Genomic DNA, 234,136 nt, shown 5'->3' with positions numbered 1-234,136 from the left:
CGACAGAGCGAGACTCCGTCTCAAAAAAAAAAAAAAAAAAAAAAAGAGTTTGAGACCAGCCTGGCCAGCATGGTGAAACTTTGTCTCTACTAAAAATGCCAAAAAAATTGACCAGGTGTGATGGCGCATGCCTGCAATCCCAACTACTCGGGAAGCTGAGGCAGGAGGATTGCTTGAACCTGGGAGGGAGAGGTTGCAGTGAGCCGAGATTGTGCTTATGCACTCCAGCCTGGGCAACAGAGCAAGACTCTTGTCTCAAAACAAGAACAAAAAGAAAAAACATAGACTTATCATATGACCCAGCAATTCCACCCCTAGCTGCTAGGGACTGAATTTTGTACCATCCTCCCAAATGCGTATGTAGAAGCACAGACCTCCCATGGAACCATATTGGAGACCAGGCGCAGTCACTGATGCCTGTAATCCCAGCATTTTTGGAGGCCAAGGCAGGCGGATCACCTGAGGTTAGGAGCTTGAGGCTAGCCTGGCCAACATGGTAAAACGCTGTCTCTACTAAAAATACAAAAAATTAGCCTGGAGTGATGGTGTGTGCCACCATTTTGGGCAGGCTGATCTCGAACTCCTGACCTCAGGTGATCCGCCTGCCTCAGCCTCCCAGAGTGAGCCACAAGCGTGATCCACCGGTGTGAGCCACGAAGCCCGGCCTGAGGTGTCTTTTTAGGATGATGCAAGCTTTCTAAATTTAGATTGTGATGATGGTTATACAATTCTGTAAATATGTGATAAACTTCATTGAATTATATACTGAAAGAGGTGAAATTGATGGTATGTAAGTTATATACCAATAAAGCTGGGTGACCATGGTAGCTGACACCCGTAATCCTAGCACTGGAGGCGGGAGGATTGTTCGAGGCCAGGAGTTTGAGACCACCCTGGCCAATATAGCAAGACTGTCCGTATTAAAAATAAATCACGCCTGTAATCCCAGCACTTTGGGAGGCTGAGGCAGGTGGATCACGAGGTCAGGAGTTCAAAACCAGCCTGGCCAAGATGGTGAAACTACACCTCTACTAAAAATACAAAAATTAGCCACGCGTGGTGGCAGGCACCTGTAATCCCAGCTACTCAGGAGGCTGAGGCAGGAAAATTGCTTGAACCCAGGAGGCGGAGGTTGCAGTGAGCTGAGATGTGCCACTGCATTCCAGCCTGGGCAACAGACAGAGACTCTGTTTCAGGGAAAAAAAAAAAAAAATATATATATATATATATATAAACAGATGGGGCATGGTGGCTCACACCTGTAATCCCAATACTTTGGGAGGCCAAGGCCAGTGGATCACAAGGGCAGGAGTTCAAGACCAGCCTGACCAACATGGTGAAACCTCATCTCTACTAAAAATACAAAAAAATTAGCTGGGCGTGGTGATGGGCGCCTGTAATCCCAGCTACTCAGGAGGCTGAGGCAGGAGAATCACTTGAACCTGGGAGGCAGAAGTTGCAGTTGCAGTGAGCCGAGATCGTGCCACTGCACTCCAGCCTGGGCGACAGAGTGAGACTCCATCTCAAAAAATAAATAAATAGAGCTTTTTTTTTTTTTTGAGACGGAGTCTCGCTCTGTCGCCCAGGCTGGAGTGCAGTGGCGCCATCTTGGCTCACTACAGGCTTGACTGCCTGAGGTCAAGGAATCTTCCTGCCTCAGTCCCCCAAGTAGCTGGGACTAAAGGTATGTGCCACCATGGCAGGCTAATTTTTTTTTTTTTGTAGAGATGGGATTTCACCATGTTGCCAAGGCTGGTGCAATATCTTTTTTTTTTTTTTTGAGATAGAGTCTCTGTCACCCAGGCTGGAGTGCTGTGGCACAATCTCGGCTCACTGCAATCTCAACCTCCTGGGTTCAAGGGATTCTCCTGCCTCAGCCTCCCAAGTGGCTGGGATTACAGGCACGTGCCACCACGCCTGGCTAATTTTTGTACTTTTAGTAGAGACGGGGTTTCATCATCTTGGCCAGCCTGGTCTCGAATTGTTGACCTCAAGTGATCCACCAGCCTCGGCCTCCCAAATTGCTGGGATTACAGGCATGAGCCACTGCGCCCGGCCTGCAGTATCTTTTAAAAACTATTTGTTACACAGGCTGCAACATAGACAAACCTTAAGGACAATATCCTCAATGAAATCAGCCAGACGTAAAAAGACAAGTACTGTCTTATATGCGTCCACTCATAAGAGGTCCCTAGAGTTGTCAAATTCATAGAGATGAAAAGTAGACTAGAGGTTACCAGGGGATGGGGGTAGTTATTACTTAATTAGGCAGAATTTACGTTTCACTAGATGAAATGTAATGATTGCTGTAATGGTTGCACAACAATGCGAATGTACTTGAGGCCACCGAACTGTACACTTAAAAGTGATTAATGGCCAGGCACGGTGGCTCATGCCTGTAATCCCAGCACTTTGGGAGGCCGAGGCAGGAGGTCAGGAGTTCTAGACCAGGCTGGCCAAGACGGTAAAACCCTATCTCTGCTAAAAATACAAATAATAGCTGGGCGTGGTGGCACGTGCCTGTAATCCTAGCTACTAGGGAGGCTGAGAAAAGAGAATCACTTGAACCCAGGAGGCGGAGGTTGCAATGGTTAAGCTAGGTGCAGTGACTCATACCTGTAGTCCTGGCTACTTGGGAGGCTGAGGTGGGAGGATCACTTGAGCCTGGGAGTTCCGGGCTTCAGTGACCCATGATTGTGCCTGTGAATGGCCACCGTAGTTGTGCTCCAGCATGGGCAACATAGGAAGACCACATCTGTACAAAAAATTTTTGGGCCAGGCACGGTGGCTCACGCCTGTAATCCCAGCACTTTGGGAGACCAAGGTGGGTGGATCACAAGGTCAGGAGTTCAAGACCAGCCTGGCCAACATGGTGAGACCCTGTCTCTACTAGAAATACAAAAATTAGCCGGGTGTGGTGGCGTGCACCTGTGATCCCAGCTACTCAGGAGGCTGAGGCAGGGGAATCGCTGGAACCCAGGAGGCAGAGGTTGCAATGAGCTGAGATCACACCATTGCACTCCAGCCTGGGCAACAAGAGCAAAAACTCCATCTCAAAAATAATAATAAGAAGAATAAGAATAATTTAAAGTTCCGACAGCTTTATAATCAAAGGCTGGGTGAGGTGGCTCACACCAGTAATCCTGGTGATTTGGGAGGTTAACGGGGATCACTTGAGACCAGGAGATCTATACCAGCCTGGGCAACCTAGCAAGACCCCATCAGTATAATACAAATTTCATTTTTAAAATTAAAACAGTTATTTACTTTGAGTTTATCTTTTTTTTTTTTTTTTTTTTTTTTTTGAGACAGAGTCTCGCTCTGTCTCCCAGGCTCGAGTGCAGCGGCAGGATCTCGGCTCACTGCAAGCTCTGCCTCCTGAGTTCACGCCATTCTCCTGCCTCAACCTCCCGAGTAGCTGGGACTGCAGGCGCCCGCCACCACGCCCGGCTCATTTTTTGTATTTTTAGTAGAGATGGGGTTTCACCATGTTAGTCAGGATGGTCTCAATCTCCTGACCTCGTGATCCGCCCACCTTGGCCTCCCAAAGTGCTGGGATTACAGGTGTGAGCCACCGCGCCCAGCCGAGTTTATCTTTTAAAGGTTTTTTTTATTTGTTTTTTGTTTTGAGATGGAGTCTTGCTCTGTCGCCCAAGCTGGAGTGCAGTGGCGCGATCTACACTCACTGCAAGCACCCCCTCCCGGGTTCACGCCATACTCCTGCCTCAGCCTCCCGAGTAGCTGGGACTACAGGCGCCCGCCACCACGCCTGGCTAATTTTTTGTATTTTTAATAGAGATGGGGTTTCACCATGTTAGCCAGGATGGTCTCGATCTCCTCCTGCCTCAGCCTCCCAAGTAGCTGAAGCTGCAGGTGCACGCCACCATGCTTCACTAATTTTTGGTTTGTTTGTTTTTTGAGAGAGTCTCAGAAACCAGAGTGCAGTGGCGTGATCTCGGCTCACTGCAACCTCTGCCTCCCAGGTTCAAGCAATTCTAATGCCTCAGCCTCCCAAGTAGCTGGGATTACAGTGATGCACAACCAGCACTGATTTTTTTTTTTTTTTTTTTTTTTTTTTTTTTGTAGAGACAAGGCTTCGCCATGTTGCCCAGGGTGTTATTTTTATTTTATTTATTATTATCTTTTTTTTGAGATGGAGTCTTGCTCTGTTGCCCGGGCTGGAGTGCAGTGGTGCGATCTTGGCTCACTGCAACCTCTGCCTCCCGGGTTCAAGGGATTCTCTGCCTCAGCCTCCCGAGTAGCTGGGATTACAGGTGCTGCCATCACCCCTGGCTAATTTTTGTATTTTATTTTTAGTAGAGACAAGGTTTCATCATGTTGGCCAGGCTGGTCTTGAACTCCTGACCTTGTGATCCACCCGCCTCAGACTCCCAAAGTACTGGGATTACAGGCGTGAGCCACTGTGCCTGGCCCATTATTTTTATTTTTTAGTGGAAACAAGGTCTTGCTATGTTACCCATTCTGGTCTCGAACATCAGGGCTCAAGCAATCCTCCTCCCTCAGCCCCGCAATGTTCTGGGATTACAGGCGTGAGCCACTGTGCAAGATTGAACAATTTTTAAAAAATTACCCGGAGGCCGGGTGCAGTGGCTTATGCCTGTAATCCCAGCACTTTGGGAGGCTGAAACAGGCGGATCACCTGAGGTCAGGAGTTCAAGACCAGCCTGACCAACATGGAGAAACCCCATGTCTACTAAAAATATAAAAAAGTAGCCGGGCATGGTGGCGGGTGCCTGTAATCTCAGCTACTCGGGAGGCTGAGGCAGGAGAATCCTGGAGATGGAGGTTGTGGTGAGCCAAGATCGCACCATTGCACTCCAGCCTGGGCAATAAGAGCGAAATTCCGTCTCAAAAAAAAAAAAAAATTATCTGAGTATGGTGGCACATGCCTGCAGTCCCAGCTTCTCGGGAGGCTGAGTGGGGAGGACTGCTTGAGCCCAGAAGTTCTAGGCTGCAGTGAACCATAATTGTGCCACTGCACTCCAGCGTGGGGAAGAGAGTAAGACCCTGTCTAATAAAGAAAAAAAGAAAGCTGGGCGCGGTGGCTCATGCCTGTAATCCCAGCACTTTGGGAGGCCAAGGCGGGCGGATCACAGGGTCGGGAAATCAAGACAATCTTGGCTAACACGGTGAAACCCCGTCTCTACTAAAAATACAAAAAATTAGCCGGGCGTGGTGGCAGGCGCCTGTAGTCCCAGCTAGTTGGGAGGCTGAGGCAGGAGAATGATGTGAACCCAGGAGGTGGAGCTTGCAGTGAGCCAAGATTGCGCCACTGCACTGCAGCCTGGGTGACAGAGCGAGACTCTGTCTCAAAAAAAAAAAAAACAGAAAAGAAAAATAAATGTTGTCCTCCCAAAGTGCTGGAATTACTGGTGTGAGCCACCGACCGCTCCTGGCAGAAATGTTAAATTATTTAATCTCATAACCTCATCCGACATGAGGAAGATAGTCCAGGAGAGCGTCATGGTGGAAGAGGACTGAGTTAGGCAGAGGAAGAGAAGTCCCTTCTTTTTTTTTTCTTTTTCTTTTTCTTTTTTTTTTTTTTTTTTTTTTTGAGACGGAGTCTTGCTCTGTTGCCCAGGCTGGAGTGCAGTGGCGCAGTCTCGGCTCACTGCAAGCTCCGCCTCCCGGGTTTCCGCCATTCTCCTGCCTCAGCCTCTCCGAGTAGCTGGGACTACAGGCGCCCGCCACCACGCCCGGCTAATTTTTTTGTATTTTTAGTAGAGACGGGGTTTCACCGTGGTCTCGATCTCCTGACCTCGTGATCCACCCGCCTCGGCCTCCCAAAGTGCTGGGATTACAAGCGTGAGCCACCGCGCCCGGCCAGAGAAGTCCCTTCTAGTAAAGGAGAATGCCTAGGCAAAGGCCCAGAGGTGAGCTGGAAATACTTCCAGGTAACTGAGGCAGAGGTGGAAAGGTGGGCAAGAACAAGAAACGGGGTTTCTGAAACCCTCAGAATACTTAGAACCTGAAATAGAAATTTATTAGGGCCCCTTCCTTCCTTCCTTCCTTCCTTCCTTCCTTCCTTCCTTCCTTCCTTCCTTCCTTCTTTCTTTCCCTCTCTGGCCCAGGCTACAATCTACTCGGCTTGCTGCTGCCCGCGCCGCGGACTGCCTGGGTCTGCTGGCGCGGGCCACCGCTGCCTGCCTTTTCTCCTTTGGATGCAGGCACGCGTTCGCCATCTTGGCCACGCTGCTCGCCAGCTCCTGACGCCGAGTGCTCTGCCCGCCTCAGCCTCCCGAGGTACTAGGACTACAGACGAAGTCTCGCTCACCCAGTGCTCGGTGTTGCCCGGGCTGGAGTGCGGTGGCGTGGTCTGGCCTCGCGGCAGCCTCTACCCCCCGGCCACCTGCCTTGGCCTGCCAGGGTGCTGGGATTGCAGCCCCTGCCCGGCCGCCGCCCCATCTGGAAGGTGGGGAGCGCCTCTGCCCGGCCACCCCGTCTGGGAGGTGAGGAGCGCCTCTGCCTGGCCGCCCCGTCTGGGAAGTGAGGAGCGCCTCTGCCCGGCCACCCACCGTCTGGGAAGTGAGGAGCGCCTCTGCCCGGCCACCCACCGTCTGGGAAGTGAGGAGCGCCTCTGCCCGGCCGCCCCGTCTGGGAAGTGAGGAGCGCCTCTGCCCGGCCGCCCCGTCTGGGAAGTGAGGAGCGCCTCTGCCCGGCCACCCCGTCTGGGAGGTGAGGAGCGCCTCTGCCCGGCCACCCACCGTCTGGGAAGTGAGGAGCGCCTCTGCCCGGCCACCCATCGTCTGGGAAGTGAGGTGCGCCTCTGCCCGGCCACCCACCGTCTGGGAAGTGAGGAGCGCCTCTGCCCGGCCGCCCCATCCGGGAAGAAGTGAGGAGCGCCTCTGCCCGGCCACCCATCGTCTGGGAAGTGAGGAGCGCCTCTGCCCGGCCACCCACCGTCTGGGAAGTGAGGAGCGCCTCTGCCCGGCCACCCCGTCTGGGAGGTGAGGAGCGCCTCTGCCCGGCCACCCATCGTCTGGGAGGTGAGGAGCGCCTCTGCCCGGCCACCCATCGTCTGGGAGGTGAGGAGCGCCTCTGCCCGGCCACCCATCGTCTGGAAAGTGAGGAGCGCCTCTGCCCGGCTGCCCCATCTGGGAAGTGAGGAGCGCCTCTGCCCGGCCACCCATCGTCTGGGAGGTGAGGAGCGCCTCTGCCCGGCCACCCATTGTCTGGGAAGTGGGGAGCGCCTCTGCCCGACCACCCATCGTCTGGGAAGTGAGGAGCGTCTCTGCCCGGCCACCCATTGTCTGGGAAGTGGGGAGCGCCTCTGCCCGGCCACCCATTGTCTGGGAAGTGGGGAGCGCCTCTGCCCGGCCACCCATCGTCTGGGAGGTGAGGAGCGCCTCTGCCCGGCCACCCATTGTCTGGGAAGTGGGGAGCGCCTCTGCCCGGCCACCTATCGTCTGGGAAGAAGTGAGGAGCGTCTCTGCCTGGCCGCCCCGTCTGGGAAGTGAGGAGCCCCTCTGCCCGGCCGCCCCGTGTCTGGGTAGAAGTGAGGAGCTCCTCTGCCTGGCCGCTCCGTCTGGGAGGTCTACCACGGAGGCCAGAAGCAATGTGGGGGCTGGACGTGGTGGCTCACGCCTGTGGTCCCGGCACCCTGGGGGGCGAGGCGGGTTGATCACTTCGGGCTAGGAGTTCGAGACCAGTCTGGCCAACTTGGCGAAACATGAAGAATACAACAGACAAACCAACCAACCAACTCAATGACAACAAAACAGGTCTACCCTGGAGTCATACTCTAATTTTTTCTATTTTCCTCCCTTTCTGATCCTTTATCCCACTTTCTTTTTCTTCCTCTTCCTTCTCCCTCTTCTTTGTCAAATAGAGGATTGAGTTATTATCACTGATCCATATAAAGTCCCTCTCTCATTTATTTTAACTCCCACCCCCATTTCTATTCCCCGACTTCCCATGTGCAACCTTCCTAATATGTTTGATATGCATCTTTTTGTTTGTATGTATTTTTAGAAAATGTTTATTGTTTTTGTATGCAAAAAAAATTAATAAAAAAAAAAAATAATCCCTGAAAAAAAAAAAAAAAAAGAAATTTATTAGGGCCTATTAATGTTAGGACCTCCTTAGACCAGGCTGAGGAACCCCATAGGATTTTATTCTTGGAGAAGTGGGATGGGTCTCAGCTGGCTGTCTGACTTTGGCCCAGTGTTGTACCTTTATTTGAGTTATAGGATATACAATTCCTTATTCACAACAATGAGCTGTAATTTTCTTTTCTTTTCTTTTCTGAGACCGAGTCTTGCTCTGTTGCCAAGCTGGATTGCAGTGGCGCAGTCTCGGCTCACTGCAACCTCTACTTCCCAAGTTCAAGTGATTCTCCTGCCTTAGCCTCCTGAGTAGCTGGGATTACAGGCATGAGCCACCGCGCCCGGCATACTGAGAACTTTCCAATCACATGATCACCCCTACAATCTCTAGGGAGTGTTATTCTTATCCCCATTTCATAGATAGGAGACTGGAGATCAGAAAGATTGAAGTTTGGGTTGCACCGTATTCTTTTATTTATTTATTTTTTTACTTTATTTATTTTTGAGACAGAGTCTCACTCTGTCACCCAGGCTGGAGTGCAGTGGTGCAATCTCAGCTCACTGCAACCTCTGTCTCCTGTGTTCAAGTGTTTCTGCTGCCTCAGCCTCTCAAGTAGCTGGGATTACTGGCACACACCATCACACTCGGCTAACTTTTGTATTTTTAATAGAGATGGGGTTTTGCTATGTTAGCTGGGTCGGTCTTGAACTTCTGACCTCAAGTGATCCACCCACCTTGGCCTCCCAAAGTGCTGGGATTACAGGTGTGAGCCACTGCACCTGACCCAATTTTTTTCCTTTTTTTTTTTTTTTTTTTTCCCGAGACGGAGTCTCACTCTGTTGCCCAGACTGGAGCACAGTGGCACGATCTCGGCTCACTGCAAGCTCTACCTCCTGGATTCACACCATTCTCCTGCCTCAGCCTCCCAAGTAGCTGGGACTACAGGCGCCCGCCACCACGCCCGGCTAATTTTTTTTTTTTTTTGTATTTTCTGTAGAGACAGGGTTTCACCGTATTAGCCAGGATGGTCTCAATCTCCCGACCTCATGATCCGCCCACCTCGGCCTTCCAAAGGGCTAGGATTACAGGCGTGAGCCATCGCACCCGGCCTTTTTATCTTTTTTCAATAAGACAGGATCTGGCTCTGTTGCCCAGGCTGGAGTACAGTGGCGTGATCATAGCTCACTGCAGCCTCAAACTCCTGGGCTAAAGCAATCCTCCCACCTTGGCCTCCCAAAATGTTGGGACTGCAGGCCTGAGCCACCCGTCCAACCCATGATATTTCAATTTCAGTCTTGGGGTGGGCTGTTTCCTCATCTGGAGGCTTCTCCTCCATCAGTCTCTGTGTATCTCATTCCAACCCCCCCTCCCTTTTTTTTTTTTTTTTTTTTTGAGGCAGAGTCTCCTTCTGTTGCCCAGACTGAGGTGCAATGGCGAGATCTCGGCTCACTGCAACCTCCACCTCCCAGGTTCATGCGATTCTCCTGCCTCAGCCTCCCGAGTAGCTGGGATTACCGGTGCCCGTAGAGACAGGCTTTCACCATGTTGGCCAGGCTGGTCTCAAACTCCTGACCTCAAGTGATCCGCCGGCCTCGGCCTCTCAAAGTGCTGGGATTATAGGCGTGAGCCACCGCGTCTGACCCCCAGCTCCCATTTTTTGAGGCTTGTTTTAACTGTCACTTTGTGTATCTATCTTCTTTGCGGATTGCACAGAGCAAAGTACGCCACTATTAACTGGTGTCCACCAAAGTGGATCCCCAATCCCCATATCCCAGTTGGGTGCATCCTCTTTTTTTTTTTTTTTTTTTTTGAGACGGAGTCTCGCTCTGTCGCCCAGGCTGGAGTGCAGTGGTGAGATCTCGGCTCACTACAAGCTCCGCCTCCCGAGTTCACGCCATTCTCCTGCCTCAGCCTCCCGAGTAGCTGTGACTACAGGTGCGCGCCACCACGCCTGGCTCATTTTTTGTATTTTTAGTAGAGACGGGGGTATCACCGTGTTAGCCAGGATGGTCTCGATCTCCTGACCATGTGATCCGCCGGCTTTGGCCTCCCAAAGTGCTGGGATTACAGGCATGAGCCACCGCGCCCGGCCCAGGTGCATCCTCTTAAACAGCTCCTACCTAGGGTACGTGGTGGTGGTGGTGGGGGGGCTTCCGGGACCAAAACAGGCCAGATCGTGGGGGCCTCCAATACCCCACATTGAATTGGGATTTTATCACGTAAGCTCTGGGGAGACAGAGAAGGTTGGATTTTTGTTTGTTTTGCTTGAGACAGGGTCTCTCTCTGTCGCCCAGGCTGGAATGCAGTGGCTTGATCACAGCTCACTGCAGCCTCGACCTCCTGGGTTAAAGCGATCCTCCCGCCTCCGCCTCCCAAGTAGCTGAGAGGCGCGCGCCACCACCCTCCGCTAATTTATTTTATTATTATTATTTTTTATAGAGACGAGGCTTTGCCATGTTGCCCAGGCTGGTCTCCAACTTCTGGGATCAAGCAATCCTTCCGCTTGAGCCTCCGAAAGTCCTGTGATTGCAGGCGTGAGCCACCGCGCCTAGTTTAGGTTGAGCAGCGAAAGGGATAGGGCCCAGTGCTTTCTCTGCGAGGTTCAGTTGGCCTGTCCCTGTCCTATCACCGTTTGTCACCGTTTGGGGAGCGCCACGGAAAGCACTGTCTCCAATCAAGAGGCGCACTCGTCGCCCTGGCAACGGAGTCCGGAAGAACCACAGAGACGCGGCTCCAGCGTACAGAGCGGCCTCCCTGGGCCAGCGAGGCACCGAGCGCTAGACAGGCACTTCTAGCCGATTGTCACGTGGCCGGCCTGGGGAAGGCGGGAGTTCCGGCGGCGCAGTATTTTTTTTTTTCCGGTGGCTGGTCCCGGGCCGTCCCCTCCCCGACTGGGCCCCGTGCCCCCCGCCCCCGCGGCCCCCCGCCGCCGGGCCAGCCGCCACCATGAAGAAATTCTTTCAGGAGTTCAAGGCCGACATCAAGTTCAAGAGCGCGGGACCCGGTCAGAAGCTCAAAGAGTCCGTGGGGTGCGTGAGGAACGCAGAGGCTTGAGGCCCTGCGGGGCGGGGACGGCCGGGGAGAGAGGTGTGGGGCCTTGGGCGGTTTGGGAGATCGGAGAAGGTGAGGGGCTGGGAGCGGCAGCCGAGGGTCAGGGGAAGGGGAGACGCGCTGGGGGCGGGGCAAGTCGGGCCGAGGGTGGGCGTCAGGGGGAGGGGAGAGAGATCTGGGGGCGGGGCAGGAGGGGGAGGGCATGACCCGGGGGCGGGGCGGGAGAGGCGACGGGAGGGGAAGTAGCGCAGGGGGCGGGGTGTGAGGGGAGGTTTCGGGGGCGGGGCCGCAGGAGGGTCCGACGCAGTGGCAGGGGATTAGGGCGACGGGGCTGCAGGCAGTTGGGGGTCAGTGGAGCGACCTTGGGGGAAAAACGGGATGATGAGTCCTGAGCCGGGTGGTGAGGGAGAGGTCTGGGGACCCGGCTGGTCCCGAAGAGGCCAGGATGATTTGGGGGAATCTAGGTGACCATGGATGGGAGCTGAGCTTGGAGGAGGACGTACAGCTGTGGGGTGGGGTGGTGGAGAGTTGTTTTGAGGCATCCATGGGAAGAGGGGTTTTGGAGGGTTTCTGGAGCACGTGGGAGGCTGATGGGAGACTAGAAAGAGTCTGGAAGGCCAGGGAGGCCGGGGTGGGCAGCGTCGTCAGTGACCTGGGATGTCCTGGCGAATTGAGAGGGAGGGGCTGAGGAAGGTGTGTGAGGAGAGTGGAGGTGAGGGATTCTGACAGATGGACTCTGACCCGGGAGGGGCCTGAGAGAAGACGGGCAAGACAGACGCGTCTTAGGAGGTTGGGAGAAAGCGCTTCTATGCGAGGCTTCTCTGCCACGTCACTGTGCCAAGTGGATTATGGAGGTGCGAGAGGAGGGGAAAGGAGATAGGTGCCGGGCAGGCTTCCAGATTGTCTAGGGAGGACTTGGAGAGAAGGGCCTGAGCAGGGCTGAGCCAGCTGGGAGGGCAGGTGGAGGGCCGGGGAAGAAGTGGAGCTAGAGAATGTGCAAGGTTGAGAGCTGTTGGGTTGAGAAAAGGGAAACTGGAGAGCTGGGGCCGCTGCAGGGAGCTGGCTGGCCAGGGGGTGGTGGGGACTGATGGAGACGGACTGAGGAAGGAAGTCAGCCAGGCAGCCAGGGCAGGTGTCTGTAAGCAATAATGGAAGGGATTGTGAAGGAGTGGGGGCTGGGAGGGGGTGGGAGGAGAGGCAGGGAGGTGGCAGGAAGTGGGGGTCAGGAATCACGGGGCAGTGGGGTGGTGATGGAGGTAGGGGCATAGTGAGGACATCAGGGTTCTTGGGGGAGAGCAGGAGAGCAAAGGCTGAGTGAGGGAGGGAGAGGGGTCAGGGAGAGAAGTGGACAAATTGGGGGAGCCCTTCATTGATTCAACCAATAGTGGGTGGGGGGTGCTGGGGCCACTGGGACTGGGCATGATAGGAAGGATGCAGGGTATCGGGGTGATGGCTGGGTCAGCCCAGAGCCTGGGGGGAGAGGGGAAGGTTGGAGGGGAAGGCTGGGAAAGGAAGGGGTGTGGAGGTCCCTTCTGGAGCGAGACTGGATATCCAGGGTGTGTGGGGTGGGTGGGTGCCAAGTCCTGTTTTAGGCTGCAGTGGTGGACAAGAGAAGGCCTCTGCTGTCCTAGGGCTCACCTTCCAGAGGGAGCCGATGGACAAATAAACCAACAGACCTCAGATGAGCGCTCAGGCGATGAGTGCTCGGACGAGTGCCCAGGGCCTCGAAGGAGGGTGAGCAGGGGCCATCAGGTGGTTTGGGAAGGCCTCTCCCAGGACACAGTGAGACTCAGCTGTGGGGAAATTCGCCCCCTCCTTCTCTCCCTGCGGCAGCTCTAGCCCTTTCCAGACCCCATCCTCCTCCCACCCCCCCAGAGAACATTCTGGGCAGAAGGTGCAGACAGTGCACGGGCCTGCAGCGGGGAGCAGCTGGGGTGTGGGAAGAACTGCCGGGAGCCCAGGGGAGACAGGCCATGGGCGGGCAGTGGGCCAGGCCGGGAAGGGCTCTCTGGCCAAGGGAAGCTTTAGCATTTTGCAGTAGGAGGGCGTTGTGCAGTGGAGTGATGCTGACGCTCCCTGGCTGAGGTTCCAGAAGGGTCCCTGTGGCTGCCCAGGGGGGCAGGGTCCATGACTGGTTGGGGTGAGGTGCCCTGGCAAATGCCATTTTGTTGGAAAGACCTAGATATCGGATGAGGCCGGGGTGGGTCTTCATGAGTCATCTCCTCTTCCACCCAAGATGCTCAGCTGTGGGAGGACTAGATAGGCAGGGGTGGGACGAGGAGGGAGGGCTGCCCGGGTATCTAAGCAGAGCCAGAGGAGTATAGGGCTTGAACTGAGAGCCTGGCCTCCCAGAAGGTTTTAATAGACCTACGGCACAGAAAGTGACACAGCCCATAAGTTCACGGGAGGGGCCTGAGAGGAGACGGGTGAGACACACACGTCCGAGCAGGTTGGGAGAAAGGGCTTCTCTGCGAGGCTTCTCTGCCAGGTCACTGTGCCAAGTGGGTTATGGAACTCTCCTTGGTGTAGGGCTCAAAGGGTGGAGCCACGAGTCCATGAGCTCTTCGTACTTGCACAGCCATAGGCCTGGCATGGAGTGGCCAGGGCGAGGCTGGTTCTGCCGTCCGCTGACCCCAGGGTCCCGCCACAAGGGTGGCGTGGCGCGGGGCACATCGCCCGGACTTCCTGTCCCTCTTGGGTTTGGGAATGGGATGGTGAGGCCTCCCTGGCAGCTTGTTAGGAGGAGTAAACCAACCGAGCCGACCAGCTCCCAGCAGGGTCCCGGCACACAGTAGGTGCTCAGCAAACGAAGCTGTGACCTGAGGGTGGAGACTCTTATGGCAGGGAGGGAGGGAAGATGTGACACCCCTTGAGTCTCCTCAATTCCTGAGGATGCGGGCTGGGTGCTGTGGCTCATGCCTGTAATCCCAGCAGTTTGGGAGGCCACGGTGGGAGGATCATTTGAGGCCAAGAGTTTGAGACGAGCCTGAGCTACATAGCGAGACCCTGTCTCGATAGAAAAATTAGCCAGGCATGATGATGCTTGCCTCTAAGAACCAGCTACTCGGGAGGCTGAGGCGGGAGGATTCCTTGAGCCTGGGAGCTCAGGATTGCAGTAAGCCATGATTGTGCCACTGTACTCCAGCCTCAGTGAGAGAGCAAGACCCTCTCTCAAAAAGAAAAAAAGCACTGAGGATGTCAAGGTGCCTTCACCTCAGGGGTGCTGTCACCCCATTTTACAGATGAGGACCTGAGGGCCAGTGGGGGCAGGACTTGCCCAATGGTGCAGAGCTGAGTGGAACCAGCATCTCCTTCCTCCAGGGGCTCTTCCGCCTGCAGTAGAACCATCTGGTGGCTGCAGGTGGCCCCTGGGAACTAGGTGTCCTGGCCCACATAGGCAGGGACACATCTGGCCGATGGTGCTGGTGGCAAGAGCTGGGGAGGGGCAGAAGCTCCTCTGTGTGACTGCACGTCAGCTTTGCCGGCCACCTCGGGAGGATACACTCCCTCTCCCTCGGTCTGTTCCCAGGGAAAAGGCCCACAAAGAGAAGCCCAGCCAGCCAGCCCCCAGGCCGCCCCGCCAGGGACCCACCAATGAGGCACAGATGGCGGCCGCTGCCGCCCTGGCCCGGCTGGAGCAGAAGCAGCCCCGGGCCTGGGGCCCCACGTCGCAGGACACCATCCGAAACCAGGGTGAGATATGGCCCTCCTCGGGCCCAGGTTGGGGCTGTTTGAGGTTCCCGGCCCTGGTGCCTGGCCCTGGACGCAGAAGTCACATGAGCAACCGTGGGGGGTGTGAGGGTCACCCTTGGGAGCGGCTCATCAAGGGCAGGTGCTGGGGGAAGGGCAGCTTCCTGGGGAGGGGGTGGGAGCAGAGACTTGGAGCAGAAACAGGGGCTGCCCAGGCAGTGGGGTGCTTGCTCAGGCTGAGGGGTGGGTGCACAGTAAGTCCTGCAGGGGACCTCCAGCCTGACCTCCAGCAGGGCTGAGGCGGTGTGCGTGGCCCACAGGCCCACCCCAGGAGTGAGGGGACTCGGGCCAGGACAGAGGCGTGCTCACCATCCCGTCTCTGCCTCTCCTTCTTGGGCTGCCTTCCAGTGAGAAAGGAACTTCAAGCCGAAGCCACCGTCAGCATGAGCCCCGAGGCCCCAGGGACCAACGTGGTAAGAATAGCCATTGGTGGCACTGTCCCATGCCAAGGGGTGGGGACAGCTTGACTGTGTCATGGGGGAAATGTGGCCTCTGCCCTTGGGGCTCAAGGGCTGTTGGGAAACCTTGCCTTGCAAGGTGGAGGCAGGTTGTCGTGGAACACGGTGTTGTCTGGGACCTTCAGGGCTTGGCAGCTGAGGATGCCAGCTCAGGCCTGGAGAAGTGGGCCTCAGGTACATGAGCCCATCGCTCCCTCCCCTTAACCCCTTAAAGGTAGATGCAGTTACAGTTCCCACTTTTCAGAAAGAGAACCGGGGTTGAGAGAGGTGAAACCAGCTGTCCTCTCTCTTACACCACAGGACCAGCAGAGGCAGGACCAGAGCCAGTCTGTGGTTTCAGAGCCCGTCCCCTAGCACTGCCCAGTCCTGCCTGCCTTGGAGGTCAAGAGGCTCTGTGGAGACGGGTGGAATCAGGGAGGTCTTCCTCTAGGAGGTGGGCCTTGAGAGCTCTGCTGAAAGCAGTTCTAAGCAGCTTGACCCTCGAGGATTCAGTGAATTTTAGCATGCAGGGACCTTAGAGATGGCCTAGAAACGGAGGCCCAGAAGTTATGCCTTGTCCAGGGCACTGTGCCCGCAGACTCCCACACAGAGCTCCTTCCTCACCAGCTTGGGGACAGGACCAGCAGGAGCCCAGCTGTCATCTGCTGGGTGCTTCCTGCGTGTCAGAAGCTGCTCTGTGCTTTCCGTTCCGTACCTCGTTTAGTTCTGAGCAGGCCCCACAGGGACATTTGACATACCAGGGAACAGACTCAGGGATGCAGTTACTTGGCCAGGGTGTCTCCCATGGCCACCAAGTGGAAGGGACAGCATGGAGGCTGGAGATGTCTGGTTCTACGGGCCACACTCAGGACTGTGGTGCTCGGCGAGGGTCGGGGTGGCCTCTGTCCACAGTCCAGACTTGGACGCTTTCACTGCCCCCAGGTATCTGGGCCCAGAGAGGAAGGCTCCGCCCACCTGGCCGTGCCTGGCGTGTACTTCACCTGTCCGCTTACTGGGGCCACCCTGAGGAAGGACCAGCGGGACACCCGCATCAAGGAGGCCATTCTCTTGGTGAGTGGCACCTGGTGTGCTCCTGCCCCAATCTGTAGCTTCCTGTGCCTGAGCCACCCTCCACCGGAAGCCCAGGTGGTACAGATCCCTCCCAGAGTCCCCAGAGGCCACTGCTAGTAGTGAAGCCCCTCCTCTGATACCCCAAATCCAGGCACACCATTGTGTATGCATCCGTATCTCCTCTCTCCCAACAAGGTTTGTCTTTTTTTTTTTGAGATGGGTCTCACTCTGACACCCAGGCTGGAGTGCAGTGGCGCATTCTCAGCTTCAATTCTCCTGGATTCAAACGATTCTCCTCCTGGATTCAAATGATTCTCGTGCCTCAGCCTCCCAAGTAGCTGGGATTACAGGCGCCTGCCACCGCGCCTGGCTAATTTTTGTATTTTTAGTAGAGATGGGGTTTCACCATGTTGGCCAGGCTGCTCTCGAACTTTTGCCTCAAGTGATCCACCCGCCTCAGCCTCCCAAAGTGCTGGGATTACAGGTGTGAGCCACCGCGCGTGGCCTGGTTTTGTTTTTCATAAAAGGTTATGTATTATTTGCTTCAGTACAGAAAGAACTTTCTACAAAATTAGCCGGGCGTGGTGGCACATGCCTGTAATCCCAGCTACTCGGGAGGCTGAGGCAAGAGAATTGCTTGAATCTGGGAGGCGGAGGTTGTGGTGAGCTGAGATAGCGCCATTGCACTCCAACCTGGGCAACAAGAGCAAAACTCCATCTCAAAAAAAAAAAAAAAAAAAAAGAAATAACTTCCACAGCATTTTTTTTTTTTTTCCAATACAGCAAGTCCTCACTTAACACCATCAATAGTTTCTCAGAAACTTCGGCTTTAGCGTGGGCAACATGGCAAAACCTTGTCTCTACCAAAAACAAAAAAAAAATTAGCTGGGCATGGTGGCGTGCACCTGTAGTCCCTGCTACTCAGAAGGCTGAGGTGGGAGGATTGCTGCAGCCTGGGAGGTAGAGGCTGCAGTGAGCCGTGATCATGCCACTGCACACCAGCCTGGGTGACAAGTGAGACCCTTTCTCAGAAAATAGTAACAGTGGCCGGGCGTGGTGGCTCTTGCCTATAATCCCAGCACTTTGGGAGGCCGAGGCAGGTGGATCGCCTGAGGTCAGAAGTTCAAGACCAGCCTGGTCAACATAGTGAAACCCGTATCTACTAAATATACAAAAATTAGCCAGGCATGGTGACAGGCACCTGTAATCCCAGCTACTCAGGAGGCTGAGGCAGGAGAATCGCTTGAACCCGGGAGGCAGAGGTTGCAGTGAGCTGAGATCGTGCCATTGAGCTCCAGCCTGGGCACTGGGTGACAAGAGCAAAACTTCATCTAAAAGAAAAAAAAAAAAATATATATATATATATGTATATATAGTGACAGTTCCATAGACTCTCCAGACTTAAACACACTCCAGCAGTGTGTGCAGAAGCACCCGTGTCCCTCTCCTCTCACCATGCTGTAAATCACCAAACGTTGAGCTTTACGCCTGTTGACAGGTTAAAATAACATCTCAGGATAGAGTTAATTTGCACTTTCCTTATTTTGGGTTGGCCATGTTTCATATGAGAATGCGTCCTTTCTACACTATTTAGTACATAGTTTGTCTTTTTCTTAGTGATTTGTAGGCACTTTTTTTTTTTTTTTTTTTTTTGAGATAGAGTCTCACTCCGTGACCCAGGCTGGAGTGCAGTGGCGCAATCTCTGCTCACTGCAAGCTCCACCTCCCGGGTTCATGCTATTCTCCTTTCTCAGCCTCCCGAGTAGCTGGGACTACAGGCTTCCACCACCACGCCTGGCTAATTTTTGTATTTTTAGTAGAGACAGGGTTTCACCGTGTTAGCAAGGATGGTCTCGATCTCCTGACCTCGTGATCCGCCCGCCTCGGCCTCCCAAACTGCTGGGATTACAGGCGGGAGCCACCGCGTCCGGCAGCACTCTTTACATATTAGGCAATTTAGGCTTTTGCCTATGATGTGAGTTGCACATATTTCCCTCTAGTTGCGTATATGTTGGCTCTGCTTATGGTCACTTCGCTGTGTAGGATTTTTTGATCTCTGTATAATTAAATGTGTCAGTCTTATTTCATGGCTTTTGGGTTTGGGGCCATTCTTAGAAACGCCTTCCCCATTTCCATGCTGAGGCTGAGAGAATTCTTTTGTGGCCTCTCCAGTGCCTTTTTTTTTTTGAGACAGTCTCGCTCTGTCGCCCAGGCTGGAGTGCAGTGGCACGATCTCGGCACACTGCAACCTCTGCCTCTCGGGTTCAAGCGATTCACCTGCCTCAGCCTCCCGAGTAGCTGGGACTACAGGCACACGCCACCACGCCCGGCTAACTTTTGTATTTTAGAGATGAGGTTTCACCACGTTGGCCAGGATGGTCTCGATGTCCTAACCTCGTGATTCGACTGCCTCGGCCTCCCAAAGTGCTGGGATTCCAGGAATGAGCCACTGCGCCTGGCCTCCAGTGCTTTTCTTCTGGCTTCTCCTTGACTGCTTGCTTGTTTCCATGGTTGAAGCTTTGATCCAGCTGGAGCATGTTATTATGTAACATGGCGGGGTGGAGCTGATATTTTTTTTTTGATCTTGGCTCAGTTTTCTTCTCAGCCCTACCTGTCGAGAGCACCTGTCTTTTGCTTACAGCTGTGAAATCCCACCTCTCTCACCAAGTACATTCCTTAATGGATTTGGACTCCTTCCTGGCTGCTGTTCCTTCGTCCCTTGTCTGTGCATGTACCCAGCTCCTGACCTAAGCCTGGCGGCCAGTCGCCCAGAACGCCCGAGGCCCGCTTTTGGAGCTGACACCCTTCCCTTGGCTGGTGTGCTGTCCCGGGCACTCTGATCCCGAGGAAGCTGTTGTCCTGGGGACAACATGCCCATCTCGCAGCTCTGCCTCTCTGCATCCGCGTGCTCTGCCCCACTCCCCACATCACCTCAGCAACTAAACCGGCAGACTGGGCCGGGTCCCAATTTTCAGTTGGCATGAGCCCCGGCTCAGTGTGTGGGTCATTGGTCCGTGTGATGCAGGGGGCTGCTGAGGGACCCTGCTGTGCAGTTGAGGGTGGGGGGTGGTGGGTGGAGCTCTGGGCTGCCTGGGCAGGTGGCCCGAATCCTGACACGTGGCCCTGGGCGGCCCTCCTGTTCACCCACCTTCATCCGGGCAGCCCAGGGAGGTACGGGTGGCAGCCCTGCGTTCCAGGCCATGGGTGGCTCTCTGGGTGTGGCCGTGTGTGGTGGCTGTGCCGAGCGTGGATTTGTGCCCCAATCTTTTCCAGGTCTTAGGGTACCTGTTCTCAGCCTCTCCGTGCTGGGACGTTGTTCGGAGTCAGCAGGGCTGGCTCTGGGAAACCCCCAGAGTTCCAGCTGTGACTTCTCCCCTCCCCCAGTAACATAGGCGGGACCTCAGGGAGGGGCAGGGGCTGAGGGTATCCGTCTTCCAGCCGTTGAGTTTCAGACACTGAGAGTTGCAGACTCATTTGTGTCCTCTCTGCCACCTGCCATCCCTGTGACCCTGGACGAGGGGCCTCTCGGTCTCTTTGTAAACATAAGACCCGGGAGTCGTTCCAGAACGTCCATCATGGGGCTGTGAGATCAGGAGGGATGGGGCGTCCGTGGTGGCGGGAGGTTCTGTAAGTGGCGGTGGCCTTGGTGGATCTCAGCACTGAGGTCGAGTTCTAAAGCCAGAGTGTGAGGCAAAGTTCTGTCGCGTCACACTGGCCTCCAAGTCCCGTAGATCTAGCCTTGAGAAGGCGGAAGGGGAGACTTGAGTTCTGCTCAGTCTTGGCTGCGTCGCCTCTGCCCTGGGGTGTGGGCAGGGCCGGCGTCTTCGAGGGTCTCTCTTTTCCTTTCTGTGATGAGTGCACAGCTGGGTCTGCTCTAAGCCGCTGCTCTGCCTTCCTCTTCCTATCCCTGTTACCTGGGCAGCGGAGGGCCGTGTGGCCCAGGCTCTCAGTGAGCGGCTTTCCCTGCTTCCCTCCTCCCAGCACTTCTCCACCGACCCAGTGGCCGCCTCCATCATGAAGATCTACACATTCAACAAAGACCAGGACCGGGTGAAGCTGGGCGTGGACACCATTGCCAAGTGAGCGTGTGGCCCCTTTGCCCTGCCTGGCCCCTCCAGCTCGTCCCAGCACCCCTCCCACTGGGGCTGTCACCCCCTCTGGCCCCCTCATTACCTGCTGAGGTGGGTCGGGAAGGAGCACAGGCCGAGAGTGAGGCAGCTCCACCCAGAGGCCTCAGGCAAAGGGCTGGGCCTCTTTGGGCCTCAGTTTACCCATGTGCAAAATGAAGGTGTTTAAGGAATCAGGGGTTCCCCACCCTGGCTTCCTTGGGGATTAATCGGGGAGCATGTGGAGGAGGCAGGGTCCCACCCCACTCCCCGAGTCTCAGGATCGGGGGCGGGCCTGGAAGTCCACGCTGCCCGCCAGCCCCGAGGGAGCACCCCGCAGGACCCCCATGCTGGCGCTGCGGCCCTTCGGCTCTGGCTCTCCCCTCTTCCGGCACTGTGGCTCCCCCACCGCTGTGGTTAATTGTGCCCTTCCAGGGCTGGTGGGACGGTGAGGGGTTCCGTGGGGCTCCTGCTGGCACGAGGGATGGGCTCCGTGGGGTGTCCGAGGTGTGCCTTCCACCTGGAGATGGTCTGCTGCCTTTGGGTCACTGGGCCGCTTCTTCCCTCTGACTAGAGGCCAAGTGTGGCTGAGCTGCTGTTACCTGGGGCAGGAGGCACAGAGGGTCCGGGCGGGCAGCCTGGGCTGTGCCCCACTCACCCTCTCCACCTACCCCAGGTACCTGGACAACATCCACCTGCACCCCGAGGAGGAGAAGTACCGGAAGATCAAGCTGCAGAACAAAGTGTTTCAGGTGGGCGTGACATCTGGCCCCCAGGGCCCAGGCTGGGGGTGGGGGCAGCTGGCCTGCAGGAGCCGGTGGTGGCCCACACCAGGCGGTGGTCTCCCTGGAGGAGCTAGCGAGAGTTGAGCCACAAGCAGTGAAAGGCTCGGCCAATAGAAGCTAGCAGGACAAGACAGAGCCAATTACCCCAAATCTGCCTCTCCTCACCTGCATCCTTTTCCTCCTCTTCAGCTGGGCTTGTTTGGGAACATGTCGACTCTGGGGAGGTTTCTCATGCAAACCATATGTCTGGTTCTTCTGGGGGAAATGGCAGGGACTGCGGCCCTGGCCGGTGTTAGCCTCGCATCAGGCCCCAGCAGTATCTGGCTCCTCAGCCTCACTCTTCGTGCCTGGTTGTGACTTTTTCCTCTGTGCAGAGCTGTTGGAGACTCCACAGCCCCCACCATAGAAAAGCAGGTTTGCATCCAGCACTGAGGCACCCCCAGGGCTGGGCCCCATCCAGGGGTTGACAGCTGCTCCCAATAGCGAGAGCCGGGCCCGTGGACTGGGTGGGGCGTGGCCAGGCAGTGGAGGAAGCCAGGGGCCCCCAGTGACCCCCATCTCCACCCCCAGGAGCGCATTAACTGCCTGGAAGGGACCCACGAGTTTTTTGAGGCTATTGGTTTCCAGAAGGTGTTGCTTCCCGTCCAGGATCAGGGTAAGTGGACAGGGCCTGGCTGAGTAGGGAATGGGGACGAGGGGCCTTGGGGCAGGAGGGCCCGGCTTGGGGGTCTCTCCATTGCACAGTGATACCCATGTCCTGCCGCGCTGTAGAGGACCCCGAGGAGTTCTACGTGCTGAGCGAGACAACCTTGGCCCAGCCCCAGAGCCTGGAGAGGCACAAGGAACAGCTGCTGGCTGCGGAGCCCGTGCGCGCCAAGCTGGACCGGCAGCGCCGTGTCTTCCAGCCCTCGCCCCTGGCCTCGCAGTTCGAACTGCCCGGGGACTTCTTCAACCTCACAGCAGAGGAGATCAGGCGGGAGCAGAGGCTCAGGTGGGCCTGACGTCCGTCCGCGGAGCAGAGTGGGGCAGGGCGGGGTGGAAGAACCCCAGCCAGCCCTCCTGATCTGGCCCGCGTGTGCAGGTCTGACGCGGTGGAGCGGCTGAGCATGCTGCGGACCAAGGCCATGCGGGAGAAGGAGGAGCAGCGGGGGCTGCGCAAGTACACCTACACGCTGCTGCGCGTGCGCCTCCCCGATGGCTGCCTCCTGCAGGGTGGGCACCGGCGATGCCTGGGGAGGGCGGCTCGGGTTGGTAGGGGGCCCTTGGCCCTACCTGCTCTGACTCCCCCACTCCCCAGGGACCTTCTATGCCCGGGAGCGGCTGGGGGCGGTGTACGGGTTCGTCCGGGAGGCCCTGCAGAGCGACTGGCTGCCTTTTGAGCTGCTGGCCTCAGGAGGGCAGAAGCTGTCCGAGGACGAGAACCTGGCCTTGAACGAGTGCGGGCTGGTGAGTGTCGGCCCGCAGGAGCACTGCTGACCCGATGCCTCTGCAGGTTCTCCTGGACTGGCACAGACCCCCAGGAGGGAGCCTCCTTGTTCTCAGAGCAGGGGGCCTGGGCAGGTCCCTGGGTTTGAATCCTGCTTTCCCACTTACTGGCAGCAGGGCCTTGAGCGAGTTCATAACTACTCCATGCCTCAGTTTCCCCATCAAATGGGAGCGGTGACGCGCATTGGCTAGTGCAGTAGGCTTAGGCTTAGGTCCTGGAGTCCCGGAGGGAGAGGGCAGGAGGCCTGGGTGCGAGCCACAGCCTCCACCAGCTGAGATGGCTTCCAGGCCGGGGCATCCCCGAGCCCAGGTTGCCCGCTGAGTTCCCTGCCACAGCAAGGGCCGACTATGCTCAGCTCTGTCCTTCCACTGTGCTGCCACATGGAGACAGAGTGACCACTTACCCCTACCACAGGTGCCCTCTGCCCTCCTGACCTTCTCGTGGGACATGGCTGTGCTAGAGGACATCAAGGCCGCGGGGGCCGAGCCAGACTCCATCCTGAAACCCGAGCTCCTGTCAGCCATCGAGAAGCTCTCGTGAAATAAAAGCAGGGTTGGCCTCAGCCCTGGGGGTCTGTCTCATGCTCTCCCTGTTCCTCTCCCCGCCACCCCAGGGCCTCCAAGCCACCTCTGGAAATACTTGGCTCTGCCCCATGGGCACGGGAGGGGCGCCAGCCGTGGAGCTGTGGAACTGGGCCCCGTGGCAGAGCCCCCATCCCTTGGGGGCTGTGGAGATGTGCCCAAGCCCCTGAGGGAGAGGCCTGGGGACACCACCAAATCTAAGCCCTCCCTAGCTGCTTGGTAACTGTGTCATGAAGCTGCCAGGCAGACACACGTGGCATCTCCCTCGGCAGGAGAGCAGGCCTGCAGCATGGGTCCCGTTCCCATGTGCCGTGGATGGCAGTGGCTGCACCTGGCGCTAGGGCTGCTCTGTGGATGTGGGTGACAACGGCAGGAGGGGACGCTGGCCTTCCTGCACATAGACCTGCAGTTAGCAAATCATAAGCCCAAATAAACGGTATTTGAATATAGTTTCATGGTGCTCCGTTGAAACTGTGGGACACAGGGCAGGCTCACCTGCTGCAGAGCGGACGGCGTGGGGGCTGGGCGTGGCTCTCTGTCAAGGCGGGACCACGTGGATACCTGTTCTCAGGCCAGCGCCTAGCCACAAGTGCCTGATGAACCACCCGCCTAGGGAGGAAGTCCCATGCGCTAAGGGAGGCTGTGCTGTGCCCACAAAGGCCCAGTCTCTGCAGAGGAGGTGAGTGCTGTCACAGGCCTGGCTTCCTTGCGGCCAGAGGGACAGGGTGTCCTGAGACGGCCACATCCTATTCCTGGAACCTGCAGATGTGCAACTTCACCTGGCGAGAGGGGCTTGTGGGTATGATGAAAGATCTTGAGCTGGGAGATGATCCTGGGTGGTCCGGGACACAATGTCCTCACAAGAGGTGGCAGGAGAGTGAATCAGAGAGACTGGAAGAGGCTGCATGTGGCTGTGAAGGTGGAGGAAGGGACCCCAAGCTGAGGGATGCAGCGCCTCTGAGCACTGGGAAAATCTCCAGGAGGGCCTGGTCCTACCCACAGCTTGATGTTAGCCTGGCCAGGCATGTGTGCACTCTGACCCCCATGCTGTGAGATGGTGACTTGCTTTAAGCCACCAGGTTTGTGGTACAGCAGCCCCAGGAGACACAGGGACTCTACCCTGCAGTGTGGAAGGCATGTGTGCCTCGGCCGCACCGCTGACTTGGGGATGCAGGTCTGCATCTGGGGGAGGTGCCCGGGGCCTATGCTCGTGCCCCTGACCTTGCATTGGTCCCTCCCTCACCCCCGGCACTGCCCCAGCTGGTGTGAGCACCCGGTCTGTTGAGAACGGAGGCTGTCACTCCAGTCCTGCGTCCTGCAGGCCCCAGGACCTGACTCTGGGTTGTCAGGAGCCCCTGTAAAGCTCATCAAAGGTGCGGCACAGGGGCAGCCTCTGCTTCAGGCACAGCCGAATCCTGCTTCCCAGCAGGAAGGCCTGGCCCGGGCCCCCTGCCGTCCCTGACTGGGTGGATGGAGGCAGCTGACACCTCTCCCACATGGGGTTCCCTGAAGGGAAGTTTAGGACTTCAAGTGGGGTGTGGCTGAGAAGAGCAGGGCTGGCGAGCGTGACCCTCCCCGTGGCTGCGTGTGCTCTGAGCTGCTCAGTACCACAGCGGCTGTCGCCTGTCCTCCCTCAGGGACAGTGTGGATAAAGCCCACTCAACCTGGGGCAGGGAGGAGGTCACCTCCTAGCTCCAGCACTCACAAAAGATGCACGTGACCTAGGGGTGGGCTCTCACAAAGCCTCAGACTTGAAGTCAAACTCGGCTCCCAGCAGCTCTGGGTTCAGGAAGGTGACCCCAGCAGGTCTCCGGGAACACCCCCTCCTACCCCCCAACCCAGGGCAGGAGGGATCGCTGGACAGAAGCACGTGCGGAAAAACCCGCACCTTGACCCAGGTCAGCCTGGTATGAGGATGACTTAGTGACAAACAGATGGGACGGTGCTGTTGCAGGGCACAAGGCTGGCCCCAGACACCAGGCACCACATGGGGCCGGGCCACGGGCAAGGCGCACTCTCAGAGAAACACGATGTTCTCAGGAAAGACAGAGCAGCTCAGGGCTAGAGAATAAGTTTATACACTGCCTCGTTAGGTCCAGGGGCCCGCGAACATGGCCAGGCGGGTGGTCCTGGCGCTTCAATTCATTTACAAGTATTGATTCCACACCTGCTTCTGTGCCCGCAGGCTTCCCCAATAGGCCAGCAATCTCAATAATGCTTTATTAAAGGGCAGATTCATATGCGGCTCTTGGGGGAATTTTTACAAATATCAAAGGAACTAATCCAGCATCCTATATAGAACTCTGCACACCTTGGGGAGGTCCGTGAAGCAGGACAAAGTGCTCTTTACACAGGAATCGAGTCGGTTCAAGTATCTGCTCCGTGGGCAGGACACCCTAAGCGTTCTACATACGTGACCCCTGCTCTCAGGATGCACCCAGTGGGCTTGCGGTCAGGGTGGCCTTGCCAGTGTCCACCCCAACACCACCCCCAGCTCCGGAAGCGGCTCCACACGGGGCTTGGACCTCTGCAGGGCAAGAGAGGGAGGGTCTTGAGCTGGCTGGGCCCTCTGGGGGAAGACCCCACCCTGCTGCCTCATGGGCCTGCAACAACCCCAGGGTGGGACCTTCCACCTGACGGTGGGGACAGGTAAAGGCTGGGGCATTGTGCCTCTTCTAGAAGTGACCTGCTCACCTGCTCTCAGGTTGACCCTGCCTGCCCCCCACCACCCGGGCACACTCCTCCCACGCAGCCTGCCGCAGGGCCTCTGCACTTCCTCTTCGGCGAGTGCTCCAGAAATGCACCTGGCCCTCCCTTGCCGCCTCAGTGCAGCCTTCCCTGACCCCCATCTAACGTCACAACCACCTGAGATTCCCAGCACAGGCCCTTGTGGCTCTGCGGCCAGAACAGTGCCTGGCATGGTCAGCACCCACGTCCCAGCCCGCCCGAGGATGTGGCAGGGCAGGAGCCACTTCCAGCTGCAAGCCCTCCTGGCGGCTCACAATGGAGCTAGTCTTAGGCAGGCCCATCCCTTCTCTGTTGTGGTTTACCTCCAGCGCCCACCTCACCAGTGCATTCTGCTATCTAGAGCCCTTCTCACCCGCAGCATCCGGGACGTCCACGATCATACAGTCGCCCTCCTCCTCTTCCTCCTCCTCCGTGTCTGCCTGGAAGCCATCCATGTCCTCAGCACCAATCTGGACAGACAGAGTACACAGCCATCAGCACTGCAGGCAGCAGCCACCCTGGTGCCGGCGTGGTTGTCGGGGGGGGGCCTCCACAGGTGTGACACTTTCCTCCCACCCCCAACACTGAAGGAAACCAACATCCAGAACCCAATTTGGTAACAAACTGTCCAAATGTGAGAGGTTTATTCGAGAGGCCACAACCAGAGAACCTTGGGGGTTCCCTCAAATGAACTGGATTCAGATCTCCAAAAACAGCCATCATTGCCAACTGCAGAATAATTTCCAGTCAGTGACGGGCCACATACCTGATAATGGCCCCATCAGATTACAACTGTATTTATTTATTTTTTATTTTTTTGAGACAGAGTCTTGCTCTGTTGCCCAGGCTGGAGTGCAGTGGCGCGATCTCAGCTCACTGCAAGCTCCGCCTCCCGGGTTCACACCATTCTCCTGCCTCAGCCTCCTGAGTAGCTGGGACTACAGGCGCCTGACACCAGGCCCCGTTTGTATTTTTAGTAGAGACGGGGTTTCAGTGTTAGCCAGGATGTTCCTGATCTCCTGACCTCGCGATCCGCCCACCTCAGCCTCCCAAAGTGCTGGGATTACAGGCATGAGCCACCGTGCCCAGCCTTTTTTATTTTTGAGACGGAGTCTCACTCTGTCACCGAGGCTAGAGTGCAGTGGCACAATCTCAGCTCACTGCAACCTCCGCCTCCCGGGTTCAAGCAATTCTTATTCTTCAGCCTCCTGAGTAGCTGGGATTACAGGTGCATGCCATCACGCCCAGCTAATTTTTGTATTTTTAGTAGAGACAGGGTTTCACCATGTTGGTCAGGCTGGTCTCAAACTCCTGACCTTATGATCTACCCATCTCAGCCTCCCAAAGTACTGGGATTACAGACAACTGTATTTTTATTTGTTTAATATATATATATATTTTGAGACAGAGTCTCACTGTATCGTCCAGGCTGGAGTGCGGTGGTGCGATCTTGGCTCACTGCAACCTCTGACTCCCAGGTTCAAGCGATTCTCCTGCCTCAGCCTCCTCAGTAGCTGGGCTTACAAGCACCTGCCACTACACCCGGCTGATTTTTGTATTTTTAGTAGAGATGGGGTTTCACCATGTTGCCAGGCTGGTCTCAAACTCTTGACCTCAAGTGATCCACCCAGCCTCCGCCTCCCAAAGTGCTAGGATTACAGGCATGAGCTACCGCCCCAGCCACAACTATATTTTTGCTGTGTTTTTTTTTTTTTTTTTTTTTTACAGGTGCCCGCCACTACACCCAGCTAATTTTTTGTATTTTTAGTAGAGACAGGGTTTCACCATGTTGGCCAGGCTGGTCTCGAACTCTTGACCTCAGGATTTGCCCGCATCAGCCTCCCAAAGTGCTGGGATTACAGGCATGAGCACCGAGCCTGGCCTACGGCCATTTTCAACTACCTTTTTGAAAGAATAGTTAAGCAAAGAAGAGTCTAAGAGTCCCCTGTAGACTCTGCTGAGGAGGGACATTCTGATCTGGAGGTGTCTGGGGACGTTAAACAAAAGGAACACGCCAATTTCTTTGAGCCACCTCAAGTCACTGGGCACAAGTCCCTCCACACAGGAGACGCGTTGACACACTAGGCTTTTCTTGGATCCAAAATTTTTCAGAGCAATCACAACTCTTCACCCTCTAGGCTGAAGACAGGATTTAACACATAACACCGAGTCCCACTATGCTGAGAGCTGCCGGCAGCTTGCTTCATGGGGACAGCTGTCATCTCGCCAGCAGCACTGCAAGTGCTAAACACAGACACAGAGGAGCGCAGACTATGGAAAACAGGAGTCAGGAAAACGTTTAGCGACTACATGGGATGAAGACGGTGTCACTAACATCTGTGCCTTTTTTTCTTTTTTTTTTTCTTCTGAGACAGACTTGCTCTGTTGCGCAGGCTGGAGTGCAGTGGCACAATCTCGGCTCAACTGCAACCTCCACCTCCTGAGTTCAAGTGATTCTTCTGCCTCAGCCTCCTGAGTAGCTGGGATTACAGGCGTGCACCACCATGCTCAGCTAATTTTTGTATTTTTAAAGATGGGGTTTCACCATGTCGGCCAGGCTGGTCTCGAACTCCTGGCCTCTCAAGTGATCCACCTGCCTCAGTCTCCTAAAGTTTTGCGATTACAAGCGTGAGCCACCGCACCCAGCCATCTATGCTTCATTTTTTTTTTTTTTTTTTTGAGACAGAGTCCCACTCTCTTGCCCAGGCTGGAGTGCAGTGGTGCGATCTCGGCTCACTGTAAGCTCCACCTCTTGGGTTCACACCATTCTCCTGCCTCAGCCTCCCAAGTAGCTGGGACTACAGGCACCCGCCACCACGCCTGGCTAATTTTTTGTGTTTTTAGTAAAGACGGGGTTTCACCGTGTTAGCCAGGATGGTCTCGATCTCCTGACCTTGTGAGCCACCCACCTCGGCCTCCCAAAGTGCTGGGATTACAGGCATGAGCCACCACACCCGGCCATCTATGCTTCTTTAGTTTTATTTTGATCACATAATGTTTTGTTGGCAAGGGCAAACACATCCTTCCTTGTATTTTAAAATTTTTAAATAAAACGGAGGCCCAAAGAGTTGAGGTGTCCTAGGGCTTCACAGATCATGGCACTTCACCCCACTAGGTTAGAATGCCTTATGAATATCTCTTTTGAGCTCTAAATGAAAAGATTTAAAGAGTCCCTGGCTCAGGTCTGTAATCCCAGTACTTTGGGAGGCCGAGGCAGGTGGATTGCTTGAGCCCACGAGTTCAAAGACCAGCCTGGGCAACACAGCAGGACCCAATATCTACAAAAAAAAAAAAAAAAAAAAAACTCTTCTTGCACGAACATGGGTGAAGCTGGGAACCATTAACCTCAGCAAACAAACAGGCACAGAAAACCAAATATCACATGTTCTCACTTATAAGAACATGTGGACACAAAGAGGGAACAACAGACAATGGGGCCTATGTGACAGTGGGAGGGAGAAATTCAGAAAAAATACCTTAGTATCCAATAAATCATCTATACACCAAACCCCCGTGACGTGAGTTTGCCAACCTGTACATGTACCCCTGAACCTAAAATAATAAAGGGAAACAGGGCAAGACCCTGTTTCTAATTTAACAACAAAAAAAGATGCTGGGCACAGTGGCTCATGCCTGTAATCCTAGCACTTTGAGGCCGAGGTGGGCAGATCACAAGGTCAGGAGATCAAGACCATCCTGGCTAACACAGCGAAACCCCGTCTCTACTAAAAAATACAAAAAATTAGCTGGGCGTGGTGGTGGACACCTGTAGTCCCAGCTGCTTGGGAGGCTGAGGCAGGAGAATGGTGTGAATCCGGGAGGTGGAGCTTGCAGTGAGCTGAGATCGCGCTACTGCACTCCAGCCTGGGCGACAGAGTGAGACTCTGTAAAAAAAAAAAAAAAAAAAAAAAAAAAGATGAAAACTTTCAAATCGGGAAAAAAGTGTAACCCAGTAAAAAATATAGATGTACACCACTTGCAGATGAACAGCTTATCCCTCCCCATGGGTGAAGAAGCATCAGTCAGCAGCTTTATTAAATGCCAGGAGGCTGGAGAGAGGATCGCTTGAGCCCAGGAGTTGGAGACCAGCCTGAGCAACATAGACCCTGTCACTACAGAAGATTTGAAAATTAGTTGGGCATGGTGGCATGTGCCTATACTCCCAGCTCATTAGGAAGCTGACGCAGGAGGATCACTTGCGCCCAGGAGTGGAAGCTGCGGTGAGCTGTGACTGCACCACTGCACTCCGGCCTAGGTAACAGAGTGAGACCCTGTCAAAAAAAACCAGATGATGCCAGGGCACATGTCCCATCCGGGCTCATGTGCTTCTACAGCCCCACCTTTGGGTCCCACCTGTGTGCCCCTCCCCACACAGGCTCTGAAAAAAAACACAGGACCAGGCCCTGCTCCCCAGGGACGTTTATGTTCCAAACTGCAGGAGGTTCAGGGGTGGGGGTTAAGCATCAAGCTGGGCCTGGGTCTCCACTCCTTCACGTGTGACCTTTGTGCGTCTGCTGCACTGCTGAGCCCCAGGAGGCCCTCACCTGTGCCACACAGCAGAGGCCACCAATCACGCGCATGCAGCCACCACTGCCATCCATTAGCAAGTGAGATGCTGTGTTTTGCTGACTCCAAGGCCCACCCAACCTCTCTGACCCACTCTAGTTAAACTGGGTGCACCCCTCTTTCCTCGTGGTTAGGGATGATAACCAGGCACTCACTGCCCCCGAAGCACAGTAACTGATGTGATGCTGGGCACGTGGGGCTCAGGGCACCATTTTCCCGGTGCGGAAATGTGGGTTCCACATGTTGACAGGGAGCAAGAGCAGAGCTTGGGAGGACCGGGGGCGGGGCACTGCACCCCAGCTGGGAGAGTCAGCTGCTGCATCAAATCAGCGGAGAGGGGTGGGGAAGGAGGCCGTCCAGGGCCTGGACTACTGTGTGGAGCATGAGGAGACCCCGAAGGAACATCTGAGGGACACAGGGGTTCCCTGGGAGGGCTGATCGGCAAAGGCCCTGGAAAACTGCTTGCATAGTGACACAACCAGATAGCACCTTCCTGCCCCAATCATTTTCAGGCTGGGGAGCTCCGGTTCCCTCTAAGGCTGTTCAGGTGACCAGGGAAAGGCACTGCTCGCACAGGGCTTGAACAAAGAATGCGTCCAGGAAAGCTCTGTGTGGGGGCCTCCTGGGGCCCCAGCTCCAACGCACTGAGCTCCCCACGGCGTCAAGCCGCCTCCACAGAGCCAGGGGCGCTATGCACATGACACGCTGTACAGGGACAGAGGCTCTAGGGAGTGCCAGGAACAGTTTCAGTTGTAGCCCTGGACCCTTTGGGATGTTATGATGGCCCCTCCTGCTGTGACAGCTGAGGGAGGTTCACAGCATACCAAGGCCCATGGCTGTGTATGTGCTGGCAGCAGGGAGATGGCTGAGCATCTCAGGAGCCATTTCTCTTGCCTCCCTGCCTCTCATGACCACTTTTTCTTTTTTTTTTCTTTTGAGACTAGAGTCTTGCTGTGTTGCCCAGGCTAGAGTACAATGGTGTGGTCTCAGCTCACTGCAATCTCCACCTCCTGGGTTCAAGTGATTCTCCTGCCTCAGCCTCCCAAGTAGCTGAGATTACAGGCGCCTGCCACCATACCCAGCTAATTTTTGTATTTTTAGTAGAGACAGCGTTTCACCATGTTGGCCAGGATGGTCTCGAACTCCTGACTTCAGGTGGTCTGCCCGCTCTGGCCTCCCAAAGTGCTGGAATTACAGGCGTGAGCCACTGCGCCCGGCCAACGACCACCTTTAACATCAGAGAAGAGGATGCAAGCTGGGGCCGGGGATCATCCACTGTCTTGCTCCTTGTCCTGTTTCTGAAAACCTGTAACTCCATCAGATTGTGGCCTCGAAGGAAAGCCCAAGGTTCAGAGGGACAGATAGGTCTGCGTTAAGAGTAGATATTAGAAATCAAACTCAGGGAGCCAGGCACAGTGGCTCATACCTATAATCCCAGTACTTTGGGAGGAAAAGGCAGGGGGATTGCTTAAGCCCAGGAGTTGGGGACCAGCCTGGGCAATATGGTGAAACCCTGTTTCTACAGAAAATTAGCTGGGTGTGGTGGCATGTGCCTGTAGTCCCTCTCAGCTACTCAGGAGGCTAAGGTGGCAGGATCGCCTGAGCCTGGGGTGGTCAAGGCTGCAGTGAGTGGCGATCACACCACTGCACTACAGACTAGGCAACAGAGTAAGACCCCTGACTCAAAAAAAAAAAAAAAAAAAAAAAAAAAAAGGCCAGGCCAGGCGTGGTGGCTCACGCCTGTAATCATAGCACTTTGGAATGCTAAGGAGGGCAGATCACAAGGTCAGGAGATTGAGACCACGGTAAAACCCCGTCTCTACTAAAAATACAAAAAATTAGCCGGGCATGGTGGCGGGCACCTGTAGTCCTAGCTACTCGGGAGGCTGAGCCAGGAGAATGGCATAAGCCTGGGAGGCGGAGCTTGCAGTGAACCCAGATTACACCACTGCACTCCAGCCTGGGTGACAGCGCGAGACTGTCACCAAAAAAAAAAAAAAAAAAGAAAAGAAAAAAGAGAAACTCACTTCCAAACACTGAGTGATAAGGACAAAAAGTATGCAATGAACGTTAATAAAGCCGATCTATGGCCAGGGGTGGTTGCCAGGGACCACTGGCTCTCTGGACATGAGTGTTTCTTAAGACCAGGCAGTGCCCCCATCACACACCCCACGGCTCCATGCGCTTGTGCCTCCGAGGCACCCATAAAGCTGGAATCACACAGCCATTCGTTCCCCTTACAGGCTCCTGTCTGTGCCTTACACTGGACGGTGTTCTGCATATATCTGTGTCTGAGAGACCGATCAGAGTGCCTGGAGCACAGTCAGTGCTTAATAACTGTGCTTGAATGCAAAATTCAAGAACCGTTGAACAAAAATAAAAATGCTACCACATGGGATATTATTCAGTGTGAAAAAAAAATGAGCTATCAAGCCACGAACAGACATGGAGGAACTGTCAATGCATACTGCCAAGTCAAAGGAGCCACACGCGATGCGACTCCAGCTACAGGGCAATCTGGAAAAGGCTGATCCACGGAGACAGAGAGGTTGGTATTTCCAGGGGATTAGACGGGCAGAGCACAAGGCCTTTCAGCGGGTAGAGGCCTCTTTGTTTAGAACAATAAAGGTAGACGCACAGCACCCAACATTCATTCAAATCACAGAACCCTCAACACCAGGAACAAACCCTAGTGGTGGTGATAAATCAAAGAAGGTGCATTTTATGTATTTATTTTTAGAGACAGGGTCTTGCTCTGTCACCCAGGTTGCAGTGCAGTGGCATGATCATAGCTCACTGCAGCCTCAATCTCCTAGGCTCCAGCAATCCTCCCGCCTTAGCCTGCTGAGTAGCTGAGACTACAGGTGCACGCCACCACTTGGCTAATTTAAAAATTTTTTCTTATAGAGATGGGGTTTTCCATGTTGCCCAGGCTGGTCACCAACTCCCGGGCTCAAGTGATCCTCCCGCCTCGGCCTCCCAAAGTGCTGGGACTACAGACGTGAGCCACAGTGCCTGGCCGGAGGTGCATTGATTGTAACCAATGCACCATTCTGGAAGGTGATGTTGGGTGGCTTGGCTTGGCTTTGGGGAAGGAGGTGTATGGGAACTTTCTGTACCTTCCAATCGATTTTGCTGTGACCCTAAAACTGCTCTAAGAGTAAAGTTATTTAAAAAACACAAAAGCACCGGGCGAGGTGGCTCATGCCTGTAATCACAGCACTTTGGGAGGACGAGGTGGACAGATCACGAGGTCAGGAGTTCGAGACCAGCCTGACCAACATGGTGAAACCCTGTCTCTACTAAAAATACAAAAATTAGCCAGGCGTGGTGGCACACACCTGTAATCCCAGCTACTCAGGAGGCTGAGGCAAGAGATTCGCTTGAACCCAGGAGGGAGGAGGTTGCAGTGAGCCGAGATTGCGCCACTGCACTCCAGCCTGGGTGACAGAGCAGGACTCCACCTCAAAAAACAACCAGAACAAAAAACAAACAAAAAAAGAAAAGCCCCGCAGGGGCCCCCACCTGCCCGCCCCACCTCACCTGGCCGTCGTGCCTGCGCTTCTTCATGAATTGGGTGATGCACATGCTGCCCGCTGACTTCCTCTTCAGCGAGACGGGAGTGCCCTGGCTGGGCCCTGTGGAGGGGACGCTACCACTGTCCTCTTTGGGGGCTGAGGGCACCGAGGTCACGTAGCTCCACTGGCACGGCACGGGCAGGTGCTCCTGCTGGAAGCTCTGCAGCACCTGCGGGTGCACGTACCAGCACATCCTGAAGTCGGGCCGCTTCTCGTACACTGAGTTCTCGGAAATGAGCCGCTTGAGCCGGGACTTGGAGGGGATGGTGGCATCCTCGCTGGGGGTGGGGGTGTGCAGGTAGGTGGTGGAGGGGCTTGGCGGGCTGCCAGTGTGGTTGCTGAGCAGTCCCCGGCGGCAGTGCTCCTGGAACTCCCGGATGATGACCTTGCTCCCGTTCACGTTGCCGTGCAGAAGCGGCAGCAGCTGGGCCAGGACTGGCAGGAGGGAACACGGGTGGGCATGAGGCTTCAGGAGCCACCCATCACCACAGGCCAAAAAACAAAAAACACACACAAGCTCATTGCCATCGAGGCTCGGGGTATGGCCAGCTTCAGGGATAGGTGGCCTCATAAGGGTGGTTGTAAGACAGGGCAGCACCCACACACCTGCCCTGAAGTGAGCCTTGGCCGGGCACGAGTGTTGCCAGGGCTGACTTCAAATGCCTGCTGTTCCTACCCAAATGACTGCCCTGCTCTCCTCGTGTGCCATGGTCCCTCCCTAGTTTTTTGAGTTGTTTTTTTTTTTTAAGACAGGGTCTTGCTCTGTCACCCAGGCTGGAGTGCAGTGGCAGGATCATGGCTCACTGTAGTCTGGAACTCCTAGGCTCAAGCAATCCTCCCACCTCAGCCTCTTGAGTAGCTGGGATCACAGGTGCATGATATCACACCCAGGTAATTTAGTATTTTCTGCAGAGATGGGGTTTTGCCATGTTGCCCAGGCTGGTGTTGAAGCACTAGGCTCAAGCGATCCTCCCACCTGGGCTTCCCAAAGTGCTGAAATCACAGGCATGAGCCACTGTGCCTGACCCCACCCTGGCTTTTGAGAAAGCACAGCCCCCACTCCAGCACTCTCTGTGCCTGTGTCCTGGTTGATAAAACAAGCCAATTAAGGGACCTGCCTCGTCCTGCTGCTAGGGACATCATCGAACATATGGACATGTACGGGAAAAGGGCTGGCCTCTGTTATTTGTGGAAAGAACATTTGCATCGTGGACCCACTAGCCTGTGACTCTTGCCCTCAGCCCTGGAATTAGGTTGGCCCAGGAACAGGTGGGTGGCCTGGCCCCGCCTGCAGCCCCGCCCCCACTCACTCTGCTCGTCTCTCCTCTCCCGCTTGGAGGCCTTGGGCGTCTGCTCCTCCTGGGCAGGCAGGGTCTCCAGGAAGCAGGCTGCAAACTGCTGCAGTACCTTCAGGTCATCGCCTGCACAGTCTCTGTCAGCTGCCCACACGCAGCCGATCTTCACAGGTTGCAGGACGCGAAAGCGCTTCCCCTTAGCCAGGAACTCGTCCCACTCCTTGGCCTTCAGTTTCTGGCGGACCTTATGGTTCTCAGGGTCGGCACACTCCTTGTAGGTTAGAAAGCAGAAGTTTATTTGGGGTTCTTGCTCCCCTATGCCCAGGTACTCTTTTGAGGATCCAGTCCCCAGCCGGCTGGGGAGCAAGAGGAAAGGACAGGGGCACAAAACTTCCCACGGTGTCAGGGCCAGGGCAGAGCACACCATGCGCTGGCTGCCCCTCTTCCAGATGGAATAATTCACACCTGGTCTCCTTTGGGAGAGTCACAGATATTTCTGAACTCACCCATGAGGTCTCTTTTAACACCCCTCTGAATTTTCTGGTGAATGTGTGATCGTGGAGCTGTTTAACAGGGTTGGGTGTCTACCCACATGGCCCAGGCATCTGGCAGACATATGCAGGGCCTGAGACCACTCTCTGACTGACAGTTCAGGCCTCGGTGGTCAGATATGCACAAGGAATGCCTAGGCCTCCAGTCCAACCATGAGACAGTCCCACCAAATCCCCACTTCCCAAACGACAGGCCTTCAAAACAAAACAGGCCCCAAAACAACTTGCTTGAAAGAAAGTTCCTGCCGGGCTTGGCGGCTCACGCCTGTAATCCCAGCACTTTGGGAGGCCGAGGCAGGTGGATCACCGGAGGTCAGGAGTTCAAGACCAGCCTGGCCAACATAATGAAATCCCGTCTCTACTAAAAATACAAAAATTAGTCAGGTGTGGTGGCACGCGCCTGTAGTCCCAGCTACTCGGGAGGCCGAGGCAGGAGAATTGCTTGAACCTGGGAGGCAGAGGTTGCAGTGAGCCAAGACCGGGCCATTGCACTCCAGCCTGGGTAACAGAATGAGACTCCGTCTCAAGAAAAGAAAAAAAGAAAGTTCCACAACCTTACGGAATCTGGAAAGGGGTGGCAGGCAGGTTCGCCTGCAGAGACGTGGGCAATCTTCTGGAGAGATAGGGAAATTCTATGTTTTATTTCGGGCGGTGGTTGCCCACATCCACTTGATTGTTATTAAGTCATCAAACTCAACACTTACAATGCACACGTCTTGCTGCATGCTGACTGTATGTCAGCTCTGGTGGTTTCCAGCCTTCTAACCCACAGACCATGGCCACGTTCCCTCACCAGGGTATCTGCTCCTATGGCTCCCCTCGCTTGCAAGCTCCTCCTACATCTGCCACCCTCCCAGGTAATACCAAGTTCAGGCCCAGCCGTTCCTACGAGTGAGCCTGCATGCTTGTAATGCAGTCCAAATCTCATATGGCTGGGCTGGGACCCCCATCACCCTCCCAGGTCAGGCCACTGAGCACCAGTCCGGAAATGAGCTTTTGCTGAGCCGGTGACCTCCCCCTTCACTCCCTCACCTCGGTCACACCTTCGTCCTCAGACAGGTACCCATGGGGCACAAAGAAACCATCATCCTCATCTTCGTCCTCTCCCATGTCATCATCATCATCCTCAAAAGGAGAAAAAAAAAAAAACAAACAGTTCATCAGATAGAAAAGCAGAGTGTGTGTCTTATTAAAAACAAAGTAGGCCAGGCGCAGTGGCTCACACCTCTAATCCCAGCACTTTGGGAGGCTGAGGTGGGCGGATCATCTGAAGTCAGGAGTTTGAGACTCGCATGGCCAACATGGTAAAACCCTGTCTCTACTAAAAATACAAATTTTGGCTGGGTGTGGTGGCGCACACCTGTAATCCCAGCTACTGGGGGGCTGGGGCAGGATAATCACTTGAGCCTGGGAGGCAGAGGTTGCAGTGAGCCGAAATCGCGCCACTGCACTCCAGCCTGAGTGATAGAGACTCCATCTTAAAGAAACCAAAAAATGTAAAGCTGTGAACATCTGCTTTGCATGGCCTCCCGACAGACACGGTGAGCATCGGCAGAAAGCCCACCAGGTCACAGCAGCTGGGCAGTCAGGTGAAAATGATGTGTGGCAGGCCAGCAGGAGGCAAGAGGGGGCTGTGGGGCCACAGTGCAGATGCGGACGGGCTCCCATCCCCAGCAGCCATGTGGGCGAGTATCGCCAGATGACATTTTTCGAGAGAAGCTGCAAGTCTGGATGTTGAGGTGAGTTCAGGTTTCAGACCACACAGCAGGTCAAACACCAGCTGTCAGTGAGTGAACACAGCTGGGCTGCGTCCTTAGCCCCTCACTGTGGGACAGGGACTCAAACACAAGCTGTGAGTGAAGACAGCTGAGGCACATCCTTACCCCCTCACTGTGGGACAGGGACTCCCCAGGCTCCTCTTCTTCCCACTCCTCGTCACTATCCACCTCATAGTCCAGGAGCTTCTGAGAAAAGAAACACACGGGACTCACAACTGCCTTTGGGGCTGGAGGAAAGGGGCACAGTGAGGAGGTTCAGGGACGGAGGCACTCTGGGGCCGGCTCACCGTGTCCTGGGCCCAGGGGTCTCGTGCGCGGATGAGCACCGTCTTCTTGTTCCAGGTACCCCAGTAGGCCGGCCGGTGGTTCTCGCAGAACTGTAGGAGCTTCATCCTGCCAAACTTCCTCCTCTCGGGAACGCCGTCGCCCTTCCCACGCTCCACGATGACGACATCACTGAGAAGGAAAACCCCAGGCTCAGGATCATGCTGCCTTACAGACCCACTCACAAACCTCCCGGGAACCTCCCTGTGAAGCTGGCCTAACAATTCTAGAAAGAAGAGCATTTGTTAAAAAGCAGCACTGCCTGCCCCCCAAGAAAGGTCAGGAACATGGACTGAAGGGACAGATGGAGGAGGGTGCAGCCTGCAGGGCGAGAGGGAGGACGGCTGCCCAGGTGCAGCCCCAGAGCATTTTTAGCAAGGGATGTTCTGTGGAACGAGGAGATTTGCAAGAGTGGGGTGTGGGGGGGTATCCTTCACTGGAGACCAGCAGGGAAATAAGATTCCTCCACTAGGAGCTGAGAAGACAGGGAGAGGAAGACTTCAGGAGCTTACAGGAAGGCCAGGTGGAGAGAGGCCTGAGCCAGCACCGAAGCCCAGGGCCCGAGGGCACCAGGAGGCAAGCAGCAGAAGGACCCAGAGCTCCCGCCCCGGGGACCCCAGGGTTCAGGATGCTGGCCTCCAGCATCACTAGTGGGTGAAGGCCGACCTCCTCAGGCTCTGACCTGTTAAAAATATCTGCATTCCGGGTGGAAACGTGGGTGGGTCCGGACCTCAGGGGCTGCCGGCCTTTGAGGTCTTTCAAGAAGGAGAACTCGCCGCTCTGTTGCTGGAGGAGCTGGTCGAGCTGACTGCAGAGGTCTGGATGGAAAGCGGTCCGACGCCGAGGGGCCAGGACCATGTGCTCTTTAATTTCAAAGGGGGCAAACTTCCCACAGGAGCCGGCCAGGGTCTGAAATCAAGAAGAGACCCGATGGGGTCCTTCGAGCAATGGGAGAAAGGAGGCACCATGGACACACACAGCAGGGTGCTGGTGGGATTCATCCAGGCTAAGGCCAAGGCCAAGGCTCAGACTCAAAAGCCCAAGCACTGTGTGGGTCCACAGAACCGAGTTTCCAGAGCTACAGGGCAGAGGGCAGAGGGCAGATTGGCAGTCTCAAGGGCTGGCGGTGGGGGGACAGACTACAAGGCAGCTGTTTTGAGTGATGGAAATAGGGTATATCTTCATTATGGTTAGCAGGCCTTGTAATTTGTCAACACCAATGTCCTGAAAAGGGTGTATTTTATTGGATGTAAATTATATCTCAACAAACCTCACTTTAAAAAAAAAAAAAAAGGCCGGGGGCAGTGGCTCATGCCTATAATCCCACCACATTGGGAGGCCGAATCACCTGAGTTCAGGAGTTCGAGACCAGCCTGCCCAACATGGTGAAACCCCATCTCTACTAAAAACAAAAATTAGGCGGGGCGTGGTGGCTCATGCCTGTAATCCCAGCACTTTGGGAGGCTGAGGCGGGTGGATCATGAGGTCAGGAGTTAGAGACCAGCCTGACCAAGATGGTGAAACCCCGTCTCTACTAAAAATACAAAAATTAGGCCAGGCGTGGTGGCTCACGCCTGTAATTGTAGCACTTTGGGAGGCCGAGGCAGGTGGATTGTCCGAGCTCAGGAGTTCGAGACCAGCCTGGGCAACACGGTGAAACCCGGTCTCTACTAAAATACAAAAAATTAGCCAGGCATGGAGGCATGCATCTGTAGTCCCAGCTACTTGGGAGCCTGAGGCAGAAGAATTGCTTGAACCCAGGAGGCAGAGGTTGCAGTGAGCCGAGATCGTGCCACTGCACTCCAGCCTGGGGGATAGAGCGAGACTCCATCTCAAAAACAAAACAAAACAAAAATTAGCTCGGCATGGTGGTGGGCACCTGTAATCCCAGCTACTCAGGAGGCTGAGGCAGAAGAATCGTTTGGATCCGAGAGGCAGAGGTTGCAGTGAGCCCACATCGCACCATTGTACTCTAGCTTGGGCGACAGAGCAAGACTCCTTCTCAACAAAAAAAACAGGGTCTTTTTTTGAAAGATCACAACTCCTCTCTTTGTTTTCTGAGATGGATTCTTGCTTCATTGTGCAGCCTGGAGTACAGTGGTGCAATCTCGGCTCACCGTAACCTCTGCCTCCTGGGTTCAAGCGATTCTCCTGCCTCAGCCTCATGAGTAGCTGGGATTACAGACGCCTACCAACACGCCCAGCTAATTTTTGTATTTTTGTAGAGACACCTTGTTGGCCAGGCTGGTCTTGAATTCCTGACTTCATGTGATCCACCCGCCTTGACCTCCCCAAGTGCTGAGATTACAGGCGTAAGCCACTGCACCTGGCCAAAAGGAGAAATTTCAGTATAATGAAAGACACTGTAGCTGGGCGCCTGTAATCCCAGCACTTTGGGAGGCCGAGGTAGGTGGATCACCTGAGGTCAGGAGTTCGAGACAAGCCTGACCAACATGGAGAAACCCCGTCTCTACTAAAAATACAAAATTAGCTGGGTGTGGTGGCACATGCCTGTAATCTCAGCTACTCGGGAGGCTGAGGAAAGAGAATCATTTGAACCCGGGAGGCAGAGGTTGTGGTGAGCTGAGATCGTGCCACTGCACTCCAGCCTGGGCGACAGAGCGAGACTCCGTCTCAAAAAAACAAAACAAAACAAAACAAAAAACAAAGAAACAAAAACAAACAAAAAACAACAAAGGCCGGGCATGGTGGCTCACGCCTGTAATCCCACCCCTTTGGGAGGCCGAGGCGGGCAGATCACGAGGTCAGGAGATCAAGACCATCCTGGCTAACACGGTGCAAACCCCGTCTCTACTAAAAATACAAAAAATTAGTGGGGCATGGTGGCAGGCACCTGTAGTCCCAGCTACTCGGGAGGCTGAGGCAGGAGAATGGCGTGAACCCCGGAGGTGGAGCTTGCAGTGAGCCGAGATGGTGCCACTGCACTCCAGCCTCAGCAACAGAGCGAGACTCTGTCTCAAATAAAAAAAAAAGACTGTAAACAAAGAGGTAACAGGCTGAGATGAAATATCACAGAGGATGAAATACCAGACTATGTTAAAAAAAACTTCCAGATCAGGCAAAGAAAAAAAAAGAAAATCCTGTAGAAAAATAGGTAAAAAAAAATAGGAATTGGCAAGTCATAGAAGAACTAAAATGGCAAACGAACAGAAAAAGATGTTCAGCTGCACCAAGAGTCAAGTAAAAATGGAAAGTAAAACAATATCATTTTTTTTTAATCCATCAGACTGGCAAAGTTAAAAGAAAATTAATCCCATAAAACTTGCAGTGATAGCAGAGAATGGGGAGGAAATTTCCACATATTGCCAGGAATGTACATCTGAGTTTCCCATCTGGCGCGCACTCTGGCCATGGCTCATGACGCTTTAGCAATGTGCTATTTTGTCCTAGAGGTGAACTCTTGCTTACTTGGCTGTCCCGGAGGAATGCATGTGTGCAGAGAAGCATGCGCAGGGACGCCCCCTACACCACTAAGGGGCACAGAGGTTGAGATAGTGGCAGGCTCTGTGGCTCACGCCTGTGATCCTAGCACATTGGGTGGCCAGAGCGAGAGAACTGCTTGAGACCAGGAGGTCAAGACCAGCCCCGGCAACACAGTGAGACCCGGTCTCTACTAAAAATAAAATTAGGGAGGCTGAGATGGGCGGATCATCTGAGGTCAGGAGTTCAAGACCAGCCTGGCCAATATGGTGGAACCCTATCTCTACTAAAAACACAAAAAATTAGCTGGGCATGGTGGCAGGCACCTGTAATCCCAGCTACTCGGGAGGCTGAGGTGAAGAATTGCTTGAACCCGGGAGACAAAGGTTAGAGTGAGCCGAGAGATGGCGCCACTGCTCTCCAGCATGGGTGACAAAGCAATACTCCCGTCTCTATATAAATAAATAATTTTTGTAAAAAAAGAGAGAAACCATATCATTGCATTATGAAGTATTATGTGGCAGTGAAAATACATGATGTGGATCTCTGGCTGTCACGATAGGATGTGTAGGTACAACGTCACATTGTGCACCTTCAGGATACGCAATTGCTGTCAAATGTCTCAAGATACAAATAAAAGGACAGGCCAGGTGCAGGGACACACACCTGTAATCCAAGCGCTTCGAGAGGCCGAGGTTTGGAGGATCATTTGAGGCTAGGTCGTCAAGACCAGCCTGGGCAACACAGCAAAACCCAGTTTCTACAAAAAAATTTTGAAAATTAGGCCAGGCATGGTGGCTCACGCCTGTAATCCCGGCACTTCGGGAGGCTGAGGCAGGCAGATCACCTGAGGTCAGGAGTTCAAGACCAGCCTAGCCAACATGGTAAAACCCTGTCTATACTAAAAATACAAAAATTAGCCAGGTGTGGTAGCGTGTGCCCGTAATCCCAGCTACCTGGGAGGCTGAAGCAGAAGAATCACTGGAACCCGGGAGGTGGACGTTGCAGTGAGCTGAGATCGCACCACTGTACTCCAGCCTGGGCGACAGAGTGAGACTCCATCTCAAAAAAAAAATAAAAATAAAAAATTAGCCAGGTGTGGTGGCACATGCCTGTAGTCGCAGCTACTCGGGAAGGCTGAGGTGACAGGATCACCAGAGCCTGAGAGGTCAAGGCTGTGGTGAGCTGTGATTGTGCCACTGAACTCCAGGCTGGGTGACAGTGAGACCCTGCCTCAAAAAATAAATAAAGGCCAGATACATTAAAAAGAATGAAATACATCTAAATGTGGCGACATGGCACAAATCTGAGATAGCTAAGTACACATGTGTATAAACATGTGAGTGGAGCAGGGAAAGGCACTGAAGGGCCCCTAACATTGGAGATGGGCTCCCTCTGGGTAAAGGGGAAGGAGGGCTGCGGTTTCCATGCACAGATGGTGGCTCAGAAGGTCTGAGATGCCAGGTGACCAACGCCAGGCAGGGGAAGTAAACCTTTGTGAATTCTACTGTTGTTTTACAGCTAAACTTGCTCCCTTAAGCATAAGTTTCCCAAGGGAAAAAACATGGTGAATTTCTCTTATACCTAACACAAAATTATTCATGAAGTAACCTCTGAAAACAACACTGTTTAATCAGACATGCCACTTTTTACCTCTTTGGGACAAAGCGAAGGACAAAATATTGAGCCTCAAGACTTTACCAGAAATGGAAGTGCCCTAGGTCACCGGGGGCTCCCTCCCTCCTAATGAGAGAAGCTGGCTGGGGAGAGACCCTTTTATTTTCAGAAAGGAAAAGTCTAGCAGAGCTGAAACCCAAAAGCAAAGGCAGCCGGCTGCTCACCTTGGGGGCCTGTGGAGTCTTTGGTTTCTGGAAGAACCTCGTGATTTCGGCCTTCTCTGCTTTAATGCGCTGTGATGTTAAGAGACGGTGATGAGAAAGAGGAGAGGAAGAGAAATAGTACGTGTTGCAAAACATGCAAAGGCCCCCGGAACCGAACGTCAAGCATTTTAGCTTGAAGGCACTACTGTGATTTTTAGCTCTCAAAACCCACGGACCCGCAACCGAGCCAGCCAACCTCAAAATGTCCGAGTCGCCCTTGCGGGTAGAAGTGCCAGGACTGCGGGGCCAGCAGGCATGTGACAGGCCCGCACTGGGAATAAGCAACAAGAACGCATCTAGACAGACTCGCCCTCCCCGTGGGCGCCATTTGGTTTCCCCAAACCAAGAGAATATTAGGTGATGGCTATGGCAAGAATTTCACTTTGGGCATCTGCTTCTCCAACGGGCTGGGATGGGGAAGCTCTGTGGGAAATGCTCTACCTTCTCTTCTTCTCTTAACCGTTTCTCTTCTTCCTTTTTCCTTTTTTCCTCAAGTTTAGCCCTGTGAGACAGCAAATGGACATTTCAGCCGACTCTTTGCTTTGGCTCTGGAAGGGACTGCAGCACTCAACTGTTAGTATATGGCAAGTATTTCATTTTACATTAAATGAATATGTTATTTTCATGTCTACTATAAGGCTTTTACATAGGTCTTCACAATAAAAATTGAAAAGAGTCAATAAAATTCTGTGACAAGAATATATATAAAAAACTTTAGCCAGTCAGAGCACAATTAGCACAGACAAAACCCACAATCCTGCGATGCAAATGCCTAAGTTCGTTGGGAACCGGAAGGACGGTCACAGCAGAGACAAGGGGCCCAGGGTGAGTTGGACGTGGGGGAGCACTAAAGAGCAGGGAGCTGCTTTCCACCGCTCCCACGTTGGGGCCCCACGGGCACCTCACGCAGGAGAAATGTTAAGGAACTGAAGGGAGCCGCCATCTGCCTGCGAAGTAGAAAGGCCCCATCAGAGTGGCCAGGAGTGGAATCCAGCAGCAGGGAGGCGGGCCCAGCATGGCCTCCGAGGGCACTCACTCCAGGGCTTCCTGCCTCTCCTTGCGCCGCTCCTCCTTGAGCCGCTGCTTCTCCGCCTTCTCCTTCTCATCCTTCTCCCGCTTCTCCCGCCTCTCCTTTTCCTTAAGCTCCTTCTCTTCCTCCTTCTTCTTCTTGGCCTCCTCCTTGGCCCGCTTGGCCTCCTCTTTCAGCTTCTCCTTTTCTTCCCTTTCTGCGCGTAACTTGAGCTGCTTGCCCAGACGTTCCTGATCCTACAAGACAGTGTGGCAAGTGACAGGTGGCCCTCCCTCCAACTCCCAGGAGGAAGCTCGGTTCACAGCATGGAGGACAGCACGTCCTGGGCGGGATGAACGGAATTGAGGGACCAAGGCTAGGCATGGTGTCTCACGCCTGTAATTCCAGCACTTTGGGAGGCTGAGGTGGGTAGATCACCTGAGGTCAGGAGTTTGAGACCAGCCTGGTCAACAGGGTGATACCCTGTCTCTACTAAAAATACAAAAATTGGCTGGGCGCGGTGGTTCATGCCTGTAATCCCAGCACTTTGGGAGGCCGAGGCGAGTGGATCACCTGAGGTCAGGAGTTCGAGACCAGCCTGGCCAAGATGGTGAAACCCCATCTCTGCTAAAAAAATATATATAAAAAAAACTAGCCAGGCACGTGGTGGGCGCCTGTAATCCCAGCTACTTGGGAGACTGAGGCAGGAGAATTCTTGAACCCAGGAGACAGAGGTTGCAGTGAGCCAACACGGTGCCACTGCACTCCAGCCTCGGCAACAGAGTGAGACTCCATCTTAAAAAAAAAAAAAAAATTAGCCAGGCGTGGTGGCGAGGTACCTGTGGTCCCAGCTGCTCAGGAGGCTGGGGCAGGAGAAGCACTTGAACCAGATGTAGGGTGCAGTGAGCTGAGGTCACACCACTGCACTCCAGCCTGGGCAACTAAGTGAGACTCAGTTAAAAAAACAAATGAATAAATAAGAATTCAGAGACCAGCTCCAAGAGGAGCCTCCAGTCAACAACTTTACACAGAAGTGATTTTATTTTTTTTGAGATGAAGTCTACTCTGTCGCCCATGGTGGAATGCAGTGGTGCAGTCATAGCTGGCTACAGCCTCGACCTCCCAGGCTCAAGTGATCCTCCCACCTCAGGCTCCTGAGTAGCAGGGGCTATAAGCACATGCCACTATACCCAGCTATTTTTGTATTTTTCCTAGAGATGGGGTTTTGCTGTGTTGCCCAGGCTGGTCTTGAACACCTGGCCTCAAACAATCCCTCTGCCTTAGCCTCCCAAAGTGTTGGAATTATAGGCGTGAGCCACAGCACCCAGCCACAGAAGTGATTTTCATAATCCATTATGCTTCCTTCCATCATGAGAAAAATGTTAAGAATTAGCCCTGGCTGGGCGCGGTGGCTCACGCTTGTAATCCCAGCACTTTGGGAGGCCGAGGTGGGCGGATCACGGGGTCAGGAGATTGAGACCACGGTGAAACCCCGTCTCTACTAAAAATACAAAAAAAAAAAAAATTAGCCGGGTGTAGTGGCAGGCACCTGTAGTCCCAGCTACTCGGAGAGGCTGAGGCAGGAGAATGGCGTGAACCCGGGAGGCGGAGCTTGCAGTGAGCCGAGATTGCGCCACTGCACTCCAGCCTGGGCGACAGAGCGAGACTCCTTCTCAAAAAAAAAAAAAAAGAATTAGCCCTGTGTCCCGGTACTTGTGGGCAATTCAATATAAGATTCATTTAAAACACAATCCTGCTGGGCGCAGGGGGCTCACACCTATAATCCCAGCACTTTGGGAGGCCGAGGCAGACAAATTGCTTGAGGCCAGGAGTTTGAGACCAGCCTGGCCAACAAGGTGAAACCCCAACTCTAACAAAAATACAAAAAAATTAGCTGAATGTGGTGGCACACACCTATAGTCCCAGCTACTCAGGAGTCTGAGGCACAAGAATCGCTTAAATCCACAAGGCAGTTCAAGATCACGCCACGGCACTGCAGCCTGGGTGACAGAGCAAGACTCTGTCTGAAAAACAAAATAAAAAAACTTTCTTTATTTATTTGGAGTCTTATTCCAGTGCCCAGGCTGGAGGGAGTGCAGCAATGCTATCTTGGCTCACTGCAACCTCTGTCCTGGGCTAAAAGCAATTCTCCTGCCTTAGCCTCCTGAGTAGCTGGGACCACAGGCACCCGTCACCACACCTGGCTAATTTTTGTAGCGATGGAGTCTCACTATGTTGCCCAGACTGATCTTAAACTCCTGCGCTCAAGCAATCTGTCCACCTCAGCCTCCCAAAGTGCTACGATTACAGGCATGACCCATTGCAACCAGCCCAGGAATTCTTTTTCTTTTTAGTAGAGACACTACGTTGCCCAGGCTTGTCTCAAACTCCTGGGCTCAAGAAATCCTCCCACCTTGGCCTCCCAAAGTGTGGGATTATGGGGGTGAGCCACTATGCCCAGCCTTGTTTCAAATTCTTTAAGGAAGTAACACTTCATCACTACATTCCTCATTCCAAAGAACTGGCAGTGGCCCGGGACACTCAGTCACTACATAATCTGAAGTTCAATGTTAAACATGCTCAGCCAGGCGCAGTGGCTCCCACCTGTAATCCCAGCACTTTGGGAGACCGAGGCAGGCGGATTACTTGAGGTCAGGAGTTTGAGACCAGCCTGGCCAACATGGTGAAACCCAGTCTCTACTAAAAATACAAAAATTAGCTGGGCATGGTGGCACGCGCCTGTAATCCCAGCTTCTTGGGAGACTGAGGCAGGAGAATCGCTCGAACTTGGGAGGCGGAGGTTGCAGGGAGCCGAGATCACGCTGCTGCACTCCAGCATGGGCAACAGAGCGAGGCTCCATCTCAAAATAAAAAAAAACGCTCACCTGCCCGGCTCCACAGGTGCCCGCTCCTAACACTGCATAAGGACCACCTCTCATCCAATATGGGCTTCCCAGGTGTCTGGAGCCTGACAGCTCAGCTTTCAGTTTGGGTTAGGAGTATCTGCCCTTATCTCTAAGGAAATATTCTAAATGTGTTCCAATACATCTCTGGTAGCTTTAACAAAAGCCACAGAGACATGGCCTGCAAGATGTCTGATGTGCATTTTCTGCCAGTGTCCTGTGTGACTGCATCTGACATACGAGACACATGAGGAAGGTGACCGTCTGGACTGAACAAGGAGACTATAAACATAAGTGGGTAGAGAAGAGTCTCCCACCCTGTTGTTAAGCAGGAAATAGAAGGCTTCTAGAAACTGCAGGTGAATCAGATTTCTTCAGCCGCAGTTGGATATTTTCTCCGCCCCCCAACCCAGTGTGCGGGACTCAGAGGTTCCAATGAGCTTAAAAAGTGCTCTTGTTCCAAAGAATGAGATGAACTGTAAAAATAAAAATCAGGCCGGGCGTGGTGACTCACACCTGTAGTCCCAGCACGTTGGGAAGCCAAGGTGGGTGGATCACCTGAAGTCAGGAGTTTGAGACCAGCCTGACAAACATGGTGAAACCCTGTCTCTACTAAAAATACAAAAAATTAGCCAGGCGTGGTGGCGTGTGCTTATAATCCCAGCTACTCGAGAGGCTGAGGCAGGAGAATCGCTTGAACCCGGGAGGTGGAGGCTGCAGTGAGCTGAGATTGCACCACTACACTCCAGCCCGGGCAACAGAGTGAGACTCCGTCTCAATAAAAAAAAAAGTAATAAAATAAAAATCAACCCCAAATCTGACCCACAAAAACTCAGTGAAGCTGTCAGGAAGCTCAGGAAATGCCTAGTGAACATCAGGGAGCTCAGGAAACACTCAGTAAATGCAGAGCCCACGGTCACCAGGCCCCTCCTGTGAGCTGGCACTGCATAGGCAAAGCCCAGAGGCCTTCCCTGGAGTTTTGGTTTGTTTTGGTATGACATGATGTTCAATTTCTCTAACCTTTAAGCAACAAGTAAAAAGCCCCCTGTGGCCAGGCGTAGTGACTCAGGCCCGTAATCCTAGCACTTCGGGAGGCCGAGACGGGCAGACTGCCTGAGCTCAGGAGTTTGAGACCAGCCTGGGCGACATGGTGAAACCCCATCTCTACTAAAATACAAAAAAAAAAAAAAAAAAATTAGCTAGGCGGGCCGGAATGTGCCTGTAGTCCCAGCCACTCGGGAGGCTGAGGCAGAACAATTGCTTGAACCCGGCAGGCAGAGGTTGCAGTGAGCCAAGATCACGCCACTGCATTTCAGTCTGGCAACAGAGCAAGACTTCGTCTCAAAAACAAAACAAAACAAAAGCCCCCTGCATTGCTGTGTGGAAAATGTGGTGATGCCCCCCACAGAATAGGAGACTTAGCAGAGAGTCACTAAAGGATAATCACCCATCAAGTGTAGGGGCTATTCAGATGTTATAGCACTTAGGAATAAGTGGAACTTCAATCCCTATAAGAGACAGGACTGGCCGGGAGTGGTGGCTCACACCTGTAATCCGAGCATTTTGGGAGGCCGAGGCGGGCGGATCACGAGGTCAGGAAATCGAGACCATCCTGGCTAACACGGTGAAACCTCATCTCTACTAAAAATACAAAAAATTAGCCGGGCGTGGTGGCAGGTGCCTGTAGTCTCAACTACTTGGGAGGCTGAGGCAGGAGAATGGCGTGAACCCGGGAGGCGAAGCTTGCAGTGAGCCAAGATCACACCACTGCACTCCAGCCTGGGTGACACAGCGAGGCTCCATCTCAAAAAAAAAAAAAAAAAAGAGACAGGACTATGAGGAAATGGACTGGGTTTTTGGAAGGTAATTTGAAGCTATAATGGGATGCTGAATCATTAAGACAGTGGTAGTACTAGTGGTAAAAGCTTAGAAAAGGCCACACACAAAACATGAGGACTCACTCAGCAAAGCAAAAAATGGCACAATCCACAAACCATGAAGTCCAAGTACTTAAAATGAAGCAGGAATCAAAATGAAGGTCAGAGAAGGCTGGGGAAAATGTAAAAACTGGACCAAAGGAACTCCAAAGGGCTTTGCTTACTATTTAATGCAAAAAGCACAGCAGGTTAATTTTCTATTTCAGGGAAAATGTCTTACTCTTTGCAGTCTGAGCTTGTTCTTCTCTGTAGGGCCTTTGACGAATTTCTTAGTTATCTGAAACAGAAGACGTTTATCTTTAAACACGGGTTATTTCAATTGCTTCGAGAAAAAGAGAAACCTTTCCAGGTGATCAGTTTTTCCACCAACAGAACCAAAATGTCATACTAGGGTCACAAACTCCAGTAAGCGTGCACACATGTATGTATCTGGGATTAGATAACAAGGGAGACTATGGAGGCAGATAAAGAAATGAGTGAAGCACGCCATTCACAAGAAAAACAAGGCAAGCTCAGAAATAAAGGTAACAGACAAGGCTGGGCGCGGTGGCTCACACCTGTAATCCCAGCACTTTGGGAGGCCGAAGTGGGTGGATCACTTGAGGTCAGGAGTTCGAGACCACCCTGGCCAACGTGGCAAAACCCCATCTCTACTAAAAATATAAAAATCAGCCGGGCGTGGTGGCGGCTGCCTGTAATCCCACCTACTCAGGAGGCTGAGACAGAAGAATCGCTTGAACCCAGGAGAAGGAGGTTGCAGTGAGCCGAGATCGCGCCACTGCACTCCTGCCTGGGCAACAGGGTGAGACTCTGTCTTAAAAAAAAATAAAAAGCAATAGACAGCTGGCCTGGGCGACAGGGAGAGGATGGATTTGTAGCAAATGAGAGAGGACCCGCCTGTCCAAAGGGGATGGAGCTCTTATAGGAATATAGGTCCCTGCTTGCTGGTCCTTCCAATTTCTCCAGGAGAAGCTGATATTGGGAATTTCGTGTGAATTTTTTTTAGGTGTTTAAAAATAGACACAGACAGGCACAGTGGCTCATGCCTGTAATCCCAGCACTTTGGGAGGTCAAGGTGGGAGGATCACTTGAGCCCAGGAGTTCAAGACCAGCCTGGGCAACAAAGCAAGACCCTGTGTCTAAAAAAACCTTTTAATTAGTTGGGTGTTGTGGTACACATCTGTAGTCCCAGCTACTCAGGAGTCTGGGGTGGGAGGATCATTTGAGCCCAGGAGGTTGAGGCTGCACTGAGCTGTCCAACCTGGGTGACAGAATGAGACTGTTGGAAAAAAAAAAAAAAAAAGATACTAAATTAATCAAATAAAAGACGTCTCCAGGCTGGTTTCCTGTGCACCACTAATTTACATTCTGTCTAGCTCAACTCTGCTTTTTATTTTATTTTTGAGATGAAGTCTCACTCCTGTCACAGAGGCTGAAGTGCAGTGAGTGCCACGATCTCGGCTCACTGCAACCTCTACCTCCCAAGTTCAAGCGATTCTCCTGCCTCAGCCTCTCAAGTAGCTGGGATTATAGGCATGTGCCACCACAGCCGGCTAATTTTTGTATTTTTAGTAGAGATGGGGTTTCACCATGTTGGTCAGGCTGGTCTCGAACTCCTGACTCCAGGTGATCCACCCGCCTCGGCCTCCCAAAGTGCTAGGATTACAGGTGTGAGCCACCGCGCCCAGCCAACTCTGCTTTTTAGAATGTGGAGTGAAAGCTTAAGACAAAAGAGAAACTTGCTGGGGTTGTCTAGGACCTCTACATTCTAGGGCACAATATTTTCTATCACCTACCTTCAAACTGAGCATGAGCTACTAGGAATTACCAATAGGATCCATGGTGTGACTCACCATCCACCTAAATGGTCCCAGGGAGGAAGACGAACAGGGAGTCTGGACTTTGGCCTAAGCTATCTCCCACTGGGGCAGGGAATCCTGAAAACTAAACTAGTAGAAGTGAAGAGCAATGGGAAGAGAGGCTTAAGAGTGGGAAGAAATAATTCTCCAGGTTCACTGCAGACTTGCAGTGTAAGGCTGAAGTTGAATTGAAAAACCAAAGGCCCATTTCCTGGCATTGGTCTGATGGGTCAACAAAATTACGTAAGTGATTTATTTTTTATTTTTTTGAGACGGAGTCTTGCTCTGTCGCCCAGGCTGGAGTGCAGTGGCGCCATCTCGGCTCACTGCAAGCTCCGCCTCCCGGGTTCAATCGATTCTCCTGCCTCAGTCTGCCCAGTAGCTGGGACTATAGGCGCCCACCACCATGCCTGGCTAATTTTTTTGTATTTTTAGTAAACATAGCGTTTCACCATGTTAGCCAGGGTGGTCTCGATCTCCTTGACCTCGTGATCCGCCCGCCTCGGCCTCCCAAAGTGCTGGGATTAAAGGCGTGAGCCACCGCGCCTAGCCGACAGTGATTTCTTTTTCTGGGAAAGCTGAACCCCTGACTAGGACCTCTCACAGAATAAAAGCTTCAGATGAATGAGCTCAAGACAGCCTTTCCACCTGGGTCCCACTGAGTCCTTTCTGGACTAAACCTTTCTTTAGGGAAAGGCCAAGCCATTGTGAGAAGGCTGCCTGTGTTGGCAGGAGCTCCTTCACCACCGAGATCAGGCCAGAGTGTTCAGTCTTTGCTGAGAATGTGGCAACAGAAATGCCAGCCCGAGGCAGCCTCACCAAATGCTGCAGAAAAACCATCTGTTTCTCCAGCATCCACTCCGCCTGCCAAGGCTGTGTGCCTCACCCCCACTCTGAGGGATTTAACTGCAGAATGTGGGAGTCACAGCTCTCCGGGACTGCCCTTTGTGTTCAGAGATTATAATATGGAATGTGGTTTTGGGGAACTCAGTTCCTTAGTCTCCCATACCTGAAGCTCAGCTGCAGAATCTCCTGCCTCTTAAAATGCTCCCACTCTGCTGTGAGTCCAGGGATAATAGACTTGATGTGACCGGCAAGAGCCCGCTCAGTAATATCCAACGACCACAACAGAGCAATTACTGCTTAATTTAAAACTGGTATCTTTTTTGTTTTGCCAAACATTCAGATGGACCTTGAGGTCTGACAGAACTTTATCTTCTTGAAATTTGACCCCAGTGTTTATAGATCTCACTCTCAAAATTCTATGCAACACTCCCACATTCTACCCAGCTGGAGCCCGGTCAGACAGCACCCTCAACTGCCAAAAATGTGATCCAGGATCCCAGAAGGAAGTGAAAACACAAAAACCGACAATCCCAAGGAGTCGCGACAGAGCTCACTATGTTTGGGCATGAAAATTCCTGCACCCTTTCTCAGATAATCCTCTCAGAGCCTATGGACTCTGATTTTATACTAAACGGTATCTAATTTCTAAGCCCAGACCAGATAAGCGGCTAAAACCTAACAGCAGGGGAGCGGAGGCGGGGGGAAAAGAGAAAACCTCCAATTGGCCCAAGCATGAGAGAGTGCAAGCTGGGAAATTAAGAACGCACACACTGCCTGGAGCTAAGGCCACTTGTAGAAGGAAGCTCAAGGGAACACTCATTTTGTGAAAGCCAAGCACAGAAACAACAGAACTGAGAAGACAGCTCTGTAACCTACAGCATGTCCACACCATGGGATATCATGCAGCAGTTAAAAAGAGCTCCATCTTTCCATCCCAATATAAAAAACATCTAAGACACCCTTGAGTAACAAAGACAGATATTTACAGTATATGTCATACACAAGGAAATAAAATGATACTGGGTGTTTCCTAGAGCTCTCTGGAAGTGCAGGACACAGAAAAACACAAGGTGATGATGATGATGATAATGGCAACCTCCTGGGAGAACAGAGGGCTTCAAGGTTTCCATTCTTTTTCCTTTTTGTTTTTTTTTTTTTGAGACAGGGTCTGGCTGTTGCGCAGTGGTGCAAGCATGACTCACCGCAACCTCTGCCTCCTTCGCTCAAGTGATCCTTCCACCTTAGCCTCCCAAGGAGCTGGGACTACAGGTGTGCACCCCCATGCCCCGCTAATTTTTGTATTTTTTGTACAGACGGAGTTTCACCATGTTGGTCAAGCTGGTTTCGAACTCCTAGGCTCATGCGATCCTCCCACCTCGGCTTCCCAAAGTGCTGGGATTACAGGCATGAGCCACCGCACCTAGACCAGTGTTTCTTTTAAACATGGAGAATTTATCACAAATGTAATTTCAAGTATATGGAAAGAAGTTCCAGCAATCTGGGCACAGAAGCAAGCCAAGGATTCCAGTAACACAACTGCACCAACATGATCATTTGTGGAATAATCATCTCGATCACTAACAGAAGAGGCTAAATTACAAGTCTGACTGCAAACTTCAGAAATGGTTCTTCCCCACATGGTAGAAAACTCTAATACTAAAAAGGAACACTTCAGCTATTCAAAGGACCCTGGGAGTATCTAAAGGGGGATCTTTCTAAATCATTGTTTTTCTAAAGCGAGATTCTCCAGATCCTGCAGTACTAAAACAACAACAAAAACCAAAACAAACAAAAACACGCCATGAAGCTCCCTGCAAAGGGACAGCAGGATCTGTATCGGAAGAAACTCCCACTTTCTTTTATTTTAAAGAAGAAAAAATAAAGAAGGCAAGTCAGCCCACAAAGTACAGTGGCAATGACTGCCCTGCAACTCTCAATGCAGATTTCACTGTACCAACTCAAGGAAGAACAGACCCGAGTGACAAGCACACAGATTACACGGCAGTGCGAAACAATCTGCAAGCTTCCCACCAGCTCACCCCTGCAATCTGGAAAGAGCTGCTGGTAGGGAGGGAAAGTGCAATAACAGTTTATTCCCCAGAGTAACAGGGGCTGTGGACAGGGGTTGGCTTGGACCTCACGGCAAGGAAAGGTGTTAAGAGTTAGGTACCAACTGGCTGGGTGCGGTGGCTCACGCCTGTAATCCCAGCACTTTGGGAGGCCGAGGCGGGCGGATCACGAGGTCAGGAGTTCGAGACCAGCCTGTCCAACATGGTGAAACCCCATCTCCACTAAAAATACAAAAATTAGTTGGGCCTGGTGGCGCGTGCCTGTAAACTCAGCTACTTGGGAGGTTGAGACAGGAGAATCGCTTGAACCCAGGAGGCAAAGGTTGCAGGAGCCAAGATCACGCCATTGCACTCCAACCTGGGCAACAGAGTGAGATTCCATCTCAAAAAAAAATAAATAAATAAATAAAAGAGGTACCAACTATGAAGCAAACCAACCAACCCAGAAATGCAGGACTCCTTAAAGGTTCGGAGGTAAAGTAGGGGTTGGGGATGGAGTGTCTCGGGGGTTGGGAGTGGAGTCTCTCCCAGCCGGGATCTCAGGGATCCCTGCCATCAGGGCATGCGGAGGCCTCCTGATAATCACTTCCCTCATAGCTTCGGTGACTGACAGGCCCTCTGGGGGTGGTTGTGGCCACTTTCTGCCATAGGCTCTGGGCCAGTAAACTATCGAAAAGTTGGGATAATACTGCCTTCGAGTGCATCCCAAAACCTCGAGCCTGTGTTCAGAACAAGATCTAGCATCCTAAATGCAGGGTTTCCTAAATGTCGCACACTGGGTTCATGTGCTCAGTTGTTTTAGAAAGCGGGCAGGATTGTGTCACCATGATGCCCAATGAGGGGACTTCCCAGTTTGCAGAGTAAGCTGTGGACATGGAAACAAACTTAATGGAAACATGTGCTTGTGTCCTGTTCTTTTTTTTTTTTTTTTTTTTTTTGAGATGGAGTTTTGCTCGTTACCCAGGCTGGAGTGCAATGGCACGATCTCAGGTCACTGCAACCTCTGCCTCCCGGGTTCAAGTGATTCTTCTGCCTCAGCCTCTGGAGTAGCTGGGATTACAGGCATGCGCCACCACACCCAGCTAATTTTTTGTATTTTTAGTAGAGACGGGGTTTCTCCATGATGGTCAGCCTGGTCTTGAACTCTCGACCTTAGGTGATCCACCCACCTCGGCGTCCCAAAGTGCTGGGATTACAGGTGTGAGCCACCGCACCCAGCCATGTGTCCTGTTCTTGCTAAATGGCTCACATCACAGGACAAAATTTTGCAAAGCGGCAGCAGCCTGGAAGAAATTCAAGTGATCGAATGTACACTACAGGATGGCCAACCGGGAGAGACTTCGACTCTGATTTTGGGAGATTGAGTGGTGGCTTAGGTAGAAGTTGAAATGTGTACATGCCAGTCTGGCACATTTAGTAACTTAGAAGACGGTACTAGGCTTAGCACCTGAGTGATAAAATAATCTGTACAACAAACCCCCATGACAAGAGTTTACATATATAACAAACCAGCACATATAAAAAAAAAAGTAGAAGACTGGGGCAGTGGCTCATGCCTGTAATCCCAGCACTTTGGGAGGCCGAGGCGAGCGGATCACCTGAGGTCAGAAGTTTGAGACCAGCCTGGCCAACATGGTGAAACTCGTCTCTACTGAAAAAATACAAAAATTAGCCAGGCGTGGTGGTGGTGGGCACCTGTAATCCCAGCTACTCAGAGGCTGAGGCAGGAAAATCTCTTGAACCCAGAAGGCGGAGGTTGCAGTAGGCTGAGATCACGCCACTGTACTCCAGCCTGGGCGACAGGGTGAGCCCATGTCTCAAAAAAAAAAAAAAGATTTGCTCCATTTTTACAACATTTCATAAACCTAAAGAGGAAGCCATTTTTTCCTTTTGCCTCTTCTCAGGTGAAAGACAAGAAATGAAGTCATTCAGAAAAATAAATCATCTTGGCCAAGCATGATGGCTCACGCCTATAATCCCAGCAACTTGGGAGGCCAAGGCGGGTGGATCACCTAAGGTCAGGAGTTCGAGACCAACCTGGCCATCATGGCAAAACCCCATCTCTACCAAAAATACAAAAATTAGCTGGGCATGGTGGCGGGTGCCGCTAATCTCAGCTACTTGAGAGGGTGAGGCAGGAGAATTGCTTGAACCCAGGAGGCGGAGGTTGCAGTGAGCTGAGATGGCACCACTGCACTCCAGCCTGGGTGACAGAGCAAGACTCCGTCTCAAAAATAAATAAATAAATAAATGGTTCCTTAGAGCTCAACATCCCGAAAGCGAACAAGGTTGGTGGTTTATGATCCAGGTGGTCTACTGTACCTGCTTAGAGGTAGAGATTAAATGACCCATCTCAGGATCTACTCTCATATAAAGACCCAACATGAACAAACAAAAGTGCTACAAAACCAAAAACATAAAAAGGCACTGTCTCTTCTGGTTCTACATACTTAAGATAAAAAGTAAAAAATTATAAAATCAAAAAAGACACCACTAAACACACCCTGGGACTCGTGACTGATTTTATCAGTTTTGTCCCTAAGACCCTAAGGACACCATTGTGCTAATAAAAAACCAATAACAGAGACAGACGATGCAAAAGTCCCCCTTATGGGGTCCTTAAAAATGGTTCCAGATGGGGTCTCCCTCTGTTACCCAGGCTGGAGCGCAGCGGTGTGATCACAGCTTGCTGCAGCCTCCAACTCCTCAGCTCAAGTGATCCTCTTGCCTCAGCTTCCCAGGTGGCTGGGACTACAGGCATGTAATCCACCATGCCTGGATAATTTTTAAAATTTTTTTGCAGGGCTGGGTGCAGTGGCTCACGCCTGTAATTCCAGCACTTTGAGAGGCCAAGACAGGCAGATCACTAGAGGTCAGGAATTTAAGACCAGCCTGGCCAAGATAGTGAAACCCTGTCTCTACTAAAAATATAAAAATTAGCCAAGTGTGGCGATGCGCACCTGTAATCCCAGCTATTAGGGATGCCGAGGCAGGAGACTCGCTTGATCCTGGGAGGTGGAGGTTGCAGGGAGCTGAGATCACGCCACTGAACTCCAGCCTGGGTGATAGAGTGACTCTGTCAAATAAAAATAATTTTTTTTCACAGAGATGGTGTCTACGTTGCCCAGGTTGGTTTTGAAGTGATCTTCAAGCGATCCTCCCACCTCGGCCTCTCGAAGTGCTGGGATGACAGGCATGAGCCACTGTGCATGGCCACAGGTAAAGTTTTTAAGATGAGTGGCTGTGCTGACCCTACAGAATACTCCATGTCATGCTTCCTGCCGTCTCACTGCCACTTCAGTGCTCAGTGCCTCTGTAACCCCATCCCTACAGTTCTATGCTTGGACAGGAAGGGCACAGAGAAAGCTGGACCTGGAATCTGATGTGAGGGGTTACAGCGCCAGCTCAGATCCTAATTCCCTAAAATGGCTAAGCTATCACTGATTAGATGGGAACAACGAAGGCAAAACAGTAGGGTGTTATCCACACAGTACACCAGGTACACTGTTGATGAATTAAGTCCCAGGCGCATCACAACGAATGCAGAACTGAACACTGTGAGTTTTGATACCGGGAAGAACTCCGTGTCGAGTCCCAGGACCCAGCCCTGCTCACTTCACCACAAACCACCTGGGTGACCCGGTGGAGACTGATAGCACTCTGAGATCCGTAAGCACTGATGTGCAGGGACTCCATGGGAGATACTCACTCTGCGGACGGGCGTGGAGGTGGGGAAGGGACTGGTACTGCTGTGCTGCTTTGGGGGAGCAGGTGGCCCCTCGGGTGAGCTGGTGGAAGAGGGAGAGCTCAGGGACGAATGGCTGAGTACAGAGTCTTCTTCGGGGCAAGATTCCAGCACCTCGCTCTCAGGGGTCATGCTCTTGCCTTGGGGTGTGGCTGGAGGGGACTTGATTTGGGGTGGTCTCACAGCCAAGATGTCCTGCAAGACCACCATGGGCACCTTCCCTTTGAACAGGATGCCCCCAGCTTCACTCCAACTGTCCTGCTCCTTTCTGGGGCACATTCTCGGGCCACTTGTCAGCTCCGGGCAGCTCCGTGGCGAACATTCCTGGGAGTCGTGTCTCCTCCCTGCACCTCCACAGCCGACACCCTCCTCCTCTATTTTGCAAGGAATGTCTGAAAGGGTCTCTCCAGGAAATGCCAACTTGTCGTTCTGAATGGCCTTCAACAACCCCTGCTGATCCCCAGTGTCTTCTCGCTCGCCATTTACTGCCTCTCTGGAGGGAGAGGCTTCAGAATTTAGTTTATTGTGGTCCACAAGACTGTCTGGCTGCTCATTCGAGTCCTCTGTCAAATCAATGATGACTGTGCTCTGGCCAACACTGGTTTCGATTCTATTTCTTAAAAAGTTATCTAAGGGACCCTTCCCGTTGACAAGTTTCGGTCTAAAGTCTATGTCAGAACCCATATGACAGTTGTTTTCCAAGGTGTCCAAAGAGGCCTCTAAATCGGGGCTTTTACTTTGCACAGAAGTACCCTGATCGTCTGACATGTCATCGGCTTTCCCCTTTGGGACAAGATTCAGGCGCTTAAACGGCAGACGGGCTTAAACAAAGACAGAAAGCCATCTTTAGTGAACGTTTAAAGTTACAACCACTCATGAGCTTGAAAATTACTGACTTGTTGAGACATGCAGGTGGGGGATAATTTTAAAGTTTAAAAAGGGACTATCTGGGCCAGGCGTGGTGGCTCACGCCTGTAATCCCAGCACTTTGGGAAGGCCAAGGCAGGCAGATCACAAGGTCAGCAGTTCGAGACCAGCCAGACCAAAACGGTGAAACCCTGTCTCTTCTAAAACTACAAAAATTAGCCAGGCCATGGTGGCACGTGCCTGTAATCTCAGCTACTCAGGAGGCTGAGGCAGGAGAATCGCTTGAACCCGGGAGGCAGAGGTTGCAGTGAGCTGAGATCCCTGGGCGGTGAGTAGCCTGGGCAACAGAGCCAGACTCCCTCTCAAAAAAAAAAAAAAAAGAAAAAAAGGAAAAAAAAAAAGCCGGGTGTGAGAGGCCAAGGCAGGAGGATCACAAGGTCAGGAGATCGAGACCATCCTGGCTAACACGGTGAAACCCCGTCTCTACTAAAAGTACAAAAAATTAGCCGGGCGTGGGGGCAGGCGCCTGTATTCCCAGCTACTTGGGAGACTGAGGCAGGAGAATGGTGTGAACCCAGGGGGTGGAGCCTGCAGTGAGCCGAGATCACGCCACTGCACTCCAGCCTGGGCGACCCGAGCGAAACTCTTAAAAAAAAAAAAAAAAAAAAAAAAAAAAAAAAAAAAAAAGACTGAGCAGGGACTATCTGAAGCCAGGTACACTGACTCACATCTATAATCCCAGCACTTTGGGAGGCTGAGGCAGGAGGATCGCTTGAGCCCAGGAGGTAGAGGCTGCAGTGAGCTATGATGGTGCAACTACACCGCAGCCTGGGTAAAAGAGACCTTGTCTCAGAAAAGAGTGGGTGGGGGTGCTATCTTTTCATTCTATCCTTTTCTTTTTTTTTTTTTTTGAGATGGAGTCTTGCTCTGTCGCCCAGGCTGGAGTGCAGTGGCGCAATCTCAGCTCACTGCAAGCTCCGCCTCCCAGGTTCATGCCATTCTCCTGCCTCAGTCTCTGGCGCAGCTGGGACTACAGGCGCCTGCCCCCACGCCCGGCTAATTTTTTTGTACTTTTAGTAGAGACGGGGTTTCACCGTGTTAGCCAGGATGGTCTCGATCTCCTGACCTTGTGATCCGCCCGCCTCAGCCTCCCAAAGTGCTGGGATTACAGGCGTGAGCCACCGCGCCCGGCCCATTCTATCCTTTTCTAACAACCTAATTTTACTTATTTTTTTTTTCTTTTGGAGACAGTTTTGCTCATCACCCACGTTGGAGTGCAATGGCGCCATCTCAGCTCACTGCAACCTCCACCTCCTGGGTTCAAGCTATTCTCCTGCCTCAGCTTCTCAAGTAGCTGGGATTACAGGCATGCACCACTACACCCAGCTAATTTTTGTATTTTTAGTAGAGACGGAGTTTCGCCACATTGGCTAGGCTGGTCTCAAACTCCTGACCTCAGGTGATCTACCCGCCTCCACCTCCCAAGATGCTGGGATTACAGGTGTGAGTCACCATGCCCCGCTTCAACATCCTAATCAAAAAAAAAAAAAAAAACAGCCGGGCGCGGTGGCTCACGCTTGTAATCCCAGCACTTTGGGAGGCCGAGGCGGGCAGATCACGAGGTCAGGAGATCCAGACCATGGTGAAACCCTGTCTCTACTAAAAATACAAAAAATTTGCTGGGCGCAGTGGCGGGCGCCTGTAGTCCCAGCTACTCGGGAGGCTGAGACGGGAGAATGGCGTGAACCCGGGAGGCAGAGCTTGCAGTGAGCCGAGATCGCGCCACTGCACTCCAGCCTGGGCGAAAGAGCGAGACTCCCTCTCAAAAAAAAAAAAAAAAAAAATCCTGACAAGCCTTTTAGCAGAGCCATCGCCAGGATTTCAAGAGACATTTGTTTATTTCAGATCCAGTTCATATTCCAAATTTATTTATAATGGGTGAAAATCTCATTTGATAATAACTGCATCTGGTTCTCAAGTAGAAAATACACAGACACATTTGTGGACAGGGTTTTTTTTTTTTTTTTCTCCTGGCCTCAGCATCCCAGGCTCTGTTAGGCTTTTCTCATCAATCAAACTGTTCTCCCAGAGCCTGCCAGGCTTCGGGCTGGTTAGGAGGGACACAGAAACATTTTGGGGAGTGAACTTCCCAAGGAACCTATGTTCACTTACTTCAATGCCAATGCATCTTTTATTAACTATTTCATCACGTAATAGACCAAATAAAAACCTGTTTTTTTGGGGGGGTTGGGGGGGGTTGTTTGTTTTGAGACAGTCTTGCTCTGTCACCAGGCTGGAGTGCAGTGGCACACCCTTGGCTCACTGCAACCTCTTCCTCCGGGTTCAAACAATTCTCTTGCCTTGGCCTCCCAAGTAGCTGGGATCACAGGTGCCCCCCACCATGCCCAGCTATTTTGTATTTTAGTAGAGACGGGGTTTCACCACGTTGGCCAGGCTGGTCTCAAACTCCTGAACTCAGACAATCCGCCCACCTTAGCTACCCAAAGTGCTAGGATTATAGGTGTGAACCCAGCGTCTGGCTTCCCCTTTTTTTTCTTTTAAGAGACAGAGTCTTACTCTGTCATCCGGGCTGAAGGCAGTGGTGTGCTTATAACTCACTGCAGCCTTGAACTCCTGGACTCAAGCAATCCTCCCATCCCAGCCTCTCAAATAGCTGGTTTTACAGGTATGCACCACTCCACCCAGCCCGTTTGAAAAACCCAAAACTGTAATTTCTAAAAATACAATCTGGGCCGGGCACGGTGGCTCACACCTGTAATCCCAGCACTTTGAAAGGCCGAGGCGAGGGGATCACAAGGTCAGGAGATCGAGATCATCCTGGCCAACATAGTGAAACCCCGTCTCTACTAAAAATACAAAAATTAGCTGGGTGTGGTGGCACGCACCTGTAATCCCAGCTACTTGGGAGGCTGAGGCAGGAGAATTGCTTGAACCTGGGAGGCGGAGGTTGCAGTGAGCCGAGATCACGCCACTGCACTCCAGCCTGGGCAACAGAACGAGACTCCATCTCAAATAAAAAAAAAAATTACAATCCAACCGCTCATCTGGCCCAAGGGTGAATGCACTCCCCGTTTTACACAGATGGATTTGGGAGCATTTACCTTCCAGGACAACAGTGGTTCTCTGTGGGGGCAGTTCTACCTCCCAGCCATGTATAGAGATATTTTTGGTTGTTACGACTTGGAGGATGCACTTACTGGCATCCAGTGGGAAGAGGCCAGGGATGCTGCTAAGCTCCCTACAACATACAGGAGAGCTCCCCAGCTGCAAGTTACAAAATGCCAATTGTGCATAAGTGGAGGCCTTGGGGTTTACTTGTGGGAACCCCACGAAACATTACTGTGTGAAAAGCATTTTCCCAGCTTCCTGGTCTGAAGAAGGACTGTTTCTCTCCCCTCTAGCTCCAGGCTTCCACTGAGGTCTCCAACAAGAGACAAGGAAGACTATAAACTACGAACAACTCTTTAACCCATTTCCAAATAATTACCTTGTATTAACTTCTTAACTGGAAAAGCTGGTCTATCTTTGCAATCCATGGCTGCAAATAAAAGTGTCAAAGGGTAAATTGTTAAATGTTGCAGATAATCAAGTTAGCAAATACATATGTAGAGCCAATTATGTACAAGGTGGAGGCAATTCTGACTCCTCTGTCCTCGGGGGTCATTTGGCACAGTCTAGAGATGTTTTTGGTTGTCATGATGCAGGGAGGGCTCGAAGGGATGCTATTCACATCCAGTGGGTAGAGGCCACGGATTCTGCTAAATGTCCCACTATGCAATGCACAGCACAGCACACCACAATGAAGATATTTATGGGCCAAAAAAAAAAACTTTTTTTTTTTTTTTTTGAGACAGAGTCTCGCTCTGTCGACCAGGCTGGAGTGCAATGGCACAGTCTCAGCTCACTGCAACCTCCACCTCCCGGGTTCAAGCGATTCTCCTGCCTCACCCTCTCAAGTAGCTGGGACTACAGGCGCGTGCCACCATGCTCTGCTAATTTTTGTATTTTTAGCAGAGACGGGGTTTCATCATGTTAGCCAGAATGGTCTTGAACTCCTGACCTCGTGATCTGCCTGCCTCGGCCTCCCAAAGCGCTGGCCATGGCACCTGGCCTCAAAATGTTAATAGGTTCAGAAATCCTACCCTAGACACTGTCATGTTTTGTTTTATTTTCTTTGTGGCATTTAATATGAAACTTTCGTGTTTATCACGTCTCTCCGGAAACAAAATGCCAACTGCATGACAGCAGAAAGACTTGTTCCATGCTGCACCTATGGTACCTGGTTAGGGTCTGGAATAAATAAGAAAGCCAACTAAGAGAGTAACAGCAACTGTTTCATGAAATGAAAGTGGAATGAGTAAAAGTAGGGATGAGAGAAAACATCGGATTACCTATTCCATTCACATGATCCCCAAACATCTTCCTCCAACCCAAGCCCGCACACCACCACCAAATCTGTAAAATTAGAAAAGGGATCCTTTTCTTTTTAAAGAGAATGCATGAAGGTACCACAATTTAAAGCACTTTGAGCTTGCCAGGCAGGAGCTGAAGTGCTGTCAAGAGATGATAAGACAGAATATTTTCCTGCAAAAAAAATCTCAAGAAAACCATCTAATAATATCAAAGCAGATGCAGCAGTGACCACAAATAGAACCGAGTCTTTAGGTAAATACCTTAAACAGAGTAAGTTTAGGAAGCTCACACTTACCAGGAGATCTGGCTTGGAAAAACCTAGTTTAGTTATTTTGGTTAATCTACGTATGTTTTGTAAGCATTACATAAAAGTGAGTATTTTTTAAAAGCAGACTGGGGCTTCCTGAAAAACTCCATCGTCCATACATGAAACCACCCCTCACCCATCGCCCCAAGCTTAGTGAATAAGAAAAGGTACTGAGAAAATTCATGTTTCCTTTCTAGCCACTTCAAAGAAATAAAGACAGTATCATTCTCAAGTTTCCAGTTACCAAAAGACATGGATTTCTACCCCCTGACTGAAGGATATGATTTTTAGTCACTTAACTTTATTTTCAAGACGATCACAAAGATCTATTTGTGTGGCTTTGAGTCACTAGCTTTGGTGCAAGTGAAACAGAAACAACCTCATTAAAAACAGGACCCCCCTCATTAAAAAATCCTGTATATAAAACGGGACACTCCCAATCCAGATACACATGATTAACACATATGTGTGTATAAAGTTACTAACTGCTCTTTATTCTGCGATTACATCCTTTCTAATTTTATTTGGCACTAAAATATACTTTCCTTTCATCATAGTATGGTCCTAGTGAGTAGCAATTTTTTTTTTAAGTTAAATATCCTGGCCAAGCATGGTGGCTCATGCCTGTAATCCCAGCACTTTGGGAGGCCAAGGCAGGTGGATTACCTGAGGCCAGGAGTTCGAGACCAGCCTGCCCAACATGGTGAAACGCCATCTCTACTAAAAAATACAAAAATTAGCCAGACATGGTGGTGCAGGCCTGTAATCCCACCTACTCAGGAGGCTGAGGCAGAAGAATCTCTTAAACCAGAGAGACAGAGGTTGCAGTGAGCCGGGATCCTGCCACTGCACTCCAGCCTGGGCAACAGAGCAAGACTCAGTCTCAAAATAAATAAATAAATAAATAAACAAACAAATAAAAGTTAAACATCCTGACTTAAAACATCACAGCTCCACGACAGTACCAACTTTACATTAATTTTATGTCTCCGTGAAATCCCAAAGGCAAGAAGGAACTACAGCCATGATTTTCAGCCAAGGGGGAATCTGCCGCATAGGGGACGCAGGGCAATGGTATTTCTGGTTGTTACTAAGGCATGGGGAGAGGGGCTGCTAACGGCCTGCAAAAGGCGGAGACCAGGGATGATGCTTAACACCCTGCAGTGCCGTGCCCAGGACGGCAACAAATATCAACACTGTTGAGGCTGAGAAACTGGACTGGCGTCCATTCTAGCCCTTCATTCGTTCACGTTATTTACTGAGCACCTACTAGGTGCCAAAGCGTAATGCCAAGTGCTGCCAAAACGTTATGTAATGCAGAGTCCAGCAAGGGAGAGGGACAGTCTGGTCTTCCTTGGTTCACTCTCCCACGTTTCAGGAGGCCTGTGGTGGGCTCCAAAGACCCCATTCCAAGGCACAGGGAGGAGGAAGTCACGGTGCATATGAGGAAGGAGCAAGAACTCGGGAGTCCCACCCTCCTGGCCATCTCTGCCATCTGGGCCTCTTCTTACCCGGGCTTGCCCCGACCCGCAGAGGCACTGGTACCGGTCCCCGAGCCCGTGCGACCTTGGGCCTCAGTTTCCCCACCCGCTGCAAGGTCCAACATGGTCAAGGGACACAAACGCATCCAGTAACCTGCAAGGCAAGCCCTTTCGCTTCCCTGGGCCTCAGTTTCCCCTCTCGGCCCCTCCGACCCACCGCCCCAGAGAGCCCTGGAGGGACGAACTGACGCAAAAGCGCCGGAAGCAAACAATATGGTCGCGGCTACAACAATAACGTCAAGAAGGGTGCCCTTGGGGACGCCAGGCCCTCGCTGGGGATGAGAAGGCCCCAGGGGGTGAACGCCCGGCCCGCAGGACCAGGCTCGGCGCCGGGAGGCCCGTCCGCCTCCCATCGCCGCCCCAGCCCGTCCAGGCCGCGCGCCGCGCCCCCCCTTCCCTCGGCACGGGCCCGAACCGACCTGCGGCGGCTCCCCTGGCGCCAGGCGCCCCGCACTCCGGCTCCTCCAGCATCGCCCAGGCGGCAGCTCGAGCTCCTCTCAGGCGGCGGAGGCGCGGGCTCCCCTCAGGCGGCCGCTGCTCTTCGCCCTCCCGCCCGCGCCGCTGCTGCCGCCGCGGCCGCCGCGCTCGTATTTGGCGGGAACTGCGGCGACCCCCGCAGTCCGCGCGCCAATTGGGCGAGCCCGGGTCACGTGACGGCCCGCCTCGGGAATTGAGGAGCGCCGGGGGCATCCTCGCGAGAACCGTGACTTTCCTCCCAGGGCTCGCCCATTGATGTATCCGCGAGGGACGGGGCTTCCCCTCGGCGGCCTGTCATTGGCTGGGAGGAGCTGCCCTGCGATTGGAGGAAGGAGGTGTCAAGCTCATTGCTCTGCGCTGCGACTGGCTGATCGCGTGGGATAGTCCCTAAGAGGAGGGAGGCGCAGGCTCTTACGTCACCAGGAGAGCATTTTACGCAGGGCGCAGATGACAACTTGAAAGTGGGATTTAGATGAGGAACCTGGAGTTTTGAGTTTATCCTAATGGGACATAGGCTAAATATAGCAACAACAAGTAAAATTATAAGTTGCTTTCTACAAGAACAATAAAACGAAGTCTGGGGAGCGCTTCAGAAGTATTTGACATTCAGCAGATCACATGTAGAATGAGTGGACGAAATGGATCGTTTCTGGTTTAATCCTCAGGAAATTGGCACATGCTGTTTTCTCTGCCTAGAACAATCTTTTCGCAGCTCTTTTCCTGGCTAATTTATACTTTTCAGATCTTAGATCGGCACCCCAGGAAGCCTTTTCTTCCCCAACCCTGACAAGATCAAGTGCCTACAACACTGTTCTTTTTCTTATAGCAATTACAGCTGTGTCTATTTATTAGTTTGTTATTTGACTAATGAATTAATTTCTGCGTTTGTTATTAGTTCTGGTGAGGGTAGGACTCATTCCTGACTGCAACCCCAGGACCTGTTAGTAACTGATCATATTTACCAGGTCAACAAATATTTGAATGAATGCATAAATATTTGATTGAACTGTGTAGATAAAGCAGATTAAAAGCCTCACACAAAACAGAGAACTTCAGTGTCAGCCTGTGAGTGTAGAAACAGGTTTTCTTTCTTTCTTTCTTTTTGTCTTGAGACGGAGTCTCGAGTAGCTGGGACCACAGGCGCCCGCCACCACGTCCGGCTAATTTTTTCTATTTTTTAGTAGAGACGTGGTTTCACCGTTTTAGCCAGGATGGCCTCAATCTCCTGACCTCGTGATCCGCCCACCTCAGCCTCCCAAAGTGCTGGGATTACAAGCGTGAGCCACCGCGCCTGGCCCTGAATTGCATTCTAGAAGCATCTTTCTCGCTGCCATGCCAGGGAAGAATTGGAGGGGAGGACTGGTGGAAAGTATGGTCAGGGCATGAAGACAGACCTAGATGTCTAGATGTGTCACGTGGGCAACTGAATGGATGAACACAGGACAGAGAGAGAGGAAGAGAGGTGGCCAGGCACGGTGGCTCATACCTGTGATCCCAGTACTTTGGGAAGCTGGGTGGGGGGGGGGTGGTTGGATCACCTGAGGTCAGGAGTTCGAGACCAGCCTGGCCAACATGGCGAAACCCTGTCTCTACTAAAAATACAAAAATTAGACTAGCGTGGTGGTGCGCGCCTGTAATCTCAGCTACTCGGGAGGCTGAGGCAGGAGAATCGCTTGAACCCGGGAGGCAGAGGTTGCAGTGAGCCGAGATCACGCCACTGCACTCCAGCCTGGGAGACAAAGCAAGACTCCGTCTCAAAAAAAAAAAAAAGTGGAAGGGAGCTGAACACTTAGACGAACTGGATTTAGCTAAGATGAGTAAACAGGAATCTGAAGAATCGTAAGCAGGAGCCCCTTGTACTTCCCAACCTTCCTGGCCAGGTTTAAACTAAGCGCCTTTCCCAAGACGTTAGGGTCACCTCCAGGACTCCAGGGGGCGCTGCACCTGCTACGGCTCCTCTAGGCTCGCCCCGCTCAACTCACTGACAGAGGCGGCCTCTCCCGCGGTAGACAATGTGCACGTGCGCTCTCCAGCCGGCAGAGGGCGCGCGTGCGCAGACGGGGCCGGGGGCGCGCGCAGGGGCCGGCACCGGAAGCGTGCGGTTGCCATGTAATATCCTGGCCGCGCGGGCGCGCGAGCGGCTGAGGCGGCTCCGGAGCGGGCGCGGAGCTGGCAAGCGGGTGGCGGAGGCGGTGCCGACGGGGACTGCTGAGGCGCGCAGAGGGTCGGCGGCGCCCAGGAGGCTGTCGCTGGCGCGGTCCGGGCGGGAGGCTCGGCGGCGGGCGGCAACATGTCGGTGGCGGGGCTGAAGAAGCAGTTCTACAAGGCGAGCCAGGTGAGCGCAGGCCCAGGCGGGGGCCGAGTTCCGGGCCCTGGGCTGCCTGGATGAGGGGGGGGCCAGGCCCGACCTGGCCCGGGAGGGGGCCGGGGGGACCGACGTGGGGACGTTGGCGCGTGTCCCCCGCCAGGTGGGAAGAACAAGGGATGGACGGGGGCGATGAGGTGGCCCAGGCCCTGACCGCCATGCGGGCTACAGAAGCGTGGACAGAGCCCCTGGGAGGAGGGGAGAGGCACCCTGGGCTGCCCAGGGACGCGGACCTCTCCCCTCCTTCCCTCCGCTGCAGGGGCGGGGTGCGGGGAGAGAAGGGGAAGAGAGGAGTCCCGAGGCTGTCGACACAGGACTCTTGCCAGATAACCCAGAGCCAGGGAGAAGTTGCGTCTAGAGCAGTGTTGTTCAGAATCCTCTGGATGGGCAAGGTACAAAGTTGAAAAGGTAGAGGAAGAAGTCAGTTCCCTTCTGTGCTCCTCGGGCAGCCAGCCCCTCTCCCCAGAGACAAGCGACTGTCATCGACTCCGTATGTCCGTTTTCTAAGATACTTGTGTGACTTTCCTTTAAAAACACGTACACTGTGATAGCACATGCCACAGAATCCTGTGTGCTGTGTTTTTCATTACTTGGAGATCACACTGCAGCGGGATTTCTCCCCCTCCGCCGGCACTGTTGACATCTGGGGCTGGATTGTTCTCCGTAGTGGGGCCGTCCTGGGCACTGCAGGGTGCTGAGCAGCACCCCTGGCCTCCACCCACTCCGGGCCAGAAGCACCCACTCCGGGCCAGAAGTCGTGACAACCAAAAATATCTTGAGACATCACTCTGTGTCCCCTGAGGAATAGAATCAGTCCTCCTTCCCTCCCTTCGTTCCTTCCTTCTTTCTTTCCTTCCTTCCTACCTCCCTCCTTGCTTCTCTCCCTTCCTTCTCTTCTTTCCTTCCTCCCTTCCTTCACTGTCTCCCAGGACTACTGCACTAGACCATACTTCACATTTCTGGAATTTTTTTTTTTTTTTTTTTTTTTGAGACGGAGTCACTCTCTGTTGCCCCAGCTGGAGGGCAGTGGTGCAATCTCGGCTCACTGCAAGCTCCGCCTCCTGTGTTCAAGCAATTCTCCTACCTCAGCCTCCCCAGTAGCTGGGACTACAGGCATGCGCCACCACGCCCGGCTACTTTTTGTAATTTTAGCAGAGACAGAGTTTCTCCATGTGCCCCAGGGTAGTCTCGAACTCCTGGCCTCAAGTGATCCGCCTGCCTCGGCTTCCCAACATGCTGGGATTACCGACGTGAGCCACCTGCCTGGCCTACTTGGATCTTTTTAATGGGTACATTGTATTTCATTCCATGACGTGTACCATAATTTATTTAACCAGTTGTCACTTGATAGATATCTCTGTTGTTTACCGGAATTTTCTGCTACCATTACTACAATGAATAGCCAGTGAATATCTTTGCTCACCAGTGGGGATTAGTTTTATAGGATGAATTACCAGAAGTAGAATGCTGCATCCCAGCCTAAGTGCATTTGATACGGACAGATAAAGGGTTTTTTTGGAAAGTCCAGGACCCATTGCTCATGAATCTGGTGAAAGCTGTGGATCCACTCTACAGAAAACTGGGCACACTTAAAATTTTCACTTTGCAATTTCGAATCCAAGAAGCCTCAAATTTGGCCGGGCGCAGTGGCTCACGCCCGTAATCCCAGCACTTTGGGAGGCCGAGGCAGGCGGATCACTTGAAGCCAGGAGTTTGAGAGCAGCCTGGGCAACATGGCAAAACCCCATCTCTACTAACAGTACAAAAATTTTGTATTTTTGCCTGTAACCCCAGCTACTAAGGAGGGTGAGACAGGAGAATCTCTTGAATCTGGGAGGCAGAGGTTGCAGTGAGCCGAGATTGCGCCACTGCGCTCCAGCCTGGGTGACAGAGCGAGACTCCATCTTGGAAAAAAAAAAAAAAAAAAGACAAGAAGCCTCAGATTGTTGAATCCTATTGGTCTGTGTACTGCAGGGTGAGGTTGTGTGGAATTTGTGTAGATAAGAGTCCACCGAGGAATGAGCAATGATCTTAGCAAATGCTTGGGCCAAGGTGGCAAACAGGGTTCTCTGCCCACAGTTCGGAGAGGCCCAGTGGGAGCAAAGAGAAATGAGTCCCCAGTAACACCCAGCTGGTACCTTTTGCCCCTGGAAAGAAAAAAGTAAGGACCCTGCCAGGTGCTGTGGCTCGTGCCTGTAATCCCAGCACTTTGAAGGCTGAGGCAGGGGTTCCCTTGAGTTCAGGAGTTCAAGACCAGCCTGGGCGATATAGGGAGAGCTCATCTCTACAAAATATCAAAAAGTTAGCCAGGTGTGGTGATGTGCACCTGCAGTCCCAGCTACTTGGGAGGCTGAGGCAGGAGGACCACTTGAGCCCAGCAGTTCAAGGCTGCAGTGAACTATGATCACGCCACTGCACTCCAGCCTGGGCAACAAAGTGAGATCCTGTCTCAAAAAATAAATAAAAAAAGTAACAACCCTAGTGGTTGTCTAGGGATATAGATACTTAGGGTCTATCTCTAGACCCCAGATGTTGGTTAAACCCTGGAGAAAGATTTAATCCAGACAAATTTTAGGACTGTCGCTGAGAACAGCCCCACCCCCTTGCCCCAGCAGTTTGAAATCAGATGGCCTAGCTATGGGTTAGACCTTGCCCAGCAGGCGTCAGACCTTCACCTGCTTGGTTAGAGCACCGTAGAGCACTGCTCCCTAGCAGGAAAGATGTTCTCAGAGGTCTTGGAGGAATTCCTGGGCCACTTTGTTCCCTGCTATAGACAGGTCTCTGGAAGCTACGAGCCCGACTCCCAGCGATCAGGGCCTGTGCCCATATTGTCCTGAGCTGACACCCTCTTTGAAGGAATGAGCCAGGCCTCTTGTGCTGGCCACCAGGACTTTGTCTCTCTCGAGGGAAGCAGGATGACCTGCGTTCAGATCTGTGAGTGGCGCCTTCAAGCCTGTAAAGGACAGTGTGGTGTTAGCTGGGCTTAGGATTGCGTATTTGCACATCCTGAGGCCTAGTCCCAAAGCACGATGGCCACAGCCCACCCTTGGGGCTGTCGTCTTGAGTCGTGCTCTTAGAAGTCACCTTGGCTGCGTTCCATGCCCTTCTGTGATCATTGCCATGGTTCCCTCTGACATCTCAGCTGTTACCTGGACGTATCCAACTATTTGTGTCTCTTTTTTTGTTTTTAGTATAATAACAACTCTTTCACCCTTTGCTGTGCCTGTTGGAAAGTGACATCTCTCGGGATCCCTCGTTACGTAGTGATACGAACATTTATTGAGTTCTCACCATGTGAACAGGCAGTATGCTTTATACCAGTAGGTCTCAGCTGGTCTTGCTTATCCGGTCTAAGGGTAAAAACATTCCCTCTTTTACACAAAAGGATTAGGGGACATTTATCTTCCTGTAAAACAGGGCCAGTTCTGTCCTCCAGGGGACATTGACAATGTCTGAGACCTTTTTGGTTGTCACAGCTTGGTGGGGTGCTGCTGGCTACTAGTACGTAGAGATCAGGGATGTTGCTCAACATCCTCCGGTGCCCAGGGCAGCATCTCCCCACTGCCCCCAAGAATTACCTGGCCCCAGATGTCAATAGTACCAAAATTTGAGAAACCCTGCTTGAAGATTTGGAAAAAAAATGAGGATAATTATACCAAAACAAAGGAACAAAAAAATCCCTGCTGAGCCATTCTTAAGATTTTCCTAGTTTGGCCGGGTGTGGTGGCTCACGCCTTTAATCCCAGCAGTTTGGGAGGCCCTCCAGCCTGGGGGACGAGAGCGAGACTTCGTCTCAAAAAAAAAAAAAAGTAAAATATAAAATAAAATAAAGATTTTCCTAGTTTGCTAAGCACAGATAGCCACATGTGTAGTTTGTTTTTGTTTGTTTGTTTTTGAGACAGAGTTTCTCTCTTGTTGCCCAGGCTGGAGTGCAATGGCTGCCATCTCAGCTCACTGCAACCTCTGCCTCCCGGGTTCAAGCGATTCTCCTGCCTCAGCCTCCCGAGTAGCTGGGATTACAGGCACTCACCACCACATCCAGCTAATTTTTTTGTATTTTTAGTAGAGACTGGGTTTCACCATGTTGGCCAGGCTGGTCTCGAACTCCTGACCTCAGGTGATCTACTTGCCTCAGTCTCCCAAAGTGCTGAGATTACAGGCGTGAGCCATGGCACCCCGCCCCACAGGTAGATATTTACATAAAACTCAGCATCCAGACCCCAAGGTCGAGCCCACCCTCAAGTCTTTAGGAAAACTCGAGTGTCTTTCAGTATCTGGGCTTCTTTTTTAGGGGGGAGCTAGATCCACCATAAATATTTTATGTGTATATGTACACCGTTTATCATATACATATTGTGACAACTGTATATATATATTTTTTTGAGATGGAGTCTCACTCTGTTGCCCAGGCTAGAGTGCAGTGGCGTGATCTTGGCTCACTGCGACCAACCTCCGCCTCCTGGATTCAAGCGATTCTCTTGCCTCAGCCTCCTGAGAAGCTGGAATTACAGGCGCGCGTCACCATGCCCGGCTAATTGTTTTTGTATTTTTAGTAGAGATGGGGTTTCACCATGTTGGTCAGGCTGGTGTTGAACTCCTGACCTTGTGATCCGCCCACCTCAGCCTCCCAAAGTGTTGGGATTACAGGTGTGAGCCACCGCGCCCAGTCTAAACAACTTGTATGTATATGTACACTGTTTATCGTCTGTTTATCATATATATGTATTGTGGCAACCATATGTGTTAATAAGCCTTCAAAAGGTAAGCACCTGTATTTTCTTGTAATTAACAACGTCAGTTTTGTGTGATGTAGTCTCTGTGGAATTTCCCTTACATATGATGACAGAAACAAAGACTGAAAAATGGTTCACAGAAAAACAGAACATATATGAATCTCAGAATAACCATGTCTGCCCTTGTGTAGGGAACTATTTTAGAGGAAACACTTTCACTGCTGGCCCCAAATGCCACCATCCACTTAGGTTCTTCAATGTGAACCTTTAATTCAAAAATACCTTCCAGCTGATCATGAGGAACCTTTATCGCTTGCGCCTGGGGAGGTCAAGTCTGCAGGGAGCCCTGATTGTACCACTGCACTCCAGCCTGGGAGACAGAGCCAGACCCTGTCTCAAAAAAAAAACACCATTTACAGTGACTTAGAAAAGGGATAATTTCCAGTGCTACACACCATGGTTCCATACACAGCTTAAAGGTTTCCAGTTCTTTGCTGGAACTTGATTTAATAGTTGAGAGCCACGGGCATCGGGGCTCCTGAAGGAGGGGCACACTCCCATCAGCACTGTCAGCTGGGGACGGCGCAGACCCCTTCCTCGCTCCTCCGCTTGGCAATGTCGGAGACAGTTGTTATCACAACTTTGGGAGAGAATGCTTATGGCATCAAGGGGATAGGGGCCAGGGATGGTTGCCAAACATCCTACAGTGCATAGGACAGCTTCCCCCCGCTGCAAAGGAAGAATTCTCCAGCCCTGTGTCAGTAGAGTTGAGCTTAAGAAACCCTGCTTTAAACCAGGCTCTGGACTTCCAAGGGTTTTCACAGTGTCCTTTCTAAATTGAGAAACAGAGGCCGGGAGGATGCAGGAGAGAGTGCTGGGAAGGATTAACTTTCTAGCAGGCAAGCCTGTATTGTTGGTTCTGAGTTTCTGATCTCTAATTGGTGATAATGGTAAGAACCTTAGTGGGTTCCAGGCTAGTTCATCTCCCTGCGAAACCTTTCGGGAACTTGTTCAAAATTGGTTTGGGCTTGGGTGCACAGTTTGTGAGTTTTTACTTCTTGTCATGAACTGGCCATAGACTCGTTGAGGGCCTGAGCTGGGAAAGTTGAATCATCTGGAAGAAAGCAGTAAAAGAAATAGCCATCCGTCATGATCCCATCTCCCTGGTTCCCTCCTTTCTGCCTGTGTGACGCCCACTCCCTCAAGAGCCTCCTGGCATCCGTGCGCAGCTAGAATTGGGGGACTAAGGAGGGTGAAAGAACGCCACTAGCGAGAGCTGCTCTCAGAAGTTCCTGTGGTGTGCTGGGGGTTTGGGTGACATTATTTCCAGGCTTAAGCTGCTAACTGGCTTCCTGATAAATCTTGTGGCCAGGCTGTGTGAGATTGAGAGTGTAACTAGGGATAGAGCTGGCAGCTGCCTGGAATGCTGGCTTTTTTTTTTTTTTTTTTTTTTTTGCCTGAAAGGAGGGAGAGGGTTTGAACATTTGAACGGAAAGATTGCTTCACACTGAGCTAGGAGGAACATTCACAAGCGTCACCTCCCATAGCTTTGAAACCTGCCTGATGCTCCTTAGGCCCTGGGTTTGTGCCTAGGAGAAAAGGAGAGGCCGGGGGGTTGGGGGAGGACTGTCTGCTGGGGGATCCTGGGCCCCACCTATTGGGGGCTGCAGGTCAGAGTAAGCAGTGTCTGGGACATGGCTGGTGTTTCAGAATGTCAGCGATACTGCTTGTTCTGACCTATTTTTATTTTTATTTATTTTTTAATTTTAGTTTTAATTTTTTGTTTGTTTGAGACAGAGTCTAGCTCTGTCGCCCAGGCTGGAGTGCAGTGACGTGATCTCCGCTCACTGCAACCTCCGCCTCCCGGGTTCAAGCAATTCTTCTGCCTTAGCCTCCTGAGTAACTGGGATTACAGGCACACGCCACCACGCCCAGCTCATTTTTGTATTTTTAGTAGAGACAGGGTTTCACATGTTGATCAGGCTGGTTTCAAACTCCTGACCTCGTGATCCACCTGCCTTGGCCTCCCAAAGTGCTGGGATTACAGGCATGAGCCACTGTGCCCGGCCTATTTTTATTTATTTTTTAATTTTTTGTAGAGACAGAGTCTCACTATGTTGCCTAGGCTGGAGGCTCCTTAAACCCCACCACTCCAGGTCTTGAACTCCTGGACTCAAGTGATCCTGTCTCCTCATTCTCTCAAAGTGCTGGGATTACAGACGTGAGCCACCGTGCTTGGCCCTGACCTCTTCTTAGTTTATTTATTATGAATTTTTTTTTTTTTTGAGACAGAGTCTCCCACTGTTGCCCAGGCTGGAATGCAGTAGCACAATCTCAGCTCACTGCAACCTCTGCCTCCTGGGTTCAAGCAATTCTCCTGTCTCAGCCTCCCAAGTAGCTGGGATTACAGGCATGTGCCACCACGCCCAGCTGATGTTTGTATCTTTAGTAGAGATGAGGTTTTGCTGTGTTGACCAGGCTGGTCTCGAACTCCTGACCTCAGGTGGTGATCCTCCTGCCTCAGCCTCTCAAAGGGCTGGGATTACAGGTGTGAGCTACCATGCCCGGGTTATTATGATTTTTTTAAATTTTATGTATTTGAGATGCAGTCTTGTTCTGTCTCCACTCCCAAGGTGGTGTGCAGTGGCACGATCTTGTCTCACTGCAACCTCTGCTGCCCAGTTCAAGCAATTCTCCTGCCCCAGCCTCCTGAGTAGCTGGGATTACAGGTGCCTGCCACCGTGCCCAGCTAATTTTTGTATTTTTAGTAGAGACGGGGTTTCGCCTTGTTGGCCAGGCTGGTCTTGAACTCCTCAGGTGATCCGCCCGCCTTGGCCTCCCAGTGTGCTGGGATTACAGGCATGAGCCATGTGCCCGGCCCTGACCTCTTTTTTAAAACCTCACTTCGTGGGGCCACTCTTGGTTTTCCTACCAAAGTGCTTGACTTGTTAAACCATAAACATGGAATGATATTTGTGTGTGTGTGTGTGTGTGTGTGTGTGTGTGTGTGTGTGTGTGTGAGTGATGGAGTCTTGCTCTGTCCCAGGCTGGAGTGCAGTGGGCCGATCTCAGGTCACTGCAACCTCCACTTCCTGGGTCCAAGTAATTCTCCTGCCTCAGCCTCCCAAGTAGCTGGGATTACAGGCGTGCGCCACCACAGCTGGCCCAATTTTTGTATTTTTAGTGGAGACAGGGTTTCATCATGTTGGCCAGGCTGGTGTTGAACTCCTGACCTAGTGATCTCCCTGCCTTGGCCTCCCAAAGTGCTGGGATTACAGTCATGAGCCAGTGGGAATAATCTTAAGATACAAAAATGTGGGGTTCATAACCCCTTCACCTTGGCACAGATAAAAATGTATACCCTTGTGCTGGGAGCGACAGGTGATTCAGAGGCCCTTTTGTGTGGGCTGGTAAAGGGCCAGCATTGGTGATTCAGAGGCTGTGCCCGGGGCAAGGCCGGTGAGTCCAGCAGCTGCAGGCTGACCTCCGGAAGCCCCCTCTCCCTCCGGGAGGTGCTGGCAACAGATGTAGGAAGGGGCTTTGCTTTGTGATGTCCACGTATGATGGGAACGGGGTTAAGTCCACTCTTTCAGGAAGCTCTGGTGACTGAATCCAGGAATGTGCAGCATGTACTGGTGTGTGCCTTGAGGCATTGGAGCCGGCGGCGTGGACCCTAGGCCACCCCGGGACAGGCAGGGCTCACTCTCCCCACTCCGCTCTGTTTCCGACTTGCAGACGGGTGGAACCAGCAGCTGTGTGGAGGCCTGAGCTGTGTGCCGGCTGGGCTGTGCAGACACAGAAGTTTGAGACTGCCCTTCCCCAAAGGAAGCTAGAGGCTCCTTACACTCCGCTGCTCCCCGGGCCTGTCTGTGAAACCTGGCTCACCTGGCCCCCTTCACAGGTTTGGCTGTTGGTGGTCACGGGGCACTTTGTAACTAAGCAGCATCCTGCGTTTTCCCGTTCTTAACAAACAGACTCCGATTTCTGCCACCCGTGACTGCTGTACATAGGCCCTGGAACAAGTCAAGGGCTGAAAGTTCGGCCAAAAGTTTGTCTCTGACTCAGAATCCCGTGTTCACCAAAGACCAGTTGGGGCTCTGTGGGTGCTGATCGCCTTGCTTATCTGGGTGTGTGTTAAAGCCCAGCTCTGCAGTACTTAATTATATTCCGGGTGCCTGTAATAATAGCCTGCGAGTGCGAGATGAGGTGTCTCACCTTATGCTGCTCAGTTGAAGACATTGGGGACTGTCGCATTTTGAGACCCCAGACCTATCAAGCACACAGAGAACATGACACTGCTCACCCCGCCCCTGGCCGCCCAGGAGTGGCTGCTGTCACGTGCGCAGTGCACCTGAGGTCTGAGCTGGCTGTGTGTGTCTGTTACATTTTTCCCTCAGAGGAGAAATCTGCAGGTTGAGGCCCGTCCCGCTCAGACCTGCCCATGTCTCTGTGTCCAGTGGACTTTGATCCAGGGGCCTAGGGTACAGCCAAGCCTTCTCTGCTGCCTTAGCCCTTTTCCTCCTCTGTGATTGTCTCCAGTGTTTTGCAACTGTTCTGATCTCGGGAAACGTCGTGTTTAATTTGGAGCATGCTGCCAACGTCCCCAATAGGATTTCGGAGGCAGCCGCAGGTTTCGGCGCTGCCGGGGGCAGAGCTTAGAGGAGAAGCTCAGAGCGGCCTCCGTGTTTCTCCTTTCCAAGCCGCTGAGGTGTCTAAGCGCCGGGAGGGTTGGAAGGGGAAGCATTGCCCCGGGGTGGGGGTGGGGTGGGTGTCAGGAGCTCAACAGGCTCTGGAGGCATCTCAGCCGGACTTGAGCTCTCCAACTCTAATGGCGTTTTAATGTGTGCGCTGAAGTGTCAGGGGGCGGTCTCTTCTGGTTCTTTTTCAAAGCTGTCCCTGGAAAGCGGATGAAAGAATGTGGTGGCGGGGGCTGCAGCGGGTTTCCCTCTCTCCCTTCTCTCCCCTCCTCTCCTTCCTGTCTCTGTCTCTCCCCACTCTTCTTCCTCTCTTTCTGTTCGCTTCCCTCGTCTTTCTCTCTGTCTCTCCCTTCTTTTGCCCTCTCACCTCTTCTTCTTCTCTGTCTCTCCTCTCCACGCCTTCTTCCTGTCTGTCTGCCTGCCTGTCTCTCTCTCTGTCTTTCGCCTTTTGCAGGGCTGGATTTGGCAAGCACTCTTCCTGAGCACTGCAGCTTGGTGCGTTTCTACTCATTTCCTGTTAAGCAGTACCCAGAGCTCCCTGAATTCAGGCTCTGGGAGGACGGCCCTGTCTTCCTTTTCCTCTCCACTCCTAGAAAAACCTGCTGACCAGGCCCTGAGAGCAGGGTCACGGGGAGACCTCCTCACCACAGCAGGAAAATGGACCGTTTCCTCCATTGGACCTGACTCAGCAGCGGCCCACTGACCGCCTGGGAGAGGGCTCCCGCCTCGCGGGCCGCAGTTCCACACCTGGGTAAGGGAGTGAAGCACACAGTCTGTAGGGGCGGTGGTCATGGCAGATACTCAGGATCCAGATGGCATCAGGCCAGCGAGGGCATGGGGTGAGTGGGCCCACTCCCCTCCCTGGGCCAGGAACGTGTGTCTCCTCTGCCCTGGCCCGCAAGTGGACAGATCTCCACATGGTTTCATGCTGATGGGAGTGATTATTCCATTGCCGTTGCCGCTGGATTATGAGCCCATTGCCGCCGGAGCCAGGCATTTCTGCTCATTGCTGCATCCCCAGTGTTCGGTTTAGTGACTGGCCTGCCCCAGGGAGCCGGTAAATATCACATGGAAGGACGGATGGGCCACCGTGGCCCCCACCCTACAGCGGATGGTCGCGTGTCGGGTTTGTGTGAGCACGCCCTAGAGGAAGAGGAGAAGCACGTCCCCACCTGGCCCAGGGTACAGTTCAAGCTCTCAGCTGACTTTTGGGAGCTTCTGGAGCCCCTGCCTTGGTCCCAGGTTTCAATGCTGCTCTTCCCCTGCATGGGGAACTCACACAGTCAGCCCCTCCCACCCGCCCTGTGTGGGGCCCTGTACTCTCCTGCCTCCTGTCCATGTCACCGGCCTCTCCTACCTCCCAACTTCATTCTCTCTCCACTTCCTGTCTGCCCTAGAACGAACGCGTTTCTATCTCCCCTTATCGTTGGCATCTTCCGGGGCTGCATGTGGGAACTGAGTTCTCAGCCCTTGGAGCTTCTGGCCTCGGGGTCCCCCACCCACACGCCACACGCTGGTGTTTGCGTGAGGTGCTCTCCCATCGGATGTCAGCTCCTGAGGCTGAGCTGTGCTCGGGCATGTGTGATGGGCCATGTTCTGCTGGGCACTGGCCTGCTGATGAGGTCGCCAGAGATGCCCCCTGCAGAGGCTGAGCTGGAGGGCTCCTTCTCAAGAGTGAGGGGCTGTCCTCCACGGGGCCCCCTGTGGTGTCCCTGATGGTGGCTCAACAGCAGCCCCTGGTCCGCTGGCCAGGCATCCGACCAGGCCGTGTCAGAGCACCAGGTGGCTGGCAAGGCCTCGGAGAACTCGGTTGGGAACAGGTCCGACTGCTCTGAAAAAATCAACAGCTCGGAGAGTGTCTCCTGTGGTTTGGGGTGTGTGTCCAGCTCCAGGGCTGCAGCTGACAGTCACGTGAACTTGGCCAGGTCAGAGGGCCTGACTGTGTCACAGGCAGTCTCTGACCCGGAGCCTGCCTGAGCAGGGTCCCGAGGAAGCCGAGCCCAGACGCCTGCTTCCCCCCTTGATCGAAGCCAGGCTGAAATGTACCTGCTGCTGCCTGGCTGGGCCGGTCTGTTCAGAGTTGGTGGTTCCCTGGCTTGAATGTGTCCCCAAACTAAACCACTCCCAGCCTCCAGAAACCGGCTCCCCCGCCCTGTTTGCCAAGATTCTTAGGGCTTTCGCCATGGCTGGCCCTGGCCACCCATCCTGCAGCTCTCTCCCTGGCCTCCATGCCCAGGTGCTGCAGTGACTTCTCTCTGATTGCCACAGTTGGCCCTGCGGCTCCTCCCCCTTCTCCGTGTGGACGGCCCCTTCTGTCTCTGAGCCTGCTGTCTCCTGTGCTTCTGCTGCCCGTCTCTGTACCTGCCTTCTAAGCCTGTGTCCCCTGTCCCAGCGTTCAAACGTGACACTCCCTCAACTCGCAGACCACAGCACGCAGCTGGCCATCGGTGATGCCCTGAACCGACAGCCAGGGTTCATCGCCTGTCCTTCAGCTTGAACCCATTAGTTGATTCGGCCTCTTTCCTCTTAAATTACTTTTATTTTATCACTTTTAAAATGTATTTTAAAGGGGATTGTGGTATTTTTCCTTGCTCAATAACAGTAACTGGAATAGGCCGGATACGATGGCTCACACCTGTAATCCGAACACTTTGGGAGGCCGAGGCAGGTGGATCACAAGGTCAGGAGTTTGAGACTAGACTGGCCAACATGGTGAAACCCCATCTTTACTAAAAATACAAAAAAATTAGTTGGGCTTGGTGGCGCATGGCTGTAATCCCAGCTACGCAGGAGGCTGAGGCGGGAGAATTGCTTGAACCCAGGAGGCAGAGGTTGTAGTGAGCCGAGATCGCGCCAGTGCACTCCAGCCTGGCGACAGAGCGAGACTCTGTCTCAAAAAAACAAAAACAAAAATAAAAAAACAAAGAATTCATCAGGCGTGGTAGTGCATATCTGTAATCCCCGCTACTCGGGAGGCTGAGGCAGGCAAATCGCTGGAACCTGCGAGGTGAAGGTTGCAGTGAGCCAAGAAAGCACCACTGCACTCTGTCTCAAAAACAAAACAAACAAAAAACCCCACACAGTAAGTGGAATAACAAATACAACAGCAACAAAACAATGGAGTAAAATCTTGCTGGATACCCCACCCCTGAGCCTGAGGTGTGCTCTCTTGTGAAAGAGCTGTTCAGCCTGGACGTGGTGATTCTTGCCTATAATCCCAACACTTTGGGAGGCTGAGGCAGGAGGATTGCTTTAGCCCAGTTGTTCAAGCCTATTTGGGCAACACGATGAAACCCCGTCTATACAAAAAATTAAATTAGCCAGTTATAGTGGTGCACACCTGTAGCCCCAGCTACTCGGGAGGCTGAGGTGGGAGGATCACTTAAGTCCAGGAGTTCAAGGCTGCAGTGAGCTATAATCATGCTACTGCCCTCCAGCCTGGGCAACAGAGCAAGACCCTGCCTAAAAAAGAAAAAAAAAAAAAACAAAGTCTGTACTATAGTAGTGCCGACCTGGAAGTTCCTCCTTGCCAGAATAAGAAATACAGAAGGGGAGCTGGGCGCAGCAGCTCACACTTGTAATCCCAGCACTTTGGGAGGCCGAGGCGGGCAGATCACGAGGTCCGGAGATTGAGACCATCCTGGCTAACACGGTGAAACCCCGTCTCTACTAAAAATAGAAAAAATTAGCCGGGCGTGGGGGCGGGCGCCTGTAGTCCCAGCTACTCGGGAGGCTGTGGCAGGAGTATGGTGTCAACTGGGAGGCGGAGCTTGCAGTGAGCCAAGGTTGTGCCACTGCACTCCAGCCTGGGCGACAGAGCGAGACTCCGTCTCAAAAAAAAAAAAAAAAAAAACTACAGAAGGGGAATTGCAGCAGAGTTGTGTTCTGACCATGTGATTCATGTGCCTTATGCTTGTGTTAGCTGCCATGCTGTGGGAAATACCTCATGGAAGGCACATTGCCTTTCCCTTTGGGCCCGCCACCATGCCCTCTGCAGTCTTGCCTCATAGGATCGGGGGATCCTGCACACTGGGATTCAGGCTCAGGAAAGAGGGCTGATGGGTTGGTAACAGCCAGGTCCTGAGTGCCTGGGGAAAGACATGGAAGCTGGAGACCCAGCAGTCAGCATTCTTAGGGAGTTCCCAAACATTGTTGGGCACGGTGGCTCACACCTGTAATCCCAGCTCTGAGGGAGGCATAGGCAGGAGGAGCGCTTGAGCCTGGGAGTTTGAGATCTGCCTGGGCAGTATAGCAAGACCCTGTTCTCCAAAAAAAAAAAAAATAAATAAAAAAAGAAATAAAAGAGTTCCCAAACATCACCCAAGCAGTAATGCAAATATCTTCCTCCAGGACACCCCCATCCAGCCCTGCGTGCTGGAAGCAGAACTGCTGACTGATTATTTTTCTGCTGTCATTTCGGGACTCTGCCCCAGCACTAAGCAGAGACCCTTATTCTCAGGAAGCCCCCCACAGAAGGAAGCTCTGGGAACTTTCTGCCTGCCCTCTCCGCAATCCCCTGCCACCCGCCTCTGTGGGATGAGGCCCCACAGCTGACTCAGGCAGGCATCCATCAGCCTAACAGCCTCACTCATCAGAGTCCCGATTGTTTGAAACAGACGGGCAGCCCCGGCCCTTCAAGGCCAGCCTTTATGGCTCAGAAGAGGGCAGCCCAGGGACCTGGATGGAATTTCCCCATCTCCCAACCTTCACCCACCCTGGCATAAGATCGTCTTCATCCTCTCCTGAGGCCTCTGATGGTTTTCTCTGAGGTTGAGAATCCCTGCTATTATTTTAGGAAGGAAGAACAACCCCCAGAACTGCAGAGTGTCTTGCTTCTTGCTGACTCTGGTCAAGTCAGCGTTCCACCCACGAGGAGCCTTGGAGCTGCCGGACTCCTGGCTGAGTGTAGTGTGGGTGTCTGGGAGATATGTGCTGCCCACTGCAGAGGCTGGCTCGGAGGCCGCTGGAATGCTGCGCTGTGCCCTAGCTTTTACATTTTTATTTCATACTTGCAGAATCCTGTGTATTTTTCCAGTGTTCTCCCACTCCCAGCCTTCCCACAGTAGCCTCCTCGGCTAGCCCCAGAGCACTCTGTGCCTGTCAGAAGAAGGCACCAGCGGGCCCCTCTGTTGAGTGGGGTCCCTGTGCCACCTCTAGACTGGCTGAGGGTTCCATAGTGGGCAGCTGCACAGCCAGGGAGGGTCTTTGGGGGCCCGGAAGGAAAGTGCTGCTGGGAGGGAGGGCAGGAGAAAGACTTTGGTCCGCCTGCTGCAATCATGTTTCTGGAGCCCAGGAGTCCACTCAGCTGTCGGAGGAGCCGGTGGGGGGTCGCCCTCCTTCCAGGAGGGGGTTGCCTCTTACTGCATTCAGAACACATTCCCTAGGCCGCACGCTGGTCAGCACCAATATGTGGCACAGGGCACCTCCCTTGTTCAGGCACTTCATGAAGGTTGTATCATAAAGGGTTTCAGATCCAGAAAGACACCTAAGAATGACCAGCTGATGACCAGGTGCCCATCACCCCACCCAAATGAAGCCAGAGCAGGGCAGGCGCACCTTCACCGCGTGTGGGTTCACTGCTCCAAAATGTGCGGGGTTGTACAGCGGTCTACACTGCCTGTCAACAGGATCACGTGCTTTCTTGCTTGGTTTCTTGTACCCTAGTTTTTTGTTTTGTTTTGTTTTGTTTTTTGAGGTGGAGTTTCTCGTCACCCAGGCTGGAGTGCAATGGCACGATCTCAGCTCGAAGCAACCTCCCGCTCCCAGGCTCAAGCACTTCTCCTGCCTCAGCATCCCGAGTAGCTGGGATTACAGGCACCAACCACCACACCCGGATATTTTTCATATTTTTAGTAGAGACAGGGTTTCACCATGTTGGCCAGGCTAGTCTCGAACTCCTGAGCTCCAGCGATCTGCCTGCCTTGGCCTCCCAGAGTGCTGGGATTACAGGCGTGTGCCACCGCACCTGGTCACCCTACTTTTAGGCTGAGCACTCCTTGTGAGTACCGTTCACACTGACACGAGGCTCCACTCGCATCCACAGCTGCGTGGCTTTCCCTCGTGATTATTCCACAGTGTGTCTATCCGTTCTCCAGCCAGTGGACATTTAGAGTCTCCAAGTTTCTGCATTTTTCACACAGCCTGGCAGTGAGCGGTCCCCTGTGGCATGCATCTGAGAGCTTCTCCAGTGCGGTACCTTGCTTAATATGATCATCTGCTGTAGTGCTTGATGACTATGCCCGTGAATAACCACTGCACTCCAGCCTGGGCAACATAGCGAGACCCTGCCTTCAAAAGAAGAAAAATAGCCACATAGGTTTTCAGCAGTCCTAGCCTGGAAAAAAACAACCTATTCAATTTGCATGACCGAAAGTCTTGGACGCGTGGCTGGCAATATCATGTGTTGCGCACTCGTAAAGTGTGTTATTTCAACCCTCCTCCACCGTGCTGTATGTGCCTGGGGCCTTGGCCAGGAAGCCAAGTGGGCGGGGAGGAGGCTCCCAGCTCAGGGTTAGCTCTGTGTGGTCGGGAGCGGGATGAACCGGGGGGCTCCTGCGCCATCAGCTCTGAGGACTCTGCTTTTGCTGGGCATCCTCCTCACGGATGTAACATCCCCTCCAGCCTGTAAACTCCTCTGGAGCCTGCGTTTTCAGTTTCGTTGTGCACAGTGAGGCCGCGCTCACAGAAAGCACCTAGCACCCAGCCTTGTTGCAGAGGGCAGCTCGGGCCAGGACTCACGCGCTCCCTGTGCAAATTCACCTACTTGATAAGATTTATTTGTAGCCCCAAATCATTCCTTTTGCAGTCTTTTGCAGACAAGTGCAGACCAGCAAAAAATTTGTCACCCAGCGCGTATGTTCCTAGTCAAGGTCAAACAAAGCCACACTGCCTTCTCCTGGCTCTCGCGCTGTGTTCCGGCGTGGATCACGCTGCCTTCTCCCGGCTCTCGCGCTGTGTTCCGGCGTGGATCACGCTGCCTTCTCCCAGCTCTCGCGCTGTGTTCCGGCGTGGATCACGCTGCCTTCTCCCGGCTCTCGCGCTGTGTTCCGGCGTGGATCACGCTGCCTTCTCCCGGCTCTCCTGCTGTGTTCCGGCGTGGATCACGCTGCCTTCTCCCGGCTCTCGCGCTGTGTTCCGGCGTGGATCACGCTGCCTTCTCCCGGCTCTCGCGCCGTCCCGGCACGGATTTGCAGGATTTTAGCGCCATGTTTCTCACATTTCTGTGGATTTTGTTGGTGATTTCACTGTTGAGAATGGCCCCAGCGTCATGCAGCCGCGCCGTCTCGTGTTCCTCGGTGCCAGGAGGCTGGGATGAGCCTCACAGAAACCATGTGTGACAGCAGCTCTCTCAGTCAGGAGTGATAGCGCCGTGTCCATGAGTTCAGTGTGGGTGAATCACAGTAGATATGAACTGAGGAAATACGCATAAAGGCCAGGTGCAGCAGCTCATGCCTGTCACCCAGCACTTTGGAAGGTTGAGGCGGGAGGATCGCTTGAGCCTGGGAGTTTGAGACCAGCATGGGCAACAAAGTGAAACCCCGTCTCTACAAAAATACCAAAAAAAAAAAAAAAAAAAAAAAATAGCTGGGTGTGGTGATGCCCACCTGTAGTCCCAGCTACTCGGGAGACTGAGGCTGGAGGATTGCTTGAGCTTGGGAAGTCAAGGCTGCAGTGAGCCATGATCACGCCACTGCACTCTAGCCTGGGTGACAGGAGTAAGACCCGGTCTCAAAAAAAAAAAAAAAAAATGTCCAGGCGTGGTGGCTCATGCCTGTAATCCCAGCATTTTGGGAGGCTGAGGCAGGTGGATCACTTGAGGTCAGGAGTTCGAGACCAGCCTGGCCAATGTGGTGAAACCCTGCCTCTACTAAAAATACTAAATTAGCCAGGCGTGGTGTTGTGTACTTGTAATCGCAATTACTCAGAAGCCTGAGGCTGGAGACTCACTTGAACCCAGGAGGCGGAAGTTGCAGTGAGCCAAGATTGTGCCACTATACTCTAGCCTGGGCGAAAAGTGAGACTCTGTCTCAAAAAGAAAAAAGAAAAAATGAAATACACAAAACTAGGTTACATAGTGACCATTTGATGAACATGTTGTGACCAGAGGCTCACAGAAACCTAGCTGTGTGTTTCCCCTCTGAACAGTGGCTCAGTACTGGCCAACTCTGTGCTTGAGGTAACTTTCTAGAACAGAGCTGCCACGAATAACGAGAAGTGATGAGCTCCGTGGCAAGCAGGACAGCACCCCCCACGGCTGCCCCTCACCTCCACCCCTGGAACTGTGACTGTTTCCTTACATGGAAAAGGGGACTTTGCAGATGGGACGAAGGGTACGGACCTGGGGATGGGAGATTATCCTGGCTTATCCACAAGGGCCCAGCCCCATCATAAGGCCCTCAGAAAGCAGAGTGCCTTCCCCTGCTGTGGTCAGAGGGAGCTGAGACAACAGAAGAGAGAACAGAGATAGCTGTTGAGGGGTCGGCGCCTGCTAGCTCTGACAATGGAGGGAGGAGGGGGCCGTGAGCCAAGGGATGTGGGCAGCCTCTGGATGCTGGAAAAGGCAGGAAAGCCCCAGAACCCCCAGAATAGAGTGTAGCTCATAGCATCTCAATCTTAGCCTGGGGTGATCCCTGTCAGGGTCTGAGCTAGTGAAGACTTTGTGTTGCTTTAATGTGTCGTTGAAGACGTTGTGTGTGGCTATAAGTCACTAGGTTTGTGGCGATTTGTTATGGAGATCGAGACCATCCTGGCTAACACGGTGAAACCCCGTCTCTACTAAATAATACAAAAAATTAGCCGGGCGTGGTGGCGGGTGCCTGTAGTCCCAGCTACTCGGGAGACTGAGGCAGGAGAATGTTGTGAACCCAGGAGGTGGAGCTTGCAGTGAGCCAAGATCGCGCCACTGCACTCCAGCTTGGGCGACAGAGCGAGACTCCGTCTCAAAAAAAAAAAAAAAAAAGGCGCGTTTGGGGAGACAGAGAGAGGCAGGAGAAATGGAGAGAGGCAGAGGGGGCGGAGAGGGACAGGGGAGACAGAGGCAGGGGAGACAGAGAGAGGCAGGGGAGACATGCGGGGGGAACAGAGAGAGGCAGGGGGACAGAGAGAGACAGGGGAGACAGACAGGGGAGACAGAGAGAGGCGGGGGAGACAGGCAGGGGAGACAGAGGCAGGAGGACAGAGAGGCAGAGGGACAGAGAGAGGCAGAAGGGACAGAGATGGGAGACAGAGGTAGGGGGACAGAGAGGCAGAGGGGACAGAGAGAGATGGGAGACAGAGAGAGGCAGGGGAGACAGAGAGGCAGGGGGACAGAGAGAGGCAGGGGAGACAGAGGCAGGGGGATAGAGAGGCTAGGGGGAATGGAGAGAGGCAGGGGGACAGAGAGAGGCAGAGGGGACAGAGAGGCAGGGGGACAGAGAGAGGCAGGTGGACAGAGAGGCTGGGGGGACAGAGAGAGGGAGAGGAGGCCGGTGGGGAGACAGAGTTGTTTTTTCCTCTGTTAGCTCTCATCCCTGAAATCAACAAGAAAATGGGACCGGTTCACTTTGCCATGTTGGCTTGAAGTGCCCTGCTAAGACCTGGGGTTCAATCCAGCCTTCCTTGGCTGTGACATTGTGGAACTAATCTTCAACTTTGCCGAAGTTGTTCCCTCGTCTCTGGAATCCCACCTTGGTGACTTAAAAGCTAGTGGACTGATAGAAAATTCAGTCCCCGTTACTTAACTTGGATTTTGAAAACCGTCCCCTCGTTCATGTTTACAGAGAACATGCTATTGCCCGAGGGGACCACGCATACCGGAAACACCACAGCAGATCATGTTCAAAACCGCCGACTGTCCTGAAGACAGTTGACAATTCCTGAGTTTGACGGCACGTTTTTTCCGATCCAGGAGCTGGAGCCAGATACCCACCCGTGACGCCCTCCCACATCTTCAAAACGGGCACTTCCAAACCTTGTCCTGGGCATATTTCCAAGCCAGCCTCACTGCTGCATGCTCATGTCATGCCCCTCTCTCCTGCATACTCCCAGATCCCACCCATCCTTCAAAGCCCACGGCCACGGCCACCTCTTTCCTGCCTCACCCTGGCTCCCTCCCCACAAGGAGGAAGTGGCCCCTCCCCGCTGGCGTCCTGTCTGTCGTAGGGCCTTAGGTTCTTGTGTATGTGTGAGCCTGGGTTATGTGTCTTTCCTTTTCCACTGTACCTGGCACAGGTAAATACTCATTCAGCCTGACTTGGACCTCAGTGATGGCTCCAGACCGTGGCTTTGAAGAGTGGGTAGAATTTGGATGTAGGAAGAAGCAAAGAAAGGAGGGAGAGTTTCCGGTGCAGGGAGAGAGCCCTGCCCTGGGCATCCCTTAGGCAGGTGTTGGAGGGAGGCCCCCAGCACTGGGGCCCCAGCAGCGTGGGTTTGCCCTGCCGTGTCCTTCCCCTCCGTCGTTAGCCCAGGCAGAATCCGTGGGGCCAGTCCTTCCAGGGGAGTGGGAGCCACCCTGGGAGGAGCCTGGCTACCAGACCATGATGGCAGGGTGGGAGAGATTTGAATATTCTTACTGCTCGTTTAGCTCAGGAAGTGGCAGCACCAGTCCCTTGTCCTCTGGGGCGATGACAACAGAGAAGCATGCCCTGGGGGGCAGGGCTGCTTTCCCCCCAAAATACAAGTAAGCACAAGGCAGGGCTGCGGCATGCGTTGTGTTGATGTAGCAGCAGCAGCCATCCTGGCAGTGAGGGGTCACAGGCATGGCCACAGGCTCGCTCATGCACAGAGGCACGTTCTCAAAGGCAGGAAGAGCGTGGGTGTGCAGAGATGCAGGGAGGGCGGGACATCCCCAGGGAAGGAGTTGCATTCGGAATGGGCAGCCGTGCCGAGTTCCCAGCTGGTAGGAAGACAGGAACGCAGGTTGATTGGGAAACAGGAGAGGGGGCGCAGAGGCTGTGGCAGCTGCCTGGGGTGTGATACAGCAGCAGGTGTGTGTCAGGGATGTGGGGAATTTTCTACCAACCTTCTTTTTAAGTCGAGTGATTTCTCTCTTGGTCCTTTGCTTCTTTATTTTTTTATTATTTTTTTTTTTTGAAACAGCATCTTGCTCTGTCACCCAGGCAGGAGTGCAGTGGTGTCATCTTGGCTCACAGCAACCTCCACCTGCTGGGTTCAAGAAATTCTCCTGCCTTAGCCTCCCAAGTAGCTGGGATTACAGGCATGAGCCACCATTCCTGGGGTTTCACCATGTTGGCCAGGCTGGTCTTGAACTCCCAATCTCAGGTGATCTGCTTCCTTGACCTCCTGAAGTGCTGGGATTACAGGCGTGAGCCACCAAGCCCAGCGGTCCTTTGCTTCTTTCCTCCCGCCCTCGTCCACCAGTAGAACCTCAGAATTTGTGTCACGGCCATCGACAAATATGTCCCGTGCTGTGAGCGTTTCGGAGCCGGGACGTGACTCTGTGGCTGATCTGGAGGCGCTCTGGGTGCAGCATGAGAGTTCGTGCACGATCAGCCAGCTGTAGACAGTTTTTCCTGGTGTGTGTGGTCCTGTGAGTGCCTCACCAGGGTCCCTTGGAGATGGGTGTGACTCAGGTGAGGCGTGTTCCTTTTCTCCTCCTTAAGGGCCTGCATGAAGCCTCTTGCTCTAGAAAAACTGGACTCAGAGGCAGTGTCGTGGGCGGAGGTGAAACCCCTGGCCGGCCCCACACCCATCATTCCTCGGGACTCAGTTGCTCAGTGCACAGTAGCCTAGGATCGTAGGGTGGTGTGTGGTTTCTTTTTTTTTTTTTTTTTTTTTTTTTGAGGGAGTTTCGCTCTCATTGCCCAGGCTGGAGTGCAGTGGCGTGATCTCGGCTCGCCGCAACCTCCACCTCCCGGGTTCAAGCGATTCTGCTGCCTCAGCCTCCCGAGTAGCTGGGATTACAGGCATGCACCACCATGCCCAGCTAATTTTTGTATTTTTAGTAGAGATGGGGTTTCTCCATGTTGGTCAGGCTGGTCTCAAACTCCTGACCTCAGATGATCTGCCCGTCTCGGCTTCCCAAAGTTGCTGGGATTACAGGTGTGAGCTACCGCGCCTGGCCTGGTGTTGTGTAGTTTCTAAAGCACATCCACCCCTGAGACGGTTGAGGAAACCGAGGCTCAGGGGTTTGCGTTCCTGCTCGGAGTCACAGCCCCGAACGGCAGAGCTGGAACCGTATCCAGTCCTGGTGTCGCCCATCCAGGCACCCTATCCCACGTCAGCCTGCCTGCCTCGTGGCCTCATGGCACACCTTTGCTGTGACGTGTTACTGGCACACCTGAACTCCCGAGGGCAGGGCCGCTTCTTATTTGTTATCTCAACAAATAGTATTTATTATCTCAACATATACTCAGTGACTGACGCCACCTGGGTGCCAGGCCCTGTGCTGCCTCTGCCAGCCCTGTCCCCGTGCCTGGCCCCGCTGGCAGGAAGCTTGTGTTTGAGGACAGAGAACTTGGGGTGGGTTGGCGACGAGAGCCTGTCCCGAGTGGTGTCCCTCCAAGGACGATGAGCCACAGCGGGGCAGAAGGGGCCCTGGGAAGCAGGCTGTACCCGCCAGAATCTCCCGGGCCCGGGACCCAAATGCGAGTCTTCAGAGGGGAGACGCTGCAGTCTTCTCGCTGCAGGGGAGATGGTGGGGGGACTTGGGCCATTTGCCCGCTTCCTTTGTGCTGAGGCCATGGTCAGCAATTCTGAGATTCCCAGCCCGGGTTTCCACCACCGACATCACGGTGTAAGTAGCAGGGGGTGCCTCTAAGCGGCCAGGGGCACCCATGCGCCAGAGCCAGTGCACGTGACCTGGCGAGGGGGCAGGAGTGGCCATTGCAAGGTGACAGCTGCTGGCACCTAATGCTCGCAGAGGGCCCCAGTGCACAGGCGCGGCTGGCTGTGCAGAGCTGCTGACCGCCTCTCACCACCCCCTGCCCTGCCCCGTGTCACCTGGGATGACTTCTGGCCTGGGTGCTTTTGGCAGCCACACCTCAGAAAACCAGTCTTCGTGACTGTGGGTCACCATGGGCATGAGTCACCTGTCTCCAGAGCCTGGTGTCCCTGTGCAGGTGTGCCAGGTGGGCAGAGGAGACAGGTGAAGGCACATTCCTCAGTGCCTGCTCACGCTCTGCCCACTGCACATTCTGTAGAGAACCTCAGCGCCCTCCTCCCTGCCGGCAGCCAGGCAGGGATTTAGGTGGTTTCTGTTTGGCCTCCAGTGCTTGCCTCTCCCGTGTCCTATCCGCTCAGACCTCAGACCTGTCACTGTTCCCGGGCATCCTCCTGGATAAGAAACTGCCCAAATGTGGGAGCTGGGTCCCCAGCATGTGAGTCAGGCTCAGCCTGCCTAGCTCACGTTTTGTTCTTTGCAAGTTTTCCCAACCTTGCAGCTCTTTGGGGAGGGAGCCAGCTCCAGGCTGGGAATGGGCCTGGTGGCCTCCATCAGTATCAGCCCAGGTGAACTGTCCACGAGCCACAAAAAGGAAGGTGGTGGGAGGAGTATCATCTGTTTGCCTTCTGGGTCACTGCGGGGAGTTGCTGCCCCCAGAGCTTAGCTGCTGTCAAGGGGTGGGATGCGGCGAGGACCCCCAAGAGGTTGCCCGGAGTCCTTCATTCTAGGGCACTAAGCGTGGAGAGTGCTTCCTGTGTCTGAGACGGGACAGCAGGGGACCCGCAAACAAGCAAGCAAGAGGAATGCGGGGCCACATGAGGATAGCAGGAGAGCGAGGCGGGGTGGGGCAGCCTTGCAGCCATGGGGACATTTGGATGGACAGAGCCCTGGTGGCTAAGACCCAGCATGGAAAGATCCAGGGAGGCTCAGTGAGGGAGAAGGAACAGCGAGAGCAAAAGCTCTGAGGGGGGATGGGGGGCCGCCCAGGCAGATGGGGGTGTAAGATGAGGTGTGAAGGGGCAGGCGCACGAGAGAGGAGGCATCAGTGGTGTGTTGGGAGAGGGTGAGGAGACCAGTGATGGGGATCAATCAGGAGGGCTTCCTGTGGGAGGAGGCTTCTCTGATGTCTGAGGTCTGGGCGGATAGGACACGGGAGAGGCAAGCACTGGAGGCCAAACAGAAACCACCTAAATCCCTGCCTGGCTGCCGGCAGGGAGGAGGGCACTGAGGTTCTCTACAGAATGTGCGGTGGGCAGAGCTGTGAGTGCCTTCACCTGTCTCCTCTGCCCACCTGGCAGACCTGCACAGGGACACCAGGCTCTGGTGACAGGTGACTCATGCCCATGGTGGCCCACAGTCACGAAGAAATGGAAGTCCTTCAGAAATGGAAGGGATCTTAGAGATGGTGAAGATGGTTTCTATGTCTCAGGAAGGGCTCTGGGCTTTCGGGCAAGTCGCTTCAGCTCTCAGGGAGTGGGGGAACTCACGGCCCCTCATTGAGACCTGCACACCTGCAGCCTCTCACCGCTGTCACCATGCCCCGCAGTTCTCTGTCCATGCACCATTTCCAGTTTCTTCCTGCAGGGCTATGCATTGCCTCAGCTCCGCTCTTGAGAAAAGATCCTTTTTTAAGAAAGCCCGATGATTCCTGTGCACGTGGGTGATGTCATCACACTTGCCCCTGGGCGCAGATCCTCCACGCTGCCCCCAATGGGAACACCAGCCTGTGCTCAGTGCTGCAGAGCTGGTGTTTCCCTGCCAGGCGGAGCCTCAGGGGATTTATCGCCTCATTTGTTTGTGGGTTGGCTTTTTCCTTTTATAAGTTTTCATCGGAAACTGATTTTACCAGTTGTATGTCACACAGCCCTCCTGTCTGGTCGCCAAGCTGAGAAATTACAATGCATGATGCCCGAGGCTGATTTTCATGTAGATGTGTTCGCTCGGGCTGGAGCTCCGGGTGTGGTTTGTTCCTGGGAGAGGAGCCCCAGGCACTCACTGGCATCTCAATGTTTGGATGAAACCCTGTGCAAGGGCAAGGGTGGGAGTGTGTGTCCCACATAGCTGAGCCCCCTGGTCGGCAGGCCTGTCTCCTGGGAAGGTAGCACCTGCTCCTAGATTCCTCGTCCAGCCCTGGGGCTTTGCCCCTCCCCTTCCACCTGCCCCGACTGCATTCCAGGCAGAGCTAGGGTTGGTGGGGCCTGCAGTGGGGATCCCTTGACCTTCCTAGCCACCGCTACTGTCTGGCCTTGGGCCAGGTGTGTCCCTCCTAGGCCCTTAGCCATCCTGTTTATCAAGTGGAGACATCTGCCCAGAGGCGGCAGCTGGGCCAGGTGGGGGCTGGAGGGCCCAGCTGGCTCTGTCCACTCCTCTCAGGGTTGTCCCGGAGCTCTGTGGGGTCGGCCTCGCACCACAGACAGGTCCCAGCTTTCCACAGCAGAGGGCACCCCTCCTCCCCCACGCATGGAGGGGCAGGTGAGTCTCGTAGGTGCCCGAGAGGAGCAGGTCGGGCTCAGTGCTCTGCTGCTTCCTGGGCAGACTGGTAGTAGTGATGGGAGCCCCAGGGCTGCCGGTCATTAGAGCCGAGCCCAGGTCACCACCCTGCCACCATGTGCTGGGACAGTGTGTGGCCTGTGGCTTCTGCCAGACGGGCCGTGAGGGAGCCCCCACCATTGGGCAGCGCTGGCCAGCCTGGGCCCCATACGGCCACCGGGCGCAGCCCACAGCCTCCCCCACACCCATATGGAGCTGGGCCAGGCAGGGCGCGCCCTCAGCGTGCGTTTCCAAGGACTGCTGAGTCACCTCAGGGAGGAGGCCCTTCCCTCAGCCAGGGCCAAGGCGCCTTCCCAGCCTTCTCACAGCTGGGGCTGGATCTGCAGGCAAAGGCCCTGAGCGACCACCCAAGTCCACCTGATCCCTCACTCCCCGCTTACAGCCTTGCACTCAGATTCCCTAGTCCTCATCTCAGAGGCCTGTACCACAGCTCCAGGTCGTCTGGGACGTGAGGGAGAGGCGGGGGTGCGGGACCCTGACCAAGAGCATAACGTTCATAGGTGTCTCCTGAGTGCCGGGCACTGCCCAGGGTGTGGGGGCGATGAGAGGGCCAGTGAGGGTTGTCCCCAGGGCGACTTGGTGTGGGGCGGGGGGTGGCCGTGGCAGAGAGCAAGACGCAGCCCCATGCTCTGGGGGCTGGCCTGCAACTTGGACTAAGGGCACAGACCGGGAGCCCCCACGCTCCCAAGCCCCTCACAGAAGAAATGCAGAAGTCGAGGCCCAGGGGCCAGGCCAGAGCCAAGGGGGACAGCAGGGGAGAGGCCGGGCTGCAAGGCCGCAGCACGGGAAGGGCAGCACGCGGACCAGAAGCCGAGCCTCTCAGTGCAGACGAGGGCCAGGAGGCCAGGGAGGAGGCTGTCCCAGGAGAAACGCTGATTGCCCCATCTAGGGCAGATGGGCCAGGTTCGGGCTGGTGGAGGCCTTCCGGGATGCAGGCCCTGCACAGGGTTCCTTAGGGTTTAAAGTCAGCAGCCAGAGCTGGAGGCCTCATCAGAAAGGCAGTGTGGGCTGGACTCCCACTGGTGACTTCGCTGTCAGGACAGGAGAGGTCCTTCTGGCCCTGGGGCTGCCCTCATGGAGCCTCCGGCCACCAGACCATCACAGACCAGGCCTGACTGTCCCCTTTCTCTCTCAGGGATGGTGACAGAGCTGCCCCTTGGCCCCCGGCTGCCACTCTGTTGTGGCCGCCGGTGAGCAATTCCCTCCTGTGGCCGTCACCACTTCGTCTGCGTGACTTCTTTCCAGTGGCTGATTCCCTCCCTGCTTCCAGTTCACCTGATGTGTCGGCCTCAGACTCTTGGATGGGGCCCCCAGGGCCCATCTGGAGGATTTCTCTTGCCTAAGTTTTTTTTTCCCCCTCATTTTCATGTACCAGGCAAGAGAGCGGTGGCTGTGACTTCAAATAGCATCGGCTCGCTGCCGCACACACAGCAAAGCGTTTATCACTCTCTGCCAACCTGAGAGTCCTTTCTCCAGCTCCAAGAGCCAGAAGCCAGGCAGGGCAGGGCCCAAGACAGCCTGAGAGATGGCATGAATGGCCAGCACCACAGTTGGCAGAAACGCACCCCTGAGGCGATTTAGGTTGCGGTGGCTGGGCCTCACCATGGCCCCCAATGTCTGCCTCTCTTTCCCTACCATGGCACCCAGCCCCACCTCTGGCCAGGAAGTCTGCGGCAGGCCTGTCCCCACAGCCTGAGGGCCGTGAGGAACCCGGGCTCTCAGGGGGCCCTCTGTGGCCTGGTCTGAGGCAGAGCCCATTCTGGTTCCAGTCCAGAGCTGGTATCTCGGTTGCCAGCCCAGGCCCAAGGGACTGCCCCTTTGGCTGAGAGGATGCCTGGGGCTTCCAGAGCCACTGTCCTTTTGCTGCCAGAGCTTGGTTCCCAGAGGAGCCCCTGACCTGCCAGAGGCGGGTCTGTGGCTGTCCCCGGGTGCCCAGTCTGGCCATGGTGGCAGCGTCTGGTTTGGGGTTTCTGTGGGAAAATGATTTCAGAAACTTTGTCCTGATTCATTGTTTTCAGCGCCCCTGTTCCCAAAGGCTGCTTTTTAAAAAACCATTCAGCCTTGATGGACAGGAGGGGAGATCTCTACTGAGAGGCTGGAGGCTCGAAGGACAGTGGCAAATCCAGGGCTCTCAGAACTCCCGGATGCTGAGGGGAGCCCCGGCTGTCAGGACCCTTCCCTCCGTGCATCACACACAGTGGGTGATGACCCAGTCAGCCCCGAGGCAGAGCCTCCCTCCATCTTCCCTTGGGCGGGGGAGTAGGTTTCTGCCGTCGGATTCCTCGCCGCCGGGCCATGAGGATCACCTGGCACCCGTGAGGATCACTTGGCACATGTGGTGCTTCTGTGGCCCCCTCCCACTTCTCCTCTCCCTCCACCTCCCGGCCTCGTCCCTGCGCACGTGCAGGAATGACTACTCCTGCTTTTCACCTGGTGATGCCCTCAGGCTCCCAGACCAGGAGCCCATGGGCTACAACCCCGCCCATGCCAGGGACTTACTGTCACAAGAAAGCTCAGAGCTGCCTGCAGCCAGCACCGCCCCTGTAGATAGGCGAGCTTTCATAGTCAGCACGCAAGTGCCTCAGGTCCGGAGAGTCCCTATGCCACTGGGGCCACTAAAGGTTTCCAGCAAAGACAGACACATCAGTGAGCCAGGAGCCTGAGAGCATGTGTGGAAAAGGGGACACGAAGGCCAGTGGCTTCCTGTGTCGCCGGGCAGCAGGCCGCCTCCAGGCTGTGCACGTCGACTTTTTTTTTTTTTTTTTTTTTTTTTTTTTTTTTTTTTTTAAGACAGAAGTCTCACTCTGTCGCCCAGGCTGGAGTGCAGTGGCGCAATCTCGGCTCACTGCAAGCTCCGCTTCCCGGGTTCACGCCATTCTCCTGCCTCAGCCCCTCCGAGTAGCTGGGACTACAGGCGCCCGCAACCACACCCGGCTAATTTTTTGTATTTTTAGTAGAGACGGGGTTTCACCGTGGTCTCGATCTCCTGACCTCGTGATCCGCCCGCCTCGGCCTCCCAAATTGCTGGGATTACAAGCGTGAGCCACCGCGCCCGGCCCAGCACGTCAACTTTTTGACTCATGGGAAAGAAGCTATGATGGACTCGAGGAGGTGGCCATGTGTGTTGGGCAGTGGCTCCCAGGTGTTGGGCCAGCAGGGAAGGGCGTTGCAGTTGGAAAGGGGTTCAGAGACACACGGATATGATATATCCCTACATCCTTTGCCCCTGTCTTCTTCCCATGTCAGGGCTTTTTCTATGCCGCAGGGATCCTTGCGTCCCTCCCTGGAGCCTCCACCCCGACCCTGCATTCCAGCTGTCCTGCACAGAGGTCCGATCAGGACTCTGCTGCTTCTGCAGGCCTTACCCTGGCTTTGCCCCTTTCCGTGGCCGACCAGGCCTTGAACACAGCTGCAGTGTTAGAACTGCGCCCACTGTGAGGAGGGGCTGAGCACTCACCTCCTCCACGTCCCCTTCAGCTTCCTCCTCTGTGACATTGGGGGCTGGGCACAGAGTGCCTAGCATGGGGGCTGGCACATGGGACTGTGAATAGTGGCTCTTGTTCCGTGTGTCCTGCCTACGCTGTCCCTGGTCCTGCACGCGGCTGGGCCTGGACCCCCTCCTAGGGTCCCCAGCTCTCCAACCCATGCTTTGTCCTGGGGCTGTTGTCCCCTAGTCCTGTAAATATATGGCTTTGGCCAGGCACACTGTGTCATGCCTGTGGTTTTAGCACTTGGGAGGCTGAGGCAGGATTGCTTGAGGCCGAGTTCGAGACCAGCCTGGGCAACATAGTGAGACCCCTGCCTCTTTAAAAAAAAAAAAAAAAAAATGGCCAGGCGCAGTGGCTCACGCCTGTAATCCCAGCACTTTGGGAGGCCGAGGCGGGCGGATCACGAGGTCAGGAGATCGAGACCATCCTGGCTAACACGGTGAAACCCCGTCTCTACTAAAAATACAAAAAATTAGCCCGGCGAGGTGGCAGGCGCCTGTAGTCCCAGCTACGCGGGAGGCTGAGGCAGGAGAATGGCGTGAACCCCGGGGGGGCGGAGCCTGCAGTGAGCCGAGATCGCGCCACTGCACTCCAGCCTGGGTGAAAGAGCAAGACTCTGTCTCAAAAAAAAAAAAAAATAAGATGAGGCCTTGTCACAGGTGTTCGCTGTGGTTGACCAGCCGTGCCCACCTGCCATTTCTCCGCCCTGTGCCTGGCACTGGGCGAGGCCCCTGTGGTCTGTGCGCTCACAGATTCCGCTGAGGAGGACTGCAGGGAGGGACACGGAGATGGCTCTGTAGCACAGCGTGGGCAGCACCACCGATGCCGACGGGCAGGCAGACACCAGCCAGAGACCCGCTCCCCAGCCGAGGGAGGACCGGTGACCTCTGCTGTGAACCTAGAAATTACTGAGCGCCACAGCATAACCCCCAGTGAGACCTGAGGACCCTGGGGCCGACCCCTCTGCGGGCAAATGTGGTGCATCCCTGCAGGCTGGGCCACAGCAGCCCTCCCTTGCCCTCCCCCATGCTGGCTTTCTTCTTTAAAAGAGAAAAAAAACAAAACCCTGTTAATTCATCAGAGCAGCGTGTCTGCTGGGGCACCAAGCCTGAGACAGGCGTTTGTGTTCAGTGCTGTGTGGATCAGGTTTCCCCACTGAGATGTTTAAATCCCAAGGCCGCCCATCAGCAGCAGCCAGCTCCACTCGGCAGGATTCGGAATTTTCCTCCTGCTCCTGCCAAGTGGCCACCACAGCTGTGCCTGCCGGGCACAGGGCAGCTGCCCACACCCCTCTGGGTAAAACCTGGGATTCTCCTGCCTACGGCAGCCCTGCCCTGACTCTCAGTCCACAGCGTCTTCACAGTTCATTTCTGTATTTTTCCACCATGTATTCTCTGTTCTTCTGTGTGTCACATCCCTTGCTCCCCTCCAAAGAGAGCCAAAGATCTAAACTCTAATAAATGCCAGGCTTCAAAGGAATAGCCCCCTTCTCCCAGGGGGACAAGAGTCCCATGCTCTGGGGCGAAACCCCATCTTCGTGTCCAGCTTGCTCATTTCCCAGGCGCCTGGCTCACAGGTGACAGAGTCCAGGGTCAGGCACAAAATGCATGAGGCATGCAGGTGGTGGGTGCAGGTGGGATGCATGAGCATGGAGTGGGCAGGTCTCCACTGGGCATCTCTGGGCAAAGATCTGAAAGACCACAAGCCACTCTTGCCAAGCCCTGGGGAAGTGTCTGGCAGGCAACAGTGGGATCCTTCCCAGAGGCCACTGCCAGGCCTGACTGAGCCGGGGCCTCTCCCATAGTGACTTCTCAACCCTGGTCCTTGCCTGGCAGGGTTGGCCAAACCTCACTTCCCCCTGCTCCAGGCGGGGACATGTCACAGCCTCTGTGGGAGGCCAGCCGGCATCTGAAGCAGGAGCAGTCTTGGAGAGTGTTCCCTCTTGGGCTCAGCCTGTGTTTGTTCCAGGAATGGAGAGAGAAGGCGCTGGTGATGTGCTCAGGATGGCAGCCCTTGTGGGGCCTGCGGCTGGTCACTTGGGGTTTACAGCTGGTATTCTGACCCCGTCCTGGTGGGGCCCCGTGGGAGAGTGGGGAGGGGTCCCCCACCCACCCTGCCACCCTGATGCAGGTTCAGTCAGCGGAGGGTGGTCTCAAACCTGAGCCCTGTTGGGTTCCTGGCTACCGAGTGGCCCCATTATTTTCCTCCGTTTCCTGCCATGCGGGGTGGGAACACAAGGCGAACCTTGTGGGTATGGGATAGACTCGAGTGCGGAGCTGTCATTACCACTGCTGAGTCCGCTGCACTAGTCAGGGCTAGAACCAGCCTGCAGAGTCTCCCTCGGCAGGAATGGACTGCTGTGACCATGGCCTCAGTCCTCCCTCCCCACCGGCAGGGTCTCTGATGCCGGGGCATTGGGGCTGGCTGCCCCACGGCAGGCAGCTCTTGCCTGGCAGATGGCACCAGGGTTAGGAACACCCACTCCTGACAGCGAGCCCAGAGGCGCTCTCTGGTGAGCCTCCCCGTGGCACCCGGCTCTGCCGCAGACTCTGGGTCCCCTTCGTGCTCAGCAGTGCTGGTGTGGAGGCCGCAGTGAGTAGGGCCCTGGCGGGCAGGAGCCCACACTTGGTTTCCGCGCTTGCGGCCGGCGCTGCACGTGGCCCGGCTGCCTTGCTTTTCCCGTGTTTCCCTTGTGGCCGCTCATCCCTGTGTCCATCTCTGCTGGTTTCTAGCCTGTAAGCCTTGGAGAGAAGGGGCCTTACAGGGTCGTGTCCCAGTGCCTGGCCCGTGGGAGACCATCAGTCATCACAAGGGACTTACTTGGCTGGAGCTGAGCAGAGGGACCCGGGTAGTTAGGGCACAGCCTCCCAGGTGTCAGGGGTGCGAGGAGTCAGGCGGTTGTGGGGGTTCAGGAAGTCGTCCTGGGGCTCAGGAAGGCAGGGTCCTGGATTCCCAGGTGAGATGGGCAGGTGGGGCCGGGGCCAGAACCAGAGGCCACCAGGTGGGTCTTTGGTGCCATGGCTGGTCCGCAGCCCCTCCCCTCAGAGGCAGGATGTGGTCCTTGCCAGTAGAGCCTCTCCTCCTGCCCTACGTGAGGCAGGGGGCTGGGGAAGGGTCCTGACGGAGCCGTTCCTGCCAGCCTGCACACTGGGTCCTGCCTGGGCAGGTCGTGGGGCCGGGGTGGCCTCGGCCCAGAAGGTGTGGTTTCGCAGCCTGCTGGCTTCAGTTCTCCTCTCGGCTTCCCAGAAGAGTCCAGTCTCACATCAGCCACTCATTTCCCTCTCCGGCAGCCGCTGGCTCTGAGCACACCCTCTCTCGCCACAATCAAAAGAAGTGAAACTGTCCCAGGAAATAGAGTGGAACACCCCAAAAACACCTAGAGAGGGCGGGCTCCTTCCTCCTAACGCCTTCAGCAGAAATGGAGGGCAGCCCCACTCTTCTGCCCTGCAAGGGACATTTCCTGCCTCTCACCTGTGCCAGAGTCCAGCCCTCCCGCGGTGGGTATGATGAGGGGATTTTTTTTTTCTTTCTTCTTTTTTTTGAGACGGAGTCTTGCTCTGTCGCCCAGGCTGGAGTGCAGTGGCTGGATCTCGGCTCACTGCAAGCTCCACCTCCCGGGTTTACGCCATTCTCTTGCCTCAGCCTCCTGAGCAGCTGGGACTACAGGCGCCCACCACCACGCCCAGCTAATTTTTTGTGTGTTTTTAGTAGAGACGGGGTTTCACCGTGTTGGCCAGGATGGTCTCGATCTCCTGACCTTGTGATCCGCCCGCCTCGGCCTCCCAAAGTGCTGGGATTACAGGCGTGAGCCACTGTGCCCGGCTGACGAGGGGATTTTTTAAGAAGCTTCCAAGGTGCTGTGTGGCTGAGTTGAGAGCCACCAACCCACAGGCAGGAAAGGGACGGGTCAGAGGCCTGTGGGTCCTGTGCTTACTGAATGCCTGGCACACCCCGCATACGAAGTCAGGTGGACAGAAAGGGTCCTGATGCGTGGGTGAGGACAGTCCCGTGGTGTGGGGGCTTCTGGAGCCAAACCTTGGAGGAGAGCTGGGAATTCCTTGGGAAAGGGGCTGGTGTCTTTATGGGCAGGTTGCCAGGACACGAGACCAGCAGTGTAGTCCAGGCAGGCTACCTTTTGCAGAACTTGGGGTTGGGGGCATTTGCACTCATGGTGCCTTGGGCTGTGACCTCCAGCCATGGGCTAGAGGGTACACCAGGGTGCCTGGCGTGGGCAGAGCCCCAGGCTCAAGCTTCTTTTGCCCTCACACTTCCTGCTCTTGGGTCACTTCCTCCCAGGCTGGGTCCTGAACTCCTGACTGCCCTGCTGGACACCCCCCAGCCCCACACAGCCAACGCAATGTGGCACCACACGGACACTCATGGCATCCCTTGGCCACGTCTTGTGACAGCTCGGGGCAGGCAAGCACCAATCAGACCTGGGGAGCACCAGGGGTGCAGGCCATGGCCCATGTCAACAGTCACCAGCCCACAGCACACAACACCTCGCTCTCCTGCCCGGGCTGTGTGTGCACGTCTTCCACAAGTGATCAGACCCGGGATGTTAAATTTGCCGATGACTTCAGAGATGGCACACCATGTGACACTTGGCCCCCAGAGGGCAGGGCCAAGCGTGTGACCTCAGGCGGCCTCCCTCTGGGAGCCTCCATTTGTGGCAGGGTCCAGCAGCCACTCGGCTCTTCATGAAGCGCTGTGTGCTGGGAAGGGCCTCACACTGTCCCTCCTCACTCTGTGCGGCATCCCTTGGCGCCAGGCACACATGGGATGCGTGGGGTGAAGAAAGCAGCGCCTGTGCTCAGACGGCGGTGCTGGGGTTCAGGGGCTCCCGCCACGTTCCATGGGACATTTCAGGGCTGTTGTTTGCATCCCAGGCGCTGTCAGAGGGAGTGGTTTGGGAATTCAGTGCTTGCTTCTGCCTTCCCACACACACGAGGAAAGAGACGCTGTAAGTGCCTGTCATTGTCATCGCTTTCATCGTAGTTGAGAGCCGTGAGGACTGAGGTGTGCCAGGCCTGTGTTGACTGCCTTGTGAAACTCAGTGTCCACGTGGGGCAAGGGCCGTGCTGTCCCATCCTGCAGACACAGGCACCAGAGCAAGGAGAGGGTGGCCTCCCTGCCCGGCCGCCTGCACCTCTTGTAACTGTCAGCTCCTGCTGCCTCTCTCAGCCAAGCTGGCAGGATTTTTTTTTTTTTTTCGAGACGGAGTCTCACTCTGTCACCCAGGCTGGAGTGCAGTGGCGCGATCTCGGCTCACTGCAAGCTCCGCCTCCTGGGTTGATGCCATTCTCCTGCCTCAGCCTCTCCAAGTAGCTGGGACTACAGGCGCCTGCCACCACACCCAGCTAATTTTTTGTATTTTTAGTAGAGACGGGGTTTCACCGTGGTCTCGATCTCCTGACCTCGTGATCCGCCCGCCTCAGCCTCCCAAAGTGCTGGGATTACAAGTGTGAGCCACCGCGCCTGGCCAGGATTTTTTTTTTTTTTTTAAGTAGACCCCACATACTCAAGGATGGGGGCAGATCCCCACATTGCTATCTGTGGGGATGTTTGTGTAGGCGCTTCTGGAAGCAGTGTCTTCTGAGCCACGTGTTCTCAGGCTGAGGCTCTGAACACCACCGTGGCCGAGATGGGGCCTGCTGTGGCAGGGTCCCCAGTGGGCATGTGAGTGGCAGTCGGGACACACACAGGTGGGCAGGCCACCCTCACCCTTACCCTCCCCCTGCAGGCCCATCCTGCTCCGCAGGCAGTGTGTGGCCCTGGGGTGCCCACGGCAGTGCCTGAGGTGTGTGTCCTGATCACTTTGCCTCCTGCCTCCAGCTGTGGATGCAATGTGGCTGGAAGGCGGCCCAGGGCCTCTTGTCCTCTTCCTCCTCCTCCCCCTGGGCTCACGGTGTTTCCCCTCTTCTGTCCTCTAGCTGGTCAGTGAGAAGGTTGGAGGGGCCGAGGGGACCAAGCTGGACGATGACTTCAAAGAGATGGAGAAGGTGAGGAAGAAACTGCGTGCTCTGTGTGGTGGTGGCACTGCCGGGGCCTGACCTCTGCCAGGCATAGTGGAGGCGGCCAACCTTGATGGACCTGGGTCTGGAGGGATGGGGCCCAGAAGGCATGGAGAGATGGGGTGGTGTGGGGGCCTCGTCAGCTGGACTTGACGGGCACCAGCTCTCTCCCCTGCCCTGGGCAGGCAGCCGTGGGAACATGGCTGAGCTGAAGACGTGGAGAGGGGGTTGGGGGGTCCTGGTATGGGCTCTTAGGGCAGGAGGTGGTGCAGCAGCGGGGGCCTCGTGTGCCTTGGGCCCCCAGTGGCTGTGGAGTCTTACATGTTGCTTCTTTCCACAGAAGGTGGATGTCACCAGCAAGGCGGTGACAGAAGTGCTGGCCAGGACCATCGAGTACCTGCAGCCCAACCCAGGTGGGTGCTCCAGCCACTGCCAGGGCCTGCCCCAGGCCCTCTGGCCTCTGTGTCAGAGGGAACATAGGGGATGACAGAACCACCAGGCTCATGGGTGGTAGGCTTCAGGCACAGCTGGGTCCCGGGGTGCAGAGGCCATCCTTGGTGCTGCATGCTGCCTTTCCACCTCAACCAGCAGCTTAGCCCCTCTGTTGGCTTCACTCTCATGCTGACTGGTTCCTCAAGGCCATCCCAGCCTTAAACCCCTCTTCCAGCCAGCAGTCCTGGCAGGGAGCCTCTCCCCCAGCTTACTTGTGGGACCCATTTGTATTGGCCGCCCCTCCCCAGTGCCCCTGGCCTGGACTTCACCTTTGGGGCTTGGGACTGGGTCTCCCTGGCTGAGAGATGGGCCTTTCCCCAAGGAAAACCCAAATGCTGGCTCCATAGGAGGCCGTGGACAGGGGGCAGACGCACACCCAGCAGTGTCCACTCAGGCCCTGCCAGGAGCAGACCCGAGCGGGCAGCGGAAGGGACATGGCTCATCACCCACCCCGAGAGCCTTGGCCTCAACCACCCCCAGCTGCACATCACTGCTGCGCCTCCTCCCTGGCACCCCCCAGATGAGGGGTCATAGCCACGTTCCAAGAGAAGCAGCCCTTGGAAGGAGGTGTTGCCCCCTGAGGAGCTTGGTCACCTCTCCACCCGCTGCCAGCTCCTTCGAGGCTAGGGGAGCAGGGAAGGGACCCTCTGGAGATTCCACTGTGCTTTGTGTGGCCTAGACTGTCCACAGGCACAGGAAACAAGGGCGGGGAGGGGATGTGGGGGCTGCAGCCTACCGGGGCAAAGGAGTGCAGGCCTCACAGCCCACACCCACCTGGCCATCCTATCCCAGCCTCGCGGGCTAAGCTGACCATGCTCAACACGGTGTCCAAGATCCGGGGCCAGGTGAAGAACCCCGGCTACCCACAGTCGGAGGGGCTCCTGGGCGAGTGCATGATCCGCCACGGGAAGGAGCTGGGCGGCGAGTCCAACTTTGGTGAGTGGTGCTCTCTGGAAGCCACGCCCACCGTCCCTGGAGGCCACGCCTCAACACAGGCAGGGCAGGTCCAGGTCCAGGCCCAGGCCCAGGCCCTGCGTGTGCTGAGTGCCGGGGACGCACAGTGGCCCCCACAGCTTTCCAGCTGCAGAGGCGCAGGAGACTGCACAGACCAACCCATCCAGCACTGGCCAGCAGCTGATAAGAGCCACTTCCTGTAGCTCCAGACCTTCCCCAGCTCAAGCCAGCTGCTTCCCTGGGGCCTGGACCCCCCAGCATCTGTCCTTCCACCACCTTCAGCCTGTTAAGGGCAAACCTGGGCCCTTTTAGGAGCATGGGAGGGGGCTGGTTTAACGTCCAGCATCGATTCGGATTTTAGGATCCTTTGTTTTGCTCTGAGTTCCAATTTCTGGGCCCTGGGCCTGGAGTGTAGGGGGCTCTTAGAAGTTGGGATGGGGCCGAGTGTGGTGGCTCATGCCTGTAATCCCAACACTTTAGGAGGCCGAGGCAGGTGGATCACCTGAGGTCGGGAATTCGAGACCAGCAAGACCAATATGGAGAAACCCCACCCCGCTTCTACAAAAAAAAAAATATATATATATATATATACACACACACACACACACAAGTAGTCAGGTGTGGTAGTGCATGCCTGTAACCCCAGCTACTCGGGAGGCTGAGGCAGGAGAATCACTTGAACCTAGGAGGCGGAGGTTGCAGTGAGCCGAGATTGTGGGGAAAAAAAAAAAAAAAGCCGGGTGCAGTGGCTCACTCCTGTAATCCCAACACTTTGGGAGGCTGAGGCGGGCGGATCAGGAGTTCGAGACCAGTCTGGTCTATATGGTGAACTCCATCTCTACTAAAAATACAAAAATTAGCTGGATGTGGTGGCGGGCGCCTGTAATCCCACCTACTCAGGAGGCTGAGACAGGAGAATGGCTTAAACCTGGGAGGCAGAGGTTGCAGTGAGCTGAGATCATGCCACTGCACTCCAGCCTGGGCAACAGCGAGACTTCATCTCAAAGAAGTTGGAAAGGATCCAGGTGTGGGAGTGAAGGCCTGTGGTCCCAGCTACTTGCGAGGCTGAGGTGCCAGCATGGCTTGAGCCCAGTTTCAGGCCTGCGGTGAGCTGGGACAGCGCCACTGTGTTCCAGCCTGTGAAACTGTTTCAAAAACAAAGGCTGAGGAGTGTCTCCGTCCAGTGGTCCCAGGCCCGGTATGATGGCTTTCCCCACCACTTCTCCACAGGCGACGCATTGCTGGATGCCGGCGAGTCCATGAAGCGCCTGGCAGAGGTGAAAGACTCCCTGGACATAGAGGTCAAGCAGAACTTCATTGACCCCCTCCAGAACCTATGCGAGAAAGACCTGAAGGAGATCCAGGTGCTGCTCCTGTGCCAGCCTGGGGCCTGTCCCTTCCCCCTGCGAGATGGGGCAGCCCCATTCTTGCCACGCTCACCTCCAGCCTCAGCACTGCCCTCTGGGTCTCACTCAAGCAGGCGGGATCCCCGGTGGTGCAGGGACAGTGGGTCAAGGCCATGCATGGGGCGGCCCTCTGGCCACTACTGGTGTGACCCATGTCCCCCACTCTCTCCAGCACCACCTGAAGAAACTGGAGGGCCGCCGCCTGGACTTTGACTACAAGAAGAAGCGGCAGGGCAAGATCCCCGATGAGGAGCTACGCCAGGCACTGGAGAAGTTTGAGGAGTCCAAGGAGGTGGCAGAAACCAGCATGCACAACCTCCTGGAGACCGATGTGAGTAGCTGGGGGTGTCACATCCTGACAAGCCCCATGCCCTTGGGAGGCCGTGGTGGTGCCTCAAGGGAGTTGGAGGACAGAGTCGGCAGCGACCTGGCTGCTGCAGCAGGGGAGGTTGAGGGTACGGGCCCCAGTCCCCTGTCCCCTCTCAGCCCCCTTGCCTCCTGTGGCTTCACCTCAGGAGTCAGGGGAGGCACAGGACAGTGGCGCTGGCAGGAGCCCCTGAGCCCTACTGTCCCCACAGATCGAGCAGGTGAGTCAGCTCTCGGCCCTGGTGGACGCACAGCTGGACTACCACAGGCAGGCCGTGCAGATCCTGGATGAGCTGGCTGAGAAGCTCAAGCGCAGGTGAGCCCAGGGCCTTGGTCTCTCCACAGAGCCTGGGCTGCCATGCGCCCTCTGCCGGCGGAAGCGGGCAGCACACCTCGCTCTGGGGGGAGCACATGGCAGAGCAGCATCCTGGATTCTTCCTGGGGACTGAGTGGAATGGCCTGGGGGGCCGCGAGATCAGAGGAGCTGGGGCTCTGAGAACTCTGAGTCAACACCAAGCCCTGCCCCAGATGCAGGCCCTGGAGACTCCCTCCCTGGCTGCACTTGTCTGCTGCCACAGGAACACCCAGGCTCCCCTCCCTGAATGCAGAGGCCAGACCTGCTTCAGGGGCCTAGGCGTGTGTCGGGCACCAGTTGTGGTGGGGAATGGGGGCAGGAGGCAGGGGAATGCAACTGGGGGTGTTGTAGAGGCTGTGGCAGGCCCCAGCTGCTTGGCAGTCTCTGAGATGCCTCCAAGGTGGGGGTCCAGGCTCAAGGCCCTCTGGGTAGACATCCTGGTCTAGCTGTGTCCCAGGGTCCATGTGTCACAACCCCACTGACGGCCTCTTCCAGCAGTCCCAGGCCAGGTCATTAGGCAGCAGCATAAATATGAGAGTGGGGCTGCCTCGGCCATGACAATCATGGGCTCGGGCCACTCACACCTCTCCCTTCACAGGATGCGGGAAGCTTCCTCACGCCCTAAGCGGGAGTATAAGCCCAAGCCCCGGGAGCCCTTTGACCTCGGAGAGCCTGAGCAGTCCAATGGGGGTTTCCCCTGCACAACAGCCCCCAAGATTGCAGGTAATGGGGCATGGAGCCCTCTTGCGGAGGCAAATGCCAGCAGGTGGGAGTGGCCAAGGGCTGGCCCTGTCCTGGGTCCCTGAGCACCAGACTCCTGGGTGCAGCTCTCAGCCCTGTTCCATCTGGACCACCAAGGCAGATGGGAAGGGCTGGCCCCAGCCTTCTGCAGAAGGGGCCCTGCCCGACCGTTTTGAGCCCACAGCCTCCTCGTCTTGCTTGTGTTTAGCTTCGTCGTCTTTCCGATCTTCCGACAAGCCCATCCGGACCCCTAGCCGAAGCATGCGTGAGTGTTCCCAGGCCCGCCTCGACCTCAGTGCTGCCTTCTTGGCCATTCGGGGAGGGTGTTTCTCCTCCTCCCCTGTTCTCTGCCCATCTCAAGCAGGGAGGAGCCAGGCTCGGGCAGCAGTGGGGGGCACAGGCCCCACAGCCTGCAAGACACCACCCCTCTGGGTCTCAGCCTCACGGTGTGAATGAAGGATTGCCAAGGGCACTAGCCCAGCTCTAGGTTATGTGGTGGCTACAAGGGCTGAGGGCATCTGGTCATTCCTTGTCACCGCAGCAGCACTGGGTGTCCCCAGCACCTCCCAGGAGTAGCTTTGGTGACCACTTACCAAGCTTCTCTCATCCTCCCTCCTGGGTGGCAGTAGAGGCCGGACCCCAGAAGTGGCAGAGGCAGGGTAGAGGGGAGGCCCATGCCCACCCACATGCTCCAGGTCACGGCAGGTCTGAGACCCCAGACTGGGCAGGGTGAGGCGTAGCAGCCCCAGCCCCACAGCCTGCTCCCGCCCCCAGCGCCCCTGGACCAGCCGAGCTGCAAGGCGCTGTACGACTTCGAGCCCGAGAACGACGGGGAGCTGGGCTTCCGTGAGGGCGATGTCATCACGCTGACCAACCAGATCGACGAGAACTGGTACGAGGGCATGCTGGACGGCCAGTCGGGCTTCTTCCCGCTCAGCTACGTGGAGGTGCTTGTGCCCCTGCCACAGTGACTCACCGGTGCCCCTGCCCCGCCCCTCCGTCCACACTGGCCGGCACCCCCTGCTGGGTCTCCTGCATTCCACGGAGCCCCTGCTGCCAGGGCTGTGTCCGAGCCTGCTGACACCACCTGGGCCCCGGCCCTTGAGGTACTCCCTGAGCAGGGCCCCACGCATGGGTCGGGGGGCCTATCTGGGTGGGTGGGGATGCCTGTTTACACTAGCGCTGACCCACAATGGTGACGGCTCCCTTCCCCACTCCATGGCGCCAGCCTCCGCGCCCAGCTGGCCGAGGCGGGGCAACACTAAGGTGCTCTTAGAAACACTAATGTTCCTCTGGGGCAGCCCCCACCTCCGTCCTGACCCCACGGGGGCCCAGCCCACTGCCTACCCTCGAGTCCCACAGCCTTAACAGGATGGGATCGAGCGTCCCCGTGGGGTGGCTCAGAGATAGGACCCTGGTTTTAAATCCCCTCCCAGCCTGGTGCTGGCGATGGGCCTTGGCCTAATGCACCCCCGCCTCACACATGCACTCCTTCTCCCCAACGCCAGGGCAGAGGGCCTTACTGCCTCCCCGGCCTGCTGTCAGCTTGCAGCCCGGGGACAGAGGCCAGCTGGGATCTGCCCAAGGACAGAGGACATGGTCTCTTGCTGGGCGCGGTGGCTCACGCCTGTAATCCCAGCACTTTGGGAGGCTGAGGCAGGTGGATCACGAGGTCAGGAGATCGAGACCATCCTGGCTAACACAGTGAAACCCTGTCTCTACTAAAAATACAAAAAATTAGCCGGGCGTGGTGGTGGGTGCGTGTAGTCCCAGCTACTCGGGAGGCTGAGGCAGGAGAATGGTATGAACCCGGGAGGCGGAGCTTGCAGTGAGCAGAGATTGCACCACTGCACTCCAGCCTGGGCGACAGAGCAAGACTCCGTCTCAAAAAAAAAAAAAAAGAGAACATGGTCTCCTGCAGGGCCCTGCCTCCCAAGCCCCGCCCTCAGAAAGCCAAGTACATTTTCAGCTTTTTAACTGCCCCCATCCAAGCCCAGGGAGGCCTGTGTCACTCTGGCACAAGCTGCCACCACCAGCCACCCACACACCCCCCAGCACACCTCACACGGGACCACAGCCGCGCTGCCAAGGGCCAAGCACAAAGGCTCCAGTGAGCGAATGTTCCAGCCCCTGGTGGCCAGGCCTCCCCTTGCTGAGCCGCTTGCCAGCCCACCCTGTGGGAAGTGGCCCCAGCCATCTCCTCTAGACCAAGGCAGGCAGCCCCGACATCTGCTTCCTCTGTCGCCCAATCCAAAATCGATGAAATGGGGGGTCCTCTGGGCCACGCCACATTCACATTCCCCTCCCCCTGTGGTCCAGTGAACCCTCCGGACCCCAGGCTCTGCTCTGCCCTGCACCCCACTCGTCAGAAGTACATGAGGGGCGCAGAGATGAGCACACAGCTTTGGACACAGTCCAAGGCAAACTGAAATGTATGCCTGAATTTTGTAAACAGAAGTATTAAATGTCTCTTTCTACAGCCCCTTGCCTCGTCTTGGTGCAGGGATGGGCCTGCCACCCACTGCCTTCCTGAGGGGCCGGCTCCAAAGCCACACACACCCCAGGAGGTCCCTCTGGCACCCCAGGTGCTCCCGAGCCCAAGGCAGGTGGGACTGGCCCTGAGGCTTTTGTGCCAGTTCCCAGGGGCTGAGGGGTGCCCTGGAGGTTAATGCCCTGCCCTGGAAGTGAGGAAGCAGGGGTGATGGTACCAGTCTGGGCACCCAGCTACCCTCACCCCAGCCTTGGGGAAACCAGCGTGGCTGGCTGCTGCTTCCATTTCTTTATTACCTGAGCCCATCCGGACCCTCAATACAACTGGAGCCCACCCTGCCGTGGAAGGCTCAGCTCCCCTGCTTGAGGACGCCGCACACCTGTTCCAGGACATGACACAGGCTCTGGTCCTTGGGCGTCCTGCTGGCCAAAGAGATCTGAAACGAGGGGGCTGGGCCTCAGGCTGTGCCCGGGGATCCTAGCCAGCCCTGCGCCTCACAGTCCACTGTGCAAGTCCAGCATCCTGACTGAGCCCTCCTGAGACCAAGGCACAGGGCTGGGGTCCCACAGCACAGCCTGCTGCTTACCCAGTGGGGCAGTATGTAACGGAGGGCCTGGCTCCCGGGGGCAGCGGTGCTGTGTGGAGGGGTGGGGCTTACGTGCACACTTCCGATCCTGACCCCACCTCAGCCCCTCTCTGCCTGGGTCCCAGACACCCATGGGAACACCAGAGCCTCCACAGCTAGCTGAGAGCTGAGCAGAATGAGCCCCTTTCTATGCCAGGTGGAAGGAAACCAGGAACTACTACCCTAAGACACTCGGGCAGCCAGGACCCTGGGCCCTCTGCAGGGGAGCCACTCCCAAAACCCGCTGCTGGGACCTCATCCAGCACTGCCGGAGCTTAAAGCTCCACAGTCCAATCAAATCTGGCCTGCACCCTGCTGGGGTGGCCACGGGGTGACCAGGGTCAGGTGCAGTCTGCCACCTGGGCTGTCCTGGGCCCCTGAGGCCCATGGGGCTCATTGCTGCCAACTTTTAGGCTGCCCAGGGGGCCTCTCCTGAAGCCTCATTAGGAGGTCTGCAGGGGGCTCTCCTGGGGCCCCGTTAGGAGGTCTACGGGGACTTGGGGCTCACCTTAAGCTTGTCGAGGTAGGTGTGCTCCTGGCTCCAGGCTTCCTGGAGCCTCACGAGGTCAGGGGAACCCTTGTAGAACTCCACCAGCAGCATCTACAGGACAGAGGAGCATGCACTCCCAGGCTCCCTCCAAGCCTGAGGTACACCAGCCCCTCTCCTGGGGTTCCAGTCTCAGGTAGCCCTGAGACATGACCCCAGTCACTAACAAACCAACCACGCAGAGATCGTGAGTGACCTTAGCCGGAGGGCTCACCTAGCTCAGGTCCAGGAGGGCTCTCTCGAGGGGGAGGCCGCAGCGTTGCCCAAGTGGCTGCCACGAGAGGTCCACCTGGACCTGCACTCACTGAGCCCAGTTCTCCAGAACCACGCGGGCCTGACATGGCCCCCTGGTTCGGCCTCATCCCCAGCAGTGACACCTGTGAGGTCACAGGTTTGATGAACTAGTTTAGGTTTTGTTGGGCTTTTTTCTTGAGATGGGGTCTCACTCTGGCCCAGACTGGAGTGCAGTGGCGCGATCTCGGCTCACTGCAACCTCCACCTCCTGGGTTCAAGAGATTCTCCTGCCTCAGCCTCCCAGGTAGCTGGGACTATAGGCACCCGCCACCACTCCTGGATAGCTTTTCTATCTTGGTAGAGACAGGGTTTCACCATGTTGGCCAGACTAGTCTCGAACTCCTGACCTCAGGTGATCCACCCGCCTCAGCCTCCCAAAGTGCTGGGATTACAGGCGTGAGCCACTATGTCTGGCTTAGTTTAGTGTTTTAAATGCATGTTGAACACACAATTGTTAAGTGTTCATCCAGGTACCACCCAAAGTCCCTGGGGTTTCTCTACCGGACAGCCTGGCAGAAGAGGCCAGTGCCTTGGAGAACAGCAGCGGGGGAGGTGAGGGAGGGCAGAAGTTGCAGGGGCCCTGGCAAGGGCCTGGGACTCTGTCCTGAGTGATGGAAGAAGCCCTAACCGAGGCCCCCAAGGCGCCACCAGCCATAGCTTCCCAAGCCCACCAGTGGGAAGCAGACCAACACATCTTGTGTGCTCAGCTGCGCACTGCCAGCCCCTGCCTGCCCGCCCCGCAGCAAGCTCACCATCTCGTGAAGGATGTCATTGGTCAGGAAGCTGTCCTGGACGTAGGCCATCTCCACATCCATGGGGATGCCATAGTCACTGGGCCTTTGCTGGCAAGGACACAGACCAGTCAGAGAAGCCTCACCAGCCCCCAGCCCATGGCAGCTGGGGACAACGGGTAGTGCCCGGGCTGGGAACAGGAGAGTGCACACCCCGGCTCAGCTCTGCACCGGGATCGGCACCTGGTGGTGGGACCAAGGAGGCAGAGTAGCCTCCTTCCTCCGGGAGAGGCCCAGAAGAGAGTCAGGGCCCTGAAATGACTTCCCAGGGCTGACCTCTGACTTCAGGGCAGGATTGGGGAATGAAGCCAGGCAGGGTCAGGAAGGGAGCCCTCTTTGTACTGAGCAGCCAACGACACACAGAGGCCCCACGCCCAGGCCCTCAACAAAACACCAGCAGGGCAGCAGTCAGGTCCCCGTTTCATAGACGGAGAAACTGGGGCCCCAACTCTCCAGTGGAGCCTGGAACCAGGGGCCCCTGCCTAGTCGTGACCCAAATGCCCCAGTGCTCCCGGGCCCCCCAGGCTCTCCCAGCAGCCCCACCTACCTCTGGAGGAGGCATCACCCAGAAAGGCGAGATCTTGGACTCGGGGCCTGGGTTGCCAGAATAGTAAGGGGCTGGTGGAAAAGAGGGAGAGAGGGGTTGGGCCTGGGAGGCTCGGCTGGCCCAGCATCCCCCCTCCTTGCTCCCCCCACAGCCCCATCCAGCGTACAGCAAAGCAGGGCGAGGCAGGGCTGGAAGCCATTGCTGGAGCCCTGTAGCCGCAGCTGGTAGTCCATCTGTGCATCGATGTCCTGCAGAGATGGCAGCGCCGGGCTGTGCGGGTGGCTGTGGTACCAGCCCACCAGGGACAGGCCCCGCAGGAACAGGCTCTGGTAGATCTGGGGACAGAGGCGCAGCTCAGGGGGCACAGGGGCCTGAATGGCTCTAGTGAGCTCATGTGGCCGACCAGCCCTGAACGAATTCCTGCTGTGTATCAGGCCTGGGACACGGTGATGACCAAGACAGGCCCTGCCCCCACCGCCACTGAGTCCAGTGGGAGCTGGAGAGACAGCCAACAAGTACATCTTTTAATATAAAAGACGCACCCTGCCACAAAGCCAGGACACGGAAGTCGTTATGTTCACTGCTGTAGCCCAGCTTACAGAATAATGCTGGCCACACAGTAAGCACTCAACAAATAATTAAAACTAGGCTGGGAGCAGTGGTTCACGCCTATAATCCCAGTGCTTTGGGAGGCTGAGGCAGGCAGATCACTTGAGGTCAGGAGTTCGAGACCAGCCTGGCCAACATGGAGAAACCCCCTTCTCTACTAAAAATACAAAAATTAGCCAGATGTGGTGGCACGTGTCTGTACTGCCACCTACTATGGAGGCTGAGCCAGGAGGATCTTGAACCTGGGCAGTTCATGCTGCAGTGAGCCGTGATTATGCCACTGCAGTCCAGCCCGGGCAACAGAGCAAGATCGTGTCTCAGAAAAAAAGGAAAAAAGAATAGCAGCTGGCACTTACAAGTAGTGTTTAATAGATGAGGCCTGGCACTGAGCATTCAATATTGGCAGCCCTTCACTTTTTATTTTTTTAGATACAGGGTCTTGCTCTGTCACCCAGGCTGGAACTCAGTGGCGCCATCTCAGCTCACTGCAGCCTCAACCTCCTGGACTCCATCCATCCTCCTGCCCTCAGCCTCTCAAATAGATGGGACTACAGGTGCGTACCACCATGTCTGGCTAATTTTTTTAATCTTTTGTAGAGATGGGGTCTTGCTGTGGCCCCAGGCTGGTGTCGAACTCCTGGGTTCCAGCAAACCTCCTGCCTCGGCCTCCCTAAGTGCTGGGATTCCAGGTGTGAACCCCCAACACCTGGATCTGATGGCCTTTCATTGAAGCCGCTCATTTTACAGACAAGGAAACCAAGGCTCTGAGAGGGGAGGGAGCTGGCGAGGTTTCAGCACCAGAGCTAGGAGATCCAAAAGCAGTGCTCTTAGGCCGGGCGTGGTGGCTCACGCCTGTAATCCCAGCACTTTGGGAGGCTGACGCAGGTGGATCACGAGGTCAGGAGTTTGAGACCAGCCTGGCCAACGTGGTGAAACCCTGTCTCAACTAAAAATACAAAAATTAGCTGGATAAGGTGGTGCACACCTGTAATCCTAGGTATTCAGGAGGCTGAAGCAGGAGAATCACTTGAATCCAGAAGGCGGAGGTTGCAGTGAGCCAAGATCGCACCCTGCTCTCCATCCTGGGCGACAGAGCGAGACTGTCTCAAGAAAAAAAAAAAAAAAAAAGGCCGGGCGCAGTGGCTTACACCTGTAAGCCCAGCACTTTGGGAGACTGAGGTGAGCAGATCACGAGGTCAAGAGATCGAGACCATCCTGGCCAGGCGCGGTGGCTCACGCCTGTAATCCCAACACTTTGGGAGGCTGAGGTGGGCAGATCACGAGGTAAAGAGATAGAGACCAGCCTGGCCAACATGGTGAAACCCCGTCTCTACTAAAAATACAAAAAATTAGCCACGCACGGTGGCTCACGCCTGTAATCCCAGCACTTTGGGAGGCCGAGGCGGGTGGATCACGAGGTCAGGAGATCGAGACCATCCTGGCTAACACGGTGAAACCCTGTCTCTATTAAAAATACAAAAAATTAGCCAGGCGTGGTGGCGGGCACCTGTAGTCCCAGCTACTCGGGAGGCTGAGGCAGGAGAATGGTGTGAACCCAGGAGGCAGAGCTTGCAGTGAGCTGAGATCGCACCACTGCACTCCAGCCTGGTGACAGAGCAAGACTCTGTCTCAAAAAAAAAAAAAAAAAAAAAAAAAAAAGGAGTGTTCTTCACCCTTCACCGTGGGGTCCTGGGCACGGAGACGGGCATGCTCACCTGCACGCTTGGTGGGTGATGACACTGCTGGCCACTAGGCAGTCGCCAGGACAGCTGTGTCCCTTCCCAACCCTCCCCAGAATGCCACCTCCCAGGCAGCCTCTCACCTCCTCTTCGATGGCAGCTGCAGTCTCTGCGTCCCCAAGCCGGCTCCGACAAGGGAAGGCTCTGAGCACCGTCAGCACTGTGGGGAGGGGCAGCTGTGACCCCGTGATCCCAGTCCCCCAACGCCCCCGCCCACCCGGCCCTGGATACCCACTCTGGCTGTTGATGTCCCAGCGGCCCCCCAGGTAACCCACGACCTCACTCCGCGTCAGGTGGCTGTGGAAGTCCTGGGGAAGGGAGGGACGGCAGAAGACTGGCTCAGGCTGTGGCCCTGCCCCAACACTGGAGCCAGCCTGTGCCCTCATTCTCTTTTTTTGAGACTCAGTCTTGCTCTCTCACCCAGGCTGGAGTGCAGTGGCACAATCTCGGCTCACCGCAACCTCTGCCTCCCCAGTTCAAGCGATTCTCCTGTCTCAGCCTCTCAGTAGCTGGGATTAGAGGCACCTGCCACCACCACGCCCAGCTAATTTTTGTATGTTTAGTAGAGACGGGGTTTCAGTGTTACCCAGGCTTGTCTCGAACTCCTGAGTTCAGGTGACCCGCTGCCTCAGCTTCCCAAAGTGCTGGGATTACAGGTGTGAGCCACCGCGCCTGGCCATGCACCCTCCTTCATACATTTATTGAGCACCCACAGTGTACCAGTAGCAAACAAAGCACACAAGGTCCCAGCTCTCATGGAGCTGATACACAGGGGAGCCCCGCCCGCTGCCCACCGACTGGGCTCCCCAGGCCCCTGCCCAGGCCTGGGAGCCCCTTGCCCCTGGACGAGGTGGGCCACACACCAGCAGGAACAGCACGTTGCTGGAAACAGCCACGTTGAACGGCTGGAACTTGTTGATGGCTGCAAAGGATGTTACTTCCACCAGGGTGTGGGGGTTCCTGTAGCGGCCAGGAGGGTCGCACAGTCTCAGGAACCCCCATGCTCTTCCTTCTCCCCCACGCTGATTCCCCCCACCCCACAGCTCTGAGGATCTGAGGCTCTGTCCCACCCCCCACCCCTGCCCTTGCTACCCCGAGACCAGCAAGAGATCCAGGTGAGCTGGGGCAGGGGCAGAACTTGGGGTGAGTCTGACCTGGCTGAGTCACGGCTGCCCAGCATGCAGTAGCGGACCGGGACCCGGATCTTGCTGTCCACCCGCTTCCCTGGGGTTGTGGCCTCTGGGAGAGAAAAAGGCAGGGTCAGTCCCTCCCCAGCCCAAGTTAGAACAAACAGGCCGGGCGCAGTGGCTCACGACTGTAATCCCAGCACTTTGCGAGGCCGAGGTGGGTGGATTACCTGAGGTTGGTAGTTCGAGACCAGCCTGACTAACATGGAGAAACCTCATCTCTACTAAAAATACAAAAATTAGCCGGGCGTGGTGGTGCGTGCCTGTAATCCCAGCTTCTCGGGGGGCTGAGGCAGGAGAATCACTTGAACCCAGGAGGCGGAGGTTGCGGTGACCTGAGATCGTGCCATTGCACTCCAGCCTGAGCAACAAGAGCAAAACTCCGTCTCAAAAAAAAAAAAAACAAACTAGGTGGCCACTGGGTGTGCTGGTGCATGCCTGTAATCCCAGTGCTGAAGGAGGAGGATCGCTTGAGCATGGGAGGTCGAGGCTGCAGTGAGCTGTGATCACACCACTGCACTCCAGCCTGGGTTACAGAGTGAGACTCTTGTCTACCAAAAAGAAATTTTTTTTCACTGGGAAGCTGAGGTGGGAGGATTGTTCAAGTCCAGGACTTCAAGACCAGCCTGGGCAAGATGATGAGATCTTGTCTCTGAAAAAAAATACAAAAATTAGCCGGGCGTGGTGGTGCACACCTGTGGTCCCGGTTACTCAAGAGGCTGAGGCAAGAGGATCACTTGAACCCAGGAGGTTGAGGCTGCAGTTAGCCATGATTGCACCACTATACTCTGCCTGGGAGACAGAGCAAAACCCTGTCTCAAAAAAACAAAACAAAAAAACAGGTACAGTGGCTCACGCCTGTAATCCCAACACTTTGGGAGGCCGAGGCAGGTGGATCACCTGAGGTCAGAAGTTCAAGACCAGCCTGGACAACATTGTGAAACTCCGTCTCTACTAAAAATACAAAAGTTAGCCAGGCGTGGTGGCTGGCGCCTATAGTCCCAGCTATTTGGGAGGCTGAGGCTGGAGAATCGCTTGAACCCGGGAGGCAGAGGTTGCAGTGAGCCGAGATTGAGCCACTGCACTCCAGCCTGGGCGACAGAGGGAGACTCCATCACAAAAAGATAAATATATAAAATAAAATAAAATAAAATCCAGCATTTAAGCTTGAGAAGTCAGGCAGTGAGTAAAATTGGGCAGTGGGACTGTCTCCAGCCCAGGCCTTGCCCAGCTCCAGACTTAGGGCCCAGCTGACTCTCCATGTCTCCATCTTGGGGGCCCTAGGAGAAGATCAAGGCCCAATCTCTCCCCAGTCTCCTCCCCAACCCGAGCTGTACCCGCCCCTGTCCTGCCTCCCCTCCCCACGCCTCTCACCCAGGTGGGCAGGCTCTGAAGGGCTCTTCCCCAGTGGTCTCCGACTCTTGTCTTCTGCTGAGACCCCCGCCAGAACGTCATCCTCCTCCTCTTCTATCAGCAACTCCTCCTCCTCCCCTTCACTGGCCGGGCTCTGGAGGGGTTAGGGGTCAGGGACAGTGGTGGGACCCCACTCTCCCTACTAAGTCCCGCCCCAGCCCTGTGGCCTAAGCCATAGGTGCCATTGCCCCAGATGACCACTAGAGGGAGGGAGGGAGCAGAGAAGGCCTTAAGCTAAGACCTCACAGTTTTATTTATTTATTTATTTGTAATTTATTTTTTATTTATTTTTTTTGAGACGGATTCTCCCTCTGTCGCCCAGTCTGGAGTGCAGTGGTGCGATTTCGGCTCACTGCACCTTCCGCCTCCCGGGTTCAAGTGACTCGCCTGCCTCCGCCTCCTGAGTAGCTGGGATTACAGGTATGCACCACCACATCCAGCTAATTTTGTATTTTTAGTAGAGATGGGATTTCTCCATGTTGGTCAGGCTGGTCTCAAACTCCCGACCTCAGGTGATCCACCCACCTCGGCCTCCCAAAGTGCTGGGATTACAGGCGTAAGCCACCGCACCCGGCTGACCTCGCATTTTATAATACAAGCCCTGCAACCTTTGGTGAGCACCATAGCCATTTATGCCTAGTGTTCCATTATTGGAATGCTAAGCATATGGGAGCTATTTATATCCTACTGCTCAAAGTCATCGCCAAGGTCTGATTGCAAAAATTCAAAGAATTGCAACCTCAGGCATAAATGGGTTTAAACTCTCTGAACTCTATTTTTTTTTTTTTTTTGAGACAGGGTCTCACTCTGTCACCCAGGCTGGAGTGCAGTGGCACGATCTTGGCTCACTGCAACCTCTGCCTTCCGGGCTCAAGCCATTCTCCTGCCTAAGCCTCCTGAGTAGCTGGGAGTACAGTTGCCCACCACCACGCCTGGCTAATTTTTGTCTTTTTAGTAGAGGTGAGGTTTTGCCATGTTCGCCAGGCTGGTCTCAAACTCCTGACCTCAAGTGACCCACCCACCTCAGCCTCCCAAAGTGCTGGCATTACAGGTGTGAGCCACCGTGCCCAGCCAACTCTATTCTTTTTTTTTTTTTTTTTTTTTTTTTTTTTTGAGACGGAGTCTCACTCTGTCACCCAGGCTGGAGTGCAGTGGCATGATCTTGGCTCACTACAACCTCCACTTCCCGGGTTCAAGTGATTCTCCTGCCTCAGCCTCCCGAGTAGCTGGGATTATAGGCACGTGCCACCACGCCCAGCTAATTTTTTGTGTTTTTAGTAGAGATGGGGTTTCACCGTGTTAGCCAGGATGGTCTTGATGGTCTGACCTTGTGATTCGCCCATCTCAGCCTCCCAAAGTGCTGGGATTAAAGGCGTGAGCCACCGTGCCCGGCCGCCAACTCTATTCTTATCTGTAAAAGGGCACAATGACCTCCAACTCCATGGGGATGGCATCAGGGTGAAATGAAATCATGAGCACAAAGCATTTAGCATACACCTAGATGCTCCGTTCATTGAGCGAGCTAGCACCATACATAGATGACTTTAATGTCTTTCAGTAACCTTTCCTCCCAGCCGGGCGCAGTAGCTCACACCTGTAATCCCAGCACTTTGGGAGGCTGAGGCAGGTGGATCATTTGAGGTCAGGAGTTCGAGACCAGCCTGGCCAACATGGTGAAACCCCATCTCTACTAAAAATACAAAAATTAGCCAGGCGTGGTGGTGCACACCTGCAATCCCAGCTATTCAGGAGGCTGAGGCAGGAGGATCACTTGAACCTGGGAGGCGGAGATTGCAGTTAACTGAGATCACACCATTGTACTCCAGCCTGGGTGATGGAGCAAGAGTCTGTCTAAAAAAATACATATTAAAAAAACCTCTCCTCTGGTTCTGTCCTAAACTGCCCCTGTAGAGGTGACCTTTCTGGGTCACATCTCAGTTCCTGTCCTCGTCACCTTCTCGGCAGCATCTGACCCAGCACATCCTCCTACCTACTGGGACACGGTCCTCACACGACCCCCGGATCCCACGCTCGCCTGGCTCCCTCTCACCTCCCCTCTCTCTGTTGCTGGCCCCAGGCTGAGTTTTCAGGCCTCCTCCCTCCACGTCCCTCCCAGGTGGCCTTGTCCCCTCTCAGGGCTCCAAATCCCATCTACACCTGACATTGCCCACGGTCCTGTCTCCAGCCCAGGCCTCACCCGGCTCCAGACTCAGGGCCCAGCTGCCTATGTCTCCATGTGGGGGACTCACAGGGTCACACTCAACACAGCCATGCTGGGCCCCACTGAACCCCCAGATCTGCCCTTCCCACATCCCCCAATTTTGGCAGCTACATCCACCCACTTGCTCAGGACTCCAGCATCTGATCTATCAGCAAACCTGGCAGATACACTTCCAAAAATACCTGGAATCTGCCCACTGCTTCCCTGCTCCATGGCCAGCCTGGGCCACTCCATCATCCCTCACCTGGACCAGCTCACTCACCTCTGCCCTGCTCCCTGGATCCCACCCTAACCCCCGACAATCTAGTCCCCACAGCAGCCACCAGAGAACGCCTGTGAGCACCTCAGTCAGAGCCTGTCCTTCCTCTGCCTGCAATACTCCATGGCTCCCACCTTCCTCCAGGTCAAAGCCCAAGTTCTCCCCATAACCCACAGGGCCCTGCATGACCTGCCCTGTCCCCTTCCCATCCTCCCCATCCTCCCCACCTCCTTCTCTCTCCCTTACTCACTGGGCTCCAGCCACACAGGCTCCTCACTATTCCTCCAACACACCAGGCACAGTCGTGCCCCAGGGCCTTTGCAGTGGCTGTTTCTCAGAAGTCTTCATAGCGCCCTCTCTCCCTCCTCACCTTCAGTTCTCTGTTCAAATGTCACCTTCTCAGTGACGCCCCCCTGACTACCTTCTTCCCCCAAAACTCCCACCCAAAGGCAGGGATTTTTTACTTTTTTGCCCTCTGCTTTATATTCAGTGCCTAAAACAGGCCTTACACACAGTTGGCCACTAACTGAATACATACTGGAAGAATGGTTTCCTGTGTCATCTTAGCTAGGCAAGAGTGCCTGGCAATTTAATGGAACACTGATCTGGGCATTACTGCGATGGCATTTGTTCCATGGGATTCACATCTACAGTAAGGTGACTTTCAGAAAGGACATTGCTCTTGTCCAGGCTCCACGGCTCACACCTGCAATCCCAGTACTTTGGGAGGCAGAGGCAGGCGGATCACCTGAGGTCAGGAGTTCAAGACTAGCCTGGCCAACATGGTGAAACCCCATCTCTACTAAAAATACAAAAATTGGCTGGGCATGGTAGTGGGCATCTGTAATCCCAGCTACTCAGGAGGCTGACAGGAGAATCACTTGAACCCAGGAGGTGGAGGTTGCAGTGAGCCGAGATCTCACCCCTGCACTCCAGCCAGGGCAACAGAGTGAGACTGTCCCAAAAAAAAAAAACAAAATTACAAAAACAGACCCAGCCGATCTTGGTAGCTCACGCCTGTAATCCCAACACTTTGGGAGGCCGAGGCGGGCAGATCATCTGAGGTCAGGAGTTCAAGACCAGCCTGACCAACATGCAGAAACTCCGTCTCCACTAAAAACACAAAATTAGCCAGGCGTGGTGGTGGGTGCCTGTAATCCCAGCTACTCGGGAGGCTGAGGCAGGAGAATCACCTGAATCACCTGAACCCGAGAGGCAAAGGTTGCAGTGAGCTGAGATCACGCCATTGCACTCCAGCCTGGGCAACAAGAGCGAAACTCCATCTCAAAAAAAAAAAAAATAGACCCAGTCACTGAGCCACTGAGGACTCGGCAGCTTCCCCTTGAGCACCCTCAGTTCCTGATGCTCCATCCCTCCCCCACTCGCCTTCTCCCGCCACCACTGCCTTCCACAGGCCGTTCCCACCAAGGCAAAGGAATCGTGGCTAGCTGCGGTGGCTCACGCCTGTAATCCCTGCACTTTGGGATACTGAAGCGGGTGGATCACTTGAGGTCAGGAGTTTGAGACCAGCCTGACCAACATGGTGAAACCCCATCTCTAATAAACATGCAAAAATACAAAAATTAGCTGGGCATGGTGGCGCACCCTTGTAGTCCCAGCTACTCGGGAGGCTGACGCAGAAGAATTGCGTGAACCCGGGAACGGGAGGTTGCAGTGAGCCAAGATCACAGCACTGCACTCCAGCCGGACAACAGAGCGAGACTCCATCTCAAAAACAGAATTGTATCTTTTGTCCACTATCCAGAACCTCCACTCTTTCGACCCCTCTGCTGATGCAAATAACAGTGATGACCTGCTTCCTGCTGGCACTGAGGACTGCATCCATATAAGAATTCAACAGAGGGCCGGGCGCGGTGGCTCACGCTTGTAATCCCAGCACTTTGGGAGGCCGAGGCGGGCGGATCATGAGGTCAGGAGATCGAGACCACAGTGAAACCCCGTCTCTACTAAAAAATACAAAAAAAAATTAGCCGGGCGTGGTGGCGGGCGCCTGTAGTCCCAGCTACTCAGAGAGGCTGAGGCAGGAGAATGGCGTTAACCCGGGAGGCGGAGCTTGCAGTGAGCCGAGATTGCGCCACTGCACTCCAGCCTGGGCGACAGAGCGAGACTCCGTCTCAAAAAAAAAAAAAAAAAAAAAAAAAAAAAAAAAAAGAATTCAACAGAGGCTAGGCACGGTGGCTCATGCCTGTAATCCCAGCAGTTTGGGAGGCTGAGGCAGGTGGATCACGAGGTCAGGAGTTCAAGACCAGCCTGGACAACACTGTGAAACCCCGTCTCCACTAAAAATAAAAAAATTAGCCAGGCCTGGTGGCGGGCACCTATAATTCCAGCTACTTGGGAGGCTGAGGTAGGAGAATCGCTTGAACCCGGGAGGCAGAGGTTGCAGTGAGGCAAGATTGCACCACTGCATTCCAGCCTGGGCAACACAGTGAGACTCTATCTCAAAAAAAAAAAAAAAAAAAAAAAAAAAGAAAAATGGCAGGAAAACGCTTACTATTGTCCTGCAAGAGATCAGTGATGATTACGATAAAAAGAAACTAGCGAAGGTGTTTAAGAAGAAATTTAGGCTGGGCGCAATGGCTCATGCCTATAATCTCAGCACTTTGGGAGGCTGAGGGGGGTGGATCACGAGGTCAGGAGTTTGAGAACAGCCAGACCAACATGGTGAAACCCCATTTCTACTAAAAATACAAAAATTAGCCGGGCGTGGTGGTGCGTGCCTGTAATCCCAGCTACTCAAGAGGCTCAGGCTGGAGAATCGCTTGAACCTGGGAGGCGGAGGTTGCAGTGAGCCAAGACTGTGCTCCAACCTGGGCAACAGAGCGAGACTCTGTCTCAAAAAAAAAAAAAAAAAAAAAAGAAATTTGCAATTTGCCTGCCTGCAATGATACTGTAATTGAGCATCCAGAATATGGATAAGTCAGCTGGGCTTGGTGGCTCACGCCTGTAATCCCAGCATTTTGGGAGACGGAGGCGGGCGGATCACCTGATGTCAGGAGTTCGAGACCAGCCTGGCCAACGTGGTGAAACCCCGTCTCTACTAAAAATATAAAAATTAGCCAGGTGTGGTGGTGGGTGCCTGTAATCCCAGCTACTGGGGAGACTGAGGCAGGAGAATCATTTGAACCCGGGAGGCGGAGGTTGCAATGAACAGAGATCGTGGCACTGCATTCCAGCCTGGGAGACACAGCGAGAGTCCATCTCAAAAAAAAAAAAAAACCCACACTATGGAGAAGTAATTCAGCTACAGAGTGACCAGTGCAAGAAGAACATTTGCCAGATCCTCGTAGAGACTGGACTGGCTAAGGAGGATCATGTGAAGGGTCAAGGGTTTGCCACTGCACCCAGCAGGTTCATGGGTATTTTTTTTTGCCACTGTGCCTGGCAGGTTCATGGGTTTTGAGTGCTTGTGGCTCACTGAAGCTTAAGTAAGCATTTCCTTGCAATGAGTACAATTTCCTTTCTGTCCTTTGTCACAAGTTTAAAAACCTCACAGCTTGTATAACGTAACCATTTGTGGTCTGCTTTTAACATGGACTAGTGTTAACTCCTTCATGCAATAAATGTCATACATAAAAAAAAGTTTATAAAACCATATCTATAGGCAGCCGGGCGTGGTGGCTCACACCTGTAATCCCGGCACTTTGGGAGGCCGAGGCGGGTGGATCATGAGGTCAGGAGATAGAGACCATCCTGGCTAACATGGTGAATCCCCATCTCTACTAAAAATACAAAAATTATCTGGGCGTGGTGGTGGGTGCCTGTAAGTCCCAGCTACTCGGGAGACTGAGGCAGGAGAATGGCGTGAACCCAGGAAGCGGAGCTTGCGGTGAGCCGAGATCCCGCCACTGCACTCCAGCCTGGGAGACAGAGCAAGACTCGGTCTCACAAAAAAAAGAAAAAAAAATCTACAAAAAGAACAAAGGACATGACTCTTGATACTATGGGTGGGCCTCATCCAATCAGTTGAAGGCCATAAGAGCAAAAACAGAAAGAAAAACAAGATTCTGCCATAAGACTACAGCATCTGCTCCTGCCTCAGTTTCCTGCCTGCCCTACAGATTCCACACATGGGCACTGGTACCATCTCCATTTTGGGGTTTTTTTGTTGTTTGTTTTTTTGAAATGGAGTCTCACTCTGTCGCCTGGCTGGAATGCAGTGGTGTGATCTTGGTTCACTGCAACCTCAGCCTTGCAGGTTCAAGTGATTCTCCTGCCTCAGCCTCCCGAGTAGCTGAGACTACAGGCGTGCACCACCACGCCTGGCTAATTTTTGTCTTTTTAGTAGAGACGGGGTTTCACCATGTTGGCCAGGATGGTCTCGATCTCTTGACCTCGTGATCTACCTGCCTTGGCCTCCCAAAGTGCTGGGATTACAGGCATGAGCCACTGCGCCTGGCCTACCATCTCCGTTTCACATAAGAAAAAAAAAACTGGCCAGTGCAGTAGCTCACGCCCACAATCCCAACACTTTGGGAAGTCCAGGTGGGAGGATTGCTGGAGGCCAGGAGTTTCAGACCAGCCTAGGCAACATGGTGAAACCTCATCTCTACTAAAAATCCAAAAATTAGCCGGGTATAGTGGCATGTGTCTGTAGTCCAGCTACTAGGGAGGCTGAGGTGGGAGGATCGCTTGAACCCAGGAGATGAAGACTGCAGTGAGCCAAGATGGGGGTACTGCACTCCAGCCTGGGCCACAGAGTGAGACTCTGTCTAAAAAAGAAAAAAAACCTAAGGCACACAAAGGGTCCTTGGCCAAGTTCACCCAGCTGGTGAACACTCAGGGAACATCTATCATTATAGCATTTGAAGTTCCCCCAGTGCCCCTCTGGTCCCTGCCATCATTTCCAGCCCCCTCAGCCACCCACGACACCAGCAGGTCTTTCTTCTTGCCTACATGACTTTGCATATGCCATTCCCTCCTTCTAGAAAGCTCTTCCCTTCAACTTGCTCTGACAAACTCCTGCTCATCCCTCAAAGCCCAAGCTCCCATGTCCCCTCTCTCCACCCCAGCCCTGGAGGGATGGAGGAGGCATGTCACGTGGTAAGGGCTCCATCAGTGTTTGTATATATTACTATAATACCTCCTCTGGAAAACAGCTGTGTCAGGCTGGGCACCCCTCATTCCACAGTGACCTGGGCGGCTTCCTGGAGGAGGTTGCAGCACGTACCTCATCAGCAGCAGTGGCAGGCATGTGCAGCTGGTGCAGCCGGAGCCAGGTGGCCTTGTACTTGTCCAATTTCTGGCCTTTGTACTTGACAGAGGCCCAGCCACAGCCTGACTTCTTGGCAGGGTTCACCAGCTTCTTGCAATGGGTGGCCCAGGCGCTGGGTGAGTTGAAGATCTGCCCAGTCTCCTGCCACATGATCCTTCCGTCTGGCTGCAGGTCGCCCAGGAACTTCTTCCCCTGCAGTGACAGTCAGATGGCTGGGCCCAGGACCAACACCCACCATGCCCTATCTCCCGGGGGTCCTCCCCAGCCCCACGCTCCCTGAGGCATCCCTTTACAGGGCTTCCAGGAACGCCTCTCAGGCCGGCTGCAGGGCCTCCTCAGTGTCTGGGAGTCCACTCCCACACACCTGATCAGCCTGCACCAAGCTGCCTGGCAGATATCTGCACCCCGCCCACCATGACCAAGAAACCCCTAAGATCGGGGATAGGGTCTGTCTGTCTTGATCACTGCTGTGTCTCTAGGATGCAACACTCAGCAGTTGCTCCAATCAGAAACTCCCATTCACAAGGTGAATAATGTGCTACCATTCACAAATCAAACAATAATGACAACAGTAATAGTAATAATACAGGGCCGGGTGCAGTGGTTCACACCTGTAATCCCAGCACTTTGGGAGGCTGAGGCGGGCGGATCACCTGAGGTCAGGAGTTTGAGACCAGCCTGGCCAACATGGTGAAACCCCATCTCTACTAAAAATATAAAAATTAGCCAGGCGTGGTGGTGGGTGCCTGTAATCCCAGCTACTCAAGAGGCTAAGGCAGGAGAATTGCTTAAACCGGGAGGCAGAGGTGGCAGTGAACCAAGATCATGCTACTGCACTCTAGCCTGGGCAACAGCGTGAGACTCTGTCTCAAAAAAAAAAAAAAAAAAAAAAAAAAAATGCCGGGTATGGTGGCTCATGCCTGTAATCCCAGCACTTTGGGAGCTGAGGTGGGCGGACCACGAGGTCAGGAGTTCGAGACCAGCCTGGCCAATATAGTGAAACCCCGTCTCTACTAAAACTGCAAAAAAAAATTAGCCAGGCGTGGTGGCGCGTACCTGTAGTCCCAGCTACTCCAGAGGCTGAGGCAGAAAATCGCTTGAACCGGGAGGCAGAGGTTGCAGTGAGCCGAGATCGCGCAACTGCATTCCAGCCTGGGCAACAGAGCGAGACTCTGTCTCAAAAAAAATAAAGTAATAATACCTACCACAGATAAAGTACTTACCATGTGGCAGGCGCCTGCTGAGGGCTTTATTCATTTAACCCTCCCCTAATTTTCCCATGGTGGGGAAATATTCCATTTCACGGCTGGGAAACCACAGGAAGGCCGGAGTGTTGCCCATCTGACCCTGCGCCGGTGGTGACTCCTCTCTGAGCCTCAGTTTCTCCTTTATGGGATGGGGTGTTTGGTAATCTGCGTCCTCCCCACCAGAAGGACCTATCTGTGCCTCAGATTCCTCTCTCCACATGGGGCTTGTCCCGTAACAAGAGCCCCAGGCCTCAGTGTCCCCACACCGGGGCTCTTCCTGCAGCCAAGTGAGCCCGGGGCCTCAGTCTCCCCTCCCCACACCGGGGCTCTTCCTGCAGCCAAGGGAGCCCCGGGCCTCAGTCTCCCCTCCCCACACCGGGGCTCTTCCTGCAGCCAAGGGAGCCCCGGGCCTCAGTCTCCCCTCCCCACACCGGGGCTCTTCCTGCAGCCAAGTGAGCCCCGGGCCTCAGTCTCCCCTCCCCACACCGGGGCTCTTCCTGCAGCCAAGTGAGCCCCGGGCCTCAGTCTCCCCTCCTCACACCGGGGCTCTTCCTGCAGCCAAGTGAGCCCCGGGCCTCAGTCTCCCCTCCCCACACCGGGGCTCTTCCTGCAGCCAAGTGAGCCCCGGGCCTCAGTCTCCCCTCCTCACACTGGGGCTCTTCCTGCAGCCAAGGGAGCCCCGGGCCTCAGTTTCCCCTCGCCACACTGGGGCTCGTCTCTCAGCAAGGGAGCTCCGGGCCTAGTGTCCCCTCCCTACACTGAAGCTTGTCCTGCAGCAAGGGAACTGCAGGCCTCAGTTTCCCCTTCCTGCCCGAGCCGCGATGGGACGAGGGAGGCGGGGTGCTCACCAGGTAGTAGATGGACAGCACCCCGGCGCCGGGCTCCAGCAGCGCGTCTTTGAGGAGCACCCGCAGCGTGACCGCGCGCCTGGTGAGCGCGCCCCCCGGCCCGCCGCAGCCCCCCGCCCCGGCCCCGACGCCGCCGCCTCCGCTGACGCTACTGCCGCCGCCGCCACTGCGTCCGCCGCCCGCTCCCGCATTCGGCCGCTCGGGGTCCTCGGCCTCCGCTTCGTCCTCGTCCTCCTCCGGCGCCTCCTCGCCCGCGCCGCCCGCCGGGGACAGCGGCTCCGGAGCTGCGGACAGCGAGAGGCTGCAGGGAGGCCACGCGCCCCACGGCTCTGCAGCCCCGCGCCCCGCGCCTTCGTCCCGCCGGGCCCGCCGTACCTGCCATGGCCGCGCCTCCCCGAGCGCGGAGCCCCAGACTCCGGCTTCCCGGCACGTGACGCGGCCCCGCCCCGGGGAGGGGAGGGGCGCCCCAACCATTGGCCGTCGCTGGGGTCGGGGGAAGGGCTCGGCGCGCTGGGGTGGGCGGGGAAGCTGAGGCCTAGGGGATGCCCACGCGGGAGAGAGGTCGGGAACTCAGCCCTCTGGGAACATTCAGGAAACTGAGGCCTGTAGCACCGCTCCATGGCGACGGGGTGGTGACCGGGAGCTAATTGGTGCGAATGGGAAAACTGAGGCCTCGCTGTCCAGGAATAGAGATTGCAAGGTGAAAGCCTGGGGCAGGTGCACGAGTGGCTCAGCCTGCTGCAAGGAGAGGAGAAGCTGAGACCTGCGGTCACCGTACTTGAGGAACTCAGAGGCCTCCGCCTTTGGGACCAGGGGAGAAACTGAGGTCCGGGGGAACAATGCGGACTCCAATAGGGAACAGCCTCGCGCAGACACAGGTGGAGCCAAAGCGCCCAAGCCGGGCTCAGTAGCTAAAGAATTAACTCCCACCCTCCCGGTCGGCCCTCGGCTGATTCCATGATTGGACCGTAGCGGAGCCCGCCAGCCAATGATAAGAGTCCCATTTATTTCACCCTCAACCAATCGATAGCAAGCTACTGGATTCCCGCACCAACCAAGCCGTATTACCTATCTGATTACACCAACTCGGATTTGACCAATGGGCAAACGTCCATGTAAACCAATCACTAGAAACACTTAGTTCTGAGCGCAAACCATCAGAGGCAGGGACTGGACTCACCAGCCAATCAGCTCCGGGTATAAGGCCAGCCGAGTCCGGCCCTCCATGCCCTTGGGCGGAACAGGAGGCGGGGCCTGGCTGGTTGCGCGCCGAATCAGTGCAGCCCCGACCTTTGTCCCTTACCTGTTTCGGGAACTTCATCCCCGACCCTGTCCTGGGACCTTGGTCCCTGAGCCCAGGCGCTGGGATTTCCCTCAGTCCCTGGCAGGGCTGGGACGTCCTAAAGCTCCGGGACGCCGTGGGATGGGCTCAAATGCGGGTGGTTTTGCCCAGACCGCAGTCGCGAAGTGGGAACCGGACAGTAGGGGTGCCGGGAGGCTCTCCAGGGTGCTCGGGAATGTTCTCAGGAAAAAGACTTGACATAGAGCAAGAGCTGGCTACATGTGAACTATTGTTGTTGTTATTATTGTCCAGCCTAGGCACCCTTTAGGGGCCCCACCCTGACTGTCCAGCCAACAACGGGCATCCCCAAGGCCTCCAGACTCAGTATAGGCGAAACTGGCCTCAGTTTATTTCCCTAAGTCCTTACGCACTTTCTGTTTGGCTTTTTTCCGTCCCCTGCCTTCCAAAACCCTGAGCCACACCTCCAGCCTCTTGCACCGGAATCCTGGCCAGCGCAGTGGGTCTCAGGCCTCCAAACTCATGCCCCACCCTGTCGGTCTTCCACCGTTGCCCCAGAGGGCTCTTTCTAAAATGCACCTATTACCACCTCCCTCCCATATTATTATTTTTGTCTTTTTTTTTTTTTTTTTTGAGACGGAGTCTTGCTCTGTCACCCAGGCTGGAGTGCAGTGGCGCAATCTTGGCTCACTGCAAGCTCCGCCTCCCGGGTTCACGCCATTCTCCTGCCTCAGCCTCCCGAGTAGCTGGGACTACAGGCGCCCGCCACCACGCCCGGCTAATTTTTTGTATTTTTAGTAGAGACGGGGTTTCACCGTGGTCTCGATCTCCTGACCTCGTGATCTGCCCGCCTCGGCCTCCCAAAGTGCTGGGATTACAAGCGTGAGCCACCGCGCCAGGCCATTTTTTTCTTTTTTTTTTTTTTTTTTGAGATGGAGTCTCACTCTGTCACCCAGGCTGGAGTGCAGTGGCAAGATCTTGGCTCGGCCGGGCGCGATGGCTCAAGCCTGTAATCCTAGCACTTTGGGAGGCCGAGGTGGGCGGATCACGAGGTTAGGAGTTGGAGACCATCCTGGCCAACATAGTGAAACCCTGTCTCTACTAAAAATACAAAAAAATTAGCCAGGCGTGGTGGCGGGCGCCTGTAATCCCAGCTACTCGGGAGGCTGAGGCAGGAGAATGGTGTGAACCCGGGAGGCGGAGCTTGCAGTGAGCTGAGATGGTGCCACTGCACTCCAGCCTGGGGGACAGAGCCAGACTCTGTCTCAAAAAAAAAAAAAAAAAAAAAAGATCTTGGTTCACTGCAACCTCTGCCTCCCGGGTTCAAGCGATTCTCCTGCCTCAGCCTACAGATTAGCTGGGACTACAGATGCACGTCACCACACCCAGCTAATTTTTGTATTTTCAGTAGAGAAGGGGTTTCGCCATGTTTGCCAGGCTGGTCTCGAACTCCCAACCTCAGGTGATCCACCTGCCTCAGCCTCCCAAAGTGCTGAGATTACAGGTGGGAGCCACTGAGCCCAGCCTATTTTCTTTTCTTTTCGAGACAGGCCTTGCTCTGTCGCCCAGGCTGGAGTGCATTGGTGCAATCATGGCTCACTGCAGCCTTGGCCTCCTGGGCTCAAATGAGCCTCTTGTCTCAGCCTCGAGAGTAGCTGAGACAACAGGCATGGCTACCATGCCGGGCTAATTTTTAATTTCTTTGTAAAAGAAGGGGATCTCACTATGTTGCCCATGCTGGTCTCCAAGTCCTGGCCTTAAGCAATCTTCCCACTTGGGCTCCCAAAGTGTTTGGATTACAGGCGTGAGCCACTGCACCCTGCCCTCCTCTCATGCTGTAAATCCTTCTGTCGCTCCACATTGCCTTAGACAAATACAATAAAAACTAACCACCCTGGTCGGGCACGGTGGCTTGTAATCCCAGCACTTTGGGATCACTTGAGGTCAGGAGTTTGAGACCAGCCTGACCAACATGGTGAAACTCCATCTCTACTAAAAACAAAAAAATTAGTCGGGGGTGGTGGCGGGAGCCTGAAATCCCAGCTACTCCAGAGGCCTCTGAGGCTGGGGAATCGCTTGAACCCGGGAGGCGGAGGTTGCAGTGAGCCGAGATTGTGCCACTGCACTCCAGCCTGGGCAAAAGGAGCGAAACCCTGTCTGAAAAACAAAAACAAAAACAAAAATAAAACGGAACAAAAACTAACTCTCTGACCTTACTTAGTATAGCTGATACTATCAACTTTATCAGACAGTTCAGTGGATGAACACATTGCCCACAGTCCCACGGCCCTTCTGTGGTCTCTAGAACACCTGTTCTGCTATGTATACAAAGACTAGCCCTGGTAACTATTAAGGAGATTGAATTTGTAATTAAAAAACTCCCAAAAAAGCAATCTCCAGGCCCAGATGGTTTCACTAAGGAATTCTGCCAAAGGTTCAAAGAAGAATTAACACCAATTTCACATAATCTCTTCCAGAAAATTAAAGGGGACACTTCCCTGTTAATTTTACGGAACTATGACCTTGATACCAAAACCAGATAAAGATGGTAAAAAGAAAACAAGCTACACCCCATATCCCTCATGAACACATGCAAAAATCCTTAACAAAATATTACAAAGTAGAATTCAACAATATATAAAGTGAATTATACACCATGACAAGTGGGGTTTACTCCAGGGACCCAAGACTGGTTCAGTATTCAAAAATTAATCTGGCCGGGCGCGGTGGCTCACGCTTGTAATCCCAGCACTTTGGGAGGCCGAGGCGAGTGGATCACGAGGTCAGGAGATCGAGACCACGGTGAAACCCCGTCTCTACTAAAAATACAAAAAATTGGCTGGGCGTGGTGGCGGGCACCTGTAGTCCCAGCTACTGGGGAGGCTGAGGCAGGAGAATGGCGTGAACCCGGGAGGCGGAGCTTGCAGTGAGCCGAGATTGCAACACTGCACTCCAGCCTGGGCGACAGAGCAAGACTCCGTCTCAAAAAAAAAAAATTAATCAATTGTCCACCATATTAAACAGGCTGTTGTAGGCAGAATAATGGTCTCTTAAAGATATCCACACCCTAATTCCCAGAATCTGTGAATATGTTAGGATATGTGGCAAAGGGGTTTGAAGATTAAAGATAGACGCCAGACACAGTGGTACACACCTGTAACCCCAGCACTTTGGGAGGCCTAGACTGGAGCATCGCTTGAGCCCAGGAGTTCAAGACCAGCCTGAGGGCCGGGCGCGGTGGGCTCACGCCTGTAATCCCAGCACTTTGGGAGGTCGAGGCAGGCGGATCACAAGGTCAGGAGATCAAGACCATCTTGGCTAACACAGTGAAACCCTGTCTCTACTAAAAAAAATACAAAAAATTAGCTGGGCGTGGTGGCATGTGCCTGTAATCCCAGCTACTCGGGAGGCTGAGGCAGGAGAATTGCTTGAACCCAGGAGGCTGAGGTTGCAGTGAGCCGAGATGGTTCCACTGCACTCCAGCCTGGGTGACAGAGCAAGACTCCGTCTCAAAAAAAAAAAAAAAAAGAAAGAAAGAAAGAAAGAAAAAAGACCAGCCTGGGCAACAAAGCAAGAACCTGTCTCTACTAAGTGAAAAAATTAGCCGGGCGTGGTGGCATGCAACTGTAGTACCACCCACTCTGGAGGCTGAGGCTGGAGGATCGCTTGAGCCTGGAAGGTCAAGGCTACAGAGAGTCACGATCGCCCCACTGTACTCCAGCCTAGGCAACATAGTGAGAACTCATCCTTAAAAAAGGAAAATAAATTAGCTGGGTGTGGTGGTGCCCGCCTATAGTCCCAACTCTTCGGGTGGCTGAGGCAGGAGGACCGCTTGAGATTGGGAGGTCAGGGCTGCAGTGAACTGATCGTGCCACTGCACTCCAGCATCGACAACAGAATGAGACACCGTCTAAAAAAGAAAAATTGCAGATGAAATTAAAGTTGCTAGTCGGCTGACTTTAAAATAGGGAGAGTATCACTGATTATCCAGGTGGGCCCAATGTGATCATTAGGGTCCATCAAAGTGAGAGAAAGGGCCAGGTGCGGTGGCTCGTGCCTGTAATCTCAGCACTTTGGGAGGCTGAGGCAGGCAGAAAACTTGGGGTCAGGAGTTTGAGATCAACCTGGGCCAACATGGTGAAACCTTGTCTCTACTACAAATACAAAAATTAGCCAGGCGTGGTGGCGGTCACCTGCAATCCAAGCTAGTCAGAAGACGGAGCTTGGACTCAGTCTCTGAACCCAGGAAGCAGCTCAGTCTCTTGAACCCGGGAGGCAGAGGTCGCAGTGAGCCAAGATCATACCACTGCACTCCAGCCTGGGCAACAGAGTGAAACTCTGTCTCAAAGTAGGAAAAATAAATAAATAAATAAATAAATAAATGAAGAGACAGACCACTTCTCCGTCTTTGCAGATATAGCCAAGATTATTCTCCCATTCAAGTAGACTCACACATTCTCTCTGTTCTCAGTTCCACACCGGAGAGGAGGGGATTTCCCTAGGATCACTGGACCTGCTGGGCTCAGCCTCTGCCCAGCCCTGGCAGGGGAGGGAGTTGACGGGCTGACAGAGGAAACTCCCCTGGAACCTGTTTCTCAGCTTCCTGGCCCGGCTGGGGCACCCACTGGAAAGAGAGGCCAGGCGGAAGACCCTGGCCCCGTCATGGCCTCTGCCTTGAGGCCACCCCGTGTCCCCAAGCCTAAGGGTGTCCTACCTTCACACTACTATGAGAGCTTTCTAGAGAAGAAGGGGCCCTCTGACCGGGTAAGGTGGGGAGGCGGGGGCTGGCCCTGCTGGGCCACCGTGGGGAGCTGTGGCACCTCTCTGAGTCCCAGTCTCCCCACTCGCCAAGGTGGGCGGGGTGGGTGCTGGATGGGGCGGGACACATGCTGGGGTGCTGGGGTGGGTTCTGGCCATCTGCCTCTCTGTGCGTCTATCTCTGTCTCCATGTGTCTTTGAATTTGGTTTCTTTTTCTCTTTCTCTCTCCCTGGCCCCGTCTGTCTCTCGCGACGTCTGTCTCAGTCTCTCTTTTTGTCTCAATCTTTGCTTTTGTCTCTCGTTCACTCTCTTGAATACAAACAAGATCAGGGACTTCCTCCAGGAAACAGGGAGTCCTCTGACTCCCGAGCTTCCTCCCCCTCCCAGCCCAGGACAAACTCCGTGAACCTCAGCTGCTGGGGTGAAGGCCAGGACAGGTGACATGTGAGGACAGTAAGAACTAGTGGGGGCCACATTCCACAGGACAGATAGTTGCCATGCACAGTGCGTGCATGTGTGTGTGTGTGCTTATGTCTTCCTCAGAATAAAGTCCCAGCCCCTCCGTTCCCCGTGAGGCCCTATCTCTCCCTCCCCATGCCACATATTTATTTTCTTTCTTTCTTTTTGTTAGAGACAGAGTTGCTCTGTCACCCAGGTACTCTGGAGGCTGAGGCAGGAGAATCGCTTGAACCTGGGAGGCAGAGGTTGAAGTGAGCCAAGATCGTGCCACTGCACTCCAGGCTGGCAACAGAGCGAGACTCCGTCTCAAAAAAAAAAAAAAAAAAAAAAAGATGGAGTCTTGCTATGTTGTCCAGGCTGGTCTCAAACTCCTGGCCTTAAGCAATCCTCTTGCCTCAGCCCCCCAAAGTGCTGGGATTAGAGGTGTGAGCCACCGCACCTGCCTCATTTTCTGATACAGATCAAAATAAACACCCCCAGCTCCTCCCTGCTCATGTCCCCACCTCTGCCCCGAGGTTCCCTTACCTGTAGTGGAGTGGACTTTCCTTCTACCTCCATGAATCCAAATCCTCCCCAACCAACAAACCCTTTGGAGGCAGTAGATCACTGCGGTTAAGAAAGATAATGGGGGAGGCCGGGCGCGGTGGCTCACGCCTGTAATCCCAGCACTTTGGGAGGCCGAGGCGGGCGGATCACCTGAGGTCAGGAGTTCAAGACCAACCTGGCCAACATGGTGAAACCTCATCTTTACTAAAAAAATACAAAAATTAGCCGGGCGTGGTGCCAGGTGCCTTAATCCCAGCTACTTGGAAGGCAGAGGCAGGAGAATCGTTTGAACCTGAGAGGCGGAGGTTGCAGTGAGTCGAGATCAAGCCATTGCACTCAAACCTGGGGGACAAGAGCGAGACTTCTCTCAAAACAAAAAAAAGAAAGCTAATGGGGGCCGGGTGTAGTGGCTCACGCCTGTAATCCAATAGTTTGGGAGGCAGGGCAGGCAGATCACTTGAGGTCAGGGGTTCAAGACCAGCCTGGCCACATGGTGAAACCCCATCTCTACTAAAAATACAAAAATTAGCTGGGTGTGGTGGTGTGCACCTGTAATCCCAGCTATTTGGGAGGCTGAGAGGCAGGAGAATCGCTTGAACCCAGGAGTGGGGGGCGGTTGCAGTGAGCTGAGATGGTGCCACTGCACTTCTGCCTGGATGACAGAGTGAGACTCTGTCTCAAAAAAAAAAAAAAAAAAAAAAAAAAAAGCCAGGTACAATGGCTCACATCTGTAATCCCAACACTGTGGGAGGCCGAGGCCGGCGGATCACTTGAGGTCAGGAGTTAGAGACTAGCCTGGCCAACATATAGTGAAACCCCATCTCTACTAAAAAATACAAAAATTAGCTGGATGTGGTGGTGCGCACTTGTAGTTCCAGCTACTTGAGAAGCTGAGGCAGGAGAATCGCTTGAACTGGGAGTTGGAGGTTGCAGTGAGCCGAGATTGCATGACCGCACTCCAGCCTGGGCGACAGAGCAAGACTCTGTCTCTTAAAAACAAAACAAAACAAAAAATATTATGGGCCCAAATTCAGAAGACCCAGCCAGGTTCTAATCCCGGCTCCACACTTTCCTTACTCCCAGGCCTTATGCAAGTGACTTAATCTTTGAGCCTTAGTTTTCTGTCTTCTGAAATAGGGGAGTTAGGGCTGTAGTCACAGTTCACATGTTGAGGACTTGACTCAACGCAGGCCCCAGTGCTTCCCATGTGGAAAGTCACCTAATTCTCATGAGATCCTCCAGAGTTGGCACCATCATTATCACCATTTTACAGCTGGGGAAACAGACAAAGACAGCTCAAATAACTTGCCCAACAGCACATCATGGGTACATAATGAAGCAATATGGTGTTTAATCCTGTATTGCTCTAGTCCCAGTGCCTGGAGCAGGGCTGGCACATAAAAAGCCTTCAGTAAATGTTAGGTAAATGCATGTGTGTATCTGTGCGTGTGTCTACGGGTGGATGGGTAGATGGGGGGATGAGTGGAGGCTTGGTGAATAGATGCGGGCTTGATGGTGGCTGAAAGGATGTGTGGGTGGATGGATGAGTGCATATACAAGTGGGTGGATGGATGGATGGGTGAGTGGATGGATGGATGAGTGGGCAGATGGGTGGGTGGGTGGATGAGGGATGGATGAACAAGTGCATGGATGGATGACAGATGGGTGAATAGGTGGATGCATGATGGAGGAATGTATGGATGGATGAGTGGATGGATGTATGGATGGATGAACGGGCAGATGTGTGGGTGGGTGGATGGTGAATGGACGAATGCATGGATGGATGATGGGTGGATGAGTAGGTGGATGGATGATGGAGGGATGAGTGGATGGATGGATGATGGATGGGTGGATGGATGAGGGATGGATGGATGAGTAGGTGGATGGATGATGGAGGGATGCCTTGATAGATGAGTGGATGGATGTATGGATGGATAGATGAGTGGGTGGATGGATGAGTGAGTGGATGGATGATGGATGGTGGGTGGATGATGGAGGGATGGATGGATAGGTGGATGGATGGGTGGATGGATGGATGAGTGACTGGATGGATGAGTGGGTGGATGGATGATGGACGGTGAGTGGATGGATGGATGGATGATGGAGGGATGGATGGATGGGTGGATGGATGGATGAGTAGGTGGATGGATGATGGATGGTGGGTGGATGTATAGATGAATGGATAGATGATGGAGGGATGGATGGAGGGGTGGATGGATGGGTGGACAGATGGATGAGTGGGTGGATGGACGACTGGATGGATGGTGGGTGATGTATGTATTGATGAATGAGTGGATGGATGGATGATGAATGGCTCCATGATGGATAGATGGATGGATGGGGGTGATGGATGGATGGATGAATGGGTGGATGGTGGGTGGATGGATAGATAGATGAATGGATGAATGGATGGGTGAATGGTAGGTGGATGGATGAATGGGTGGGTGGGTGGATGAATAACTGGATGGATGGATGTGTGGATGGGTGAGTGGGTGGATGGATTGGTGGATGGATGGTGGGCAGATGGATGGATGGATGAATGGGTGAATGGATGGGTCAAGGGTAGGTGGATGGATGAATGGGTGGGTGGGCAGATGGACAGATGGATGATAGATAGATGGCTAGTGGGTAGCTGGATGATGGCAGATGAATGGGACACCATTAAACCAGTTAGTTAACTTACCCCTAGAGCCCCCATCTCTATAGATTGGCAGGGGTTGCTCTGAATCCCTCATCACATCAAGGTTCCGTCTGGTCCTTTCTCAGAAGAAAACAGACACCTAGAAGCTGGGCCATGGGTGGGGAGGATCTCCCTGAGAAGGCACATTTGATCAGAAACTCTAGGCAGGAGGTGATAAAGATCTGGGGGCAGCGTGGGGTGGAGAGCACAACCAGTGCAAAGGCCCCGAGACAGGGCTGAGTACCTGAGAGGCACTCAGCTTGGCCAGCTCACCTCTTCTTTCTGCACCTCTGGTCCCTAGGATTACAAGAAGTTCTGGGCAGGCCTCCAGGGTCTCACCATTTATTTCTACAATAGCAATCGGGACTTCCAGGTAAGGATGGGAATGGAGGCTCCAGAGCAGGCCTCCCCTTGACCCCAGAGACCAAGCAGACAATGTGGATGGTGTGGTCAAGGTGGCTGCTACATCATCCAGGGGGCCTGGAGGCCAAGGAACTGGTGCCCAGACCCCCTGCTTCTATGCCCCCAGCACGTGGAGAAACTCAACCTGGGAGCGTTTGAGAAACTCACAGATGAGATTCCCTGGGGAAGCTCACATGACCCTGGCACCCACTTCAGCCTGATTCTCCGGAATCAGGAGATCAAGTTCAAGGTAGGTCCCTTGCTGGAGGGGTGCGGAGGGGCGGTGCTGGCAGAAGATGCTCAAATGCTCCTACCCTCCATTGTGCCAACCACGAAGGGGCAGGTAGTACAGGGCCCTGTGGGTCCTGGGTAAGACTTGGGTCTTGACCCCAAAGGAGCTGGGTGCTATGGGAGGGTTTATTTTATTTTATTATCTTTTTTTTGAGACCAAGTCTCGCCCTGTCACCCAGACTGGAGTGCAATGGCACGATCTTGGCTCACTCTAACCTCTGCCTCCCAGGTTCAAGTGATTCTCCTGCCTCAGCGTCCCGAGTAGCTGGGATTACAGGCGTGTGCCACCACTCCTGGCTATATTTTTTGAATCTTTAGTAGAGACGGGGTTTCACCATGTTCACCATGCTGGTCTCGAACTCCTGACCTCAGGTGATCCACCCACCTTGGCTTCCCAAACTGCTGGAATTATAGGCGTGAGCCACTGCGCCCAGCCGAGGGTTTATTTTTTGTTATTTATTTATTTATTTATTTATTTATTTTTGAGGCGGAGTCTCACTCTGTCGCCCAGGCTGGAGTGCAGTGGTGCAATCTCGGCTCACTGCAAGCTCCGCCTCCTGGGTTCACGCCATTCTCCTGCCTCAGTCTCTACGAGTAGCTGGGACTACAGGCGTCCGCCACCACGCCCGGCTAATTTTTTGTATTTTTAGTAGAGACGGGGTTTCACCGTGGTCTCGATTTCCTGACCTCGTGATCCGCCCGCCTCGGCCTCCCAAAGTGCTGGGATTACAAGCGTGAGCCACCGCGCCCGGCCTTGTTTTTTATTTTTTTGAGACAGTTTCGCTCTTATCGCCCAGGCTGGAGTGCAGTGGTGCAATCTTGGCTCAATACAACCTCTGCCTCCCGGGTTTAAGTGAGTCTCCTGTCTCAGCCTCCTGAGTAGCTGGGATTACAGGCGTGTGCCACCACGTGCGGCTAATTTTTGTATTTTTTGGTAGAGACGGGGTTTCACCATGTTGGCCAGGCTGGTCTCGAACTCCTGACCTCAAGTGATCCGCCCACCTCAGCCTCCCAAAGTGCTGGGATTACAGGTGTGAGTCACGGTGGCTGGCCTATGGGAGGGTTTAGAGCATGAGAGGTCTGGGAACTGATCTATGTTTTTCTATTATGTTATTTATTATTTTATTTTGAGACAGGGTCTTGCTCGTTGCCCAGGCTGGAGTGCAGTAGTGAGATCATAGCTCACTGCAGCCTCAACCTCTCAGGCTCAAGCGATCCTCCTACCTCAGCCAAGCACATGCCACTATGCCTGGCTAATATTTTATTTTTTGTAGAGACAGGGGGCTCGCTATGTTACCCAGTCTGGTCTTGAACCCCTAGGCTCAAGTGATCCTCCCACCTCGACCTCCCAAAGTGCTGGGATTACAGGCGTGAGCCACTGCATCCAGCCTGATCTGTGTTTTTCAAATGTTGATATAATAACATCAAAAATCATAATATCAGCCAGGCATGGTGGCTCACGCCTGTAATCTGAGCACTTTGGGACGCCAAGGCAGAAGGATAGCTTGAGCCCAGGAATTCAAGACCAGCCTGGCAACAAAGCGAGACCCTCATGTCTAAGAGAAAAAAAAAAAAAAAAAAAAAAGGCTGGGCGAGGTGGTGCACGCCTGTAGTCCCAGCTACTCAGGAGGCTGAGGCAGGAGAATCGCTTGAACCTGGGAGGTGGAGATTGCAGTGAGCTGAGATTGCGCCACTGTACTCTAGCCTGGGTGACAGAAGAATGAGACTCCGTCTCAAAAAAAAAAAAAAAAGAAGAAGAAAAAGAAAAAAGCCCTTGAAGCAGGGACTCTTCCCTACTCATTGATGAGTAGACTGAGGCTCGCTGAAATGGATTCTTTCCTTTCTTTTGTTCCCTAGGTAGAGACCTTGGAGTGCCGGGAAATGTGGAAAGGCTTCATCTTAACTGTGGTGGAGGTAAGAGTAGTGGCCCTCTGCGCCCTCTCTCCCATTCTCCAGATCTCCTCAAAAAGCCTCCTTTTTCTCTTTTTTTTTTTTTTTTTGAGCGGAGTCTCGCTCTGTCGCCCAGGCTGGAGTGCAGTGGTGCAATCTCGGCTCACTGCAAGCTCCGCCTCCCGGGTTCGCGCCATTCTCCTGCCTCAGCCTCTCCGAGTAGCTGGGACTACAGGCGCCCGCCACCACGCCCGGCTAAATTTTTTGTATTTTTAGTAGAGACGGGGTTTCACCGTGGTCTCGATCTCCTGACCTCGTGATCCGCCCGCCTCGGCCTCCCAAAGTGCTGGGATTACAAGCGTGAGCCACCGCGCCCGGCCCTTCTCTCTTTTTTTTTTTTTTTGAGACAGAGTCTCGCTCTGTCGCCCAGGCTGGAGTGCAGTGGCGGGATCCCCGCTCACTGCAAGCTCCGCCTCCTGGGTTCACGCCATTCTCCTGCTTCAGCCTCTGGAGTAGCTGGGATTACAGATGCCCGCCACCACGCCCGGCTAATTTTTTTGTATTTTCAGTACAGACGGGGTTTCACTGTGTTATCCAGGATGGTCTCTTGTCTCCTGACCTCGTGATCTGCCCACCTCGGCCTCCCAAAGTGTTGGGATTATAGGCGTGAGTCACCGCGCCCAGCCAAAATTTTATTTTATTTTTTTGAGACTAAGTCTCACTGTTGCCCAGGCTGGAGTGCAATGGTGCGATCTCAGCTCACTGCAACCTCTGCCTCCCCAGTTCAAGCAATTCTTGTGCCTCAGCCTCCCGAGTAGCTGGGATTACAGGCGTCCGCCACCACGCCTGGCTAATTTTTGTATTTTTAGTATACATGGGGTTTCACCCTGTTGGCCAGGCTGGCCTCGAACCCCTGACCTTGAGTCATCCGCCCGCCCTGGCCACCCAAAGTGCTGGGATTACAGGCATGAGCCACAGCGACCAGCTGTATTTCTTATTTTACTTTTTTGAGACAGGGTCTCTGTTGCCCAGGCTAGACTGCAGTGGTGTGATCATAGCTCACTGCAGCCTCCAATTCCCAGGCTCAAGCAGTCCTCCTGCCTCAGCCTCCCAAGTAGCTGGGACTGCAGACACACACTACCACATCTGACTAATTTAAAAATTTTTTTGTAGAGCAGGGTCTCACTATGTTGCCCAGGCTGGTCTGCAACTTCTGTGCTCAAGCAATCCACCTTCCTTGGCCTCCCAAAGTGATGGAATTATAGATGTGAGCCACCATGCCCGGCCACAGAGTGCTAAATTTTTAAAAATTAGCTGACATCGGCCAGGCGTGGTGGCTCATGCCTGTAATCCCAGCACTTTGGGAGGCCGAGGCTGGCGGATCACGAGGTCAGGAGAACAAGACCATCCTGGCCAACACTGTGAAACCCCGTCTCTACTAAAAATACAAAAATTAGCTGGGTGTGGTGGTGGGCGCCTGTAATCCCAGCTACTCGGGAGGCTGAGGCAGGAGAATCGCTTGAACCCAGGAGTCGGAGGTTGCAGTGAGCCAAGATCGCCCTGCACTCCAGCTTGGTGACAGAACTAAACTATCTCAAAAAAAAAAAAAAAAAAAAAATGGCTGACATCATTTATCAACCGGGAATTTTAGTCCACCTTCCTGATTTCCCTCTGATTTACCTGTTTCCTGCCTCACTCTGGCAGGCCATTGAGTTTGAGACCTGCCTGGCCCCTGCAGACTTTAGTTTGAAACCCTAGATTCCAGCATCTACTCTTTTTTTTTTTTTTGGTGGGGTGAGGGAGCGGGGAACCGAGCCTCACTCTGTCTCCCAGGCTGAAGTGCAATGGCGTGATCTCAGCTCACTGCAGCCTCCGCCTTCCCAGGTTCAAGTGATTCTCCTGCCCCAGCCTCCCCAGTAGCTGGGATTACAGGTGTCTGCCACCACGCCTGGCTAATTTTTTGTATTTTTAGTACAAACGGGGTTTCGCCATGTTGCCCAGATTGGTCTTGAACTCCTGACCTCAGGTGATCTGCCCGCCTCGGCCTCCCAGTGCTGGAATTACAGGCGTGAGCCACCACGCCTGGCCAGAGCATCTACTCTCACTCAACACTCCTCTGCAACCCTCTCGAAGACCTCTTTGCCCCCTAAGGTGTCAGAGTTCACTGCTCTGAGCTCTGGCCTGTTTGCCACTCTGTGACTTGGGCACAGCCGTCCATTCCCGGTCGGCCGGGTGCAGTCACTGTCCATCCATCGCCCCTCAGCTCCGTGTCCCGACCGACTTGACCCTGCTTCCTGGGCACCTATACATGATGTCTGAAGTCTTGGCCAAAGAGGAGGCGCGCCGTGCACTGGAGACACCCTCGTGAGTGTCCCGCCTGTCCCGAGGGGCTGCAGGATGGGGACGGGAGGTGGGTGTGTAGCTGAGGGTGGGCGGTGAGCTGGGTCCCCTGGAGTTGGGTCTTGGATTTTGCATGAGGACTGCATTGGGGCTGGGGGTTGGGGGAGGGGGAGGGGGGAGTTATGGCCCATGCTGGGAGGCAGGGCAGGATCTCCAGGAGCGGGTCTAGGGACCTAGAGGTCTGGAAGGGTCTTCAGAGGCGGGGCCTAGGCCTGAGGAGTGGGGACAGGGTCTGGGGGTGGTCAGTCTAGGTGTCTAGAAGGTGATGCCTCGTCTCCAGGGAGGGGTTATCTGTCGGAGAGGGTAGCCGGGACCCTAGAGGCGGGGCCTGGATGGTGGGCGGAGCATCGTCTTTGTGGGCGGTTCTTGGTGATTAGGGAGGCGGGCAGGGCCTCCAGGGTAAGGTCTAGATGTTTGGAGGGCGGGACAGGATCTCCGGGGGAGGCTCTAGGTGCTTACAAGGCAGGGCTGGGTCTCCCTTAGGGGTTGGAGCTGCATCTCTGGGGCCAGAATTAAGAGCCTGGCTGGCCGCGGTGGCTCGCGCCTGTCATCTCAGCGTTCTGGGAGGTCGAGGTGGGAGGATTGTTTTTACCCAGTTCAAGACCCAGCCTGGGCAACATAGCGAGACCCCATCTCTAAAGAAAAAAAAACAAAAAACCCGGCCAGATGCAGTGGCTCACGCCTGTAATCCCAGCACCTTGGGAGGCCGAGGCGGGCGGATCACCTGAAGTAGGGAGTTCGAGATCAGCCTGACCAACATGGAGAAATCCCGTCTCTACTAAATATACAAAAATTAGCCGGGCCTGGTGGCGCATGCCTGTAATCCCAGCTACTCAGGAGGCTGAGGAAGGAGAATCGCTTGAACCTGGGAGGTGGAGGTTGCGGTGAGCCGAGATCGCGCCATTGCACTCCAGCCTGGGCAACAAGAGCGAAACCCTGTCTCAAAAAAAAAAAAACCCACAAAAGCTAAAAGCCTGGAAGGCAGGACTGGGTCTCCGTGGGAGGGGCCTGGGTCTGGAGAGCAGGGCAGGGTCTCCTGGGCCTAGGGGATGGGGACGGGGCTGGGTCTCAGAGGAGGCGGGGTTTACGTGCGAAGAGCGGACTTGGTCTCCGGGGTCCCGAGTGGGTGACGCGGCCCGCCACAGGTGCTTCCTGAAGGTGAGTCGGCTGGAGGCACAACTGCTCCTGGAGCGCTACCCTGAATGCGGGAACCTGCTGCTGCGGCCCAGCGGGGACGGCGCTGACGGCGTGTCGGTCACCACGCGGCAGATGCACAATGGGTGCGCATGCGCGTCTCGGGAGCCCTGAGTGGGAGGAGGGTGGGAGGAGGGTGGAAGGAGGGTGGGCGCGGGGGCGTGGTCAGAAGCAGGGGCGGAGCCCGACCCGCTAGTGGGTAGCCCAGGGGACGGAGCCAGAGCCGAGAGGGGCGTCTGGGGACGGAGTCAGAGCTGAGCTGGGCGGATTGGGGGAGGAGTCAGAGCTGGGCTGGGCGGATTGGGGGAGGAGTCAGAGCTGGGCTGGGCGGGCTGAGGGGGGTGGAGTCAGAGCTGAGCAGCGTACACTGACGGCGGAGTCAGAGCAAAGCTGGGCGTGTTGGGGGCGGAGTCAGAGCTGGGGTGGGCGGGCTGGAGGGGGTGGAGTCAAAGCCAGGCAGGGGAGAATGGGGGCGGAGTCAGAACTGGGCTGGGAGGGCTGGGGGCGGGATCAGAGCTCCGGGGTCGTGGAATCCTGAGGCTGGCCTTGTCCCAGGTATGGGGTTTAATGCTTGGGGAAGAAGGTAGAGCCCAGGCCGACTCCTTTGCAGGAAGAGCCAGGTCTTGGCTTAGGAGCTGGGACTCCCTGTAGGTGGAGTCAGACTCCTGGGTTAGGGTCGGCTCCTAGGGAACGTCAGGTACGCAGGGGCCAGGTCTGGGCCACTGGAGGGGATGAAGTCAAATCCAGGGATGGGAATGGGCTCTTTAGGCAGAGTCAGGATCTATGGGGGGAGTCATGGCCGTGATCCTTTTTGGAAGTTGAGTAGGGCTATGGAGGCGGAGCCACCCTGGGGACGGAGTCAGAGCCTTTTGCCAAATTCTCAAGCCCAGTCCAGGGTTGGGCAAGGCGATGTAGAAGGTGGAGTCAGGGCCTGGGGTGGAGCCATTACAGGGGACCGGGCCTAGCTGGGGCGGGGTCTTCAGGGCCTGGTTCTCCCTAGGCGCGGTGTCAGAATTAGGGGCTGACCTTTCCTAGAGTGTTGTCAGTCTGGCCTGGTCCCTCCCTGGAGGTGGTGCCAAGACTAGAGGTGGGGTCTTCTATGGGGGTGGGTCGGTCGGGCCTGGTCCCCGCTGGAAGCAGTGCTGGGATCGGACAGTCACTGCTCCGGGAGGACAGGGTGGCTTAGGTCCTTTATGGGGTGGAATCAGTCAGTGGCGGGGCCTTCTGTCGGGGCGGAGCCAGTATGGACCTGTTTCTACTGGGGGCGGAGCCTGGAGTTGGGGCGGGGCCTTCCCTGGGGGGCGGTCTGGGAGCCTGGGCTGAGCCACTCACTCGCTTTCTCCTGGTGCAGGACGCACGTGGTCCGGCATTACAAGGTGAAGCGGGAGGGCCCCAAGTACGTGATCGATGTGGAAGAGCCGGTGAGCGTTGGGCCAGAGTCCCTAGAAGTGCCTTTGTGGGGTCCGCGTCCCTTCTCCAGCAGCCTGACCGCTCCCCCATCTGCCCCCAGTTCTCTTGCACCTCCCTGGACGCCGTGGTCAACTATTTCGTGTCGCACACTAAAAAGGCGCTGGTGCCATTCCTGTTGGACGAGGACTACGAGAAGGTGCTAGGTGGGTGCGCCTTCGGGGAGTTCGGGGGCCCAGTCCTCAACTCTCCTGCCCCCGCTCGGACGGACCGGGCCGCCCCTGGCCGCTGCGCTTCCTCCAGGCCGCCCTCTCTGTTCCAGGCTACGTGGAAGCCGATGAGGAGAATGGCGAGAGTGTGTGGGTGGCGCCCTCCGCCCCGGGCCCAGGTGACACCCCCTTCCCGCGGGCCGAGGTGGGAGGGATCGAGGACCCCCGCATTCAGCCACGCCCCCTCAGTCAGCTTGGTGGCTGCACCTCTTGTATCTGATGTTGTTCCCAAAGTTGCAGGGACAGAAATGACTCAGACCCTGCCGTCAGGGTGTGTGTGGGGGGAGGGGGAGGGGGTCCCAGCTTGGGACAGAGCTAAACACAGACACTCTCATCCTGTAGGGTTGAATTTGGGGTGGAAGAAAAACCTGGGCTCGGGGGAGGCGCCTAGAGTTTGGGGAGAAGATGGGGGCAGAGCAGGGAAAGCTTCCCAGAAGAGTGGCTCTTTGCAGATGGTCCCAAAGGATCTTCTTAGGTAGAAATGGGCATTGAGGGGTCAGAGGGTACACCCGGACAAGCAGTAGCCCCCCAGGGACCGGGAATCCGGGTGGGTGTTGGGAAAGAGGTGGAAATCGGTCCTGTTTATGGAGTGGGAGAAGGAGGCAGAGAACACACTAGAAAGGAACGTAGCGTGGGTTGTCTGGTCTTCCCTGGGCTGGGCGTATGCAAGGACCCCCAAGTGCCACATCCACACACCCATCACACATGCATGATCCATGAACTGTGGCCACCTGCCTAGCCAGAAGGTGACACACACTTGTGTGGGCACAACAGATCCACACATGCATAAATACACGTGTCCCCCAATTCCAGTCACATACACACGCTATGTAGCACAGATACACCTGTCTCATGCCACAATCACATGTGTACACATAAATGCTGACGCATCCATGCACAGGCACAAAATCGGACATGTATAGATAAATGGGCAAAACGCACTCATGTAGACAAGGACTAAAGCAGCTACCTCAGTGGGCATGCAGAGTCACACACGTATACACACAACAGGCATGTGTGTACAAACCTTGCACTTTGATTTAACTTATCCAGATTCAGTTAGTGTACATGTGTATGCCACACAAAGACATACAGACTTTTTTTGTTTTTTTGAGACGGAGTCTCGCTCTGTCACCCAGGCTGGAGTGCAGTGGCGCAATCTCGGCTCACTGCAACCTCTCCCTCCCAAGTTCAAGCGATTCTCCTGCCTCAGCCCCGAGTAGCAGCGATTACAGGAGCTAGCCACCACGCCAAGCTAATTTTCGTATTTTTAGTAGAGACGGGGTTTCACCATATTGGCCAGGCTGGTCTTGAACCCCTGACCTCAGGTGATCCGCCCACCCCGGCCTCCCAAAGTGCTGGGATTACAGGCGTGAGCCACCGCGCCTGGTCCAGACAGACAGACTTATACATGGGCACACACACAGACACACAGGGACACATGCCTGTCTCTCGGCATGCACACAGACCACCCCCCCCACCACCTGCAAGGTGCCCCTGTATGACGTGGGTCTTGACAGTGACCACCTTTCCCCATCAGGTCCTGCACCCTGCACAGGTGGCCCCAAGCTGCTGCCACCTGCGTCTGTGCCTGTGTCCAGCCAGGACAAGCTGCCCCTGTTACCCCCACTGCCCCCACTACCGAACCAGGAAGAGAACTACGTGACCCCCATTGGAGATGCCCCAGCTGTTGACTATGAGAACCAAGACGGTGGGTGGCAAACAGAGCTGCTGAGAGCTGGGGGTTGGGGAAGCAGGTTAACAGCTGATGTGACACGTTACACTTTTGTCCACGCAGTGGCTTCCTCTAGTCAGCCAGTCATCCTGAAGCCAAAGAAGTTGCCAAAGCCTCCTGCAAAGCTTCCAAAGCCACCCGTTGGACTCAAGCCAGGTTGGGGTCTCCCCCAAATCCCATCCTCATCTGATGGCAGGCCAGCCTCAGCCCTCATCTTTTTTTATTTTTTATTTTTTTTTGAGATGGAGTCTCACTCTGTCGCCCAGGCTGGAGTATAGTGGCGCAATCTCGGCTCACTGCAAGCTCTGCCTCCTGGGTTCACGCCATTCTCTTGCCTCAGCCTCCCCAGTAGCTGGGACTACAGGCGCCTGCCACCATGCCCAGCTAATTTTTTTTTCTTGTATTTTTAGTAGAGACAGGGTTTCACCATGGATGGTCTCAATCTCCTGACCTCGTGATCTGCCAGCCTCGGCCTCCCAAAGTGCTGGGATTACAGGCGTGAGCCACCACGCCTGGCTTATCTGTCTTTATTGTTTGAGATGGAGTCTCACTCTGTTGCCCAGGCAGTGGCGCAATCTCGGCTCACTGCAACCTCTGTCTACCGGGTTCAAGTGATTCTCCTGCCTCAGCTTCCCAAGTAGCTGGGATTACAGGCACCTGCCACCACGTCCATCTAATTTTTGTATTTTTAGTAGAGAAGGGGTTTCACCATGTTGCCCAGGCTGGTCTTGAACTCCTGACCTCAAGTGATCCACCCACCTCAGCCTCCCAAAGTGCTGGGATTACTGGCGTAAGCCACCACACACCTGGCCTCATCTGTCTTCTCTTCCAGAGCCCAAAGTCTTTAATGATGGCTTGGCCAGGAAGCTGCCAGTCAGTTCAGCCCAGCCTCTCTTCCCCACAGCCGGTAAGGGGTCTGCAGGGTCAGTGCGGGGGGGGCTTCCCAGGTGTGTGACTGTGCAGTCACACAGGGCCCCACACTCTGAAGCACCCTGCCTTTTAAGGTTCTGCTGTTTCTGTCTTGAAATTCCTAATGCCTTCGAGCACACTGTCATGTTGCATGGGGCCCTGCACATCTGTAGCTGGTCCTGGGTGGCTGTCAGGGCCCTGGGCATGGACTGGGGATCCCTGAGCCAGCTGCAGCTCCCAGTCCTGAACCCCCAGGGCTGGCAGACATGACGGCAGAGCTACAGAAGAAGCTGGAGAAGAGGCGGGCACTGGAGCACTGATTCGGACATGCCAGGGACCAGCGGGCCAGTCCTGGGGCATGGCCCAGCAGCCAGATTCTTTTTCCCAGGATTAAAACTCTGACCCCAGGACCCATGTGTCTGGCTTGGCCTGGGGGATTAGGGGACAAGGGGTCCGTCAGATGTCTGCCTGCGGATGGCCCCATTTACTCCCAGTGACCCTCAGCTCAGTGAAATCTACCACCATATCCTGTAAGAAAAGCCCATTTTACAGCTGGGAAGGCTGAGTTCCCGGTGCCACACCCAGGCCCAAAGAACCAGCACCGCGGCCTGGCCTGGCCAGTGTCTGACCTTTATTAAAGAGGTGAGGTGGGGAGAGGGCCCGCCAGGGTGCCCACTCCCTCTTGGTGACCCCCCCATCTGGAGTTAAGGCTCCAAGCAGCAAGTGACAGAGGAGGGTGCCTGGCTCCAGCAGCCTGGGCCTGGTGGCAGCTCCCCTAAAAACACCCCAGCTGGGTGGGTGCCTGGGGGCCTAGGTGAGGCTGGTGTTGGAGCTGCTGGTAGCACTGCCTCGCTTTTGCAGGCAGCGCACAGCACTGGGAACCTGCAGGCCTGTTGTCACCTGGAAGCTGCCACACCATACCTGAGGGACAGCGGGGGGAGGCAGGAGGGGCTCAGCTTCGAACTCCAGTGCCCAGCACCACCCTCTCCTCCCCTGGGCCGCGGAGGGCAGCTCACCATGAAAGCAGGCAGCAGTGGCTGTGTGAACCTGGTCTTGAAAGTGTGCAGCACTTGTTTGGTGCGGGCATTGTAGAAGGACAGGAGGCCTGGGGTGGGAGGGCAGAGTGACAGTGGGACCCGTCAGAAGTCGGATGGGGGCAGATGGAGGGGACTCAGGCAGGGGCAGCCAGAGACGGCAGCTGGGGCTTGGGGTCACCTTGGTGGAAGTCACAGTGCACACCCAGGCAGTCGGGCACGGGGGCATCCAGCACCTTGACCTTGTTGGCGTGCTTGGCCGTGAAGCTGACCTGCAGCCAATTGTTGACGTGCAGGCACCAGGAGGCGGCCGTCTTGCCCAGTTGCTCGAAGCGGCCCAGGCTGCGGTAGGCCACGCCCACGCCGAACGCCTTGCTGTCCGGCTCGTAGCGCACCTCCCAGTAATGCTCCCCACCATCGATCAGCGTGTCCCCTGTGGCGCAGGGCAGGAAGGGTGGGCAGGGGAAATGGATAGAACTGGACCACAGATGCCCTTCCACAAAGGGCCAGCCCCCAAGGTGCTCCTTACACCACAGCTGCTCCCTCCAGATACTCCTCAGGTTCCTAGCTGTACCCCCCAGATACTCCTCGGGTTCCCAGCTATTCCCCCCAGGTACCCCTTGAACCCCAGCTATTCCCTTCAGATACGCCTCAAGTTCCCAGCTATTCCCTCCAGACACTCCTTGGGCCCCAGATATTCCCTCCAGATATTCCTTGGGCCCCAGCTATTCCCTCCAGATACTCCCTGTGTTCCAGGTATTCCCTCCAGACACTCCTTGGTTCCCAGCTATTCCCTCCAGATACTCCCAGTGTTCTAGCTATTCCCTCCAGACACTCCTTGGTCCCCAGCTCTTCCCTCCAGATACTCCTTGGGCTCCAGCTATTCCCTGAAGATACTCCTTGGGCTCCAGCTATTCCCTTCAGATACTCCACTGTCCCTGCTATTCCGTCCAGATACTCCTCAGTCCCAGCTGTTTCCCCCAGATATTCCTCAGTCCCAGCTGTTTTCCCCAGATACTCCTCAGTCCCAGCTATTCCCCCCAGATACGCCTCAGTCCCAGCTATTCCCCTCCAGATACTCCTCAGTCCCAGCTATTCCCCTCCAGATACTCCTCAGTCCCAGCTATTCCCCTCCAGATACTCCACAGTCCCAGCTATTCCCCCCAGATACTCCTCAGTCTCAGCTATTCCCCCCAGATACTCCTCAGTCTCAGCTATTCCTCTCCAGATACTCCTCAGTCCCAGCTATTTCCCCCAGATACTCCTCAGTCCCAGCTATTTCCCCAGATACTCCTCAGTCCCAGCTATTTCCCCCAGATATTCCTCAGTCCCAGCTATTTCCACTAGATACTCCTCGGTCCCAGCTATTTCCCCAGATACTCCTCAGTCTCAGCTATTTCCCCCAGATACGCCTCAGTCCCAGCTATTCCCCTCCAGATACTGCTCAGTCCCAGCTATTCCCCTCCAGATACTCCTCATTCCCAGCTATTTTCCCCAGATACTCCTGAGTCCCAGCTATTCTCCCCCAGATACTCCTGAGTCCCAGCTATTCTCCCCCAGATACTCCTGAGTCCCAGCTATTCCCCTCCAGATACTCCTCAGTCCCAGCTATTTCCCCCAGATACTCCCCAGTCCCAGCTATTCCCCCCAGATACTCCTCAGGCTGCAGCTATTCCCTCCAGATGCTCCTCAAGTCCCAGCTATTCCCTCCAGATATTCCTTGATTCCCGGGTATTCCCCCCAGATACTCCTAAGCTTTATCAACTTCCTCCAGAAATTTATTAAGCCCAGATACTCCCCAAGCCTCAGTTACTCCTTTCAGATTCTCTACAAGCCCAAGCTACTCCTTCCAGACTCCTCCAAGCCATAGAAACTTCCTTCAGTTCCTCCCCATGTCCAAATACCCCTCCAGTCCTTCCCAGAAACTAGATCATCCTCAAATCCTTTTTCCTGGAAGACTCATAGTGTTCCCACAGGCCTCAAGTCCTTCTCGGTCCAGATGCTCCCCCTAGTTCCCAGCTCTGGCAGGGTCCAGATGCTCCCCCTAGTTCTTGGCTCTGGCAGAGTCTGGAAGCTCCCTCTAGCTCCTGGCTGTGACAGAGTCCAGATACTCCCCAGGACTCAAGACTCCCTCCTCTTGCTCTCTGAATCCAGATTCTATCCAGACCCCAACTCCGTGTGGAAGGCAGGTTCTCCCAGGCCTCAGCTACTGCTGAGGCCAGAAGTTCCCCCAAAGCATTCCCCAAGCCAGATACTCTCCAGGCCTCAGCTCCTCCTGGAATCCAGGTGTTCCTCAAGCCTCCGTCACACTCTGCAGGAACCCTCTGAATTGGGATACCCCTTGGCTTCAGCTCTGTACACAATCCAGATTCTCTCCAGAGCTGAGATCCTCCCCAGGCCCCAGATCCAGGTTCTTGCCATCTCAGCTACTCCTTCACCCAATGCAGCTATTCCATGAGCTTCAGCTTCTCCTCATACTCTTGCCCCTCCCAGATCACAACTGATCTCTGTATCATATCTCAGCTCCCCTCCAGATACAAGATGAACCTCTATACACATCTTCTCCAGGTCTGCTCCTCCCTGATCTCAGCTACTCCCCAAACCACAAATTATCCAGGCCCTTTCCCAAGGATGATCTCTCTCTCTCTCTCTCAAATCTCAGCAACTCCAATGACAACTCCCTGTATCTTCTGCTTCTCCCTAAAACTCTCACCAATCCCAGGTGCTCCCAAGAAAATGTAGATCCCCATAGAACCATAACTTCCCCTTAGGCCCTAGCTTATCCTCATGACCCCAGCTACTCCCTAACTTCCTTCTCCCTAGATATTCCTGACCACAGTGACTTCCTCATACTTTAGCCTCTTTCTCCAGCTCTATTATGAACAGTAGCAATTCCCCTAAACTCCAGTTCCTCCCTTGCCCGTCCTCCACTAACTCCAGCTTCTTCACAGGATCCAATCATTCCTATGCTGCTATTGACTTCTCTTCACACTGTTTTCTCTGGCTCCTCCACATACCCTCTGGTGATTCCCCAAAACTCCTGCCTGGCTTCAGCTCCCCCACAAACCCAGCTGCTCTACAGGCAACCATTCTTTCCAGCTACTCCTGAAATCCCAGCTACTCCCTAAATCCCAGCTACTCCCCAAGTCCCAGATACTCCTTGGAGTCCAGAAAATTGCCCCCAAGCTCCTGCCCAGGCACTGTCTGGTCCAGAGTTTCTTTCCTTCACTCCATAAATTCTGGCTTTCCCCAGCAATCTCTTATCCCGGAACATTTCCATCTGGGCAGTGCCAGAATAACCTGTTATTCCGGGAGCAGCTTTGCTGATGGCTGCCTGTTTCCGCAGCCAAAGGCAAAGGTTCTCCCTCAACCCCCACTATTAGGCCCCTGCCCAAAACTCCCCTCTCCCCTTTCTTCTCCCCTTCCTTACCCAGAACTGTGTAGGACTCAGCGGTGAAGCGGTCCCGTCCCCCACGACCTGAGGGCATCCTCTTGGGAGATGGAGTACCTCTGTGGTGGGCAGGGAGTGGGCAGGCTCAGGAGGCTCAGGTCAACACTTATCTCTCCCATGGTAAGGCTACCCTAGTCCACCCCAACCACTGTGGATGTTGGGTCAATCTCTGGCAGTATTTGGCTCTATCTATACATCGAGCACCTCATGTTTATGTCAGTACATGCCTGTGCCCTCCATCATCTGGGAAACTCCTATTTAACCATCAAAACCCCACTCAAAACCTCCTCTCCCCTCATTCCCTCTCTGGGTTCCACCAGCCCCAGGTCCCCTTTCCACGCCAGCTCTGACCACACTGGGCTCTGTGTCCATGTCCAGATTGATCTTCTCCACCAGAGACTTAGGGAGGGGAGGGGGCAGGCTACCTGGCTGGGGAGTTGATGGGAGACGCCGTCCGCCCCTTGCCATCTTTCTCGCGAGCCTTGATATCCTGAACCTTCCCGCCCATAGCGTCCCACTCCACGGAGAGATCATCCACCCGCAGGTTCTGGTGGGATGTGGACGCATCCAGGCGGAACATGAACGCTGGGGCCGGGCAGACGTGGGAGTCACAGAGATGGGGAAACCCGGAGAGACACAAGAGAGAGACAGAGAGACAGAGAGTGACCAAGACAGACCAAGACAGGGACAGAGAATCAAAGAGCCAAGGAGACAAGAGTCCAAGACAGAGATAAGAGACCAACAAAGGCTCAGAGAGAGACAGATATAGAGACGGACAAGCAGAAAGACAACAGGAGAGACAAGATGGCAAAGGGTAGAGGGGACAGAACATGGAGCCAGAGGCGCAAAGGCCGAGGGTTGTTGCCTAAAAGTCTCGCTCCCGGGTCTGGAGGCATTTTCTTTTTTTTTTGTTTTGAGATGGAGTCTCACTCTGTCGCCCACGCTGGAGTGCTGTGGCACAATCTCAGCTCACTGCAACCTCCACCTCCCGGGTTCAAGCGATTCTCCTGCCTCAGCCTCCGAAGTAGCTGGGATTACAGGTGAACGCTACCACTCCCAGCTAATTTTTGTATTTTCAGTAGAGATAGGGTTTCACCATATTGGCCAGGCTGGTTTCGAACTCCTGATCTCGTGATCCGCCCACCTCAGACTCCCAAAGTGCCGGGATTACAGGTGTGAGCCACTGTGCCGGGCCTCTGGAGGCATTTTCAAGCCGATTGCACTACCCTGTGCTTCCATGGAGGACTAATCCCAAAAAAGGGGCTGGGCTACAGCACATGGGGGTTAGGCTAGATTTCAGAGGGACTTCCTTCCTAGCAGGGCATGCGAAGGTGTCACTGTGAAAGGCTCTGGAATCGGTCTTCACTACTCAAATCTCATCCCCAGCTCTATAGAAGACTTATCTATTTTTTTTGCAAAGAGAGAGTGTGTGTGACTGTATATAAAAACCATCGAGATATACTGGGGTAAACCTCAGAAGCAAAGGACAAAAATAGGGTTATAGCAGACACTCAGGCTAAGGAAGCCAACTGTGGACGGAGCTTTGGGCTTCCTGGCGGCCAGGGCAACAAAGCTACCCTGCTTCGAGGATTCTCGTGGTCTCTGGGGACCGTGGGAGGAAGGGGCCGTGGAGTTAGGGGTAGGACAAGGGTGGAATCCAGTCACCTGGTGTCTCCAGAGTCACCGGCTCAGAGAACTCTCCTGCAACTGCCTTGTTACAGGCCTTCACACGGAAGTTCATGTATTTCATGTCAAACTTGAGACCTGGGAGGCAAGAGAGGCATTTCAACACTGTGTGTTATTCCCTGAGACTCTCAGTCATGGGTTAAAGCTGTCATGTCCCACAGTGATTCCCAACGCCATTCTAAGAACCACCTTATAAACATCTTATCCGGCCGGGCGCACTGGCTCACGCCTGTCATCCCAGCACTTTGGAAGGCCGAGGCGCACGGATCAACTGAGGTCGGGAGTTCGAGACCAGCCTGATCAACATAGTGAAACCCCGTCTCTACGAAAAATGCAAAAAATTAGCCGGATGTGGTGGCGCATGCCTGTAATCCCAGCTACTCAGGAGGCTGAGGCAGGAGAATAGCTTGAACCCGGGAGGTGGAGGTGGAGGCTGCAGTGAGCCATGATCATGCCATTGTACTCCAGCCTGGGAAACAAGAACGAAACTCCACCTCAAAAAAAATAAATAAATAAAAAATAAACAAACAGCTTATCCCTGAGACCATTCCTTGCCCTCCTCTCCCTGAGGGGCTATGAATTACTTGACTCCGCCTCCAACCCACATAGACCAATCAGGATGCTTTAAGACCCTGTCACAGTGATTGTTTCAGAGATTTGTACTGCATGACTGCACTCCAGCCTGGGCGACACGTTTATTTGAGATTCTGTCTCAAATAAATAAATAATAAAAAATAAAAAATTAGTCTGGGTGCGGTGGCTTACACCTGTAATGTCAGCACTTTGGGAGGCCGAAGTGGGCAGATCACTTGAGGTCAGGCGTTCAAGACCAGCCTGGCCAAAATGATGAAACCCCATCTCTACTAAAAATACAAAAATTGGTGGCGGGTGGCGCCTGTAATCCCAGCTACTCAGGAGGCTGTGGAAGGAGAATCGCTTGAACCCGGGAGGCGGAGGTTGCAGTGAGCCAAGATTGCGCCACTGCACTCTAGCCTGGGTGACAGAGCGAAACTCCGTCCCCCCTCCAAAAAAATTAGCTGGGTGTGGTGGTGCAGACCTGTAGTCCCAGTTACTCAGGAGGCTGAGGGAGGAGGAGCATGTGAGCCCAAGAGGTTGAAGCAGCAGAGAGCTATGATTGCATCACTGCACTCCAGCCTGTGCTACATAGCAAGAACGTGTCTTTCAAAAAAAAAAAAAAAGGCCGAGTGTGGCGGCTCATGCCTGTAATCCCAGCACGTTTGGGAGATGAAGGCAGGAGAAACCCATAAGGTCAGGAGTTTGAGACCAGCCTGGCCAGCATGGTGAAACTCTGTCTCTACTAAAAAACACAAAAACTGGCTAGGCGCGGTGGCTCACGCCTATAATCCCAGCACTTTGGGAGGCCGAAGCAGGCAGATCACCTGAGGTCAGGAGTTTGAGACCAGCCTGGCCAAGAGACCAGCCTGGCCAATAAGGTGAAACCCCGTCTCTACTGAAAATACAAAAATTAGCCAGGTATGGTGGCGGGGGCCTGTAATCCCAGCTACTCGGGAGGCTGGGGCAGGAGAATTGCTTGAACCCGGGAAGCAGAGGTTGCAGTGAGCCAAAGATCACACCATTGCACTCCAGCCTGGGTGACAGAGTGAGACTGCAACTCAAAAAAAAAAAAAAAAAAAGGCCAGACGCAGTGGCTCACGCCTGAAATCCCAGCACTTTGTGAGGCCGAGGCAGGCAGATCACAAGGTCAGGAGATCGAGACCATCCTGGCTAACACAGTGAAAACCTGTCTCTACTAAAAATATAAAAAATTAGCCAGACGTGGTAGCGGGCACCTGTAGTCCCAGCTACTCGGGAGGCTGAGGCAGGAGAACGGCGTGAACCCGGGAGGCGGAGCTTGCAGTGAGCCAAGATCGCGCCACTGCACTCCAGCCTGGGCGACAGAGCGAGACTCCATCTCAAAAAAAAAAAAAAATTAACCAGGCGTTCGGGCGCATGCCTGTAGTGCCTGTAGTCTAAGCTACTTGGGAGGCTGAGGCAGAAGAATCACTTGAACCTGGGAGGCAGAGGTTGCAGTGAGCCGAGATCAAGCCACTGTACTCCAGCCTGGGCAACAGAGCAAGATCCTGTCTCAAAAAAAAGAAAAAAGAAAAAAGGGAAAGAAAGAAGAAAATAGCCCAAACCCTCCCGTCTTTCCAAGCAATCAACAAAACAGTAGGTGGATTGCAAACGACCACATAGGCGGCTGCTTTCATCAGTATCCTCGCTCCTGCACAGCTTTCCATGAATCCAACTTTCTGCCCTGAGGAATTCACTCACTAGGAAGTTTGTCAAAGGCAGGAAGCCATGGTTATAAAGCGTAGCACCTGGAAGCCTTGTAGTGACAGAACAGATCTATACTTTGACCGTGGTGTTGGTGGTGACATGAAATTACACATGGGAGAAAACTGTGTGGAATTATATATGCACACCCGAATGAGCACGTGTAAAACTGGTAAAATGTGGCCGGGCGCGGTGGCTCACGCCTGTCATCCCAGCACTTTGGGAGGCCAAGGGGGGTGGATCACCAGAGGTTAGGAGTTAGAGACTAGCCTGGTCAACATGGAGAAACCCCATCCCTACTAAAAATACAAAAATTAGCCAGGCATGGTGGTGGGCGCCTGTAATCCCAGTTACTAGGGAGGCTGAGACAGGAGAATTAGCCTGAACCCGGGAGGCGGAGGTTGCAGTGAGCCCAGATCAGGCCACTGTACTCCAGCCTGGGCGACAAAGCGAGACTCCATCTCGAAAAAAAAAAAAAAGATAGAATGTGAGTCCACTGCACCCGTGTCCATTTCTCGGGTTTTATGCTGACTACATGGGTCCTCACTGTACTTTTTGTTTTAGTTGTTTTGGCAACTTCCTATGGATCTATAATTATTTCAAAATACAAAGTTACAAGAAAACAAAACCAAAAGGCGGGGGCGCTTGGAGGAGGGATTTGAGGAATCCTATTTACAACAAATAAAAGGGGTGTGTTTATTTTGATTCTCAAGCAAAGGATAAGCCAATAGCTGTTTGCAGCTCCTGCGGCTGATGACTTTTCCCCCTGCAATTAGCGTGCTCATGATTAACCATGTATGCTAATTACAGATAACTAGCCGGCTGATTACAGCCCAAAAGCAGCTAGTGAATGGTGATAGTTAAACCCGTCAGCCAGCCTCTCCCCGCCCCTCAGGGTTTCCCCTGGATCAGGATGGCTTTTCTTTTCTTCTTTTTTTTGAGGCGGAGTCTCCCTCTGTAGCAAGACGCGGTCTTGCTCTGTCGCCCAGGCTGGAGTGCAGTGGCACGATCTAGGCTCACTGCAAGCTCCGCTTCCCGAGTTCACGCCATTCTCCTGCCTCAGTCTCCCTTGCTCTGTCGCCCAAGCTGGAGTGCAGTGGCGCGATCTCTGCTCACTGCAGCCTCCACCTCCCAGGTTCAAGTGATTCTCACTCCTCAGCCTCCCAAGTAGCTGGGACTACAGGCATCTGCCACCATGCCCCACTAACTTTTTTGCATTTTTAGTAGAGACAGGGTTTTACCATGCTGGCCAGGCTGGTCTTGAACTCCTGACCTCAAGTGATCCACCCACCTCAGCCTCCCAAAGTGCTGGGATTACAGCGTGAGCCACCACGCCGGCTAGGATGGCTTTTTTTTTTTTTTTGGGGACGAAGTCTCACTCTGTCACCAGGCTGGAGTGCAGTGGCGCAATCTCAACTCACTGCAACCTCCACTTCCTGGGCTCAAGCAATTCTTCTGCCTCAGCCTCCCGAGTAGCTGGGATTACAGGCGCCCGCCACCACGCCCAGCTAATTTTTGTATTTTTAGTAGAGACGGGGTTTCACCATGTTGGTCAGGCTGGTCTCGATCTCGTGACCTCGTGATCCGCTCGCCTAAGCCTCCCAAAGTGCTGGGATTACAGGCATGAGCCACCGCGCCTGGCCCAGGATGGCTTTTTAATCTCATGAGGCTTCCCCCCTTCAGATCCTACCTCCACCAGCTGGGTGGATTCCTTGGGGTTTTTTTTTTCTTCTTCTTTATTTCTCTCTCTGTTTTGTGGACACAGGGTCTTGCCCTGTTGTTCAGGCTGGAGTGCGGTGGTGCAGTCATGCCTCACTGCAGCCTCCAACTCTTGGGCTCTAACAATCCTCCCACCTTAGCCTCCCTTGGTAGCTGGGACCACCATGCTCAGGTAACTTTAAATTTTTTTTTTTTTTAATAGATGGGCTCTTGCTTTGTTACCCAAGCTGGTCTCCAGCTCCTGGCCTCAAGCAATCCTCTTGTCTCAGCCTCCCAAAGTGCTGTATCACAGGCTTTAGCCACTATGCCCGGCCAGCTTTCAATTTCTTGTAACTGCCAAGGAGGACCCCAAACACTTGGAGGGTGAATCCAGAATGCCAGCTCTAGGAGGGAAAAGATTATTGTCTGCTTTGTTCCCTGCTCCGAGGACAGTACCCAGCTATTTGGGAGGCTGAGGCAGGACTGCTTGAGGCCAGGGGTTGGAGATCAGCCTAGGGAAATGGCAGGATCCCATGTCTAGAAAAATATATTCATTACTATTATTATTTATTTTTTGAGACGGAGTCTTGCTCTGTTGTCCAAGCTGGAGTGCAGTGGCGTGATCTAGGCTCACTGCAAGCTCCACTTCCCGAGTTCACGCCATTCTCCTGCCTCAGCCTCCCAAGTAGCTGGGACTACAGGTGCCCACCACCACGCCCAGCTAATTTTTTGTATTTTTTTAGTAGATATGGTATTTCACCATGTTAGCCAGGATGGTCTCGATCTCCTGACCTCGTGATCGGCCCACCTCGGCCTCCCAAAGTGCTGGGATTACAGGCGTGAGCTACTGCGCCCGGCCTATATTCATTATTATTATTATTATTTTTTTTTTTTTTGAGATGAGTTTCACTTTTGTTGCCCAGGCTGGAGTGCAATAGGCGATCTCGGCTCAGTGCCAGCTCCACCTTCCGGGTTCAAGCGATTCTCCCACCTCAGCCTCCCGAGTAGCTGGGATTACAGGTGCCCGATACCATGCCCGGCTAATTTTTTTGTATTTTTAGTAGAGACAGGGTTTCACCATGTTGGCCAGGCTGGTCTTGAACTCCTCACCTCAGGCAGTCCACCCGCTTCAGCCTCCCAAAGTGCTGGGATTACAGGCGTGAGCCACCGCGCCCGGCCACTGTCTCGTATTTCTGATCCGCTTCCTCAGGCTGCTTCCACACCCCATGAGCTTCGGGGATCGTCCCCAAGGCCCCCAGTGACTGATGGCGAGACGGGAGCCTGGAAGAGGTGGCTGTTCACAGCTGGGCGGAGCGGGCGCACACTGCCCTTACCTGTCAGGGTGTACTCTGTCTGCCGGATGCCCTCGATGACCATCCAGGGCTGGTCCTCCTTGAGGCGGGGCGGGCCTTCGAAGTTGGTCCGCCGGTACTCCAGCACGTAGTGGTCAATCTTGCTGTCCTCATCCGGCATACGCCACACCAGGGTCACACAGTTATCTGCCACCAGGGACTCAGCCAGGTCGATCACGGGTGCGCTGGGCACTGACCAGGACGGAAGGGAGAGGGGGTCAGGATTCTGTGCCTGGTTCAGGGGGCAGGAGGCTTGCTGCAGGGCCGCCCAACCACATGATGGACAATTTTGGGGGCAGAGCCATAAAGGGGTTCCATGCTTGGCAGGGTGGAGACCTTTTTTTTTTTTCTTTTAAAGACAGAGTCTTGCTCTTGTCACCCAGGCTGGAGTGCAGTGGCACGATCTTGGCTCACTGCAACCTCCAACTCCCTGGTTCAAGCGATTCTCCTGCCTCAGCCTCCTGAGTAGCTGGGATTACAGGCGTGAGCCACCACGCCCGGCTAATTTTTTATATTTTTAGTAGACACAGGGTTTCTCCATGTTGGCCAGGCTGGTCTTGAACTCCTGACCTCAAGTGATTCACCTGCCTCGGCCTCCCAAAGTGTTGGGATTCCAGGCGTGAGCCACCACGCCCGGCCATGGAGACTCTTAAGGTTCCATCAGCGGGTTGGGGGAGGGCTGAGCTTTCTTGGGATTCCATCATTTACAGGCAGAATTATTCCAAAATCTCTGCCAATGAGGGATGTGGCTTTCTTTGGGGCTGCATCATAGACAGCCTGGGTTCTCAGCCCATTTCTCCTCGGGGGCGTGACCTTCTCAGGGCTCCATCCCTGGAAATAGGGTTTTTCCAGGAGCTACCATGTGGTGGGTGGGCCCTTCTCATGGCTCTATCCAGGGAGGTCTCGGGAGGGCTCCACTCCCCCAGGGGCATGGTATTCTCAGGGCTCCACCTCTGGGGACAGAGTTTTCCCAGGCCCTCACCCCCTGGTGGGTGGGGCTTTCTGATGGCTCCACCCATGGGCGGGACTTGATGAATACTCCACCCCCACAGGACCTGCTCTTCTCAGGGCTCCACCCTGGGGACAGGGTTTTCCCAGGATGTCACTACACAGTGGGTAGGGTCTTCCCATGGCTCCACCCAGGGGCAGGGCTCCATGAGGACTCCACCCCCACCACAGGACGTGGAATTCTCAGAGCTCCACCTCCCCCAGGTGGAATTCAGACACCAGGCCGTCCACCTCACTCCAGGTCCTGTTTCAGGGCCTCCTAGCCTCCCAGGTCAGTCCCCGGAAGTCCTGGCCCTCCAGTGCGTGCCTCTCTCACCAGGCAGGAACTTGAGTGCCTGTAGCATCTGCCGCTCTTGTGCGAAGTCCACCATGAGGTGACTCATGTTGTCACTGACCTTCGCTTTCAATGATAGCCGGAAGGCAGGGGCCATGGTCACTCTGCGGGAAGGAGGTGGCAGGCGTTGCTCGGGGGACCAGGCCTGGTCATCTGTGGCACGAGGGGGCCCCTCCCCAGGGCTCCCATCCAGGGCTCTGAGCTGAGACACCCTCACCAGGCGGCCCCTGTCTTCACACCAGGGGCAGGGAAGTGGAGTGAGGGCCAGACCCCAGCATCTTACCCATCTTTGATTTGCTTGGCAGCCTAGAGAGAGGAACAGAACAACAAAGATTTCTTTTTTTTTTTTTTTTTTGAGATAGAGTCTTGCTCTGTTGTCCAGGCTGGATTAGCAATGGAGTGATCTTGGCTCACTGCAACCTCCACATCCCTGGTTCAAGCAATTCTCCTGCCTCAGCCTCCTGTGTAGCTGGGATTACAGGCACCCACCACCACGCCTGGCCAATTTTTTGTATTTTTAGACAGATGCGGTTTCGCCATGTTGGCCAGGCTGGTCTCAAACTCCTGACCTCAGGTGATCCGCCCGCCTTGGCCTCCCAAAGTGCTGGGATTACAGGCATGAGCCACCGCACCCCGCCCAGAGATTTGCTTCATTTTTTTGGGTTTTTTTTTTTTGAGATGGAGTCTTGCTCTGTCGCCCAAGCTGGAGTGCAGTGGCACGATCTCGGCTCACTGCAAGCTCCGCCTCCCAGATTCACGCCGTTCTCCTGCCTCAGCCTCCCGAGTAGCTGGGACTACAGGCGCCTGCCACCACGCCCAGCTAATTTTTTGTATTTTTAGTAGAGATGGAGTTTCACTGTGTTAGCCAGGCTTGTCTCGATCTCCTGACCTCATCCTCCCAAAGCTGGGATTACAGGCGTGAGCCACTGCGCCCGGCCCAAAGATTTGTTTCTACCAAATCATAAAGCCACTCTACAGACATGAAGACTGAGGCCTCGTGAGGAAGGCATTTGCCAAAGTGTCCCTGCACTTCTGGACTGTGCCCTGAAGACACAGGATGGCCAAGACAGGCTCCCATCCCCACCCCAACCTCCTGCCCACACCCAGCACATACAGCTGGCAAATTCACTAAATAAAACTATAGGATGCCCAGTTAAATTGGCATTTCAGATAAATCATGACTATGTCCCATGCACTCTTTGGGATATACTCAAACAAATGCAGTTCTTAGTGTACACATATATCTCCTTACACTAAAAAAGTATTCATTTGCATTTCAGACCAACAATGAATACTTTTTTTTTTTTGAGACAAGGTCTGGCTCTGTCCCTCAGCCTAGAGTGCAGTGTAACAATCACGGCTTATTGTAACTTTGAACTCTGGAGCTCAAACAATCCTCCCACTTCAGCCTCTTGAGTAGCTGGGACCACAGGCGCGTGCCACCACACCCAGCTAATTATTTTATTTTATTTTATTTTTTGAGACGGAGCTTTGCTCTGTCACCCAGGCTGGAGTGCAGTGGCGCGATCTCTGCTCACTGCAAGCTCCACCTCCCAGGTTCACACCATCCTCCTGCCTCAGCCTCCTGAGTAGCTGGGACTACAGGTGCCCACCACAATGCCCGGCTAAATTTTTGTATATTTAGTAGAGCCGGGGTTTCACCATCTTAGCGAAGATGGTCTCAATCTCTTTTTTTTTTGCGACGGAGTCTCGCTCTGTCACCCAGGCTGGAGTGCAGTGGCCCAATCTTGGCTCACTGCAAGCTCCGCCTCCCGGGTTCACGCCATTCTCCTGCCTCAGCCTCCCGAGTAGCTGGAACTACAGGGGCCCGCCACCACGCCTGGCTAATTTTTTTGTATTTTTTTTAGTAGAGACGGGGTTTCACTGTGTTAGCCAGGATGGTCTCGATCTCCTGACCTCATGATCCGCCCACCTCAGCCTCCCAAAGTGCTGGGATTACAGGCATGAGCCCCTGCGCCTGGCCAATTATTTTATTTTTTGTAGAGATGGGGTTTCACTATGTTGCCCATGTTGGTCTGAAACTCCTGGCCTTGAGCAATCCTCCTGCCTCGGCCTCCCAAACTGCTGGTATTACATGCATGAGCCACTGCACCCAGCCTGAATGCTTTCTTTTCTTTTTTCTTTTTCTTTGTTTTTGAGATGAAGACTCGCTCTGTTGCCCAGTCTGGAGTACGGTGGCACAATCTCAGCTCACGGCAACCTCTGCCTCCCAGGTTCAAGCGATTCTCCTGCCTCAGCCTCCCAAGTAGCTGGGATTACAGGCGCCCACCACCACATCCAGCTAATTTTTGTATTTTTAGTAGAGACAGGGTTTCACCGTGTTGGCTAGGCTAGTCTTGAACTCCTGACCTCAGGTGATCCACTGCCTCGGCCTCCCAAAGTGCTGGGATTACAGGCGTAGCCACTGCGCCCGGCCTGGACACTTTCTTGGTATCAGTATGTGCTTTTGCTAACTATGGCATGGGTGGGCTATACTTACACTAAAAGTGTGCTTGTTCACCTGAAATGCAAATGTGGGCACACTGTTCTCTACCTGGCAGCATCGGAGGCACCCACCTGAGGAAAGTCCTCGCTGTCCATGGCCTGCAGAGTCTGGTTGGCTGTCTCCAGAAGCTCCTCAGAGCTCTCCAGGGCCCGTGTGCAGGCAGCCAGCTGGTTCTGTGGATACCGGGCACCAAAGGAGGGGACAACTCACCCCACTGCCTCAGGCCCCCCGAGGGCTCCCCACCCCATTCGGCATCCAGGGTACCATTCCCTTCTCGAACTCCAGGTGAGAGATGGAGATTGGCGCCTCGAGGGCCCCACCAAATGGGGCTGGGCTCCAGGAGCAGAACAGAATCCCTGGGGAATCCCTTCCCTAAAAACACATTAGGCTGGGTGTGGTGGCTCAGGCCTGTAATCCCAGCACTTTGGGAGGCTGAGGCCGGAGGATCACCTGAGGTCAGGAGTTCAAGACTAGCCTGGCCAACAGAGTGAAACCCTGTCTCTACTAAACATAGAAAAAAGTAGCTGGGTGTGGTGGTGGGCACCTGTAATCCCAGCTACTCGGGAGGCTGAGGCAGGAGAATCACTTGAACCCGGGAGGCGGAGGTTGCAGTGAGCTGAGATTGTGCCACTGATCCAGCCTGGGTGACAGAGGAAGACTCCATCTCAAAAACAAAACACAACAAAAAAAAAACTCACATGAGCCAGGCGCAGTGGCTCATGCCTGTAATCCCAGCAATTTGGGAGGACAAGGCAGGAGGATCGCTTGAGCCCACGAGTTCAAGACTAGTCTAGGCAACATGGTGAAAACCAGTCTCCACCAAAAAATACAAAAATTCGCTGGGCGTGGTGGCACCTTCCTGTGGTCCTAGCTACTTGGGAGGCTGAGATGGGAGAATCGCTTAAGCCTGGGAGGCAGAGGCTGCAGTGAGGTATGATTGCGCCACTGTACTCCAGCCTGAGTGACAGAATAAGACTCTGTCTCAAAACAAAACAAACCAAAAACTCACATGCCCAGGCCACACCTGAGCTCCAGGGCTCCAGAGTCCCCCGGGGACAGGAATCTGGGATGTTGGGAAGTTGCCCAGGAGGTCTGGATGCAGCCTGTGTGACTCCAGCTTGGAGTCTGAGTGACAGCCCACGGGAGCCATGGGTGATGTTTGAGTGGAGGTGATACCTTCAGATCTGGGGGGCCAGTGGGAAGGGCTGAGAAACTGGAGGCACTGAGTGAAGACAGGAGGAGAAGATCTGAGCCAGACTCAGGGACGCCGTGATGGAGAGGAGATGCAGAGACAGCACAGACGGGCCAGGCACAGGGGCTCATGCCTGTCATCCCAGCACTTTGGGAGGCTGAGGCGGGAGGATCACCTGAGGTCAGCTTGGCCCACACGGTGAAATCTCATCTCTACTAAAAATATGAAAATTAGCCCGGCATGATGGCACGTACCTGTATCCCAGCTACTTGGGAGGCTGAGGCAGGAGAATCGCTTGAACCCAGGAGGCGGAGGTTGCAGTGAGCCGAGATCATGCCACTGCACTCCAGGCTGGGTGACAGAGCGAGACTTCCGTCTCAAAAAAATAAAAAAGAGTACAGGTGGATGGAGAGGTCAGGGGAGAGATGAGAAACTCCAGAGCACCCAGTTTTTGGAGGAAGATGCCGAGGCCAGCTACGTTCTGTTGAGTAGGAGGGGCAGGGGGGAGAGGAAGATGCCCCCAGCCCTCACCTGCAGCTCGTAGGTGCGGCTGGCACGGTCCTGTTTTATCTTCATAAGCATGCCTTCTTTCAGCTCCTCCAGGACGGAGAAGAGGGACTGGAACTCTGCTTCGAGGTCCTCCTGCACCTTCGCCGAGTTCGCCTGGGTCGGAACAGCCAGTATTGGCCAAAGCCCGTGTTCAGAGGGGGAACCTGAGACCTCCCACAGGCATCAACAGCAATGGGCCAGTTCCTAAGGCTGCACCCTCCAGCTTCCTCCCCTCCCCCTACCTCCCCAGGACTCCCCCACGTCTTCACCTCCACATTCAGCAGCATCTGTTTCAGGGAGTAGATAAAGCTCTGAATTTCTTCATTCTTCACAGCCAGTGTTTTGATGATCTTCCTCAGGGCCTCCTGCACCACCAGAAGTGTGGACACACACAGGTGCACACACGCACGTACACACACGTGAGCACACAGGTACACACACATACGCACACGTACACACACATGCACACACATGTGCACACACACACACACGGCAGGCAGGTAAGCCCCTCAGCTGGCCAGGCTCCCTGACCCGCGCTCCCCTCCAGGGATCCAGAGAGATGTGGGGGCTGCCACGCTATTGAGCTTGGGCACCAGCCAGGAGGTAAAGCTCCAGGCTGATACAACTCACCCATAGCAGCTGGGCGCCCTAAGCTACCCCATATTACAGGAGAGGAAACTGAGGCTCACAGAGAACCTCTCAGGAAGGGACAGACCCTGGCCCCGAACCAGGCGTGCTTGAGCACAAAGGCTACAACCCGATACCTACATCCTGAAGGTGGGGCGTGAGGGGCTAGCCTGAGGACAGAAAAACCCAGAGGAAAAGATGTCTGCTGGAAAATGGGCTAACCTGGGGAAAGGGTTCTCAGTGGAAGGAAAAACCCCAGGGAGGTGGGATAGCCTGGGATGGGGGCTAGCCTGGGAACAGGGGTGGGGCCTACCTGGGGGAGAAGCATAAGCAAGGAGAAAGAAATTACCTGGGCAAAGGTGGAACCTGGGGGCCGGGGATGCGGGGGGCGCCAGGTAACCGGGGAGGGGGCAGGGAGGTCTTGGGGAAGGGCAGGGGATTCTGGGAGGGAGGATCCCGCTCGGGAGCCTCTCGCTCTGACCCAGGCTCCGATCTGCTTCTTCTTCCTGGGGCAGGGTCGGTAGGGTCCGCACTGCGGAGCTGGCGGGGCGTCTTCCAGGGGTGGGGCAGGGGCCAGGACGCCTGGTCCGAAGCCAGGAGGGAGGGCGTGGGGGATGGGGGTCAGGGATGGGACTGGGATACAGGGCAGGGTCGGGGGGCGTAGAAGGCACGTGCCTGGCCCCAAGCCAAGATGTGGGGGAGCTGCGTCCCAAACTGGGGTAGGGGGCCTAGATCCGGGCGGGGTCGCGATGGGGTGGGGCCTCGGCCGCAGAGCAGCTGGGGCGGAGGCGGGGAGGGAGTGGGGGCGCTGCGGCAACACCTGGTCCCCTTCCCCGCCCCCGACGCCCCTGCGGGCCCGCCCTGTCCCACCCCGTCCTACCCTCTGTTCTTCCATGGCTGCAGCCCAGGTCACCCCGGCCCGGCCCGCGGGCCCCGCGCACGCTGGGTCCCCAAGCTGCCTTTGCCGCGGCCAGTAGCCAATGGCCCGCCGAGCCCTCGCCGCCGCCGCGCCCCCGGTTAGCGCTCCATCACCGCGCGCATTGCGCAGGCGCGCCCGCCGCGGCCGCCTGGGAAATGTAGTTCCGCGCTGGCCTCGCCGAGAGCCCTCACATCCAGCGCCTGGGGCTCACTGGGCGGTGTTGGTGGTGATATGTGAGCCAGAGAGAGCCTTGGATCGGAAGACAAGGGGCTCGACCCCTGGCCCTACCGTGGGACCTCAGAATCATCTCTAGTGCTCCCGTGCCTCAGTTTCCCCACTTGTTCACTCACAGGTTATCCGTTGCTACTCAAATTGTTTAGCCCGCCTGGCATTTACTGGAAATCTAAGGCTTTTGCCCAAGAGGGTGTTTAGCCTCCAATGCCTTCTATTTGTCCCTATGTCACAACTGAACTCCTATACACCCCACAAAGCCCCAGGCTCCAACAGCTCCTCCAGAAGTCTCCGTGACAGCCCAGGGTGCGGAAGCTAAGAATGTCTGTGTCCAGCTTTGGAAGGACCTGGTGCCTAATCTATCCAGGGTCCCTCAGCAGACGGTGGGGGGAAGGGTGGAGCTTCAGAATGTTCTGGGGAGGGGAAGGAGTGGGTAGGGGAGGTTGGGCGGGTGTATGGGTCTGCAGGGGAGTTGCAGGCATAGCCACCGCAGAACCTCCCTGTGGTGGAGGGGAACGCTGTGTATGATGCAGGCCTTCTAGGTCCGAGTGAGAAAGGAAGTCACTCTGCAGTTGGGTCTGAGACATTGAGGTCTGTGGGTTCGCCACCTCCTCCCAGAAGGCACTACAGAATCAGGGGTGAGGGGTGCAGGGCTGGGAGGAACTCAAGAGCCCATGAACCTCCTCCACGGGACCCCCAAGCAGGCCACGTAATAGGACCCAAAGTTATCAACAGAAATCTATTTCTCTGAACCTCAAAGGAAGATTTTTTAAATTATTATTATTATTTTTTTAGAGACAGGGACTCACTCTGTTGCTCAGGCTGGAGTAACGTGGCGCAATCATGGCTTACTGCAGCCTCCAACTCCTGGGCTCAAGCGGTCCTCCTGCCTCAGCCTCCCGAGTGGCTGGGACTATAGGCATGCACCATCACCCTGGGCTGGTTTTGTATCTTTTTTTTTTTTTCTTTTTTGAGACAGGGTCTCATTCTGTCGCCCAGGCTGGAGTGCAGTGGCAGGATCTCGGCTCCCTGTAATCTCCGTCTCCCCAGTTCAAGCGATTCTCCTGCCTCAACCCCACTAAGTAGCTGGGACTACAGACGCCCACCACTAGGCCCAGCTAATTTTTGTATTTTTAGTAGAGACCAGGTTTTGCCATGTTGGCTAGGCTGGTCTTGAACTCCTGACCTCAGGTGATCCACCTGCCTTGGCCTCCCAAAGTGCTGGGATTACAGGCCTGGGCCACCATGCCCAGCCTGTATCTTTTTTTTTTTTTTTTTTTTTTAAATAGAGATTGGATCTCGCTATGTTACCCAGGATGATCTCAAACTCGGCTCAAGCGATCCTCCCACCTCAGCCTCACAAAGTGCTGGGATTACAGGTGTGAGCTACAGCGCCCAGCAAAAGAAAGACATTTTGGGAGCAAAATAATTGAGGCAGGGACCCTGTCATTTAACTCACCGCTCAGGCCTATGCCGCCTGCCCCTCCCCCACGGAGCCACCTGCTCTCGCATTGTGTCTTCCTGTACCTAGATATGTTTATGTAGAGCCTTCCAGAAAGCTCACAGGGGTGCATTCCCCCCACTCACTTGCGTACACTGCGTTTCTTTTCTTTTTTTCTGAGACGGAGTTTCGCTCTTGTAGCCCAGGCTGGAGTGCAGTGGCGTGATCTTGGCTCACTGCAACCTCCGCCTCCCGGGTTTAAGCCATTCTCCTGCCTCAGCCTCCCGAGTAGCTGGGATTACAGGCGCCCGTCACCATGTCCAGCTAATTTCTGTATTTTTAGTAGAGACGGGGTTTCATCATGTGGGCCAAGCTGGTCTCGAACTCCTGACCTCAGGTGATCCACTTGCCTCGGCCTCCCAAAGTGCTGGGATTACAGACATGAGCCATGTTGTCTGGTCTGTACACTGCCTTTCAGATAGAAAATGCATTGGGGAAACTGAGGCACGAGGTGGCAGGAAGTGGAGCCCCCAGCAGCCTGGAACACCGGACGTCTCGTCTACTGTCTGGCTCCGGGTGTTGCATCTGCCTCTGCAGCGGGAGGCGGAGATTGTGGCAGGAAGTCTGTCAACTGGGAGGGGGAGAGGGGGGTGATGGGCCAGGAATGGGGTCCCCGGGCATGGTGCTGGGCCTCCTGCTGCAGCTCTGGGGTGAGTATCTGGGCCTCCCTCCCCTCTGAACCCCACTCTTGCTGTCATCCCCAGCTGCCTGCCCCCCAGCTCACGGCCCCTCTAAACTTCAGTCTCTCTACTCTGTCAGATAAGGCTCATCTCCCTCCGAGACTCAGAACATGACGGGGGCTGCAGGATTAAGGAAGGATCCTCTGAGGGCCCCTAGGATACAATCTAAACCTTGCCCTACATACCAGCCTGGCCTGGCCTCTCTCATCTCCACCCTCCTCAATGCCTTTGCTCCCTCCCCCTTGCTCTAGCCTGGGGACTTTTCTTTCTCTGTTTCCCCAATGGGAAGGCTGGATCCGGCCTTCCAGCCTCTGCACCTGCTGTTCCAGCTGCCTAATACCCTTCTCCAGATCTCATGTCTCTACCCTCTTCTGCAATTGCATCTCAAATGCCAGGAACTTCACATAACCTCACCTTCTCCGGGGGTCTAACAGACACGTCAGACTTCTCACGGCTAAAAGCAAACTTTCTACTCCGGCAGCAGTTCCCTCTGTATTTCCAGTTAAGGACAAAGGCTGCTGCCCTTCACACATTTCCTGGGGCGAAAACCTCCATTCCTCTTTCCCTCTCCTCCATTTCCAGCCGCTTGCACTTTTTTGTTGTTCATTTGTTTTTTTTGTTTGTTTTGTTTTGAGAGGGAGTCTTGCTCTGTCACCCAGGCTAGAGTGCAGTGACACGATCTCGGTTCACTGCAACCTCTGCCTCCTAGGTTCAAGCGATTCAACTGCCTCAGCCTCCCGAGTAGCTGGGATTACAGGCGCGTGCCACCACGCCTGGCTAAATTTTTTTTGTATTTTTAGTAGAGACGGGGTTTCGCCATCTTGCCAGGCGGGTCTCGAACTCCTGACCTCATGATCCACCCACCTTGGCCTCCCAAAGTGCTGGGATTACAGGTGTGAGCCACCGTGCCCAGCCGTTTTTGTTTTTTAGAGATGGGTCTCACTATGTTGCCCAGGCTGGTCTTGAACTCCTGGCCTCAAGCGATCATCCAGTCTTCACCACCCAAAGTGCTGGATAACAGGCATGAGCCACCACGCCCAACCAAGGACTTTTTATTAAAACTTAAATTGGAGACTGAGGCGGGTGGATCACTTGAAGTCAGGAGTTCCAGACCAGCCTGGCCATGTTGGTGAAACCCCATCTCTACCAAAAATACAAAAATTAGCCAGGCGTGGTAGCGAGTGCCTGTAGTCCCAGCTACTCAAGAGGCTGAGCCATAAGAATCACTTGAACCCGGGAGGTGGAGGTTGCAGTAAGCCAAGATCACATCACTGCACTTCCACTTGGGCAACAGAGTGAGACCCCATCTCAAACAAACAAAAAAAAAAAACAATTTAAATTGGACTATTTCTTCCCTGCTTTCTGATTTTCCGTCACACTTAGATTAAAACGTAAACTGCTTAACTTCCTTCACCTCCCCACACCACCCCAAGGCTCACAGGCCCTGCCCAACCCTTCCTCCTTCCCTCCTCCCTCTCCCCGTCCTCACTCTGCTCCAGCCACACGGGCCTCCTCGCTGTTCCTCCAACACGCCAGGCACAGTCCTGCCCCAGGGCCTTTGCATGGGCTGTGCACTGCCTGGAATGCTCTTACCACCCCCCCAATACCTTCCTTCTTACACTGGTTACCCCTTTCCATTAAGATCCCTGGTCAGGCTGGGCACAGTGGCATGTACTTGTAATCCTAGCAATTTGGCAGGCTGAGGTGGGAGGGAGGATCACATGAGCCCAGGAGTGTTTTGTTTTGTTTTTTGAGACACAGTCTCACTCTGTCGCCAGGCTAGACTGCAGTGGCGCGATCTCAGCTCACCGCAACCTCTGCCTCCCGGGTTCAAGTGATTCTCCTGCCTCTGCCTCCCAAGTAGCTGGGACTACGGGTGTGTACCACCACACCTGGCTAACTTTTGTATTTTTAGTAGAGACGGGGTTTCATCATGTTGGGCAGGATGGTCTTGATCTCCTGACCTCGTGATCTGCCTGCCTTGGCCTCCCAAAGTGCTGGGATTACAGGTGTGAGCCACCGCGCCCGGCCTTGTTTTGTTTTGTTTTGTTTTGGTTTTGTTTTGTTTGAGACAGAGTCTCGCTCTGTCACCCAGGCTGGAGTGCAGTGGAACAATCTCAGGTCACTGCAACCTCCACATCCCGGGTTCAAGCGATTCTCCTGCCTCAGCCTCCCAAGTAGCTGGGATTACAGGCGCCCGCCACCATGCCCAGCTAATTTTTGTAGTTTAAGTAAAGACAGGGTTTCACCATGTTGGCCAGGCTGGTCTTGAACTCCTGACCTCAGGTGATCTACCCTCCTCGGCCTCCCAGAGTGCTGGGATTACAGGCATGAGCCGCTGCACCCAGCCCATGAACCCAGGAGGTTGATCCTGCAGTGAGCTATGATGGTGCCACTGCACTCCAGACTGGGCAACAGAATGAGATGGAATCTTTTTTTCTTTGATATGGAGTCTTGCTCTGTTGCCCAGGCTACAGTGCAGTGGCATGGTCGCAGCTCACTGCAAACTCTGCCTCTCCGATTCAAATGATTCTCCTGCCTCAGCCTCCCATGTAGCTGGGATTCCAGGAGCCCTCCACCACACCGGCTAATTTTTGTATTTTTAGTAGAGACAGGGTTTCACCATGTTGGCCAGGCTGGTCTCAAACTCCTGACCTCAGGTGATCCACCGGCCTTGACTTCCCAAAGTACAGGGATTACAGGCGTGAGTCATGGCACCCAGCCCATGAGCCCAAGAGGCTGAGGCTGCAGTGAGCTTTGATGGTGCCACTGCACTCCAGACTGGGCAACAGAGTGAGATGGAGTCTTTTTTCTTATATATGGAGTCTCGCTCTGTTGCCCAGGCTAGAGTGCAGTGGCGTGGTCTTAAGAAAAAAAAAGGCCGGTCACAGTGTCTCACATCTACAATCCCAGCACTTTGGGAGGCGTTAGGTGGAAGGATCACTTGAGCCCAGGAGTTCAACACCAGCCTGGGCAACATAGTGAGACCCCAACCTCTACAAAACCAAAAAAATTAGCCAGGCATAGTGGTACATGCCTGCAGTCCCAGCTACTTGGGAAGCTGAGGTAGGAGGATCACTTTAGCCCAGGAGTTCAGGGCTGCCGTGAGCTGTGATGGTGCCACTGCACTCCAGCCTGGACTATAGAGCCAGGCCCCAACTCTAAAAAAATTAAAAAAAAAAAAAAGTCACCACCTCAAGGAGGCCTTTCCTGATTACTCTCAACGAATAGATGTCCCCTGACCTCACTGGTGTCTGCTGAGGCCACTGCCATTCCTTTCCCCCATTGCAGTTCTCATTTCGTGACTTCCTGTGTCTCTCTTGCCCTAGATTGTCATCTTCTGAAGGGCAGGGATTTTCATCTGTTTTGGTCATGCCTGTGTCTCTGTCCCCCACACCCAGCATAGGGCCCGGCACATACTAGGTGGTATTTGTGTAGCTGAGTACTAGAGACTATCTCAGAATTCCACAAGTTCTGAGTGACTTATACCCATTTTACAGATGGGGTTGTTGAGCCTCAGCAAGACATGACCTTCCAAAGGTCATACAGACAGTGAGGTTCTTTGGTTTTTTTTTATGTTTAATTTTTAGAGACAGAGTGTTTCTTTGTCATCCAGGCTGGAGTGCAGTGATGCGATCATAGCTCACCACAGCCTCGAACACCTGGGCTCAAGCGATCACTTCACTTCAGTCTCTTAAATAGCTGGGACCACAGATGCACGCCACCACACCCAGCTACTTTTTAAAGATTTTAAAATATTTATCGTAGAGATGAGGTCTTGCTATGTTCCCAGGCTGGTCTGGAACTCCTGGGCTCAAGCAATCCTCCCACGTCGGGCTTCCAAAGTGCTGGGACTACAGGCGTGAACCACTGCGCCCGGCTTAGACAAGTGAGGTTTCAAACCCAGACTGCGGGCTCACTAGGGGAGTGAGTCACACAGCCTCACACAGTCAGAAAGGTCACCTCTACCTCTTCTGTCCTCCAGCCCTGCAAGGAGCCTCAAGCCTGAGCGTGCAGCAGGAGCCCAGCATGCTGCAGGTGAGGCAGGGCAGTCAGGCGACCCTGGTCTGCCAGGTGGACCAAGCCCCGGCCTGGGAACGGCTCCGTGTTAAGTGGACCAAGGATGGGGCCATCCTGTGCCAACCGTACATCACCAACGGCAGCCTCAGCCTGGGGGTCTGCGGGCCCCAGGGACGGCTCTCCTGGCAGGCACCCAGCCATCTCACCCTGCAGTTGGACCCTGTGAGCCTCAACCACAGCGGGGCGTACGTGTGCTGGGCGGCCACAGAGATTCCTGAGTTGGAGGAGGCTGAGGGCAACGTAACAAGGCTCTTTGTGGCCCCAGGTACGGGAGCCAGCAGGGAGAGGGAAGGGCAGTGGGGAGGATCCTAGAATCTTAAGACTTTTGAGTCTCAAACTCCTAGAAACGAAAAACTCTAAATTCTTCATATCAAACTTTTTTTTTTTTTTTTAAGAGAGTCTTGCTCTGTCGTCCAGGCCTTGGAGTGCAGTGGCGCGATCTCGGCTCACTGCAACCTCCGCTTCCTGGGTTCAAACGATTCTCCCGCCTCAGCCTCCCAAGTAGCTGGGATTACAGGCACGTGCCAGCACGCCCAGTTAATTTTTGTATTTTTAGTAGAGACGAGGTTTCACCATGTTGGCCAGGATAGTCTCGATCTCTTGACCTCGTGATCCGCCTGCCTCCGCCTCCCAAAGTGCTGGGATTACAGGCCTGAGCCACCATGCCCGGCCCACAGTCCGAGAATTCTAGAATACAGAATTAAAAGTCATCAGCTAGGCATAGTGGCTGATGCTTGTAATCCCAGTATTTTGGGAGACTAAGGCAAGAGGATCACTTGAGCCCAGGAGCTGGAGGCTACAGTGAGCTATGAGTGCACCACTGCACTCCAGCCTGGGCGACAGAGCGAGACCCTGTCTCTAAATAAAATAAAGCCATCAGCTGGCCACGGTAGCTCATCCCTGTAATCCTAGCACTTTGGAAGGCCAAGGTGGATGGATCACCTGAGGTCAGGGGTTCGAGACCAGCCTGGCCAACATGATGAAAACCCCCTCTCTACTAAAAATACAAAAAGTAGCTGGGCATGGTGGCGTGAGCCTGTGATTCCAGCTACTCAGGAGGTTGAGGCAGGAGAATCCGGGAGGGGGAGGTTGAGGCAGGAGAATCCGGGAGGGGGAGGTTGCAGTGAGCTCAGATTGCACCACTGTACTCCAGCCTGGGCTACAGAGCAAGACTCCGTCTCAAAAAAAAAAAAAAAAAAAAAAAGCCATAGCCTCTCAAAGTTGGAAGAAACCCTCCAGATAGCTTTCCAGATCAGCAACGCCAGCCGCCTCATTTTACAGATGAGTCAGGTGAAGTCAGAGAGGGCCAAGACATGTCTACGTTATGCACTAGGCAGGGGTGCACCCTATGCACTGTCCCCTTTGCCATGTCCCCCACTTATGGACCCATCCTGGGCAGAATCGGAAAATCCAAGGGGATGCAGGCTTTGCCTCCTGCTCTGTGAGAGGTGCCTGTGGGCCCCGGGCCTCTGCCCAGGCCCCTCTGGCAGAATGAAGCACCCAGCTCTCAGCCCCTAGAGATGCCTGTTCCTCTCCAGCTGGTAGGACACGTGCCTGCCTCAAGGGAGGGGTGTGTTATGGCTGTGTCACCCACCTCTCCCCACCCCTCCAATGTCTAAGGGGCCAATTAGCAATTAGAGGAGGCGGGGTGGTGGAGGCACCAGGCTGTGCGTTGGCAGCTGTGAGAGAGCAGGGAGCGGGCGTGGGTCCAGCCCCACACAGCTGGCTTCCCCACACCCCACCAATCCTGAACAGCAGCTTGGCAGCCCCCAGAGATCGCCTGCCAACCTCAGAGGCTGCAAAAGAAGGGGGTTGTGGTGCTGGACCTTATATTAATTGCGGCATTCACAGCCTTTAGCTGGGGTTCCTGTAAATTATACAAACCTGGATTCAATCCTCTGTTTCATTTACTTGCTGTGTGACCTTGAGCAAGTGACTTGACCTCTCTGTGCCAGTTCCCTCTGCTGTCAAAATACAGTGAATAGTTTTTCCTCATCAGGTCGGGTGACTTTAGAGCAGTTATAGCTAAAGTGCTTGCTATAATCCAAGTGCAGTGGCTCACGCCTGATATCCCAGCAATTTGGGAGGCCAAGGTGGGAGGACTGCTTGAGGCCAGGAGGTCGAGACCAGCTTGGCCAACACAGCAAGACCTCATCTCTACAAGAAATTCTAAAATTAGCCAGGCATGGTGGCACATACCCATAGTCCCAGCTACTTGAGAGGTTGAGGCGGGAGGATCACTTGAGTCCAGGAGTTGGAGACTGCAGTGAGCTATGATCACACTACTGCACTCCAGCCTGGCGACACAGAGCGACCCTGTCTCCAGAAAAACAAACAACAACAACAAAACAATGCTTAGCACAGGGCCTGAGACATAGTAAGTGCTCAAGGAACTTCAGTGTTAGGATCTCTGAGCTGAGGTGAGACAGGGCTTTGTCCAAAGCTGGTCCGTGCTGCTGCCTGGGTAGGGGACCCTAGGCAAGTTACTAAGGCTCTCTGAGCCTCGGTTTCCCCATCTATAAAATGGAGTAGAGGCTCAAACAAAAACAAAAACAACCAAACAGGATCTGGAGAGTGATGGATCCCAAGATAAAGATGGCGGAGCTCATGATGACAAATCCCAGTTGGCAGTTTTTCCACAATGACCCAACAAGACAGGGACGATGAGCCTCATTTTTCTTTTTTTTTTTTTTCGATATGGAGTCTCGCTGTGTCGCCCAGGCTGGAGTGCAGTGGTGCAATCTCGGCTCACTGCAAGCTCCGCTTCCCGGGTTCACGCCATTCTCCTGCCTCAGCCTCCGAGTAGCTGGGACTACAAGCACCTGCCACCACGCCTGGCTAATTTTTTATATTTTTAGTAGAGACAGGGTTTCACTGTGTTAGCCAGGATGGTCTCGATCTTCTGACCTTGTGATCTGCCCGCCTCGGTCTCCCAAAGTGCTGGGATTACAGGCATGAGCCACTGTGCCTGGCCTTCTTTTTTTTTTTTTTTTTTTTGAGATGGAGTCTTGCTCTGTCGCCCCAGGCTGGAGTGCAGTGGCACAATCTCGGCTCACTGCAACCTCCCCCTCCTGGATTCAAGCGATTCTCCTGCCTCAGCCTCCTGAGTAGCTGGGATTACAGGCGCCCACCACCAGGCCCGGCTAATTTTTATATTTTTTGTAGAGATGGGGTTTCACCATGTTGGCCAGGCTGGTCTTGAACTCCTGACCTCAAGTGATCCTCCTGCCTCAGCCTCCCAGAGTGCTCGGATTACAGGCCTGAGCCACCGCGTCCTGCTGAGCCTCATTTTTCAGAAGAAGAAACAGAGGTTCAGAGTGAACACCTGCCCAAAACCACAAAGCCTGGCAGGAGGAGGAACACTTAGGTCCCCCCAAGTGAGCTCTGTCCTTGGAGGGTGGAGAAGCCTGGCACCCCCGTGACATAGATTTCTTCTCTGCAGATGACCCCACACAGAACAGAAACCCGATCGCAAGCTTCCCAGGTGAGCCCTGCCCTGTGTTCCTCCCCCAGTGTCTTCCACCCCCATCACCACCCCTTCCCCTCCTGATTAGACCATCTCTTCTCCCCCCACCCAGGATTCCTCTTCGTGCTGCTGGGGGCGGGAAGCGTGGGTGTGGCCGTGATCGTGTTGGGCGCCTGGTTCTGGGGCCGCCGCCGCTGCCAGCAAAGGGACTCAGGTAACAGCCCAGGTAAGGGAGGGTGGGGTGGAGGAGGTGGGAACTGCAGCTGCTTGACAAAGACCCACTGCATCTGTGCTCCCGCCTGGGGGAAGGAGGGAGGAGGGATGAAGGGAGGAGAAGCCTGGTTCCTATATCCTATACTCATGTTTTTCAGAAATAGAGACAAAGCCCCTAGCCTGGGCAGCCTAGCAAGATCCTATCTCTACAAAGAAATTAAAAATTGCTGGGCGCAGTGGCTCATGCCTGTAATCCCAGCACTTTGGGAGGCCGAGGTGGGCGAATCACCTGAGGTCAGCCTGGACAACATGGTGAAACCTTGTCTCTACTAAAAATACAAAAAATTAGCTGGGCGTGGTGGCAGATGCCTGTAATACCAGCTACTTGGGAGGCTGAGGCAAGAGAATCGCTTGAACCCGGGAGGCGGAGGTTGCAGTGAGCCAAGATCGCGCCACTGAACTCTAGCCTGGGTGAGAGAGCAGGACTCGGTCTCAAAAAAAAAAAAAAAAAAAATTTAAAATTAGGCGGCCAGGCGCGGTGGCTCACGCCTGTAATCCCAGCACTTTGGGAGGCCGAGGCGGGCGGATCACGAGGTCAGGAGATCGAGACCATCCTGGCTAACACGGTGAAACTCCGTCTCTACTAAAAATACAAAAAATTAGCCGGGCGAGGTGGCAGGCGCCTGTAGTCCCAGCTACGTGGGAGGCTGAGGCAGGAGAATGGCGTGAACCCCGGGGGGCGGAGCCTGCAGTGAGCCGAGATCGCGCCACTGCACTCCAGCCTGGGTGAAAGAGCGAGACTCCGTCTCAAAAAAAATAAAAATAAAAATAAAAATAAATAAAAATTAGGCTGTGCATGGTGTCTCATGCCTGTCATCCGTCATCCCAGCACTTTGGGAAGTCGAGGTGGGTGGATCACTTGAGGTCAGGGGTTTGAGACCAGCCTGGGCAACATGGTAAAACCCAGTCTCTACTAAAAATACAAAAATTACCCAGGCGTGGTGGCCTGTGCCTGTAGTCCCAGCTGCTTAGGAGGTTGAGGCAGGAGAATCACTGGAACCCAGGGGGTGGAGATTGCAGTGAGCCGAGACTACCTCACTAGCTCCAGCCTGGGCGACAGTGAGACTCCATCTCAACAACAACAAAAAAATTAGCCAGGCTTGGTGGCACACGCCTGTAGTCCCAGCTACTCGGGAGGCTGAGGTGTGAGGATTGCTTGAACCTGGGAGGCGGAGGCTGCAGTGAGCTATAGTTTCCCCACAGTACTCCAGCCTGGATGACAGAGACAAACCCTGTCTCAAAAAACAAACAAACAAAAAAAACAGCTTGAAATTTAAAAAAAACAACAACAACAACGGCCGGGTGCAGTGGCTCACACCTGTAATCCCAGCACTTTGGGAGGCCATGGCGGCTGAGGTGGGCAGATCACCTGAGGTCAGGAGTTCGAGACCAGCCTGGCCAACATGGTGAAACCCCACCTCTGCTAAAAATACAAAAAATTAGCCAGACATAGTGGCAGGGGCTTGTAATCCCAGCTACTAGAGAGACTGAGGCAGGAGAATCATTTGAACCTGGCAGGTGGAGACTGCAGTGAGCTGAGATCGCGCCGCTACTACACTCCAGCCCGGGTAACAGAGTAAGACTCTGTCTCAAAAAAAAAAAAAAAGGCCAGGCGCGGTGGCTCATGCCTGTAATCCCAGCACTTTGGGAGGCCGAGGAGGGTGGATCACGAGGTCAGGAGATTGAGACCATCCTGGCTAACACAGTGAAACCCCGTCTCTACTAAAAATACAAAAAATTAGCCAGGCATGGTGGCGGGAGCCTGCAGTCCCAGCTACTCGGGAGGCTGAGGCAGGAGAATGGCGTGAACTCAGGAGGCAGAGCTTGCAGTGAGCCGAGATTGCGCCACTGCATTCCAGCCTGGGCGACAGAGAGAGACTCCGTCTCACACACACACACAAAAAAAAAAAAAAAAAAAAAGAGACAAATCCCCCAGAGGTCAGCCAGAGAGGGCTGGGCTCTCTTAAGTGACCCTTTTGGTCTGTGTCATCCATCCTAGGAAATGCATTCTACAGCAACGTCCTATACCGGCCCCGGGGAGCCCCAAAGAAGAGTGAGGACTGCTCTGGAGAGGGGAAGGACCAGAGAGGCCAGAGCATTTATTCAACCTCGTTCCCGCAGCCGGCCACCCGCCAGCTGCACCTGGCGCCAAGACCCTGCCCCAGCCCCAGGCCCGGCCATGCCGCCTCTACAGTCAGGGTCTCTCCTAGACCAAGCCCCACCCTGCAGCCGAGGCCAAAAGGGTTCCCCAAAGTGGGAGAGGAGTAAGAGATCCCAGGGGACCTCAACAGGACCCCACCCATAGGTACACACAAAAAAGGGGGGATCGAGGCCAGGCACAGTGGCTCACGCCTGTAATCCCAGCCATTTGGGAAGCCGAGGCGGGTGGAACACTTGAGGTCAGGGGTTTGAGACCAGCCTGGCTTGAACCTGGGAGGCGGAGGTTGCAGTGAGCCGAGATTGCACCACTGCACTCCAGCCTGGGCGACAGAGTGAGACTCCGTCTCAAAACAAAACAAAACAAAAAAAGAAGGGGGAAGATTGGGAGCCTGTCAGCCCCATCCTGAGACCCCATTCTCCCTCCCACTTTCCCCTCAAGAACCCTTAATAAAGGCTTGTGAAGAAAAAGCAAAGCTGGTGTTTGTGGCAATTTGGGAGTGCTAAAAAGATCTGAAGAAATCGGGTGCGGTGGCTCATGCCTATAATCCCAGCACTTTGGGAGGCTGTGGTGGGAGGATCACTTGAAGCCAGGAGTTCAGGACCAGCCTAGGCAATAGAGCAAGAGACTCCATTTCTACAGAAAATTTAAAAGTAAGGCCAGACGCGGTGGCTCACGCCTGTAATCTCAACACTTTGGGAGGCCGAGGTGGGCAGATCACCTGAGGTCAGGAGTTCGAGACCAGCCTGGCCAACGTGGTGAAACCCTGTGTCTATGAAAAATACAAAATTTAGCCGGGCATGTTGGTGCAGCTGTCTGTGGTCTCAGCTATTTGGGAGGCTGAGGGGGCAGGACCACTGGAGCCCCAGAGGTTGAGGTTGCAATGAGCTATGTCACTGCCCTCCAGCCTGGGTGGTAGAGTGAGACCCTGTCACATTCACACACCAAAAAGACTTAAGGGGTCATCTGGGGTCCCAGAGCTCCCAGGGGTGGCTGGAGAGGCCCACTGTGGCCAAGGGACTTTGTGGCAACTCAAAGCCCCCCTCCCACTTTATACTTATAGGGACAAATCCAAGGAGCAGGAAGTGGTACTCTGGCTTCCAAAGAGTCCCCTGCCCTGGAAGACCCCCTCCGCAGCTGGCATCACCCCCAGGCAGGCCTGGAGGTGGGGGGAGGAAGGGGGAGGTCAGGGGATTCATGGTGTTTACCAGCCCCCCAGGTCTCCTGCCTGCCTGTCACCTTGAAGTGACACCAGCTAGGCCCAGCTCCCCTCCCCTACTTCTGCTGTTTCCATGGGGACAGATGTCCTTTCTGCAGATCAAGCCACTGCTGCCAGGAGGAGGGAGTGGGGCTGGCCCGAGAGCCTGGCCCCCCTCAGTTTCCCCGTCTTTGTATCTGTCGGTTTCTATGGAGTGCGGTTTTTATCTGCTCCACGACGCTCTGTCTCTTGCTCTCTGAGTTCTGGTCCCTCCCTATGGGAGATTCAGGTTCCAATCCCAACTCTGTCCCCAAAACAAAGTGCTGGGGATGTACTTGGCCCTCAAGGCCTTGAGGGTTTTTTATGTTTGTTTGTTTTGAGACTGAGGAGTTCGCTCTTGTTCCCCAGGCTGGAGTATAATGGTGCCATCCCAGCCCCCTGCAATCTCTGCCTCCTGGGTTCAAACGATTCTCCTGCCTCAGCCTCCCGAGTATCTGGGATTAGAGGCATGTGCCACCACGCCCGGTTAATTTTGTATTTTTAGTAGAGACGGGGTTTCTCCATGTTGGTCAGGGTGGTCTCAAACTCCCAACCTCAGGTGATCTGCCTGCCTCAACCTCCCAAAGCGCTGGGATTACAGGCGTGAGCCACCATGCCTGGCCTCCTCCAGGGTTTCAATTACCCCATCATCCCCCTCTCCAGGGCTGCTTAGAGCTTTCCCGCTGGGAGTCAGCGATCCCACTTCCCTCTGCAGCCCAGAAACGACACTAAGACAAACAATAACTTATTTATTTTCTAGGCCATGGGAGGGTTTTGGGATACAATTCTGGGCCCGAGGACTCAAAAGGGGGCCGAGGGTCGCTGTCAGGGGGTCTGCATGACCACGGGGTACAGCAGAGCCAGATGCTCAGCGCCCTGCACCGGCAGTGGGCGTGAACTGTAGTGGAGGACGAGCTCGGGCACGCTGGGGAAGGGCCCGCTGTGTTGGCCCAGCACCACCTGGTTCTCTCGGGTCCGCGCGAACTTCAGATGCAGGAAGCCCTGGCTGCTCCTGGGCGATGAGGGAGAAAGGGACTCCTAGCACCCCAGACCCACCCAGAAAGCCACCGTCCCCAAAGCCACCTCCCACAGTGCCCAGGGCCAGGTGCTCGTGTGTATCCAGTCTCTGGTAAACAGCAGTGTGGTGGCTGGTATAGTTGCTCACACCTATAATCCCAGTGATATGGGAAGCTGAGGCTGTAGGCTTGCTCCGGGCCAGGCTTTACAGACCAGCCTGGACAACAGAGTGAGATCCCCTCTCCACCAAAAGACATTTAAAAATTAGGCGGGCGCGGTGGCTCATGCCTGTAATCTCAGCACTTTGGGAAGCCAAGCCAGGCGGATCACTCGAGGTCAGGAGTTTGAGACCAGCCTGGCCAACATGGTGAAACCCCGTCTCCACTAAAAATAAAAAAATTAGCCGGGTGTGGTGGTGGGCACCTGTGGTCCCAGCTACTCGGGAGGCTGAGGCATGACAATCCCTTGAACCTGAGAGGCAGAGGCTGCAGTCAGCGGATATTGTGCCACTGCACCACAGCCTGGGTGACAGAGTGAGACTCCGTCTCAAAAAATAATAATAATAAAATAATAAGAAGAAGCCAGGTGCAGTGACCCACACCTGCAATCCCAGCACTTTGGGAGGCCGAGTCAGGCGGATTGCTTGAGGCCAGGAGTTTGAGACCAGCCTGGCCAACATGGTGAAGCCCTGTCTGTACTAAGAATACAAAAATTAGCTAGGTGTGGCAGCTCACACCTGTAATCCCAGCACTTTCGGAGGCTGAGGCAGGCGGATCACGAGGTCAGGAGATCGAGACCATCCTGGCTAACACCGCGAAACCCCATCTCTACTAAAAATACAAAAAAATTAGCCAGGCGTGGTGGCGGGTGCCTGTAGTCCCAGCTACTCGGGAGGCTGAGGCAGGAGAATGGCATGAACCTGGGAGGCGGAGCTTGCAGTGAGCCAAGATCATGCCACTGCACTCCAGCCTGGGTGACAGAGCAAGACTCCGTCTCAAAAAAAAAAAAAAAAAAAAAAAAAAAAAATACAAAATTAGCCGGGCATGGTGGTGTGCGCCTATAGTCTTCCGTCTCCCAGGTTCAAGCAATTCTCCTGCCTCAGCCTCCGAGGTAGCTGGAATTACAGGTATGCACCACTATGCCCAACTAATATTTGTATTTTTAGGAGAGAAGGGGTTTCACCATGTTGGCCAGGCTGGTCTTGACTCCTGACCTCAAGTGATCCGCCCTCCTTGGCCTCCCAAAGTGCTGGGATTACAGGCGTGAGCCACTGCAGTCAGCCCCAATCTTGTGCTTTTAGATCTTGGGTTCAGACACCTAGCAGAATCTTAGGAGTGGTTTATAATTAGACAGACTTAGAATTTTAGGGACGGAAGGGTATACAAACAGGGTCTCAACCTAAAATGCTTACAGGCACACCCTGACATTTTGGCTTCAGACAGACACAAATTGATACACCTCCATTTTTGGACAAGGGGAGTCCGAGGGAATCTTGTGCACCTAGTTCCTTGTCTTACCCAAGGCCTGGACCTCCTCTATGCCTTCCACTCCATCTTCTTGTATACCTCCAGTGATGGGGAACTCATTCTCAGTTGCAACCAGCTAATGGCCTCCCCAGAACTCCTACTGCTTCTCCTAGAAGTGCCACCCACTGGCCTGGAAGCCCTTCCCAATGGCTGCGGGAGCCACACCCTCCCGTTCCCTCTGAATTAACCCAAAAGGGTGACTCATGAAATCCTGTGACCCTTCATCCCTGTGAGGCTGAGGTCTCACCTGAGAGACAAGGAGCAGTCCTGGGGGCTGGTCTCGCTGAGCCGCACTAGGTAGCTGCCTTCCTTGCAGAGGGACAAGAGGCTCTCCGCATCCGCCCTGTTCAGGGGGCCATGAAACCACCTGGGGAGTGTGGACAGATGTCTCATCAAGGGCCGTTCCCTTCAAACACACTCTGGGGCCCTATAATCCCAGCACTTTGGGAGACTAAGGCGGGCGGATTGCCTGAGGTCAGGAGTTCGAAACCAGTCTCCCCAACATGGTGAAACCCCGTCTCTACTAAAAATACAAAAAAATTAGCCGGGCGTGGTGGCGGGTGCCTGTAATCCCAGCTACTCGGGAGGCTGAGGTAGAGGAATTGCTTGAACCAGGGAGGTGGAAGTTGCAGTGATCTGAGATCGCATCACTGCACTCTGGCCTGGGCAACAGAGTGAGACTCCGTCTCAAAACAAATGAACGAACAAACAAACAAACAAACACACTCTGGGATCTGTTGGGTCACCGCTGGTGCATGGGCTTGTGGCATCCGGGCAAATGAAGAAGGAAAATTCCCTTGGATTTTTCTTTTCTTTCTTTCTTGCTTTTTCTTTCTTTCTTTCTTTTTTTTTTTTTGAGACAGAGTCTCGCTCTGTCACCCAGGCTGGAGTGCAGTGACGAGATCTCGGCTCACTGCAACCTCCATCTCACAGGTTCAAGTGATTCTCCTGCCTCAGCCTCCAGAGTAGATGGGACTACAGGTATGCACCACCATGCCTGGCTAATTTTTGTATTTTCAGTAGAGATGGGGTTTCACCATGTTGGCCAGGATGGTCTCGATCTTTTGACCTCATGATCTGCCCACCTTGGCCTCCCAAAGTGCTGGGATTACAGGTGTGAGCCACCGTGCCCGGCCTAATGTTTTGCTTTAATGTGCTCACAAAGGGGTTTGCAGTTGCAAGCAAGGTATCAAAGACAGAGAAGCACCAGAGCCTTTGCTGTTGTTCATAATGAAAGAAATCTGAAAAGAGAATAAGCACATATGGCATGCCTGTGGTCCCAAGGAGAGGCTGAGGCAGGAGGATCGCTTGATCCCGGGAGTTCAGGGGTACAGTGAGCTGCTTGTGCCACTGCACTTCAGCCTGGGCAACAGAGTGAGACCCTGTCTCAAAAAGAAAAGAAAAGAAAAGGAAATAAATAAAGGGCCAGGTGCAGTGGCTCACACCTGTCATCCCAACACTTTGGAAGGCCAAGGCAGGCACATCACCTGAGGTCAGGAGTTTGAGACCAGCCTGGCTAACATGGTGAAACTCCATGTCTACTAAAAATACAAAAATTAGCCGGGTATGGTGCCAGGAGCCTGTATTCCCAGCTACTTGGGAGGCTGAGGCAAGAGACTTGCTTGAACCAGGGAGGTGGAGGTTGCAGTGAGCTGAGATTGTGTCATTGCACTCCAGCCTGGCTGACAAGAGTGAGGCTCCATCAAAAAAAAAAAAAAAAGGGAAAGGAAAAGAAAAAAGGAAAGAAAGAGAAGAGAAGAGAAGGAGGAAGGGCCGTGTGGGGTGGCTCACATCTGTAATCCCAGCACTTTGGGAGGCCGAGGTGGACAGATCATGAGATCAGGAGTTCTAGACCAGCCTGGCCAACATACTGAAACTCTCTCTACTGAAAATACAAAAATTAGCTAGGCATGGTGGTGCATGCCTGTAATCCCATCTACTCTGGAGGCTGAGGCAGGAGAATCACTTGAACCTGTGAGATGGAGGTTGCAGTGAGCTGAGATCTCCTCACTGCACTGCAGCCTGGGTGACACAGCAAGACTCAGGGAGGGAGGGAGGGAGCAACGGAGGAAGAGAAAGAGAAAAAGAGAACAATCTTCACACCCTAGACCTCAGAGTTAAATAGCCAGTTCTGTATTGCCCACCGAAGAGATTTAGGGGTGACTGTGACAACATGGCCTGGATTCTGGGGACTTGGGCACTCCCTCAAGGAGCGCCCAGGCTGGAAGGAGAGTCAGCGTCTCCTGGCTCACGTGACACCCCAGCACGGAGCTGTGAGCCCACCAAAATCCTGCGTCTCCTGGTTCCATCCCAAGAACCAAGAACTGGCTGAGAATGATTTCTGTCTCTTGGCTCTGAGGCTGTAAGCCCCACCCAAGTTAAGGAAGGAAATTTCCTTTTCTGTTTGAACCTGAGGCTCAGAGAGGTTAAGTGACTCGCCCCAGGCTACACAGCCAGGAGGGGAGAGTAGGAATTTGAACTCAGAACTTGATACCAAAGGGAAAGGGACCCCATAAGATTCTGTTTTGTGTCTAGCTGGGTGCCTGGCACACAGCAGGCTCTGGCGCCCGTAAAGATTAGCTGAAGAAATGAAATAAGTGGTTGAATGAATCGAAGTTCCCTCAGTTCCTCTAATCTGGGGAACGAAAAAACTTCTGCGTGATACGTTGGAGTCTACAGATGCGTTCAACGGGGTTCTTCCACCTTCAGCTTCCCCACTCACGGCTGTTTCTCCAGGGGCAGGGCTGGGTCCACACGCTCCGCAGGCTGGGGGCTTCTGGGTGGAGGTCTCCGGAGCTCCTTGGCTGAGCCTGGAGTCCTCTCCCACTCTGGACTGTCAAACTGCACTGGAAGGGAGATTTAGAGAGGAAAGGGTTAAGTCCAGCCTACCTTGGGGGGCGGGGCAGGGGCAAGCCAATGAAATCTCAGTAGGGAGGCAGGGCCAGCTTGGGACAACCTATCAGAGCCCAGGGGCTGGGCTTAAGGCAGGGGCAGGATTGGCCACAGGTGCAACTTATTGGCCTTCGTAAGAAATAGGTGTGGTCATTTATAAATCTCGTGGCAAGGAACAAAAGGGGCGTGGCTAGAGGGGGTGGGTTGTAAGTTTCCAAAGAGGAGCCCTAGCCGCTAAATCCCTTCTGGGGTTCAGCCCAGACTGTGGCCAAGTCCTAAAACTAGAAAATCACCCCCAGTCTACAGACAGGTGGACCAAGGCACTGAGCTCTAAATACCCTCCCAGTCATAAAACTTTGGGGACAAAGTCGTGTTTGCACAACTCTTCCTGGTCTACATTTTATTTATATTTTATTTTATGTATTTATTTATTTAGAGACAAAGTTTTGCTCTTGTTGCTCAAGCTGGAGTGCAATGGCATGATCTTGGCTCACCGCAACCTCCGCCTCCCGGATTCAAGCAATTCTCCTGCCTCAGCCTCCTGCGTAGCTGGGATTACAGGCATGCACTACCACACCCGACTAATTTTGCATTTTTAGTAGAGACGGGGTTTCTCCATGTTGGTCAGGCTGGTCTCGAACTCCTGACCTCAAATGATCCACCCACCTCGGCCTCTCAAAGTGCTGGGATTACAGGCGTGAGCCACTGTGCCCGGAAATTATCTTATTTTTTAAAGCTGATTTTATCATTATCTCTTTTACAGAAGAGAAAACTAAGGTTCAGAGGCTTGTCCAAGCTCATCCAATTCAGCTGGAAATTCACCTGTAGTTTACTAGCAGCTATTAAGAAATGCTGCCCCGGGCGGGGCGCGCTGGCTCACGACGGTAATCCCAGCATTTTGGGAGGCCGAGGCGGGCGGATCACGAGGTCAGGAGGTCGAGACCATCCTGGCTAACATGGTGAAACCCCGTCTCTACTAAAAATACAAAAAATTAGGCAGGCGTGGTGGCGGGCGCCTGTAGTCCCAGCTACTCGGGAGGCTGAGGCAGGAGAATGGCGTGAACCCAGGAGGCAGAGCTTGCAGTGAGCCGAGATCCCGCCACTGCACTGCAGCCTGGGCGACAGAGTGAGACTCTGCCTGGAAGAAAAACGAAAGAAAAAGAAAAAAAAAAAAAAAAAGAAATGCTGCCCCTGCCACCCCCACACCCTATTCTAAAAGCAAGCCATATTCCTCTCCCCACACCACACTGAGCAGGATAAGTAGGTTCCATTCCACTCTAAAAAGTGTTTGTGTTTCCAAGGAAGATGCAGGTTGTCTTGGAAGAAAGAATTTAGGACTATCAGTCATTCACACTCTAGTGAGAATTAACACACTACAAAAATGGCAAGTAATTGGACTCTACTTTGTAAACTGAAACAGGAGACATGACCAGATGAAGAAATGCAGGGATGGGGCATTCAGATGTCAGAGTGTGGGTCTGAGAAGCACCTGCAAACGCCCTGGAGATGTGGTCTTTCTTCCACTCCCAGGGCTGATCATACTCATCTGCTGGCCGTTCATCCTCCTGGGGCATCCGGCTCTGCCGAGGCTTCTGCCCAGAAGGGGGTCCATCTGCTGTCTCTGGGTCCTGTTCCTCATAAGGGGTGTCATAGAGCTGCACCCCTCTGCCGGGAAGTTCTAGAAGGCCAGGGACACCGTTCAGCTCCTGCTCCCATCTAGGACCCTGTCACTTCCCCCAAGCCCTGCCTACTCACCACTCATGACCCGTTGGGCATCATAGGGCTCCATGTACCCATCATCCGGGGGTGCAGGATGAGGCTGAGCATCAAAAGGGTCTGAATACTCAGTGTCGGCTTCCAGCTGCGGAGAGAAGGAAGGGGAGAACACCAGGACTCAGAGGGGCATCCCTGCTAAGTGATGCTGCACCTCTTGCCTGCCCACAGGGCCATCTGACACCTCTCCAAGAGTTTTTATTTATTTACTATTTATTTTTATTTTTATTTTTTGAGATGGAGTCTCGCTCTGTCACCCAGGCTGGAGTGCAGTGGCGGCATCTCGGCTCACTGCAAGTTCTGCCTCCCAGGTTCACGCCATTCTCCTTCCTCAGCCTCCCGAGTAGCTGGGACTACAGGCACCCACGACCATGCCGGGCTGATTTTTTGTATTTTTAGTAGAGATGGGGTTTCACGGTGTTAGCCAGGATGGTCTCGATCTCCTGACCTCGTGATCTGCCCACCTCGGCCTCCCAAAGTGCTGGGATTACAGGCGTGAGCCATCGCGTCCGGCTGAGTTTTTATTTTTATTTTATTTATTTATTTATTTATTTTGAGATGGAGTCTTGCTCCGTTGCCCAGGCTGGAGTGCAGTGGTGTGATCTCGGCTCACTGCAACCTCAGACCCACGAGATCAAGCAATTCTGCCTCAGTCTCCTGAGTAGCTGGGATTACAGGTGCCTGCTACCACACCTGTCTAATTTTTGCATTTTTAGTAGAAACGGGGTTTCACCATGTTGGCCAGGCTGGTCTTGAACTCCTGACCTCAGATAATCCGCCCGCTTCAGCCTCCCAAAGTGCTAGGATTACAGGCATGAGTCACCGCCCCTAGCCTCTCCAAGAGTTCTTTTTGGGGGTTGGAGAGGGAGTCTGTTGCCCAAAAGCGCTCGCAGACAGAGGCCAGCATCCCACGTCTCCCTCCGTCTTGATCCCATTTCCCCAGCACAGACACTTGCCTCCCTCCTTTGCCCACTTCAGTGCTTCTCAGTGCACTATTGTCAAGGATTTACCTGTGTTTATTTGTAATACCAACACGTAATAAGTACACTATCCCCCTTTTCCAGACAAGGAAGCCAAGGCACAGACAATAAGTGTTTTGCTCAGGGACACACAGCTGGTAAGTAAGAGGCAGAGTTTGATCCCGGCTGACTGGTTTCCTTGAGTCTCTGGCTCTTCTTACCAACGTCTTACTTCTTATTTATTTATTTATTGAGACAGAGTCTTGCTCGTCACCCAGGCTGGAGTGCAGTGGCGCAATGTCGGCTCACTGCAACCTCTGCCTCTGCCTCCTGGGTTCAAGCAATTCTCCTGCCTCAGCCTCCTGCCTCAGCCTGCAGTGGCGGGATCTCGGCTCACTGCAAGCTCTGCCTCCTGGGTTCACACCATTCTCCTGCCTCAGCCTCCCGAGTAGCTGGGACTACAGGCGCCCGCCACCACGCCTGCCTAATTTTTTGTATTTTTAGTAGAGACGGGGTTTCACCGTGTTCGCCAGGATGGTCTCGATCTCCTGACCTCGTGATCCGCCCGCCTCGGCCTCCCAAAGTGCTGGGATTACCGTCGTGAGCCAGCGCGCCCCGCCCGGGGCAGCATTTCTTAATAGCTGCTAGTAAACTACAGGTGAATTTCCAGCTGAATTGGATGAGTAGCTGGGACTACAGGCACACGCCACATCGCCTGGCTAATTTTTGTATTTTTGGTAGAGATGGGGTTTCACTGTGTTGGCCAGGCTGGTCTGGAACTCCTGACCTCAGGTGATCCACCTGCCTTGGCCTCCCAAAGTGCTGGGATTACAGGTGTGAACCACCACACCCAGCCTTTTTTTTTTTTTTTTTTTTTTTTTTGAGACAGGGTGTTGCTCTGTCACCCAGGCTGGAGTGCAGTGGCACAATCATGACTCACTGCAGCTTTGACCTTCTAGGCTCAAGCGATCCTCCTGCCTCAGCCTCTTGAGTAGCTGGGACTATGGTGTGCACCACCACAACTAGCTAATGTTTTGATTTTGATTTTTTTGTGTAGAGACGAGGTCTCACTCTGTTAGCCCGGGCTGGTCTCGAACTCCTGGGCTCAAGCAATCCTCCCACCTCGACCTCCCAAAGTGCTGGAATTACAGGCATGAGCTACTGCACCCGGTGGCCTGAGTTCAAATCCTAGTAAGCTAGAACCCCGTGAGACCTTAGCCAAGTCACTGCCATTCTGCCAGCCTCGGTTTCACTTCCGCAAAATGGGAACATAGTGGTAGGAAGGGCAGCATCACCGGGAGGATGTTTAGGTGCCCAGCAGGGGAGCAACTCACTCAGATCTATTTTAGGAAGATCCCACCAGGTTTGAAGAGGAAGGGGTGCTGAGGGGAGGGGACTGGGGGGCTGTGGGGGATGGCCATGGAGGAGGAGGAGGACCCGGAGACCAAGCAGGGCTGTCAGAGAGGCAGGAGGACAACCAGCATTACGCATTGAAAAGGGACAGATATCTGCCAGGTGCAGGGACTCACACCTGTAATCCCAGTACTTTGGGAGGCGGAGGCGGGAGGATCACCTGACGTCAGGAATTTGAGTCCAGCCTGGCTAACATGGTGAAACTAGTCTCTACTGAAAATACAAAAATTAGCCGGGTGTGGTGACACACACCTGTAATCCCAGCTACTGGAGAGGCTGAGGCAGGAGAATCGCTTGAACCCCAGGAGGTGGAGGTTGCAATGAGCCAAGATCCCACCACTGCACTCCAGCCTGGGTGACAGAGGGAGACTCTGTCTCAAAAAAAAAATAAATAAATAAAAATAACAGACCTCCCTAAGCAGGTGGAGGTCTGGAGGACTGGGAAGGGTCTGTCTGGTGCCCCGGTTACCCCCTGTGATCACACATAAAACAAGCTCCCCACGATCCAGAGAGTCCAGCCTGAGCCTCCCCTCCACCCAGTCTCCCGGGGCCACCCAGCCACGCACCTCCTCCCCGGGGCCTCCCAGAAGGGCCTTGGCTCTGGCCATAACCGCAGCCTCCACCTTGATGAGTCGGTGCTTGGGAGAGCTGTATTTGGCATCTCCGGGGTTCTTGGAGTCCCCAGGGCCCGCGGGGTCCGGCTCCAAGCGGCTCTCCGCGTCCTCATAGGGGTCCTCGAAGTCCAGGTTCTTCTGCGCGCGGTAGGCCCTCAGGATGTCGCTCTCGGTGTAGTCCGGGGTGGGCGGCTGCGGAGGGGGCCTCCGACCGCCAAAGCTCAGGTAGTCCCGTAGCCACTTGGCCATTTGAGCGCCTGTCACCCCAATCGGGCCACTGTCAGAGGGGCCTCCACATGCCCTTCTCCGGGCCCCTTTCCCCGGGGAGGAGGAAGAGGAGGAGAGGAAGGGAAGAGCAGGGAAGGAGGAGAAAGATCAGGTGCGCCCTTTGGCGGGGCTCTGGATGGATAGAGGGAAGGAAGAGGTGAACGAGGGGGAGGAAAAGGAGGCAACAGAGGAGGAAGGAAGACAAGCCCGCCTTCGCCCGGCTTGGGAAGCACCGCGGAGGAAGGGGGGGCCTCGCAGGGCCCTGAACGCCGCGCGCTGGGATCTAGGGCAAGGGGCATCCGCGGAGGCGCGCGGAGTTTCCGCCGGCAGCGCGGTTCCCTGGAGCGACTTGGCCGCCCGCCGCCTCCAGGAAGCTCCGGGATCCCTTCCTGGGGTCGGGAGATCCGGGCCAGCGCCACCCGCGGACGCTCCCGGTCCCTTTCCCAGCCCGGACGCCTGGGTTCTCAGCGCAGCGGGCGGGCTCCCCAGGGGCGCGGGCGCCGCGCGCAAAGTTGGGCCGGGGAGACGGTGACCCCGGCGGGACGCATCCTTTGTCGCGCTCCTCTCGGCTCAGCGGGGATCCCCCCAATCCCGCGGCCCCCGCCGCCTCGATCCGGCCCCAGCCACCCGCACAAAGGGAAATAAAAACCTCCTCCAATCCCCCGTCACGCTTTCGGAGAGACTTTCCCCGCCGCCGCCGGGAGGTGGGACGCTGGGGAGGGGGGCACGCGGGAGGACGCCCCGGTTCCCACCAGCCCCGGGCCGCGTCCCGGGCAGCAGCATCAAGGCTCCCTCGCCTTCCCTCGGCAACGTCCCCCGCCCCTCCCCTCCCCCTGCGCTCCCCTCGGAGGTGACTGAGACCTTCAGCTGTTCTGGGGAGGGAGGGAGCCGCTGCCCGCGGAGGGAAGGGGGGCTGGGGGCGGGAGTCGCCGGGGCCGAGGCCGCGGCAGCTGGACACTGACCCGGACGCCCAAGACTGGCCGCAGCGAGCGCGGAGCGCGGGAGGTGGGGACCGGCTGGGAGTGACACTGCTGGGGAGGGGAGGGGAGGGGAGGGGGAGAAGGAGGGGAGGGGGAAATTGCCCGGGAAATGGGGGACTGGACTTGACCACCAGAAGGAGTGAAATTGACCAGCAGAGGAGGTGGGAATGACCGCCAGTGAGGGTCGAAATGGAACCGCTGGCTGGCGGTGAAACGGACCGCGAGAGTGGGGGTGTGGAAATTGGTGGAGAGGTCACTGGCTGAAATTGATCTTGACGCATCAGAAGGAAGAGGGGGGCAAAGGAAGGGAGGGTGCAGATCGGGCTTCCCCTCCCCCAAGAGGGCTCTGCTCTGTGCCCCGCTCCCGCCCCAGGGGACTAATTGCGGGCAGGGGGAGGGTTGGGGGCAGCTGGCCTGGAGAACGGAGATGGTATCTGTGCCTGGCGCCTGTCCTCTGCATCTGTCCCTTTGTGGCTTCTGCGGGGGGGGGGGGGGGGGGGCGGGGCGTGTGGCGGGAAGAGGGGCAGAAGTGAGAGGGGTCTGGCCTGAACTAGCTGCCTGTTGTCAGCTGTCGTTGTCTGAGGGTGAGGGCACTGAGAGGTTTGGGGGGTGGGAGAGGAAAAGGGAGCCACTGGTCAATTTTCCAGTGCAGAACCATTTTTTTTCTTTCCCCATAAGGGGGCTTGCCCAGTTCCCCCTAATGACTGGAGTGAGAGAGGGGTGGTCAGGAAGGATGGGACCCCAGATTCTCTCCTCTTGTGGCCAGCCCCCTGGTTGGGCACAGGTCATAGCTTGGAGAGGACAAGACAGAAGTCAGAACCAACACTGCTATGACTGGGGCCTCCTGGCAGCCCGGCGGGGCTGAGGGCAGGGTCTGTCCCTCCCTGAGTCTTGGTTTTCCTTATTTGAAAGATGTGGTTTCTAACAGGAAAACCCAGACAGCTCTAGAAAGGATTCCAGGAGGGACCGAGTTATCACCTGGCTTCCTCATTTTATGGATGGGGAAACTGAGGCACAAAGATGGGAGGGACTTGTTCAGAGCCACTCCACAGCTCATTCTGCCTGGACATCGCCATGGGGCCTGGCCTAGGGTGGCACTGGAGTCTCCCTTTTTATTTTTTTGAGACGGAGTCTTGCTCCGTCGCCCAGGCTGGAGTGCAGTGTTGCAATCTCGGCTCACTGAAACCTCCGCCTCGCGGGTTCAACCAATTCTCCTGCCTCAGCCTCCTGAGTAGCTGGGATTACTGCCACCGTGCCCAGCTAATTTTTATATGATTTTATATTTTTAGTAGAGATGGGGTTTCACCATGTTGGCCAGGCTGGTCTGGAACTCCTGACCTCAGGTGATCCGCCGGCCTTGGCCTCCCCAAGTGCTCTTCATGGAATCAGTTCTGCAACTCTTCTCCATGATGAGTCCCATTATCCAGATGGGAAAACTGAGGCCTGGAGCCAACAAGTCCAAGCCCCTGAAGGATGCAGGAGTCTAGACCCTTCTGTTCCTCCCCTTCCCTGCACTGGCTGTGTCCCCCAACACAGACCTGCTGAACAACTTCCTCCCTCCAGAAGTGCATGGCCACCCCCAGTTCCCCCCACCCTTTCGGATCAACCACAAGGCTGCGTCCCTGGGGGCAGCCAGGGAGCACAGCGGGTAATTGTCCTGCTTTCTGTCAGCCAGCCGCAAGGCAATTCCGGGGCACGGGGATGAGCTGTTGACAGATCTCATCAAATCCAAGTCGTCTCCCTGCCGGATAAAACTAGATGTCTGAGGTATAAATATTTGAAAGGGGCCTTCTAATTACAGTCTGTGTCAGGAATAGCAATTAGAGGCCCCCGGGGCCAGAATCAAACGGCATTTGACTTTCCTGTGCTTTGGAGCTGGCTTCTCCTGGGGCTGCACCCCCACCCTACCCCAAGGAGGGGAGTGGGGAGAGGCTGGCAGGGAGAGGCAGGAGGAATAGGCAGAAGAGAAAGAGATCCAGGCTGGGGGTCCAGTCACCTTCCCCTGTGACCTTGAATCAGCCACGTAACCTTGTGAGCTTTAGATTTTTCTTTTTTCTTTTTTTGAGACAGGGTCTCACTCTGTTGCCCATCCTGGAGTGTAGCGTTGCAATTACAGCTCACTGCAGCCTCAACATCCTGGGCTCAAATGATCCTCCCATCTCAGCCTCCTGGTAGCTAGGACCACAGGTGCACACCACCACACCTGGCTTTTTCTTTTTTTTCTTATGCAGAGTCTCGCTGTCTTGCCCAGGCCCGGAGTGCAGTGGTGCGATCTCAGCTCACTGCAATCTCCGCCTCCCAGGTTCAAGCGATTCTCCTGCCTCAGCCTGCTGAGTAGCTGGGATTATAGGCAGGCACCACCATGCCTGGCTAATTTTTCTATTTTTAGTAGAGACAGGGTTTCGCCATGTTGGTCAGGTTCATCTCGAACTCCTGACCTCAGATGATCCACCTACCTCGGCCTCCCAAAGTACTGGGATTACAGGCATGAGCTACCGTGCCCGGCCAACACCTGGTTAATTTTTTTTTTATAGAGACGGGGTTTCGCTATGTTGCCCAGGCTGTACTTGAACTCCTGTCTTCAAGCGATCCTCCCACTCCCAAAGTGCTGGAAGTGTAATCCCAGCACTTTGACCAGGAGAGGAGGGAACCAGGGAGGGCTACCAGGAGGTGGGCACTGAGTGGGTAATAACAAGGAGGTGGGCTGGGCAGCGGGGACCCTCCTTCCCCAGCATTCTCGGTCTGATAGGCAGCTGATGGGGGGGCTCCTCCAGGGTGGGTGGGGCCCAGGGAACTATCCTCCAGAGGTTCTCCCGGGTTCCAGAATCCCAGCTTGTCAGACATAGGCCCATGACCGGGACTGTTTTCTCACCTCGTAAATGAGAGAATAACAGCTCACCTCTGTTAAGCACTTATGGCCAGGCACTGATTTTGGTGCTTTTTGCTTGGTTTCCTTGCTTTTTTTTTTTTTTTGAGACAGAGTCTTGCACTCTTGCCCAGGCTGGAGTGCAGTGGCACCATCTCGGCTCACTGCAAGCTCCGCCTCCCGGGTTCACGCCATTCTCCTGCCTCAGCCTCCCGAGTAGCTGGGACTACAGGCGCCCGCCACCACGCCCTGCTAATTTTTTTGTATTTTTAGTAGAGACAGGGTTTCACTATGTTGGCCAGAGTGGTCTCGAACTCCTGACCTTGTGATCCGCCCACCTCGGCCTCCCAAAGTGCTAGGATTATAGGCTTGAGCCACCACGCCCAGCCTTTTTTTTTTTTTTTTTTTCTTTTTTGAGACAGAGTCTTGCTCTGTCACCAGGCTGGAGTGCAATGGCATGATCTTGGCTCACTGCAACCTCCGTCTCCCGAGTTCAAGAGATTCTCCTGCCTCAGCCTCCCAAGTAGCTGGGACTACAGGTGTGGGTCACCACGCCCAGCTAATTTTTCTATTTTTAGTGGAGACGGGGTTTCACCATGTTGGCGAGGATGGTCTCCATCTCCTGACCTCATGATCCGCCCACCTCGGCCTCCCAAAGTGCTGAGATTACAGGCGTGAGCCACTGCACCTGGCCAGGCCTGTGTTTTTTAATTTTTAAAATTCTTCTAGAGGGCTGGGTGTGGCGGCTCACACCTGTAATCCCACCACTTAAAGAGGCTGAGTTGGGTGGATCACCTGAGGTCAGGAGTTCGAGAGTAGCCTGGCCAACATGGTGAAACCCTGTCTCTACTAAAAATAAAAAATTAGCCAGGCTTGGTGGCAGGCACATAGTAGTCCCACCTACTCGGGAGTCTGAGATTGGAGAATCGCTTGAACCTGGGAGGCAGAGGTTGCAGTGAGCCGAGATGGTGCCACTGCACTCCAGCCTGGGCAATAGGGCAATAGAGTGAGACTCCACCTCAGAAAAAAAAATCTTTTTTTTCTAGAATTGGGGTCTTGCAATGTTGCCCAGGCTGGTCTTGAACTCCTGGCCTCAAGTGATCCTCCTGCCTCAGCCTCCCAAAGCTTTGGGATTACAGGTGAGAGCCACTGCACCCAGCCATCTTTCTTTTTTTTTTGAGACAGAGTCTCACTCTGTTGCCTAGGCTAGAGTGCAGTGGCACAATCTCAGCTTACTGCAACTTCCGCCTCCCGGGTTCAAGAGATTCTCCTGCCTCAGCCTCCCAAGTAGCTGGGACTACAGGTGTGTGCCACTGCACCCGGCTAATTTTTTATTTTTAGTAGAGACAGGGTTTCACCATGTTGGCCAGGCTGGTCTTGAACTCCTGACCTCAGGTGATCTGCCAGCCTCCGCCTTCCAAAGTGCTGGGATGACAGGCGTAAGCCCCCGCGCCTGGCCAACTCTGCCTTTTTTTTTGAGATGGAGTTTCACTCTTGTTGCCCAGGCTGGAGTGCAGTGGCATGACCTTGGCTCACTGCAACCTCCCTCTTCCAGTTTCAAGTGATTCTCCTGCCTCAGTCTCCGGAGTAGTTGGGATTACAGGTGCATGCCACCATGCCTGGCTAATTTTTGTATTTTTAGTAGAGACGGGGTTTCACCATGTTGGCCAGGCTGGTGTTGAACTCCTGACCTCGTGATCGGCCCGCCTCGGCCCCCCAAAGTGCTGGGATTACAGGCATGAGGCACCACACCCAGCCAGCTCTGCTTTTTTTTTTTTTTTTTGAGACGGAGTCTCGCTCTGTCGTCCAGGCTGGAGTGCAGTGGCACAATCTTGGCTCACTGCAAGCTCCACTTCCTGGGCTCATGCCATTCTCCTGCCTCAGCCTCCCGAGTAGCTGGGATACAGGTGCCCGCCAACCACGCCTGGCTAATTTTTTTTGTATTTTTATTAGAGATGGCGTTTCACCATGTTAGCCAGGATGGTCTGCATTTCCTGACCTCGTGATCCGCCCGCCTCAGCCTCCCAAAGTGCTGGGATTATAGGTGCGAGCCACTGCGCCTGGCCAGCTCTGCCTTTCTTAACTCATGGTCTGATGGCAGAGACATGGCCTTGTCCACAGAAGCCCCCAGTCTGATGGAAGAGTTGTGGCTCTGACTTCAGGAGCTTCCATTTGATGGGAGGGATATGGCCCTACTTTGAGGGGTTCCCACTCTGATGAGGGAGGCGTGAACCTATCTTCAGGAGTCTCCAGTCTGATGGGGGAGGCAGGTTCAACCTTCAAAGGTCCCTGTCTAATGCAGGAGACAAAGCCTTGACTTCAAGGGTCCCAGAGTAATGGAGGAGACACAGGCCTGCCTTCAAGGGTCCCCAGTCTGATGAGGGAGGCATAGTTCAAACTTCAAGCGTCCCCAGTCTGATCGGGGGAGGTATGGTGTAAACTTCAAGGGCCCCAGTCCAACACGGGAGGCACAGCCCTAACTAACTTGCAAGGCCCCAGTCTGCTGGAGGAGACGTGAGCCTTCCTTCTAGGGGCCCTTATCTGATGGGGGAGGCACGATCCAGCCCTTCCAGGGCTCCAGGCTGACACGCAGGCACAGCCCAGCTCTTGGAGTTGCATTGGGGCGGGTGACCAAAGGCGTAGCCTCGGAGCCTGAAGATTCAAACCCAGGCCCTGTCCCTCCCTCACCCTGGAGGTCAAGGAGCCTCCCTTACCTGTAAATGGGGCAGCAACAGAGCATGTGCCCGGGGGGTGTTTGTGGACCGAGTGGGTGGTGTCACCCCATTCCCAGGTAAGGAAACAGGCTCAGGGAGCCCCAAGTTCACACTGGAACTGGCAAAAGCTGGGGAAATGGCGTGGCCCCTCTTCTCCTGTAAGCCCAGGCTGGGGCGGCAGTGGGCTCCAGCAGAAGGGGCCCCCATTGCCCCTCCTCCCCGTCCCTCTGATGTGCTCCGGCAGCCAGGCAGCCCTGGAGGAGTTGATGGAGGAGATCTCAGATGAAGGCTGACAGCTCCCGAAGACAGGATGAAGACAGGATGACAGACGCGGGCTGGTGGGGAACTGGTACTGTCGGCAGGGATGGGGGAAGGGCAGGTGTCAGAGGGTGAGGGTAGGGGGCCCTGGGAGGTGGGGCAGGGCAGGGAGGGGTTCCCCACTGGTCAGGAGGGCCAGAGCCTGATGCGTGGCTGTGCCTGCCCCTCTACTCCCTCAGCCCTGGGAAGCCCCAACTGGGGGCCAAGAGCAGAATTGCCCCCGGGACACAGCGTGACAGAACAAAGCTTTCCAGGGAAAAAAAGAAGACACAAAAACAAAGTTCCAGTGGTGTATGAAAGAGTGGGTTGTGGGAGGGGAGGAGGTGAAACCTGGGGCTCCCTGAGCCTGTTTCCTCATTGGGGAATGGGGTGATGCCCCCTCAACCCATTTGTGAGCACCCACGATGTGCCGGCTGGTTTTGGGGTGCTGGGATGCACCAATTTTTTTGAGATGGAATCTCACTGTTGCCCAAGCTGGATGGAATGCAATGGCACCATCTTGGCTTACTGCAAACTCCATCTCCTGGGTTCAAGTTATTCTCCTGCCTCAGCCTCTGGAGTAGCTGGGATTACAGGCACCTGCCACCACGCCTGGCTCATTTTTGTATTTTTAGTAGAGACAGAGTTTCACCATCTTGGCCAGGCTGGTCTCGAACTCCTGACCTCAGGTGATACACCTACCTCAGCCTCTGAAAGTGCTGGGAGGCGTGAGCCACCGCGCCCGGCCCGAATAAACTTCTACTGTGTATAATTTACCCAGTCTGTGGTGTTCTGTGAAAGCAGCAGCAAATGGACAAAGAAAGACACAAGCTGCACACAAGGTCTGTGTAGGTAAGAAACTGAGAGTGTCTTCTGGCCAACAGCCATGAGGGACTGAATTCTGTCAACCACCACAAAGGTTTGGAAGCAGGTCTGTCCCCAGTTGAGCCTTCAGATGACACCCCAGCCTGGGCCTGTGTCTTTTTTTTTTTTTTTTCTTTGAGACGGAGTCTGGCTCTGTCCCCCTGGCTGGAGTGCAGTGGTGTAATCTTGGCTCACTGCAACCTCTGCCTCCTGGGTTCAAGTGATTCTCCTGTCTCAGCCTCCCAAGTAGCTGGAATTACAGGCATGCACCACCATGCCCAGCTAATTTTTGTACTTTTTTGTAGTGACAGGGTTTTGCCATGTTGGCCAGGCTGGTCTTGAACTCATGACCTCAAGCGATCTGCCTGCCTCGGCCTCTAAAAGTGCTGGGATTACAGCAGTGAGCCACTGTGCCCACTGCATTCTTGCTAAACCTTAAAGCAGGAGACCCAATGAAACCACATCCAGCTCTCTGTTGTTTTTAAGTTGCTCAGTTTTGGTATAATTGGTTATGCCGCAACAGAAAACAGAAGGAGAGATGGGCAATAAACACGCCCCCCAAGGCATCCCCTTTGCATCCCCTTAGAACTCACTCACCTGCTTCATTTTCACCACCTTCGGTATACATTATTTATTTGTATGTTATTGTAAAACATAATATATAATACATAAAAGTTTTTTTGGGGCTGGGTGTGGTAGCCCATGCCTGTAATCCCAGCAGTCTGGGAGGCTGAGGCGGGTGAATCACTTGAGGTCAGGAGTTCAAGACCAGGCTGGCAACATGGCGAAACCCCATCGCTACTAAAAATACAAAAATTAGCCAGGCAGGGTGGTGCGTGCCTGTAATCCCAGCTACTCTGGAGGCTGAGGCAGGAGAATCGCTTGAACCCAGGAGGCAGAGGTTGCAGTGAGCTGAGATCCTGCCACTGCACTCCAGCCTGGGTGATAGAGCGAGATGCTGTCTCAAAAAAAAAAAAAAAAAAAAAAAAAATTAAAATAAGAACGGGTGTTGGAAGTGGGAGCTCAACTTTGTTCTGCCAAATGCTCAGGGAACAGTTGATAAACACAGGCTCCTTCCTTCCCTCTGCCAACTCCTCATGCCATCCCTGTTGAGAAGGGGAACTTCCCAGCAGAGCTTCCTATTTATAAAGCCAGTGAGTCCCATCCTTGCTGAGTATGTAGAGCTCAGCCCCTTTAAAGACAAATTGTAGCATCTTTTTTTTTAATTAATTATTTTTTGAGATGGAATCTCACTCTGTTGACCAGGATGGAGTGCAGTGGTGTGATCTTGGCTCACTGCAACCTCCACCTTCCAGGTTCAGGCGATCCTCCTGCCTCAGCCTACCAATTAGCTGGGATTACAGGTGCCCACCACCACACCTGACTAATGTTTGTATTTTTAGTAGAGAGGGGGTCTCACCACGTTGGCCGGGCTGTTTTTTTTTGTTTTTGTTTTTTTTTTAGGTGGAGTCTCGCTCTCACCCAGGCTGGAGTGCAGTGGCGCCATCTCGGCTCACTGAAAGCTCCGCCTCCCGGGTTCACGCCATTCTCCTGCCTCAGCCTCCCAAGTAGCTGGGACTACAGGTGCCCACTACCATGCCCAGCTAATTTTTTTGTATTTTTAGTAGAGACGGGGTTTCACCATGTTAGCCAGGATGGTCTCGATCTCCTGAGGTCTTGAACCCCTGACCTCAGGTGATCCGCCTGCCTCAGCCTCCCAAAGTGCTAGGATTACGGGCCTGAGCCATTGTGCTCGGCCTGTAGAATCTTTTTTTTGTTTGAGACAGAGTCTACCCCTGTTGCCCAGGCTGGAGTGCAGTGGTGCGATCTTGGCTCACTGTAACCTCCACCTCCCTGGTTCAAGCAATTCTCTGCCTCAGCCTCCCCAGCAGCTGGGATTACAGGTGCCCGCCACCACGCCCAGCTAATTTTCGTGTTTTTAGTAGAGACGGGTCTCACCATCTTGGCCAGGCTGGTCTTGAACTTCTGACTTTAGGTGATCTGCCTGCCTCAGCCTCCCAAAGTGCAGGGATTACAGGCGTGAGACACTGCGCCAGCCTGGAATCTTTTAAAGTGAACAATATGAACCTTCTTCGAGTAGGCAGTTCCATTTCTGGCTGTCTGTTCTGAAGAGGTATTTGCCCACATTCATAAGGAAACACCCACGAGGAGGTTTGTCATGACACTGTGTTCAGCAGCAACATTATGGGGAACGAACCCAATATCCCCAGTAGGGGAAGGCTGAACTCTGGCATAAATAATGGAATTCCAGCCGGGTGTGGTGGCTCAGGCCTGGAATCCCAGCATACTGGGAGGCCAAGGTAGGAGGTTTGAGGCCAGGAGTTCGAGACCAGCCTGGGCAACATAGCGAGACTCCTTCTCTACAAAAAAATTAAAAAATAAAAAAATCAGGCAGGTGTGGTGGCTCTGCCTCTAGTCCCAGCTACTTGGGAGGCTGAGGTGGGAGGATCACTTGAGCCCGGGAGATTGAGGCTGCAGTGAGCTGTGACTGTACCACTACACTCCAGCCTTGGTGAGAGGCCAAGATCCTGCCTGAAAAAGGGGGAGGGGGGTGGGGAGCTAGGCCCAGGAGAGGAACTGTGGCATGTCCCTGTAAACCCAGGACTTTGGGGGGCTGAGGCAGGAGGGTTCATTGAGGACAGGAGGTCGAGTCCAGACTGGGCAACATGGCCAGACCCTGTTTCTCAATTCGTTTTTTTTTTCTAAAGAAAGAAACGTGGGGCACGGTGGCTCACGCGTGTAATCCCAGCACTTTGGGAGGCCAAGGGGGGCAGATCACCTGAGGTCAGGAGTTCGAGATCAGCCTGGTCAACATGGTGAAACCCCATCTCTACTAAAAATACAAAAATTAGCCGGGCGTGGTGGCGGGCAAGCCCAGATGGTAAGCCTGGGGACACTCAGGCGACAACTAAGTATAAATATCTGGGCTCATGCCTGTTACAGTGGCTCATGCCTGTGACCCCAGCACTTTGTGAGGCCGAGGCAGGAGGATCACTTGAGCTCATGAGTTCGAGATCAGCCTGGGCAACATGGTGAAACCCAGTCTCTACTAAATATACAAAAAGTTAGCCAGGAATGGTGGCACACACCTGAGGTCTCAGCGACTCGCGAGGCTGAGGTGGGAGGATCACGTGAGCTCGGAGGTTCAAGGCTGCAGTGAGTCAAGAACACGCTACCGCACTCCAGCCTGGGCAACAGAGTGAGATCGTGTCTCAGAAAACAAACAAACCTCTGTGGGATGACCCTCGAATTGTGCTAACAGAGCCTTGTCCTGGGGTCTCCTCATCAGACTCTGGGAGAGAGAAGGGGCCCGGGCGGTCGGCAGATTTCCTTTTATTGGTTCCAGACAGTTTGTGGAAGGAAGAGATGGGGCCATCTAGAGGCCGGCGGGCTCGCCCAGTGCCCCAAACACCGCCACCCTGAAGTAGTGTTGGAAGCTGCTCCAGGGATGTTGCAGCCCTAAGCATAGTGACAGGTGGGGGCAGGAGCAGCAGGGGTCCCCGAGGTGCTGAGAGGCTGGTGAGGGCAGAGAGAAGCGACCTCCTGGGGCTGTGGCCCCTGTTGGCCCTATGTGCTTGGAGCATGCTGGCGCGTGTCTGTCGGGTCTCCGGTCACGCCAAGGCCTCCTGCCCTGACCACCAGCAACGCCGGCCTCGACGTGGCTGAAGCTGGACGTGTGACCTTGACCCAGTGAGGGGGTCCTAGGAGGGCTCAGTTGCTGCCGTTGCTGTCGTCACTGTCCAGGTACGCACCCAGCTGGCTCAGGGAGGACGCGCCAGGCGTCGGGGGTGCAGGGTGGGCCTCCTTCTTGCTCTGCGGGGCTCCTGGGGGGAGAGCGAGAGTTAGCTCATCTCAGCTCCAGAGCAGATGGGCCAGGGACAAGGTCTGGAGCATGGGGCCGGCCACCTCTGCAGGTTTGCGAGGCCCAGAGGCGACAGCATGTGAATGACCTGGCCTTTCTGGATGGCACCTGATGGGACCCCTTGTAGATTTACATCTGCACGCCCGGGACTCAACAGCTCCGCTTCTGAACAATGGCCAACGCAAACCCTGCCCAGGCAGGCAACGTGCGCTGCCAAGAATGGAAATGGCGCAAAGTTCAAATCCAGTCACTGTGGACTTAATCGCCTTAGCAAAAATCATACTAAGGCAATTAAGAGGGGCAGATTCTACGCCCGGCTGTGAAAGCCACTCTGACTCTCGGTCTTTTCCTCTGACAAATGGGATGATTTTTTTTTTTTTTTTGAGATGGAGTCTCACTCTGTCACCCAGGCTGGAGTGCAGTGGCGCGATCTTGGCTCAGTGCAACCTCTGCTTCCCAGATTCAAGAAATTCTCCTGCCTCAGCCTCCCAAGTAGCTAGGATTACGGGCACCCACCACCATGCCCGGCAAATTTTAGTAGAGATGGGGTTTCACCATGTTGGCCAGGCTGGTCTTGAACTCCTGACCTCAAGTGATCCACCGGTCTTGGCCTCCCAAAGTGCTAGGATTATAGGTGTAAGCCACTGCACCCAGCCAAATGGCATAATTTTTTACCAGCACTGATAAAAATGTCTCAAATGTCTCAAAGGCTCGCCGTGTGCCAGGATCAGGATCTACTCAAGTGCCACCGCTCACGGAATCAACCCAAACCCAGGGGCTGACCCTATCTACGTGAGGTAGGTTCCCTTGGCTGCATTTTACAGGATAGGACACTGAGGCCCCGCTGGGGGGAAAGTCCCTTGGCCAAGGCCATAGGACAAGCAGGTATGGGTGTGGGGAATCTGCCCCCGGGCTGCTCGGCTCCGAATTCTGGTCTTAACCACCAGGCAACGCTGACGCCACCCCAAATCTCCATCCCCCGGGGCTGGAGGTGTGGGGCTTTCCTCCCTACAGAGCACCAGGTATGTGACAACAGAGACACACATGCCGTACAGACAGCCCCGGAGGTGGGACGGGGGATCTGGGCATCTGCTGACAGTGAAGGCTGCGCAGGGAAGCACGGATTCAACATTTATTTTACACACTCCCACGTGACTTGGGCTTTAAAAGCAAGCACTGGCTCCTTTTGTAATTAAAAGACAAAAAGAGGCCAGCCGCAGTGGCTCATGCCTGTAATCCCAGCATTTTGGGAGGCCGAGGTGAGTGGATCACCTGAGGTCGGGAGTTCCAGACCTCATGACCAACATGGAAAAATCCCATCTCTACTAACAATACAAAAATTGAGCCGGGCATGGTGCTGTAGTCTCAGCTACTCGGGAGGCTGAGGCACAGAACTGCTTGAACCCGGGAGGCAGAGGTTATAGTGAGCCGAGATGGCGCCACTGCACTCCAGCCTGGGCAACAGAGCAAGACTCTGCCTCAAAAAAAAAAAAAAAAAGACAAAAAGAAGCTGCCTGCCTTCTCTGCTCACTCCACTAATTGGTCCTGTGGGGGTCACAGGCTGCCCCCCACCTACCCCATGAAGGCTCTATAATTGCACAGGGAGCGCTGCCGCCACCTAGAGGCCACTATAGAAACCGGGCCAGGCTCTGGGAAATCTGTGACCTTACCTGGGGCGGGGGCCGCCTGAGGCTGCCCGTTGCTGCAGTCTGGGTCAGCCTTTGCCTTCTTCACCACGACCAGCCTCGACAGTGGGGGCCGGCTGCCCAGGCTGCCAACGCTCTGCTCCCAGACCTCCACCTTCCTCTTGGGTTTTGGGGCCTGCAGGTGATGGGGACACGTGTGGGGGTCTGGCCCGGATCCAGGGCCCAGTCTGGCCCCTCTGCCCCAACCCCTGCTCACTGCCCCATGCCCACTCTTCCACTGCTGCGCTGACCACCTTCCTCCTCTGCTCTAAACTCCTCTATGGCTCCCCACTGCCCTAGGCTTGGCACTCAAGGTCTCTGCCCATTCCCCATTCCACATAGCCTGTCCTGGCACTTACCTGAATCACACCGTGGCTTCTCATCTCCACGCCTTTACCTATGCTATTCCCTTCACCAAGGATGCCCCCTTTTCCATGCACTCACTTGGTGAACTCCTACTCAGCCTTCAATACCCAACACAAGACACCCCTCCTCTGAGAAGCCCATCATGGTGCAAGCTCATATGCAGGCTGCATGTCCACGCTCACAGTGCCCTCTGCTGGCTGTTATAACTCTCTCCCCAACTCTGCTGTGAGCTCCTGTCTTCCGCACTTCTGGCTCTGCGGTGCCACAAACAGTTCCTGGCACAAGGTGCTCAATGTACTTGAGAGAACAAGTGAAAATGGAGGAAGCCGCCTTGAGAAAGAGTTAGGGGCAGGTAGAAAAGACCTCCAGCTCCTTAATTGCAAAAGAAGGTACCCTTTAATCTATTTTATTTATTAAAAAAATTTTTTTTGGGGGGAAGGTCTCACTCTATTGCTCAGGCTGGAGTGCAGTGGTGTAATCATAGCTCACTGCAGCCTCGAACTCCTGGGCTCAAGCGATTCTCCTGCCTCAGCCTCCTGCAGGTGCACGCCACCATGCCAGGCTAACATTTTTAATTTTTGTAGAGACGGGATCTCGCTATGTTTCCCAGGCTGGTCTTGAACTCCTGGCTCAAGCGATCCTCCTGTCTCAGCGTCCCAAAGAGCTGGGATGACAGGCGTGAGCCACTGCATCTGGCCTCTTTAATCTGTTTTACGTTTAAATAGAGGAAGTGGTAACCACTGGGTTAAGGAAGTCCCAGTGGGTGCTCTGCCCTCACAGAGCTCACCGTGTGGGGAGGGAGAGGGACAAGGAGACCAACACCCAGGACAACATCCATCTGGGTGAGAGAGAAGGCAGGGTGCGTGAGCTTGAACTGTGAGGATAAGCTTCTCAGAGGAAGGGTGTCTTGCATTGGGTATTGAAGGGTGAGTAGGAGTTCACCAAGCGAGTGCGTGGAAAAGGGGGCATCCCAGGTAAGGGGAATGGCATGGGTAAAGGCGTGATGAGAAGCCACAGTGTGATTCAGGAAGTGCCAGGGCAGGCTATGTGGGATGGAGAATGGGCAGAGACCTTGAGTGCCAAGCCGAAGGTGTGAGCGGCAGCCACTGCTAAGGCGTTGGAGAGGCCTCCTTAAAGTTGTGGCTCTGGGCTGGGCGCGGTGGCTCACGCCTCTAATCCAGGCACTTTGGGAGGCCAGGGTGGATCACGAGGTCAGATCGAGACCATCCCAGCTAACACGGTGAAACCCCATCTCTACTATGAATACAAGAAATTAGCCAGGCTTGGTAGTACATGCCTGTAGTCCCAGCTACTCAGGAGACTGAGGCAGGAGAATTGCTTGAACTTGGGAGGCGGACGTTGCAGTGAGCCGAGATCACACCACTGCACTCCAGGTTGGGTGACAGGGCGAGACTCCATCTCAAAAAAAAAAAAAAAAAAAAAAAAGTCTTGGCTCTGGGCTGATGTCAAAATGAGGAAAGGGCACAGATGGCCAGGTGCAGTGGCACACACCTGTAATCCCAACACTTTGGGAGGCCGAGGCGGGTGGACCCATTGAGGTCAGGAGTTCGAGACCAGCCTGGTCAACACGGTGAAACCCTGTCTCTTTATAAATAAAAAGAAAATACAAAACTTAGCCAGGTGTGGTAGCACATGCCTGTAAACCCAGCTACTCAGGAGGCTAAGGCAGGACAATTGCTTCAGCCTGGGAGTTGGAGGTTGCAGTGAGCTGAGACTGTGCCACTGTTCTCCAGCCTGGGCGAAAGAATGAGACCGTCTCAAAAAAAAAGTTACCTAGGTTAGTTCCCAAACCTGTTTCTACAGGTGGTACTCATCATCATTAAACTAAACTAAGGATTGGGAGGCCAAGGCGGGAGGACTGCTTGAGGATAGGAGTTTGAGACCAGCCTGGACAACATACAGACTTGTCTCTAAGAAAAAAAAAGAAGAAAATTAAAAATTAGTTGGCTGTGGTGGCATGCACCTGTGCTCCCAGCTACTTGAGAGGCTGAGGTGGGAGGATCATTTGAACCCAGGAGTTGGAGGCTGCAGTGAGTTGTGATCGCATCACTGCACTCCAGCCTGGGTGACAGAGCAAGACCTGCTTTCTAAAATAAAAATAAAATAAACCAAGAAAATGCAAGTGTGGAGATATTCCTTCCTATAAAAGTTAGGGTGAAGGTTTGAAAAGTCTTGATGAAGGTGAATCATGTAAAACCAAATAAAACACCTGCTATCAAATCAGGTACAGGCACAAGACTGAGGGAGTAAATCATAAAAGGTTGGACTGCTTTCAAAGTAGCTTTACTCTGTTGATTCATTTAAAAAAAAAAAAAGAGGAAGTTGTAGACAATGAATTCTGGGAGTGGTTTATGAGAGAACCACAGTGTGAGAACTCTAATCAGGGGATACAGCTTCAAAGAAAGTGTCTTTTAGAAAAATGTCTTGGGGCCAGACATGGTGGCTGATGTCTGTAATCCCTATGCCTTTAGAGGCCAAGGCAGGAGAACTGCTTGAGGCCAGGAGCATGAGACCAGCCTGGGCAACACAGCAAGACAGGATCTCTGCAAAAATAATTCGAAAAATTAGGGGCCAGGTGCAGTGGCTCACGCCTGTAATCCCAGCACTTTGGGCGGCCGAGGCAGGTGAATCATCTGAGGTCAGGAGTTCTAGATCAGCCTGGCCAACATGATGAAACCCCATCTCTACTAAAAATACAAAAATTAGCCAGGCATGGTGGCAGGTGCCTGTAATCCTAGCTACTTGGAAAGCTGAGGCAGGAGAGTCGCTTGAACCCGGGGGCGAAGGTTGCAGTGAGCCGAGATCGCACCACTGCACTCCAGGCTGGGCAACAAGAGTGAAACTGTCTCAAAAAAAAAAAAAAAAGAAGAAAGAAAAGAAAAATTAGCCAGGCGTGGTGGTGCGTGCCCGTGGTCCCAGCTGCTCAGGAGACTGAGGTGGGAGGACTGCTTGAGGCCAGGAGGTTGAGGCTGCAGTGAGCTGGGATTGCATCACTGCACTCCAGCCTGGGCAACAGAGCAAGACCCTGTGTCAAACAAACAAACAAACAAACAAAAACAAAAAAGGAAGAAAGAACGATCGTTTCTTTCTTTTTTTTTTTTTTTTTTGAGACGGAGTCTCACTCTGTCGCCCAGGCTGGAGGGCAGTGGCGCGATCTCCACTCATTGCAAGCTCCACCTCCCAGATTCACACCATTCTCCTGCCTCAGCCTCCTGAGTGGCTGGGACTACAGGCACGCACCACCACACCTGGCTAATTTTTTGTATTTTTAGTAGAGGCGGGGTTTCACCGTGTTAGCCAGGATGGTCTCGATGTCCTGACCTCGCGATCCGCCCGCCTCGGCCTCCCAAAGTGCTGGGATTACAGGCGTGAGCCACTGCGCCCAGCCGAGAACAACTGTTTCTGCGTGTCTGTGTTATTGGTTTATGAGCCCCTACTTTTACCACCTTCTTCAATGAACAAACCAGAGTGGCTGAGGCCACCTTGGATGAGTCAGCTGTGGTGGAAAATGCTGGTCATCCGCCAAAACTCCTTCCTCCTTTCTTTTTTTTTTTTTTTTTTTTTTTTGAGATAGAGTCTCACTCTGTTGCCCAGGCTGGAGGGCAATGGCACAATCTCGGCTCACTGCAACCTCTGCCTCCCAGGTTCAAGCGATTCTCCTGCCTCAGCCTCCCGAGTAACTGGGATTACAGGCGTGCACCACCATGTCTGACTAATTTTTGTATTTTCAGTAGAGACAGGGTTTCTCCATGTTGGTCAGGCTGGTCTCGAACTCCTGACCTCAGACGATCCACCTGCCTTGGCCTCCCAAAGTGCTGGGATTATAGCACTTTGAGCCACGGCGCCCGGCCTCCCTTCGTTCTAGTTAGCAGCACAGACAGGCACGGACCAGCTGGAGGATGCAACTCACAGTTTCCTTCACCACCAGATGGGCCCTGTGACTATGCTGCGGCCTCTGGCATGAGAAGAACTGAGGTGGGCTGCATCTGAGGCTGGGTAGTCCTCCACACACTTTTTGCCTTCCCACAGCCAGACCCTGAAGGTGCTCTGAGCCAGCTGTGACCACAGCGCAGGAAGCCGTGCTCCAGGAGAAGGAAGGAGCCTGAATCCCTGAATGGCTCCATGGAGCAGAGCTGCCCGAAGTCCTAGACTGTCAGCCCAGGGCTACTATGTGACTGAGAAATAAATTCCTATGTTCTTTCTTTACATTCTCTTATTTCGGCAGCTTAAACAGGGGTTGGCGAATTACAGACCCATAGGCCTGCCACCGGTTTTAGTAAATTAAGTATTTTTTTTTTTTTGAGACAGAGTCTCCCTCTGTCGCCCAGGCTGGGGTGCAGTGGCACCATCTTGGCTCGGTGCAACCTCCGCCTCCCGGGTTCAAGCGATTCTCCCGCCTCAGCCTTCTGAGTAGCTGGGATTACAAGCGTAAGCCACTGCACTCGGCCTTAATTTTTGTTTATTTTAGACAGAGTCTCACTCTTGCTCAGGCTGGAGTTCAGTGATACTGATACAGCTCACTGCAGCCTTGACCTTCTGGGCTCAAGCGGTCCTCCTGCCTCAGTCTCTCAAGTAGCTGGGACCAAAGACATGCACCACCACCCATAACTAATTTTTGTAATTTTGTAAAGAAGGGGTCTCACTTTGTTGCCCAGGCTGGTCTCAAACTCCTGGCCTCAAGCAATCCTCCCGCCTTGGCATCCCAAAATGCTGAGATTACAGGCATGAGCCACTGCACCCAGCCTATAAATAAGCTTTATTGGCACCAGGCAACGCCCACTTATTTACACCTGATCACTGTTGTTTTGGGCTATAGCCACAGAGTGGAGGAGTTAGGATGCAGACTGGCCTTTTAAGAAAAAGTCAAGCTCTGGCCAGGCACTGTGGCTCACGCCTGTAATCCCAGCACTTTGGGAGGCCGAGGCGGGCAGATCATGAGGTCAAGAGATTGAGACCATCCTGCCCAACATGGTGAAACCCCATCTCTACTAAAAATACAAAACATTAGCCAGGCGTGGTGGCGCGTGCCTGTAGTCCCAGCTACTCGGGAGGCTGAGGCAGGAGAATCGCTTGAACCTGGGAGGCAGACGTTGCAGTGAGCCAAGATCGTGCCACTGCACCCCAGGCCTGGCGACAGAGCGAGACTCCGTCTCAAAAAAAAAAACAAAAAACAACCACAAAACAAAACAAAAATAAAAACAAAAGAAAAAGTTAAGCTGATCCGTGGCTTCAGTTGTCCCTAGTTCACCTGGGAGCCCCCGGGACTCAGGCAGCCCGCCTCACCTCGTCCAGGATGGCGGTGGGGTTGGGCCGACCGGCTGGCTTCAGGGGTGCGGGAGCAGCCTCATCCTCTGAGTCGGAGTCCTCCAGCAGTCTTCGCTTTCTGGCTTCCTCCAACAGGGCCCTGTGGGATGGAAGATGGGAACTTGGATGTGCTCTGTTTGGGGAACAGTGCCTGGGATGTACCTGCTGGGGTGGCGAGGGGCCTGGGTGCCTGGAGACCTCTTCCTGCCCTCGGTGAGCAGGGGTGGGAGGGAGTAGGGGGAGCACAGGTTACTTTTTTTTTTTTTAAGAGACAAAGTCTCACCCTGTCACCCAGGGAGGGTGAAGTGGCACAATCATAGCTCACTGCAACCTCAACCTCCTGGGCTCAAGAGATCCTCCCCACTCAGCTTCCTGAGTAGCTGGGTCCACAGGCATGTGTCCCTATGCCTCGTTAAATTTTATTTCATTTTATTTTTGAGACAGAGTCTCGCTCTGTTGCCCAGGCTGGAGCACAGTGGTGCAATCTTGGCTCACTGCAACCCCCACCTCCCAGGTTGAAGCGATTCTCCTGCCTCAGCTTCCCAAGTAGCTGGGATTACAGGTGCCTGCCACCACACCCGGCTAATTTTTGTATTTTTTTTTTTTTCTTTTTTGAGACGGAATCTTTTTTTTTTTTTTTTTTTTTTTTGAGACGGAGTCTTGCTCTGTCGCCCAGGCTGGAGTGCAGTGGCACGATCTCAGCTCACTGCAAGCTCTGCCTCCCGGGTTCACGCCATTCTCCTGCCTCAGCCTCCCGCGTAGCTGGGAGTACAGGCGCCCGCCATCCCACCCGGCTAATTTTTTTTGTATTTTTTTAGTAGAGATGGGGTTTCACCATGTTAGCCAGGATGGTCTCGATCTCCTGACCTTGTGATCCGCCCACCTTGGCCTCCCAAAGTGCTGGGATTACAGGCTTGAGCCACCGTGCCCGAGATGGAATCTTTGTTGCCCAGCCTGGAGTGCAGTGGCATGATCTTGGCTCACTGCAACCTCCGCCTCCTGGGTTCAAGCGATTCTCCAGCCTCAGCCTACCGAGTAGCTAGGACTACAGGCATCCACCACCGTGTCCAGCGAATTTTTGTATTTTTAGTAGAAGCGGGGTTTCGCCATCTTGGCCAGGCCCGTCTCTAATTCTGGGAGTGGTTTATGCGAGAATCACAGTGTGAGAACTCTAATCAGGGGATACAGCTTCAAAGAAAATGTCTTTTAGAAAAATGTCTCGGGGCCAGACATGGTGGCTGATGTCTGTAATCCCTATGCCTTTAGAGGCCAAGGCAGGAGAACTCCCTGAGGCCAGGAGCATGAGACCAGCCTGGGCAACACAGCAAGATGGCATCTCTGCAAAAAGAATTTGAAAAATTAGGGGCCTACATCCCCTTACCTGGGATGCCCTCTTTTCTAAGCACTTGCTTGGTGAACTCCTATTCGCCCTTCAATACCCAATGCAAGACGCCCTTCCTCTGAGAAGCTCATCCTCACAATTGAAGCTCACGCACCCTGGCTTCTCTCTCACCCAGGTGGATGTTGTCCTGGGTATTGGTCTCCTTGTCCCTCTCCCTCCCCGCACGGTGAGCTCTGTGAGAGCAGAGCACCCAATGGGACTTCCTTAACCCAGTGGTTACCACTTCCGCTATTTAAACATAAAACAGATTAAAGAGGCCAGATGCAGTGGCTCACGCCTGTCATCCCAGCTCTTTGGGACGCTGAGACAGGGGGATCGCTTGAGCCAGGAGTTCGAGACCAGCCTGGGCAACATAGCGAGATGCTGTCTCTACAAAAATTAAATATGTGAGCTAGGACTACAGGCATGCACCACTGTGTCCAGCTAATTTTTCTATTTGTAGTAGAGGCAGGGTTTTGCCATCTTGGCCAGGCTGGTCTCGAACTCCTGACCTCAGGTGATCCGCCCGCTTCGGCCTCCCAAAGTGCTGGGATTATAGGTGTGAGCCACCGACCACACCCAGTCTACTTTTTAATTTTAATTTTTTTTTTAGAAGGAATCTTGCTCTGTCGCCCAGGCTGGAGTTCAGCGGCACCATCTCGGCTCACTGTAACCTCCGCCTCCTGGGTTCAGGCAATTCTCCTATCTCAGCCTCTGGAGCAGCTGGACTTACAGGCATCTGCCACCATGCCCAGCTAATTTGTTTCTGTATTTTTATTATTATTTTTTTTTTTTGAGACAGAGTCTTGCTCTGTGTCCCAGCTGGAGTGCAGTGGCATGATCTCAGCTCACTGCAACATCCGCCTCCCGGGTTCAAGCAATTCTCTGCCTCAGCCTCCGAGTAGCTGGGATTACAGGCGCTCGCCACCACGCCCAGCTAATTTTTTTGTATTTTTAGTAGAGACAGGGTTTCACCATCTCGGCCAGGCTGGTCTTGAACTCCTGACCTTGTGATCCACCCGCCTCGGCCTCCCAAAGTGCTGGGATTACAGGCGTGAGCCACCGCGCCCAGCCTGTTTCTGTATTTTTAGTACAGATGGGGTTTCACCATGCTGGCCAGGCTGGTCTCAAATTCCTGACCTCAGGTGATCCACCTGCCTCGGCCTCCCACAGTGCAGGATGGGAGGCGGGAGACCTCGCGCTCGGACCCTTCTACTTTTCTACATTAACTCCTCCGTGTCCACCGAGGGCAGTGGTGTGCTTAAGGCCTGGATGCCGGAACCAGCCTGTCTGGATGGAGCCTGGAGGGTAACCTTGGTGGGGCTCATGCCTGGACCTCCCTGGACCTCAGTCCCCTCCACGATGAAGATCACACGGACCCCCAGGGCTGTGTGGGTAGTGAGGTTAGAGCCACGCCCAGCGCCTGGAAGGCGCAGGATGAACGCAGGCTCCCAACACTGTTCTGCATGGTATCGCTGATCTGCACACCCGTCAGGCACTGACGAGGAATCTAACATAAACCAAAACCTGCTGGAAGCCCTGGGGACACAGGAGAGGCCACCACGTCCCTGTCCTTACAGCTCAGATTCTAAAGGAGGGAGGGGAGATGAGGCACCAGGAAAGGAGGGGATCAGCACGCAGGCTCAGAGGTGGTCGGCGTCAAAGGCATTCACCAGCCAACCACAGGGGTTCACACCTGTCATCCAGCACTTCGGGAGACTGAGGCAGGAGGATTGCTTGAAGCCAGGAGTTCAAAACCAGCCTGGCCAACATAGCAAGGTCCTGTCTGTACAGAAATAAAAACAATTAGCTGGGCATGGTGATGTGTCCCTGTGGTCCCAGCTACCCAGAAGGCTGAGGCAGGAGGATCGCTTGAGCCCAGGAGATGGAGGCTACAGTGAGCTATGACTGCACCACTGCCCTCCAGCCTGGCGACAGAGCAAAAGCCTGCCTCAACGAAAAAGAAAAGCGTCGGCCGGGCGCGGTGGCTCACGCCTGCAATCCCAGCACTTTGGGAGGCCGAGGCGGGCGGATCACAGGGTCAGGAGATCGAGACTAGCCTGGCTAACATGGTGAAACCCCGTCTCTACTAAAAAATACAAAAAATTAGCCGGGCGTGGTGGCGGGCGCCTGTAGTCCCAGCTACTCTGGAGGCTGAGGCAGGAGAATGGTGTGAACCCCGGAGGCGGAGCTTGCAGTGAGCCGAGATCACACCACTGCACTCCAGCCTGGGCGGCAGAGGTACACTCCATCTCAAAAAAAAATAAAAAAAAGAAAAAAATAAAAAGAAAAGCGTTCACCCAGGAGGCCTGAGGCTGTGTCCTCAGAAAGCAGCTGGTGAGGGCGGCCCTTGGTGGGTGTCTGGGAGCCTGTGCTGGGGGCCTCACACCCTCATGGATGGGACGGGCTCTGGGGCCTCAGCTGTTCCTGCAAACACCATGGTTGATGCATGACCCCTGCTTTCCTCTGGAGTCTGGAATCCCAGCACGGGCCAGGCAGCGGGGGCTGTGGGACCAGGACCCATAGGAACCCCACGCTGGGTCTCTAGGAGCTTCCCTAGTGATGGCACCTCTCTCAAGTCCTCCAGGCTGGTGCTAGGGGATGAGGCGTGTCCTGTGAAGCTCCACCAGGAGAGGATCTGGAAGGCCTGGCCCCCGACACACCACACATGCCTTTTCCCTTTGCTGAATCTGCTGTGTCCTCTCGCTGTGACAAACGGCAGCCATGCGGGCGACCATGTGCTGAGTCACAGTGCCCGGCAGTAGCCTGGGACCCCCGAGACAGACGCCGCAAGGGAGAAAGTGAGATGGGCGGTGGAAAAGGGGTCCCTGCAAAGGCGACACTCCAGAGAGCGGGGGAAGGGTCTGGGGCAGAGGCAGTGCCTGCCAGTGCAGAGGCTGCGGGGTGGGGGTGGGTTGGGCCGGCCCTGACTCACGCAGTCTCCTGCTCGTCCTCCTCCTGCTCCTGTCTCCGCCGCTCCTCCTCCGACAGGCGGTGCTGCCGCAGCATGGCCTCGAAGTCCACGTGCGCCTGCCGCTGGTTCAGGTCTTTCAGCTCCTGGAGGTTCTCCAGCACCTCCATCTCCAGCTTGGAGTCCTTGGTCCGGTTCTCTAGCACCTGGCGGGCGCGGGGCGGCGGGGCTGAGTGCATGGGGATCACACCCCAGGGCAAACCCTGTCTGGCCTCAGGGGCCTCCGTGGGCCATGGGAGGAACCCCTACCCCCATGTTTCCATCCTGCTCAGGGAACCCCCTGCCCATGCCCAGCACTGTGTCCATTTCACAGGTGAGAACACTCAGGTCTGGGGAGGGGAAAGTGACCACATGGGGCTGGGCAGTGGTGGAGCCAGGATCTGAGCCCCGGGGCAGGGTGGGGTGGAAAGAGGCCGGCTCTGGACTCAGGTGGCCTGGATTTCCAGCCTGGTGCCATCTTTCAGTAAGAATAATAAGGAAAAATTTGGCCAGGCGCGGTGGCTCACGTCTGTAATCCCAGCATTTTGAGAGGCCGGGGTGAGCAGATCACCCCGGGGTGAGCAGATCACCTGAGGTCAGGAGTTTGAGACCAGCCTGGCCAACATGGTGAAACCCTGTCTCTACTAAAAATACAGGCTGCGTGTTATGGGTCACGCCTGTAATCCCAGCACTTTGGGAGGCCGAGGCAGACGGATCACTTGAGGTCAGGAGTTCGAGACCAGCCTGGCCAACATGAAACCCCATCTCTACTAAAAATACAAAAATTAGCCAGGTGTAGTGGCATGTGCCTGTAATCCCAGCTACTTGGGAGGCTGAGGCAGGAGAATTGCTTGAACCCGGGAGGCAGAGGTTGCAGTGAGCCAAGATTGTACCACTGCACTCCAACCTGGGTGACAGAGTGAGACTCCATCTCAAAAAAATAAATAAATAAAAATAAAAGTAAAAACACAAAAATTAACCAGGCGTGGTAGCACACACCTGTAATCCCAGCTACTTGGGAGGCTGAGGCAGAAGAATCACTTGAACCCGGGAGGCAGAGGTTGCAGTGAGCTGAGATTGTGCCAATGCATTCCAGCCTGGGTGACTGAGCAAGACTGTATCTCAAAAATAATAAGGAAAAATTGTAAAAGACAACCTGAGCACTTACTGTACACCAGGCCCTGGGCTAAGACGTTTCTATATGCCATCTCATTTAATCCTCACAACCCCCATTTTACAGAAAAGGAAACTGAGGCTGAGGGAGGCACGTCCAGCGGCCACAGGAACCTAAGAAGTGGCTTTGGAGCCAGGCAGGCTGGAAGTGAATCCTGCCTGGCTGCCTCCCAGTGCTGTGACCTTGTTGTATTTACCCTTTGGAAAAATGGCAATTCTGACAGTTTAAAAGTATGTCCACAAATTCTCCAATGCTCCTCCCTTTAAGGGGTGGAGGTGACTGCCCTCCTCTTGAGCAGGGGCTGGACAAGCTACTTGCACTAATGGAATATGACAGAAATAATGGCACATAACTTCTGAGACTAGGACATAAAAGCACAGGGCTTCCTCCTTGCTCTCACTCTCGGGTCATGTGCTCTGGGATAGGCAGCCGCCATGTTGTGAGGATGCTCAAGCAGCTCCCCACACAGCAAGGAACTGAGGCCAACAGCCAGTAGAGGGAACCAGTTTGCGAGTGGCTCCTCCAGCCCCAGTCCAGCCTTCAGATGATACTGCCCTGGCCAACACCTTGACTGCAACCTCATGGGAGCCCCCAAGCCACAACCACCCAGCTCAGCTGCTTCTGGATGCCTGACTCTCAAAAACTGTGGGATAATAAATGTTTGTTGTTTTAAGTCACTAAGTTTTGGGATAACCTGTTATGTAGCAATAGCTGACTAATACCAGGGTAAGAGCACTTTGCTGTCAGTGTGGAAGTAACTAAATTCACAGACAGACAGCAGTGCGACAGGCCCAGGCACACACCAAACCCTTGCCAAGGCTCATTTCCCTCCCTGTTGCTCTGCATGGCCATGGAAAATGTTGTATCTGCTCTGATGTGGCTTGCTCAGAAAACTCACATTTGGCAGGGGTGGGTGGGTCCAGGAATAGATAGGAATGGATGGGAAATATGGAAGCAGCAGGGGACATCAGGGAAGACAGTCATTTAAAAATTTATTATATATATACGTGTATATACGTGTGTGTGTGTGTGTGTATATATATATATATATATATATATATATTTTTTTTTTAGCAACAGTCTTGCTCTGTCTCCCAGGCTGCAGTGCAATGGTGTGATCATAGCTCACCACAGCCTCAACTTACTGGGCTCAAGTGATCCTCTTGCCTCAGCCTCACTAGTAGGTGGGACCACAGGTGCACACCACTATACCTGCCTAATTTTTGTTGTTGTTGTTGAGACAGAGTTTTACTCATCACCCAGGCTGGAGTGCAATGGTGTGATCTCAGCTTACTGCAACCTCTGCCTCCTAGGTTCAAGCAATTCTCCTGCCTCAGCCTCCTGAGTAGCTTGGATTACAGGTGCGTGCCACTATGCCTGGCTAAATTTTTGTATTTTTAGTAGAGACAGGGTTTTGCCGTTTTGGCCAAGCTGGTCTTGAACTCCTGATGTCAGGTGATCCGCCTGCCTCGGCCTCCCAAAGCACTTGACTAATTTTTTTTTTTTTTTAACACAGAGTCTTGCTCTGTCGCCCAGGTTGGAATGCAGTGACATGATCTCGGCTCACTGCAACCTCTGCCTCCTGAGTTCAAGTAATTCTCTGCCTCAGCCTCCCGAGTAGCTAGGATTACAGGCGTCTGCCACTATGCCCGGCTAATTTTTTGTATTTTTAGTAGAGACGGGGTTTCATCCTCTTGGCCGGGCTGGTCTTGAACTCCTGACCTCGTGATCCACCTCCCTTGGCCTCCCAAAGTGCTGGGATTACAGGTGTGAGCCACCACACCTGGCCAGCACCTGGCTAATTTTTTAATGTTTTGTAGAGACAGAGTCTCACTATATTGCCCAGGCTGGTCTTGGACTCCTAGAGTCAAGTGATCCTCCCGTCTCAACCCCTAAAGTAGCTGGGACTACAGGTTCAAGCCACCATGCCTGGCTCCTTTTAATATTTCTGAGAAAATACAAAATTGTCCTATTGGAAGTGAACATAATTTCTTTTATTTATTTATTTTTTTGAGACAGAGTCTTGCTTTGCTGCCCAGGCTGGAGTGCAGTGGTTTGATCGTGGCTCACTGCAAACTTTTTCTCCCAGGTTCACACAATTCTCCTGCTTCAGCCCCCCGAGTAGCTGGGATTACAGGCATGCGCCACCATGCTTGACTAATTTTTTTTTTTTTTTTTGGATACGGAATCTCACTCTGTTGCCCAGGCTGGAGTGCAGTGGCGCCATCTCGGCTCCCTGCAACATCTGCTTCCTGGGTTCAAGCAATTCTCCTGCCTCAGCCTCCTGAGTAGCTGTAATTACAGAAGCATGCCACCACGCCTGGCTAATTTTTGTATGTTTAGTAGAGACAGGGTTTCACCATGTTGGTCAGGCTGGTCTCAAACTCCTGACCTCGTGACCCACCCACTTCAGCCTCCAAAAGTGCTGGGATTACAGGTGTGAACCACTGCGCCCAGTGTTAAGTTTTTAAATCTTTAGTAGGAACAGGGTTTCGTCATGTTGGCCAGGCTGGTCTAGGACTCCTGACCTCAAGTGATCCTCCCGCCTCAGCCTCCCAAAGTACTGAGATTACAGGCGTGAGCCACTATGCCTGGCCTCCTGGGGACATCTTGAAGTTTTACCAACCACGCCCCCCACCCCATCTTCCTTCCTTGGGGACCTGAGGCAGGAAGGGCACACCCATCAGCACACACACACACTCACACACACAGTGCCCGTGAACACCTGCACAGCCCCCGACTCACCTTCATGGGGTTGTTCAGCTCCTCGTCCTCCCGCTCCTTCTGCACCCTCTTCTCCTCCTCCTCCAGGAGCTTCTCAGCCTGGAAATTCCGCGTGGCTCCATGCTCCATGGTGTAGTCTGTGTTTTCAGGGTCTGTCTGCGGGGAGGATAGACAGATATCAGCTCCTACATCCCCAGGCACCAGAATCTTCTAAAGTACCACCAGCAGATCAGGGCCCCTTCTCTCTGATTTTTACTGGTTCTACTACCTTCTCTTTTTCTTGTCTTATTGCTTTGGCTGGTGAGATTTCTTCCTAGTGCTCCTCCTATCTCCATGGGCAAAAATGCCCAACTCCCTGGCATGGACTTTAAGACTCTTCTCATCTGCCCACTGCCTCCCTGCAGCCTCCACTCCCTACCCTCAACATGACTGCAAACAAACTCTCCAACGAGGCAGGTAGATCACTGGAGGTCAGGTATTCAAGACCAGCCTGGCCAACATGGCGAAACTCCGTCTCTACTAAAAATACAAAAATTAGGCAGGGCAAGGTGGTGCACGCCTGTAACCCCAGCTACTCTGGAGGCTAAGGCATGAGAATCACATGAACCTGGGAGGTTGAGGTTACAGTGAGCTGAGATCGCGCCACTGTACTCCAGCTACAAAGTGAGACCCTGTCTCAAAAAAAAAAAAAAGAAATCTCCAAGGCTTTGTACCTGTTGTGATTTTTGCCCTTTGTATTTATTAATACCTTTTCTTTGATTATAAATCACATGTACAAATATGTATAGAGCATGCCCCTATTTTTGTTTATTGAATAGAGAGGCTAAATACACCCTGGTATCTTAAATTACACACTGGAACAGAAAAGTGACATTAGCAGAAAAACTGAAATCTACCTTCGGTCTAAATGCTAATAGTAACACTATGTTTTTTGTTTTTTTTGGGACAGGGTCTCGCGCTGCTGCCCAGGCTGGAGTGCAGTGGCAGGATCATGGCTCACTGCAACCTCAGCCTCCCAGATTCAAGCAATCCTCTCACCTTAGCCTCCCGAGTAGCTGGGACTACAGGTATGCACCACCACACTTGGCTAATTTTTGAATTTCTTTTCGGTAGAGACAGGTGTTTCACCATGTTGCCCAGGCTGGTCTCTAACTCTTGGGCTCAACCGATCCTCCTGCTTTGGCCTCCAAAGTGCTGGGATTACAAGTGTGAGCCACTGTGCCCAGCCACAGCCTACAATGTAATGGTAACATTCCACCTTTAGTTTCTTTTTTTAATTAAAATTTGTGTGTGTGTGTGTGTGTGTGTGTGTGTGTGTGTGTGTGTGTGTAGACACGGACAGGGTCTCACTATGTTGCCCAGGCTAGTCTTGAACTTCTGGTCTCCAGCAATCCTCCTGTCTTGCCTTCTCAAAGTGCTGGGAGTGAGCCACCATGCCTGGCCGCACCCTTAGTTTCTTACCGTGACAGATGTACCCTGGTTATGTAAGATGCTAATATGCGGGGAAGCTGGTGAGGGGTAGGTGAAAACTATCTGTACTATCGTTGGAACTTTTCTGTAAATCTTGAAGTATTTCAAAAAAAGTTTTTGTTTGTTTTTTTGCAGACGGGGTCTCACTCTGTCACTCAGGCTGGAGTACAGCGGTGAAATCACGGCTCACTGCAGCCTTGGCCTCCCAGACTCAATTGATTCTCCTGCCTCAGCCGCCCAAGTAGCTAGGACTACAGAGCATGCCATCATGCCCAGCTGATTTTTATATTTTTTGTACAGACGGGATCTCACTATGTTGCCCAAGCTGGTCTTCAATTCCTGGATTTAAGCAATCCTCCTCCCTTCACCTCGCAAAGTGTTAGGATTACAGGCGTAAGCCACTGCACCCAGCCAAAATATTATTATTATTATTTATTTTTGTATTTTTTTAGTAGAGTTGGGGTTTCATCACATTGGCCAGGCTGGTCTCGAACTCCTGACCTCAACTCATCAGCTTGCCTTGGCCTCCCAAAGTGCTGCGATTATAGCTGTGAGCCACTGCACCCGGCCCAAAATGTTTTTTTTAATCAAAGAAAAAAGCTTATGGCAAAAAAGTATTCAGAGTACTTAAGCATAGGAAGAGAAAATTTTAAGTTATCTTCAGTCTTTCCTTAAATCCTCAAGTAACAAATAAAAGTCAAATTGCGATTTTTATTGGCTGTATAATATTCCATTGCATGCTTTTTTTTTTGAGACAGAGTTTCACTTTGTTGGAGTGCAATGGCGCAATCTCGGCTCACTGCAGCCTCTACCTCCTGGGTTCAGGCGATTCTCCTGCTTCGGTCTCTCAAGTACCCGAGATTACAGGTGTGCGCCACCACGCCTGGCTCACTTTTCTATTTTTAGTAGAGATGGGGTTTCACCATGTTGGCCAGGCTGGTCTCAAACTCCTGACCTCAGGGGCTCTCTTTCCTGCCTTGGCCTCCCAATCTGCTGGAATTACAGGCATGAGCCACTGTGCCTGGCTGTTTTTTTTTAGACGGAGTCTTGCTCTGTCACCCAGACTGGAGTATAGAGGTGCAATCTTAGCTCACTGCAACCTCTACGTCCCAGCTTCAAGCGATTCTCCTGCCTTAGCCTCTTGAGTAACTGGGATTATAGTCCGCCACCATGCCCAGTAATTTTTGTATTTTTAGTAGAGATGGCATTTCGCCATGTTGGCTAGGGTGGTCTTGAACTTCTTTTTTTTTTTTTTTTTGAGACGGAGTCTCGCTCTGTCGCCCAGGCTGGAGTGCAGTGGCGCAGTCTCGGCTCACTGCAAGCTCCACCTCCCGGGTTCACGCCATTCTCCTGCCTCAGCCTCTCCGAGTAGCTGGGACTACAGGCGCCCGCCACCACGCCCGGCTAATTTTTTGTATTTTTAGTAGAGACGGGGTTTCACTGTGGTCTCGATCTCCTGACCTCGTGATCCGCCCGCCTCGGCCTCCCAAAGTGCTGGGATTACAAGCGTGAGCCATCGCGCCCGGCCAAGGGTGGTCTTGAACTTCTGACCTCAGGTGATCCGCCCGCCTTAGCTGCCCAAAGTGCTGGGATTACAGGCGTGAGCCATGGCCAGCCTGCATGCTAATTTGTTCTTCTCATCCCTTATTGTTATCTGTCTAGGTTGCTTCTGTCTTTTTGCCTTTATATAGAATGCTGCCATGAACCTCTCCCCCAAACTGTTGTCTGTTTCTTGGGGATAAACTGAAATGAGAGTCCCTGGATGGAGAGGATTGGAGTAAGGAACCCCAGGGCCTGCCCTGATCTGAGGTGTGCTGGGGGAGAGGGACAGGTCTGGCTGGCCGTCTCATCTACCTTGAAGGTGATCTCTGCCAGGCAGCGCGTGCACTTGATGTAAAAGCGGAAGATGGGCAGGCCCAGGTAGACCTCGTTCTGCACCGTCTCCTTCCGAGCGTTGAATTTCTTCCCCTTGTAGATGTATTCTCCGCACGTCTTACACCTGCGGGCCAGGATGTAGGGATGTGAGCTGTCTTGGGACTCTGGCTCCCACTGGTAGGCTGTCCCTGCGGCATCCTGCAAGATCACTGCTTGCTTGCCTCCAGCAATGGGGAGCTCCCTCCTTCAAGAGGCAGGCTGCCTCGCCCTGTGTCCAAATTTCCTCTACCTGAGAACTTCGTGTTCTCATTCATATCTTCCTGGGGCTCAGTCCAAGGGTCGCCTGTTTGGGAAGCCCCGAGTAGGTGAGGCCTGCCTGTCATGCACTCCCAGAAGCAATCTTGGTGCGTACGGGGCACCCCACCCTCCAGGAGGAAAGATGCCACACAGAAAACTGCTGCCCCACCCCCCTCTTCCCCTCCTACGCCGGGCTCTGCTCCCCAGCCCAGCACACCCGCCTCCCGTCTGATCCTGCAAACACTCCCAGCTCAGTCCCAGCTCAAGGCCTTTGCTCCTACGGTCTCATGGCCGGTGACACCCTTCATCCTCAGACCTCAGCGCCACCAGCATTTTCCCTGATGTCGCCCTGACTACTCCAGCTACCTATAGCCCTCCCTCCTGTGCCACCACCTTCTGGGGCCCGTGCACCTGCCTGACTACCAATGTTCTCCACCTCCCATTAGACTGTGGGCTCCATGAGGCCAGGGACTTTGTTTCTGGCGCCCAGCACAGACCCTGGCACACAGCAGGTGCCCAATAAATGAGTGTTGAATGAATAAATGAATGAATGAGGGGGAGGAGTAGACAGGCCAACAACACATGGGCATGAACCAAATTTCACTGACCCAGATGTCTCTTTCCTCGTTAGGTGCGTGATTTCAGATATGCTAGAGCATGAAAAGGTGTGGGGTTTAGAGTTGGTGAAATACAATAATTCTGAAGTGCTACAAAGGGCAAGATCTGGGTACTGTGAGTAGGGATGATGGAGGCCTCCCGGAGGGGTGAGATTGGAGCCATGACCTATGGCAGACAAGAGGAGCCTGCCATGTGTAAGCAGAAGGAGAAGGCCAGGTGCGGTAGCTCACGCCTGCAATCCCAGCACTTTGGGAGGCCAAGGAGGGCAGATCACCTGAGGTCAGGAGTTCGAGACCAGCTTGGCCAACATGGTGAAACACCAACTCTACTGAAAATACAAAAATTAGCTGGGCGTGGTGGTGCACGCCTGTAATCCCAGCTACTCAGGAGGCTGAGGCAGGAGAATCGCTTGAAGCCGGGAGGTGGAGGTTGCAGTGAGCTGAGATCGCGCCACTGCACTCCAGCCTGGGCAACACAGCAAGACTCTGTCTCAACAAAAAAGAAAAGAGAAGAGAAGAGAAGAGAAAAGAAAAGAAGGAGGGAGAGAGTTCTAAGCAGGGGCAGTAGTGTGTGCAAAGGCCCTGGGGTAGGAACGAGCTTGGCTGTTGGAGGAGCTGAAATATATCTATGGGGCTGCATCTCTGTGGGGTCCTATCCTCTCTGCTCACACGTTTACTAACCACCATGATCTCAAGGCAGGCACTGGCTGGGGGGCTCTAAAAATCCAGAGCTTAATCCCAAATGGTGAGGCGAGGGAGGGTTGGAATGGTCAATGTCTGAGCCAGGACAATGTCTAAGACCAGTGATCTGGTCTTAACACTGGACAAGTCACCTCTGCGGATGCCAGGCACTGCGTCCTTCAGCCATGACTGGTGTGTGGGGTCACGCAGGGGGTGCTCACCTCATGTTGAAGGGGGCCATCAGTCGCACCACGTACTGCCGGTCTTTGGGGAGCTTGAGTTTGGGGATCTTTGATGGGTCAAAGTCTGGCGGGTAGTATTTCTGCAGGGGAGGAAGGAAACATTGGGGGAGTTATTTTCAGAAGGAGGGGCAGGACATGGCAGAGGGAACGGGCTCTGGGGAGCTGTGTCGGGGGTCCCCAAGCCCACCCCAGGTTCTGCGACAGGCAGGGAGGACTCGCAGGACTCAGTACAGTCGGAGGGAGGCCAGGGACAAGCTTCCTGACTCTCTCCCAGTGGAGTCATACAGGACGCATTTAATTCTCCTAAATACCAGTCATGACAATACACGTGAAATGCTGTCTACACGGGAAGCTCTAAAAAGCCAGGGTTTGTTTTTGTTTTTGTTCTGAGATGGAGTTTTGCTCTTGTCGCCCAGGCTGGAGTCCAATGGCACGATCTTGGCTCACTGCAACCTCTGCCTCCTGGGTTCAAGCGATTCTCCTGCCTCAGCCTCCACAGTAGCTGGTATTACAGGCGCCCACCACCACACCCCGCTAATTTTTGCATTTTTAGTAGAGATGGGGTTTCACCATGTTGGCCAGGCTGGTCTGGAACTCCTGACCTCAGGTGATCCACCTGCCTTGGCCTCCCAAAGTGCTGGTATTACACGCGTGAGCCACCATGCCCTGCCCTTTGTAGAGGTTAAGCGTTGGTTAGCGCTTCTGTTGTTCGGGCAGGAGACCGAGTTCCCCAATGTGTCCCAACTCCCCAGCAATTCTGTAGAGGGTAAACCAGGACTGTTAGCTCAGCCTCCCAATCACGATACTACATTCGTTTCCTACAGAGTCATCTCCCTGGATCTGATTCCTGAGTAGCTGAAACCTGCAGGGCTCAGTTTACTCATCTGTGAAACGGGCACACTGGCCTCTGTCTCCAAGAGTCTTTGCACGCATTCCTTGAGGTACGGCGGATAAAGTGCTCTTTGCAGTGTCTGGCACCCAGTAGGTGCTCCAAACACAAAGTGCTTTATTTTCCAGTGGTGCAGTGGAGTTATCTGTCATAATCCATACTCACACTTCCTTTGTATCCCAGGGCTCCTGTTTCCCAGGAGTTCCTACAGCAAGCCTGAGACTGCTCTCCTAGAAAGACCTGTGTGGGGCCGGGCGTAGTGGTTCACGCCTGTAATTCCAGCACTTTGGGAGTCTGAGGTAGGTGGATTGCCTGAGCTCAGGAGTTCAAAACCACCCTGGGCAACATGGTGAAACCTCATCTCTACTAAAATGAAAAAAAATTAACCGGGCATGGTGGCGGGCACCTGTAGTCCCAGCTACTCAGGAGGCTGAGGCAGGAGAATCGCTTGAACCCAGGAGGCAGAAGCTGCAGTGAGCCAAGAAGGTGCCACTGCACTCCAGCCTGGGAAGCAAGAGCAAAATTCTGTCTCAAAAAACAAAAAAAAATAAGTGTGCCAACAGTATAGTTTATAATGAACCTCTGCTTTTCTTCTGGGAGTCTGGAATCTTGGCCACTGTCAGGCAGAGGGTATCTGCAAGACCAGACACCAGTAAAAACAAACACACAACAACACACACCTCTCCAAAGAACACGATTGGCTACAGTCCCCAAGTGGGGCGGGGCTTCTCAGAGCCACGCCCCTCAAGAGGAGGGCACAACAGGACAGCAACTATTTTAAGGAAGCCCCGCCCCCAGATAGCGTGATTGGATCATTCCCTCCGGGAAAAACCCTATCTCGTGAAGTGATTGAGTAAAAGCCCAAGCCACGCCCCACAGGTGACTGGCTACACCCCAGCCCAGAAGGGAAGACTTAGCGAAGACCCACCCACCACGGGAGGCGATGGGGCGGAGTCTGGGGCGGAGTCTGGGGCGCCCCATCCCGCGGAAGGCCGTTGGGAAAGAAGGGTTCCAAAGAGGAGATCTCAGGAAGCTCCTCCCTCTCCCGGAGTTCCGGGATGTCCTGCTCCGATTGGAAAGCCCCAGTCGCCCAACACTTACGTTTAATACTTTTCGCTCCGACATCTTTGCCGCCTAATCACCTCGCAAGCACCTGAGAAATGGTTAGGCTGGGTAATTAGCGAGCTTTTCCGACGGAAGCCTTACTTCCGTAAACGTCACTTCCTTCAGCCTCTATTATTGGCTGCAGCATACATAGCACACCTCTTTCATTGGTTCCAATCCCCGCCTATCAAGCGGGAAGTCCCGGCGTCTTCCCTCCGGAGTTGCAACTTGAGTAGCGCGAAATAATGGTTCCGGAAGCCATGTGGAATTGGAGAATTTTGTATAGTGCGCTGCGCCCCCTAGAAGCGGGCAGCGGCTCGTTAACATTTAGTAACGTGACCTGGCTGCGCGACGCGACAGCCCTTGTTCTTCATTCTTTTATTCAGCAAATATGTATTATGCGCCTGCCTTGTATTCTGGGCTCTGGAAATCCACACATCGTTCCTGTGCCAGCAACTCTCACATGGGGTTGGGGCCATACATAGGGTGACTTAAGAGGACCCTGGACGCCTCTTGAGTCACAGACATTGACTTAAAGATCAGGCTCCAAACCCACTTCCTAAACATAGGCAGTGTCTCCCAAATGTCCCTCCATTGCCCACCTGTGCCTTCCCCTTAAAGAAGACTTCCCATCCCATTCCTTCCCCAGCCTCCTCCCCCACCTTTCATGGACGTTTCCTCTGTGTCAGATTGTTCCAGGAAAGGGGTCCGGATCCAGACCCTAAGAGAGGGTTCTTAGATCTCGTGCAAGAAGGAATTCAGGGCGAGTCCACAGTGCAAAACAAACACAAGTTTATTTAGAAAGTAGATGAATAAAAGAATGGCTACTCCACAGACAAAGCAGCACCGAGGGCTGCTGGTTGCCCATGTTTATGGTGATTTATTGATGATATGCTAAACAAGGGGTGGATTATTCATACCTCCCTTTTTTGGACCATATAGGGTAACTTGTTGATGTTGCTGTGGCAATTATTTATTTATTTATCTTTTTTTTTTTTTTTTTTTTAGACGGAGTCTCGCTCTGTCGCCCAGGCTGGAGTGCAGTGGCGCAATCTCGGCTCACTGCAAGCTCCGCCTCCCGGGTTCACGCCATTCTCCTGCCTCAGCCTCTCCGAGTAGCTGGGACTACAGGCGCCCGCCACCACGCCCGGCTAATTTTTTGTATTTTTAGTAGAGACGGGGTTTCACCATGGTCTCGATCTCCTGACCTCGTGATTCGCCCGCCTCGGCCTCCCAAAGTGCTGGGATTACAAGCGTGAGCCACCGCGCCCGGCTATTTATTTATCTTTTGAGGAGTCTTGCTCTGTTGCCCCGGCTGACGGGCAGTGGTGCAATCTTGGCTCACTGCAACCTCCGCCTCCAGTGGTGCGATCTTGGCTCACTGCAACCTCCACCTCAGGATTTAAGTGATTCTCCTGCCTCAGCCACCCAAGTAGCTGTGATTGCAGGTGTGTTCCACCATGCCTGGCTAATTTTTGTGTTTTTAGTAGAGACAGGGTTTCATCATGTTGGCCAGGCTGGTCTCGAACTCCTGACCTCAAGTGATCCGCCCACCTGAGCCTCCCAAAGTGCTGGGATTACAGGTGTGAGCCACCACACCCAGCCTGCCATAGTATTTGTAAACTGTCATGGCGATGGTGGGAGTGTAGCAGTGAGGACAACCACAGGTCATTCTTGTCCCCATCTTGGTTTTGGCCGGTTTCTTCACTGAAACCTGCTTCATCAGCAAGGTCTTTATGACCTGTATATTGTGCCAACCTCCTATTTCATCCTGTGACTCAATATGCCTTAATCGTCTGGGAATGCAGCCCAGGAGGTCTCAGCCTTGTTTTACCCGGCCCCTACTCAAAATGGAGTCGCTCTGCTTCAAATGCCTCTAACAAGATGACTTGCTCACTAAATGCGGACCCATGAGAGAACAAGACTGAAGACTCCAGCCTGGCAAGGTGGCTCACCTCCAGAATCCCAGCACTTTGAGAAGCTGAAGTGGGAGGAGTGATTGAGCCCCGGAGGTCAAGACCAGCCTGGGTAACATAGCAAGACCCCATCGCTACTTTAAAAAAGAAAAGACACAAGATTCCCACCCTCACAGGGATCACTGTCTGATGGGACAGACAGACAATAGACAAAAAAGACCATTTCAGGGCATGGGGAATGATCAGAATGTTAGGGAAACAGGCGCATAGGAGAGCCAGGGTGACACCATTTTAAAATCAACTCCATTTTTTTTTTTTTTTTAAGACGGAGTCTCTGTGTCACCCAGGCTGGATTGAAATGGCTCAATCTCCGCTCACGGCAACCTCTGCCTCCCGGGTTCAAGTGAATCTCCTGCCTCTGCCTCCCAAGTAGCTGGGATTACAGGCACGCACCACCACACCTGGCTAATTTTTGTATTTTTAGTAGAGACAGGGTTTCGCCATTTTGGCCAGGCAGGTCTCGAACTCCTGACCTCAGGTGATATGCCTGCCTCTGCCTCCCAAAGTGCTGGGATTACAGGCATGAGCCAATGCACCTGGCCAAAAATCAACTCCATCTTAAAATTAACAAGGCACATTCGCTGCCAGTCATGACCCAGGGTCATAAGATGTTTACAATTGAGAAAACGTCTTACAAATGCCTACGAGGACACACTCCTACAACAATGGAAGGTCCAGATGTCCTGATATCGCATAGCGATATATGCTTTTAAGATCGTTATAGTCGCCGGGCGCGGTGGCTCATGCCTGTAATCCCAGCACTTTGGGAGGCTGAGGAGGGCGGATCACCTGAGGTCAGGAGTTCGAGATCAGCTTGGCCACCATGGCCACCATGGTGAAACCCCATCTCTACTAAAAATACAAAAATTAGCCAGGCATAGTGGCAGGAACCTGTAATCCCAGCTACTTGGGAGGCTGAGGCAGGAGAATTGCATGAACCCAGGAAGCTGAGGTTGCAGTGAACTGAGATCGAGATTGTGCCGCTGCCCTCCGGCCTGGGAGACAGAGTGAGACTCCATCTCAAAAAAAAAAAAAGGAAAAAAGGAAAAAATGAAAAAGATACCGGGCATGGTGGCTCACGCCTGTAATCCCAGCATTTTGGGAGGCCGACGTGGGCGAATCACCTGAGGTTGCGAGTTCAAGACCAACCAGACCAACATGGAGAAATCCTATCTCTACTAAAAATGCAAAATTAGCCAGGCGTGGTGGTGCAGGTCAAGAGTTCAAGACCAACCAGATCAACACGGAGAAATCTCGTCTCTACTAAAAATACAAAATTAGCCGAGCATGGTGGCGCATGCCTGTAATCCCAGCTGCTTGGGAGGCTGAGGCAGGAGAATCACTTGAACCCGGGACGCAGAGGTTGCGGTGAGTCGAGATCGCGCCATTGCACTCCAGCCTGGGCGACAGAGCGAAACTCCAACTCAAAAAAAAAAAAAAAAGAAAGAAAGAAAATATCGTTATCGTCATGGTGGAATGTACTTAGGCACTAAAATGGCAAGGATATGTATGTATACTTTTTGAGACAGGGTCTCACTCTGTCACCTAGGCTGGAGTGCAGTGACGCAATCATGGCTCCCTGTGGCCTCCACTTCCCGGCTCAGGCGATCCTTCACCTCAGCCTTCCGAGTAGCTGGAACTATAGGCACCACCACACCTGGCTAATATTTTGCAGTTTTTGTAGAGACAGGGTTTTGCCATGTTGCCCAAGCTGGTCTGGAAATCCTGGGCTGACGTGATCTGCCGGCCTCAGCCTACCAAAGTGTTAGAATTACAGGTGCGAGCCACTGCACCCAGCCAGGATATCCTTCTTTAAGTCAACAAAGTACTACATTTTGTCACGCTGTCAGCCCACCTGCACGTGGACATAGCTTTCACATAGATAAGACCCCTATATAAGAAAAACTTAAAAGCGATTGGACATGGTGGCTCACACCTGTAATCCCAACACTTTGGGAGGCTGAGCTGGGAGGATCACTTGAGCTCAGGAGTTCAAGGCGAGCCTGGCCAACATGGTGAAACCTCGTCTCTACTAAAAATATAAAAATTACCCGGGCGTGGTGGTGCATGCCTGAATCCTAACTACTCAGGAGACTGAAGCAGGAGAATCGCTTGAACTTGGGAAGTGGAGGTTGCAGTGAGCCAAGATAGTGCCATTGCACTGCAGCCTGGGTGACAGAGCAAGAGACTCCGTCTCAAAAAACAAAAACAAAAACAAAAAAACACAAAACCTTAAAACAAAGACACGGTGTTCCTCCTCTTGTTTTCTGAGCATGCCCTACTTTGTAACTGAGTAGCTTTCTTTTTTTTTTTTTTTTTTTGAGAAGGAGTTTTGCTCTTGTTGCCCGGGCTGGAGTGCAATGGTACAATCTCGGCTCACCACAACCTCCGCCTCCCAGGTTCAAGTGATTCTCCTACCTCAGCCTCCCAAGTAGCTGGATTAAAAGCATGTGCCACCACGTCCGGCTAATTTTGTATTTTTAGTAGAGACGGGGTTTCTCCATGTTGGTCAGGGTGGCCTCGAACTCATGACCTCAGCTGATCCACCCGCCTCAGCCTCCCAAAGTGCTGGGATTACAGGTGTGAGACACCATACCTGGCCAACTGAGTAGCTTTCAATAAACTCTCCTTTTTCCTTGAACTCTGAAACTCCTCTTGAATTCCTTCCTGCACGAGATCCAAGAACCCTCTCTTGGGGTCTGGTTAGGACCGCTTTTTCTTTCTTCTTCTTCTTCTTTTCTTCTTCTTCTTCTTCTTCCTCTTCTTCTTCCTCTTCTTCTTCTTCTTCTTCTTCTTCCTCTTCTTCTTCTTCTTCCTCTTCTTCTTTCTTCTTCTTCTTCTTCTTCTTCATCTTCTTCCTCTTCCTCTTCTTCTTCTCTCCTTCTCTTCTTCGTCTTCTTCTTCCATCTTCTTCTTCCATCTTCTTCTTCCTCCTCCCTCTTCTTCTTCTTCTTCTTCTTCTTCTTCTTCTTCTTCTTCTTCTTCTTCTTCTTCTTCTTTTCTTCTTCTTCTTCTTCTTCTTCTCCTCCTTCTCCTCCTCCTCTTTCTCCTCCTTCTCCTCCTTCTCCTTCTTCTCCTTCTTCCTTCTCCTTCTTCCTTCTCCTTCTTCTTCTTCTTCTTTTTTTTTTTTTTTTGAGATGGAGTCTCGCTCTGTCGCCCAGGCTGGAGTGCAGTGGCTCGAGCTCAGCTCACTGCAACCTCCGCCTCTCGAGTTCAAGCAATTATCCTGCCTCAGCCTCCCGAGTAGCTGGGACTACAGGTGCCCACCACGACGCTCGGCTAATATATATATTTTTATATTTTAGTAGAGACGGGGTTTCACCATGTTGCTCAGGCTGGTCTCGAACTCCTGAGCTCAGGCAATCCTCCCGCCTTGGCCTCCCAGAGTGCTAGGATTACAGGCGTGAGCCACCATGCCCGACCCTTTCTTCTTTTTTTGAGATGGAATCTCGCTGTTGTTGCCCAAGCTGGAGTGCAGTGGCGTGATCTTGGCTCACTGCAACCTCCGCCCCCCGCGTTCAAGCAATTCTCCTGCCTCAGCCTCCAAAGTAGCTGGGATTACAGGCGCCTGCCTCCACGCCCAGCTAATTTTTGTACTTTTAGTAGAGTTGCGGTTTCACCATGTTGGCGAACTCCTGACCTCAGGTCTCAAACTCCTGACCTCAGGTGATCCACCTGCCTTGGCCTCCCAAAGTGCTGGGATCACAGGCATGAGCCACCAAGCCCGGCTAGGGACCCCTTTTTCTGGCACCAGGAACGCAATAATATGGGACAAGGAATGGTGTTAAATAGAGTTTACAGGAAGCTATTGGTTTGGACGGAGCTACTGCACTAGTCCCAAAAGACTCAACCAAAATAAAGTCCCTCATGCAGAAGTTTTACACCACCAAGCTGAGACTAAGTCGTTTTTCTGGTTTTCCAAGAAATCGAGAACTGGAAGGAAGTGGGAAGAGAGAGAGAGGGAGAGAGAGAAAGAGAGGGAATAGTCAAATCCATGAACAGAGGCGGGCGGATCACCTGAGCTCGGGAGTTCAAGACCATCCTGGCCAACATGGTGAAACCCTGTCTCTACTAAAAATACAAAGATTAGCTGGGCAGGGTGGCACACGCCTGTAGTCCCAGCTACTTGGGAGGCTGAGGCAGGAGAATCACTTGAACTTGGAAGGTGGAGGCTGCAGTGAGCCGAGATCGTGCCACTACACTCCAGCCTGGGTGACAGAGGGAGACTGTCTCAAAAAAAAAAAAAAAAAATCCCTGAACAGGCCTGTTTTAGCCAGCATGATAAAGTCTCCTTTGCTCTAAACTTGACAAGAAAAGTAACTTTGAAAAGACCAATCCACTTTTTGTTTCTATTTCTGCTTTACTCAGCCTTTTTCTGTCTACAAAACCAACCTCTTTTTCAGTGAGCTGAGATCACCACTGCACTCCAGCCTGGACAACAAGAGTGAAACTCTGTCTCAAAATAAATAAATAAAACCTGCTTTGCAAAAGTGGAAGGTTTGGCCAGGCATGGTGGCTCATGCCTGTAATCCCAGCACTCTGGGAGGCTGAGGCGGGCGAATCACGAGGTCAGGAGTTCAAGACCAGCCTGGCCAACATGGTGAAACCCCATCTTTACTAAAAATACAAAAATTAGCCGGGCGTGATCGTGGGTGCCTGTAGTCCCAGCTACTTGGGAGGCTGAGGCAGGAGAATCGTTTGAACCTGGGAGGCAGAGTTTGCAGTGAGCCAAGACTGTGCCACTGCATTCCAGCCTGGGTGACAGAGCCAGACTCCGTCTCAAAAAAAAAAAAAAAAAGGTGGAAGGTTTAACAGACTTTATTTATTTATTTATTTTTTGTCCATGAGGCATTTTATTTGTAAATATATGTATTACATCCCTAGAAAAAGAATCCCAGGATTTTCCCTCCTGTGTGTTTTCGTCTTGCTTCTTCATGGTCCGTGATGCCAGTTGAGGTTGTCAGTACAATGAAACCAAACTGGTGGGATGGAAGCAGATTATTCTGCCATTTTTCCAGGTCTTTGAGTTGCACGTCAAATCTGGGGCTGATCACTCCACACTTGTTTAGCCTGCCTGTGAGGTTCACAACAATTTTCCCAGCTCTGTGGTCATCAATGATTTCAAATTCGCCAATGTAACCATGCTTCCTCATCACAGTGAGAAACTGGACGATGACTTTGGAGCATGGCCTAATAAGCACCTGACGTTTGCCTCTCTTCGGCATTGTTGATGCTCTTGAGAGCATCCGCCAGGACATTCATGTGCACCATTGTGGCGGCGCGGAAAGATGGTGGAAAGAGCTAACAGACTTTAAAAAGAAAGAAAAAGAACCCCTAATGTTGTCTGCTCAGCTCATGGAAACATTCTGAAACTGGTCCAATTGTTCCATAAAACGAATACTTATGATTATTTGAATAAACATAGAAATGGATCCTCCCTAGTCTTAAAACTTGAAACTTACATTTGTCTCATCTCGGTTCCTTCCTCAGGAAACTGACCATCAGGCAAGGAACTGAAACTCATCAGATCATCACATCCAGACAATGAGAGGCCAGACCCCAACATCCATCAAGATTACTTCCTTAACTTCCTCCCTGAATTTGTTTTCTCCCATTCCCCAGCTATATAAACTCCCCAATTTTAGTTGGTCAGGGAGACATTTGGGATTTACCACCCCTTCTCCTTGACTGCAGTGGCAGAATAAAGCCTTCCTCCCTGGCAATCCTTGTTGCCTCGGTGATTGGCTTTCTGTGAAGAGGGCAGCAAGACCTAGACGAAACACCTGGCGTTTTAGTAGCTAATTCAATTTGATGAAATGAGGTGTTGTCTGATTCCAGAATTGCAAAGAAAACCCAATTCAGATCTCTGAACTATATAGCTTGCAGCATTTGTTTTGTTTTGTTTGAGATGCAGTCTTACTGTGTTGCCCAGGCTAGAGTGCAGTGACGCGATCTCAGCTCACCACAACCTCCACCTCCCGGGTTCAAGCGATTCTCCTGCCTCAGTCTCCCAAGTCACTGGGGCCACAGGCATGCGCCACCATGCCTGGCTAATTTTTGTATTTTTAGTAGAGACGGGGTTTCACCATGTTGGCCAGGCTGGTCTCGAACTCCTGACCTCAAGTGATTCACCTGCCTCAGCTTCTCAAAGTGCTGGGATTACAGGCGTGAGCCACTGCTCCTGGCCAAGGTTGCAGCTTTATCTTTTGACCATGGATAGTGATGGAAAGGGGCAATTGTAGGTGATGCTTGAGGGGCCTACGGCTGTTGTAACAAATGACCACCAACTCGGTGTCTAAAAACAACACACATTTGTTTTATTTATTTATGTTTTTTTCTGAGAGCGGTCTTGCTTTTTCACCTAGGGTGGAGTGTGGTGCTATGATCATAGTCACTGCAGCCTCCAGCTCCCAGGCTCAGAGATCCTCCCACCTCAGCCTCCCAAGTGGCTGGGACTCAAAGTGCATGCCACCATGCCCAGCTAAATTTAAATTTGTTTTTGAGAGACACGGTCTTGATATGTTGCCATGGCTGGTCTAGTACTCCTGGGGTCAAGTGATCCTCCCACCTTAGCCTCCCAAAATGTTGGGATTATAGACATGAGCCACTGCGTCTGCCCAACACACATTTATTATAGTTTTACAGGTCAGAAATAAAAATGGACTGAGCATGGTGGCTCATCAGTCCTGTAATTCCAGTACTTTGGGAGGCCAAGGTGAGAGGATTGCTTGAGACTAGGAGTTGGAATCTAGTCTGAGGAACACGGTGAGACCCCATCCCTATTAATCTTTTTTTTTTTGAGACGGGATCTGTCTCACTCAGGCTGGAGTGCAGTGGCACAATCATAGCTCACTGAAGCCTCAACCTCTTGGGCTCAGGCCATCCTCCTGCCTCAGCCTCCAGAGTAGCTGGGACCACAGGCATGTACCACCATGCCTGCCTAACTTTTGTATTTTTTCTAGAGATGGAGTCTCACTATATTGCCCAGGCTGCTCTGAAACTCCTGAGCTGAAGCAATCCAGCCACCTCAGCCTCTCAGAGTGCTAGGATTACAAGTGTAAGCCATTGTGCCTGGCATCTATTATATTTTTTAGAAATACTTTTTTTTTTTTTTTTTTTTTTTGAGAAGGAGTCTTGCTCTTTCGCCCAGGCTGGAGTGCAGTGGCACGATCTCGGCTCACTGCAAGCTCCGCCTCCCGGGTTCATGCCATTCTCCTGCCTCAGCCTCCCGAGTAGCGGGGACTACAGGCGCCTGCCACCATGCCTGGCTATTTTCTTTAATTGTATTTTTAGTACAGACAGGGTTTCACCGTGTTCGCCAGGATGGTCTTGATCTCCTGACCTTGTGATCCGCCTGCCTCAGCCTCTCAAAGTGCTGGATTACAGGTGTGAGCCACCGTGCCTGGCTTTTTTTTTTTTTTTTTTTTTGAGACGGAGTCTTTCTCTGTTACCCAGGCTGGAGTGCAGTGGCACGATCACAGCTCACTGCAGCCTCCTCCTCCTGGACTCAAGTGATTCTGCCACTTTGGCCTCCCAAGTAGCTGGAACTATAGTTGTGAGCCACCAAGCCCAGCTAATTTTTAATTTTTTTTTTTTTTGAGACACAGTCTCACTCGGTTGCCAGGCTGGGGTGCAGTGGCGCAATCTCAGCTCACTGCAACCTCCCCCTCCCAGGTTCAAGCGATTCCCCTGCCTCAGCCTCCCGATTAGCTAGGACTACAGGCATGTGCCACCACGTCTGGCTAATATTTTTTTGTATTTTAGTAGAGACGGGGTTTCACCATATTGGTCAGGCTGGTCTCGAACTCCTGACCTCATGATCTGCCCACCTGGGCCTCCCAAAGTGCTGGGATTACAGGCGTGAGCCACTGAGCCTGGCCAATTTTTTTTTTTTTTTTTTTTTTTTTTTTTTTTTTGAGACAGGGTCTTGCTCTTTTACCCAGGCTGAAGTGCAGTGGTACGATCTTGGCTCACTGCAACCTCTGCCTCCCAGGTTCAAGTGATTCTTCTGCCTCAGCCTCCTGAGTACCTGGAACTACAGGTGTGTGCCACAACGCCTGGCTAACTTTTGTATTTTTTAGTAGAGACAGGGTTTCACCATCTTGGTCAGGCTGGTCTTGAACTCCTCACCTCGTGATCTGCCCGCCTCAGCCTCCCAAAGTGCTGGAATTACAGGCATGAGCCACCACGCCCGGCCTATTTTATTTTTTTAGAGATGGGTGTCTCACTGT

The 234,136-nt window shown here is 54.0% G+C and overlaps 10 protein-coding genes and 1 pseudogene across 31 annotated transcripts; 5 read left to right on the top strand and 6 right to left on the bottom strand.

Moving 5' to 3' along the window:
* The first annotated feature begins 10,669 nt into the window (after nucleotides 1-10,669).
* On the top strand, nucleotides 10,670-23,783 carry UBXN6 (UBX domain protein 6). The gene is made up of 11 exons (XM_055250460.2): nucleotides 10,670-11,096; nucleotides 14,648-14,811; nucleotides 15,217-15,281; nucleotides 16,248-16,376; nucleotides 20,358-20,455; nucleotides 21,159-21,234; nucleotides 21,838-21,922; nucleotides 22,039-22,258; nucleotides 22,349-22,479; nucleotides 22,565-22,713; nucleotides 23,168-23,783. The coding sequence occupies exons 1-11, from the start codon at nucleotides 11,014-11,016 to the stop codon at nucleotides 23,291-23,293; spliced, it is 1,326 nt and encodes a 441-aa protein (XP_055106435.1). The 5' UTR covers nucleotides 10,670-11,013; the 3' UTR covers nucleotides 23,294-23,783.
* A 1,757-nt stretch (nucleotides 23,784-25,540) lies between these two features.
* On the bottom strand, nucleotides 25,541-65,637 carry CHAF1A (chromatin assembly factor 1 subunit A). 2 transcript variants are annotated; one of them, XM_055250409.2, is made up of 15 exons: nucleotides 65,411-65,637; nucleotides 62,218-62,268; nucleotides 57,807-58,663; nucleotides 49,544-49,600; nucleotides 44,511-44,740; nucleotides 43,916-43,976; nucleotides 43,436-43,504; nucleotides 38,836-39,062; nucleotides 38,117-38,285; nucleotides 37,935-38,015; nucleotides 37,084-37,176; nucleotides 35,516-35,771; nucleotides 34,171-34,640; nucleotides 26,435-26,531; nucleotides 25,541-25,861 (listed from the first exon to the last, which is right to left on the bottom strand). In XM_055250409.2, the coding sequence occupies exons 1-15, from the start codon at nucleotides 65,460-65,462 to the stop codon at nucleotides 25,761-25,763; spliced, it is 2,871 nt and encodes a 956-aa protein (XP_055106384.1). In that variant the 5' UTR covers nucleotides 65,463-65,637; the 3' UTR covers nucleotides 25,541-25,760. The 2 variants fall into 2 exon arrangements, with proteins under 2 accessions (XP_055106384.1, XP_055106386.1); XM_055250411.2 differs by lacking the exon at nucleotides 65,411-65,637 and adding an exon at nucleotides 63,122-63,185.
* Nucleotides 65,638-67,582: 1,945 nt separating this feature from the next.
* On the top strand, nucleotides 67,583-108,988 carry SH3GL1 (SH3 domain containing GRB2 like 1, endophilin A2). 5 transcript variants are annotated; one of them, XM_055250467.2, is made up of 10 exons: nucleotides 67,583-67,803; nucleotides 102,115-102,183; nucleotides 102,536-102,608; nucleotides 103,480-103,623; nucleotides 104,872-105,005; nucleotides 105,220-105,378; nucleotides 105,626-105,729; nucleotides 106,367-106,491; nucleotides 106,718-106,774; nucleotides 107,284-108,988. In XM_055250467.2, the coding sequence occupies exons 1-10, from the start codon at nucleotides 67,759-67,761 to the stop codon at nucleotides 107,478-107,480; spliced, it is 1,107 nt and encodes a 368-aa protein (XP_055106442.1). In that variant the 5' UTR covers nucleotides 67,583-67,758; the 3' UTR covers nucleotides 107,481-108,988. The 5 variants fall into 5 exon arrangements, with proteins under 5 accessions (XP_055106442.1, XP_063476897.1, XP_063476896.1 ...); XM_063620827.1 differs by having other exon boundaries at nucleotides 67,584-67,803; nucleotides 103,480-103,532; nucleotides 104,973-105,005; XM_055250468.2 differs by lacking the exon at nucleotides 67,583-67,803 and adding an exon at nucleotides 77,857-78,014.
* Nucleotides 108,989-109,273: 285 nt separating this feature from the next.
* On the bottom strand, nucleotides 109,274-128,718 carry MPND (MPN domain containing). 3 transcript variants are annotated; one of them, XM_055249608.2, is made up of 13 exons: nucleotides 126,939-128,709; nucleotides 126,564-126,847; nucleotides 124,424-124,660; nucleotides 116,714-116,846; nucleotides 115,307-115,391; nucleotides 115,016-115,112; nucleotides 114,388-114,460; nucleotides 114,236-114,312; nucleotides 111,971-112,139; nucleotides 111,805-111,875; nucleotides 111,219-111,308; nucleotides 110,134-110,226; nucleotides 109,274-109,436 (listed from the first exon to the last, which is right to left on the bottom strand). In XM_055249608.2, the coding sequence occupies exons 1-13, from the start codon at nucleotides 126,943-126,945 to the stop codon at nucleotides 109,350-109,352; spliced, it is 1,503 nt and encodes a 500-aa protein (XP_055105583.1). In that variant the 5' UTR covers nucleotides 126,946-128,709; the 3' UTR covers nucleotides 109,274-109,349. The 3 variants fall into 3 exon arrangements, with proteins under 3 accessions (XP_055105583.1, XP_055105586.1, XP_055105587.1); XM_055249611.2 differs by lacking the exons at nucleotides 114,236-114,312; nucleotides 114,388-114,460 and having other exon boundaries at nucleotides 126,939-128,718; XM_055249612.2 differs by lacking the exons at nucleotides 114,388-114,460; nucleotides 115,016-115,112; nucleotides 115,307-115,391 and having other exon boundaries at nucleotides 126,939-128,718.
* Nucleotides 119,853-123,415, top strand: LOC129465962 (eukaryotic translation initiation factor 1-like). Its single transcript, XM_055248702.2, has 5 exons — nucleotides 119,853-119,884; nucleotides 120,916-121,096; nucleotides 121,725-121,816; nucleotides 122,130-122,163; nucleotides 122,480-123,415. Exons 1-5 carry the CDS (start codon nucleotides 119,853-119,855, stop codon nucleotides 122,654-122,656), a joined length of 516 nt encoding a protein of 171 aa, XP_055104677.2. The 3' UTR covers nucleotides 122,657-123,415.
* A 3,444-nt stretch (nucleotides 128,719-132,162) lies between the features above and the next one.
* STAP2 (signal transducing adaptor family member 2) lies at nucleotides 132,163-147,214 on the top strand. Of its 8 annotated transcripts, XM_055250462.2 has the most exons (13): nucleotides 132,164-132,627; nucleotides 136,609-136,680; nucleotides 136,837-136,959; nucleotides 138,858-138,914; nucleotides 141,154-141,254; nucleotides 142,436-142,570; nucleotides 143,836-143,905; nucleotides 143,995-144,097; nucleotides 144,214-144,279; nucleotides 145,701-145,871; nucleotides 145,959-146,051; nucleotides 146,728-146,802; nucleotides 147,060-147,214. In XM_055250462.2, exons 1-13 carry the CDS (start codon nucleotides 132,526-132,528, stop codon nucleotides 147,122-147,124), a joined length of 1,233 nt encoding a protein of 410 aa, XP_055106437.1. In that variant the 5' UTR covers nucleotides 132,164-132,525; the 3' UTR covers nucleotides 147,125-147,214. The 8 variants fall into 8 exon arrangements, with proteins under 8 accessions (XP_055106438.1, XP_063476875.1, XP_063476876.1 ...); XM_055250463.2 differs by lacking the exon at nucleotides 144,214-144,279 and having other exon boundaries at nucleotides 132,163-132,627; XM_063620805.1 differs by having other exon boundaries at nucleotides 132,163-132,627; nucleotides 146,728-147,214.
* Nucleotides 147,215-147,413: 199 nt separating this feature from the next.
* Nucleotides 147,414-165,590, bottom strand: FSD1 (fibronectin type III and SPRY domain containing 1). Of its 4 annotated transcripts, none has more exons than XM_055250454.2 (13): nucleotides 165,420-165,590; nucleotides 164,182-164,277; nucleotides 163,895-164,026; nucleotides 162,243-162,344; nucleotides 159,949-159,971; nucleotides 159,648-159,769; nucleotides 158,306-158,515; nucleotides 152,955-153,053; nucleotides 151,715-151,874; nucleotides 151,269-151,348; nucleotides 148,020-148,271; nucleotides 147,821-147,909; nucleotides 147,414-147,725 (listed from the first exon to the last, which is right to left on the bottom strand). In XM_055250454.2, exons 1-13 carry the CDS (start codon nucleotides 165,432-165,434, stop codon nucleotides 147,615-147,617), a joined length of 1,491 nt encoding a protein of 496 aa, XP_055106429.1. In that variant the 5' UTR covers nucleotides 165,435-165,590; the 3' UTR covers nucleotides 147,414-147,614. The 4 variants fall into 4 exon arrangements, 3 of the variants coding, with proteins under 3 accessions (XP_055106429.1, XP_055105591.2, XP_063476874.1); XM_055249616.2 differs by having other exon boundaries at nucleotides 148,111-148,271; nucleotides 165,420-165,584; XM_063620804.1 differs by lacking the exon at nucleotides 151,269-151,348 and having other exon boundaries at nucleotides 148,111-148,271; nucleotides 165,420-165,576.
* An 82-nt stretch (nucleotides 165,591-165,672) lies between these two features.
* Nucleotides 165,673-178,322, top strand: TMIGD2 (transmembrane and immunoglobulin domain containing 2). Of its 4 annotated transcripts, none has more exons than XM_055248371.2 (5): nucleotides 165,673-167,840; nucleotides 171,856-172,215; nucleotides 175,393-175,434; nucleotides 175,529-175,630; nucleotides 177,689-178,322. In XM_055248371.2, exons 1-5 carry the CDS (start codon nucleotides 167,579-167,581, stop codon nucleotides 177,955-177,957), a joined length of 1,035 nt encoding a protein of 344 aa, XP_055104346.2. In that variant the 5' UTR covers nucleotides 165,673-167,578; the 3' UTR covers nucleotides 177,958-178,322. The 4 variants fall into 4 exon arrangements, with proteins under 4 accessions (XP_055104346.2, XP_055104345.2, XP_055104347.2 ...); XM_055248370.2 differs by having other exon boundaries at nucleotides 175,529-175,642; XM_055248372.2 differs by lacking the exon at nucleotides 171,856-172,215 and having other exon boundaries at nucleotides 175,529-175,642.
* Nucleotides 178,323-179,820: 1,498 nt separating this feature from the next.
* Nucleotides 179,821-190,576, bottom strand: SHD (Src homology 2 domain containing transforming protein D). Its single transcript, XM_055249101.2, has 7 exons — nucleotides 190,508-190,576; nucleotides 189,231-189,535; nucleotides 186,275-186,380; nucleotides 186,009-186,197; nucleotides 184,350-184,473; nucleotides 181,875-181,994; nucleotides 179,821-180,096 (listed from the first exon to the last, which is right to left on the bottom strand). Exons 2-7 carry the CDS (start codon nucleotides 189,525-189,527, stop codon nucleotides 179,910-179,912), a joined length of 1,023 nt encoding a protein of 340 aa, XP_055105076.1. The 5' UTR covers nucleotides 189,528-189,535; nucleotides 190,508-190,576; the 3' UTR covers nucleotides 179,821-179,909.
* A 4,634-nt stretch (nucleotides 190,577-195,210) lies between these two features.
* Nucleotides 195,211-224,069, bottom strand: YJU2 (YJU2 splicing factor homolog). 2 transcript variants are annotated; one of them, XM_055250485.2, is made up of 8 exons: nucleotides 223,927-224,069; nucleotides 221,916-222,016; nucleotides 220,079-220,223; nucleotides 216,776-216,910; nucleotides 212,842-213,023; nucleotides 208,505-208,625; nucleotides 202,820-202,970; nucleotides 195,211-196,457 (listed from the first exon to the last, which is right to left on the bottom strand). In XM_055250485.2, exons 1-8 carry the CDS (start codon nucleotides 223,948-223,950, stop codon nucleotides 196,384-196,386), a joined length of 933 nt encoding a protein of 310 aa, XP_055106460.1. In that variant the 5' UTR covers nucleotides 223,951-224,069; the 3' UTR covers nucleotides 195,211-196,383. The 2 variants fall into 2 exon arrangements, with proteins under 2 accessions (XP_055106460.1, XP_055106459.1); XM_055250484.1 differs by lacking the exon at nucleotides 195,211-196,457 and adding an exon at nucleotides 200,605-201,111.
* Nucleotides 224,070-230,756: 6,687 nt separating this feature from the next.
* LOC129465738 (small ribosomal subunit protein uS8-like) lies at nucleotides 230,757-231,191 on the bottom strand (annotated as a pseudogene).
* Between the last annotated feature and the right edge of the window lie 2,945 nt (nucleotides 231,192-234,136).

Source organism: Symphalangus syndactylus, chromosome 17 (assembly GCF_028878055.3).
Source record: "Symphalangus syndactylus isolate Jambi chromosome 17, NHGRI_mSymSyn1-v2.1_pri, whole genome shotgun sequence".
Taxonomy (NCBI): domain Eukaryota; kingdom Metazoa; phylum Chordata; class Mammalia; order Primates; family Hylobatidae; genus Symphalangus; species Symphalangus syndactylus.
The sequence above is the reverse complement of the archived record's forward strand: the minus strand, read 5'-3'. Positions and strand labels throughout refer to the sequence as shown.

Bases quoted from the DNA above. Each gene is read 5' to 3' on its own strand.
- UBXN6 (XM_055250460.2), top strand. From the start codon at position 11,014: ATGAAGAAATTCTTTCAGGAGTTCAAGGCCGACATCAAGTTCAAGAGC. The intron at 22,259-22,348 runs GTGGGCCTGACG...CCGCGTGTGCAG, and splicing joins AGGCGGGAGCAGAGGCTCAG to GTCTGACGCGGTGGAGCGGC. The intron at 22,714-23,167 runs GTGAGTGTCGGC...CCCCTACCACAG, and splicing joins CCTTGAACGAGTGCGGGCTG to GTGCCCTCTGCCCTCCTGAC.
- CHAF1A (XM_055250409.2), bottom strand. From the start codon at position 65,462: ATGCTGGAGGAGCCGGAGTGCGGGGCGCCTGGCGCCAGGGGAGCCGCC. The intron at 62,269-65,410 runs GTCGGTTCGGGC...TTTTATTTGCAG, and splicing joins CGCCAGGGGAGCCGCCGCAG to CCATGGATTGCAAAGATAGA. The intron at 38,286-38,835 runs GTCAGAGCCTGA...TTTCCTTCTCAG, and splicing joins AATGCAGATATTTTTAACAG to TGATGTCGTCATCGTGGAGC.
- SH3GL1 (XM_055250467.2), top strand. From the start codon at position 67,759: ATGTCGGTGGCGGGGCTGAAGAAGCAGTTCTACAAGGCGAGCCAG. The intron at 105,006-105,219 runs GTGCTGCTCCTG...CACTCTCTCCAG, and splicing joins AAGACCTGAAGGAGATCCAG to CACCACCTGAAGAAACTGGA. The intron at 106,492-106,717 runs GTAATGGGGCAT...GCTTGTGTTTAG, and splicing joins AACAGCCCCCAAGATTGCAG to CTTCGTCGTCTTTCCGATCT.
- LOC129465962 (XM_055248702.2), top strand. From the start codon at position 119,853: ATGGCATTTGTTCCATGGGATTCACATCTACA. The intron at 119,885-120,915 runs GTAAGGTGACTT...GCAGTGAGCCAA, and splicing joins CCATGGGATTCACATCTACA to GATCACAGCACTGCACTCCA. The intron at 122,164-122,479 runs TATGGATAAGTC...AAAAACCCACAC, and splicing joins CTGTAATTGAGCATCCAGAA to TATGGAGAAGTAATTCAGCT.
- MPND (XM_055249608.2), bottom strand. The intron at 124,661-126,563 runs GTGAGCACCCCG...CTGTCACTGCAG, and splicing joins TGCTGTCCATCTACTACCTG to GGGAAGAAGTTCCTGGGCGA. The intron at 115,113-115,306 runs GTCAGACTCACC...TGGCCGCTACAG, and splicing joins GGCAGCCGTGACTCAGCCAG to GAACCCCCACACCCTGGTGG.
- STAP2 (XM_063620805.1), top strand. From the start codon at position 132,526: ATGGCCTCTGCCTTGAGGCCACCCCGTGTCCCCAAGCCTAAGGGTGTC. The intron at 132,628-136,608 runs GTAAGGTGGGGA...TCTGGTCCCTAG, and splicing joins AGAAGGGGCCCTCTGACCGG to GATTACAAGAAGTTCTGGGC. The intron at 146,052-146,727 runs GTTGGGGTCTCC...CTTCTCTTCCAG, and splicing joins ACCCGTTGGACTCAAGCCAG to AGCCCAAAGTCTTTAATGAT.
- FSD1 (XM_055250454.2), bottom strand. The intron at 159,770-159,948 runs GTAAGATGCTGG...TCCTTCCCGCAG, and splicing joins GCCAAGCAAATCAAAGATGG to AGTGACCATGGCCCCTGCCT. The intron at 151,875-152,954 runs GTGACTGGATTC...GCCCGGCCCCAG, and splicing joins GGTGACTCTGGAGACACCAG to CGTTCATGTTCCGCCTGGAT.
- TMIGD2 (XM_055248370.2), top strand. From the start codon at position 167,579: ATGTTGTCTGGTCTGTACACTGCCTTTCAGATAGAAAATGCATTGGGG. The intron at 167,841-171,855 runs GTGAGTATCTGG...TCTGTCCTCCAG, and splicing joins CCTCCTGCTGCAGCTCTGGG to CCCTGCAAGGAGCCTCAAGC. The intron at 175,643-177,688 runs GTAAGGGAGGGT...CATCCATCCTAG, and splicing joins GGACTCAGGTAACAGCCCAG to GAAATGCATTCTACAGCAAC.
- SHD (XM_055249101.2), bottom strand. From the start codon at position 189,527: ATGGCCAAGTGGCTACGGGACTACCTGAGCTTTGGCGGTCGGAGGCCC. The intron at 184,474-186,008 runs GTGCTTCTCAGA...TCTCCCTTCCAG, and splicing joins CATCTCCAGGGCGTTTGCAG to TGCAGTTTGACAGTCCAGAG. The intron at 180,097-181,874 runs GTGAGACCTCAG...CTCATCGCCCAG, and splicing joins GACTGCTCCTTGTCTCTCAG to GAGCAGCCAGGGCTTCCTGC.
- YJU2 (XM_055250484.1), bottom strand. From the start codon at position 223,950: ATGTCGGAGCGAAAAGTATTAAAC. The intron at 222,017-223,926 runs GTAAGTGTTGGG...CCTCCCCTGCAG, and splicing joins CGGAGCGAAAAGTATTAAAC to AAATACTACCCGCCAGACTT. The intron at 216,911-220,078 runs GTAGATGAGACG...TCCTCCCCGCAG, and splicing joins TGGCAGAGATCACCTTCAAG to ACAGACCCTGAAAACACAGA.